The sequence below is a fragment of the Erpetoichthys calabaricus genome, chromosome 3, assembly GCF_900747795.2.
Source record: "Erpetoichthys calabaricus chromosome 3, fErpCal1.3, whole genome shotgun sequence".
NCBI classification, from domain to species: domain Eukaryota; kingdom Metazoa; phylum Chordata; class Cladistia; order Polypteriformes; family Polypteridae; genus Erpetoichthys; species Erpetoichthys calabaricus.
In genome coordinates this window covers 284,590,800-284,796,725 of record NC_041396.2, presented here as the reverse complement: position 1 = coordinate 284,796,725, position 205,926 = coordinate 284,590,800, and the positions used below count along the sequence as shown (strand labels likewise).

The 205,926-nt window shown below is 40.3% G+C and overlaps 2 protein-coding genes across 5 annotated transcripts; both read left to right on the top strand.

Annotated features, from left to right (window-relative positions):
- Positions 1–1,378: 1,378 nt before the first annotated feature.
- On the top strand, positions 1,379–133,381 carry LOC114649053 (endonuclease domain-containing 1 protein-like). Of its 4 annotated transcripts, none has more exons than XM_051924369.1 (3): positions 1,379–1,893; positions 22,855–23,326; positions 130,577–133,381. In XM_051924369.1, the coding sequence occupies exons 1-3, from the start codon at positions 1,531–1,533 to the stop codon at positions 130,696–130,698; spliced, it is 957 nt and encodes a 318-aa protein (XP_051780329.1). In that variant the 5' UTR covers positions 1,379–1,530; the 3' UTR covers positions 130,699–133,381. The 4 variants fall into 4 exon arrangements, with proteins under 4 accessions (XP_051780329.1, XP_051780330.1, XP_051780328.1 ...); XM_051924370.1 differs by lacking the exons at positions 22,855–23,326; positions 130,577–133,381 and adding exons at positions 81,787–82,089; positions 90,514–91,104 and having other exon boundaries at positions 1,379–1,590; XM_051924368.1 differs by lacking the exon at positions 22,855–23,326 and having other exon boundaries at positions 130,105–133,381.
- Positions 133,382–184,853: 51,472 nt separating this feature from the next.
- LOC114649571 (CD209 antigen-like protein E) lies at positions 184,854–199,173 on the top strand. The gene is made up of 3 exons (XM_028799063.2): positions 184,854–184,998; positions 189,248–189,354; positions 197,937–199,173. The coding sequence occupies exons 1-3, from the start codon at positions 184,879–184,881 to the stop codon at positions 198,085–198,087; spliced, it is 378 nt and encodes a 125-aa protein (XP_028654896.1). The 5' UTR covers positions 184,854–184,878; the 3' UTR covers positions 198,088–199,173.
- Positions 199,174–205,926: the final 6,753 nt, after the last annotated feature.

The following is a 205,926-nucleotide window of genomic DNA, read 5'->3' as shown; positions in this document are numbered from 1 at the left end:
CCATAAGGCAAGACAAATGTTAGGGTGCCAACCTGGCTTTCCTCATTTACTTGAGAAAACAAAAATTAAACAGTACTCAATGGCAAAAAAATATCACCATGAGGTGTTCTAACAAATACAAACACTACCTATTAAGGCTTCTTTTGGGTTCTTTCTCTGGGATTGCAGAAGCTCCATCTCCTCTGTTCTTCAATCAACAAGCGATGTCTCCTTCTGGGTATCTGGGCTTTTAAGGTCCTGGGACCTGAAGGGGCCCAGTCCGTGGCCCTCATATGGTGGTTTCTCAGCACTTTAGAGACAATAATAGATGACGCTGATAGTGGCAGTGCCCTCTCTTGGCTCGTGGTGGTATTACATACCTGGGTGGAATCAGGATTGTGACCCACTGACAAGCATATGTGACAATATATATATCTATAGTTGTAGTAGTATTGTCAAATAAATATACTGCATGGTTGTTGTGGAGAATGGACTCACTTTCACTTCAAATGAAACACTTGGTGTCTCAGGATGAGCAAGCAGGATAAGATTTAATTGCAAAAATGCACAAAGCCATCTCAGTTCAATGAAGTGAGTGCCAATCATTGAGAAAACCATTCACATTTACTACAATTCTTATCAGTATCTTTTTTGCATATTAACATTTTTCATCATTTTCGACTCCAAGAACACAAATCCTTCATTCGTAAAGTTTTACCAGTGTCACCAATATATTCTCATGCTTACTCAGAATTAATTGCTTTTCTGTCCTTTACCTACCTCCATTATTTTTAAAACCAAAACATATTTACCACCCGACCCAAAGAATGACCTTCACCTAATCACCTTTCTATGTCCACTAAATCGCTTTTCACATTCCTGATCTAGGGCTAGTAAATAATGGTGGCTTTCCATGCAATAAGAAAAATAAGAAATACAGGCATAAGTTTTTAATGGTTTAACACTTTCAAAACCTAATGCTAGCTAATACAGTATGTTCCAATTAAATTTGATAGAGATTACATTAATGCAAGTTTTAAGTTGTTTCTACATGGTATTTTAATGTGGTACTTGTTGCATTCAATTTTGTATTTAAGACAAGGTATTATCAGAAAAAAATGGAATTCTTCTGATTTGAATCTTCTAATCATTTCCTTATTAAAAGGTTCTAGAAAATGCTGCAGTTATTGCAATTTGACAGTAGTATAAAGAATACTCTGAAGTAACTCCTAAAAAGTGTATTTTATTTATGTATTATTTTTTATTAATACCAGAAAATGGAGACATAAATACACACTAAATATCATTAAATAATTGGAAATGATTTAAATGATGATTTAATTAAAAATTGATTCCTCTTTTTCATGTTTGGGTGTTTCGCCTGAGGCGTGGGTTTTTTTTTTTTTTTTTTGTACTTTTCCACTTGTTTCACAACTTCCTTTTGTAAATGAAGATCAGTTTACGTCACAGCAGAAAGTCCTCTCAGCGTATATAAAAGAAAAACATTTACTACATCCAGAACAGATCCTTCTTTTTAGCTGAAGCAGCACCATGCAGCCACTTTATCTTCTCATTGTGGCTGTTGCCTTAGTTGCCTTAGGCACAGCAGAGGTGATGAATGACTTCTCCTCTTGTATTAAATACTTTTTTGGGGAAAAACCCCCAACTGGCTTTGAGAAGACTGCCTTCCCTGTTCCAGAAGAACACCTCAATGAGAACAATGTACCCGAATGTCTAGCAGCCTATCAGCAAAGCTCACCCGCTTATATCTGCCAGAAGATACCAAAAGGCAACCAATATTATTTTGCCACTTTATATGACAGGGGCCGGAGAATTCCTCTCTACTCTGCTTACCTGGTACAAAAAGGCAAACCTTGTGGTGAACGACCAGGTTTCTTTCGTTTGGAACCTCAGGTAAGTCTGAAACTAAGCTTTTTTAGAAAACATTTCTCCAATTTTTAACTGATAGAAAATAAAAGCATCATATTGACTATTATGCAGTAGAAGAGAAACTTGATATCATAATGGCCTTCAAACTAAGACTGAATAGAAAGTGTTCTGATTGATAAATAAATTGATAGACTTACTGAATGGTTGATTGATTTCCTTTCCTTCAGCATAAATCTCTTTTAGAAAAATGTATCACTTGTTCTTAAGTAAGTGTGTCCAGTACCTCCATATCTACCAGATACTGCATATGTTCTACAGCTAGCTGACTAGTGCTTAGTGGGTATTATTCACATTGCATCTTATATCATGTCCCAACACATGTATCCGTGAAGAGTGAGTTTGGTACAAAGGAATGTATTATACATATGAGTGCGCTGAAGTGAATGTCAACGCAGAAAAATTAATTTGCATTAAGTCACATTGGCTTCTGCTGGCATTGAGCACAACTCACAACAGTCAGTAGTCAGTAGTAATTACACCATGACAATAACTTCTGGAAGAAACAATAGTGTTTTTTTCTATAACAACACCTACACTTCTTCACATCTATATTTCCAGCCCTGAGTAATTATCTGTTACCTTTGCAATACATTATTTGAGAATCAGCATGCCTTATGTGTGATAAAGGCTTGACTAGTTTAAAATACTGTAAAGGACAGCACATGGGCTAGTGTCCCGGCCAGGATTGGCCTCATTCCCTTAACCGGCCAGGAGGTCATTATAACCGAGAGATCGGAGGAGGCTCTATTTCAAAGCTGTATGCTCCCCATATCTACTAGTTGGCAGCATCCCTGGGCTTTGGTACCCATTCAGATACCCACAGGGAATGCTGGGAACATTAGTCCAGTGGGGGCAGCCCTGCTAGTGTCCATGGGTCAACCACGGGGTGCTGCAGGGAGTTACACTCTATACTTTATGGGATTTCCAATTGACCTGAAAGTGCTTCCATCGGGCTATGCCCTAGAACGGGGAGTAATCCTGGGTGCTAGATAAAAGAAGCCATTCAACCTCTTCCAGGCAAGTTGGAGTCGGGTGTGAAGGATGAATAAAGCTTGCCACATGGGTGTAGAGGAGGAGAAAAAAGAGAAAAAGAAACAAAGAGAAAGAAGAATTGTGTTGAGTTGCTTTTATGCCACTTTTGAAACCTTTGTGTAATGTATTAGTGAAGATAACTCTTTTTATTAAACTGAGACTGGGGTGCTGCAACGTCTCCTAGTAGTCACACAATCAGAGTCAGTTTTCTTTTGAGTAGTGTCAATAAAAGCAAATTAAATCCACTGTTGATTCAATGTTGTATTACAATAAAATGTGAATATTTCCAAAGGGGAATGCATGTCCCAAAACATGTTTCATTTATATATTATTTTTGTTAATACCAGAACATGGAGACCTAAATACACACTGAATAACACACTAACGCACTAAATTGAAATGTTTTACAGATGATTTAATTTTAAAAAAAAATAATTTTATTGATTTTATTGAAATCACACAACATTCCATACAAATAGATCAATTTTACAAGAATAGGATTGAAAACAAATCAACCCCCATCCCTGAGAAAGAGAGCATGGGCAGCAGAATAAAACTTAAACCTAGTAAAAATAAGTAAATAGATAAATTAATAAGTGAATATAGATAAATGGAGAAGAAAACAAAGAATAGGGAGAGAATCTGCTTTCTCAGTGCTTTAAAAGCTAATTCTAAAATGTTATTGATTAGATCCTGCCAGGTTTTGAAAAATTTCTGCACAGATCCTCTAAGTGAGAAGAATGATTTTTTCCAATATCAAATAATATCAAACATCAGTTACCCACTGACTTAAAAGTGGAGAGTTAGGATTCTTCCAGTTAAGCAAGATAAGTCTGCGTGCCAATAGTGTAGTGAAGGCAATTACAGTTTGTTTGTCCTTCTCCACTATAAGCCCATCTGGAAGAACACCAAACACAGCTGTTAATGGGTTAGGAGGGATTGTGACACCAAGGCTGTCTGAAAAGCATTTAAAAATTTTGGTCCAAAATGATGTTAATTTGGTGCAGGCCCAAAACATGTGACCCAGTGAGGCTAGAACTTGATTGCAGCGTTCACAGGTTGGATCTTGCCCTGGAAACATTCTGGACAATTTTAAGTGAGACAGATGTGCTCGATATATAATTTTGAGTTGAATAATTGTATCCTTTGTGCATATGGAGCTCGAGTGAATTGTCTGCATTACTACCTTCAACTCCTTTTCTGATATGTTGAGGGAGAGATCCTTTTCCCAATGTCCTCTTGGATCTTTGAAAGGGAGGGACTGTAAAATGGTTTTATATATTGCAGAGATGCTGTCTAAGTCCTTGAAACTGATGAATATATTTTCCAGCATAGAGAGAGGCGGGAGGTGAAGAAAATTGGGCAGGTTCGGTTTAACAAAGTTTCTAATTTGAAGATAGTGAAAGAAATGTGTTGCTGGAAAGTTAAATTTAGAATGTAATTGTTCGTAGGATGCAAAGATGTTGTCTATTTACAGATCTCTAAGTGATTTAATCCCAAATGTTTTCCAGTCATTAAAAACTGGATATGTTGTAAAAGGTGGCTCTCGTGTAGAGGTGCCACCGATAAAAGATTCTCTATCTTAAAATGCTTCCTACATTGGTTTCATATTCTGAGTGAATGAAGCACTATTGGGTTATTAGTATATTGGTGATAATTTGCATTTATTGGGGTGCAAAGCAAGGAATATAAAGAGGAACTATAAGATTTTATTTCTATAAAATCACAAATTAAAGAGAAAGAAAGTATTCTCTCACCTAACAGGTCTAAATGCTAAAATAGTATTTTTACAGGAGACCAACTTATTAAGCAAGATCAGTTCTGGCTGCAAAAAGACTGGGCTGGCCAAATGTTCCATTCCAGCTTTACAAAGAAAACTAGAGGTGTGGGAATTCTTATACATAGAACAGTCTCATTTGTAGCATCAGATGTAGTGTCTGATCCTGAAGGGAGATATGTGATTGTCATGGGCAACTTATTTAACTGTAAAGTGATTTTGATTAATATTTATGCACCCAATGTTGATGATTGGGAATTCATGCAAAATGTATTTGTATCTATTCCCAATATAAACACTGTCGCAGGTTGAGGCCCTTGTCGTCCTCTTGAACCCTCTGACTTTTATTTGAACAATACAGTGCACAAAGCACCCTCCACTCCACAATACTCATAAACTAATCAATAAACAATACAATAATCAATAATCAATCCTCCACACTCCCAGACACTTCGCCACCCTTCCTCCCAGCTCAGCTCAGTGTACTGGTTTCCCAGAGTCCTTTATATAGTCCATGACCCGGAAGTGTTTCTCCCTTCTGTCCATGTGATCATGAACACTTCCGGGTTGGATAAAAAGCTCCTTTCTTCAACCCGGAAACACGTCGTTTCCTCTTGTCATGTGATCATGACGCACCTCCGGGTTATAGGGCAAGTAAGAGTCCGGCAGCCTCCCCACAGCGACTCCTGGTGGTCCCCATTGTATCCAGCAGGGCTGTGCATATAAACTACAAAGTCAATGAGGCCCTGCTGGAATTCGGGGAACATCCACGCTGTTGGGAGAGCTCCACCTGGCGGCCTGGGGGTGAGGGCCGGAATATTTAGCCGGCCACACACCACAACACTCATAAAATTATAATGGCTGGGGACTTTAATTGTGTTTTAAATCCACTTTTAGATAGGTCTCCTGTCACAGGGGTGATGACATCTAACACTGCAGAGACAATTACACAGTTTTTAACTGACCACAACTTATCAGACCCCTGGAGATTTCTAAACCCAAACTAAAGAACATATTCCTTCTACTCTCCAGTGCATCATAGCTACTCAAGAATTATCAGATAAAGGGGATTATCAGAGAAGGACTGGAACAGAAAATTTCTCTATATGCAGATGATATGGTCTTATATATATCAGACCCAGAAAACACAGTGCCTGCAGTTTTAACAGCACTTACAGAATTTCAAAAGATATCTGGTCTCAGAATCAATCTGAATAAAAGTATACTCTTTCCAGTGAATTCACAAGCATATAATATTAGTTTGGACACCCTAACTTTTATCATAGCAGATCAGTTTAAATACCTAGGGGTAAATATCACAAGTAAACATAAAGCTCTTTATCAACAAAATTTTGCCGTCAGTATGGAAAAAGTTAAGCAAGAGTTGCATAGATGGTGAACCCTTCATCTCACTCTAGCCGGAAGAATTAACGCTGTTAAGATGAATATCCTTCCTAAACTTCTTTTCTTATTTCAAAACATTCCAATATATATCAATAAATCATTTTTTAAGCAATTAGATTCAACTATAACCTCATTTATTTGGAACTGAAAACACTCACGCATCCGAAGAGCGATCCTACAGAGACCTCAGGCAGAAGGTGGCATGGCTCTACCTAATTTTCAGTTTTATTACTGGGCAGCAAACATACAAGTCATAAAAACCTGGACACAAATAAATGAACATACACAGGCTTGGTCTAGAATAGAAGTAAAATCCTGTAGCACTTATTTATACTCCCTGCTCTGCGCTTCAATAAATGCAAGTTATCGCAAATATACTAATAACCCAATTGTGCTTTACTCACTCAGAATATGGAACCAACTTAGAAAGCATTGTAAGATAGAAAATCTTTTATCTGTGGCACCCCTGCAGGAGAGCCACCTCTTTCAACCCTCGCAAACATATCCAGTTTTTAATACCTGGAAAAGATTTGGGATTAAATTGCTCAGAGATCTTTATATAGACAATATCTTTGCATCCTTTGAACAATTACGTTCCAAATTCAACCTACCAGCTACACATTTATTTCACTATCTTCAAATTAGAAACTTTGTTAAACAGAAACTGCCCAATTTTCCTCATCTCGTACCCTCCACCATGCTGGAAAAAATACTGCTCAATTTCGAGGAATTAGACACCATTTTCACATTATATAAAATTTTATTAGAGTCCCTTCCTTTCAAAGATCCAAGAGGACATTGGGAAGAAGATCTCTTAATTAATATATCAGAAAAGGAGTGGAAGGTAGCATTGCAGGGAATTCACTCGAGGTCTATATGCGCAAAGCATAGAATTACTCAACTAAAAATTATATATCGAGCTCATCTGTCTCGCTTAAAACTGTCCAAAATGTTTCCAGGGCAAGACCCAACCTGCAAACGCTGCAATCAAGTTCCAGCCCCACTGGGTCACATGTTTTGGGCCTGCACCAAATTAACATCATTCTGGACCAAAATTTTTAAGTGCCTTTCAGACAGCCTTGTAGTCACAATCCCTCCTAACCCATTAACAGCTGTGTTCGGTGTTCTTCCAGATGGACTTGAAGTAGAGAAGGACAAGCAAACTGTGATAGCATTCACTACACTTTTGGCATGCAAACTTATTCTGTTAAATTGGAAGAATCCTAACTCTCCTCTGATAAGTCAGTGGGAAATCGATGTTTTATATTATTTGAAATTGGAAAAAATCTAATTCTCAGTTAGAGGATCTGTACAGATTTTTTTCAAAACCTGGCAGGATCTAATCAATAATATTTTAGAATAAGAAGAAATAATTATTTCTGCATTTCTTTTCCTACTCCATTTTATTTATTTATATATATGTATTTTTTCCTTTTTTTTTTTTTTTGGTTTATTTTTGCCCTATTAAAAAGCCCTAAGCAATTCTCCTTTGACCATGCTCTCCTTCTCAAGGGAGGGGTTTGATTTGTCTTCAATTCTTATTTGTATTAATTGATCTATTTGTATGGAATGATTACAATAAAATTAATAAATAAAATAAAAAAAAAAAAAAGAATTGATTATTTCTTTAGAGTAAAGCCAAGCAAAATGACACCTTTTATTGGTTAACTAAAAAGATTACAATATGTAAGCTTTTGAGGCAACTCAGGCCCCTTCTTCAGGCAAGATGTAATCTTATTATTATTTCTTTATAAATAATAATTTCATGCCTACGATTAAATCTTACAAGTACGACGCTATTGTTATTTCTGACCATGTCCCTCTGATCTTGGAGGTGAAATCATTATGCCCCACATACTCATCTCGCAGATGGCATTTTAACCCACTTCTATTAGCAGATGAGAACCGTACAGAATTTATATCAAAACAAATCAGTTTCTTTCTAGAGACAAATACATCCTCAGAGGTCTCTGCAGGAACACTCTGGGAAACTCTAAAGGCCTTCTTAAGAGGACAGATTATTTCATATCTTTCCCACAGAAATAAATTAGAAACCAAGAAGGTATCAGAACTAACCAGCGAAATTACTAGAATAGATCAAGAACATGCCAGGTGTCCAAGTGAAGCTCTTCACAGGAAAAGACAGGCTCTGCATTCAGAGCTCAGTCTCCTAACAACCAAAGAAACTGAACAACTAATTTTTAAATCAAGACATCATTACTATGAACACAGAGAGAAAGTTAATAAGCTCTTAGCTCAACAAATCCACAAGCAAGACGTTCACAATACAATCCCAGCAATCACCAACACGAACGGAGATAAAATCATTGACCATAAAAATATAATGCACACATTCAGAGACTACTATAAATCCTTATGTTCTACTGAGTTCAAAGAAGACAACACATAATCTAATGCATTTCTGGATACATTACAGATACCACAAATAGATACTTTTAATGCAGAGGAACTGGATAAACTTCTGGCGCTATCAGAACTACTAGATGCTATAAAGTCACTTCAGAGCGGGAAAGCAGCAGGCCCTGTTTGCTACCCTGTCGAATTTTATAAGAAATTCTCCACTCAGCTAGCTCCCCTTTTATTAGCAACATTTACAGAAGCTAGAGACAACCAAATTCTACCTCAAACTTTTCGCCAAGCATTAATCACCGTCTTTCCTAAACAAAACAAGGACTTATTACAATGTGCATCATTCAGACCAATTTCACTTCTGAATAATGATGTTAAGATACTCTCAAAAGTCCTAGCTGGAAGGATGTAGAAAGTGCTGCCTTTGGTAATATCACAAGATCAAATTGGATTTATTAAAGGCCGACACTTAGCTTCCAATCTCCGACGCCTGTTTAATGTAATATATTCACCTGCAAAGTCAAACACCTCGGAGATATTATTATCGTTGGACGCAGAAAAAGCATTTGATATGATTGAATGGAACTACCTTTTCACTACATTAGAGAAATTTGGGTTTGGCCCGAATATATGTGCATGGATCAAACAGCATTTGCTCAGACTATTTTAAAGTAGAACATGGTACCAGACAAGGATGTCCCTTGTCACCACTGCTATTTGCAATCGCCATTGAACCACTGGCAGTTCACTTTCGAAATGCTTATCAGATAAAGGGGATTATCAGAGAAGGACTGGAACAGAAAATTTCTCTATACGCAGATGATATGGTTTTATATATATCAGACCCAGAAAACACTGTGCCTGCAGTTTTAACAGCACTTACAGCACTTCAATAGATATCTGGTCTCAGAATCAATCTGAATAAAAGTGTGCACTTTCCAGTGAATTCTCAAGCATACAATATTAGATTGGACACCTTCCCTTTTATTATTGCAGATCAGTTTAAATACCTAGGGGTAAATATCACAAGTAAACATAAAGCTCTTTATCAACAAGATTTTGCCATCTGTATGAAAAAAATTAAGCAAGACTTGCATAGATGGTCAACCCTTCATCTTACTCTAACTGGAAGAATTAACGTTGTTAAGATGAATAGACTGTTCTATGTATAAGAATTCCCACACCTCTAGTTTTTTTTTGTAAAGCTGGAATGGAACATTTGGCCAGTCCAGTCTTTTTGCAGCCGGAACTGATCCTTGCTTAATAAGTGGGTCTCCTATAACAATACTATTTTAGCGTTTAGACCTGTTAGATGAGAGAATACTTTATTTCTTTTTAATTCGTGATTCAGGCCTTTAACATTCCAGCTCACAAAGTTAACTGTCCCATCTTGGAGACATTGATTCTAAATTTTGATGTCATTTTGTAGTCTTAACCAAAAGTGAGACAGCTTTGACCTTAATTTCTAGTTTTCCCACGAGTTATTGCCATGAAGCCTATTGTTATGTTGGTAATTATAATTGTAAGCATTAAAAGGATAGAATAGAGATAGCTTGCTCTCTTTTTCCCCCTCCCTAGTCTCTCCACTCCACCCCCACTTTGCCTCCCCATGTAAGGCTGAACCCCACTTCACAAAGTCCCAGTCCTCTGACATACCTAGAGACAGAACACGTCCAAAACATAACAAACCCCCAGCAGCGTTGTATGTGAATTAAGATAGAGATATCTATTGCCAATACAGTCTAAGTACTATAAGCATAACAAAAAAAGAAAGTCTTCAATATTCTTGAAATGTTAAGATAGTAAACCCATGGAATGGTGTTAAACAGTCTCCTTTAGAATAGTAAAAAAAAAAAAGAAAGAAGAGGGTTACTAATTTAATTTCTTCCACACATACATACATGAATGTGTATAATTGTAATTAAAATAAAAACCGATAGTGACCGAGAAAAGGATGTATGATTACGGTACCTGTGTTATTGCAAGTGGATCAGACAGCCGGTGATATCTTCTTTACGATGCCATGACAGGGTGCGACTCACGGTCTTATTTCAGGAAAGTGTCAGGATCAGCTTTCTTAACTCTTTATCTGCTTCCTCTCTACTGGTAAATATGTAATGTTTGCCTTGAATCTCCACTTTCAGTTTGGCAGGGTACAAGAGGCTGTATCTGATATCTTTTCGTAAGCGCTGTTTAATGTTATAAAAAGAGGCACGCTTAGCAGCTGTTGAGGGTGAGAAGTCAGGGAAAATACGAATTAGGTTATTTTCAAATGTAATCTCTTGTTTCTGTCTGAGAAGTGACATTACATTTAATTTAGATTCTAACTTCTCGAAGTGCACAATAAAAGTCCTAGGTTTAGAGTTGTTCGATCCCCGTATGTACTAAGCTGTAGCTATCTCAGTGTCTCATTTAAAGGCCTCTCCAATTATTTTTGAGAATAGTTCAGTTACGAATTTCACTGGGTTTGGACTTTCACGATTCTCAGGTAGACCTTCAATTCTAATATTATTCCTTCTGCATCCATCTTCCAGAGCAGCAAGTCTGTCTCCAAGTTTTTTCCATTCGGAATTCTCAGCTGTTGCTTTTCCATCAGTGGTGGATGCTAGATTTTCAGCTGTTTCAGTTCGAGTCGTGAATGTCTACTTAACATCCTCCAGCTGATTGGCAAGTATGCTCAGTTTAGATGCATTTTCCTGAATGTGCTCCTCAACTTTTTCCAGCATACATTTAAAGGCCACCTCAAAGTGATTAATATATGTGTTTCTCCGAGTCTTTAGTATCCTGCCGCAGCTCTTGCAGCTCCCGCCGCAGCTTCTCACTTGTCTTCTCGCTTATCTTCTCGCTTATCCTCTCGTTTGTCTTGAGCATACTATTTATTTCTTTCTTTATATCATTATTTATCTCTTGCTTGAGTGCAGCGATCATCACCTTCAGTTCGGACAGATTATTTCTGCTTTCGTGCACCGTAGGTGAAGCAGCAGGCTCTATTACAGCCAATGTTGGCGGCTCACGAGGAGTAGGTGAACGCGCGGACTGCAAGGCCTTTTCCAGTTTCAAGTGATCTTCTCCAATCGGCAAGCTATCGTGACCTGCATCACTTGCACATTCGCTCCCATTTTCGCTCTCAACTGGAGACAATGCAGCGGACTGTGGTCCAGAGGAATCTGGGCTTTTGCCTCTCTGTTCCAGGTCAGTCTCTGATAGGCCATACCTTGAACTTGAACTTGGACTTGCATGTCTAGGCTTGGATGTAGCTTTAGGTTTCTTTTCCGCTTCTTTCTGAGCCCCTTTCTTGCCGATCATGTTTATATATGCTTGCATATACTGTAATAGAACCCTTGGGTTGGATAAATACAGGATACCTCGGGATAATAAGAAATAATAACACCGCTGCTAACGGAGCTCCGCTTCAGACATCCATCTCCCGCAATGGACGAGACCAACTCCAGATGATTTAAATAAAAATTAAGCTCTCTTTTGAATTTTAGGCCACTTTGCCTGAGTGTGCGATTTTTGCACTTTTGGACTTGTTTCACCACTTCCTTCTGTAAATGAAGATCAGTTTACGTTACAGTTGAAAGTCCTCTCAGTGTATAGAAAAGAAACATTTACTACCTCTAGAACAGATCCTTCCTTTTAGCTGAAGAAGCACCATGCAGCTACTTTATTTTTTCTGTCTGGCTGCTACCTCAGTCGCTTCAGAGACAGCATAGGTGATGAACAATTTCTCCTCTTCTGTTAATTTCTTCTTTGGGGAAAAACCTCCAAATGGCTCTGGGAAGCCTGCCCTCCATGTTCTCTGTTTACTGTATATCCGCTGCACATGAAAAAAGGAAGGACAATAGGTTAGACCAGGGGTAGGCAACGTCGGTCCTGGTGAGCCGCAGTATGTGCAGGTTTTTGTTCCAACCCAGTTCCTTAACGAGAACTCAATTATTGCTGATGAAGCACATATTGCTTAAGTGACATTTTAATGCTTCATTTTAGTGGTCTCGCTTGTTAAGGTTCTCCAACCTTAATTGCTTATTTCAATCTTAAACTGCTGCATTCAGTGTTTTAATTGCTCCTTATTAGCAATAAGATGTAAAAGACAAAGCAGCCAGCAGTTCTCCAGCTAGCTTTTTTCCAATTACATCTGTGTGTGTTCATCATGCACTGTTTGATTTAATAAAACACTTAATAGAAAAATGTGACAGACTGAAAATGATCTGTTTTAGGCTTCATATCATTTGGATGATATCCTTGGAAAGGAAAAAAATCTACGATATAAGAGCCTTACATTGCACAGACTAACAAGCCATAAAATTAAATAAGGTCTGAGATTGGCAATGATTGGTTTCTAATTAAGCAATTGGGTTGGAATGAAAACCTGTAGCCACTGCGGCTCACCAGGACCGACGTTGCCTACCCCTGGGTTAGACCCATACAAACAACTGTTCTGGTTTGTTTTTTTTCGTCCATCCACAATCCATTGGCATGTCCGGGCACAGACAGTTGGAGGATTCTTTCCTTCTGTGTGCATAAGTGTAGGTCATTGCACCCTGGAACTTCCTTGCACCTTGGGTGCTCTCACTCAAAAGAGGTTCAGTTCCATTCAACAATCCCAACTAACTCATGTTTCTTCATGAGTGCCACTTTACTAACTAGTAATCTCTGGCAATTGTCATGTAGATAATCTTCTCTGCCATTTTCTCTCCTGGCTTCAGCTGTGGCATTAGTTTCCACCCCAGATGAAATGCTTGAGGCAGAAATCAAAGTTTAGTGATATGGTCAAAAATTCCCTGTTGAGTTGAGTTCTGATCTTTAACCTATGACATTTAAAGCATTGAGAAAACTTGATTTTAACATGGCATCTGTATGTATCTTTGTGTCTGTGTAAAACAGTAATTTATTTTCAAATCATAAAATTACACTTTTCATCTGAAAAGGATGCTCTTTTCTGTTGTGCAGAGCTCTTGGGTGACTACATTCTAACAAAGACAGAACATTTTAGAACAAATGGTTTCCGATATGAACTTGAGACCTTTGTACAACAATAAATTCCAAAAAAAATTACCAATCTTTGTATCATGTTAGTCTTGTCACTGGCTACAGGCCTATTGTTTTTGGTCCTGTTCGGTTCAGTACTTATCCCCATATTTATCAAAACCCTCTTGACCCAAATCCAAAGATAACTGAATTATAAATTGTTTAACTTTATCTTTTGCAGTTTGCTCCAATTTGTCATGGGACCAGACCTACTAATTTGCAACTTTTTATTACATGAGTAAGTGTTTCAAAATACATAATTTAATTAAATATTAGCCACTAGAGTGCGTCACAGACCTCCAAACCCCAAGTACAAATACTCAGACTTCAATCTGGGTTCAAACATGTTCTTATTTTAAGAAAATACTTTCCACAGTTTGTTTTCCTCAAAATCCATTCAATTGTAATTTCTCCTCCACTCCTACCAAAAGCACTTTGTCCACCTCCTCCACTGGCCCTCTGGGTTGTGTGGACTTCTCTCTTTTCAACCTAACCTAAGCACTTCCAGTTTGAGCACAACCACTCCAAGACAGGGGACTAACCTCCCTGTAGCTCCCCTGGAAGAACCTGCAGAACCCAATAGGGCAACCCTACAGAACCACAACACCCATGTTGCCCTTTGTGTATCCAAACTGGGACTCACCAGATGCCACTCCACCAGTGTACATGGAAATTACATGAGCATAGGAGGCAGCTTCCCAGTCCCCTTCACTCAACCTCAGCCTACCATGTAGGAAAGGGTCCACCTTCAATGAGATGCCTATCCATCTATGACATTCTCCCCTTCCAAACTGAGGCCCTGAAAGCAGAGTGAGCAGTCCCACAAGGGTGTCAGAGAGTCCAATATGCATTGGAGGTTTGCAAACATCAACTGATGTATTCAGGAAGGAAACAGAGTCATTCTTCACATACAGTATGTTTCCCTATGTTCTTCATCACAATTGTATCACCATTCTGACCACTATAATCTGTGCTGTCATCTACCCAGCTTTGGGTACAGTCATGGGTAACGAGTGCTTTTGGAACAGGGGCCCCTTTTCACTGAATTCCCTTATATCTTACTGCACAGGATTTGCTCACCTGTGCAGCCAAATCAATTTTTGGCAGGACATTGATTCCCAGCCTTTGCAAGTAGACCTTTACCTCTTCCAACAATACTTGGTGGTTGCCTCCAGTATTTGCACAGCACTCTTTAGGGTATTCAGGGCCTGTGGAAGTGTGCAAATCAGCTGGGTTAGTGTTTCCACTTCATAGTTCCATCACTTGGCTGGCCTGGACATTCTATAGGGAATGCTTAAATCCACTTGACTCTCTTCTGCATAGATCTTTAGAGGTGGCTGAGTTTTTCTGCTGTTCCCCTTGAAATCAGCTTGTATTTGTGTATACTCAGTCATTAAGCAAAGGGCATTTGAGTCTGGGTGGCCCTTTGCGTGACAGTCTGGCCTGCTGTTCTCAATTTAGTGCTAAGTTCTATACACGTATATCATCCTCTATCACTAAATTAGGAATTCTGTGAGGCAGTCACTTACCGCATCCCTTTGGAAGTTGTATTCTCCAGAATCGGATTTGGGTCAGTGTCCTAAATATGTAACTCCCAGAATACTCCATGGTCAGTCATGTGCCTCTTCTTTGCCTGTTGTAGCCCAGACTTTTGGGTACCCGTCTGGCACTTTTGATGTATTGTCGTTATCTTCCCTGGGAATATGGATGTATGAAAAATACACATGGCACTTTCACTGTTAGCAAGGTATTAACAGTGGGTAACAAACAGCTCATTAGCCCAAACAGCCCAGTTTGCAATGTCAAACGACAACACATATTTCAGGGTCTACCATTTGTGAAACAATCCCATGGGTCCATCCTTTTCTTTACTCACTAAGAATCACCCACTTGTCTCTTTAGCTGATCTTGGTTGCTCATCTCCACAGTCCTTCTTCATCAGTGGAGTCCAGGCAATTTTGCTCATGAGTGATACCCACAGGATTTCCTACAGATTTTCCAGCAGATTTATTTTCCCAATCTCACAGGTGTAACAGTCATGCAACAATTATATCAACTTAAATTTATGCCTGGGTCATAGTCATTACAATAATTTCGATGTGTAGGCCCCTGCCAAGCAGATTGCCAGGAAATCCTGCCAACAACATCAGTTTTTTACATCACAAAACCCAAAACCCCATGCACAATTAATAAGTTTTCAATCTGGGTTCAAACAGCCATTTTTATTAAAAAAAAAAAAAAACTATTACCACAAGTTTGTTTTTCTCAAATTCATGTATAAATGTATGCATACACAAAGGCACATGTAAGCATATGCATGCAAAGACATTTATAGATGAAGATAACTGACATCTTCATTACCCTATGAGACCATGTGATGGATGATGAAGAATAAGAAATGAACACACACACACAATTTGACCAGTAAATGTTGACGTAAATGGAGGCATTAAGCCACCCCTGTTCCAATAGTCTGTCTATTGATGCAGTTTAATTTGACTTAACGAGTTTAGTTTAAATTAAAATGTACTTTTCCTGTTCATTTTACTCCACACTTACTTTTGTACATAATAAAAATTATGTAAGTTAATGCACTTGATTGTATATTATTGCACAGTAAAATCAATTGTATTATATCATAAAATCTTCAGTTTGAGTGATTTACACGAAAGTACAGGATGGACCATCAAGAACACATTTTTTGGATTTGTAACATTGCATCAGTGTTGTGATCTGAAGAATGACTGAAAGCTTGTTGCCAAAACAGCATTGTAAGGTTCTCCTTACAAGTTCAGTGTTCCTCATGTATAAATATACATGGAAATCCCTGAATTATTACAGTAACTCAGATTTGAAAATCTATATATATAAAAGTCAATGGAAGCAAAGGTTTGTGATATTTGCATATTTGTAGTTGGAGATCCACAAAGGGAGAGAATGAATCACGTATCATAAAGTAGTTTTTATTCCTGAGCTTTCAGCTCCTGCCAGAAGCTATCATCAGATGATAATGATTAGACATACAAGAATTGAAGGCAATATATAGCAAAATTAGGTGGTGGTGGGGGGGGGGGGTAGGTAAGTGTGTGCGGGGGGGGGGGGGGGTAATGAGGTGGGGTTAGGAGGGTGTTGGTCATAAAGGTTTATTTATTATGAGGATGTTCTTCTTCTTAAGTTTGCATATGCTGGGTTCATGTTCAAATGTCTGTTAATGGCGTTTTCATTTGATAGGCAAGATTCGGCCAGCTCTCTGGCACTTTTAGTACTGGTCTTAAATCTTACTTGTACATTGTCCCAGTTAAATGTATGTCCGGTTGAATTTCTGTGTGTATAAATCAGTGATTGTGAGTCCTTTCTTCTGACGGCGTTTTGATGCTCCTGTATACACGTTGCGATTCTTTTTGATGTTTGTCCTATGTATACTGCTGGGCAAGAACTGCATGGAATGCTATAAACTGCGTTTCGTGTCTCTGCTGCTGATTTCTTGTTTTTGGCATTAAACAGTACAGTGTGCCAGATTATTTGTAGGTTTGTGTGCTATTCTGATGCCTGATTTGGACAGGATACGTGCTGTACCCTCTGACACTTTGTGCTGATAACGAAGTGTGTGCCAGGTGGGATGGGGGGTCAGATTGGAGTCGACTGTTTGCTGGGTTCTTTGGCGTCTCCTGTGTAGGCATTGTTTAATGAATGTCTTTGGGTAGCCGTTTGAAGTGAAAAGATGGAAAAGATAGTGTCTTTCGTTCGTTTTTGTCTCCTCCCTATTACAATGGGTGTGAATTCTTCTAAATAGGGTCTTAATACAGCTCCGTTTATGAGATGCTGGGTGATTGCTGGCGAAGTGTAATAGTTTTGTTTGAATAGCATTCCTTACGGTAGACACTTGTAATCAGGGTGGAGTCGTTACTTCTTTCAATGGAGATGTTCAGGAAATTGATATGTCGGTTTGTTTCTTTTTCCATGGTGAATTGGATTGCAGGGAATATTGTGTTGATGTGGTTGTAGAAATCGTTCAGCTGGTCGTTTTTTAATATGATGAATGTTTCGTCTACGTAGCGTAACCAAATTTTGGGTGTGAACTGAGATAGAGCCACGTTTTTGAATTGCTGCATTAGCAGTTCTACCAGAAGTCCTGATAACGGCGATGCCATTGGCATGCCTTCTGTTTGAATGTAGCATTTTCCGTTGAAAATATGTGATAATAAGTGATATTAGGTGCATTATGTCTTTAGTGGACAGCTTTGTTCTTGTCTTTATGGTGGGGTTATTATTCAGTCTCATTAGTAGTGTTTCTGTTACCAGATGGATCAGAATCATAGTATATAGTGATATGACATCAAACAAGACCATGACCTCATCCTCAGCGATTGATACGTCTTTCAGGCATTGCAATGCCAACTCGGCGCTGTTCACAGAATATTCCTAGTCATAAGTTAAATGTTTGAGCACCTGAAAAAGTCTTTTTGATAAGTTGCAAGTTGGTCCACCTATTAGGCTGACCATTGGTCTGAATTTCAGAGGTGTTTTATGTATTTTTGGGAGTCCATAAAATTCAAGGCAGTTAACATCGCTGGATTTCATTTTATAATAATTCTGTGTGTCTAGGAGGTTGTTATTCCGGAATTTAAGGCCAGTACTAAAAGTGCCAGAGAGCTGGCTGAATCTTGGCTATCAAACAAAAACGCCATTAACAGACATTTGGACATGAACCCAGCATATGCAAACTTAAGAAGAAGAACATCCTCATAATAAATAAAACTTTATAACCAACACCCTCCTAACCCCACCTCATTAACTGCAAACACACACATCTACATCCTCCCATCTAATTTTGCTATATATTGCCTTTGATTCTTTTATGTCTAATCATTATCCTCTGATGACGGCTCCTGGCAGGAACTGAAAGTTCAGGAATAAAAACTACTTTATGATACGTGATTCATTCTCTCCCTTTGTGGATCTCCAACTACAAATAAAAGTCAATTTATGTGTGTGTGTGTATGTTTGTATGAGAGGTTAGACACTAAGGAGGGAGAAAAGGACCTGTACCGATTGGCTAGACAGAGGGACCGAGCTGGGAAAGGTGTGCAGCAGGTTAGGGTGATAAAGGATAAAGATGGAAATGTACTCACAAGCGAGGAGAGTGTGTTGAGCAGATGGAAAGAGTACTTTGAGAGGCTGATGAATGAAGAGAACGAGAGAGAGAAGAGGTTGGATGATGTGGAGATAGTGAATCAGGAAGTGCAACGGATTAGCAAGGAGGAAGTAAGGACAGCTATGAAGAGGATTAAAAATGGAAAAGCCATTGGTCCGGATGACATACCTATGGAAGCATGGAGGTGTTTAGGAGAGATGGCAGTGGAGTTTTTAACCAGATTGTTTAATGGAATCTTGGAAAGTGAGAGGATGCCTGAGGAGTGGAGAAGAAGTGTACTGGTGCCGATATTTAAGAACAAGGGGGATGTGCAGGACTGCAGTAACTACAGGGGAATAAAATTGATGAGCCACAGCATGAAGTTATGGGAAAGAGTAGTGGAAACTAGGTTAAGAAGCGAGGTGATGATTAGTGAGTAGCAGTATGGTTTCATGCCAAGAAAGAGCACCACAGATGCTATGTTTGCTCTGAGGGTGTTGATGGAGAAGTTTAGAGAAGGCCAGAAGGAGTTGCATTGCTTCTTTGTGGCCCTGGAGAAAGCATATGACAGGGTGCCTCGAGAGGAGTTGTGGTACTGTATGAGGAAGTCGGGAGTGGCAGAGAAGTATGTAAGAGTTGTACAGGATATGTATGAGGGAAGTGTGACCGTGGTGAAGTCTGCGGTAGGAGCGACAGATGCATTCAAGGTGGAGGTGGGATTACATCAGGGATCGGCTCTGAGCCCTTTCTTATTTGCAATGGTGATGGACAGGTTGACAGACAAGATTAGACAGGAGTACCCGTGGACTATGATGTTTGCTGATGACATTGTGATCTATAGCGATAGTAGGGAGCAGGTTGATGAGACCCTGGAGAGGTGAAGATATGTTCCAGAGAGGAGAGGAATGAAGGTCAGTAGGAACAAGACAGAATACATGTGTGTAAATGAGAGGGAGGTCAGTGGAATGGTGAGGATGCAGGGAGTAGAGTTGGCGAAGGTGGATGAGTTTAAATAGTTGATATCAACTGTACAGAGTAATGGGGATTGTGGAAGAGAGGTGAAAAAGAGAGTGCAGGCAGGGTGGAATGGGTGGAGAAGAGTGTCAGGAGTGATTTGTGACAGACGGGTATCAGCAAGAGTGAAAGGGAAGGTCTACAGGATGGTAGTGAGACCAGCTACGTTATATGGGTTGGAGACGGTGGCATTGACCAGAAAGCAGGAGACAGAGCTGGAGGTAGTAGAGTTAAAGATGCTAAAATTTACATTGGGTGTGATGAGAATGGATAGGATTAGAAATGAGGACATTAGAGGGTCAGCTCAAGTTGGACGGTTGGGAGACAAAGTCAGAGAGGCGAGATCGTGTTGGTTTGGACATGTGCCAAGGAGAGATGCTGGGTATATTGGGAGAAGGATGCTAAGGATAGAGATGCCAGGGAAGACGAAAAGAGGAAGGCCTAAGCGAAGGTTTTTGGATGTGGTGAGAGAGGACGTGCAGGTGATGGGTGTAACAGAGCAAGATGCAGAGGACAGAAAGATATGGAAGAAGATGATCCACTGTGGCGACACCTAACGGGAGCAGCCGAAAGAAGAAGTATGTGTGTGTGTATATATGTATGATCCAGCATCACTTCCTAACGGCTGGAGCGATTTTCATGAAACTTGGTAAGCATGTTTCTCATTGGCTGACTAAAAATACTGTAAGGTGAAATCAACCCTAACCCACCCCCTTCTGGATAGGGTGGGGGTGTGATCTTGCTGTCTTGTATGCATGTTATCATCCAGTTGACACTCGGAACGACCACCAGAGGGCGAACTGGAAGTTACTGCCAACATTCTTTATGTTTGAGCACCACCATGCCCCTGTTGCTTTTGAAATTAAATAGAGTTGACCAGTTCCAAGTTTCAACTGAATAATAACATACACGCAAGACCACAAGACATGCACATTAGTGAGTCTTAAATTGTTTGTTCATTTATTTTTATTTTTAAAGTTGCGTTTTTTTTTTTAATTATATTTTTCTCAAACAATTAAAAAAAACCACTTTATTTTCCTCCCGGGCAACGCTGGGTATTTCACCTAGTTTTTAAATAATACATACTACGTTTTTTCTCAGGAGACAATACCTTGGTAAAAGGAGGCACAATATCAGATTGAAAAGACCAGTAGAATGTAGTTACACATTTTAAAAAGTCAACCCTATATTTAAAATCCTATATAACAGTGACTAATTTCAAAGTCAAGAAATCATAGTAAAAAGTTTTTTTAACTTAATGGAAAAACTTGGAAAAGAGAAAATGCACAGCATGACCAATATAACATCCTGCAACAGTGTGTGTATGAACAATTTATATTCACATATGTGTGTGCGTGTCCATACACACTACACACACACACACACTTTTTTTGCAAATAAGTGGCACATCTCCTTTATAATTACACTATTCTGCAACGCTTTATAATGTATGTTGTTTAACGTGTGTTATTTATGTTATCTGTATGTGATTTTGTTTTGTTATAAGCAGCTTCAAAACTATGAAGCTAAAATTCTCTACAGTAAGTAACGACAGATAAAAAGTGATTCTAATTTTGAACTGATGTGGCACTTTGTACACTCCCAGGTATTCATACATAGCAACACCCTAACTATCATAAACAAAGCCCAAAGTAACAGTATAAGATTGCAGGAAGTTTCTTAATTCAAAAATGAATCCAACACATAACAATAATAAATATAATTAAATGGATTAGTCAATGGGCGGCAAGGTGGTGCAGTGGGTAGCACTGCTGCCTCACAGTTAGGAGACCCGGGTTCACTTCCCAGGTCCTCCCTGCGTGGAGTTTGCATGTTCTCCCCGTGTCTGCGTGGGTTTCCTCCCACAGTCCAAAGACATGCAGGTTAGGTACATTAGCAATTCTAAATTGGTCCTAGTGGGTGTGTGTGTGCCCTGCCTGGGGTTTGTTTCTTGCCTTGCACCCTGTGTTGGCTCCAGCAGACCCCTATGACCCTGTAGTTAGGATATAGTGGGATGGAGGATGGATGGATGGATTAGTCAATTATTTCTGATCATATAACACTAGGCCAGTACAGGAAAATAGGAAATCCACTTATATAAAAAAAATAAAAAGGACAACCCAGTTCTTTCATGAGCTTCATGTGGAAAGCATCATGAATTACTACTTTATTATTTTATTTTGATTATTTTGATTAGGACCTTAGATGGATCAGTAGTTTTCACATGACAAGATCCTGTCCTTGGATATGTTCATGTCCAGGTATTATCTTCATCCTTGCAATTTTTACTATAAAGAAGAAAGTACAGCACAGTAAATAGATGGGTGGAACAATGGCTGTTACAATATTGTTTTGCTTTTACTGTGTTTCTGCCTTATTTACAAAGTACAGTGTGGACGTTTGCAGGAACGACAGGTTGCAGTATAAAGGAAAAGCTGTGACACCAACTGGGTAGTCTTGCTTAATAACTAGAGTCCAAAACAAAATTACACCTTTTGGCGATAAAATAAAAAGCCTCTTGGGCACAATAATAAAGTAACACAATCTGGCGCGTTTCTCTTCATGGAAATGACAGCTCCTTCTGGGCAGCTGGGTTTCTTATAATGTACAAACAGGAAGGGACGGGGCTAAGTGCCCCCACTCTGCGGTTTCTCGATGTTCCAGGGAGAGAAGATGAAGAGAATGTTAGTGACAGCACCTCATCTCACTCCAGTAGGTTATCACATATCTCGAGCGAGCCTGTGAGGAGATCATCTGACAAGCATGCGTGACAACAGATAATATAACATGAGATATAATCCACAAACATGTTTAATCTAATTTGGTGTTGCAGGGGCCAGTGCCTATCCAGGAAACACGACCATAAGGCCAGAGCTAACGCTGGACAGGAAGCCAGACTAACACAGGATTCTGTCATGTGCCAATTTATGATCATGTGCCAGTTAAGCTAGCATACACATCATGAAAAATTGAGATGAAATCCAGAATAGCTGGGGAAAAGCCCCCACACAGAAAGGAAATATAAAGTACACTCAGATAGCAACCAGGACATTTGATCTGTGAGGCAGAAGCACTAATTACTGTTCTACCTTACCAGCCTGAAATATGAATACAAGTGAGAAAAATTCAAACAGTTCAATGATTCTCCTTGTTTTCGTTTCAGCTTATACACCGGGAACTTTCTGCAGAGTCACAACAAATACAAGAGACTAAGAATATAATAAAAAACTACAACAACAGAACAGGTTGCAACCCCCGATTTGAAGAAAATCGAGAAACACATAAAATAAAGCAAAGTCAAGCTTTTGATGATGACTACAATGATGCAGCCAAGCAAGGTTACGACCGTGGCCACTTAAATCCCAGACAGCACCACAATCAGGAAGAGTTCTGTGACTCCACCTTCACTTTTACTAACGTTGTTGCAATGAACAAGGAGCTCAACAATAAAATATGGAACAAACATGAAATTGAAATAAAAGAAATAATGGAGAGCCACTGTGAGCAAATGTATGTGATCACAGGAGCTGTCCCCGACAATGACAAAAAAGTGAACAATCGTGTGTACGTGCCCAGCCACATCTGGAGTGCCTACTGCTGCGTTAATAACAAGGGGCTGCCTATAAAATCAGGAGGTGTCCTTGCCCATAACGACAACAATGCCCAAAGCCAAACCATGATGGTGAACGAATTGGAAGAAGAATTGGGCAAACTGTACAAAGAAGAGATAAAACTAATTGATGGCTGTCAGACTTAGACTCCTGTCCAAGTCTATGAAAAGAACAAAAGTGTTTCCCTGAACAGGACAAGCATTTTCTTCAAAACGCAACAAATGTAAAAGTGTTCACCTTAAATAGATATAAAAAGAACAATAACGGCTTAAAGCAATTAGAGCTTGCGATGGCTTACATACAAAACATGTTTGTTTCATGGACTGCTGTGAAAAGCTATTCAATGAAAATATCAATGTGATTTGTGATTTGTCTCATGTACTCCTTCAATTTGACAGAACAAATATGCCATCATGGCAGTATAAATCTTTCTTTGACCTAGAACAATCAGTCATTATATCCCCTCATTTGAAGCCTGGAACCTTCTCCTGTAGGTTCGGTCTCACTGTCACATCAAGACAACTCCACCCATCCAGCCACCAATCTGTTGTTTAAATTTCCATCTTCGATTTTTAGCTGCCAGAGCCTCTCTGGGAATCATTTGGTACAAGATTAAAATTAACCGGAATGTGCCACAAGTAATAATCGCCAATTGACTTCAGAGGAATGTGTTCTGGATGAGTGGGAAGACCAAGCAAAAGGCAGAAGGTACTCCACACTGACACTGACTTGACCAGGAATCAAACCCAGACTGCAAGACACAAAGAGGAAAAAGGAAAAGTAGGCCTTAAAATACAGAAGGTTTAGCGAGAAAGAACAAACCCTTCTGATGGTTCACTGGATGACTCTGGCAAAATATTTACTGGTCACGTTTAAAAGTAAACAACATTACAGAGCAAGCAATAACACCCACCTAAAACAAATCATCAGAGTTTGGCGATGATAGTATTAACAGCAAAAATCCCTTGTCACGTAATTACAAATCAGCGGTGGTTTACAATTTGTAAATTACAATTGTTTGTAATGGTTGCTACCATGACAATAAATTACATCTTTCAGACAACAAATTTAAATATTATTTTATTGTAGAAAATTGTCACACATACTAATTTACATTTATTGTAGCACTAGCTGTGCTACCCATATATAATGGGTTGAAATCTAAGTAATCAACGCAGACCTCAGAGTTAATGTTTGCAGTGAACAATGCACTGCATCTGTCTCTGTTTTATGACATTTGGTATGGCATTAGTAAAAGCAGTGTTATTGCTTGTGATGCGCCATCTGTTGGAATAGAAAATAAAATGGATTTTATTGCTCCAGATGTTTGTGATCCGACAACTTTTGGACATACAGACATAGAAACCATATAGACACAAAGACAGACATCCAGACATCTTAACCTTTTATTAAGGCAGATTTAAATGACAACATGTTTACCATCAGGTCACAAAGAACATGCGGGACATGTTTAGGCTTTTAGTGTACCTGCAGGACTGATACTTTGCAAAGGCCTGTACACATACTTCCTCTTCTGTCTCGAGCACATGGCTGCTCTGATTTCAGTAAACCACCAAGTGTCATTATATATTTTTGAAGCGCTAAAGCGTCAGATCTTTTTCCAGCACAGTCAGGAGGAACCTCAAAAGCTTCTGGTCATCACTGAGTAAAATGGATACTTCATGATAAACACACAGACATGAGCTGCTGGTTCTTTTGTCACATATAATCCATTGTTAACTGGCAGCTGACTAGTTAAATGGGAGACTAAAAGAAGCAGTTAAAGGGAGGGAAGTTTAAGAAGTGAGTTAACTAAAATGAAACAGGAACAATGTTTTTAAGCAATATTTGACTTTTGATTAAGATATTTGTTTGGAAAGAAACAGGCTTTTCAGGACAAACTTGAGCAACCTTTTCGTAAAGTGAAATGTCATAGCCACTAAGCGACAGTACCCCCCATGACTTTAGAAGGATATACTGTAAGTATAGATTAATTTTACTTTTCTGATAGAGAAAAAAAATATAGAGGAGAGACCTAAGAGACACTAATAATTTGGAAGATTGGAAAACAAGAGGTTTATAAGTGAGAAGAAGCCACACCAGAAAGAGAAGACAAGTAGGCCTTGCAAAGCAAATACAACAAAAGAACTGTATACTGAACTTATAAGAGCTCAAACAGATTAACAGGTAAGAATTATTTTGTACCACTTCCAGTGGAGAATACGGTCTGAGCACACAGTGAAATGTAGAGAACTTTTGATACTGTTGATCTCCCTGTCACTTTGCTACAGACTTTAGTCTTGTTGCCACAATGATTTCCAGTCACGGTCTGTATGTTTTTCCTGTGTGCCCTGTGATGGACTCTCATTCAATCCAAAGGGGAGTTAGGATATATTGTGCTACCCCATCAGCCCTATAATCAAAACATAAAATTTGTAGTATTTAGTAATTTATAAAGGATTACTTTCTTTGAATTACTACCACACTCTGCCCAATGACAGCATGCACCTCACACTGAGAGGCCTCCTTCCTGGTGTTGTGCTGAACTTCTTTTCTAAAGGAAATTTTTCACTGAAGTGACTGGCATCTTTTTCACTTAAATGGAAAAAAAGGAATTTAAAACTTGTATGACATCTTGTTTTCATTATATAGTGCTGATATTTGCACTCATCCATTCACCCATTAATAGACATGCTTAATTAAGAAATGTGTAATTTTAAGTGCTTCTAAAGAGTGATATTGCTAGCAATCAATATATATTTTTTGTTTTCAGAAGCAATAGCTTTGCATTGAATAAACTTGCATTGATGAAATCAATATTGGTGAGATCAGCATTTATTTAGTACCAATGAATCTTGAAACCGTATCAATTTATGGTAGTTGCAGTAAATATGCTGCAGGTAATAGTATATTAATATACGATCAGCTTTGGCAAGCACAGACCATTCAGCTAAGCATAACTCATTGTTTTCTAATCACCAATTGTTTCCAAAATTTCATCAAGCTGTGATTTGGCAAGAAAGGGCCATTCAGCTCAAAATAACTTATCTTTTTTATTTTACCAATTGTTTCTAAAATATCAAGTTCAAATCTGGAAGTCTCTATGTTTTGCCTTACTTATTCCATATGTGGGTGTTTCTCTGTGTGCAGAAAAATATGTCCAGGGTGAAAAGATTTACCCTCAACCAACCTTCATCTGTGCCTCTGCCCATAGGAATCAATAATCAGAAATGAGATCTCCTTAATATTTTTTGGTTTCTCCTCAACAACAATGGGATCAGAAAGGAATAAAATGGAGAACTGTTCTTTTGTGTTCTGCTTCTCTGATTTTTCTCCTGAGGAAAAACACCCTGCTATTGTCACAAGTGACTCCTCTTGAGTTCCAGCAGAGATTTCAATAAAGTCAAACAATGGGTTCTGATCTTCCAATAAGTGTCTTGGCCTGTTTTTTGTTGCTGTTTGAGAGTGTGTTGTGTGCTCAGTAATATAAGGTGAAATCTATGGACAGTTTTGTGGTAATAAAACACTTCACTATGATTACAGAACTGTAGTTATTTCTTCAGAATAATACAATCAATTGCTGTAATCTATATTGCTGTGCTCCAATTAGATCATACTCATTCTGGACGAAAATGCAGGCAGTGCAGCTTTGTGATTAAGACTTCAAAATCTTATGGTTGTGGGTTCAAATCCTGCTATTGACACTTTGTGACTGTGAGCAAGTCCCATCATCTGCCTGTGGTCCATTTGGAAAACCAAAAGAAATGTAATGGATCATATCTCAGATGTTGAAACTCACCTTGGATAAAGTTATCAGTCCAATAATAAGTAAACAATTTGAAGTCTTGAAAGAGATGAACACAGGTTTTAATGAAGAATATTTCTGTACTTGGCTCTTAGTATTTGGTGCTGCCTCCACCATTCTTCACCATGAATAGTGTAGCACAGGTGATGAACTGTGTTTGGTTTCCTCAAGACATAACATTAATTTTGGTTTCAACCAAGCAAAAAATATTGTTTCTCACAGCCTGAGAGTGCTGTGGGTGTTGCGCAGGCTTTCATGTGTCTTTTACTGAGGAGATTCTTCTATCTGACCACTTTGTCAAAATGGCCCAGATTGGTGGAGTATTGTAGTGATGGTTGTCCTTCTTGAACTTTCTTCCATCTCCCCACAGGTTCTCTGGAGCTCAGCCAGAGTAACTAACAGCTTCTCTGGTCTCTCTCTGATCATGGCCCTTGTCCCCCATTTTTTCAGTTTGGATATGCAGCTAGCTCCAAGAACGGTTATGGTTTTTCCAAACTCCTTGGGATCCTTTAATGGTACAGATATTTTTTTCTTCCTAATATCTGTGCCTCTGCACAATCCTTTTGACTTCATGGGCTTGTTTTTTTTTGGTGTGATACACATTGTCAGCTGTGGGACCTTCTATAGGCAGTTGTGTTCCTTTCTTAATCCTGTCCAATCAACAGAACTAACCACATGCGGACACTAAACAAGGTTTAGAAACTTTTCAACAATGATCAATAGAATGGGAAGCACCAGAGGCAAATTTCAAGAGTCATAGCAAAGAATCTGAATACTTGTGTAAGTGTGATATTTTACTTTTTTATCTTCTTATATAATACACTACTGCGGCTCTCCGTTTGTGTGTCCAGGATTTTAAATTATCTGTAGCTTACAAACCGTTTCACGTATTGACCTGAAATGTGGTACACATATACTATGTGACATCTACTATCCTCTTTTAGGGTGATGATTGACTTACAAGGTTATTCCTCTTTTTATTTAATTTTTTTTTTATTGTAGAATCAACTCTCAGCAGCGACCAGCAGGGCGGCCGTGCGGCGCATGCGTACAGGTGGTGTTCTCATCCCTAACACCTTCGCCGTCACTTTCCCTACTTTTTCATATCTTAAATCATTTTTGAGGCAGATTGAAGACTTAAGTACCAGCTTAAGTGAAAAAATTAAAGAAAACGTACTAAGTAATTGCAACACAATCACTGACTTAATCAGTTTTAATGCGAAAAGATGTCGACGAAAGAAGAGCAGAAGCGGGCTGCTAGGGTGGAGAAAAGAAGAGCTGCTCAGGAAGCAGCAAGTGCATCAACCTCTGAGCAAACGAATGTTAAACGTAGAGAGAAAGAGGATGAAATCTATGAATGCTCAAGTCAAGTGTATTCACTGATTGTTATTATGCAGTGTGCCGTTACTGGTTCATAATAAATCTGGAAAAATTTCTAAAATCCTGTGTTCAGTTTGTCATTCCGAGTCTCCACATGTTGCTTGATGTGAGGAAAAAAACGAATTTAAAGGCAAAGGCAAAATTGTGAGTAAGCCCACTCCCTTGGCTGAGAAGCAATCCCATTCATGAATGGTCACAGGATGCTTTACTGTTGGCATGACACAGGACTGATAGTAGTGCTCACTTTTTCTTTTATCTTTTCCGGACACCCTAAACAATCAGAAAGGGGATTCATCAAAGAAAATTACTTCAGCAATCCATACCCTGTACCTTTTGCAGAATATCAGTCTGTCCCTGATGTTTTTCTTGGCTTCTTTGCTGCCCTTCTTGACACCAGGCCACTCTCCAAAAGTCTTTGCCTCATTGTGCGTGCAGATGCACTCACACCTGCCTGCTGCCATTCCTGAGCAAGCTCTAGTAGTCATGAATATGGAATTGCACAAAAACATCCTTTGAGAGCAACGTCTCCCAACCATCCAAGAACAGTTTGGTGACCAACTATGAATAACCCAGCATGATGGAGCACCGGGCCATAAGGCAAAAGTGATAACTAAGTGGCTCGGGGAACAAAACATCAAAATTTTGGGTCCATGGCCAGGAAACTCCCCAGACCTTAATCCCATTGAGAACTTGTGGTCAATCCTCAAGAAGCAGGTGGACAAACAAAAACTCACAAATTCTGACAAACTCCAAGCATTGCAATAATGGGCTGCCATCAGTTAGGATTTGGCCCAGAAGTTGATTGACAGCATGCCAGAGTGAACTGCAGAGGTCTTGAAAAAGAAAGGCCAACACTGCAAATATTGATTATTTGCATAAACTTAATGTAATTGTCAATAAAAGCCTTTGAAACTTATGAAATGCTTGCAATTATACTTCATTGAAACATCTGACAAAAAAAATCTAAAAACACTGAAGCAGCAAACTTCAAAAAACAACACTGGTGTCATGCTCAAAACTTTTGGCCATGACTGTACATTCAATAGGGCACTGCTTGAAACTGTTTGCCTTCCAAGCTTCACTGGCTATAAGGCGGATTATGAACAGAGAATAATCTGTGGTCAGAGGGATGAGAAATATAAAATTCCATTTTAATTTAGCTTGTGGAGGTTATAATAGAACCTCCCATAAACTATGAAGTAATATATAGGCAAACATTTTAACATACTAACAAAATAATTTAACATAAACTAAATGACTAACAAATAGCTCTAACACCTACCATATTTTAGCAGCCTCCATCTGCCTCAAGTAAGCATCTCTCATAGATTGGAAGAAAAATTCTAGAGAAGGCAGTCATTATGCAGCTTAATGATCACCTCAATAAACATGCTATTCTTGATAAGTTTCAGTCGTGTTTCAGAACAAATCAGAGTACAGAAACTGCACTCGTTAAAATAGTAAATGACTCGTGGGTAAATGCAGACAGGCCGTTTATCTGTTCTCATCCTCTTAGAACTGAGTGCCGTATTCGATACCATTGATCACAATATTCTTAGAAATCACCTTAGTCATTGGGTGGGCCTCCCTGGCAGTGTCTTAAATTGGTTTGAGTCCTACCTGGCAGGTAGAAAATTCTTTGTAAGTTGTGGTAATTATACTCCAAAGACCCATGATATTCTATATGGTGTTCCAGAAGGCTCTATCCTGGGTCCGCTGCTCTTTTCAATTTACATGCTTCCGTTAGGTCAGATTAACTCGGGGCATAATGTGAGCTACCATAGCTATGCTGACGACACACAGCTGTACTTATCAATAGCGCCTGACAACCCCAACTCTCCTGATTCACTGACACAATGTCTTACTTGTGTTTCTGAATGGATGAGTAGTAATTTTCTCAAACTAAATAAAGAGAAAACAGAAATTTTAGTGATAGGCAATAATGGATATAATGAGGTTATTAGAAATAAACTTGACGCATTAGGATTTAAAGTCAAGATGGAGGTAAAGAATTTAGGGGTAACTATTGACTCTGACCTGAATTTTAAATCATATATTAATCGGATTACTAGGACAGCATTTTTCCACTTAAGAAATATAGCAAAAGTTAGACCCCTTAGAACATTGCAAGATGCTGAGAAATTAATCCACACTTTTGTTTTCAGTTGACTAGATTACTGTAACGCTCTCCTCTCAGGACTACCCAAAAAAGACATAAATCGATTGCAACTAGTGCAGAATGCAGCTGCTAGAATCTTAACTAGGAAAAGAAAATCCGAACACGTCTCTCCAGTTTTGATGTCACTACATTGTTTACCTGTGTAATTTAGAATTGACTTTAAAATCCTGTTTATAGTTTACAAAGCCTTAAATAATCTCGCTCCATCTTATATTTCGGAATGTCTGACACCTTACACTCCAAATCGTAACCTTAGATCGTCAAATGAGTGTCTACTTAAAATTCCAAGAGTTAAACTTAAAAGAAGTGGTGAGACGGCCTTCTGCTGTTATGCACCTAAAATCTGGAATAGCCTGCCAGTAGGAATTCACCAGGCTAATACAGTGGAGCACTTTAAAACACTGCTGAAAACACATTGCTTTAACATGACTTTCTCATAGCTTCATTTTAGTTTAATCCTGATATTCTGTATATTCAATTTACTATCATTATTATTCATGGTATTCATATTCAAAATCCATACTAACCCCTACTTTCTCTTCTGTTCTTTTTCCGGTTTTCTGGGGTGGCGACCTGCGCCAGCACCACCTGATCAAAGCACCGTGATGTCCCTACATTGATGGATTAAAGGCCAGAAGTCCACATGACCGTCATTATCAAGTTCTTCCATGATAACCTTGAATACAATGAGGACTGATCATTTATGTTAGGTAGAATGCCTAGAAGGGGCTGGGCGGTCTCGTGGCCTGGAACCCCTGCAGATTTTATTTTTTTCTCCAGCCATCTGGAGTTTTTTTTTGCTTTTTCTGTCCTCCCTGGCCACCGGACCTTACTTTTATTGTATGTTAATTAGTGTTCCCTTATTTTAATTATTTATTTTGTCTTTTTTGTCTTTCTTCATCATGTAAAGCACTTTGAGCTACATTATTTGTATGAAAATGTGCTCTATAAATAAATGTTGTTGTTGCTGCTGTTGTAAATCCATACCATTTCTGAAAAGCAGCTCCTTTGACTAGTTTTAGAGGTTTATGTACACTACATGGGTACCATGTGATGATACGCTGTGCTTCATCACCACCTTCACATGCACACATTTCAACTCATTAGTGGTGAGCACCCACATAATGAACATCGCAGACAGCTGCTCCTTGCGATTCGCTTTGAACTTTCCCCACAAACTGTATACATGCGTCTCTGCCTCACGCAATGTCTGCCTACAGTCATTCATTTCCCAAGTAGCTTCCCCTGGAAACATCTCAACACAAAAAGAACAGACACGTGCAAACAATGCTCTGACCCACTTCTTTACATGGTTGTAACAAAAAAAAAAAAAAAACGAGCCTCAGTTGACCCCAGGACTGAACTTTTTAATTACATGATGTGGAGCTCGGCCCGGACACAGACAGGAGGACACGTTTAAATCACCCAACACATGTTTATTCTCCATACTCATATTTACAATAGTGCAGCACAACCCCAAAGTCCCCAAAAGTCCAGGCCAACAACACAATGCCTCTCTCTTCAGGCCACCTCCTTGCCTCTCCACCAAGACCTTGTCTTCTCGACCTCCCTTCTCCAGCCCCTGAACGGAGGGAGGTGGCCCCTTTTATAATCACCCGGATGTGCTCCAGGTGCCTCCCGACAATCTTCCACTGGCACTCCCCAGTGTGGCAGAAGTGCCGGCTGCACACCTGGAAGCACTCCGGGTGTCCCCGATCCTCTTCCCCCCAGCACTTCTGGGTGTGGCGAAAGTGCTGAGGTCCAGGCTTCCGTAGACATCGGGGTGGTGACCATTGAGCTTCAAAGCTCTGTACCTGTGGTCCCCATAGCTACCAGGGTGGTTGCCCCCACGTGGTCTGGGGGAGGCGTAAGCCCTCCTCCGGTCCTCCAGGGCGCCCCAGCTGGGTCGCTCCCCCAGCCACTTTTGACAATGAGTATTGTGATTAAGTGTGGGTTCTGTAGTGATTGAAAACCTCACCTGAATTTTGCCTATTTACCACTCTCAGTCTTAATTTATATTTTAAGAGAGTCTCAGAGTAAAAAAAAAACACACACATTTTACTTTAGCAACATTAAAAGTTATAGGACTTCTAAATGTTGAGACACATTTATAACTGTAAATAGTCTTACCTCATGCTGCAATCACATTCCCTCAACCCAGGGACAGACCTCTGACCTGGTCCTGAAAAAGAAAGATTCTGCAGAGAAAAGCCCTTTTCATCACCACAAAAGACATTTGAAGTGAATGTGCAGAGACCAATAAAACATAATACACATGATAGTGATCTACTCTTTCATGTAGTTTCTAAATATTTCGAAGAGTTTTCTGCTCTCCACACAGGACAGCACATGTCTTGACAAAGGGAGACCCATGCAGCCACCTTTTTCAATACCCCAGGCCCAGTGCCACAGTATCTTTCTGCAATTGTTGATGCTTTATTTCATGGGGCTATATGTGAGGAGGTCATGCTGAGCTCTCATTGTTTATGTCCAAATTTAGCTGGCACTTTGAATGAGGTTTGATTGGCCATGGCTTGTTTCCTTGGTGATGTCACAGTGCAACAGTTACATCTTCACCTGTAGTTCGTTATAACATCATTATCAAGTGTCTGTTTATCACATCAGCTAGAATCCAGCATTGTTTGACTTTGTAGACAAACTTACTGCATACATGTGGCATTTTCCTGAGTGCTAATCTTTCTCGGTTTTTGAGTATTTTGCTTGTGATCGTTATTTGACTTCAAGTTTTGCCTTGCCTCTTGGCTTTGCCTACTTTTTAAGCTGATTTTCCTGCTATCTGACTTTTTTCTTGTATAAACTCTAATCCACTGGCTACATCTTTTTTTTTCTAATTGCCACTGCAGATAATTTCAACAGTAGCAGTACAATACGGCATGTAGCTTTCCTAGTTGTACAATGCCTACTGAAATACAGTTGTGAGTCCACTTGGTCTTTAAAGTGTATTTTGTAACTTCATTTCTCCAATTGCATATTGGCTTCCTATGTGTAAGACTTTTCAATACATGAAATTATATTTTTTTACATATCCAATTCTAGTGAGTTTACCTAAAATTGCACAGCAGACACAAGAAATGGAAATAAAAATAATAAATATCAATAAATATGCAACTCTACCAAATTAAAAAGAAATATCAACTACAAACATGCAACTTTTATCAAACAGAACAAGACAAAATCAGACAATATAAGTAATTGAAATACGGATGCTCAGTAACATGAAACATGTTATAATATGCACTGGTACGGTGTGCCAGCACCGTGACTGCGACAACTGGTCGTGGCATTGACTACATATTAAATAATTCTATAATCAATTGTGTGCTGCTGTCCAAATCTGTATATTTTTATCAGTTGTTGTGTGTTCTATGTTACATCAATGACAGCCTTGTCACTGACAAGCACTGTCTCCGCACTTCTCTTCATACTGTAATGATCTGGTCACAGGGCTACAAAGCTACTGAGGACTGTGCTCGCAGAAGATGCAGTGTGATCTGCTAATGAATCACTTCAGTGGGAGGAGTTCCTGGGAAGAAAAAGTGGAAGTGTGTGCTCATTTTGTGGGTGCTGGAGACAGAGAGGAGGAGAACACAGTAGGTAGTAATGGTGCATGTGGGGATGAGAAGGAACAGCATGGTGTGCAGGAACAGCACAGAGTGAATGATCAAGTAGAAGGGAATGAGAGAGGTGTGCTTCAGGGCCATAATACTGAAGCAGAAAACGAATACTGCGAAAGAGTCGAACAATTCCGATTGTGAGTAGAAAGCTAAGGCGTCTCCCACAGCTAGAACAGTGGGAGTTTAGCAGGGAAACAATAAATAAAAGCTCATCAGTTTCAAACTCCTGAAATGTGTACTGGTGTTGTTCCTCCCTGACTGGTTGTGGGTGTTACAATACAATTGGTTGGCCCTCCTCTCACATACTTCAATCCTGCAAGGTACGTTAATTCTTGGCTGTTACAAGGACGACAATTAGTAATTGAAACTGTGGCATATGGTCAGTGCCCTTGCCCAGCTGGGACCCCACCACGCTGGTAGGACCAGGGGAGGGAGCATATCCGGAGCATTACCTCCCCTGGAGCACTAGGTGGCAGTCCCCCTGGGTTGCAGTGGTGCCTCGGACTCCCACAAGGCTCTATGGGAGCTAGAGTTTGATACAGCCCTGCTGGGATCCGTGGGCACCACCAGTGGGTGCTGCTGCTGGGCCTTTATGGGCAGCTATTCTGCCACAACTGGAAGTGCTGCCTGAAGTGGAACAACAAGCACCTGGAGCACCAGTTGCCTTATAAAAGGAGCCAGCAGCCACTACACTGGGAGCCAGAGTCGGGTGGGAGAAGACAAAGCTTGTCTGGAGGAGTGAAGGAGGAAAAGAGAAACAGAACAAGAAAAAAGAAGAAATTGTATTGTGCTTGGTGACTGTGTTGTGCTTGTGGGAAACCGGGAAAAGTGTTTCCCACGAGGAAAAAATAAAAAACATGTGTGACTTGAACATGTGTACAATGCCTGTCTGTGTCCGGTTTGGGTGGTGGTGTGCCCCCTGGTGGTCCACAAAACACAATGCAAAAAATGAATTAGGAAGACGTCATTTGATGAAAACATTTTAAAAAGTTTGGAATTTTCTTTAAAACTCATTCCAATTTAGCATTGATTTCTTTGTAGAATTACATAACAACTATTTTTGAAGAACGCAGAACTGGTTATTAACTTGCGGTTGATATTCTTCAATTTCAGAAATTCTTTGTAATTTTAAACTGTCAAGCACAATATTATGCAGAACAGTACAGTACAATACAATAAAATACAATTTATTTTTGTATAGCCCAAAATCACACAAGAAGGGCCGCAATGGGCTTTAACAGGCTCTGCCTCTTGACAGCCCCCCAGCCTTGACTCTCTAAGAAGACAAGGAAAAACTCCCAAAAAGCCCTTTTAGGGAAAAAATGGAAGGAACCTTGGGAAAGGCAGTTCAAAGAGAGACCCCTCTCCAGGTAGGTTGGGCGTGCATTGGGTGACAAAAAGAAGGGGGTCAATACAATACAATACATAGAATAGAACAAATCCTCAATACACTATAAAAATAAAAATTTTACAAGTACAGAGCAGAATTTAACAGTAAATCATATCACATAATATCCTCAGTCCTGGAGACCTCAGCCATCAAGCTGCCTCCCCCATTTGGCCATTCCACAGCTGAAACAGCGCTGGGCCTGCCAATACAATGAAAGGACCCCTCTTTCCCACAATTCCTGCAATCCTCCACAGGCCCGGTCTTAGGTATTATGGGGCCCTAGGCGAAAGGGGGGTCCAGAGGCCCCCTGAGGGGGGCAAAGCCCCCCCTGGATGCTCTGCGAAATGCGTGAAAATTAGACCAAGGAGTCAATTCAGGGCCCCCCGGACGCCGGGGCCCTAGGCGGTCGCCTACTTCGCCTATACCTAAGGCCGGGCCTGTCCTCCATCAGGGATGACTTTACCTTAGGCAGGCAAAACAACTTGGCAGGTGGGCCGTGGCACCAAGTGCCACATTTGAGTACCAAGAAGAGAAACAGAATAGGTGAGGGTTAGTAACAAATTATATCATGTTACTTATGTTTAAGTGCTAATGACTAACAACAGAGATGCAGTCTGTACAGTTAATCAGCAGCTCTAGTCAGGATATGCTAAACTGAAGTAGTGAGTCTTCAGCCGGGATTTAAATGCTGAGACCGAAGGGGCATCTCTTATAGTAGCAGGCAGACCATTCCACAGTTTAGGGGCCCTGTAACTAAAAGCTCGACCTCCCACTGTTATTTTATTAATTCTTGGAATTATAAACAGACCGGCATCTTGAGATGTTAATGTGCACTCTGGTTTGTAAGTAATGATAAGTTCAGGCAAGTAAGCCAGACCTTGTCCATTTAATGCTTTATATGTTAAAAGGATGATTTTGAAATCTGCCTTAAACTTAACCAGGAGCCAGTGTAAGGATTTAAGAACTGGAGTTATGTGTTCGTATTTTGTTGTTTTTGTAATAATTCTTGTAGAAGCATGTTGGATTAACTGGAGGCTGTATAAAGAACAGTTTGAAGATCCAGTGAACACCACATTGCAGTAGTCAGTCCTCCTAGAAATAAATGCATGAATTAATTTCTCAGAATCCTGTTTATTTAGAAAGTGCCTTAATTTCCCAACATGTTTAAGATGGAAGAAACATGATTTGGACAACTTTGTAATGTGCACTTTAAATGACATGCTAGAGTCAAAGATACTGTAACTCCTAGATCGTGGGCTGATTCAGTAAAATCTGTCAGATTTGCTAATCTAGCTAAATCTCTGCTCTAATTCATCCCAAAGGTGTTCTATTGGGTTGAGGTCAGGGCTCTGCACAGGCCAGTCAAGTTCCTCCACACCAAACTCGCTCATCCATTTCTTTATAGATCTTGCTTTGTGCACTAGTGCGCAGTCATGTTGGAACAGGAAGGGGCCATCCCCAATCTGTTCCCACAAAATTGTCCAAAATAGCTTTGTATGATGAAGCATTAAGAGTTCCTTTCACTGAAACTAAGGGGCCAAAGCCCAACCCCTGAAAAACAACCCCATACCATAATCCCCCCTCCACCAAACTTTACACTTGGCACAATGCAGTCAGGCAAGTCCCGTTCTCCTGGCAACCACTAAACCCAGACTCATCCATAGGATTACCAGACAGAGAAGCGTGATTCATCACTCCAGAGGACATGTCTCCACTGCTCTAGAGTCCAGTGGCGGTGTGCTTGACACCACTGCATCTGACGCCTTGCATTGCACTTGGTGATGTAAGGCTTGGCTGTAGCTGCTCGGCCATGGAAACCCATTCCATGAAGCTCTCTATGCACTGTTCTTGAGCTTTTGGAGGTCGGTAGCTATTGACTCTGCAGAAAGTTGGCAACTTCTGCACACTGTGTGCCTCAGCATGCACTGTCCCTACTCTGTGACTTTATGTGGCCTACCACTTTGTCGCTGAGTTGCTGTTTTTCCCAATTGCTTTCATGAATGGACTTATTGCACAGGTGGCATTCTATAATGGTACCATGTTTGAATTCACTGAGATCCTAAGAGCGACCCATTCTTTTACATTCTTTTGTAGAAGCCATATGCATGTCTAGGTGCTCAATTTTATACACCTGTGGCCATGGAAGTGTTTGGAACACCTAAATTCAGGGATTTGGAGGGGTGTCCCAAAACTTTTGGCAATATAGTGTACAGTAATCCCTCCTCCATCGCGGGGGTTGCATTCCAGAAACCCCCCCCCCCCCCCTTACCCCCCATCGAAAGGCGAAAATCTGCGAAGTAGAAACCATATGTTTATATGGTAATTTTTATATTTTCATGCTTGGGTCACAGATTTGCACAGAAACACAGGAGGTTGTAGAGAGGCAGGAGCTTTATTCAAACACTGCAAACAAACATTTGTCTCTTTTTCAAAAGTTTAAACTGTGCTCCATGACAAGACAGAGATGACAGTTCCATCTCACAATTAAAAGAATGCAAACATATCTTCCTCTTCAAAGGAGTGCGCTTCAGGAGCAGAGCATGTCAGAGAGAGAGAGAAAAAAGCAAACAGTCAAAAATCAATAGGGCTGTTTGGCTTTTAAGTATGCGAAGCACCGCCGGACAAAGCAGCCTTTCAGCATTTTTTAGAGGAGCGTCCATATCCTCTAGCCAGTGTGCGAACATCCCCTCTGCTCACACCCCCTCCGTCAGGAGCAGATAGTGACAGACAGAGAAAAACAAACAATCAAAAATCAATACGTGCCCTTCGAGCATTTAAGTATGCGAAGTACCATGCGAGAAGCATGTCGCTTGACAAAGCAGCTGCACAGAAGAGAGCAATTTGAAGATAATCTTTCAGCATTTTTAGACGAGTGTCCATATCGTCTAGAGGTGCGAACAGCCCCCCTGTTCACACCCCCTCCGTCAGGAGCAGAGAATGTCAGAGCAAGAGAGAGAAAAACAAACTATCAAAAATCAATACCTGCTGTTTGATCTTTTAAGTACGTGAAGCACCATGCGGGAAGCATATCGCTTGACAAAACAGCCACATGTAAGCCCAGCAAGGAAGAGAACACTGTGAAGGTAATCTTTCAGCGTTTTTTGAGGAGCGGCCATATCCTCTAGGGGTGCGAACAGTCTCCGTGCTCACAATATACCCTGTATTTGAGTTTTATTTAATATGTAATAGCGCTGTGGTTGGGTAACTTCTCAGCCATCTGCCAATAGCGTCCCTTGTATGAAATCAACTGGGCAAACCAACTGAGGAAGCATGTACCAGAAATTAAAAGACCCATTGTCCGCAGAAATCCGCGAACCAGTAAAGAATCCGTGATATATATTTAAATATGCTTACATATAAAATCCGCGATAGAGTGAAGCCGCGAAAGCCGAAGTGCGATATAGCGAGGGATTACTGTATATCTTAACTTTCCTGTTTCACTAACACCTCAACAAGCCACAAAATCCAGCCTTTTACTAGGTGTAACACCGAGATGCTAGTGAAGCCTTTGCACTACTGTACACTGCCAGTAGGGCATTTAAATTGGCCACTAGCTGGCACAGCCCCTTGTATTAATCAGGTCCGAATGTCTGAGATAGTGTACTGGTAAAGGTAGGATGCCTGGCAGTGGTGGTGCACTACAACCAATATAACCTTTAACACAAGGGGGAGTCAGATTTACAGAACAGCAGTGTAGTGTTAAACACCCATACTGCACCATCTGATAACAATCTGCTTGTTAACCCTGCTGATGTCCTCTTTAACACCAGGTTTAGAAGGAGGAGAAAAATACCACCACGCTTTTGTGAGATCCAGGGTGGAGATATTAGCTTGCCCAAGTTTCTCCAACAAGTCAACTATACGCACTATCGGGTATGCATCACTAAAAGAGACTAAGGAGTCCTACAGGAAAATAACTTCAAGGAGATGGTATGAAGAACATTACAGGCTATAAGCAAAGGAACAGCCGTTTAGCAGAGGACCATGTGGGGAGAGCGAATGAGTTTAATCTCTTCTACAGCCGGTTCAAGTGCCCCGTTCCTGCTTTACCTGTCACAAAATTCACCGGCCACCACCCCCTTCCTTACAGCTACTCACCCACTGCACCTCCAAACTTGCCAGTATAGATTATGCAGCCCTCTTCCCCCCACCATCATAGCAGCACATCAGAAGGTGCTAAAAGCCCCCCCCCCCCCACGCTTCTCTGCCCCCTGTTTCTCACACCATCACTGATGACCAGGTTAGAGGACAGCTGAGGAGGCTTTGCCCCAGGAAAGCCGCTGGCCCAGATAAAGTTTGTCCAAGACATCTAAGGGCCTGGGCTGCTGAAAAGCACATTTTCAACCTGAGCCTGCAACTGGGAAGGGTCATCATGCTGTTGAAAACCTCATCTCTCATCCCAATTCCCAAGAAAGTGATATCCAATGAACTTAATGACTTCAGTGCTGTGGCCTTAACATCCCATATCACAAAGACCCTGGAGTGACTACTTCTTCATCTCCTCAAGCCACAGGTGAGTGCACTAGACCCCCAGTAGTTTGCCTATTAAGAGAAGGTGGAAGTGGATGATGCTATTCTCAACCTTCTCCACTGGACCCACTCGCATCTGTACAATGGATGTAGTGCTGTGACGATCATGTTCTTTGACTTTTCCAGTGCCTTCAACACCATCCTGCCCCTTCTACTGAGGGTATAAGCTGCCCAAAATGAGAGTGGACTCACACCTGGTGAACTACATTACAGATTACCTCACTAGTAGACCTCAGTTTGTCAGATTGGGGAACTGCATATCACAGACTGTAATCAGTAGCACAGGAGCTCCACAAGGGACAAATATGGTTCTTTCCCCTTTCCTCTTCACACTGTACACATCGGACTTTAGTTACAAGTCAGGGACATGCCATATGCAGAAGTTCTCAGATGACACTGCTATTGTGAGGTGTGCCAGGGGTGGACAGGGAGAGGAGTACAGGGCCAGGTGAATGACTTTGTGGGATGGCTTCAGTCAAACCAACTGCTGTTGAACACTTTCAAACCAAGGAGATGGTTGTGAACTACCATACGTCTAGACCTCCAATGACACCTGTATCCATTGAAAGGGTTGATGTGGAGAGGGTCCTAGGAGTTCAGCTTGATGACAGGCTGGACTGGTCAGAGAGCACAAGGGCTCTGTTCTGGAAGGGGCAAAGCCAACTTTATTTTGTGAGGAGGCTAAGCTCCTTTAAGATATGTAGGAAACTCATGCAAATGTTCTATCAGTCAGTGACTGCCAGTACTCTCTTCTATGCTGTGGTGTGCTGGGGGGTAACTTGAAGAAGAGAGATATTGATTGTATCGACAATCTGATCAGGCAGGCAGGATCTGTGGTTGGAATGAAAATAGATTCTCTGGTGACAGTGGCAGAGAGGAGGACACTACGCAAGTTGCTATCTAATATGGACGTTGAACATCACCCACTATGCGCCACCATAAGTAAGCAGAGGAGTTTGTTTAGTGGCAGGCTGCTCTCCACAGAACTGCAATACAGACAGATACAAAAGATCTTTGTTTTTTTCTCATTCATTATTACCCTATCAGCATAAGCCATGCCACTTTATTTTATTTTACTTTGACATTCAGTCACTTTAGTATGTGTCACTTTAATATTATGTGTCACCTGTCACTTTGGTGGTAGTATTATTTGCACAATTTTCAATGCACTGGCATTATTATATGTCTATCTAGTGTGTGCTTAAATGTTTGTATGTAACTTGGCATAATTAATTCTTGGCTACTGGAACCTGAATTTCCCTAGGGATGAATGAAGTATCTATCATCTATGTAACAATCAAACTTGGAATTCTTATTCAAATGTCCTAACATCTATACAGAACCGAAACGAGGTGGACGATTTTGAGACCTAAACAATTGGGGTCCATCACTTTCGCGGATTGCCCCCAGCTTGAGCATCTATTTCACCTCATCAAGTATTACCTTCCTCTTTGCTTCAGGAAGGCGATATGGGTGCACCTGTACTTTAACGCTGGGTTCAGTTACGATCTTGTGTTCAGCAATTTTCATCTCGCCAGGCATGGCTGAGAAGACATCCGAGTTCCTTCCAATCAGTTCCAGCAACGCAGCCTTCTGGGCGTGATCACCAAAAGCAACCTCAGTTTGAAGGACTGCTGCAGACGTGACCAGCATCTCATGCATTTCGTACCACTCTTTCAGAAGGTTAATATAGAAAATTTGCAAGGTCTTTGTCGACTGGGAATTCTGATCTTATAATTCACTGGATTCATGCTTTCTTCCACCACTGCCGGACCCAGCCATTTCGCCTGAAATTTATGTGGGATCAACACCAGTACCCGATCCCCTTTTTTAAATTTGTGGAGTTTACTTTTCTTGTCATAATTATGTTTTTGCACCTCCTGTTTGCGCTGCAGATATTCTACTGCAATAGAGGACAATTTCAAAATCTGTTCTAGGAGAGAAACGACAAATATCCCCCCGCAAGGTGTATTGCGAACCCCAGTCTATTACTCCCTGAAAGATGTCTAACACCCCATATGGTCAGCAGCCAAATAGCATTTTGAAGAGACTCATCCTGGTAGATGCCTGAGGGGATTCCTCAACAGCAAACAGAAGAAGAGATATCCCAGGAGGTCAGGTCGTCACGGTCATCTGTTTTAGTGTTTTATTAAATTGTTCAGTCAGGCCATTCGTCTGCGGATGATAAAACAGTGGTGCTCAACTGCTTAACTGCAAGGCTCTCACACAGCTGCTTCATGATGTTGGAGATGAAGGGTGTACCCTGGTCAATTAAAATCTTGAGAGGTATGCCATTATGTGTGAAAATTTCTGAGAGAGCCTTTGCAACCGTCTGTGAGCTCATTGTAGCCATGTAAACTCTGTTGGAGTGTTTGTCTCTGCTTCCCCTGAACCTGGCACAGCATCCTGCTCTTCCCTTGCCATTGCTTCGTCTGGGCCCATAACGGCAGTCCAATTTGTGGAAGTTGAAAGCACGAGCACCTGGGTTGTAGAGTCATCCAATTGTTCGGATCCTCAAGTGAGGATCCATCCCCCACCTCACTGGACAAATCAAGTTCAATTTTGAAGCTGGCTCCTTGACTGGCATTGTTAGCGGTGAGCTCCTCTCTGTCTACTACATTGGGAGGTGCTCTGCAAATGGCCAAGATACGTGGGAAGAGGGCATTCCTCTTCCCTATTAAAAGAGGCCAGAGTGAAGTGTCTGATATGACACTTACCCCCTTTAAATTTCGGAGAGAGTAAGGTAGTCTCATACATTTAACATTTCCATGGATACAGCGGGTGTTCACCTGGTCTGTGGTTGTGTAAGGGGTCTGCTGGAGCAAGTCACGGCGGACTACACAGAGTCCAACAGCACCGGGAATTCACGTTCTGACCAACTTAATAGAAACCTTAAAATTGTGTTTCTTTGAGATCTTGGAGGAAACTTGCAAACTGCATACCTGCCAGACCAATGTCTATGGACTGTGCAGGTGAGAGGTGGCACTCCTGACCCAGATGTCCCAGTTCATCACAGCGAAAACATTTTCACCCAGCAGTGGAGCTTCTACAAAATGGACATCCTCTATTTACAACAACTGATGGAGCCCCCACATGCCAACTTCAAAGCATCATGGCCTACTGAAGAAATTTAACAGAAAGCTTCCTTTAATCAGCTACTGTAGGTTCATTTCCATATAATGACAGTGAAGCAGCTGAAACACACCAGTCAGCATAAAGATAAATGGTATATTCCAGAAACACACCTCTGTTATTAAGCATTAATGCAATGTTCCAAAATAGTTAATAATTAAGAATCATAGGTCAATACCTGGTTAAAAGAAATAAGACTTGTTATATATAATCTGTTACCAGAAAACAAAGTTTAAAGTTAAATAAATGTCATATACAGTATGATCTCCTTTCTAATTTAAATGTGCTGATGCATATATACATTTTGGCAGGCGGCTGGGGCCAATGCCTGGCCGGGACTCCCCTGCAGCATATCTTCCAGGGGAGCAACGATGGGAAACCCAGTATCTCCCCCTGGACACTAGATGGCAGCCTCCCTGGGATGCAGCGGTGCCTCAGACTCCCCTAGGGCTTCATGGGGGTTGGAGTTTTGTGTAGTCCTGTTGGCTTCCGTAGTGCCGCCAGGGGGTGCTGCAGTTGGGACTCCTGAGCCCAGCTGGACTAATCTTCAGCCCCACCCAGGAGTGCAACCGGAAACAGGTGATGAAGCAACTGGAGCACTTCCGGGTGGGCCATAAAAGGGGCCAGAGTCGGGAGGAGGTGGACAAAGCTTCTGGAGAAGTGGTGGTGGAAGAGAGAGAGGAGTGTTTTGGTGTTTCATTTGTGTTTTGGGACTGTGTTGTAGCTGGGGGGATTACGGGGAAGACGGGCCCTCCAGCTGAAGAAAATAAATAGTTTATTTATTTTACACATGCCTCCCGTGTCCAATCTGTGTCGGGTCGGGTGCTATATAGCGCCTTTCTTACATCATATAAGTTAGGATGGCACAGTTTAGCATGCACACAGTTTCAAGCACTTTTTTTTCTCATACAATAAGCACAAAGTCTTCCACAAAACATTCATGTTTTTGATCTCATGATTGTCCTGATTGTTTTGTTATGTTATGTTATGTTATATGTTATATTTGTGCTCTATAGTATATTAGAACATTAGAACTCTCTAGACAAGAACAGGCCATTCAGCCCAACAAAGCTCGCCAGTCCTATCCACTTATTTCTTCCAAAAAAACATCAAGTTGAGTTTTGAAACTCCGCAATGTCTTACTGTCTACCACACTACTTGGTAGCTTATTCCAAGTGTCTATCATTCTTTGTGTAAAGATAAACTTCTTAATGTTTGTGCGAAATTTACTCTTAACAAGTTTCCAACTGTGTCCCCGTGTTCTTGATGAACTCATTTTAAAATAACAGTCTCGATCCACTGTACTAATTCCCTTCATAATTTTAAACACTTCAATCTTGTCACCTCTAAATCTTCTTTTGCTTAAACTGTAAAGGCTCAGCTCTTTTAATCCTTTAATCTTTCCTCATAATTCAACCCTTGTAGCCCTGGAATCAGCCTAGTCGCTCTTCTCTGGACCTTTTCTAGTGCTGCTATGTCCTTTTTGTAGCCTGGAGACCAAAACTGCACACAGTACTCCAGATGTATTATAAAGGTGTGTTATAAAGGTTGAGCAAAACCTCCTTGGACTTGTATTAAACACATTGTGCTATATAACCTAACATTCTGTTAGTCTTCTTAATGGCTTCTGAACACTGTCAGGAAGTCAATAGCTTAGAGTCCACTATGACTCCTAAAATCTTCTCCTAAGGTGTACTTCGATTTTCCGACCGCCCATTGTGTATTCAAACCTAACATTTTTACTTCCTATGTGTAATACTTTACATTTACTGACATTAAATTTCATCTGCCACAAATCTGCCCAAGCCTGTATGCTATCCAAGTCCTTCTGTAATGATATAACGGATTCCAAATTTTCTGCTAATCCACCTATCTTGGTATCATCTGCAAACTTAACCAACTTGTTACTTATATTCCTATCTAAATCATTTATATATATTAAAAATAGCAGTGGCCCTAGCACTGACCCCTGTGGAACACCACTCTTAACATTGGCTAGTTCTGATGAGGTTCCTCGCGCCATCACCCTCTGCTTCCTGTGTCAAATCGTCAATCCATTTTTTTCATAGCTGAACATATTTAACCTCCACTTCTTCATCCCACGTATATTTCTCTTTACACAGTTCCCTTAAAATAAGTTTAGCAGACAATATAACTGGTGCTAAAAATCCAAGTGGATCATAAATTGAACTGACCACTGAGAGAATATCACATCTTCTAGCAGGCTTACCTTATAGCTTTACTTAGAACTTGAAACTGTCAGTCTCTGTGCACCATTAAACACCGAAGGTTCTTTCAACTGGTAACAAATCATGGCTTAAGTCTAAGTCCTTTTGATCAATTGCCATGTCTTCTTTAGGAATCTGCTATTGCTAATCTATTTTGTAAGATGGAACCATCCCTTGAAACACAGGGCTTGAAGATCTTTGGTCAATTTTATGGCTTGTTCTACTGTAGCAACTGACTTTAAACAGTCATCAACATAGAAATTGTGAAGCACAGTGTTAACTACTTCTTCAGAAGCTGTGCCTCTGGCATCCTCTGCTGTTCTTCGTAAAGCATAAGAAGCACAACTGGGTGATGAAGTAGCACCAAAAAGATGTACTGTCATTTTGTATTCCTCTAGTCCAGGGGTAGGCAACGTCGGTCCTGGTGAGCCGCAGTATGTGCAGGTTTTTGTTCCAACCCGGTTCTTTAACGAGAACTCAATTATTGCTGATGAAGCACATATTGCTTAAGTGACATTTTGATGCTTCATTTTAGTGGTCTCGCTTGTTAAGGTTCTCCAACCTTAATTGCTTATTTCAATCTTAAACTGCTGCATTCAGTGTTTTAATTGCTCCTTATTAGCAATAAGATGTAAAAGACAAAGCAGCCAGCAGTTCTCCAGCTAGCTTTTTTCCAATTACATCTGTGTGTGTTCATCATGCACGGTTTGATTTAATAAAACACAAATGTGACAGACTGAAAATGATCTGTTTTAAGCTTCATATCATTTGGATGATATCCTTGGAAAGGAAAAAAATCTACGATATAAGAGCCTTACATTGCACAGACTAACAAGCCATAAAATTAAATAAGGTCTGAGATTGGCAATGATTGGTTTCTAATTAAGCAATTGGGTTGGAATGAAAACCTGTAGCCACTGCGGCTCACCAGGACCGACGTTGCCTACCCCTGCTCTAGTCCATTGTTTAGATTACCTTCAGGCCACCACAGGAAATGCAAAAGATCAGCGTCTTCATCTGGAACTTTCACTTGATAAAACATTGATTTAATATCTGCTATTAATGCAATTGGCTTCTCTCTGAATCTTGTAAGAACTCCAACGAGTGTATTAGTTAAGTCAGGTCCTTTCAACAACTGTTCATTTAGTGAGAAGTCTCATTAATTTTATTTTTCTTTGGATGATATACTTCATGGTAGGGAATGTACCACACTCCATCTTTTTTGAGTGACAACTGTTCAGTAGGTACTTTAATAGCATTTCCTTTGGCTAAAATGTCTTTCATGAAAATTTTGTAATCCTCGTGGAATGTTGGAGTCTTTGTAAGTTTTCTTTTGAGTCCAATAGCACGTTGTTCTGCAAAGCAGGAATTGTTTGGCACTTTAAGGGTCTCATCTTTGAAAGGCAGATTAATGCAATAGTGCCCATCCACTAGCTTGGCAGACTCTGAGACTATGCGCATGAACTTAATGTCCTCCTGTGACATTTCCTCCTTCTCCTCACAACTGCGCTCTGGAAAGTCTGTATTATATTGGTGAAGCAGCACTTGTTCTGTTTCCATTATCGATGCACGATTGATTGAGTAACTTTGCAGTCATTGTCTGTCCCCTTTATTAGGCCAATCCATCTGAGAACAGTCTTCACAACGTAAGGACCTTCATCTCTACTGTTTATGACTTACCTTGGTTCCATGGATTTAGGGGCGTTTGTACCCATTAACAACTCGACTTCTGCCTTTATCTGGGTGGGTGCACGTCTTTGAGATAAGACCTTCTCATAATACCTTCTTGCATAGGCATGTTCTCCCTTTTCGCTGGTATAGAGTTCAGTGTGTACACCTCTAGCAATTCAATATGTTTTCTTCTACCCCACAGATTTGTAACTCTGATAAAACTGAACATTTTACTAATATCTGTTTATTTACTTTGTCCCTTTCTACGGTGCTAATGTGGACTTGAGTCTTTCTTAACTGCTCTTGCAAGCTTTCTGTGCAAAATGTAGCTGTGCTGCCAGTCTATTTGAGCATATGTTTCTACACATGTTTCACTCATTTTAGACTTAACTTTAACTGGAATCACAGCCAAGACAAACTCTTTACCGGCCCCGGTAGCAGTACAAGTCTCTGATGGTTCCACAAAAATATTTGAAGAAGAAATGTTCTTCTTTTCTGACTTAGCGTGCTCCTTTTTAGGAGGTGTGGCTTTATTGTCAGTATCCACTTCCTTATTCATATGCAGAATGACTGGATGTAAATGAGAGCAGATTTGGAATTTAATTTTTTATACACAATCTTTAATAAAATGTTCTTGCTTAAGGCACTTAAAGCAAACGCCCTTAGTTCTTAAAAAGTCAATTTTACTTTTGTATGTTAGTTTCTGGATTGCACTGTATTCAACAAGATTGTTGACTTTCATTGTAAAATTGACAGGGCTTACCGCATGCATGAACTGCCGTCTCCAACTTTTTGACTGAGGTATCTGTATTCTTTTTTTTGGCAGCAACAGTAAAGCTTGTAGCAAAACTGTTTTTTCTCAAACCACTTATATACTTCCCTTGATCAGTCTTGTCCTTTTCCTTTTTGAAGGTATGACATTGGTAGACAGTGCCATACATGAAGTCCATGGCTATTGTAGCCTGTCGTCCCAGAAAGTCAACTAGGTCAGTGAGTTGTGGTCTCCTTTACTTTCAATCTTTACTTCAAGCTTTATGTTGCCAACGCCCTTGCAGTTCTTGGGGGAGCTTTGATGTCATAATGTGAATATTTGAATTGTTGTCAAACTCATTTCGGTTTTTTAAACTGGACATAACGTTCATACAGTTACAAAGAAAGACTGCATATGCTTTCAGACCCTCTCTGTCATCCAGTTTCATTTGCAGCCACTTCTTGGCTTTCTTCATGTAGGCATCAGCTATCTGTAAGTGGATTCCATAAAAGGTCTCAAGCTTCTTCCTGACCTTTCTGTAACTTGCTGCCAGCAACAGGTATGTACAGCTTTGCACAATGTCATTAGGCATACCTTTGGTAAATTGTGCTAAGAATTCTAATTTATCTCTGGGGTTGTCCACCACCTCATCAACTGCACAGTCAAATGCCCTGACAAAGTTTACATAAACCAATGGGGCATCATCAAATGCTGGAACCTTTCTATGGGGTACATAGGGCACTTGCGTCTTGTACTGCTGTTCATAATACTGTTCATAATGCGGTTGGTGAGGCTTGTATTTACTTTCATTTTTATATAAAAAGTTACAAATACCTGCATCACATGGTTCTTCATTTCTCACATCTGGTTTCTCAGGAACATTATAGGGATTTGGTTTACTTGAACTGTGACTGCTTTCTTTAGGAGATCTCAACTTTGGCATTAGATTCTGTGATTGCAGCCTCTAATGCCAGCTGATCTCTTTTTGCCTTTAGCTGTGCCTCTTCCAAAACCAGAACCTGCTCCCTTTTTTGAGTTTCTGCTTTGGCTAACAGCACAGCGTGTGCTGCATAATGAGTCCTGAGGACACTAACTGAGATAGCTGCAGAACTTGTTCAACTTTTAGTTTTTACAGAAACTTGAGAGACACTGTCGGCAGGAGTAATATCATCGACAAATCTGTAGCTCTTGACTTGGTTTGCAGAAAAGTCAGGCTGCAGCTAGGAGAGGCTATTATTTTGACGTATTTCCAAAACCTATTTCATCATCTTTCCTATAAACGTACGTAGAGTCTTCAGTTTAGGATCAAAACCTTTACGTAGCCTTTTCTGTTCATCTTTGTCGATTTGCACGAATAATAATTAATTGCTTAACCTTTGTGATAAGAAGTCACAAAAACCAGTATAAAGAGTTGGGGATTGGCCCCGTATATTGCTATGGTAAGTATAGCAAAATGGTCAAAGCTGTTGTAAATTCAGATATTCGACAAAGTACATAGGGTTGAGGGTGCTTTTATACAGAGAAAATGGCTGCTGAATGATTAAGGAGGAAGTGCCATCATTACTGGAGGACCGGAAGTGGCATCATCATCGGAAGCCGGAAGTGACATCATCAAGGGAGGACTGGAAGTGATGTCATCAATGGAAGCCGGAAGTGGCAGGGAAGATGAAATGGTGGATGGACAGCTATTTTCTGGAATGTGAAGTGGTAAATGCTTATTTGTCTTCTTTGGTTCTGGAAAGTTAGAGAAAGAGATATCAATACCATCAAACAATCCTTCATCTTTTATACCTTCACTCACCTCTGGGCTTGTTGACAGTCTCCTAAGCGCTCGTGTGTGACACCTTTTATATTCCGTTCTCAGGATGAAGAAATTGTTCTCTATGATTGTTTTTATTTTTTCACAGTTAGATTAATTTTTTCGTAAATCCTGTATATGCTTTATCAAGCTGGATATCTGACCATATTTTTCGTCTATTTCCAACTGAAGATCAATACCTGGTACTGAAGGGTTGGCCATTGCCATGCATCCAGAGATTAACCCTGTCTGCGCTGGTACAGTGAACTGCTTGCTGTCGTCATGGAAATGGTGGTCCTCTGTTGCGTCACAATCATCAGGGTATCCACTCAAGCCATTCATGCTTCCATGCGGAGTTTGATATCTCCTCGGGCTTCTGGGTAGAGATGCCATGTCGATCATGCACCAGGACAGGTTCCCTTTAAGGTATTTAAGCTCATTTATCTTAGTTTATACAGTCACACAAGGAGCGCTAGTAATTCTCTCAAATGTTCAACTCCGATCAAAGATAAAGAGCAAAAGTACCCGTCGAGTCTTTTCAGGTTGTCGTTGTTTTCTTCCGTCGTCAGAATTAAAACACATAGATTTCTTTCTTTTAATCTTAGGCAGTTTTTAAACTTTCAGTCTTAGGCAGGTTTTAAACTTTTAATCTTAGGCAGGTTTTAAACTTTTAGTGTAGCTGCGGGTGTGTATGGCAGGATCAAGTGGAGTTAGGATTAGGAGTCAGGGTTAGGTGGAGTGGTGGCTCTGAGGTTAGGGATCTGCACTGTCAATTGGAAGGTTGCTGGTTCAAATCCTGTAAATGCCAATAGGGACTCTGCGCTGTTGGGCCCTTGAGCAAGGCCCTTAACCTGCAATTGCTAAGCGCTTTGAGTAGTGAGAAAAGCGCTATATAAATGCAAAGAATTGTTATTATTATTAAGTCTGGGTAAAACACATGCCGAAAGAAATCTCTCAGTCCAAAAGTTCGTTTTAAAAGATTTAGTGAAAATTCAAAGCAAATAGTCCACACAAGTATAAGAAAAACTTTTGTTACACACGTAGAGTAAAAGGCAAAAAATTAGAAAAATGTATCTTCTCTAAACTTAGCTTTTCCTGTCAAACTTTTAGTTGTTTCTATACTTAAAGATGCTTTACTTCGTCTTCAGTACGCTTTAAATGTACGCACTGCACATTCAATAGAGCACATTGTCTTTCATGTTATTTGGAACTTAAGGCACGGTTTAAAGCCATGTGCCCTCAACATCTTACACATGGCAAGACAGGTGACTAACTGAGTATAGTGTATAGTCAGAGAGCCTAGAAATAGTTAGAATATGCCAATTCAATTCAACTTATGGGAGTTGTAAGAACCACCTATAGACTATGCACTAATATATAGGCAAATATTTATATAACTTAAATAACTAGCAAATGGCTCTTACAGAGGTTGTGCTGACAGTTACATTAATGTCATAAATTAGAAATTAGAAATCAGTGCTTACAGTCTGTTGTTCATAATGGTAGCCCACTCAATATCCACTACAATACAATACTTAGTGAGTAGAAGGGTGAACAAACACTGCTCTGCTGCAAACATCTGCAGTCTATAGAATTAATTTGTATTGTCATCACTTTCAATGGTAGTGCTTTTAACGGTCATTAAACTGCATGAATTCATCACGTATATTAACTTACAAAAAGGAATGTAGAAAGCCTGGAAAAGGTTGGGTAGCCATTTGGCTTAGGTCAATAAGTCTTTCTATTCCTGAAATGCAGGATTTGAATTCTGCCCAACCAAAGAGCTTCTACTACTATTCAAGCACTGGAGGTGGAAATGGTGCATTGCTATAAGTACTTGGGGGTCCACAAGTGACAAGCTTGACTAGTCTAGTGACGAAGAGCAATTATAAAAGAAAGGGGCAGAGCAGACATAGGAGACTGTGTTCCTTTAATGTGAGTAATGACACCCGTCACATTTTCTAAAAACTCTGTGATGGTCAGTGAAATTTTGTATGCTTGTGGTGTACTGGGCCTGTTATATCACTTCAAGAGAGGCCCATCAAATCAACAAGCTGATTAAAAAGACCGGCTCAAAAATCCTGGAGTTCCATTATGAACAATATCGCACATCGTCTCTCTGACATGCCAGCATTGAGGACTTTCACCCAGCAAATTATTCACCAGAAATGATTCAACAAAAGCTACTGGGGCTCCTTTATACTAACAGCAATGTGTCTGCATAATGCCACACTGTGACTGTGATTGCCAAGTCAGAAATGTTCTTCATTTTTGTATTTCTTGTATGTGTTTGAGGAGGTTATTTTTGCTTGTTATATTTTTCGATATTTTTTGAGCATCTCTAAAAGCTAAATCTCCTCTGCAGACAAATGAAGTACTATCTGTGACTTTGGTGCTGCAGAGGTTTATTTTCTCTAAAATTTAACTACCTGGGATTTTTGTTTTTCTCTACTTTGTTGCAAGCTGGCCATAGTTCTTGTAAAATGGTAAAATAATGCCTTTCTCATGTCGTCTATGATTGCAAGAGTCTCAGGCTTAGTTTCTGAAAGGCCAAAATGGCTGCAGATTTGTATTCCTGTCAATGTCATAATTAGTAGTAATACAACCCAAGGTGAAGTTAATTTGGTTGATTTGTGACATAAGATGTACAAAAGATTTAGGTCCTTCTAGCAGTTATCTATCCAAACATGGGCTTTCCTGCCAACTACACCAGTTTGTAGAGGAAAATGACTTGTCACATGATCACTTATAGCAAGGATCTCGAAGTGACTAGAAGTTTTAATCTCTGTCAATTTCTTAATTAGAAGCCAATTACGGCTGCTAAAGGATAGTAGCGATAAGAGTAAGGAGTACATCAGTTAAGTCGATTTTAATGCACTCTTATTTATCATGACCTCAGGAGTGGCTACATTTTGAATGTTGGTTGGATATTCAAGTAGGACTCTTAATAAACTTTGTAAATATGACAGTTTGACTACCAGTATTTATAAATATTTGGCCAGTTTTACAATAAAGTTCATGTTGACAGCCATACACCTCTCATGATTTTTCTATCTTGCCTTACTCTGGTCCACCATGTGGGTTTTATTTAATTTCTTTAATTGCTGCTTTTATTGTTATTTTGTCATTATGTTTGGTGACTTTATCATAACATCATTTTGTTTTTTGCAGATGGTACCATTTTGTATTCTTTTTCCATTGCTGTGGCATGTTGTTTATAATAACACTACTCTGTTGCTAAAATGTTAATAGAGGTGGTGCTACATGTGATAACAACAGCACACCATATAAAAGATGGTGAATTACATCTCGAGGCATCCTTCCTATGGATATGTTTACCCTTTCTTTTTCAACATTTTGTTAGTGTAAAAGAAGTTAATTAGTGGTTCCAAGAAGAATTTCTGGACATCTTTTTTATTAACTTAGATTCTTATCTTTGTTGTGACTGTGATGTTTGTTTTTTTCTTTGCTGTTTCTGATTTTTGACTTGTGCTTGTTCCTTCTCTATACTTTATCATTCAGTCTTTTCCCCCTAAAAACCTACACTGAGCACTCACCTTTGCTAACATCTCATTAGTTCCTTTCCTGAGCTCTGTAATAGTGCTTTAATACAACTCAAGGTGAAATTAAATTGGTTGGTTTATGACACTGATATAAAAAGCTGAAGGTCTTCTGGCAGAAATCCTTTCAAACAGGAGAAATCCTGACAATTACACTAAGTTGCTGAAAAAGCATTTGAATTTGTCCGATTATTTTGTCTCTCTGCTGGCCTGGGAACGCCTCGGGATTCCCCCAGAAGAGCTAGTAGAAGGGGTTCTTTTAAAGTGTATGATTTTATTTAGTTTCTTTTATTGTTGTTTTTGTTCATTTTGAATGTTTGTTGCTTATGGCTTTATGATATTTCTATTGGTATTATATGTGAGTTGTAATTATGTTCTTTTTCTTTCAATATTGTTCTGTTCCTTGTTTTTTGTACCTGGAGCACCAACAAGCAGGACCACCCTGCTGTCACCATTCCTGGGCCCTCCCTCAGGCTATTTAAATGTAATGCAAGGGCCTGAGCAGGAATCATTCTTTTAGTGTTGAATTAAATTGACCTCTGCCTTTTCACTGTGATTTGGATTTGGTTCCTTTATGATTTCCTTTTAGGCAATTCCTTTGAGCTTCTTTTGAGCTTTACTTTTTATTTAAAATTTTTGTTAATAAATCTTTATTTGATAAAGATTCTTTGTTTGATCTTCAAATACAAGCTGAAGGTTGACAGTCATCCTTCTCCTTGTGGGACTTTCGTTTTAGATTTTAAGATTTTCATAGTTGTTTTGCCAGCTCCTCATTTTTGGGCCTACTCCGGCTGAAGCCAACAGGTTGTCTAGGGACCTGGATGAAGTCAAAGTTAACTTAGCTTGGCAGACCAGGTATCTTATTTCACCTTGGAGGAAATGCCAGTTCATAGCAATAGTAAGCTGTAAGGGAATCATTTCCCTGGGACTTTAAACTACTGTATACCTGTATATTTTATGGAAACTCAAGTAAAAGTGCCGAGAAGGTGGGCATAATTTTGTTGTAATGAAAGTTAGTGAAACTGTAAGATGTAATGATAAGTACAGTTGGCTTGGCTAGAATTTGAACCTGTCATACAACAACAATGTGTCACTATGCTGCATTATATTTATTCAAACCTACTTATTCTAATGAAGGAAGCGCAGACAACTTCACCAGTGTAAAGTGTGAGGTGGAACACAATTCAATCCTGTTACTCACATGACCCACTCAAATTCTACAGTATATTATGTTTTTAAAACTTCAGAAAAGGCAATTATGCCACATAAACTAATATATAGTAGACACCCTGGGTCCAGATCTGAGAGATACAAACTCTTCAAGAAGCTTCAAACTGCAAAAGGGAGTGGAGATGCCCAAAGAAGCCAGCTGCATAACTGGCCCGTGAACAGCACATGAGTTGGGGGGTTGGGGTGGTGGTGTGATTTGCTGATTTAGCACTACGAGAAACACTTTATTTTTGTGTCTTCCTGCTGCTGAGGTCTATAGTCCAGGTAGCATGGCCACTGGAGAACCTCAGATTGACCCTGGCCTTGATCAAAACTGGAGGATGGTGTGGCAGTTGGGTTGTGGGTAGAGAGGACAAAGCAGCAAAGCAGCTGGGAGCACATGGCTCCACAGAAGACCTGGCAGCATGGTGAAGACATTGTTAAACAGTCCTTTTTAGGACCATAACAGCAGTCTGGTGTAAGGTGGCTGAATCTACTCCTCTATTTGTCTCACTCCCCAGGTCATTATACTGGTATTTGAAGTGGGATAGAACTAATAAATTACTCCAAAATGGATGATTTGTTTAGTAGTAATGTTGGTGGACCTCCACCATGCAAAGGATGGTTCACTTCACACTGGGTGGACCAGGTCTCCTTGCACCCTTTGAGTGTCCCGGTGGATGGAGTTTATGTTACCCTCGAGGGTGATGGTTCTGAGAGAAGGGAAGCATAAAAACCCTGGGTCCAAAAGTACAAAAGGGACAAGCTTTTCAGGAAGGGGGTGAAGATGCCTGGAAAAGCCAGCTATATCAGCAGCTTGTGAACAGCATGGGGTAGTGGGGTTGCATATCTAACACTGTGAGAAGAACGAGGGGGACAAATTAGATGGGAGCATGTGGTGCTACATAAGACCTAGTGTTGTGGTGGTAGTAACGCTGAAATAAAAAACAGTCCTTTTAATAGCCAAACCAGCAGTCTAGTATAAACTGGCTGAATCCATTCCTCTACATCTTGCACCCCTCGGGTTGTTAGAATACTAAATGTTAATCATCTGACATGCAGGTCCTAGATCACAGAAATCCCAAAATGAAAACTAATGACAGAAATTTTGTGTGGCTTTATTAATGAAATACATATAAGATTAATAGGCTTCATATGTTGTGTCCAAGGCTGGTTTCAGCCTGATGCTACCAAAATTGGTTACAGGGACCCCTGCCTACCCTGGAAACCCTGAACTGTATTTTAATGAGTTTGTAAACATATATAGATATTTATACAGTGTTGCAAGTCCATCACACAGCACACTCATACCCACACCCACTCAAGAGCAGCTGGAGAGAACACATACAGCCTTGAAGAGATCATTCAAACACAACACTAAGTGGACTGCATCACCATGCCTTCTAATCTTTTATAGCAGTGAACCTCACTAGATGGGCAGCCTAGAAATCACCTTAAAATACAGACCTACAGTACTAGTTGGAACAGGTGAGTTGGCAGCATTCACCTAGTAAATGCAATTCTTTATATTAGGAAAACAATCCAAACCTTATTGCTTATCCATCTCTAATGAGCCAAGAGCCACCCTTTCTTTCTTTCTTTCTTTCTTTCTTTCTTTCTTTCTTTCTTTCTTTCTTTCTTTCTTTCTTTCTTTCTTTCTTTCTTTCTTTCTTTCTTTCTTTCTTTCTTTCTTTCTTTCTTTCTTTCTTTCAGTACTTTATCAATGCTCCTGTGGCAGTAGTTATAGCTTCAAGTATTCTTGTTAAGTCTCTACAACTTTGCACATCTGGAATTGGGCAGTTTATCCCATTCTTCAGCTCTATTCAGTCAGATGGGAAATGTCTGTAAACTGGCATCTTCAGGTCGCTCCACAGAGAGTTTTGGCTTTGGCAGGGTCACTCAAGGACAGTCATAGATTTGTTCCAAAGCCTCTCCAGATTTGTCATGACTGTGTGCTTCCGGTCTTTGTCACATTAAAAAGTGAACTATCACCCCACTCTAATGTATCATGCATTCTAGTACAGAGTTTCCCTTAGTTCCCCCCAGCCTCCGTCCCTGGTTCTATGAAACACATCCACAACATGACGCAGAACCACAACTGTGAGCCAATTCATGTCATTCTATTGAAAGAGGGATATAATGATCAGTATGGTAATTAAAGTTAGATAGAGTTCTTTTAAGGTTAAATTAGTAAGAGAAGTTTGGACAGAGCACAGTTCAATTCACAAAAAGTCTCAGAACTCATCATTTAACACAACGCTTCCTGATTCATTTTACCCTTGCACCCCCTGTGACGGATGAGGCCAATTTCGCATCCCCTTGGTTTGAGAAGAAGTATGAATAAATATGAGGTTAATGCAGAAAAACAGATCATCAATTGAAGCTTTATGAATAATGGATACTTTATTCACAGCTAACAAGAGGATGGAAAGAGCAGCCTTCCACACCTCAACCACACAAAATACAAGTATGAAACGATGTTCTTTATAAAGAAATTTATAGAAGGAATAAATAGTTTGAGAATTGAGAATGCAATGATGACTAAGTTTAACTTACATTCCTACCAAAGATATTTCTGTCGACTAAATAAAACTTCCTTATATTTAAAATTTAAATAGAACTTGAACAGATACGATAGTTCATAATACCCACGCAGCACTAAGTGTGCGTAAGAGCGGAAGTAATCCGTTTTAACAAGCAGCGTATTGCACTGATACGAAATGGCCTGCCCATTTAATTAGTTAGGAATGGACAGATAAATTAAGATTTTGTACAAATAATGTTTTTCATTTTTCTTCCTCGATGGATTCTGGCACCCCCAGCAACAGTTGCTCGCACCCCTTTGGGATCGGGAAGCGCTGATCTAACACATGAACACCAAAATCAAACAAGATAGACATGTACATGGTATAACATTCAGGTCTGTTCACTGTTAGCTTAGTTACTTTACTGCTTTGAAAGTTAGAGCGCTTTTTTTATTTTATATTTTTACTTCTTTAATGACACATATATCACATTTTAAAATTTTAAAAATGTGTTTAATTTTAAGTGTTATAATATCCCAATATTTATTTATTTTGTAATAGCCCAAAATAACAGTGATAATAAAAGGTAATTACATGCAATAGCAGTAAATGCAAAATATGTTTTTTAATAACCATTTACAATGTCATTATGTACAAATCAAGCCCAGATAGATTTCTACTGGTTCACAGACAGCAGATTCTGACTTAATAATTTGAATAATTCTTTACATTTACACTATATAGCACTTTTCTCACTGCTTTTCATAGCTAGTGGGAAGCCACTTCAACCACTACTAATTTGTAGCATTTACCTGGGTGATGCATTTGCAGCCATTCTTTCACCAGTACACTCATCACATATGAGCTATTAGGTGGTGAATGACTAGGTCATGGTGGGCAATTTAGCCAAAACATTGAGATACACTCTGCTCTTTAAGAAGGATGCCCAAGGATCTTTAATGACCATCACGAGTCAGGACTTCTCTCTTTCAAAGGATGGCATTAATTCTACAGCACAGTGTTCCCATAACTGCACAGGGGCATTGGCATCTTCATTCAAACCACAGGGTAAGCACCCCCTGTTGGCCTCACCAACACCTCTTCCAGCTGCAACCCAAGCTTTTTCCTAGGTGGTCTCCCACCCATGTACTGCCCTAGCCTGACCATGCCTAGATTCAGGAGGATGAGCCGTTCTGAAGTGCATGTGGTATGCCTTAACGGATAAAAATATTGCAATGACTGATGTGTTATTGTTAGTTGTTGGTTGTGAAGGATCTGTGACTAATTGTACTTCATATTTCTCAAACATAACATCTTTTAATGAAGTGCCCAATGAAAATGTAAAATCTGTATGGATTGTGACTCTTTGTCAATAAATTACAGTGTCAGAGAAATGCAAAATCATTATGATCTACAACTAATGCAGCTGTGAGGTTTTTATTAGTATAATGTAAATGCAGAGTACCCGATTATTTATTTTACATGTAACTAAGTCTTGTTTACAGAGCTCCTTTCCCTTTCCATTCATTCACCTTTTGCCTCCCTTGCTTGCATTTTCTTTAGTTTACAGCTGCAAAGATTATTTAACTTACCCTGAACAATTTCAAGCAGAAGAATAAGTGGGTTGGTGTAGCACAGAATTGAAAGCAAACTTGTCTCAGCAAACCTGGATACCTTTATACATTTCATTTCAGAGTCTATATTTTTTTTGAAGTAAACAACTCAAAAAGGTGCATTCCAAAGAAGGGGAGCGCCCTTTTCCCTTTGAAAAACAAAAATCATCAATAAATAAAAACCTATGAGGAGAACTCAATGCTTCAGCAATAAGATGGGCTCAAGGCCAGCTTAAATTGAGAGGTCTCAGGTATCTACTCTAAAGGCAGCATACTTGCAGGATGAAGACATTGAGAAATTACACAACTTCTGGTCAGAAGGGATGTCAAACTTGACAAGAGTAGTTGCCTGAGTATGACATACTGTAGATGTGGGAACCATTTAAGCAAAATGAAACGATTAGAAAACATGGGCAAAACAATTACAAAATAACTAAAAGAAAGACAATTACTAAGAAATGATTAATGATTCCAGAAATTATTTCGGAAAACCAATACATAAAATATAGACTCAAATAAGTAATTAAGAAAAAAAGACATTAAACAAAATAAAAAACAACAAAAAAAGTCTACAATTGTCTACAATTTGAAAATATATGAGTGTACTGCAAACAAAGACTAACTTTCATGTTTAACGTTGTGATGCCCCATACCCACCACATACCTCACAGCGGTCTACCCATAGGGCATCTAGCAGTCATACAGATGATAAACCAGGATGAGTAGGAGAGACACAGACAAGATAGTACTGATGTGTATGAGGACCAACATAAACAATAGACAATGCCTATAACTCTTTTTATTTAACAAATTAAGAAACCTTTAAAAACAATTTCCTTCTGAGTTGACACACAGCTTCATACAATGCCTCCAAAATTTAAAGCAATTCCACAGATCATTTTCTGAATGGCTGTTGAGGATCTCTGTCATTTTTGCTTTCACTTCTACCAACAAAAAATGGGTTCTTTTGGCCACCGACCTGTGCCATTCAAAAACGCATGCACGAGACACTCATTCTTCACTGTAAGCCTCAGTCAATAATTGGAAAGTTTCAGTCACAGTTAAATGAGGGTAAGAAAACATCTACATTTGAACACGTGTCCATTTATACTGAGAGAGGCGATTGAGTCAAGCATTCTCTCATTGAGACAAGTTAGAACTGTTTCGATAATCATCTCTTTATTTCGCCCCTTCTGCTCTTGGTTCCTGAGCTATAGGGTTAGTCTCATTTTTTGTGTGTTGGACCTCATATAATGGCACTCCTGCATACAGAACTAAAGTCCACACAAAATGTGTATTGTGTATGGAACTACTGATCTAAGGTAAACATGTAACCAATTGCTGAATACTTATCTTAATCATCTACCAGTGTTTTTTGTCAAACTAATGGTTCACCCTTTCAACAAATAAATCACTGTACCAATCTAGGAAAAGCAGTAACATGATCCTTTACACAACATTAAAGGAAGCATACAGTGTGAATAGTAGGGCAGATGTCATGCATTCATTGTCCCTGTGATATTTTTATTTAAATTTATATACATTAATTAATTAACAAAATCAGTGACAAAGGACGGCTCTAGCAGAGTCCCTCAGCCACCATGAACATGTCTGACTTATTGACTGCAATGTGAATTGAGCTCTCATTCCAGCCCATAACAGCAGGCACAGTACCCAATATTCCTGAAGAACCCCCTACAGGATATCAAAAGAGACACAGTCGCATGTCTCTTCCAAGTACACAAATTAATGAAGACTTGTTGAGCATACTCCCATGAACCCACAAGAATTCTTGTGAAGGTAAAGAGCTGGTGTAGATGAAATCTTCATTGTTCACCCTGAATCTCTAGTTTGACCAGCAGATGGACTCTCCTTTCTAGTACCCTGGTATAGGCTTTCCCAGGGACGCTGAATAGTGTGATCCTCCTAAAGTTTAACATGTTCCAGGTGGGTGTGGGACTCACCAGGGCTGCCGTTTGCCACTGGTCCTGTTTATAATTTTTATGGGCATTTTCTAGGTGCAGCTAAGGGGTGGAGGGGGTCCAGTTTGGTGACTTCAGGATTTCATCTTTGCATTTTGCAGACAATGTGGTCCCATTGACTTCAATGGGTGGTGACCTCAGGTGTGCACTGAGGTGGTTTGTGCCTGAACGTGATGCAGTCGGGATGAGGATCAGCATTGTTCAAACCTGAAGTTATGGTTCTCCTCTAGAAAAGGCTGGACTGCCCTCTCCAGGTTGTGGAGGAAATGCTTCCTCAACTGTACAAGTGTAAGTATCTAGAGGTCTAGTGAGGGGTTCACAAGTGAGGGAAGAAAGAATTGAGAGAGATTGACAGACAGATCAGAGCAGCATCAGCAGTTTTGAGTATGTTGTAGTGGTTAGCTGTGGTATAGAGAGAGTTGAGCCGAAAGGCAAAGTTCTTGATTTACAGGATCTACTTTCCTACACTCACTTACGGTCACACGCTTTGAGTTGTGACCTAAAGGACTAGATCACAGATGTAAGTAGAAGAAATGAGCAACTTTCACAGTGTATCTGGGCTTAGCCTTTGAGATAGGGTAAGGGGAACAGACATTCGGGAAGAGCTCAAAGTAATGCCACCTCTTCTTTGCATCAAAAAGATCCAGTTGAGGTGGTTCGGGCATCTGACTAGGATGCCTCCCTGTGGAGGTGCAAAGAGGCCTCACAGCAGACCTAGGACATGCTGGAGAAATCATATCTTCTAGCTGTCCTGGAAACACCTCGTTATTCCCCTGGAGAAGTTTGAGGAGGTGGCAGAGAAAAGGGATGTCTGTGCATCTTTGCATAGACTACTTCCCCACAACTGGATAAGAGGTAGAAAATGGATGGATGGGTGGATACATTCATTTAGGTATGTTGTTATTTTACAATTATTTTTATTTCTTGTTGATTAATTTATAATAGTGATATTTTTATTTAGTAGTGTGGTTGTTTTCTATAGTGACCTCTGTGCCATGTTTTAATCTATCTGCACTGATAAACAGATATCTAATCTAAACTTCTTGTAACGTTTCCTCAGAGGTTGCCTGACTGTGATATGCTGCTAGCCGTACAGAGTCAAGGCTGTGCTGTTGAAATCCTATATTCTGTTTCATCTGCTACAAGTGTTTGAGTATCTCTCAACATTTTTTAATCACATAACCACATCTCACAAACAACTCTTTTGTGGCAGTGAAAGATGTGTTCATTACTCCTATTTTCTAGATCCCCTTATCACAGCCTAAACAGGCAAAACCTGATGATAATATTTAACTGCAGTAGCAGCAAATCCAATGAGATAAAATGTACAAAATAGGAAAACAACTATAAGTGCATCAGAAGCAAAAACGTAAAGCACATTAGCCTGAAATTGTGAATCTATCTGGTCTCAATAGAGAATAATAATAAGAAGAAGAAGAGTGAAGATTCAAGAGTTTATTCATCTCACACACACAATTATATAATGTGGAGTGAAATGAAAAGCTGGTATTCTCCAAGATTCTGCAAAATAAAAGCAAACACACAATAGAATCTATACTAATTAATAAAAGGCAAAGCCCTCACTGACTCACTGACTGACTGACTGACTGACTGACCCACTCATCACTAATTCTCCAACTTCCCGTGTAGGTGGAAGACTGAAATTTGGCAGGCTGATTCCTTACAGCTTACTTACAAAAGTTAGGCAGGTTTCATTTCGAAATTCAACGCATAATGGTCATAACTGGAACCTCTTTTTTGACAATATACTGTAATGGACGGCAGCTCGATGGCCGTGGAAGGCGGAGTTGAGTGTCACGTCATCACGCCTCCCACGTAATCACGTGAAAAGACTGTGAACGCAGTAGGGAGAAATGAAGGAAGAGCCGCAAACAGCGAAGAACAAAAAATTCATTAAACAATTGAGAAGGGAGCGAAACAATAAGAAGCGAGCGAGTGAAGCATACAAGCATGTTCATTAGGGAAACAAAGCATGGTGTAAAACGTAAGTTTAAATTAAGTTTATAGAAACGCTCCCGCTGCGGATTGCAATAACATATTCGTGAGATAAAAGTTTAATGAGAAGACACGAGGTATAAACGAACCACACGCCGTAGCGCAACATTAGGGGCTTCACTTCTGGCGCTGACGTTCGAGATTCGATTCCCGAGAGGGGATGCAATGCGTGTGTACGCATGAAGAGCACAGAATTAGGGCGAAACACGTGTCGCGTACTCTTTGCATAATTTGAAAGTAAACAATTTCAACCATTCTATGATCTGATTCACGCAACTGAAAGACGGCACATGGCGGATGTTAGCCGACTTGCTGACCGCAACGTTAGGGGCTTCAATTCTGGCGCTGACGATAGAGATTCGATTCCCGAGAGGGGATGCAGTGAGTGTGTACGCCTGATGAGCCCAGAATTAGGGAGAGACATGTGTCGCATACTCTTTGCATTATTTGAAAGTAAACTATTAAAACCATTCTATGATCTGCTTCTGGGAACAGAAAGAGGGCACATGGCGGACGTAAGGTGACTTGCTGACCAACCACAAGCGTAATCTGGCAGGTAACCACCCATACAATCAGATTGTGATTCAGAAAACGAATGCCATGAATGTAATTACCACGATCTACATACTGTCAAATAAACGAAACACACGCCGTAGCACGACAGCTGTGAAAAGGGAGGTTCACAAAAAAACAGATCCTTAACAAATTGTTATTGGTATATTTTCAATCCGTTTCAAAAGGTTTTCTTTTCTTCTTAATAAAAAATTAAAAGCAGTACTTCGCCGCAACGAACCGCAAGAATTTGGCTATATATATCTGCTTCTCGCAATTAAAAGAGGGCACGTGCCGGATGTTAGACGACTTGATGACCAAGCATAAGCGTTACCTGCCAGGTAACCACCCATACAATCAGATTGTGATTCAGACTAGGAATGCAATGAATGTAATTACCCCGATCTACATACAAGGCGAAAGTCTTGCAACATTCAAAGATGATGGTTTGGGATAAGTACACCATGGAACATAAAAGAGCTTATGAAGCCTTGAACCGAAAAAAGCAAGATCTCAGAGATCGTAAAAAAAAAAATAGGAGGTAATGTCATTTTACTCGCTGTAGAGTGTAGTCAAACATTACCAGTTATTCCACGAGGGAGACCAGCAGATGAACTCAATGCGTGTTTAAAATCCATGCTTCTCCCACGGTCGGTTATATGTCGCGTGTTCTTGGGTAGGTACAACAAAAAATGTATACATTTAAGCATGTAATGGGCAAACAAAAAATGAGGTATACCCAAAGGCACTGCAGTAGTACTCAATGTAACTTTACTTCTTAAATGTTAATGTTTTACTGTTTAATAATTTATACGCTTCTTATATGTTGTTCAAATTCTTTTATCAAAATACCAGTGACAGCGCAATGCACGATAACATGGAGTGAATACTCCATACGCATCCGCCCACAGCCGCCCTGGTGTGCGCAGATAGGAGTTGATTCTACAATAAAATAAAATAAAGATAAAAAGAGTAATACAATCATCACCCATAAAGCGGATAGTAGACGTGACGTACTATATGTGTACCAGATTTCAAGTCAATAGGTGAAATGGTTTGCGAGCTACAGGTGATTTAAAATCCTGGACAGACAAACAAATAGCCACGGTAGCAAATTATAGAAGAAGATTTTATTGTTTAATAATTTATATTTATATGAAATGTGCTTCTTATATATTACTTCATATTCTCATATGATAATGATGTTAATGTTGTTTATATTGATTTCTATGTTATTGTAAGTGCATGTATGTATATATATATATATAATATGTATATGTATATATATATATATATATATATATATATATATATATATATATATATAATATGTATATGTATATATATATATATATAATATGTATATGTATATATATATATATTGTGGAGGATTGCCGGCTTTCCAGTCCGGCCCTCACCCCCAGGCCGCTAGGAGGAGCCCTCCGGACAGCATATTGGTGCCCCGAGTTCCAGCAGGGCCTCATGGACTCTGTAGCTTTTATACACAGCCCTGCTGGATACCTTGGGGGCCGCCAGGAGTCGCTGTGAAGGGCCTCATGGACTCTTGCATGCCCTATAACCCGGGAGTGCGTCACAGTCACGTGACTGGAGGAAGCGACGTGCTCCCGGGATGAAGAAAAGGACTGTTTGCCCTGACCCGGAAGGAAAACGGACTTGTGGGTTTGGCTTGGAGCCACTTCCGGGTCAGGGGCTATAAAAGGACTCTGGGTAAGCCCAGACACCGAGCTGAGCTGGGAGGAAGGTGGGCTAAGAGTCTGGGATTGGAGGATTGTATTTAAGAGAGAGAGAGAGTTTATTGTGTATAGGAGTGTGGTGAGGAGAGTGCTTGGTGCACTACTGTATAATAAAAATAATTATTATTATACTTTGACCTGGTCTCAAGAGTGGTACCTGAGGGTGTTAGAGGTGGCTCCACGCCTCTACTGCTACACTGGCGTAGTCGGCAGGATTATCTGGCCGTCCGTTGGCAGAAACCTGCATTTAAATATAAATTTTGTGGTGGCAGAAAACCCTGAGAAGGTCCCGCTTGAAACCGCGGAGGCGCAAACACCCCCCACTACAGAGAAGGCTGTGACGCTGATGAATCTCGCCTCGTACCTGGTCGAGATGGGGAAGAAGTCGGGGAAAAAAGAAGGATAACACCGACTGGGTAAAAGACATGACCGACGACGAGTTGGCCTGGACTCGCCTGACTGGGTATGCTGGCGACAGGGAGCTAATAAAGGCTGAAGAAGCCCGAAGGGCGCAACAGCAGGAACGCTGCCAGCCAGGGGCCGCGCCGAAAACCCTAAATAAAGTGGGAACACCGCTGATGGATCTGGAGGTATGTGCTGAGAAAAAGCCCGAAGTTTCGGGCTGTTTTTCATCTTATTTTGCAGAAGCTTACCTCCAGAGAGCGGACGGCGCGTTAGATGCCTGTCGCATCCCTCCCCAAGATGGCCGCGGTACACAGAAGGCAGGCCAGGCTAGGAGTCGTCAATCTACCAGCCCATTCGAGGACAACCACGTGACCTCGCGCGATGGAGTCTGGGATAGAGAAGGTCAACAGCGGTCCTTCGGTGAGGTCAGTCTTCCCCTGACGGTTCAGAGCTCCCTGAAAGGGAAGGGGGCGGCGAGCGAAGCAGCGCCAACTTCAAGCAAAGGTAAAAAGGAGCGGGAAGTGACTGTAGTGTCTGCCGGCAAAGGTAAAAAGGCAGACCGCAGCCAGCCACAGGAGGCTATCCGTTCCTCTAAAGACTCCAAATCCCAGGAGGCCTTGCGAAGCCCAGCAGAGCACGTGCCAGGAGTGGACGTGCTCATTGGTTCCCGGTCGGCAGGTGGCCAAAATAAGGAAGTAGCCTTACTGCCGGCCAAGACAAATAACTTTATAAACTTAGGGGAGCTCGATGAGTATCTCGAGCCCCTAAATATTGTCTTCCAGGGGATCGAGGACCTGAGGAGACGGCTGGAGGAGCTGGGAGCCACGGTCAAAGCGCCGCTGAGGAGACTACATGAATACCTTCGGCGGTTAGGACGTGAAGCCCCGGCCTCAATTGATTCGGCGGTGCAGGTGAGTGAAATCTGCGCCGTATATAATAAGGGGACGCAGTGTGAACCGGCACCGCGTTTAATAAGTTGTGGTTGCCAAAGCGCTGTGTACCCGACAGTCGAATGTGGCACGATAACGGAGTGGTCGGGAAATTGTCCGTCAGAACCGGAGCAGCGGTATCAGATGCTGCTCTGGACTAATGCGGACGTTAAGAGCCCGACCCGCGTGGAAAAGGGGTTACCGTTGATTACTGAAGGGACGGGGGAAGTACCGATCGTCCCGGAGCAGTTGAATAGTGCTGTTACCCGAAAAGATACGGTACTAATGACGCTGCCTCCGAGTTTACACAGGACAACGGGCGTGCAAACAGCAAAGAGGCTCTCTCTTTTCCATAGAGAGCCTCACGCTGTGCACAAGCCCCAGAAAAAGCAGGAGATCCCCGAATTAAAAAGAGGGTCTCCTAACAACCTAAAGAAAAGGGCAAAGAGCAGCAAAGCGGCTATAATTCCCTCCTTGGAGGAGGACAGGGCGGAGCTAACCCTAACGGAGTTTCCAAGGTGTTTTAGGTCCCAAGAAGAGAGGCGACCAGGAGGACGGCGGCGGTGTTACAACTGCCGTCAACCGGGCCACCTATGGCGAAGTTGTCCCCGGAGGACAGGGGAGCGGTGGGTTAACCATTACACTGTTCCCCCAAGGTTCGCTGGGGAGTCTCGACATCGTCGCCAGGGTCCGGACGACGCGTCCTCTTGGAGGAGAACGTCCCTCGCGGGGACCAACGTTCCGCCCCAGTTGGCTTCACTGAGAGGGGGGAACTGTGGAGGATTGCCGGCTTTCCAGTCCGGCCCTCACCCCCAGGCCGCTAGGAGGAGCCCTCCGGACAGCATATTGGTGCCCCGAGTTCCAGCAGGGCCTCATGGACTCTGTAGTTTTTATACACAGCCCTGCTGGATACCTTGGGGGCCGCCAGGAGTCACTGTGAAGGGCCTCATGGACTCTTGCATGCCCTATAACCCAGGAGTGCGTCACAGTCACGTGACTGGAGGAAGCGACGTGCTCCCAGGATGAAGAAAAGGACTGTTTGCCCTGACCCAGAAGGAAAATGGACTTGTGGGTTTGGCTTGGAGCCACTTCCGGGAGAGAGAGAGAGTTTATTGTGTATAGGAGTGTGGTGAGGAGAGTGCTTGGTGCACTACTGTATAATAAAAATAATTATTATTATACTTTGACCTGGTCTCAAGAGTGGTACCTGAAGGTGTTAGAGGTGGCTCCACGCCTCTACTGCTACAATATATAATATGTGTATATATATATATATAATATGTATATATATATATATATATATATATATATATATATATATATATATATATATATATATATATATATGTGTGTGTGTGTATATATATATATATAATATGTGTGTATATATATATAATATGTGTGTATATATATATATATATAATATGTGTATATATATATATATATATATATAATATATGTGTATGTATATATATATATATATATATATATATATATATATATATATATTATATATTATATATGTGTATGTGTATATATATATATATAATATATGTGTATATGTGTATATGTATATATATATGACAGCAACACTCATAACAATGACAACACAATTACATTGACAATCATGTTACATTATTTTTGAAATGTTTCCTTTACTTTTTCATAACCTCTTTAACACACTACTTCTCCGCTGCGAAGCGCGGGTATTTTGCTAGTGTATAATAAAATTATAAAGATCAAATTAACTACATTAAAAACAATTAAATAAACTAGATAAAATTAAACTAGATTAAAAATAAGTTAAAAGTCTTAAATCTCCAACAGTAAAAAGTATAAAGTGACTCTGCAGTAAGTTATAGTGAGTGAGCCATGAGTTTTAGGTTTGAATGTTTGTTGGATTGTCAGAGTTCAGGATTCCAATTGTCTGAGGGTAAAAGCTCCTCTTGAGTCTTTCAGTTTTTGCCATTAGACTTCGTAGCCACTTGCCTGAGTTGAGCAGGCTAAGCAGTCTGTTGCTGGGTTGGGTAGAGTCCATAATTATTTTCACTGCCCTAGTCCTACAGCGCTTGGTGCAGATTTCCCGCAGAGAGGGCAGTGCTGTTCTTAAGATGCACTCTGCTGAACGCACCACTCTCTTCAGGGCTTTGTGATCTTATACTGTGTTAGGATGCTCTCCATGGCACCAATGTAAAAAGTTTTCAGTATGATTGGCGAGACCTTGAATTTTCTCATATGATAAAGGCGCTGTCTTTCCTTCATGACCTGAGTTTGTTTGTGCTGGGTTCATGTCAGGTACTTAGTGATGAGCACACCCATGTATCTGAAGCTGCTCACCCTCTCAACAGGAACTCCTTTTATGCTGCTACTTCCACCTGAAATTCACCACTAGCTCCTTGGACTTGCTGACATTCAGTGAGAGGTTATAAGCCTGGCACCATACTGCCAGGTTCTCTACCTCATTCAGACAGGCATCCTCATCATTGTTGGAAATGAGGCCTAAGACCACTGTGCCATCAGCAAACTTATCAATGGGGTTGGAGCTGTGCTTGGCCACACAATCATGTGTGTAAAGGGAGTACAGTAGAGGACTCAGTACACAGCCTTGCAAAACTCCTGTGCTGACATTGATAGTGTTTGAAAAGTATTTGCCTGCTCTCACCACCTGAGGTCTGCCCATTAGAAAATCCTGCACCCATTCACCGAGTGGGATATTAAGCCCCAGGTCTTTAAGCTTTGTGGCCCGTAAGTGGGGGACAATGGCTGTAAAGGCTAAGCTTTAGTGTATAAACAACAATCTTACATAATTCCACTTCTTGCTGTCTATGTGGGACATAGAGGTGTGCAGAATATGTGAGACGGTGTCATCCGTAGACCTGTTTGCACAGTATGCAAACTGGAGTCTCAATAATCCCCTTGAAGCACTTCATGACAAGAGACGTGAATACTATGGGACAGTAATCATTAAGGACACAAAGGGTTTATTGTTCTTTGATAAGGGTACAATTTTTTAAAACAGGTGGGAACCACAGACTGGGCTATAGAGTAATTGACAATGGATGTAAACACTCCAAAAGCTGATTGGCACATGATTTAAGAATGCGCCCGGAGATACCATATGGACCTAAAGCTTTCCTGCAGTTCACACAGATGAAAGTTAGACTCCTTCTTCCTTGTACCTCCTCTTTATCTTCTTCACAACCTTCCTCAGAAAGTTGCAGGCTGCCTTGTATTCACTATAGTCTCCAGTCTACAATCCCACAATTCTGCAATTCACCACGTCCCTGATTGGTTTGTCTACCCATAGCTTCTGATATGGGAAACACAAGATTGTTTTTGTTGGAAAAATGGACTCTGCTAGCATATAGCAACAAAGTTGATAACTGCATCAGCAAACCCGTTGACATCATTAGAGCTCGACTAGAACATGTTACAGTCCACATCGTCAAGCGTATCCTGTAGCATGGCTTCTGATTGAGAAGACCAGCATTTGATCTCTTTCGTCACAGGAACCTTATGATGCATTGTTTATACTCAGCAAGAAGGAAAATGGTGGCATTATCCGACCTGTCGAAAACCGGTTGTGAAAGTGCTTTGCAGTTGGACATGTGGCATACTGGTGAAAGTTCAGCATGACCCGTCTGAGGTTAGCTTTGTTAAAGTCCCCCGCCACAATAAACAGGGCATCCGGGTGCTTGATTAGATGTTCATTAAGCACATCAAGGAGTTTAGACAAAGCCTTATCTACGTTAGCCCGAGGGTTTATATAGAAGAGGTGAAGATAAAGCAGAAAACTCATGCGGAAAATTATAAGGGCGGCAGATGAGTGCCAGATCTTCTAGATCAGCAGTGCAGGAGTGCAAAAAACTTGAGATGTTTCTGGGATCGGGTGGCATGGTGGCGCAGTGGGTAGCGCTGCTGCCTCGCAGTTGGGAGACCTGGGGACCTGGGTTCGCTTCCCAAGTCCTCCCTGTGTGGAGTTTGCATGTTCTCCCTGTGTCTGCGTGGGTTTTCTCCGGGCACTCCAGTTTCCTCCCACAGTCCAAAGACATGCAGGTTAGGTGGATTGGCGATTCTAAATTGGCCCTAATGTGTGCTTGGTGTGTGGGTGTGTTTGTGTGTGTCCTGCGGTGGGTTGGCACCCTGCCCGGGATTGGTTCCTGCCTTGTGCCCTGGATTGGCTCCAGCAGACCCCCGTGACCCTGTGTTCGGATTCAGCGGGTTGGAAAATGGATGGATGTTTCTGGGATCGCACCATTTATTGCTTGTCATAAAACAGACACCTCCACCTTTTACTTTACTGGATTCAGCCATCCAAAAGACTGAGAAATACTCAGATGGGTTACTGCTCAGTCTGGTATTGCAGGTGAAAGCCATGTTTCAGTCAATAATGATAAAAATATCAAATAGGTATTTAGACAATATTTTTGAAAATGTTTCTGTCTGTTATGAGCTGTCCTACTTAAAATTAATTAGAATATATAAAGTTTAAATGATGAATGCTTGCTTGAATCGTCCCACGGTAAAAATAATTCAAAAAGATCAATGCCATATGACAAAAATTTGCACAGTGAAGCAAAGATCACATGATGACAAAGAAATAACAGCATCACAAATAAGGTCATGCTGCCCTCCTAAACTGTTTGTGGCATCATTTTAAGTGTGTTTCATATTGCTACTTCACAGCTGATGTTCATAGTCGACATATTTTTTTTTTATCTTAAAGACACCCTTTGCCAATGATCAGGTGTTTGTTTTTTAAAATGTCCTAGTTTTAAGAATTTAGAGAATTATCCACAGCTTTTTCACTTTATTAACATCTTATTGTGGTATCTGAACTCCTAGCTGTACTGACTGTAAAAAGAGCAGTCAGTCCAAAAAATTAAAGAGTGAGGATCAGGAGAAAGAATAAAGTCAAAGGATAAAGGAAGGGTCAAAACTTAAAGTCAAGAACAAAAGAATGTCAAAGTCAAATTGAAAAACCAAAAGTCAGTGTCAATAGGCAGAGATTTGTTTCAAAACACCAGTAATCAATAATCATGGGTAAAAACATTGATTTCCTGAATAATTGCTATTTTTCATTTAAACGATTCAATATTGATTCTTAAAGTCTTAAGGTCGATATTGTTAATCTCTACCCTGCTTAATTACATTTTTGACATTTGATCCAGTAGAAGTCACAAATTAGCCTGTTAAGGCTTTCTACGGAAAAAACCCAATAGACTACTGCCTCACATAAAATGCTGTGTCCTCCTCAACTGAAATCAGGGCCTTGACACTTAACTCAGATGTGTGGATGTGCTACAGATTCAAACAGTGCGCATGTAAAGGACAGCTGGATAAAAGCAAGACCATATGTAAGCTGTGCAACTCAGAAGTTAAGTATTGTTGTAACACAACAAATCTGAGAAATCATTTATCTTGACGTCACCCATAAACATAGTCTCAGTTGACATCCAAACGATTAGAGAATAAACAATCTAGAAGAAAGTGTCCAATTACAAACAGAGGTGCTAAGTTTATTTACCAGACTGAAGGGGATGATAGTGTTAAATGCGGAGCTAAAATTAGCAAATAGCATCTTGATGTAGGAGTTGTTGTTGTCCAGATGTGTCAAGGAAGAGTGAAGAGCCAAGGATTTGGCATCCTCCATTGACCTATTTGGACGATATGCAACTTGGTAGGGATCAAGTTTGGGAAGTACACTGGATTTGACTTAAGCCAGAACCAGTCTTTCAAAGCACTTGGTGATGATATGGGTGAGTGCAACAGGACAGCTGTCATTTGGGCTGCCTGGAGAGGATACTTTAGGCACTGGTACAATCATTGTGAACTTAAGGCATCCAGGGACAACAGCCGGAGCCAAAGACAAACTGAAGATGTTACTGAAGACCTCATACACTTGCCCAGTGTTGCTCTTAAGCACATGCCTGGGTATGCCATCAGGACCAGCAACCCTGCATGCATCCCCTTTGCTCAGTACAGATTGTACAGTGGAGGTGGTAAGTCTGAGGGGCTGGTTGTCTCAGGAAGGAGTTTTGGTTGCAAGTGTTTTATTGTCCTGATTAAAACAAGCATAAAGTTGTTGAGCTCCTCAGGAAGGGATACATTGCTTGTTGTTGAGATTGTATTTACCTTACTGTATTCTGTGATGGTCTGGATGCCTTGCCACAGACGTCTTGGGTCGACGTTTTTGAAATGATCCTCAGTTTGTTGCTTGTGTTTCTGCTTGGCTCTCCTTATGCCCTTTTTCAGGTTGGCTCTGGATGTACTGTAGCTGTCAGCATCGCCAAATCTGAAAGTGTCATCACTTGCTTTCAGCAGGAGTCTAACCTCTCCATTCATCCAAGGCTTATGGTTAGGGAAGCTCCAGTCTCTGTGCCGAAACGTCTGCTGTAAAGCAGAGACTGCCTCTTCAGGCCAGACTTTTACCGTCCTCACAGAAGGTCTCACACATCTGATAAGTGGTGTGTATTTGGGGAGTAAGAGCAGGGAGAGGTGATCCGATTGCCCAAGGTACAGAGGCGGAAAGGCCTTTTAGGCTTCAGCAATGTTTGTATACACATGATGTAAGTTTCTATCTTTTTGGGTGGGACAGGAGACGTTTTGATGATCACTTGGGGAATACAGTTCTAAAGTTGCAATGATTGAAATTGCCTGCAGTAATGAAAGCTGGATGTGCTGTTTGTTGTTTGCTAGCAGCAGCATTCAGTTCTTTCATTGCAAGATTAGCATTGGCATCCAATTGTACATACACCGCAGTGATAATAATATATGTGAATTTGAGGGGTAAGTTAAAAGGTCTACATTTAATAATCAGATATTCCAGATCGGCAGAGCAATGAAATTCTGTTACAATGGTATCTGCACAATTAGCATTGTTCACATAAATGTACAGACCTCTGCTTTTGGTCTTACCGGTGTTATCTATTGTTCTGTCGGCCCTGAAGGTGGGCGCACTCCTCCAGCTCAATAGCATTGTCTGGGATACCATCATTTAACCACGTTTTGGTGAAAATCACGATTTTGGAGTACGTAATACATTTGTGTGAGGTTATCTGGAATCATAGTTTGTCTAGTTTGTTCGCTGGAGACCAAACATTGGCGAGAAAAATGCTTGGCATAGGTAGATGGTGGGGAGTTTGCTGATGCCTGGCTAATCTTTTACTCATTTTTTTCGTAAGCACTTGCTGTTTCTCCTTCAGAGCTTCTTTGCCACTGGATTTGAATGCTCTCTTTTTCTTATTCAGGAGACATTTTAGCTCCTTAGTAATTCAGGGCTTGTTGTTTGGAAAGCATTAGGTTAAAATGTTTAGTACATCTCAACTATAAGAAGAAAAGTTCAGTTAGTGAAATATGAACATCTAGATTCTGTATTATTGCAAAACTGGAAGCTGTTATTTTTTAAGCTTATCTTCCATCTTCATATATAACGAACCTAAGATAAGCAACCTCTTTTAACTGATAAGTTACTATTTTGTGGTCAGTACACCAGACAATACATTTACAAAGTTTATCAAAAGTCATGCTCACCCCAGCATATCAATTAATCAATCAATGTATCAATACATCAATATATCAATCAATCACCTTTATTTAAATCACCATGCAGCATGGTCCCAATACACTGTACAAACAAGACAAAAAGATGGTACAAAATATACAGTAAGCAAGGGAAAATTTAAATTAAAAAAAACAGCAACATCAATGTTAAAGAAATAAATAAAAAATACAATATGAAATTAGAAACACCATTTAAAGGGATGTCAGCAAATAATAAAAATAATAATTTAAACTTTTAAAAGAATGTTTTAAGATGGTAGACGTAATTGAATTCAAAGGAAGGTTGTGATGATTTGAGTAAAAGTAAGTTTTTTCTGTCTTGATTTAAAAATGTCAACTTTTTTTTGTGTTTTAACACACAACACAGTTCTTAAGTCCTGTGCTGTCCAATTTTATGGTGTCATCTGTTCAGTCTGTCCCTAAGTCTCCAGAAAGTGCTGCTGCTGTGTAAAACATCCTGCATTGTTCCTCTTCCAAGGAAGACTAGAGACCAATGGTACTTACATCTCACATCATGAAGACCTTTGAGAGACTCATCCTGAAATATATAACACCACCTGGAACCACTGACCCTGGAAAAAGCTGGCACCACTGTGAGGATTCTGTTTTTTTGATGCTCCAGTGCCTTAACTACCATCCAGCCATCCGTGTCAAGAGGTAAAATCAGTGATATGCAGGTGGATGAGTCTATGGTGTCATGGATAATGGACTATCTGTTGGGCAGATCACAATTTGTGAGACTCAAGGACTGGATGTGAACAGCACTGGAACACCACAAGGAACAGTGCTATCTCCTTTTAACTTCACTCTGTACACCTCCAACTACAAATATAACACCAGGTCATGTCCACATTAATGACTGGCTGGACTGGTCTTGGAACACAGAGGAACTATATAAGAAAGGACAGAGCAGGCTCTTTTTCTTAAGTGACTGCATTCCTTTAATGTGGGAAGTGACATTCTTCACATCTTTTACATCTCTGTGATGGCCAGTGTGTTGTGCTGGGCTGGTACCATCAATTCAAGAGAGGCCCACTGAATCAACAAGCTAAATAAAAGGGCAGACTCAATTATGGAACACCTTCTGGACACCTAGGAGGTAGCAGCAAAGGAGATACTTAAAAGAAAACTGAGTGCCATTATGAACAATGCTGCACATCCTCTCTCTGACACACTGACACTGAGGACTTTAAGCCAGTGAATTATTAAGCAGAAGTGTGTCAATAAACGTTATGGAGGCTCCTTTATACCAAGAGCAATACATCACCTCACAGGTGGCGCAGTGGTAGTGCTGCTGTTTTGCAGTAAGGAGATTGTGGGTTCGTTTCCCAGGTCATCACTGTGTGGAGAATGCTTTGAGTAGTGAGAAAAGCACTACATAAATGTAAAGAGTTATTATTATAAATAAAACATAGCATATTTTACCAATGTAAAAGGGAAATATGCAGCAGTGTCTAGTTTTCCTAACATAACACAATAAGGGCACCTAGCGAGAATTAAACTGCTTTTATTAACTGTAAGTAGTTAGAATTCATTAATTAATGCACAACTCATCCAAGATGTGACACATTGTGTCTTGATGGCCTGGGTCAACCTGTGATTTATTTATTTTTAGGCAAACTATTGTAGCTTTGATAGTTGTGATGGTGCTGTACATGGCTTATTGGTAAGGTAACTAGCTGAACCCTCAGTTTTTCATATGGGCCGTATTATTCACTGGAACGGCAATAACATCATCAAAATTGGACGTGATAACTGGGTAACCACTTAGATGATGGGGAAGCTATAACGCCGCACATCGTTTTGCTGTGTCAGTTGTGAAACACAACCAGATACCCTTGAATGCAAGTAGAGGGGTCTCAACACATCTGGAGAGACAGAGAGAGGGGGTGGTCTGCCAGCCAATGAAGTTCCACAGCATCATGATTATATATGTTTGAGGTTGATTAGCATGCTCCATATAGGGATGTTTCAGGGCAGCACTCATGGCACATTGACGTATGTACATTTACAAGTTGATTTTGATTTATAAATACTAAATTGCATAGAAACGTGAGTATGCCAGATTTTATAAATCTGATTTTTTTGGGGGGTTTTTTGGCATACATATTTTTCTGTTTTTTTGGCATGTGCATATTTTTACACTTGAATCCATGCAAAGTTTTACAAATGAGATCCCAGGAGAGACAAACAGTGCTTGTAGTTGTGACTATACATAAATACAGAATATATATTTATAGGAGAGAAGAATAAAGGAGGGAATGTCAAGGCTGTACACATCACAGAGTTTTTTCTGGTGGTCCAGGTGTATGAGTGCAAAATAGACCCATCAAAACAGTTCAAGGTCCCACAGAGACTCGCTCTGAAATGTAGGAGTTGTGGGAGTCTATGGAAGCAGTGGTTACATAGGGGTGCTTTTCGGTAGCAAGGAGTGCCACCATACAGTAGGGGATCCAGGGTGTAGCTTTATAAAGGACTCCACCACTTGGAGTTGGGAGACGATCAGAAGTGAGGGCTTACCTGTTGAGGAGGTAGGAAGGAGTTGTTTATTTTGGTGGTCTCTTGTATATGGCCAAGACACCCACAGTCTAGTAGAAAACTAGAAAAGTATAGGAAGGCCCAGAGTGCCATAGCTTTTGTTGTCTTGCCTTTGTGCACTCCTTCTTTATTACCCTCCCATTTTATACTTAAAATTTACTTAATACATATGCTTCCTAATACCTATTTACTGTAGAATGGATTGTTGTTAGAGTGGCTCTCTGGCTAAATGATCTGGGCTGGTAACTGGAAGTTTGCCAGTTTGGATCTTGGCAGTGACAGAAGGAAAGCTGCACCATTGGGCCCTTGAGCAAAGCCCTTAAACTTCAATTACTCCTGGGGCGCAGTATACATAGCTGACACTGTGCTCTCACCTCAAAAAACTCTCTGGAGAGCAAGTTGTGGTATGCGAAAAAATGACAAATTCCTAATACAAGCAACTGTATATAGTATGGCGAGTAAAGGATTACAAACAAAACCGCAAAAGCACCCCGTACTCTTACAATGTAATGTTTTATAATATGGACCAGAAAAAGTCTCTCGCCATGGTTCAAAAGTAGAACTGAAGTAGCAAGCTTTTCAGTTAAAATACATCACCTTAGCCACTACTCCACACATTAACATCCATCCATCCATTATCAAACTCACTATATCCTAAGTACAGGGTCACGGGAGTCTGCTGTAGCCAATCCCAGTCAACACAGGGTGCAAGGCAGGAAACAAACCCCAGACAGGGCACACACACACACCAGGGACATTTTAGAATCACCAATGCACCTAACCTGCATGTCTTTGGACTGTGGGAGGAAACCCACACAGACATGGGGAGAACATGCAAACTCCACACATGGAGAACCTGGGATGCAAACCCAGATCTCCTAACTGCGAGGCAGCAGTGCTACCCACTGCGCCACCATGCCACCTCACACATTAAAATTCATGTTGAAAGCTGGGGCCTATGAGGTGTCAAAATAAAAGAAAGACTGACATCTAGAGGCAAAGGAGAATACTGTATGTCCTGAGTAACAAAATACATGTGGTGCTCAAGAAAATGGGTCAATGCCTATGCCAATATAAAAATTTACCTCAAGGAAGAAGATGAAAGTGTTCCAGTAATATGGCCATTGTGAAAACTGCCTGCTGGTTTAAATGAAAACTGCAAACTGTATCATATCAGTAATGCAAATAATGTATATGTTGTTTTCTTTAATTGTGCTTGTATTTATTACACTTTTTTTTGTCTATTGTTGTCATTCTATTACTGTCACTAGTCAGACGGAGACATTTAAGTATGACTTTTATTGGACTATGTGCACATAATGATATATTTGAAATTGAAAACACCTCACTGTATGACGGGGATGTAGAATTGAAGAACTTACTGAATATGTACTGTTAATTTTGATAAATGATACAGTTTGTAGGACATTCAGATAACAGAGTATTACAGCTTTCCACCAAAGTTGTACTTGGTGAAATCCCAGTCTGGAATTACACGCTTTGATGATAATTGCTTGCTTTGGCTCCTTAATAGAATCTTTTCTAGGTTTCAGCAAATTTCTTTGGGATTTTAAGATTGCAAAACTGTGCATGGTAAATTCTTTTCAGCAGGCAACATGTTTTGCACTTTTCATCTGCAGTTTGCGCAGCACCCAAAGCTTTCCATAGAGCTGTTTAAAAAATTGTTATTGCTTTTCTTACGGATAAATCTACAAAAGAAGATTTGAAGCTGAATGTATTTAGAGTTTGTTAACCTCATCCCAGAAGAAGTAGATCATACTTGAAAGTAAATGCAAAAAATGCATTTAGGTGTTATTTTTGACGCTAGCTTGTCATTTAAAACACACATTATAAAATTATCCAAAGCATGTTTTTTCCATCTTAAAAATGGTGAAATATTAATACATTTTCGAAATAAGCGAGATACTAAAAAATTAATTCATACATTTATTTCTAGTATAATTGACTACTGCAATGTGTTCAAATCATTTGTTATACAACTTTCAGTTCATTCAAAATAATGCTTCAAAAATTATCACAAGAACAAGAAAATACACACGACACCAGTTTTCAAGTCCTTTCACTGGCTCCCTGTTAAGTTTAGGACTGATTTCAAAATCTTCCTTTTAACTTATAAAACCTTAAATGGCCAAGGCCCTGCTTACTTACAGTACCTCAACTTATCATTATTTCCAAACTGGAGCACACATTGACGTCCTAAGATCCGGCCTGCTTATGATTCCAAGGATTAATAAAATGACAGTGGGAGTTTCAGCTTCTAGTTACAGGGCCCTGAAGCTGTGTAATGATCTGCCTACTAGAATGAGAGGTGATCCTTCAGTCACAGCTTGTATATCCAGGCTGAAAACTTACTACTTCAGTTTAGCATATCCTGACTAGAGCATCTGATTAGCTGTGCATAGAACATCTCTATCTGTTAGTCATTTCTACAGATATATAAGTATAATATTTTTTAACCATTACTAACCCTCCTCTATTCTGTTTCTCGTCTTAGAATCTGGATGTGGCACTTGATGCCATTGGTCTATTGCCAGGCTGCTCCAAGTCATCTCTTATAGAGGAGCATTGACATCATCAGATGGAAAGATTCTCTCATCTGATTGGACGGCCAGCACAGATTCCACTATAGAAGACACAGGAATGAGAAGACGGTCAGTTGGCTGAGGCCTCCAGGACTGTGACTTTATTTTTGGTTTTCTCTTTTACAATTTTAATCTCCTGTACTGTCAATCGGCTATAATTCATCAATTACTTGATGGAGAGATATTGTTGGTTTTCATTCATGTTTAATCAGTTTCTGCCCTCTTCTCTGTGTGTTTTAACAAATCCGCATTTATATTTGTACCAGTTGTGTATTTAGTAATTAGTATAATCTTGTATTTTAACTGAGAATTGTTCAGAATGTTTTGTGCATGCTCTCAGTGAGGAGCGCTGTACAAAAATAAGTGGCAGACTGTTAGTCATGTTGCTGATCAAAATAAAGTAATTAACAATTTCTTTATATTTTTGAAAGAGTTACTGTTGATAATAAAACCGTTTCTTTGTAATACATTTCTTCACATTTTTTGCAAATTTTGATAGAGTTCATGATATATCATATATGTATAGACCTATTCTGCAGCATCCTGATAATAAATGGTCCAGCAGTCAACGTGTTAAAGCTTTTTAAGGATCCTCTAGTAGCTTTTGCCAGTGTTTTACTGTTGTGACAAAATCACAACTTGCAATAATATATAGCCTCCTACAAATCAGATGAAACACAGAATTCAAACTAACCTCAAATTTTACTACGGCATATGTTTTTGATTGTGCTGTATTTTATCACCTTCCCAGTGTGTTCACCTGGTCCCCAATTTGACCATTTTTCTGTTTCATTTAGCCAACAATATTAGGTTCCTTCACAATGGACTTATACAGCCCTGTGCTTATCAGATCAGTTCAATATATGTAGATATTTGCCCTCATTTAATGTTTTAAGAAACATGTTAGGACTGTTAAAAAAGACAGCCTTCTTAACTCTCTAAACCAAAACTAATTGCCAAGGAGGCCAAATTGCACAAATGTGCCAAATTTGCACTGGGATAAAGTTGAAATAGGAAAACAACTCTATGGCCCCTTTAAGTCCATGTTTGCTGGTGTTGACTCTCTTTCTACCACAAGGAGTTCCTTGGCCGCTGGGCCCACCTCTCAAGTAGGTAAAGTACTCCCTTCTCCGACTGTCTGTCTCTTGTGATTTATGTTAATCCAGCCAGTAAGCCCTAACCTCAGTTTCCACCAAAGCCTTAAGCTCAGTGGGCCTTAATATGAGATAGCTTCAAGCTTCACCCAGTATCTTTTAGTCAAGTCTATTATCAACTGAACAGTCAGATTTGTATCTATAAAGTCTCAGGGTCAACAAGTCAGAGTGCCTTCTAGTGACCAGGGAGCCTTCTGGTCACTCTGACCTGTGAGTCTTCTGTGGGCTGGTTCTGTTAGATTCCTTCCCTCTTCCCTCCAGGACTGTAGGAATGCTACCTGACAGTTAGGGTATCTCGTGGACCTCTTGCCAGTCTTCCTGCTCTCCTCATTCACATTTGCAACGTCATTCCACTTCTGCTTCCCTGCGGCTGTTTGCTGTCCAAGGAGGTATTCCTGTCAACCTTAAAGTGGGAGAGATACACGGAACCTTGTATCATCATGGGTGACAATAATTTTATGGCTTTGGAATCTTGTGAATATGAGGGAGTGCAATTTAAAGTGGTGGAGAATATGAGAGTGCAGTATTTAATCTTGTTTTTAGAGAAACTGCAACCTCACTCTTTACCTCAGAAAATAATTTTATTGATTGGGTATAGGGATATAGTAAGTCCTAAATTTTCAAAAATAAATTTACATCTATTGGTATCAATAGGTTTACTTACCTTGGCAGTGACATTCATGTCTCTGGTGACTCTTCCTATGAAGTCAGTAAACGGATTGGGAGAGCATGGGGGGTCATGAGGTCAATGGAAAGGGGTGTATGGCGCTCCCGATATCTATGAAAAAGGACGAAGGTTCAGGTTTTTAGAGTCATGGTGCTTCCTGTCTTGCTACACGGTTGTGAGACTTGGACGTTATCCAGTGACCTGAGACGAAGACTGGACTCCTTTGGTACTGTGTCTCTCCGGAAAATCCTAGGTTACCATTGGTTTGACTTTGTGTAGAATGAGCAGTTGCTCATGGAGTCCCGATTAAGGCACATTACCTGCATTGTGAGGGAGCGTCAGTTACGGCACTATGGTCATGTGGCGCGTTTCCCCGAGGGTGATCCAGCTTGTAAGATCATCATTGTTGGGGACCCGAGTGGCTGGGCCTGCTGTCCCCTGACTCTGTGCATCTCTAGTGCAATTATTCTTTTTTAAAGCTTGCTGAGCTCAGTGCACATTTTGTGCCATAATTTCTATCATATAAACCATCACAGTAGCATACAAAAAAATCTCTATGCATACTCTATATACACCCATAAAAATAGTATTCACTCCTTAAATTCCCAAAAGCAAAATTACCATAAATATCAAACACACCAAAGGACCTTACAGATAATTTAAGTAAAAATGAAGTCTTCTTTTGTATTCCTGTATATTGGGTGCTTTGCTTCATACATTTTTTTGTACTTCTTTCACAACTTCCTTTTGTAAATGAAGATCAGTTTATGTCACAGCAGAAGATCCTCTCAGTGTATATAAAAGGACCATCTACTGCCTGCAGAACAGATTCTTCCTTTTAGCTGAAGAAGCACCATGCAGCCCGCTTATCTTCTCAGTGTGGCTATTGCCTTAGTCGCAGTAGGCAGAGCAGAGGTGATGAATGACTTCTCCTCTTGTATTAATTTCTTTTTTGGGGAAAAACCCCCAACTGGCTTTGAGGAGGCTGCCTTCCCTATTCCAGAAGAGCGCCACCCAGATGACAGTGCACCCGACTGTTTAGCTGCCTATCAGCAGAGGTCACCTGCTTATATCTGCCAGAAGATTCCAAACAGAAACCAGTCTTACTTTGCCACTTTGTACGACAGGGGCCGGAGAATTCCTCTCTTCTCTGCCTACCTGTTAGAAAAAAATCCAGCTTGTGATATGCGATTGGGTTACATCCGTGTGGAACCTCAGGTTAGTTTGAAACTGTCTTTGGAGCAAACATTACTTGATTTTGTTTAGCTAAAAATAATATAAAAATGTCATATTGCATAGTGTGCAACAAAAGAGAAACCTTCTGTCGTAATAGCCTTCAAGCCAAGACAGCAGAATGTTTTTTTGATTGATTAATTGATTGACTGATTGATTCACTGACTGGTTGGTTGATTTTCTTTTCTTCAGTATGAATCTCCTGGAGAAAAAGGGGAAAATGTATGACTAATAAAGAGCACTTGTTGTTAGTATTCTTTACAGCAAACTTGTTTATCTATTCTTTTAAGCAGCAGTTTTACTAGGTAGGTAAGTAATCATGTCCAGCACCTCCATATCAATCGGATACTGCATACATCAGTTGGGGTTGTTAGAGGGTGCTTTTGAACCAAACTCAAATGCTGCCTGTGAAAAATCGATTCATTTATGAGAGTTTTGCTGGGTTGATAAGTTAGTATGTCTGGTATATCCATATCTGTCAGATACTACATAACCTCAACGTGCTACTGACTAGTGCTGAGTATGCGTAACTCACATTGTATTTTTATTCATGCCTCAATATATGCATTCATGTAGAGCGAGCTCTGTACAAGCAAATGCATTACACATATGCTTGCATGAAATGTATAAGCTTAACATTGGTTCAGTTCCTCATCCATGATTGCACACTATGTGACTTTTCCCATTTGTCACTAGAAGACAAAACCATGTGTGTTTGTGGTAACAGGCAATATCTTTGTAAAATTAGCACAATTATAATTGTTAAATATCACAATACTTTTGAAGCAACACCATCATAATTGAAAAATAACCCAGTGAAACATGTTTCCATAACGACAGGAATAAGGTTCTGTTAAGTAACGGTTACTTTTAGGGATACTGCTTAGATTTGATTGTGGTGTGTATTAATGTACCTGCACAAAACATCAATCTCGCCTGTAAAGAGAGTCGTGGTCACATGTAATAATAATAATAATTCATTATATTTATATAGCGCTTTTCTCAGTACTCACAGCGCTATCCACACAGGGAGGAACCGAACCCACAATCTTCCACAGTCTCCTTACTGCAAAGCAGCAGCACTACCACTGTGCCACCTGTGATGATGCTGAACAAATTGTTGGAACAATAATATTTGAATATTATTTCAAGTAATATTTTCGTAAACTGTTGTAACTGGGAATAGAAGACAAAGTAAATGTTACAATTTTTAATGTCTTTTTGCTGACAATGATATTGATTTTGTGTTGGATGAACTTTGCATAATTACCTCTTTTTCTGGATTTTCAACCTTAGCCTGTTTTCAGACTTTGATATTATTTCTATTCTTCAATTCTTGATCTCTCCCGTCTAGACATCGAACACTCTTATTCTTAACAAATTCACTTCACGATATTGAGGCTCTGTGGGATTCAATATAAATGTACAGTACTTCAATCTTTTCACTCAATATTTGTCAAAATCAACTCCAAATAGTCAGAATATAGTTATATACAGGGCGGCGCAGTGGTAGCGCTGCTGCCGGGTTTACTTCCCGGGTCCTCCTTGCGTGGAGTTTGCATGTTCTCCCTGTGTCTGTGTGGGTTTCCTCCGGGCGCTCCGGTTTCCTCCCACAGTCCAAAGACATGCAGGTTAGATGGATTGGTGATTCTAAATTGGCCCTAGTGTGTGCTTGGTGTGTGGGTGTGTTTGTGTGTGTCCTGCGGTGGGTTGGCACCCTGCCCAGGATTGGTTCCTGCCTTGTGCCCTGTGTTGGCTGGGATTGGCTCCAGCAGACCCCCGTGACCCTGTGTTTGGATTCAGCGGGTTGGAATATGGATAGTTGTATACATAAGCACCATCTATGGGAGCATATGTGCAACTGCGCCTCTGCAATTCTAAAGTTAAACCCTAGAGAAAAGCTGCAATTGAAATGAGTTGGAAAATTCATACTGGTCCATACTGAGGACTCAAACTGCAGTAAAAAATAATCTAAATTCTAATTTTTTTTTTGGCTCATATTATTTTTTTTTTTGACTGTTCAAATTAATTTTGCAAGTAATTCAAATCCAATACGACTGGGTACCAATATCTTTTCTTAATCTACAAAATTAATAAAAGTTAAATTATCAGATAAAATTTAATAGAGAACCATAAATACCAGATTCATGTTGACTTCAAATTGTTTATAGTGTGGGGCATTTGCGTATCTTTAATAATTCAAATATATTGTGTACTTTTCGTAATTTTGAAGTTTTAAACGTGTTAATGTGAGATTTACTTCATATTGTAACTTTATATAGTATTGCAAACAATTTATGATATTTGACTTTTTGGGATGTAATTTAAATTAGTACGGTTACTATATTTTTTTTGGTTTGCCTGGCTTCCAGCCCCAAGTCTAATTGTAAGCCTCAGCACCTGGTTTTAATTAGATTAGATTAGATAAACTTTATTAATCTCTTGGGGAAAATTCAGATACATAAAGCAGCAGAAACATAAAAACCAAGAATACAGACACACAGGATAGATAATATAGCCAATCAATCAATTGGTAAATAAATAAATATATAAATATACAAGTTTCAATGTGAGCCTATTTGAGAGATTTTTATAGTTTGAATAAAATCAGCCTTTAGAAGTGTATTCAAAGCCTAGCGTTGTAGTCCTTTTGCCATGTTTTTTACTTTGCTGCGTCTGCGTCTCTTAAACTACACCAGTTTCAGGATTATTTATCTATTATTGTTATTGTTGGATTATTGTCTGTGTTTTAGCCTACATTATGGAGGGTAATGAACATCGAATTTGAATTTATACTGTATGTTAAAGTTTGACTTGGCAATGACTTTATATATTTAGAGTTTGTTTTATATGTTACCTCACAGGGTTATTTATGTGAAATTTACTTCATATATTCAATAATATAATAATGTTTTTTTTACTTTGCCTATACTGGCTTTAATAATTTGAGTCCTTCTGTTCTGCCCTCTCCAGAGTTCAGAAGATTACTTGTGTTCTGTTCTGTGTGTTGTATTTATCCCATTTTTTTGACACTCATTGCACACCCAACTTACTTGAATGGGGGTCTCTTTCTGACTCACCCTTGCCAAGATTTCTTCCATTTCTTTTCCCTACAAGGGGAGTTTTTTGCTTGTCTTCTTAGTGAGTCAAGGCTTTGGCAGTCAAAAAACAGGGCCTGTTAAAGCCTATTGAGGTATACCTTGTGTGATTTTGGACTATACAAGAAATACATTGTTGTTATTCTTCTTTCCTCTCAACCTGGAACGGTCTTTCCTACTCTATTTCCTCTTCTTTTGAATGCCTCCTGTCTCTTTCTGTGAGCATTTACAGCAGATCTTTATTTCTATTATTTCTTTTTCTTATTTTTTGTAACTGAGGCTGTTTCTGATTACATCATTTTTGCTCCACATATTTTATATTGATCCATTATTACATGAAATGGCAAGAAATTTTGAAAGAAAAAATAAAAACAGAAAAAAAAATATTTAATGTGGCCATGTATTTTTTCTTTCAATTTCATGCTAATCATTTTCTTGCATAAATATGTAAGTCATCGAATTGTAAAATCTCAGGAAGAGATTGGCTACCTGAAACTCAAACAGAAAAAAGACATGAGTAGTGGCACTGCTGCTTTGCAGTAAGGAGATTGTGGGTTTGCTTCCCAGGTCCTCCCTGTGTGGAGAGTGCTTTGAGTAGTGAGAAACGTGCTATATAAATGTAAAGAATTATCATTACAAAATCAATTCTGCACACATCAGACAGACTGTTATGGATATGAAAAACCATAAATATGCCATTGCAAAAGAATAGAAATCATAATTTATATTTATATTTCAACTAAAGTATAGTGTGATACTGAATCAAAATATTTATCTCAATGCAAAAGTAAAAGACAAGCGATGCATGAAGAATAAAAAAAATAAAAGTATGGATCGACATACATTTAGCCATTAATCTTCATTAAGGGGTGGCGGGGGGGGGGTGTACTGGTATTGGTGTCCTTAATTAAGAAATTGCTCAGCTGACAGTTCTGAAAGTGTTTGTTGAAAGGTGCTGTTAATTTCCTCCATTCTGTATTCCTTTATTGTGCAAGTGTTCTCCAGATCTGATATGAGATCTCCTACAGTATGTAATACTGCATATAGTGTTTGTGCTCTACTGTGAAGTTTGCATTGTAAAGAGACATTGATGTTCCTGTTCTAACTACTATTGTATATGTTCTTGCTCTTTTGGAATTAATTTGATTATTAAGAAAAGTATGACAAGTATGAATTCTTTTGTATTATCTGTTTAATTGGGACATGAGTTATAGCAAGATCAGGTTAAGACCACCATGGGCCTCCCTATACACACATATTTACATTGTATAAATGTAATGTCTTAAAATAAAACAAGCAGTTTTGGTCTCCTTCAAAGATTTAACCTAGTGGTCACGTGAGGGATAATGACATAATGAAAGTGTATCCGCATATACAGTATATATAACATGGAATTGTGCAAGGTAGAAACAAAAACTGAAAAATGCCATCATTACTTTTTTATAGGCTCCTGGGTGTGCACTCAGGTCAGCCTAATGCAAGATCCACCCAGAAGTTACAGTGAGACAATTAAGCTTCATACTGTATATGTTTTTACTTTTGTCAACATTAATTTCAGTAATAAATTTCAGGGCCTTTTCACACTGTTGAAGTGAATAATATTTACAATAATAACAGCAAAGCTAATTTTGGTCTAATGTAGCTTAATAATTGCAATTGATTTTTATCACGTTTACATGAGGACATACTTTTTCCCTGTGCTCTGTCCCTTCAAATCGAGAGGATTTGTTGTTAACTGAGAGGGGGTGAGACAATAATCAAAAAGTTACCTGAGCAATCTGAGACAAAAGAAACATAAGAAATTTCATAAACGAGCCCATTCGTTTAGCAACTAGTTAAACTGTTCCAGTATCTCATCCAAATACTTCTTAAAGTATCTGGATGATACAACCTTCTTAAAAATTGTCAAGGTTTCTGCTTCAAGTCCATGTCTCATTAGTTTGTTCCAGAGTCCCATCACTCTTTGTGTAAAGAAGTGCATCCTGGCTTCAGTTTTAAATGCACTTTCCCTTAAATTCCACTGATGTTCCTGAGTACCTGATTCACCCTCAAGATGAAAGAATGTTGCTGGATTAAAATAACATTCCTGGATTAGGTTAGCATGCTCAAAACTAAACAGGTTTAATTCTCTGTGTCTGTCAGACTATGACATATCCTTAATTCTTGGTTGTTCTCCTTTGGAAAGCTTCAAGTGCTGCTATGTCTTACTTATAGTGTGGTGACCAAAACTCCTCACACTACTCCAGATGCATTCTCAATAGTGCATTACATAAAGTATAATGTCCCTTGACGTAAATTCGATAGCTTTATGATAAAACCTAACATTTGTTTTTGTTTTCTTATTTTCTTTTGCATATTCAATTTGTTTTTGCATTTTCTGATTTGTTTTTGTGTATTCAATTTATTTTTGCACATTCTGATTTGTTTTTGCGTATTAAATTTGTTTTTGCATTTTCTGATTTGTGTTTGTGTTTCCAATTTGTTTTTGTGTTTTCCGATTTGTTTGTGCATGGTTTAATTTGTTTTTGCTCATTGCACTTCAGGGCCACTGTAAACAAATATTTTCATAATAATACTGTACATACTGTATTTTTAATACAAAGCATTGAACTCACAGGAGACATGTCACCTCATTTTCGTCAACTTCATTTTCCTAGAAAGAGTGGTGGTGGCAGAGGGACATGCCCGGACTTCTCTGTCCCCAGCTAAAAATTCCAGCTCTTCCTGGGGAATCCCAAGCCAGCTAAGAAATATACTCGTAATTCCTTCAGAGAACCATGGGTCTGCCACAGGGTCTCTTCCCAGTGGGACTTACCTTTAGCAACTCTAGAGGAAGCCACTGAAGATGGTATCATTAGGACATGCCCAAACCATCTCAACTCATTCCAATAATAGCCGTAAAAATTAATCAGTCAAAGATTTTGTAGAAGAACAGATGCTCAATGTGGGTTGAATTTATGTGGATATACAGTGCATCCGGAAAGTATTCACAGCGCATCACTTTTTCCATATTTTGTTAAGTTACAGCCTTATTCCAAAATGGATTCAATTCATTTTTTCCTCAGAATTCTACACACAACACCCCATAATGACAACGTGAAAAAAGTTTACTTGAGGTTTTTGCAAATTTATTAAAAATAAAAAAACAGAACAATCACATGTACATAAGTATTCACAGCCTTTGCTCAATACTTTGTCGATGCACCTTTGGCAGCAATTACAGCCTCAAGTCTTTTTGAATATGATGCCACAAGCTTGGCACACCTATCCTTGGCCAGTTTCGCCCATTCCTCTTTGCAGCACCTCTCAAGCTCCATCAGGTTGAATGGGAAGTGTCGGTACACAGCCATTTTAAGATCTCTCCAGAGATGTTCAATCGGATTCAAGTCTGGGCTCTGGCTGGGCCACTCAAGGACATTCACAGAGTTGTCCTGAAGCCACTCCTTTGATATCTTGGCTGTGTGCTTAGGGTCGTTGTCCTGCTGAAAGATGAACCGTCGCCACAGTCTGAGGTCAAGAGCGCTCTGGAGCAGGTTTTCATCCAGGATGTCTCTGTACATTGCTGTAGTCATCTTTCCCTTTATCCTGACTAGTCTCCCAGTCCCTGCCGCTGAAAAACATCCCCACAGCATGATGCTGCCACCACCATGCTTCACTGTAGGGATGGTATTGGCCTGGTGATGAGCGGTGCCTGGTTTCCTCCAAACGTGACGCCTGGCATTCACACCAAAGACTTCAATCTTTGTCTCATCAGACCAGAGAATTTTCTTTCTCATGGTCTGAGAGTCCTTCAGGTGCCTTTTGGCAAACGCCAGGCAGGCTGCCATGTGCCTTTTACTAAGGAGTGGCTTCCGTCTGGCCACTCTACCATACAGGCCTGATTGGTGGATTGCTGCAGAGATGGTTGTCCTTCTGGAAGGTTCTCCTCTCTCCACAGAGGACCTCTGGAGCTCTGACAGAGTGACCATCGGGTTCTTGGTCACCTCCCTGACTAAGGCCTTTCTCCCCCGATCGCTCAGTTTAGATGGCCGGCCAGCTCTAGGAAGAGTCCTGGTGGTTTCGAACTTCTTCAGCTTACGGATGATAGAGGCCACTGTGCTCATTGGGACCTTCAAAGCAGCAGAAATTTTTTTGTAACCTTCCCCAGATTTGTGCCTCGAGACAATCCTGTCTCAGAGGTCTACAGACAATTCCTTTGACTTCATGCTTGGTTTGTGCTCTGACATGAACTGTCAACTTTGGGACCTTATATAGACAGGTGTGTGCCTTTCCAAATCATGTCCAGTCAACTGAATTTACCACAGGTGGACTCCAATGAAGCTGCAGAATCATCTCAAGGATGATCAGGGGAAACAGGATGCACCTGAGCTCAATTTTGAGCTTCATGGCAAAGGCTGTGAATACTTACGTACATGTGCTTTCTCAATTTTTTTATTTTTAATAAATTCGCAAAAATCTCAAGTAAACTTTTTTCACGTTGTCATTATGGGGTGTTGTGTGTAGAATTCTGAGGAAAAAAACGAATTTAATTCATTTTGGAATAAGGCTGTAACATAACAAAATGTGGAAAAAGTGATGCGCTGTGAATACTTTCCGGATGCACTGTATCTTACGTCTCTATTCAAGGTTTGTTTGCTCTGTTAACTTTAAATCCTATGACTAGCAAAATATACTTTGCTGTTTAGCATGAAGTACATTTATTCTCTATTAAATAGTTTCATGCTATGTTATTTTTTGTCAATCCTATCCAAATCTATACCTTAGTAGGTACTTACTAAGTATATCATTCTGCAGGTGGTCATTAGTGTTATGTGGAGGTGGCAAGACTTATGTCCTGTTTTTGTTAAAGGAGTGTCTTGGAGTGAGTTTAAAGACAGGTTACTGATAAGAAAATTAATGTTCTTTGAAATCAGTAAAGCTGATAATACTGTATGTTTGCTAACTGAGAGTCACCAAAAAGTCACCAGACATGACGTAACTGTTAGTCTGACAGGCGGAGTAGTGGCTCTGAGGCTAAGGATCTCTGCTGGTTTTTGAGAGGTTGCTGGTTCAAATCCTGTGACTGCCAGAGGTGATCCTACTCTGCTGTGCTGTTGAGCAAGGCCCTTAACCTGAAAATTGCTCCAGGGGTGATGTTGGCTGAATCAACCGATTGTAACACTTTCAGCGTTGTCCTTTAGCCATATAAGTCGACTCAAATAGTGACCAGGACATTGCATTCATGAGGCAGAAGCTACCACACTAGCCTTTAATATAAATACAAGTGAGAAAATGGCAAACAATTAAATGATTCTGCTTCTTTTCATTTCAGCTTGTACACCGGGAACTTTCTGCTGAGTCACAACGAGAGGATGATGCTAAGAAAATTATAGAAGAATACAACAAAGGAAAGAATTGCAGTGGCAAAGTTAAGGAATATCAAGAAAAAAATAAACTTATGCAAAGCCAGGCCATTAAGGATGACTACAATGATGCAGGGAAGCATGATTATGACCATATTTATTTAAATCCCCAACAACACCACAGTCATACGGAATTTTGCAATGCCACTAACACTTTCACTAACATCGTTGCGATACACAAGCATCTCAGCATCAACAAATGGAAAGATTATGATGAGAAAATAAAACACATAATGCAGAGCACGTGTGAGCAGATGTATGTGATCACAGGAGCTGTCCCCAGCAATGACAAAAAACTGAAAAACCGTGTCTACGTGCCCAGTTTCATCTGGAGTGCCTCCTGCTGTGTTAGTAACACGGGACAGACAATGCATTCAGAGGGTGTCCTTCTCCCTAATGACAACAGTGACAAAATGCAAACCATGGAGGTGAACCAATTGGAAGAAAAATTGAGCACATTGTACAATCACGAGATAAAACTAATTGATGGTTGTTAGACTCCTGTCCAAGTCTATCATAAGAACCACAATAAAAGTAAAAGTGTTCACCTTAAATAGATAAAAAAAATAAACATTGCTCAAAGCAATTAGTGCTTGCTAACAATGTACACAAGACATGGCTTTTTCACAGACTTCTTTGCAAAATGATTTAATCACAATATTAATGTGCTTTGTCTCATTCAATTGCTAAGATGAATAGAAAATGTTTGCTGTCGTGCCAGTATAAATCCTTCTTTGGCCTAAAATAATCGACCAGTATGTCCCCCATAAGAAATGCTCCTGTCTCCCTGTTACATCAAGACAACTTCATCCATCTAGTCATAACTCTGTTACTTGAACCTGCGTATCCATTATTTAGCCTTTTCTGAAATCATCAGATACAAGATTAAAATCAGCTGGGATGTGCCACAAATCCATTGTCAATTGACTTAACAGGAACATCTTAGGAATATGAGAGAAAGCCCCTTCCAGAAGGCAGAACGTGGAAACTCCACACAGACACTGACTCTATCAGGATTTTAAAGCAGACTCCAGGACACACAGAGGAGCAAAGAAAACCGAGAAGGTTTAGCTTGAAAGGATAGGTCCCACTGCTGGCTCACTGGCTGACTCTGAGCAATTTAACTTACTGGTCATCTTTTACAGTAAGCAACATCACAGAACAAGCAAGAGCACCATACAAAACAAAGCAAAATATGAAGGTAGAATAGAATATAATCCTAATGTGAGAAACGTCAAGGAATGTATGGATTTACAAATCAGGCAGCAGCACTCATGTAGTGTTGAATGAATGAGGAGCCATTTTTAACATCATTAATGCTCCAGATTGCCTTGACCTCCTGTCCACATAGCAAACAAGGTTCTTTACATGTACAAATCTGTAGTAGAGCTTAATATTGATCTGAAATTGAACCCCTGGCTTAGATGTTTTTCATAATTGGAGCACAGACAGATAAAGTCACTGTTCAGGGACACACAGTCTGTAAAATGTGGACACTGATCAAGCAAGCTTGTGAAGTGGATTCCAGTCCCATAGCTATTGTTATACCACATTGCTTGACTAAAAACGAGAGACTTACAATGTCAGAGAATCACTCAATCTTTGCACGGCAAGCATGGACACTGTTAGATGATGCGGAAAAGTCAATGGCTTCATCATCTCCATCTCCCAACTACTCCATATGAATTCTTTTGCATTGTCTTGTATTGCTTTGAGGAAAACAGAGCATCCAGGAGACAAACAATGAAAGAGTAGCTTAATCCTTCATCTTTAAAAGGTATCAACCCTAAAATTCATATAAGTGAGAGTAGGCCAAGCAGAAATCTCAATAGACAAATTCATTCTTGCCATACAGAGATGGTTCTGGGTGGCTATAAACGTATATGCACCAGTGATTAAGATTTGCTTCTGGAAGCAAATAAAAGTGTTTGTGTTCATTTAGCCAGATCTGTTTTCCAATATTATTAAAAATTAATTTTAAATTATCAACTACTGAAACAACCTGGGCAATGTTTTATTTACTGGTGTTACTTAAAACAAGGGTGCCAAGGTTTGGTCCTAGTGGGGTGCAGTGGCTACAGAGTCCTACCAAATTTCTTAAATAGAAGACATTTCCTTGCTTGTTAATGGAACTTGTTGTTTAATTGTATAGCTTTCATTCTGAAATGTAAAGTCATTCCTATGTGAAGTAACTGATTTTTCCTTTCTAAGGATATCATCTAAATCAGGGGTCTCCAACAGGCCCTGCCTTTTGATAGACCCCCAGCCTTGACCAGTCCTAGAGAGCTACTGTGCCTGCAGGTTTTTAATTCTAACTCTTTTCTTAATTAGTTTTTGCTGCTAATTAACTATTTCCCTTTATTTTAATTGACTTTTCTTAAGACTGACTGCTGAATTGATTCTTTTTTCCTTAAACGGCAGCTAAACATAAATTTGATTTGAATTGAGCCAACAGATGACCAACTAAGTTGGGGTCTCAAACTCCAACCTTCATTCAGTTTCTTAACTTGAAGCCAATTCTTGTTGCTAATTAAACCTTTATTTAATTCCATGGTGCTCATTCTGCCATGGCAGACATTTCCAAAACAGTTGATTTTGTTTTTTAAGAGCGCTGTCAAAATGTTTTGTGGTTCATTTTGTATCTTAATATTGTTTGGTTGCTAATTAAGGAAAAAAGAAATAATTAAGGGGCCTGAGTCTTAAGTTGTGCATCAATTAAAATTAAGGCAAAGAGTTAATTAGCAGCAAAATCTGGTCACAAATTAAGAAAAGGGTTAGAATGAAAACCTACAGCCACAGTAGCTCTCCAGGACTGGAGTTGGAGACCCCTGATCTAAATGATTTGTGGCCCAGAGCAGATTAGTTCTGTTTTTTACCCTTGTCTTATAACACTTGTTCCTAAAACAACCTTGTAGACTGATGTTTACTCAATTATGTCAACATCTTTCATAATCTTTTGGATAAAAGCTTCTGCTAAACAAATCAATGTAAATGTAAATATTAAAACAGATACTTCATGATGAAATGAGAAGATGTTAGATATTGTGCTGCTTGTTCTTTTGTCTTTTATATCTCACTGTTGCTTGGCAGCTATTTAATAAAATGGGAAGCAATTTGAGACAGGCACTGTAGCTAAAAGAAACATTTAAGAATGAGTTCACTATAATAATGCAAAATATGTTGCTTAAGCTATAATTGCTTCAGCAGCAATAATTGACTATAATTAAGAAATTGGTGTGGAAAAAAAAACCTGCTGTCAATGTGGTCCTCCAGGACCATACTTCAGCAGCCCTGTTCTAAAATGAAAAAATCGCAGCCACTAGGGGGCAGCATGCCCACGTTACTTCAGATGTTGTGAATATAGATGAATGTTCCTGTTCTGACAGGAAAAATAAATAATAGAGAAGTCAGACCAGGAAGAGAAGACAGGAGGGTCTTCCCAAGGCAACTGCAATTCAAAAATGGTTATTAGTGATTTTGCACCACTTCCAGTGAAGATTCCAGTAGTACGGAAATTAAGTGTAGTCTGGACACACACTGAAACTAAGAGAACTTGCTGGGATCAACAGGTTTTATTAGAAAAAAACATCCAGGCCCACTATTAGGAACAATGCAAGTAATACACTGAGCCAACACAGCAAACCTAAGAGAATAAAAACAGCAGCAGTGCAAAAATTGAAAAGTGAGGTTCACTCCTGTCCTGAAAAGCAAGCAAACTAAACCATAGCTTTTGATTGTTTGTTTTATTTCAGAATTGTACTGGGGTTGACAATTGTCGTTTCCAGAGAATGAACAGTTTTGAGTTTTACTTTGAAAGCTGACAGCTAGGGTGGCATGCTGGTGCAGCGGTAGTTGAGCTGCCTTGTAATAAGGAGACCAGTGTTCATGTCCTGGGTCCTCCCAGTATGGAGTTTGCCTGTTTTCCACATGTCTGTGTGGGTTTCCTCCTGGTGCTCCGGTTTCCTCCAAAGACATGCAAGTTAGGTGGATTGGTGATACTAAAGTGGCCCAAATGTGTGTTCACATATTGATGGACCCAGTGCTCTGTCTTGGGTTTGTTCCTGCCTTGTGGCCTATGCCAACTGAAATAGGCTGCAGCCCACCCCCTGTGACTCTGGTTCAGGTGAAGTGGGTTAGGAAATGACATGACAAGATAAACGCTTATACAATACAATACAATACAATTTATTTTTGTATAGCCCAAAACCACACAAGAAGTGCCGCAATGGGCTTTAACAGGCCCTACCTCTTGACAGCCCCCAAGCCGTGACTCTCTAAGAAGACAAGGAAAAACTCCCAAAAAAACCCTTGTACAGAAAAAATGGAAAAAACCTTGGGAAAGGCAGTTCAAAGTGAAACCCCTTTCCAGGTAGGTTGGGCGTGCAGTGGATGTCAAAAAGAAGGGGGTCAACCCAACAAAATACACAGAAAACAACAAATCCTCAATACAGTATAAAAATAAAAATTTTACAAGTACGGAGCAGAATTTAACAGTAGATGATATCACATAATATGATTTTGGATTGGAGACATCAGCCATCAAGCTGCCTCTACCATTTGGCCATTCCACAGCTGAAACAGCGCTGGGCCAGCCAACCTGATGAAAGGACCCCTCTACTCCACGATTCCTGCGATCTTCCATCAGGGATGTCTTTACCTTAGGCAGGCAAAACAACTTGGCAGGTGGTCCGTGGCACCAAGTGCCACATTTGAGTACCGAGAAGAGAAACAGAATAGGTGAGGGTTAGTAACAAATTATAACTATCATGTTACTTATGTTTAAATGCTAATGACTAACAACAGAGATGCAGTCTGTACAGTTAATCAGCAGCTCTAGTCAGGATATGCTAAAATGAAGTAGTGAGTCTTCAGCCGGGATTTAAAAGCTGAGACTGATGGGGCACCTCTTATAGTAGCAGGCAGACCATTCCACAGTTTAGGGCCCTGTAACTAAAAGCTCGACCTCCCACTGTTATTTTATTAATTCTTGGAATCATAAGCAGATCGGCATCTTGAGTTTGTAATTCATGAAAAGTTCAGAAAAGTAAGCCGGACCTTGGCCATTTAATGCTTTATATATTAAAAGGAGGATTTTGAAATCTGCCCTAAACTTAACCGGGAGTCAGTGTAAGAATTTAAGAACTGGAGTTATGTGTTCGTATTTTCTTGTTCTTGTAATAATTCTTGTGGCAGCATTTTGGATTAACTGAAGGCTTATTAGTTTTATAATGTGTTGAGAAAACATGTTGAACAGTGAGAATTTAGTTACAGATAAAGAGAAGCAGAGAGAATTGATCCACGCTGTGTGTTGGGCAACTTTGTAGTCAAACATATGATAGTTACGTTACTATTTTGTTTTTTGTAATTTACAGCTTCTGCATCGAAGAGCTAATAAGGAAACAGATTTAAAGCAGAAAAATAATTTTGCTATCCAATCAAATGAAATGTAAGCGGAATGTTTTGTATAATTTAGTGCTGTATCTCGACACACATTTCAATTTTTTTGCCTTCAATGCTCCTGTGAAAATGGAGAATTCTGAATACAAGTAAGGTATCTGAGTTGTTATTAAACGTACAATAGTTAATTACAAAATGTAAATGCTTTCTTTGTGTATGTACAAAATGTAAATGCTTAACAGCCTCTATTCATATGTCTGAAATGTCACAAAGCTAATGTGAGTCATGTTGTTTACTTTATTAACCACTAAATTCACGGTTGCAGTTATTGCCATTTTTTTTTCTCTTTATTTAAACACCAAATGGACATTTGGGTGTCATTGAAATATTTTACAGTTGATATATACTTGCATAGATTTAGAGAGTAAAATAAAGTAAAGAGCAATGTGATTGCTTTTATCAAGAAATAATGGATGAAGTCCTCCAATTGCAATTTGAGAGAAGAATCTAATAATTTGTAAAGGATTACTTTCTTTTAGTAACTACCCCAATTCTGCAGAAGCCTAGTGGCAGTACTCACCTCACACTGAGAGGCCTTCTTCCTGGTCTTATGCTGAACTTCCTATTTAAAGGAATTTTTTTACTGAAGTGACTGGGATCTTTTGTCACTAAAATGGAACCTGGGAATCTAAAACTTTCGTGCTGGTTTATTTTCATTATCTGATGCTGAAATTTGTATCCATCCACCTACCCATTATGGAACATGCTTAACCAAGAAATTAAATTGTGTAATTTTCTTTTCTCATGGAAACATTTTAAGTGCTTTCATAGAATGATATTGTTAGCAATCAAAATACTGTTTTTTATCAAAAGCAATAGCTTTGCATTGAATAAACTTGTATTGATGAAACCAGCATTGATGTGATCAGAATTTATTATGTTATGAATGCAGAAACTGTATCAACTTGCAACAGTTACAGTGGATATACTATAGGTGCTAGTATATGAATATATATATATATATATGAACAGTTTTGACAAGAATAGACCACTCAGCTAAGGTTAACTCATTGTTTTCTGATCAACATTTTTTTCCAAAATGTCGTCAAGCTGAGATTTGGCAAGAAACGACCATTCAGCTCGGATTAACTCATCGTTTAGATTTTACCAATTATTTTCAAAATATCAAGATCAGATCGGAACATCTTGAAATACCACTATCTAATGCATTACTTGCTTCTATAACTCTGTGATGCCAGTGCAATTTTCTGCACTGTGATGCCATCTAGAGTGTCGGGGGACCCTGTGAGGATTACAGGGTATCTCCCCCTGTCCTTCCAACCCTACCAGCATGCGAGCATACTCAATTTTGCACTGGCATTTTCTGCCAGACTCCTGGCTAAGGCAGAGAACACGCTTCCACTCTTAATGTACATTTGCCACCTGGTCCTTCCAGCCAATTAAGGGAGGGGAGTCTATCCTGGCAGGGATGCCAGTTCCTGCATGCCATTCATTACAAACAATATATGGGCCACAGAAGAACATTTCTGGAGTCGTCTCTAAGCCACTCTTGCATTGTCTTTGCTTTGTGCTTAGGGACATTGTCGTATCAGAATGCAAACCTTCGGCTCAGGCTGAGGTCCTGAGCAGGTTTTCATTAAGGATATCTTTGTGCTGTGCTCTGTACAGTTTTCCCTCGAACCCTTTCTAGTCTTTCTTATTAAATACAATCCCACAGTATGATACTGCCACCACCACGCTTCACAATTGGAATAGTATTGTGCCTGGTTTCCTCCAGATATGATGCTAATCTTAATTTCATCAGACCATAGAATCTTGTTTCGAACAGTCTGAGAGTTCTTTAGGTGCTTTTTTGCAAACTCCACGTAGGCTATCAAGTGTCTTTTACTGATAAGATGCTTCTATCATTCCCACAGTGGGGTATTGCAGTGGTAGTTTTTGTCTTTCTGGAAGATTCTCCCATCTCCACACAGGTTCTCTGAAGCACAGCCAGGGTAACAATCTTATTCTTTGATACTTCTCTTTCCAAGGCCTTTTTTCCCACAATTACTCAGTTTGGCCAGGTGGCCAGCTCTAGGAACAGTTGTGGTTGTTCCATACTTCTTACATTTAAAAATTAGGAAGGCAACTCTTTGGAAGATTCAATGCTGCAGGAAATTTTTGTAGCCGTCACTAGGTCTATGCTTGTCTCAAAGCTCTTCATGAAATTCCTTCAGCCTCATAGCCTTGTTTTGGGTCAACAGTAGGACCTTCTAAAGACAGGTGTGTGCTTTTCCTAATCACGTGCAGACCTGAATTGGCCAAAGGAGGACTCCAAACAAGTTGTAGAAACAGTTCAGTGATGATCAATAAAATGGAATGCAACTGGGCTAAAGTGTAATAGCAAAGAATTTGAATACTTGCATCAATGTAATATATATTAGTCAGTCATTCTCCAACCCGCTATATCCTAATACAGGGTCACAGGGGTCTGCTGGAGACAATCCCAGCCAGCATAGGACGTAAGGCAGGAATAAATCCCCAGGTAGGGTGCCAGCCCACCGCAAGGCATGTAAGATATATAAATTGCTGTTTTTGCTTTGTCATTTTGCAATATTGAGTGTTAGTTTTGTGTGTTGGCACACACACACCTCAAAGTCAAAGTGTATTTTATTGTCATCTGAACCATATACAAGTATACAGACTGATGAAATTGCAAAGCTCAGGGTCCACAGTGTAATAACATGAAGTGCAAATAATAAATTAAAAATAGAATTAAATTTAAATTTAAAAATAAAACAAACAAGACAAGACATTGTGCAAAGACAAGACAAAGAAGTAGCAGCAATATTGACGTGTAGTTAGCAATAAGAACATTGATGCAATGTATGGTATTTGCAATCTAGATACAGAAATATAGTAAAGAGATATGTAATATAATAAATAAATAATAGATATAGATAATACAGAAATTATCAGTGTATGATAATAGTTGTTTAAGACATGGTTAAACAATGACAGGTCAGAATGTTTCACAGCAGAAGTATATCAAGAGTGTCAAAATAATTAAAAGATCAGTATGAGATTTTCAGTTCTTCTCTACATGCACACTCGTCTTTGCAGGAAAGTGGCTCGCATGTTTAGACGTTCTGCTTTTAGAGGTGATTGAGGCCATGTGGAAGATCCCAGGTGGCCGCATGGTGTTAAGGAGTCTGACAGCTTGGGGGTAAAAACTATCTTGTAGCCTGGAAGATCTGGCTCTGATGCTGCAGTATCTTCTCTTGGATGGCAGAAGTGTGAAAAGTCCATGTGAGGGGTGTAAGGGGTCCTGCACAATGCTGCAGGCCTTGCGGACACTGCGTTTGTAAAATATGTCCTGTAGTGAAGGGAGAGGCACCCCAATAATGTTCTCTGCTGTCTTCACTATCCTTTGCAGGCGTTTGTGGTCGGATATGTTGCAGTTGCCATACCAGACAGTGATGCAACTGGTAAGAACACTCTCAATGGTGCCTCTGTAGAACATGGTGAGGATGGAAGGGGGAAGATTTGCTCGCTTCAGCTGTGCAGTCGTGAGTCAGTAGGGTGAACAGCAGTGGACTAAGCACACAGCCCTGTGGTGCTCCAGTGCTCAGTGTGATGTTGCTGGAAGTGTTGCAGCCCATCCGAACTGACTGGGGCATCTCTGTCAAGAAGTCCAGGATCCAGTTGCAGAAGGTAGTGTTCAGGCCCAACCTGCTCAGTTTTATAACCAGCTTTTGAAGGATGATTGTGTTGAATGCGTAGCTAAAGTCTATGAGTAGCATTCTGACATATGTGTCTTTTTTATCCAGATGTGTCAGGGAGAGGTGAAGGGCAGACCCTACGGCATCCTCAGTTGACCTGTTTGAGCGGTATGCAAACTGAAGAGGGTCAAGGTAGGCAGGAAGATTAGTCTTTATGTCTGACATGACTAACCTTTCAAAGCACTTCATTATGATTGGCGTGAGTGCAACTGGTCGGTAGTCATTCAAGCATGTCACTGATGACTTCTGCGGCACTGGTATGATGGTGGTCGACTTGAAGCATGCTGGGACTGATGACTGGCTCAGAGATGTATTGAAGATGTCTGTGAGGACACCAGCCAGTTGACTGGCACATTCCTTGAGCACACAACCAGGTATGTTGTCAGGTCCTGCAACCTTGCGTGGATTGACTCTGGATAGAGTCCTCTTCACATCAGTTATGGAGAGACAGAGTACCTGGTCATTGGAGGGAGGTTTTGCTTTTCTTGCAGGCTCTTTGTTCTGTGCCTCAAACCGTGCAAAGAAGTTGTTCAGCTCATCCGGAAGGAAGGCATCACCATCGCTGCTGTGTGGGTTGGGCTTGTAGTTTGTAATTGTCTGAACGCCCTGCCACATACGACATGTGTCTCTGGTGCTACTGAATTGTTTGTTAATCCTCTGCGCGTATGCCCACTTAGCTCTCCTTATAGCGCGAGACAGGTTGGCTCTGGTCACTCTGAGGACGGCCTTGTCTCCAGATCTGAAGGCTGCATTTCTGATCTTGAGCAGCTTGTGCACTTCTCTCATCATCCAGGGCTTTTGGTTGACTCTTGTGGTGACATCCTTGGTAACAGTAACATCCTCTATACATTTGGAGATGTTGCCAGTCACAGAGTCTGTGTAATCGTCCAGTCACCATCCATAGCAGCCTCCCTGAAAATGTCCCAGTCTGTCAATTCGAAGCAGTCTTGGAGAGTTGAAACAGCACCAACCTGCCACACTCTGATGTTCTTGCTGGCTGGTTTAGTGGCTTCAGCAGGGACTTGTATGCAGGAACCATAAACACGCTGATATGGTCTGAGTAGCCGAGGTGGGGGTGGGGTAGGGCCTTGTAGGCGTCATGACCGCTAGTGTAAACATTGTCCAGACAGCTTCCCCCTCTAGTAGCAAAGTTCACATTCTGGAAGAATTTTGGGAGAACTGACTTCAAGTTGGAATGATTGAAGTCTCCAGCAATAATGAAAAATACCTTGAGGTGCGTCATTTGCAGTTTGCTGATGATCTCATAGAGTTCCGCTAGCGCCTGGTTAGCATTTGCACTAGGCGGGAGGTAGACGGCAACCACCAGCACACAACTGTATTCCCTCGGCAGGTAAAAAGGCCGACGCCTTACTGACAAAACCTCTATCAGCGGGGAGTAGTGTCATGCAACTGAGGCAGTGTTCGTATACCACTCTGTTCACCTAAACACACAGTTCCCCCCACCCCGTGGGTCTTACCAGACAAAGAAGCATCTCTGTCCGCTCAGAAGATGGTCAGTCCGTCTAGCTGGATGGCCAAGTCTGCAATGCTTTCCTGGAGCCATGTCTCAGTGAAAATAAAGATGCAGCAGTCTCTCATTTCCCACTTCTTGGCCTGCTGCAGCTTTATGTAATCCAGCTTGTTGTCCAGCAATCGGACGTTCGCGAGCAGAATGGACGGTATCACAGGTCGGGTGGGGTTAGTTTTTAGCCATGTGCTAACACCACCGTGTTTCCCTCATTTCTGCTTCTGATCGCTTCACTTGCGTTTCCACCAGCTCAGCTTCTCAGGCTGCTGAAGTAAGCAAAGGCTGTGGAGCGTCTCTGCGACCTCACTGGATATTTCGGCGCAGTTTCTTCAGAAATAGAGCAGAATTTTCCACTCATAAATGTATGTCTGCATACTACTATCACTTAAATCTACTTCTTTTCTTATACTAGTTGACAAAGACAAACAAAGATTAACACTAAACACCACGGACTCGGGAGCTCTGTAAGCCGCAGCCTGCACGGCTGGATCTGGACCACCAAACACCACCCCACACCCCACCAATGGTCTCTTCAGGTCAGGTACACAAACCACTAAGGAATATCATCCCCATAAGGCAGCAGGACCAGACAACATCCCTGGGCGGGCTCTCTGAGCATGTGCCAATGAGCTGGCTGTTGTTCTCTGCTCCATCTTCAACCTTTCCCTCAGTCAGAGCATCATTCCGTCCTACTTTAAGAATACAGTCATGGTCCTCCTTGCTAAAAAAAAGCCCACCCACCTGCCTGAATGATTACATGCCGGTCGCACTCACTCCAATCATCATGAAGTGGTTTGAGAGAGCGGTGCTGGCCCACATTCAGAGCAGCATACCGGACACTCTGGACCCCCTGCAGTATGCCTACCGGCCCAACAGATCCACCTCAGATGCCATTGCGGCCGCATTACATTATTTCCTCTCCCATCTGGAGAACAAAGACCCCTACATCAGGATGCTCTTTGGTGACTACAGCTCCGCCTTTAACACGGTTATCCCCCATAAACTCACCCATAAACTGTCTGCACTTGGTCTGCACCCCACCCTTTGTGACTGGCTCCTAGACTTTCTGAATGGCAGGCCCCAGTCTGTCAGGATTGGTGATAGGACTTCAGCCACCATTATCACAAACACAGGCACCCTACAGGGATGCGTCCTCAGCCCCATCCTCTACACCCTGTTCACCCATGACTGTGTTGCCTCCCACAAAGATAACATCATCCATAGGTTTGCAGACGACACCGCAGTGATAGGATACATCACTGGTGGGGATGAGGCGGCCTACAGGATGGAGGTGGACAGTCTGGCATCATGGTGTGAGGACAAAAACCTCACCCTCAACACAGACAAGACGAAGAGTTGATAGTGGACATGAGGAAGGAGAGGAGACCTCACCGGCCACTGTTCATCCGAGGGCTTGAAGTAGAGCTGTATTGTTGAGAGCATCTTGACCAGCTGCATCACCGTCTGGTACAACAGCACTACTGCTATGGACCACAGAAGCCTGCAGAAAGTGGTGAAGACTGCTGAGAAGATCACCAGCACCCCACAGCCCTCTCTGCAGAGCATCTACAACTGCAGAGTCCGAAGGAGAACTGCCTTGATCCTCAGGGACTCAACCCACCCCCAACACGAACTGTTCACACTGCTACCCTCAGGCAGGAGGTATAGAAGTATGAAATGCAGGACTTCCAGGCTAAAGAACTCTTTCTTTCCTAAGGTCATTAGACTCCTAAATAACTGACTGGAGTTTATAACCCTGGTTCACCTCATTCTATCTACCTGACACAAGTGTATTTGACTTGTCCATCACACACCTACCTGCACAATTACACTTTATAGTTCTATTCTGTTTTTATACTTTATGCTGCCTCTGTTACTTATTATCTACAGTATCTGCTACTTATTATTTATGTTTATCTATATACTTTAGTTTTGGCATTTGGTGTGGATAGCAGAGAAAGAATTTAGTTGTACAGGGAAACGTGTTTCCTTACTGCGCACATGACAATAAACTTTGAACTTGAACTTGAACTTGGTTGATGTGGGAAAAAATAACTTAAATGATTTGGGCACAACACAGCAACATAACAAAATGTAAAAAAGTGAAGGTGTCTGAATACTTTTCTGAATCCACTGTAAATGTTAAAAGAAGTCATCAGTAAACAGTTAAAATAATTGTAAATACAAAAAAAGAAAGAAAATCAGACTAACATAATAAAATTTTTTCCCTTTTTTGAAAGTTCAGACTGGACTAAAGAAATGAATCTCCAGAAATGTCCACTGTCCTACTATCTCCCGCTTCCTTCTGAGTACAGAAATATTTTAGCAGCCTTTCATCCAAAGCAGGCAAAATCATTTCTTCTAGATCAACAGTTTCAGAAAAGCAACCCCTTCTGATTATATCTGGGGCTTAAAGACATTATTTGGGTCTTGGGGAACCTGGGCCAGGTACGAGCCACTGTTGCTATAGGTTGTAGCCATAGTTGTAAGGCGCTAAAAGCATAAAAGAAGCATGCAGACATTAGACATCTCTGGCCAAACTTCACGATTCTGATTTGCCTAGAGATATATACTGTAACTGCTTCAATCTCAGCCTAGGTCAACATGGGTTGCTTAAACAAAGGGACATTCCAATTTTCTTTGCTTAACAATAGAGTTTACACATATAAATTGTTTAAACAATAGTATTGCTGCTAACTATCAATAAGTAGATATAACACTATGCTGATTAGAGACCGATGTCCCCAGAACACATTCATTTTCACACCAAATAAATATAAACATCTTTTAAAGAAGGAGGCAGTTCTGTTATCACAATGCTGCATGTTGGTGAGAAACCAATCAAAGCAGGTGAACTTTTTTCAAGACAGTTAAATAACTATGTGCTGTAGACAGACATCTACAATAACCAGTAACACAATTTTTCAGAGAAATTAATGAGGTGATGTTTTGAATACTGGGAGAATCAACAAGAGTCAGGAATTACTGGTGGCGTTAGTTGATTGGATAAGGTAATAAAGTTCTGCATATTAACAGTTTGAGGAATTGATGTATTATATAAGTTGATATAGTTAGAACAAGCATAAAAGCAAATTAATTGTTTTATTGAATGCTCATTTTATGAACTGATACATTTGTGCATAACTCTTTGCAAATAAAGAAATGTTCTCCATTCTCATCTGGGCTCCATGACTGCCTTCTTTGAAGATGGAGGAAGGTTTTTTTACATAGCACTTCAAACCTCTGCTAAGCTATTAAAGTTGAGGTAACCTCTGTGAGTGCTGAGATATTCTTGCTCTGTATTTGAGCTTATCTGTGCTGAGTGAATGTTAAACAGATAAATATTGCATGACATACAGTATGTGCGAATCAAGGCTAACAGTTTAGGCATTGCTGGTATTAATTTATCTACCAATATAGAAAGAACTTCAAAGGTTAAAATACCTTTCCTGGACATTTTTACACCACAAAGAGAGTTATCAAAAAGAGTTGGGTAGAAATACATAACCACATTATCTGTTTTTTGTATTACTGAAAGTAGTTTAGTTTTAGTGGCTACTGACATGGATGTATTGGCTCCCTTAGCCTGGTCACTAAGGATGCCTGTCTGCAATTGGGTTATATGGCAGATCAACCAGATCAGGCCAGCGGGAAGGCAAATCTTAAATGGTGTCACATTCGAAATCCTAACCGCCTGACCGATGCTGATGGGACTTTCTTCAGGTAATGTTACGCTACACACGGTTAAAAATGATTTGTTGTCCTTCCTTACAGGCTTGAGGAATTCCCTCAGGGAGATACACAATCAAGTCCGACAAGCCTGGCGAGAATCGAATGAAGGACAATCCATGCACCTTCTTCTGATCGATTTGTGGGTTTTGATTCGGGACACCCAAAGAAAACGCTGGCATCATCTTTGCTGGCGGGGACCATTCCAATATCTCTTACTTCTTGAACTCATATTTCACATTGTAAATTGTGGAACGAGCCTATATTGAAATGAACATCAGTCATCAGCACCACCTTCCATATTTAATTGGATTGATTTATTGCTAGTGAATTGGGAGCTTTCCCTTACGCAGTTCACGATTGTTAGTGCTGTTGTTCTTCTTCTTGCTGTTTTATTTTTATGTTGTGTCATTCCTTGTATTCGTTCCTTGGTGACTCAACCAATTACCACCCAGTTTCTGCTGTATGCTCCGCTTTCTCCCATCAACCTGGAAACTGATTATGTCACCATGATCCCACCTGCTGATGCCGACATTACCCTGACACCCTATGATAATAGTGAGGTTTGAATGCTTATTTGCTGCGCAGTATATGTGCAAAGGTTGGAATTGTGGAAGCTATAACATATAATACAAAGATACAATATATCCATCCATCCATTATCCAACCCACTATATCCTAACTACAGGGTCACGGGGGTCTACTGGAGCCAATCCCAGCCAACACAGGCAGGAAACAAACCCCGGGCAGGGCCCCAGCCCACCACAGTGCTACAATATATTTATTACTAATGTACTGATATTGATATACTGATATAAGCAATTGACTATTATAAATGTGTGTGTAAGCAAGAATATTTAAAGCAGGGTGACAACAACTGATAACAAAAGAATGTTTTGTAATTTCCTAAAAGCAACTGTTAGCAAAAGACTGTTCTATGTTTAGGAATAAAAATAAAAATGTGATGACTTAGAAAAAAGCTTGCAAAAAGAGGAAACACTGAAGCACTAAAGCAAGAGTAAAAATATTTTAGAAAAGGGCACAGAGAGGCAAAAAACTATATAAGCAGCCTGAAGATGGGGAAGTTAGAGTCTTTCTGACTTGCAAGCAGAAAGATCCATACTTGCTGCTCACCTGTTTATTAATTATTACAATAAACTAACATTGATTAATTGCACTCCTGCTTACCTCAGCGTCTTTCATCCACAAGCCACCCACATATTATTCAATGGCTGCAAAATGGCTTAAAGGTTTGTACTGATGGGTACAGATTGGAGTCCAGAACAGAACTGAGGGGATGGAGGAATGGTGGCGGCTTTAAAGGTCAGTATAGCAAGTGACATCAAAGGGTCAGGAACTGGAAGGGTCTTCATCCATAGGCTCGCACCCAAAAGTGACGTCAAAGGGGCCGGAACCAGGAATGACATTATCAGGGCCAGGTGGAATTTCCCGTAAATGGTCTTTAGAAAAACGAAAGAGTTAGCACACTCAGCTACCTTCCGGTCTGGCTCAGAATTACTCTCATTCAAGCCCTTAAGCTGCCTCCCATGCACACATGTGTAACAATCCCTTGCACACAATGCTTGCTGGGTTAGGCTCAGGTTCTTTGCAACCCTGCAAAGGATAAAGCAGATTTGAAAATGGATGGATATTTCTATAAATTGGTTGTCTCTGCTCTTGTAATAAAAAATGATCTGGCACCATGCTGTTAAATTCATTCTTTTTAAATGGTACTTGTGACAAAATGATCCATCTACAGTTCCCCCCAATAATGTCACCAAGGTGTGATGTTGTGAGTTCAGAAAACATTGAATTGAGATAAAAAGTAAAATAAGAAAAAAGGTTTGGAGAAAACTTACAATAAACTTATTGCAGGCTTACTTTTATGTAGTACTGTTCCAATTGTACACAATTTCAACTGCTTTTAATTAACACTACCAAGGAAAAAAGGGGCTACTGGGAATGAAGGCACAAATGAAGCCCTAAATATGTGTGCTTAGTATACAACATACAGCTTTGAAACAGAACTAGAAAGAAGCAAGTCAACAGATACAGCATACATCGCTTAAACTGGATGAAATTAATTCCAAATTGCATTAATACTAATAAAGCAACAACATCTGTTTCCTCAAGGTTTTTGAAGACCCTCTAAGAGCTCTTACCAGTGTTTTACTGTTCTGACCAAATCACAACTCACAATATGTATCCTCCTCTATATCTGATGAAACACAGAATTCAAACTAACCTTAAGTGAATACTTTTTGGATTGTGCTGCATTACCTTCCCAATGTGTTTACCTGGTCCCCACTTTGACTGCTGTTCTGCTGCATTAAGCCAACAATACTGGGTTTCTTCAAATCTGAGTTTATATATCCCTTTGCTTATATGGTCAGTTCAATAGTAGGAATTTTCCCTCATTTGATTGGCATTGTTATTGTTGTCTAACACTTTAAGAAACATATTAGGATTGTAAATGGAGGGGACCTCAATAATTACCTTCTAAACCTAAACTAAATAACAAGGAAGCAAAATTACACTGAAGTGGTAAATTTGGACTAAGGCAAAATAACAATAGGAAAACAACTACAGCCTGCCTAAGCCTCCATTTATGGGTGTTAATTCCTTTTCTACCATAAAGAGCTCTTTGGCCATTTCCCCAACTGTACAACATATAAAGCACTCCCTTCTCTTACCTTCTTTCTCTTCTTCTGTACTTATTCTGCCTCCTTTTAATCCAGCCACTAAGCCCTAACCCCAGCTCCCATCATGGCTTTAAACTCTGTGGGCCATAATTTGAGGTGGCTTCAAGCTTCACCCAGCCACTTTTAACCAAATCCTGTAGTACTTGCACAGTTTGATTTGTTATCTATGATGTTTCAGGGTCAACAAGTCAGAGTACCATCTGGTGGCTTCTTCAGACCACTTTAATTTATTCCCCTAATATGCTGGTTTTATTAGTTTTCTTTCATCTTAATACTGTGCGCTGCCAACTAATAGATTTAGGGGGTATCTCATGGCCTCTTTGTCAGTCCTCCTAGCCTCCTCCTTTAAAAAGGAAACATGATCCCACTTCTGCTAACCTATGGCTGAGTGATTCCTTCTATTGAATAGAAAGTATTCCTGTCAACCTTTACTGGCCTCCACAAAATTAGTATTATATCTCTAGCAACTGCTGAGTCTACCTGCCCTTATGAGTATTATGAAAACACTAGTGCCTTCCTCCCACATTGCAACTCTTTCTGTCTCTTCCATGCTGTTGCACTTGGGGAACAACTTGTAAACTCACAGGGCCCTCTGTCCCCTGACTGTTTGCTATTGTGCATTTCTAGAACACCTACTCTTTTTTTGTTAATAACTTTGCTGAATTGGCAGACCGGGGCAGTGGTCTCCCTCTTTAAGAAGGGGGACCAGAGGGTGTGTTCCAACTACAGATGGATCACACTCCTCAGCCTCCCTGGAAAAGTCTATTTGGGGGTCCTGGAGAGGCGGGATTCAGGAGGAACAGTGTGGTTTTCGTCCTAGTCGGGGAACAGTGGACCACCTCTACATCCTCTTTGGCAGAGTCCTGAAGGGTGCATGGGAGTTTGCCCAACCAGTCTACATGTGTTTTGTGGACTTGGAAAAGGGGGGTCCTCCGGGAGTATGGGGTACCTGTTCGGTCCCTGTACAACAGTGTTAGAGCTTGGTCCACATTGCCGGCAGTAAGTCAAACTCATTTCCGGTGAGAGTTGGACTCCGCCAGGGCTGCCCTTTCTCACCGATTCTGTTCATAACTTTTATGGACAGAATTTCTAGGTGCAGCCAGGGCATTGAGGGGGTCCGGTTTGGTGGGCTCAGGATTGGGTCACTGCTTTTTGCAGATGATGTTGTCCTGTTTGCTTCATCAGGCCGTGATCTTCAGCTCTCTCTTGATTGGTTCTCATCCGAGTGTGAAACGGCTGGGATGGAAATCAGCACCTCCAAATGGAAGACCATGGTTCTCTGCCTGAAAAGGGTTGGGAGCGAGATCCTGCCACAAGTAGAGGAGTTCAAGTATCTTGGGGTTTGGTTCACGAGTGAGGATAGAATGCAGTGGGAGATCGACAGGCAGATCGGTCTGCAGTGATGCAGGCTCTTCATTGGTCTGTCATGGTGAAAAAGGAGATGAGCCATAAGGCAAAGCTCTCAGTTTATCAGTCGATCTACGTTCCTACCCTCACTTATGGTCATGAGCTTTGGGTAGTGACAGAAAGAACGAGATTGCGAATACAAGCGGCTGAAATGAGTTTCCTCCGCAGGGTGTCTGGGCTTTCCCTTAACGACAGGGTGAGAAGCTCAGCTCGGGAGGAGCTCAGAGTAGAGCCACTGCTCCTCTGCATCGAGAGGAGTCAGATGAGGTGGCTCGGGCATCTGATCAGGATGCCTCCTGGACGCCTCCCTGGTGAGGTGTTCTGGGCACGTTTAACCGGGAGGAGGCCCCGGGGAAGACCCAGGACACGCTGGAGGGATTATGTCTTTTGGCTGGCCTGGCAACACCTCAGAATTCCCCTGGAAGAGCTAGTAGAAGTGGCCAGGGAGAGGGAAGTCTGGGCATCTCTGCTTTAAGTTGCTGCCCCCGCGACCCAATCTCGGATAAGCAGAAGTGGATGGTTGGATGGATGGAACTTTGCTGAGCCCAGTGCCTGTTTTGTGGCATAGTTTTTTGCACACAACCCATCACAGAAGATAACAAAAAATCTATGGATACATTACAATTCCTATAAAGAGTATTCACCCCTTGGAAGTTTCCATATTTTATTTTTATACAACATTAAATCACAGTGGTTTTAATTTGGTTTCTCCACAAAGTGGTCTAAATTATTTACAATAAAACTCAAAATATTGGTCACAAAAGTATTCACCCCCTTAAAGTCAATATTCAGTAGAGTCTGTGTGTACAACTGAGTCTGTGTGTACAGGTTTCTCTCTGTCAGCTTTGCATATCTGGACTCCCCATTCTCCAGGTTCTTCTTTACAAACTGCTCAAGCTCCGTCAGGTGTCATTATGATTTTGAGTAAATAACCTTTGTGAAGTCCAGTCGCACACTCTTAGTTGGATTGAGATGTGGACTCTGACTTGTCCACTCCAGGAAATCAACATTGTTGTTTTTAAGCCAAGCCTGAATAGCTTTGGCTTTATCCTATAGTTGTTGTCTTGTTGGGAAACAAATCTTCTCCTCAGATGCAGGTGTCATTCGAACCCAGTCACAGGGGATGAACAAACCAGTGTGTTTCTTTGCCCGGATAAATGGGGAGGGTTACGTCAGGAAGGGCATCCAGTGTAAAATTTTGCCAAATCAATATGTGGATAACAATACAAATTTCCATATTGGATCAGTCGAGCCCCGGGTTAACAACGACCGCCACCAGTACTGTTAGCCAACAGGGTGCTGGCAGAAATTGGGCTACTGTGACCGAACAAGAAGGAGGAGAAGAAGACGGGGGAGACGTGTCCAGATGCAGGAGGAGAGGAGGAAAGTAAAGAGAGTGGAACTGAGGGTAGGAACTTTGAATGTTGGCAGTATGACTGGTATGGGGAGAGAGTTAGCAGATATGATGGAGAGAAGGAAGGTTGATATATTGTGCGTGCAAGAGACTAAATGGAAGGGGAGTAAGGCCATGTGGATCGGAGGTGGATTCAAATTGTTCTATCATGGTGTGGATGGGAGGAGAAATGGGGTAGGAGTTATTCTGAAGGAACAGTATGTCAAGAGTGTTTTGGAGGTTAAAAGAATGTCATGCAGAGTAATGATTATGAAGCTGGAAACTGGAGGTGTGATGATGAATGTTGTTAGTGCATATGCACCGCAAGTTGGGTGTGCAATGGGTGAGAAAGAAGATTTTTGGAGTGAGTTGGATGAAGTGATGAACAGTGTACCCAAGGGACAGAAAGTGATGATTGGAGTGGATTTCAATGGGCATGTTGGTGAAGGGAACAGTGGAGATGAGGAGGTGATGGGTAGGTATGGTGTCAAGGAGAGGAATGAAGAAGGTCAGAGGATAGTGGATTTTGCCAAAAGGATGGACATGGCTGTGGTAAATATGTATTTTAAGAAGAGGGAGGAACATAGGGTTACGTACAAGAGTGGAGGAAGATGCACACAGGTAGATTACATCCTATGCAGAAGAGTTGATCTGAAGGAGACTAAAGACTGCAAAGTGCTGGCAGGGGAAAATGTAGTTAAGCAGCATAGGATGGTGGTCTGTAGGATGACGTTGGAGATCAAGAAGAAGAAGAGAGTGAGGGCAGAGCCAAGGATCAAATGGTAAAAATTGAAAAAGGAAGACTGCAAGGTTGAGTTTAGGGAGGAGGTGAGACAGGCACTGGGTGGCAGTGAAGAGCTACCAGACAGCTGGGAAACTACAGCAGATGTAGTAAGGGTGACAGCAAGAAGGGTGCTTGGCGTGACATCTGGAAAGAGGGAGGAGGAAAAGGAAACCTGGTGGTGGAATGAGGAAATACAGGCGAGTATACAGAGGAAGAGGATGGCAAAGAAGAAGTGGGATAGACAAAGAGATGCAGAAAGTAGACAAGAGTACAAGGAGATAAGGTGCAAGGTGAAGAGAGAGGTGGTGAAGGCTAAAGAAAAGGCGTATGATGAGTTGTATGAGAGGTTGGACACTAAGGAGGGAGAAAAGGACCTGTACCGATTGGCTAGACAGTGGGACCAAGCTGGGAAAGATGTGCAGCAGGTTAGGGTGATAAAGGATAAAGATGGAAACTTACTTACAAATGAGGAGAGTGTGTTGAGCAGATGGAAAGAGTACTTTGAGAGGCTGATGAATGAAGAGAATGAGAGAGAGAAGAGGTTGTATGATGTGGAGATACTGAATCAGGAAGTGCAATGGATTAGCAAAGAGGAAGTAAGGACAGCTATGAAGAGGATGAAAAATGGAAAGGCAGAGTTAAAGATGTTAAGATTTACACTGGGTGTGACAAGGATGGATAGGATTAGAAATTAGTACATTAGAGGGTCAGCTCAAGTTGGACGGTTGGGAGACAAAGTCAGAGAGGCTAGACTACGTTGGTTTGGACATGTACAGAGGAGAGATGCTGGGTATATTGGGAGAAGGATGCTAATGATAGAGCTGCCAGGGAAGAGGAAAAGAGGAAGGCCTAAGCGAAGGTTTATGGATGTAGTGAGAGAGGACATACAGGTGATGGGTGTAACAGAACAAGATGCAGAGGACAGAAAGATATGGAAGAGATCCGCTGTGACAACCCCTAACGGGAGCAGCCGAAAGAAGAAGAAGATGCAGGTGTCATTCAGACTCCATCAGATTTTCCTCCAAGATTTCCCTGTATTTTGTAGCATTCATTTTCCCCTCAGAAACCTTCCAGGATCTGCTGCAGAGAAGCATCTCCACAGCACAACACTGCCACCATCATGCTTCACAGTCAGCATGGTGATTTTTTAATAAAAGAGCAGTGTTCAATCATTGCATTTATATACTTGGCCAAAACACTTGATTCTGGTCTCATCAGACCATAGAACCTTATTCCAGCTGTCCTGTGTATCTTCTAGCAAACTCTAGCCAAGATGTCCTATGCATTTTTACTCTTTCTTACTCTCCTATAAATCTACAACTGGTGAAGCCCTGAAGCAAGAGTTGTCTGCAAAGTCTTTCCAATCTACATCAATGTAGCTTGTAACTCCTTCAGAGATCTCATAGGTGTTTTGGTGGCCTTCCTCATCCATTTTCTCCTTGAATGATCACTCAGGCATGCTCCAGGAGATTTACAGCTGTGCCATATTTCATATTCTTTCCATTGCATAATGATTGATTAACTGGACTTTAAGGGTAATTCAGTGACTTTGATATTATCTTGAGTCCATCCTCTGATTTGTGCTTTTCAATCCCTTTTCATGGCATTGCTTGGACCTTCTTTTGTCTTCATTGTGTAGATTAGCCCACTATACAGGCTCTCCACAAGTTGGCCCTACCACATACAAGTGCATTTATACAACAGCCAGCTGAACTACCACATGGGTGTTCTACATTGAATTAATTCTGGAACTTCTAAATCCAAATGCCTGCACCATTGATGATTTAGGTGTGAATACTTATGTCAGTCAGTCAGTCAGTCAGTCATTCTCCAACCCGCTATATCCTAACACAGGGTCATGAGGATCTGCTGGAGCGCAAGGCAGGAACAAATCCCGGGCAGGGAGCCAGCCCACCGCAGGGCACACACACACACACACCAAGCTCACACTAGGGACAATTTAGAATCGCAATGCACCTAACCTGCATATCATTGGACTGTGGGAGGAAGCCGGAGCACCCGGAGGAAACCCATGCAAACACAGGGAGAACATGCAAACTCCATGCAGGGAGGACCCGGGAAGCAAACCCAGGTCTCCTTACAGCAAGGCAGCAGCGCTACCACTGCACCACCATGCCCCCCGTGAATACTTATGCTTTCAGTAATTTTGTGTTTTATATATTTTAGCCACTATGACCACTAACTGAGCTCCAACCCCTTGACACAACTACACAGGCTATAGTCCCATACCTCATATCCAGTTTTAATCTTGGTGGTGTTATACATGACCAGTCCGGCATCAATTTAACAATAATAATAATAATAATTCTAATAATAATTCTTTAGATTTATATATACCACTTTCTTCACTACTCAGAGCACTTTACATAGTGAGTGGGAAGCCACTACAACCACCACTAATGTGTAGCATCCACCTAAATGATTCCTTTTTGCACCAGTACATTGACCACACATGAGCTATTAGGTGCTGAAGGGGTGAGAGACAGTTAGCCAGTTAGAGACAGGAGATTATTCGGGGGCCAGAATGAGTAGGCTGAGGTGGGCAATTTAGCCAGGACATCGGGATACACCCTACTCTTTACAAAGGATGCCCATAGGTCTTTTATGACCACCAAGGTTGAGGACCACAGTTTTAGGTCTGGTCCAAAGGATAGCATCGTTTTTACAGCATAGAGTCCCCATCACTGAACTGGAGCATTGGGATACATATTCAGACCACAGGGTAAGTAACCCCTGCTGGCCTCATCAAAACATCTTCCAGCAACAACCCAAGCTATTCCTGGTTGGTCTCCCATCCAAGTACTAGTTGGGCCTGAACTTGTTTAGCTTCAGGTGGATGACCTATTCTGAAGTGCTTATAGTAATGGCTGCTGGAATCCCATCCTCTAATATTACATACATTCAAAACATAGTCACTCATGAAATGTCTTTGATTGATTTGGTCACTGGTATTTGGCTCAGGAAGAAACAGATCTGGGCTCAAGTTGTCATTACAATATTCCCAGGGTTCTCCACATTCGCTCAGAAGATCGTTATCTGCCAATGGTGGACCAAGGACTTTGTTAATAGACTCACCCTCAGTGTATCATCACCATCTTGTCTGGGGATTCGGAAGTCCGGCAGATAGCATGCCATTTTCCTACTACAAGGTACTGGTAGCTACAAGACATGAGAAATACTGTAAGTCATTCTCTTGTTGATCAAACCCAGTGATGGCACATACCTCTCTGACTGGCCCATCGGTGAACATCTCCATAGGGCTGAGTTTCCTGTTGCTGTCTATGCAGCAGTCCTGTGAAGCAAGTTCACAGGTGAGTGATGTCAACAGAAAATCTGTTTCCCAATGTTGTTCACACCTTTTAGCATTTTTTTCTACCATAATAAAGGTTTGACAATCATGTTTATATATAAAGTGCAAAGATGTGTCAGAGCTTTTAGCCACAATTAATTTAATAATGTGCATGTCCCTGCCAAGCAGATGGCCAGAAAAATCCTGCCAACTATGAAAATTGTGTCCATCAGTTGATGTAACTGAGCCCCATTGATTTGACGCAACTACACAGGCAACAGTCTTGGGTTCATAAACAAAATACCTTACATAAATGTTTTCTTCTGCAACCCAGAATACATATTATAATTTTTTTTCTTACTGTTTTCTTCCACCCCTCCCAGGTGAGCTTTATCCTTCCTTCACATTTAACTCCAACTCACTGGGCGATGAGGAGGCCTTCCTTTTAAACTTGACTCAGGAGTATTTGCATTACCAAATCATTGTCTCCAGGAAGTGCTTCTGGATCAGTTGGAAGTACACTGAAAGAGGGATTCACTTCCCGATAGCTCCCCCTGATTGCACCCATGGAACTGAATTCAGCAACCCTACAGAACCATACATCCCATGTTGCCCTACAAGAATTCAAACAAGAGACTTAAAGGGGAAGGCTGTCATCCAGTTTGTGGGGAACAACACAAGCATGGAAGGCAATTTCCCAATGTCCCTCATTTCTTCTGGCCTACCAGCTGGATAAGGGATTTCCATCCATTGAATCTGGGATTGCCAGTATACCCTCTATTACCATAGCCTTTCATGCTTGCTTCCTGGCTGAGGCAGAGTATGCCATGCCTCCCTTTGTGATCATCCTTTATTAATTAATTTAGACCACTTTGCAGAGGACTGTTGTCTGACATTAAAGAGTCTTTTTTCTGCTATCAGTGTCCAATAAGTCAAGGGAATGATGAATCATAAGGCAAGGCAAATGTTAGGGTGCCAACTTGGCTTTCCTCATTTACTTGAGAAAACAAAAATTAAACAGTACTCAATGGCAAAAAAATATCACCATCAGGTGTTCTAACAAATACAAACACTATCTATTAAGGCTTCTTTTGGGTTCTTTCTTTGGGATTGCAGAACCTCCATCTCCTCTGGGTATCTGGGCTTTTAAGGTCCTGGGACCTGAAGGGGCAGAGTCCGTGGTCCTTATATGGTGGTTTCTCAGCACTTTAGAGACAACGGTAGACAACACTGATAGTGGCAGTGCCGCTATTACATACCTGGGTGGAACCTGGATGGTGTTCCTCTGACAAGCATGCGTGACAATATATATACCTATAGTTGTAGTAGTATTGTCAAATAAATATGCTGCATGGTTGTTGTGGAGAATGGACTCACTTTCACTTCAAATGAAACACTTGGTGTCTCAGGATGAGCAAGCAGGATAAAATTTAATTGCAAAAATGCACAAAACCGTCTCAGTCCAATGAAGTGAGTGCCAATCATTGAGAAAACCATTCACATTTATTACAATTCTTATCAGTATCTTTTTTGCACATGAACATTTTTCATCATTTTCGACCCCAAGAACACAAATCCTTCATTCGTAAAGTTTTACCAGTATCACCAATATATTTTCATGCTTACTCAGAAGTAAGAAGTAAATCACAGGATGTTGTTTATCCCACCTGTTACTTTCCTGAAGCTGTTACCCATAATCCTTGTCATGGAGCATCCAGTAAATTTAGTCTTGATACAAACCTTAAATTAATTGATAACCAAAAAATAAGGTGTATAATTAGACCAAGGGATAAAACGAGACCCTCCACCAGGGGCATCTGTAATAGAAATTTACTTCAAATTAAAACAAAAAATATATCAGCAGTTCAGAAAGAACCATGCAGTTTTAAATGCTGCTTATTGAACATTCGCTCTCTTGGCACTAAAGCTGTTTTGGTAAATGATATTATATTAAGTACAAAATCTGATCTGTGTCTTCTCACTGAAACCTGGCTTAGTAAATGTGACACTGTTCCCCTAGCTGAGGCGTCACCAGATGGCTACTTGTTCCTTCATAAGTCTAGAGATTTTGGTCGAGGAGGAGGCCTTGGAATAATTCATTGTAACAAAATGCAAATCACTTCTAAAAATTTAGGCAACTTTACATCCTTTGAGGCATTCATTTTAAATATTAAAACAGATTCCAACACAATTATAGTGCTAGTCTACAGACCACCAGGGCCATATTCATTGTTCATGACTGAATTTAGCAACCTTCTACCTGATTTGGCTATAAATTATGATCACGTAGTACTGATGAGGGATTTTAATGTACACATTGATGTGGAAACTGACACTTTTAGCAAATGTTTTACTTATTTGTTAAATTCAGTAGGATTTTGTCAGATTGTCAAAGGTCCAACTCATAATCATAACCACACATTAGATTTAATTATAACTTACAAAGTTGAAATTCAAAATTTAAATATCACTCCATTAAGCTGAAATCCATCCATCCATTTTCCAACCCGCTGAATCCAAACACAGGGTCACGGGGGTCTGCTGGAGCCAATCCCAGCCAACACAGGGCACAAGGCAGGAACCAATCCCGGGCAGGGTGCCAACCCACCGCAGGACACACACACAAACACACCCACACACCAAGCACACACTAGGGCCAATTTAGAATTGCCAATCCAACTAACCTGCATGTCTTTGGACTGTGGGAGGAAACCGGAGCACCCGGAGGAAACTTCCGCGGGAGAACACGCAAACTCCACGCAGGGAAGACCTGGGAAGCGAACCCAGGTCTCCTAACTGCGAGGCAGCAGCGCCACCGTGCCGCCCCAAAGTTGAAATTCAAAATTTAAATATCACTCCATTAAATGAAGCTATTTCCGATCACTACTTAATTACATTTGATTTAGTCCTGCCCTTGTCAACACACTCCCAGATTAAAACAAAGACAGTGCGACATCTAGATTGTAATTCTGCTTCAAAATTTATAGATACTTTGAGTAAGTCAAGTGTAATTGTGGAGAACAATTTAGATCAGCTAACATCACATTATAATGTGACCTTGAGAGATGCTCTGGACACAGTGGCTCCCCTTAAAACAAAAGTGATCAAAGCACATAGAAACTCTCCCTGGTTTAATGAAAACACTCGAGCTCTTAAATTAGAGTGTCGAAAACTGGAGCGCAGATGGAGAACAACAAAGCTACATGTCTTTCAAATTGCATGGACAGAGAGTGTTAATAAATATAAAAAAGCCCTCTTTAAAGCTCGCTCAGAATACTATTCTACATTAATAGATAACAATAATAAAAATCCTCGGGTACTGTTTAGAACAGTGGCTAAATTAACAAATGGAAATTCAGATTAACAGTGCAAAATACTAACAGATATTAGCAGTACAGACTTTATGAACTTCTTCAATGAGAAAATTAAAAATATAAGATCCCAGATCTCTGCATCACACTACAAACCAAATACTAGCTTAGCAGACCCTGTCTCACATTGCATTCAGCACTTTAGTAATTTTAATCCTGTAACTGAGCAGGAAGTCTTAACTTTAATTTCTAAAATGAAGCCCACTACTTGTTCCCTAGATCCAGTGCCAACAAAACTAGTAAAAAGTGCAATGAATGTTCTTGCAGCGCCTATTCTAAACATTATCAGTAGTTCATTATTGCATGGCACAGTACCTGATACACTAAAAGTGTCAGTCATTAAACCATTACTTAAAAAGTCAGACCTAGACCCACACATACTAATTAATTATAGGCCTATTTCAAATCTACCATTTCTCTCTAAAATACTAGAAAAAGTAGTCGTCAATCAGCTTCAGTCACACCTTACGCATTACAATTTATTTGAGAAATTCCAGTCTGATTTCCGCACTGGTCATAGTACAGAAACGGCACTAATGCAGGTTGTAAACAACATTCTGCTATCCTCTGATGAAGGAAACTCCACTGTAATTATGTTGTTGCACTTAAGTGCAGCATTTGACACCATCAACCATTCTATTTTACTACACAGGCTAGAAAATGATATTGGGCTTACAGGCACCGTGCTCGCTTGGTTTAGTTCTTATTTATCAAATCGATTCCAATATGTACAGAAATGTGCTGACAGTACTCCATCATTATACACAGAAGTTCAATATGGTGTCCCGCAGGGCTCAGTACTGGGACCTTTACTGTTTTCCCTTTACATGCTTCCACTGGGATCTATCATTAGGAAACATAATGTTAATTTTCACTTGTATGCAGATGACACCCAGTTATACCTTTCATTTAAATCAGATGAAGTTTCTCCGATGTTGTCTTTAATTAGTTGTGTTAGCAAATTAAAGGAGTGGATGAATGAGAACTACTTGTCTTTAAATACAGATAAAACAGAGATGTTAATTGTTGGAGGGAATGACGCTGATCGTAACAATATTTTGTCACCATTTAACTCAGTTGGAATCTCAATTAATTTTACTGATTCAGCCCGCAATCTAGGAGTTATCTTTGACTCTAGCATGTCATTTAAAGCGCATATTACAAAGTTGTCCAAAACATGTTTCTTCCATCGTAAATATGTTAGGAAATTAAGGCGCTTTCTAAATAAACAGGATTCTGAGAAATTAATTCATGCATTTATCTCTAGTAGGATTGACTACTGCAATGCGGTGTTCACTGGATGTTCAAACTGTTCTTTATGCAGCCTCCAGTTAATCCAAAATGCGGCTGCAAGAATTATTACAAGAACAAGAAAGTACAAACACATAACTCCAGTTCTTAAATCCTTACACTGGCTCCCGGTTAAGTTTAGGGCAGATTTCAAAATCCTTCTTTTAACATATAAAGCATTAAATGGCCGCGGTCCGGCTTACTTGTCTGAACTTATCATGACTTACAAACCAGAGCGCACATTAAGATCTCAAGATGCCGGTCTGCTTATGGTTCCAAGGATTAATAAAATAACAATGGGAGGTCGAACTTTTAGTTACAGGGCCCCTAAACTGTGGAATAGTCTGCCTGTTACTATAAGACATGCCCCTTCGGTCTCAGCTTTTAAATCCCGGCTGAAGACTCACTACTTCAGTTTAGCATATCCTGACTAGAGCTGCTGATTAACTGTACAGACTGCATCTCTGATGTTAGTCATTAGCACTAAAACACAAGTAACATGATAGTTAGAATTGGATACTAACCCTCACCTATTCTGTTTCTCTTCTCTGTACTCAAATGTGGCACTTAGTGCCACGGCCCACCTGCCAAGTTGTTTTGCCTGCCTAAGGTAAAGTCATCCCTGATGGAGGATCGCAGGAATCGTGGGAAAGAGGGGTCCTTTCATCAGATTGGCTGGCCCAGCGCTGTTTCAGCCGTAGAATGGCCAAATGGGGGAGGCAACTTGATGGATGAAGTCTCCAGGAGTCTAAAATTATCCAAATCTTATTATGTGATATCATCTACTGTTAAATTCAGCTCCATAAATCTAAAATATTTTTATTTTTTATTTTTTATTGAGGATTTGTTCTGTCTGTGTATTGTATTGTATTGACCCCCTTCTTTTGACACCCACTGCACGCCCAGCCTACCTGGAAAGGGGTCTCTCTTTGAACTGCCTTTCCCAAGGTTTCTTCCATTTTCCTTGTCTTCTTAGAGAGTCAAGGCTGGGGGGCTGTCAAGAGACAGGGCCTGTTAAAGCCCATTGCGGCACTTCCTGTGTGATTTTGGGCTATACAAAAATAAACTGTATTGTATTGTATTGTAATTGCTTTTCTGTCCTTTACCTACCTCCATTATTTTTAAAACCAAAACATAGTTACCACCCGACCCAAAGAATGACCTTCACCTAATCACCTTTCTATGTTCACTAAATCGCTTTTCACATTCCTGATCTAGGGCTGGTAAATAATGGTGGCTTTCCATACAATAAGAAAAATAAAAAATACAGACAGTTTTTAATGGTTTAACACTTTCAGAACCTAATGCTAGCTTATACAATATGTTCGAATTAAATTTGATAGAGATTACATTAATGCAGTTTTTAAGTTGTTTCTACATGGTGTTTTAATGTGGTAGTTTTCCTATATTTGTTGCATTTAATTTTGTATTTAAGACAAGGTATTATCAGAAAAAAAATGGAATTCAGCTGATTTGAATCTTCTAATCATTTCCTTATTAAAAGGTTCCAGGAAATGCTGCAGTTATTGCAATTTGACAGTAGTATAAATAATACTCTGAAGTAACTCCCAAAAAGTGTATTTTATTTATGTATTATTTTTTATTAATACCAGAACATGGAGACATAAATACACACTAAATATCATTAAATAATTGGAAATGATTTAAATGATGATTTAAATAAAAATTGATTCCTCTTTTGCATGTTTGGGTGTTTCGCTTGAGGCGTGGGTTTTTTTTGTTTTTTTTTTGTACTCTTCCACTTGTTTCACAGCTTCCTTTTGTAAATGAAGATCAGTTTATGTCACAGCAGAAGGTCCTCTCAGCGTATATAAAAGAAAAACATTTACTGCCTCCAGAACAGATCCTTCCTTTTAGCTGAAGCAGCACCATGCAGCCACTTTATCTTCTCATTGTGGCTGTTGCCTTAGTTGCCTCAGGCACAGCAGAGGTGATGAATGACTTCTCCTCTTGTATTAAATACTTTTTTGGGGGAAAACCCCCAAATGGCTTTGAGAAGACTGCCTTCCCTGTTCCAGAAGAGCACCTCCCAGACAGCAAGGCACCCCAATGTCTAGCAGCCTATCAACAAAGTTCACCTGCTTATATCTGCCAGAAGATATCAAAAGGCAACCAATATTATTTTGCCACTTTATATGACAGGGGCCGGAGAATTCCTCTCTACTCTGCTTACCTGGTAGATAAAGGCAAACCTTGTAGTAAGCGACCAGGTTTCTTTCGTTTGGAACCTCAGGTAAGTCTGAAACTAAGCCTTTTTAGAAAACATTACTCCAATTTTTAACTGATAGAAAATAAAAGCATCATATTGATTACTATGCAGTAGAAGAGAAACTTGATATTATAATGGCCTTCAAACTAAGACTGAATAGAAAGTGTTCTGATTGATAAATAAATTGATAGACTTACTGAATGGCTGATTGATTTCCTTTCCTTCAGCATAAATCTCTGTTAGAAAAATGTATCACTTGTTCTTAAATAAGTATGTCCAGTACCTCCATATCTACCAGATACTGCATATGTTCTACATGCTAGCTGACTAGTGCTTAGTGGGTATTATTCACATTGCATCTTATATCATGTCCCAACACATGTATCCGTGTAGAGTGAGTTTGGTACAAAGGAATGTATTATACATATGAGTGCACTGACGTGAATGTCAATGCAGAAAAATTAATTTGCATTAAGTCACATTGGCTGCTGCTGGCATTGAGCACAACTCACAACAGTCAGTAGTCAGTAGTAATAACACCATGACAATAACTTCTGGAAGAAACAATAGTGTTTTTTTCTATAACAACACCTACACTTCTTCACATGTATATTTCCTGCCCTGAGTAATTATTTGTCACCTTTGCAACACATGATTCGAGAATCAGCATGCTTTATGTGTGATAAAGGCTTGACTAGTTTAAAATACTGTAAAGGACAGCACATGGGTTAGTGTCCCGGCCAGGATTGGCCTCATTCCCTTAACCGGCCAGGAGGTCAGTATAACCGAGAGATCGGAGGAGGCTCTGTTTCAAAGCTGTATGCTCCCCTGACCTACTAGTTGGCAGCATCCCTGGGCTTTGGTACCCATTCAGATACCCACAGGGAATGCTGGGAACATTAGTCCAGTGAGGACAGCCCTGCTGGTGTCCGTGGATGTCACCAGGGGGTGCTGCATGGAGTTACACTCTGTACTTAATGGGATTTCCAATTGACCTGAAAGTGTTTTCATTGGGCTATGCCCTAACACTGGGAGTAGTCCTGGGTGCTAGATAAAAGAAGCCATTCAACCTCTTCCAGTTGAATTGGAGTTGGGCATGGAGGATGGTAGAGGAGGAGAAGAAAGAGCAAAAGAGACAAAGAGAGAGAGGAATTGTTGTTTTGCGTTTATGCCACTTTTGAAATCTTTGTGTAAGGTATTAATCAAAATAACCCTTTTTAATAAACTGGGACTTGTGCCTGGGGTTTTGGGTGTCCCCTAGTTGTCACAGTTATCAGAGTTCTTTTTCTATTGATTAGTGTCAAAAAAGGCAAATTAAATCCACTGTTGATCCAATGCTGTGTAAAAATAAAGTGTGAACATTTCCAAAGGGGGAAAATGCTGTTAATAGGCACTGTAAATTAAATAAACACAATGGAACATTCACAGACCCCCTTAATCCAATTCAAGTAATTTGGAGGCTGGAGCCTTTCAATGCATCCTCAGAACAAGAACAGTACAGATGATTTAAATAAAACATCTGTATTGTTTTAGTGAACACAGAGCCAGTCCATCACAGAGTACATGCACATACACACACACACACACACTGTACTGTATGTGGCAAAGTTTGAGTGGCTAATTAACACAATATGTATGATAGGAGAACAGAAATATTTTGAGAAAAAAAACACCCACATATACGGGAAGCCCCTGAGGTTGTGGACACAGGACAGGGCATCTGCGTTGGCATGGAGGGAGCCCTTGCAATGGATGATCACAAACCTGTAGGTGTGTGGGTCCAGGAAGCATCGGATAACCCTATTGTTAAAATCTTTATATACATGGTTCGTCACTAGGGCAAATTCCCAGCCCAGCAGGTAATAGTGGAGTTGGGTCACTGCCAATTTAATAACAAGAGTCTCCTATTCCATTGATGTCCCAGCCCACCAGTCTCTGACTTGGGTACATCAAAGAATGCTTGACGCCATCAACAATCAGATTGAAGATGGCACCCAGGCCGGTTTTACATGCATTTGTCTGAAGAATTAAAGTAATAGAGGAATCAGATGATAGAAGAACAGGCACAATAGTAAAGACCCTGTTGAAGTCTTGCAATGATTGAAAGCAGACAATTTCACCATGTCTGGGGCCCTCTTATCTGATAAATTCATAAGAAAGAGCATCTTTCTCCAGGAAGAAGAGCACAGATCAGCAGCAGTACCCTGCTAAACTCACAAATGCCATCCATCCATCCATCCATCCATTGTCTCCCGCTTATCCGAGGTCGGGTTGCGGGGGCAGCAGCTTGAGCAGAGATGCCCAGACTTCCCTCTCCCCGGCCACTTCTTCTAGCTCTTCCGGGAGAATCCCAAGGCGTTCCCAGGCCAGTCGAGAGACATAGTCCCTCCAGCGTGTCCTGGGTCTTCCCCGGGGCCTCCTCCTGGTTAGACGTGCCCGGAATACCTCACCAGGGAGGCGTCCAGGAGGCATCCTGATCAGATGCCCGAGCCACCTCATCTGACCCCTCTCGATGTGGAGGAGCAGCAGCTCTACTCTGAGCCCCTCCCGGATGACTGAGCTTCTCACCCTATCTTTAAGGGAAAGCCCAGACACCCTGCGGAGGAAACTCACTTCAGCCGCTTGTATTCGCAATCTCGTTCTTTCGGTCACTACCCATAGCTCATGACCATAGGTGAGGGTAGGAGCATAGATCGACTGGTAAATTGAGAGCTTCGCCTTGCGGCTCAGCTCCTTTTTCACCACGACAGACTGATGCAGAGCCCGCATTACTGCGGATGCCGCACCGATCCGCCTGTCGATCTCACGCTCCATTCTTCCCTCACTCGTGAACAAGACCCCTAGATACTTGAACTCCTCCACTTGGGGCAGGATCTCGCTACCAACCCTGAGAGGGCATTCCACCCTTTTCCGGCTGAGAACCATGGTCTCGGATTTGGAGGTACTGATTCTCATCCCAGCCGCTTCACACTCGGCTGCGAACCGATCCAGAGAGAGCTGAAGATCACGGCCTGATGAAGCAAACAGGACAACATCATCTGCAAAAAGCAGTGACCCAATCCTGAGGCCAAATGCCATGGGTTATAATATATTTGTAGTTGTAGTACTATTGTCAAATAAACATACTGCATGGTGGTTTAGTGTTGCAGTTTTCCTGTTGCATTTAATTTTGTGTTTAAGCTAATGTAATATCAGAATAAATGGAACTCAGCTGATATAAATCTTCTAATCATTTCCTTATTAAAAAGTTCCTGGGGATGCAGCTCTTATTACAGTATATTTGAGAGTGCAAATATAAAGATTATATTTATAAAGATTACTCTGAAGTGTCTCCCAAAAAGCATGTTTTATTTATATATTATTTTTATTAATACCAGAACATGGAGACATAAATACACACTGAATAACACACTAATCTACTAATTGGAAATATTTTACAGATAATAAAAATAAAAATTAAGTTCTCTTTTGAATTTTAGGCCACTTTGCCTGAGGTGTGATTTTTTGCACTTTTGCGCTTGTTTCACCACTTTGTTCTGTAAATGAAGATCAGTTTCTGTTACAGTAGAAGGTCCTCTCAGTGTATCGAAAAGAAACATTTACTACCACTAGAACAAATCCTTCCTTTTAGCTGAAGAAGCACTTTTCAGCTACTTTATTTTCTTTATGTGGCTATCACATCAGTCAATTCAGACAGAGCATAGGTGATGAACGACTTTTCCTCTTGTGTTAATTTCTTCTTCAGGGAAACTCCCCCCCCCCCCAACTAGCTTTGAGGAGACTGTCCTCCCTGTTCTCTGTTTACTGTATATCCGCTGCACACGAAAAGAGGAAGGACAACAGGTTAGACACACACAAACAACTATGCTGTATTTTTGTTTGTTTTGCCCATCCACAATCCATTGGCATGTCTGGGCACAAGGAGTTGGAGGATTCTTTCCACTGCATTCCTCTCATTCCTTCTGTGTTAATAAAGGGAGGTCATTGTGCCATGGAACTTCGTCACACTCAAAAGAGGTGCACTGCCACTCAACAAGCTCGACTAACTCATGTTTTTCCATGAGTGCCACTGTACTAAACTAACGAAGGGAGAGCATGAACAAAGTAATCACGGGCAATTATGATTTAGATAATCCTATCTACCATTTTTTCTCCTGGTTTCAGTTGTGGCATTAGTTTCCACCCCAGATGAAATGGATGTTTGGTGATAGGGACAAAAATTCCCTATTAAGTTAAGTTCTGATTTTTAATCTATGATGTTCAAAGCATTGAGAACACTTGATTTTAACATGGCATCTGTATGTGTCTTTGTATCTGTGTAAAATAGAAATTTATTTTCTCATCATAAAATTACACTTTTCATCTGAAAATTATGCTTTTTTTCTATTGTGCAGTGCTCCTGGGTGACTACATCCTAGCAGCAACAGAACATTTTAGAACAGATGGTTTCTGGATGGGCGGCACGGTGGCGCAGTGGGTAGCGCTGCTGCCTCGCAGTTGGGAGATCTGGGGACCCGGGTTCACTTCCCGGGTCCTCCCTGCGTGGAGTTTGCATGTTCTCCCCGTGTCTGCGTGGGTTTCCTCCGGGCGCTCCGGTTTCCTCCCACAGTCCAAAGACATGCAGGTTAGGTGGATTGGCGATTCTCAATTGGCCCTACTGTGTGCTTGGTGTGTGGGTGTGTTTGTGTGTGTCCTGCGGTGGGTTGGCACCCTGCCCGGGATTGGTTCCCTGCCTTGTGCCCTGTGTTGGCTGGGATTGGCTCCAGCAGACCCCCGTGACCCTGTGTTCGGATTCAGCGGGTTGGAAAATGGATGGATGGATGGATGGTTTCTGGATTGAACCTGAGACCTTTGTACAACAATAACTTCCAAAATAATTGACCAATCTTTGTATCATGTTAGTCTTGTCACTGGCTACAGGCCTATTGTTTTTGGTCCTGTTCGGTTCAGTACTTATCCCCACATTCGTTGAAACGCTCTTGACTTAAGTCCAAAGATAACTGCCATATAAATTGTTTAACTTTTGCAGTTTGCTCCATTTTGTCATGGGATCAGATCTACTAATTTACAATTATATTTACATGAGTAGGTTTTGTAAATACATCATTTAATTAAATATTGGCCACTAGGGTGATTCACAGACCTCCAAACCCCAGGCACAATTACTCAGACTTCAATCTGGGTTCAAACATGTTTTTATTTAAAGAAAATACTTTCCACAGTTTTGTTTTCCTCCAAATCCATACAATTATAATTTCTCCTCTACACCTTCCAAATGCACTTTGTCCACCTCCTCCACTGACCCTCTGGGTTGTGTGGACTTCTCTCTTTTCAGCCTAACCTAAGTACTTCCAATTTGGGCAAAACCACTCCAAGACAGAGGACTTACCTCCCGATAGCCCCCCTGGAAGAGCCTGCAGAACACAATAGGGCAACCTTACAGAACCACAAACACCCTTGTCGACCTTTGGGTATCCTGTTGAGCAGATCAGACACCCAGGCAAACAACACTGAATAATCAATAGCTGCAACTACTTTGCCCGCCCCTGCCCCTGCCCCTGCCCCTGCCCCTGCCCCTGCCCCTCACCTGAGTCGGTTTCGTCTCTGTTCAGCAGTGTTTGCCAAACTCGGTCGTGGTGAACCCCTGTGGCTGCAGGGTTTTGTTCCAACCAGATTCCTAATCATTAATGCCGGTGAAACTCATCCGGGATAAGTCGGTTTTTCAAACGCAGCCGTGTAGCAGATTAGTCTCTAGCAAGATGTAATAATCCAAGATGAATGCGCGCCCTCGCGCTGAGTGAAAAGCCAATATATATTGAGTCTACAAAACATGATCACCAAGCCTTTGATAGGCTGCAACAAAATGATGAAAGAACGGGCACATTTTTTTCACACAAGCTGAGTGGGTGGGTGTTAGTTAGTTAATTAGCAACTCGAAGGATTTCAAGATATAATATACAAAAGAGGTAACACTGCAAAAGCAGCCCAAACCAGAAAAGACGGCTGGCAAATTAAACGCGTGTGCATTGTACTTACTGAAAGCAGCGTTACGGATTTTGCAAATGTTCATTTTTTTCCCTCTGCTTAAAAAACATTGAAAAAGCGGCGCGGATTGGTTTGCAGCGTGTAAAACAGTTTGTTTGTTGCGGATAATTTGCTATCTACACAGGGAGGAACCGCGAAGCGAACCCACAATCTTCCACTGTCTCCTTACTGCAAAGCATCCGTACTACTACAGCGCCACAAGGCAGTTAAAGAATGCACCGGGCCACATGTTCATTTTTTCCCCTGTGCTTAAAAGACATTAAAAAACTGTTTCTCAACCGTGACTCCCGAACAACTCAGTACGCGAAAAGCGGCCAGAATCGCAAACAACAATGAAAACTCTACGTGACTTACAGGTAGTGATGGGCCGCTCGATACTCAGGTTTCGACACTGTGTCGAGCTTTCGAAGCACTGCAGATTTTAATACTTGATCGAATAATGACACCTATGATTTAAGGATTTCACATTTTCTTTCTCAAATGTGCTTACCTATATCATGGCAAAGTACAGGGATACAACTTTATTTTCTGTCTACTCCGTTTTAATTATGACAGAGCAAAGAAAACATTAAGGCTATTAAATGTGATCTCAAGAAAAGATCAGGGTTAATTATAATACTAATAACAGGAGCGATTATAATGATACAGTGCAAAAGTAAATGCTAATTGAAAGAGCCGGGAATGCACGAGGTGAGGCGTCTTATTGCCTTATTTTATTTAACCCTTGCTATCGTATAGTGCATTCTGCCTGTCGGCGTTAGTTATATTTATATTTTTTAGACATCACACATTACAAGCTGCTGACGAACCCTTCTCTTCGTTGTCAGTCTGTAGCTACGAAAAAATAAAAGCAATACGACTTTTAACAGACGTCATTGAAGTGTATCATAAGTTTCTGTAACGTTAATGAAAATGGCCAGGAGGTGTCACGAGAGAGGTGAGTGTCAAATGCTTCGAAGCTTCGATATGACTTCCGACACAATTGCTTCAAACGTGTTGATGCTTCACGAGGCTTCACCCTGCCCATCACTACTCACAGGTTACTGAACGAGAAATCAGCAGACTAGCATGACGGATGGGGCGTAATGGGCGTCCTTCCCCTCTCCTCCGGATTTTTCAAATGTTAATTTTTTCCCTCTGCTTAAAAATCATTAAAAAAGCGGCCTGATTATGGGTACGCCGCGGGTTGGCTAGTATGTAATATTGCACTTGTCCCATAGCCAATGTTGACTTAGGGCTGTATTGTAAACTTGAGAGTGTATTGTATTGTAAACATGAAGGTGCACTAGGTCAGATTGACCACTTAGCAGCATTTAGCATGGTGTACCAAAGTAACAGTAAAAGATTGCAGGAAGTGTCTTAATTCAAAAACAATAATAACTATAATAAAATGAATCAGTCAATGATTTACAATCATATAACACTAGGCCAGTATAGGAAAACAGAAAGTCCACTTATATAAAAAAATAAAAAGGACAACCCTGTTTTCTCATGAGCTTGATGTGGAAAGCAGCATGAATTACTACTTTTGGTTATTTAGATTAGGACCTTAGATGGACCAGTAGTGTTCATATGACAAGATCCTGTCCTTGGATATGTTCATGTCCAGGTACTCATGTTCATCCTTGCAATTTTTACTATAAAAAAGAAAGTATAGCACAGTAAATAGGTGTGTGGAACAATGGCTGTTAAAGCATTTTTTGCTTTTACTGTGTTTCTTGCCTTATTTACAAAGTGCAGTGAGGCTGTTTGCAGGAATTACATGTTGCAGTATAAAGGAAAAGTTGTGACACCAACCAGGTAGTCCTGCTTAATAACTAGAGTCCAAAACAAAATCACACCTTTTGGCTATAAAATACAAAGCTTCTTGTACACAATAATAAAGTAACAGGATCTTGGAAGTTGAAGTAAGGGTCGTTCATTTGTACTCCATCTGGCATGTTTCTCTTCATGGAAATATGACAGCTCATTCTGGGCAGCCGAGCTTCTTATAATGTACAAACAGGAAGGGACGGGGCTAAGTGCCCCCACTTTGCAGTTATTCAATGTTCCAGGGAGAGAAGATGAAGAGAATGTTAGTGACAGCACCTCATCTCACTCCAGTAGGTTATGTGAGGAGATCATCCGACAAGCATGCGTGACAACAGATAATATAACATGAGATATAATCCACAAACATGTTTAATCTAATTTGATGTTGCAGGGTCCAGTGCCTATCCAGGAAACACGACCATAAGGCCAGAGCTAACGCTGGACAGGAAACCAGACTAACACAGGATTCTGTCATGTGCCAATTTATGATCATGTGCCAGTTAAGCTAGCATACACATCATGAGAAATTGAGATGAAATCCAGAATAGCTGGAGAAAAACCCCACACATAAAGGAAATTCAAAGTACACTCAGATAGCAACCAGGACATTTGATCTGTGAGGCAGAAGCACTAATTACTGTTCTACCTTACCAGCCTGAAATGTGAATACAAGTGAGAAAAATTCAAACAGTTCAATGATTCTCCTTCTTTTCATTTCAGCTTATACACCGAGAACTTTCTGCAGAGTCACAACAAATACAAGAGACTAAGAATATAATAAAAAAATACAACATCAAAAAGGGTTGCAAAGGTCAATTTCCAGAATATCAAGAAAAACATAAACTAATGCAAAGTCAAGCTGTTGATGAAGACTACAATGATGCAGCCAAGCAAGGTTACGACCGTGGCCACTTAAATCCCAGGCAGCACCACAATCAGGAAGAGTTCTGCGACTCCACCTTCACTTTTACTAACGTTGTTGCAATGAACAAGGAGCTCAACAATAATATATGGAACAAACATGAAATTGAAATGAAAGAAATAATGGAGCGCCACTGTGGGCAAATGTATGTGATCACAGGAGCTGTCCCCGACAATGGCAAAAAAGTGAACAATCGTGTGTACGTGCCCAGCCACATCTGGAGTGCCTACTGCTGCGTTAATAACATGGGGCGGCCTATACAATCAGGAGGTGTCCTTGTCCGTAACAATAACAATGCCCAAAAGCAAACCATGACGGTGAACAAATTGGAAGAAGAATTGGGCAAATTGTACAATCAAGAGATAAAACTAATTGATGGCTGTCAGACTTAGACTCCTGTCCAAGTCTATGAAAAGAACAAAAGTGTTTCCCTGAACAGGACAAGCATTTTTTGTGCATTTTTTTCAAAGCACAAAAAATATAAAAGTGTTCACCTTAAATATATAAAAAAAGAATAATAACGGCTTAAAGTAATTCGTGCTTGCTAACAATGATGGCTTACATGCAAAACACGGTTGTTTCATGGAGTACTATGAAAAGCTATTCAATGAAAATATCAATGTGATTTGTCTCATGTACTCCTTCAATTTGACATAAAAAAACATGCCATCATGGCAGTATAAATCTTTCTTTAACCTAGAACAATCAGTCAGTATATCCCCTCATTAGAAGCCTGGAACCTTCTTCTCCTGTAGGTTCGGTCTCACTGTCACATCAAGACAACTCCACCCATCCAGCCACCAATCTGTTGTTTAAATTTCCATCTTCGATTTTTAGCTGCCAGAGCCTCTCTGGGAATCATTTGGTACAAGATTAAAATCAACCGGAATGTGCCAGAAGTAATAATCGTCAATTGACTTCAGAGGAATGTGTTCTGGATGAGTGGGAAGACCAGGCAAAAGGCAGAAGGTACTCCACACTGACACTGACTTGACCAGGAATCAAACCCAGACTGCAAGACACAAAGAGGAAAAAGGAAAAGTAGGCTTTAAAATATAGAAGGTTTAGCGAGAAAGAACAAACCCTTCTGATGGTTCACTGGATGACTCTGGCAAAATATTTACTGGTCACGTTTAAAAGTAAACAACATTACAGAGCAAGCAATAACACCCACCTAAAACATATCATCAGAGTTTAGGGGATGATAGTATTAACAGCAAAAATCCCTTGTCACGTAATTACAAATCAGCAGTAGTTTACAAGTTCTTTGTAATGGTTGCTACCATGGCAATAAATTACATGTTTCAGACAACAAAGTAAAATATTATTTTATTGTAGAAAATTGTCCCACAAACTAATTTACATTTATTGTAGCAATAGCTGTGCTTCCCATATATAATGGGTTGAAATCTAAGTAATCAACGCAGACCTCAGAGTTAATGTTTGCAGTGAACAATGCACTGCATCTGTCTCTGCTTTATGACATTTGGTATGGCATTAGTAAAAGCAGCATTACTGCTTATGATGTGCCATCTGTTGGAATAGAAAATGAAATGCATTTTATCGCTCCAGATGTTTGTGATCTGACGACTTTTGGACATAGAGACATAGAAACCATATAGACTCACAGACAGACACACAGATACTTAACCTTTTATTAAGGCGGATTTAAATGACAACATGTTTACCATCAGGTCACAAAGAACATGCGGGACATGTTTAGGCTTTTAGTGCACCTGCAGGACTGATACTTTGCAAAGGCCTGTACACATACTTCCTCTTCTGTCTCGAGCACATGGCTGCTCTGATTTCAGTAAACCACCAAGTGTCATTATATATTTTTGAAGCGCTAAAGCATCAGATCTTTTTTCAGAATGGTCAGGAGGAACCTCAAAAGCTTCTGATCATTACTAAGTAAAACAGATACTTCATGATAAACACACAGACATGAGCTGCTGGTTCTTTTGTCACATACAATCCATTGTTAACTGGCAGCTGACTAGTTAAATGGGAGACTAAAAGAAGCAGTTAAAGGGAGGGAAGTTTAAGAAGTGAGTTAACTAAAATGAAACAGGAACAATGTTTTTAAGCAATATTTAAATTTTGATTAAGAAATTTGTTTGAAAAGAAACAGGCTTTCCAGGACAAACTTGAACAACCCTTTCCTAAAGTGAAATGTCATAGCCACTAAGCGAAAGAAACACACACACACCCCCCCCCCCATGACTTTAGAAGGATATAAGTATAGATTAATGTTACTTTTCTAACAGAGAAAAAAATATAGAGGAGAGACCTAAGAGACACTGATACTTTGGAAGATGGGAAAACAAGAGGTTTATAAGTGAGAAGAAGCCACACCAGAAAGAGAAAACAAGCAGGCCTTTGCAAAGCAAATGCAATGAAAGAATTGTATACTCATAAGAGCTCAAGATGATTAGCAGGTATGAATTATTTTGAACCACTTCCACTAGAGATTACGGTCTGAGCACATAATGAAATTTAGAGAACTTTTGGTACTGTTGATCTCCCTGTCACTTTGCTACAGACTTTAGTCTTGTTGCCACAATGATTTCCAGTCACGGTCTGTATGTTTTTCCTGTGTGCCCTGTGATGGACTCTCATTAAATCCAAAGGGGAGTTAGAATATATTTTGCTAGCCCCTCAGCCCTATAATCAAAATATAAAATTTGTAGTATTTAGTAATTTGTAAAGGATTACTTTCTTTGAATTACAACCACACTCTGCTGAAGCCCAATGACTGCATGTACCTCACACTGAGAGGCCTCCTTCCTGGTGTTGGGCTGAATTTCCTTTCTAAAGGAATTTTTTCACTGAAGTGACTGGCATCTTTTTCATTTAAATGGAAAAAAGGAATTTAAAACTTGCATGACATCTGGTTTTTATTATATAGTGCTGATATTTGCACCCATCCATTCACCCATTAATGGACATGCTTAATTAAGAAATGTGTAATTTTAAGTGCTTCTATAGAATGATGTTGTTAGCAATCAATATATTGTTTTGTTTTCAGAAGCAATAGCTTTGCATTGAATAAACTTGCATTGATGAAATCAATATTGGTGAGATTGGGAATTTATTTAGTTCCAATGAATCTTGAAACCGTATCAATTTATGGTAGTTGCACTGAATATACTGCAGGTAATAGTGTATCCATATTAGTAACTGAGAATGGTAAACCGGATGGCATGGACGCAGGCACACGGCAAAGACCGGATGGAATGGACGCAGGTACATGGCGATGAGACCATGAGACATACTGCGCAGGCGCGTACAGCGTGCATCTCATAAACCGCAAGCAAAGTCGTATCCACCGCGAACGAAGGAGTCACGGCCCAAACACGAAAGAGCACAACTGACGTGAGTGAGAAATGAAGCAACAACGCACCCATAGCTAACGACTAACGACACATCCACACAAAAAAAGAGGATTCTGCGCTGCAGCCCAGATTCAAACGGAAGAGGCTACAGAGGCCCCACAGGTCCACAAATATAGGGCGCAGGCATCACCGCCATATTGTGAGTGGCACTACTGCGGACTGAAGGCGCAGGCGTCACCGCCATATTGTGAGTGGCACTACTGCAGAGTGAAGTTAGGAATAATGTGCTGCTTGGGATTGTACAAACCGCTGAACACTTTACACCAAATTCAAACACAATACAGCTCAACAATACAAACACGAGCCTACCTGGACACGATCAATGGACGCAGGCGCCCACAACGCGCGTCTGAAACTGCGGAAGCAAAGCAGGCACGGGTTCAAAACGAACGAGCTCGACTGATATGTAAATCACATTACAGTGATGCATCACTGACGGTACAACCACAGAAAACGCTCAGTATTAACAGTATAACAGTAAGTGCAATTATCCATATTACTAACGGTGAACAACAGATAACTAATGGAGTCACGGTCACGGCTCCAAAAACGATCCAGCTTGACTAACGGAGCTACAAACACGAGCCCGCATCGATAAAGAAAATAAACGTGGGCGCCTACTACGCGCGTCTTAAACCGCGGAAGCAAAACTGTCTCGGCTCCAGAACCAAACAGCTCGACTAACGGAGCTACAAAAACGCCCCAGCATGGACAAATACAATGAACATAGGTGCCTACAACACGCATCTGAAACTGTGGAAGCAAAGCAGGCACGGGGGGTTGGCGAGCGAAGCGAGCAGGGAGCGAAGCCCCCTAGTTAATATACAAACAGCTTTGGCAAGCACAGACCATTCAGCTAAGCGTAACTCATTTTTTTCTAATCACCACTTGTTTCCAAAATTTCATCAAGTTGAGATTTGGAAAGAAAAAGCCATTCAACTCTGAATAACTCATTTTTTTCATTTTACCAATTGATTCTAAAATATCAAGTTCAAATCTGGAGGTCTCTTTGACTTACTTATTTCATATGTGGGTGTTTCTCTGTGTGCAGATAAATATGTCCAGAGTGAAGAGATTTACCCTCAAACAGATTTCATCTCTGCCTCTGCCCATAGGAATCGTAAATCAAAATTGATATCTCCTTAATATTTATTTTGGTTTCTCCTCGACAACAATGGAATCAGAAAGAAATAAAATGGAGACATGTTCTTTTGTGTTCTGCTTCTCTGATTTTTCTCCAGACGAAAAACACCCTGGTATTGTCACAAGTGTCTCCTATTGAGTTTCAGCTGAGATCTCAATGATGTCAAACAATGGGTTCAGATCTTCCAAGAAGTGCCTTGGCATTTTTATTTGTTGCTGTTTGAGAGTGCGTTGTGTGCTCAGTCATATAAGGTGAAATCTGGGGACAGTTGTTTGTGGTGATTACAGACCTGCTTGCTTCTGAATAATATAATCAGTTGCTGTAATCTATATTGCTCTGCTGCAATTAGATCATACTCATTCTGGAAAAAAGGCAGGCAATGCAGCTTTGTGATTAAGACTTCAGAAGTATATGATTGTGGGTTCAAATCCTGCTGCTGACACTTTGTGACTGTGAGCAAGTCTCTTCATCTGCCTGTGGTCCATCTGGAAAAACAAAAGAAATGTAACCGATCGTATCTCAGATGTTGTAATTCTCCTTGGATGAAGTTATCAGTCCAATAATAAGTCAACAATATGAAGTCTTGAAAAGTCAAGCAAAATGACACCTTTTATTGGCTAACTAAAAAGATTACAATATGCAAGCTTTCGAGGCAACTCAGGCCCTTTCTTCAGGCAAGATGTTGCCTCGAAAGCTTGCATATTGTAATCTTCTTAGTTAGCCAATAAAAGGTGTCATTTTGCTTGACTTTTCACTACATTCATAATAGCTAACACGATGCAACACCCTAGTACTACAGACATATGAAGTCTTGAAAGAGATGAATGAAGGTTTTAATGAAGAATATTTCTGTACTTGGCTCCATTCAGCTTTCCCTTGACCCTAACTATTCTCCTAGTCCTTGGTGCTGCCACCACCATTCTTCACCATGAATAGTATAGCACAGGTGATGAATGGTGTTTGGTTATCTTGAGACAAAACATCAATGTTGGTTTCATCCAAACAGAAAATATTGTTTCTCAAAGTCTGAGAGTGCTTTGGGTGATTTTTGCAAACTTCAAGCAAGGTTTTGTGTGACTTTTACTGAGGAAAGTCTTCTGTCTGACCACTTTACCAACATGGCCCAGATTGGTGGAGTATTGCAGTGATGGTTGTCTTTCTCAAACTTTTTTCCATCTCCACACAGGTTCTCTGGAGCTCAGCCAGAGTGACCATCAAGTTCTCAGTCCCCTCTCTGATCATGGCCCTTGCCCCCCATTTTCTCAGTTTGGATGGGCAGCTAGTTCCAGGAAGAGTTGTGGTTTAGCCTTCCCAATATCTGTGCCTCTGCACAATCCTTTCAGCCTCATGGGCCTGTTTATTGTGCTCTGATTCACATTGTCAACTGTGGGACCTTCTAATAGGCAGGTGTGTTCCTTTCTTACTTCTGTCCAACCAACTGAATTGACCACATGTGGATACCTAACAAGGTTTACAAACATCTCAACAATGATCAATAGAATGGGATGCACCTGAGTCATAGCAAAGGATCTGAATACTTGTGTAGGTGTGATATTTGACTTTTTTATTTTTAATAAATTTGCAAAAAATTCTAAAATCCTGTGTTCACTTTGTCATTCTGTGTCTCCAAATGGTGCTTGATATGAGGATAAAATTAATTTAAATGATTTTAGGACAAGGCTGCAGCATAACAAAATGTGAAAAAAAATAAAGGGTATAAATTCTTCCTGAATCTACTTGAAATGCCAATAAATAGTGAATCAAAAATCCATCCATCCATCCATTTTCCAACCCGCTGAATCTGAACACAGGGTCACGGGGGTCTGCTGGAGCCAATCCCAGCCAACACAGGGCACAAGGCAGGAAACAATCCTGGGCAGGGTGCCAACCCACCGCAGGACACACACAAACACACCCACACACCAAGCACACACTAGGGCCAACTTAGAATCGCCAATCCACCTATCCTGCATGTCTTTGGACTTTGGGAGGAAACCGGAGCCCCCGGAGGAAACCCACGCAGACACGGGGAGAACATGCAAACTCCACGCAGGGAGGACCCGGGAATCGAACCCAGGTCCCCATATCTCCCAACTGCGAGGCAGCAGCGCTACCCACTGCGCCACCGTGCCGCCCTGAATCAAAAATTTTCTTTGAAAATCAAATTAATAATAAAAAAAAAAAAACTATTGTTTAGACTAGGATAAAAAAATAAGCAGTCCCTGATATCTTCACAGTACCAAGTGTAACTGCGTCTTTTCCAGGGTCTCGAAATTGAGCAGCTACTGAGTTAGTAAGGCAGGATCAACATGAGTCAAATGAGTACAAAAGAAATTTTTCAGTTTAGTAAAGTTTGTTTTAAAAGGGTTTAGTGAAAATTCAAAGCAAAACAGTACAGAGAAAAAGGTTATTATACAAGCAGATTGAAAGGCAAAAAAGGAAAAAAATGTGTCTTCTGCAAACTTAGCTGTTTCTTGTTAAATTTCAGATGCTTTCTATACTTAAAGGTTGTGTTAATTTCTCTTTGCTTTGCTTAATACATTCAGTATTTTCTGTACAAACGGCACAGTACATTCAATAGGACACGGTTTGAAGCTCTTTGCCCTCCATGCCTCACTGACTATAAGGCAGATCATAAACTGAGACTAATCTGTAGCCAGAGGGATAAGAAATATAAACTTTCCATTTCAATTTAGCTTGTGGAGGTAGAGAAAAGCCAAGCAAAATGACACCTTTTATTGGCTAACTAGAAAGATTACAATATGCAAGCTTTCGAGGCAACTCAGGCCCCTTCTTCAGGCAAGATGTAATACAGAAACTGAAGTTTCCTATGTTTATATACACACTCTAGGACAAGAAACAACATTGGTAAATATTTAAATGAGAGATTTTGTATGTAAAAAATTAATAGATTCATTCAGGCTAGGGTTAATTTAGCAAGAGAGAAAAGAACAATGTATTGTCAAGATCTCTGGATAAGATAACTGTCCAACAAAGTCTTTTGAAGTTTGTAATGAGTTTTTTCAAAACAATGTGGGTCTGTAGACAGGTTGTCTGTCATAGAACATCCCATAGACTATGCAGTAATATATAGGCAAGGATCTTAACATAACTAAGAAAATACTTCTTTCAATTTAACATTAACTAAATGACTAACAAATGGCTCTAACACCTACCATATTTTAGACGCCTCCATCTACATCAAGTGAGTATCTCTCATAGATTGGGAGTAAATCTGCATCATTTCAGAAAAGCAGCCCCTCTGACTAGTTCTAGAGGGAATCATGTGATGATACGCTGTGCTTCATCACCACCTTCACATGCACACATTTCAAATCATGAGTGATGGGAGCTCAGGGCCCGCATAATTAACATCACAGAGAGCTGCTCCTTGTAATTCGCTTTGCACTCTCCCTGCAAACTATCTGTATGCATCTCTGCCTCACCCAGTCACTCATTCCCCAAGTAGCCTCCCCTGGAAACATGCTGACATAAAAAGAACAGACACATGCAAACAATGCTCTGACCCACTTCTTTACATGGTTGAAACAAACAAAAAAAAAAAAACAACAATGCCACAGTGGCCCCCAGGACTGAACTTTTTAATTACAGAAGCATTGTGATTAAGTGTGGGTTCTGTAGTGCTTGAGAAGCTTACCTGAATTTTGCCTATTTACCACTCTCAGTCTTAATTTAAATTTTAAGACAGTCTCAGAGCAAATAAAAAAAAAAAAAAAACGCACATTTTACTTTAGCAAGATTAAAAGTCAGAGGACTTCTAAAAGATGAAACACAGCTGTAACTCTAAATAGTCTTACCTCATTCCCTCAACCCAGGGACACACCTCTGACCTGGGGCCTCATGTAAAAACGGTGCGTACGCACAGAAATGTTGCATATGAACGTTTCCACGCTCAAATCGCGATGTATAAATCCTAAACTTGCCGTAAAGCCATGCACATTTCCACGGTACCTCATACCCTGGTGTATGCAATTTTTCCACTCGGTTTTGCATACTGGCGGCACCCAGCGTCAAAGCAGTGCTACTGTTCCTGTGTGGTTACCCTTTCTTTCTTAGACCAACATTCCTGATGCGGCTTTATAAATACACTGAAATTAACTGCATATTGTTTATTAGTGTAATGCATCTGATTGTAATTAACCTGTAGCAATATAATGGTCCAGAGAATAGCCATAGTATTCCAAATACCATAACTGCTTTAGCGTTGTTACGCTCACTGCATCTTCTTCTTCTTTCAGCTGCTCCTGTTAAGGGTTGCCACAGCGGATTATCTTTTTCCATATTACTCTCACTGCACCACTCGGAGTATTTATATCACTGTATCTGAGTGGGGAATCACAGCAGCAGCTGATCGGAAAGAGTATTATCGGTATACAGCATCAAGCACACACTACCTCAGCCACGGCAAAACACAGCCTTTCCTGTACGGACCTCGCGTTTCAGAAACAGTTTCATCCCAAGAACTATAAACGCACTCAATCAGTCCATCAAGTGCTCCTTGTAGAACTGTTTGTACTTATAAGTACAATTACCCCACTGTAAACATGCATTACAGTTATAATATTGCACAACCTGCGGCACTTTATAAATTGCGTATGATGACGATATCATTTTTAAGATGAAATGCAGCAAAATATGTTGCTTATAGTATACAGATAAAACTTTAACTTCATTTAAATAATCTGTATTGTTAATAATTAAACATGTGAGGACACAGTGCCGCAGCGCTAGCTAGTTCACGGATAGCTCCTGCCTTGCGCTGTATTATTGCTGGTGCTGACGCAACACTGCGAAGATATTTCAATGTTCCTTAAAAGTTTTGAAGAATCACTATTCTAAGCTTACAGATGGCTTAACGTCTATTACAGAGCTGATTGTGTGGTGATTGGGTATTTGGAGAAAGAAAAGTAAGGACAGGAATTGGAGGTTAGTACATTTGAAAGAGACAGTACTTCTGTAATAAATTATTACATCGAAGATCGCGCATGGCGCAGCAAGCCTCTTGCGTGAGATATGAACAATCACTGCGCCACCGTGTTCTCATGTTTAATAACATGCTTTCATTCCTATCATCATGAAAAAGATATCACGTATACATCTCAGTATTTTAATTATTCAGAGAGCTGTAATATCACGAATGTAATGGATTCTGTGTCCTGTCGGAGAAAGAGAAAGAACGGAAGCACGTAGTGATTCACACACATAGAGCACATAGAAGATCAAACACAGAACAAAGCATTTAACGTCCTACTTTAGTTACGATGGGATTTGAGAAACTAGTAAAATAAACGATTTTAAGATGAAGTTTATGATGTTCTACTTTAATGACAAAATAAACTATGTGATTAAAGTGGAAATTTCGAGATTAAAGTTGACATTTCGTGCTTTTTTCCCACTGTGTGCCTATTTTTTTTCTCTGTTCCCTAATAAGCTTTCATATGACACTCAGACGGTCCACTACGAGTCACCTTTTCACGCCGACTTTGATATGTGACAACTTCTTTTTTATTTCGGGCACTGTGCGACTTTGTGAATTTGATCTTTTGAGTTTTTCCGACACTCTGTCACTCGATCAACTTTCTTTTGTTGTTTATACCACTGTTTAAACCAACAAATAGTACGTTTTTCCTTTGCCTCCACTTGGTATTCGCTGAAATTCTTATATTTTCCCCCGTGCTTTTCCCATTGTCTTTTCACAGAAGGCTATTTATATTGATTTGCATATTCAAAGAGGCATAATTCTGGGAGGAGTTGGGGCGGGACAGAAGGCGCGTGCGCGTGCGTTACTTTTCATGCTGATCAAGATTTATGTAGTGGAAGAACGTGAAAGTTTGCATACGCACAGATTCCTGCATCTGGATTTTTCTGTGCGTACGCACATTCCCGCTTTTGTGCTTACGCCATATTATAGTGTGAGTTCTACACACGGTGTTATACATGAGGCCCCAGGTTTCTTCTGTGGAGAAAAGCCTTTTTTATCACCACAAAAGACATTTGAAGTGAATGTGCAGAGACCAATAAAACTTACATGATACACATGATAGTGATCTACTCTTTCATGTAGTTTCTAAATATTTCGAAGAGTTTTCTGCTCCCCACACAGGACAGCACGTGACTCAGACAAAGGGAGAGCCATGCAGCCACCTTGTTCAATATCCCAGGCTGCAATAGTTGATGTTCTTTTTCATGGGGCTATATGTGAGGAGGTCATGCTGAGCTGTCTGAAAAAGGTGAATAGTTATGAGTGTTATGGTCTTTATTCTAAAATTATTTAACAAGTTAGTTTTTACTTGTTTTGATTTTAGAAGATTATTTTTTTGATTTAATAGACATTTGTGTTACTGACTTGTCTCATTGTTGACGTCCACATTTTGCTGGCACTTTGAATGAGGTTTGATTGGCCATGGCTTGTTTCCTTTGTGATGTCACAGCACAACAGTCACATCTTCCTCTGTAGCTTATTATAAAATCATTATCAAGTGTTTGTTTAACACGTCAGATAGAATCCGGCATTGTTTGACTTTGTAGACAGACTTATTGCGTACATGTGGCATTTTCCTAAGTGCTAATCTTTTTTTGGTTTTTGTATTTCATTTGTGATCATTATTTGACTTCAACTTTGGTCTTGCATCTTGGCTTCGCCTACTTATTAAGCTGATTTTCCAGGTATCCGACTTTTTGCTTGTATAAACTCTAATCCATTGGCTACATCTTCTGTTTTTTTCTAATAGTTACTGCAGACATTTTTACAGTAACAGTACAATACAGCATTTTGCTTTCCTAGTTGTACACTGCCTGCTGAAAAACAGTTGTGAGCACACTCTGCCTTTTAAAGTGTATTTTCTAACTTCAGTTTCCCATTGCATAATTATGTTGTACATATGTGCTATCTATGTGTAAGAGTTTTCAATACAATTCTAGTGAGTTTATCTACAAATACACAGCAGACACACATTACTATATATGCAAATCTACCAATTTAAAAATAAAAATCAGCTACAAACATGCAACTTTTATCAAAAAGAATAAGACAAATAAGACTGAAATACAGATGGTCAGTAACATTGAACAGGCAGAGTAAACTGATGGGCAGTGCATGTGAATTTTATACATGTTGTCATGGTCCAGCTGTGCATGAGACTCCACACAAGAGGCATAAGGATAACTTAATGGCAGGGGTTTTTTGTGACGATATGCACCGGTGTGGTGTGCTGGCACCTTGACTGCAACAACTGGTTGTGGCATAGAAAACATTTTAAATGATTCTATAGTCAATTGTGTGCTGCTGTCCAAATTTGATAGTCTTATTACTGACAAGCACTGTCTCCGTACTTCTCTTCATGCTGTAATGATCTGGCCGGAGACTTAGAGTGCCACAGGGCTAGACAGCTACTGAGGACTGCACTTGCAGAAGGTGCAGTGCGATATGCTAATGAAACACCTTAGTGGGAGGAGGTCCTGGAAAGAAAGAGTGGAAGGTGCTGGAAGGTGTGTTTATTTTGTGGGAGCTAGAGACGAAGAGGAGGAGAACACAGTGGATAGTAACAGCACGTGTGGGGATGAGAAGGAGCAGCATAGTGTGCAGGAACAGTGCCGAGTGAATGGTCAGGTAGAGGGGAATGAGAGTCAAAGAGCAGTGTGCTTCAGGGCCTTATCCAGAAAATTATCTCCCATAGTTGTGCTTTATATTTTCACGTACATATGAGATAAGGGCTATTCCGTAATTTTTTTCACTGTGTGGTTCAGAGCTTCCATATATATCAAATGTTCATAAGATATTTATCAAGATGACTTAAGACTTACATGCTTAAAAGGTTTATAAGTAAAAGACACATTTTGCTGTTAAGCTATCAAGCGCATTGTTTAACATTAGAATTACCAAAGCCTACGAAAAAATTCATAATTCTGGCCCACCTTAAATCCCATCGTATCTCTCCGTCAGTGTCTTTTGTCTTGTAAATGTGTCGATCAAGACAAGCAGCAAGCAGCCTGCTACACCACCTCCCCCCCCACCACACCCCTGCAGAAAGTGCAAGTAGTTCTCCCAGCTCAAGCATTGGTTATCTTGGAGTGAAGTGCTGGAGTTTTAGAGGGGAAATAAGAGATCGGTATTTGGAACACATGCATTTCATGTGTGTTCCGTGTCTACAACAATCTATGTAAACACATCGTTAAAACAGAAATGTTTTTCATGTTTTACTAATAAATGACAAAATGTATACATAAACTGTATAATATGTGAAGGCTGTAAATTTATAGTACTTGTAAAAGTTTTATCTTTTCTTTTTACAGTTAAAAACATAACTGTCCAAACTCAAATGGTGTCCACTTTAATTAAAGGACAAACTGAAGAGTTCTTAATTAACTAAATTAGGTTTTCTTATAGTTTGTCTAATTGCACATGATGACTTCTCCAATTCTGTTTGTCTCAGTTTATTACTTCACTTTCTGTAACATAACAGTTAATTTTCTAATCTTATCTCACTCTCTGCTAAAACAAGCCTTGAGTTACTACTCTTTGTTTTTACAACAGGAAGTTTGCTGAAAAAAGAAAAAATAAAGATGCACATTACCTCAAGTGCTGTAATACCTTGGATAAAGGAGCACTACAACAGAATTACTGTAAAGAATAGAAAAGCAGGGTCTGAAAAAATCATTTTTTGTTTTTGGCCAATTTACAAATCACCGATCAAGTCTTTTTAAGAATGTGCTGAGCATCTCTGCAGTTATTTCACCAGGCTTCTCTTGAAGTGATAACACTAGCAAGGCAAACCACAGCACAGAAAATCATACTGGTCATCACAGAATTGTAGAAAATCAGAATCAGTAGTATGCATGTATACAAGGAATTTGGGAATTTTGGGATTTTTTTTTTTTTTTTTAACTCTCCGAGTTTATTTACATGACAGACATAGGCATAATTGATAAATGCACACCTGAGATAAATACAAGACATACATGTGAACATATGCATACAAAGTGAAAGACAGTGCAGGGAATACAGAAATATATACACATGAAGTCTGTGAATGAATATTGCTAGATGATGAAGGTGTCGATACTGAGCAAGTATAGTCGATTTATCATTTGTGAGCTTGATGGCCTGTGAAAAGAAACTGTTCTTATATCTACTTGTTTTGGTGTAGTTTAGTCTATAATGTCTAGCAGATGGGATACGTTCAGAAAGGTTGTGAATGAGAGGGGTCACTGATGATTTTTACTACCCGCTTCATAACTGTGGAATAGTACAGGTCCTGTAAGGTGGGAAGACTGGTGCCAATGATGTTTTTGGCAGACATGACTATTTATTGCAGCCTATTTTTGTATTGTTTAGTTGATGATCCAAATCACTGGGATGGATTAGCTGAGAACAGACTCAATAATTGCTGTGTAGAACTGAATCAGGAACTCCTGTGATAGATTAAACTCCCTCAATTTTCACAGGAAGCATGTCCGCTGCTGTGTCTTTTTTGTTATGGAGTTTTTCTTGGTCTTCCATGTCAAATCCTTGGTGATTACAGAACCCAGAAATGGGAAAGTTTCCCTAATTGACAATTTATTGTTAAGAATGAAAAGGCACCCCTCCTGATGTTCACTGTCATCTCTCAGTTTTGAGTCTATTTAGCTCCAGATTGTTCTCTGTACACCAAAGGGCCAACTGTTCAGTCTCCGTTCTGTATGCAAATTTGTTACCATTACTGATGAATCCAATAATGGTTGTATCATCTGCACATTTCTGTAGCTTGACAGAGGGATCCATAAAGGTGTAGTCATTAGTAGAGAGGGACAGATAATTTTGGGGAGCACACATGCCTGGTGTGCACCAGTGCTGATTGTGCGGAACAGGTGAATCTCTTGAGTTTCTCCAGTCGTTTCCTATTTGTCTGGAAATTGGTAATCCACTGACAGGTGGAGGCAGAAACATAAAGCTGGGTGCATTTAGAGTGGTGGAGTTTTGGTATGATTGTGTTAAAAGATGAGCAGAGGATGTTAATAATATAATTTCCCCACAATTAAGGAGCACAGTCTCCGAGAAAATAAAAGAGTCAACTCAACTCATTCATATATGGTTCTTCTGTGTTCAGAGACCTGTCTAACCTGTCTTATAGATGTACTTGTTGGAGTACACCACCTCTCCATCACTCCTTGAATAGTGACTGGACATAGTGGCTCTTTGGTGTAGCAAAAGTCAATAACCAGTTACTTGTAATTGCTGATGTTTAGTTACAGACAATTCTCTTTTCCTGAAAAAACAAAGTAATCTACTTGATGCCTCTCCACTATATCTCATCCCCTTTATCAATACACCCCATTAGCACAGAATCATCTGAGAATTTCGGCAAGTGACATGACCTTGTGTTATATTTATAGTCGGAGGTGTACACAGTGAAGAGCAGAGGAGAAAGTACTGACCCTGGTGTTGCTCCAGTGCTGCTCACATCCGCATCAGAAACACAGTCCTTGAGTCTCACATACTGCGGTCTTCCTGACAGATAGTCCATTATCCAGGACAGCATAGGCTCATCCACCTGCATATCTCCTTAACAGAGATGGCTGGATGGCTTTGAAATTATGTCCATTATGTTGGAATGTTTTTTTTTTTTTTGTTTAATGGGTAACCAATCAGGGAATTAGATTTTGTAATAAGCATGATCCAATCAGAGAAGGGCTACATAATAAGCATGAACAAATCAGAATGTGGTTGGCGTCTGCATTTTCCAAAGTCTATGTTTTCAATCATCCATATTGTAATACCGAGCCGGTGTTTTTAGGAGCATATGGCTTTGTAGAGAGTTTTCAAAAGTTCCAGAGGTTAAAAATGAAAGGGTAAGTGGGGGTGAAAGGAGAAAACAGAGACTAATGCCTGTGCTTTTAAATTAAAATGTAGCAGTGTGGATGTAGCCTTATTCATACACACACACAAAGCCTTTGAAAAGAAGAATTTGTATAATACACCAGCTCTGTTGCCTGGTGTTGACTGGGCAAGAAAATGGAAAGATAAAAAATAATTACCAATTATATGCTACCAAAGTTTATGACCCTTTAACATGTTAATACATAACTATTGTAAATATTCATTAAAAACTTCTTTGTAAAGAATACTCTTCTTTTTTCCTTCTGTTGCAAATTACCCCAAATTAGAATAAATAACCTCAGAGATGGCATGATCCAGCTCAGGGCAGCATGCGGTCATGAGGAAAAATAGTGAGGGAAATACTTGATTAAACAAAAATGTTAAGTACAATGAACAAGAATCACACCCAGAAATATTTGTTGATAGACAGGCGTGCTAACCATTACACTGCCATCACAGCCTAGAGGGCACTCTTTCTCCATCAGTAGGCCATGCTGTAGTATTTCTTGCCAAAAACCAGACTATGATGAGAAGTACCAGTGTGTGGTTTAAAAAATAAAGCTGTACTTAAGAACAAACAGACATTTATTGTGCATTTTATAAATACAGAGTGCATAAAAAATCTTGTATGCCATCCCTAGAGTTTCTTGGTAGAATCAGCCTCATAGTAAATGTGCTCTATCGGTTGACTGAGGTTTCGTGAAAATGATGCAAGATGTTGTTCATGACGGATCATTATCTCTGTTCCTGTTTCCAGAGACTCTTGTCTACTGCTGAGAACAGATGTTGCCATTCTCATTAAGTTGTTTGAAATATTTTGTTTTCTCAACATACCACTGTGTTAAAGAGCACACTTGAACCACAGACTCAAAATATGCAGAAATGCTCCTCTACAAAAAGGGACTTCAGTCTCATCAAGAAATGTACTTGACTCTGGACATTATAGTACCTGACTTCTGTGTTTGCAGCCCAATCCAGATTGTTATCAAGATGTCTGTTCAGGTGGACTCTCAAAATGAGGCATGTGTGCTTCTGAGTGTTTTCTTGGAACTTTGATTTAACCCATTTTCTTTTTGTTCACCATTTTTTTTTAAATTTAGAAAATGTACACATGAGGTAATATTCAGATGGATTCATAAGGTGTCCAATTTATTACTTCCTCCTCTCTCCAAAAAAACATATTCTTCTTTTGTCCTTCTCCCTACTGCCTCTTTCAAAACACAATTTGTCCTCCAACAAAGCTTTCTTCCTGCGGCAAATCTCCATCCTCCCTCCTAAGTCTTTCAAAATGCCATCCGTCCTCCAGCCTTCAACCTTCCTGCCTCCATCTTCCACCATAACCTTTCTCCTCCTTCCTACGTCAGATGCAAATATGTGAAAATCGTATTCTCCCCTTTAAAACATTGTTTCGCTGAACCTTGAGCACACCATAGCTTCATTATGTCAGAAGGCGTTTTGCTTATATAACATCATTTGTAATACAGTAATCCCTCGCTATATTGCGCTTCGCCTTTCGCGGCTTCACTCTATCGTGGATTTTATATGTAAGCATATTTAAATATATATCGCGGATTTTTTGCTGGTTCGCGGATTTCTGCAGACAATGGGTCTTTTAATTTCTGGTACATGCTTCCTCAGTTGGTTTGCCCAGTTGATTTCATACAAGGGACGCTATTGGCAGATGGCTGAGAAGCTACCCAACTTACTTTTCTCTCTCTCTCTCTTGCGCTGACTTTCTCTGATCCTGACGTAGGGGGATTGAGCAGGGGGGCTGTTCGCACACCTAGACGATAGGGACGCTAGTCTAAAAATGCTGAAAGATTATCTTCACGTTGCTACCTTCTGTGCAGCTGCTTCGTGAAGCGACATGCTGCATGGTGCTTCGCATACTTAAAAGCTTGAAGGGCACGTATTGATTTTTGATTGTTTGTTTTTCTCTGTCTCTCTCTATCTCTCTCTCTCTCTCTCTCGGTATCCGTCAATAAGGGCACGCACAAAAAGGCGACTTTCAAAAGGGCGACCTCAATTGGGCGCGGCGAATAAAAGCGCACATAAATAAAAGCGATCTTCAAAAGGGCGACCTCAATTGAACGCCGAATAACTGCACGCATAAATAAAGGAGAACCCTCTCTCTCTGCTCCTGACGGAGGGGGTGTGAGCTGCCGCCTTCAACAGCTTTGTGCCGCGGTGCTTCGCATACTTAAAAGCCAAACAGCCCTATTGATTTGTTTGCTTTCCTCACTCTTTCTGACAGACTCTGCTCCTGACGCGCACTCCTTTGAAGAGGAAGATATGTTTGCATTCTTTTAATTGTGAGACGGAACTGTCATCTCTGTCTTGTCATGGAGCACAGTTTAAACTTTTGAAAAAGAGACAAATGTTTGTTTGCAGTATTTGAATAACGTTCCTGTCTCTTTACAACCTCCTGTGTTTCTGCGCAAATCTGTGACCCAAGCATGACAATATAAAAATAACCATATAAACATATGGTTTCTACTTCGCGGATTTTCAACTTTCGCGGGGGGGGTCTCGAACACAACCCCCGCGATGGAGGAGGGATTTTTACAATCTGTTTTTTTCACATTATTATTGAATTTAAAAAGTAAAACGTTTGTGACATTTAAAGTATTGTTCAGTTTCCTTCTGATGTAGTTTTAAATTGGAATAGTACATTGCGCATTTTAGGCCAGTTGCACATTTCTCTTCCATTAGGTGGAGTGGTGGCTCTGAGGCTAGGGATCTGCACTGGTAATTGGAAGGTTGCTGGTTCAAATCCTGTAAAATGCCAAAAGGCACTCTGCTCTGTTGGGCCCTTGAGCAAGGCCCTTAACCTGCAGCTGCTGCGTGCTTTGAGTAGTGAGAAAAGCGCTATATAAATCCATCCATCCATCCATTTTCCAACCCGCTGAATCTGAACACAGGGGTCTGCTGGAGCCAATCCCAGCCAACACAGGGCACAAGGCAGGAAACAATCCTGGGCAGGGTGCCAACCCACACAAACACACCCACACACCAAGCACACACTAGGGCCAATTTAGAATCGCCAATCCACCTAACCTGCATGTCTTTGGAATGTGGGAGGAAACCCACGCAGACACGGGGAGAACATGCAAACTCCACGCAGGGAGGACCCGGGAATCGAACCCAGGTCCCCAGATCTCCCAACTGCGAGGCAGCAGCGCTACCCACTGCGCCACCGTGCCGCCCACACGCTATATAAATGCAAAGAATTATTTTCATCATTTAAAAAAAAATTCCCATATATCAATAAAGAAAGTACATCCCATACAAATGCATTCCAAACACATGGTCCACAACAACAACAACAACATTTATTTATACGGCACATTTTCATACAAATTATGTAGCTCAAAGTGCTTTACATGATTAAGAGAGAAAAAAGACAAAATAAATAAGAAAATAGAATTAGGGAACACTAATTAACATAGAATAAAAGTAAGGTCCAATGGCCAGGGAGGACAGAGAACACAAAAAAAAAACTCCAGATGGCTGGAAAATCAAATCTGCAGGGGTTCCGAGGCCACCCAGACCACCCAGACCCCTCAAGGCATTTTACCTAACATCAATGGTCTCAATCAGTCCTTATTGTATTCAGGGTTCACATGGAAGAACTTGATGATGACAGTCATGTGAATCTCTGGCCTTTAATCCATCAATGTAGGAACATCACAGTGCACAGAAGAGAAAGTAGGGGTTAGAATAATGATAATTAAATGCATATACAGAGTATCAGGATTAAACTAAAATGAAGCTCTGAGAAAGCCATGTTAAATTAATGTGTTTTTAGCAGTTTTTTTTAAAGTGCTCCACTGTATTAGCCTGGTCAATTCCTATTGGCAGGCTATTCCAGATTTTAGGTACATAAGAGCAGAAGGCCACCTCACCACTTATTTTAAGTTTAGCTCTTGGAATAATAAGCAGACACTCATTTGAAGATCTAAAGTTACGATTTGGAGAAAAGGTGTAAGACATTCTGAAATATAAGATGGAGTAGATTATTTAAGGCTTTGTGAACCATAAGCAGTACTTTAAAGTCAATTCTAAATGGCACAGGTAACCAGTGTAGTGACATCAAAACTGGAGAGATGTGTTCAAATTTTCTTTTCTTAGTGAAGATTCTAGCAGCTGCATTCTGCACTCATTGCAATTGATTGATGTCTTTTTTGGATGGTCCTGAGAGGAGTGCGTTACAGTAATCTAGCTGACTGAAAACAAAAGCATGAACTAATTTCTCAGCATCTTGCAATGTTATAAGAGGTCTAACTTTGCTACATTTCTTAAGTGAAAAAATGCTGTCCTAGTGATCTCAAAATTCAGGTCAGAGTCAATAGTTACCCCTAAATTCTTTACCTCTGTCTTGACTTTTAATCCTAATGCATCAAGTTTATTTCTGATAACCTCATTACATATATTTTTGCTAATCATTAAAATTTCTGTTTTCTCCTTATTAAGTTTGAGAAAATTACTACTCTTCCATTCAGAAACACAAGTAAGACATTGTGTCAATGAGATATTGGGTCTAGCCCTACCCCCTGGAAATAAACATCTACTTGCTGCAGCCAGGTGTTATGTGGCATCCCTTTGGTCTCGTCCAGCTTCTCGGGTCCTCAGCAATGAGAATCCTGCGAGCCATGTCACCCGTGGGGAATCACGCCACATGGCCGTATACAATGTGCCTCATTCGGAACTCTGTGATTCCACTCTTCTCAGGTCACTGGATTGTGTCCATGTCTCACAACCATATGCATTATTTGCTCTGTATGAATATGTACATTGTACTTACGTTTTCATATTGTAAATTTTTATTGTTTTATCATATTCATCATTTTTAGGAAGATTATTTTGAGGAAGAGTTATACATTATCTCATTGCATTATGTACAATGACAACAAAGGAATTCAATTAATTTCAATTCAACTGTAAGCCTGCAAAATTAACATTTTTATTAGTATGAATCGCATCACATTTTGCTGAAAAGTTGGGATTGTAGGTGTCAAGCAGATTTGCCCAATCTTATTTACATTACAAGAACTCGACTGAAGTTTAAATGCTGCCAGTGCATAATTATGAAAAGTATCATTAATTCTGTTGAGCAAGATGTCACTGAAGCATACAGTATAGCCACATTCATTTCCTTTCCCTCTTATTTAATTGCCTTCTACACGAAATGAGGACCAAAAATTTCCAGAAACAGTCAGTAGCACAAGAGTAGGTTGTTGTTTTGCCTTTGCAATCCGTACTAATCCCTACTTTTCTCTGCTGTTGTTTTTCTGGTTTTTTTGTGGTGGCACTCTGCACCACCACCACCTCATCAAGGCACCATGCAGTCCCTACATTACATTGATGAATTGAAGGAAGTACCCCAAATGTCCACATGACCATCATCATCTAATTCTCTCATGTGAAGCCTGAAAACTATGAGGACTGATTTAGATCATTTATGTTAGATAAAATACGCAATGGAGGATGGGTGGTCTTGTGGCCTTGGAGCCCCTGCAGATTTTGTTTTTTTTTTCTTCAGTCCCCTGGAGCTTTTGTTGTTTTTTTCTGTCCTCCCAGCCATCTTAGTTATTTAATATTGCCTAATCTTATTTTTATTTTTTATAAACTTTTCTTTCTTTATCTTGTAAAGCTCTTTGAGCTACAACATTTGTATGAAAATGTGTTATATAAATAAATGTTGTTGCTGTTGTTGTTCTCGAAAACACCACTAGGTATCGTATGCCTACAGTCTGGTTAATCAGTCCGCAGAGTGGCATTGTGCTGAATTGCATTATTCCTGATGTTTATTCTACAATCATGCAGGTGACATCAGCAATGTTTTTTTCTCCAAGCCACCATGACAGATTTTCAAGAGACAACGATGATTGTCATTTTTTTCCCCACATGAAACTGTGAGCGGCAGTGTGGTATGGTGTGATTCAGTGTCTTTAGATCAAAGAATAATCCCCCATGAAACTTTGCTCAGTATGATTCAGTGACATTCAATTGGAGGGTAGGGGGTCCTGCAAGGAGCTGCGTGGCATGGCGCTATACAAATACATTTGATCAAACATCAATTCTCTCATGAAAGTTTACGCTGTGACCCCATGAAATCCAGTCAAAGGGTTTCTTACATGAAACTTCTAATGGGTATGCTAAGAAGTTGAAACTAGAAGAGCATTGCTCAGAAAACTGATATTAGGAGAATGTACAGCAGACAGGGTCCAGATGTGGCAAATGAACCCATGATATGTCAGCCGTGAAAGTGCATGTCGCAATACTTCCAAAATTATACTAAGCTGTACTTACAAATCAAGAATAACATCAAGTCTTTCAGAAAACTGGTCATCCTCATCATAGTCAAAAATCTGACTGAAGGTCTTCATATTCCATATCATGAGCATTCTGTAACTTTTCCATAACTTCCTTGTCTGTATGCTTACTTTTTTTTTTTTTTTTTTTTGAAGAATAGGACATTTTCCAAGTATACATTTCAAGTCTTATTGCACATTTCTGCGTGCAAGCTTGTGCCTAATACTGTGTAAAGATTGGCTGTCATATAAGGCATGGCTGTGACTTGTAGTACAAGTGACCAATCAAAGACAGCTATACGTATTTAAAAAGACTCTCAGACTCAGCTATCCAAATATCCTTTCACCATATGTGGCTCAATGTAGGTGTGTTTAAATCACATATTTTACTAATGAAAGAGAACAAACAACATGGACACTTTATGATTTATTTACAAGAAGACAGCCTTGGGTATGTAAAAACACCATTAATTACAACATACACAAATAACCCGGAGGGACAATTTGTGCTTAAGTGGCTACAGCCTTATTTTTTAAAAGAAGAAAAGTATTTGATTTTGCATGGCATTAATATTATTTAATCAATTAATAAAATAAAAGTATGTTCCAAATGAATCCCTTTTGACAACCACACACAATCTACTGGTTGCTATGAAAATTACTACAATAACTCGACCAAGAAGAAAAGAGATTGGGCGGACAACAATATCTAGGATGGAAATATTGCAGACATCATTGACATACATCAGTATAAAATAATTTCAACAAAAATATAATTGTTTCCTAAACAGCAATGTTATGTTAAGAATGCATCAGCAAGAAAATGTTAAGTTCCAAACACTGTAAAGGATTTACTTAAATTAGTGAAAAGCTGTGTCTGTAAAATCCATTTCACAAATGCACCTTTATTCACAAATAAATTAACTGGAAAGGCTGTGAGTAAAATGTGCATCATAATGCTGGAAAAGTTGATATGATGGTGCCATGGGCTGCTGGTGTGAAAGGAAGGATTTGCTGTCACTGCTACAGAAGTTAATCTCTCAAAGTTCTGGCACCTCATTTAAATAACAAGTCAAGCATTAATTTCCTCTTTTCAGACATTTCAGTATAACAAAAAATCTGAAACTATAGGTAGCTTGACTACAGAACATTATATCATCATAATATTATTATTATTCATAATTTAAGAATGTAAGAGTGTCATACAGTACATGAAGAAAATAAGAAATCCATCCATCCATCCATCCATCCATTTTCCAACCCGCTGAATCCGAACACAGGGTCACGGGGGTCTGCTGGAGCCAATCCCAGCCAACACAGGGCGCAAGGCAGGAAACAAATCCCAGGCAGGGCACCAGCCCACCACAGGACTCACACACACACACACCAAGCACACACTAGGGACAATTTTGGATCGCCAATGCACATAACCTGCATGTCTTTGGATTGTGGGAGGAAACTGGAGCACCCGGAGGAAACCCACGCAGACATGGGGAGAACATGCAAACTCCACGCAGGGAGGACCAGTAGCCCTATACAGCTGTAATCTAAATAATCTTTTTCCACCTTCATTTTAAATGACTTGTTGTTTACTTTTTCGTATATGTAGTATAGACAGAGTAGAGTAATTGTGAAAAAATTCGACCTCTAGATTTTGATGAATCTCCAAGTTTAATGCGCTCCACACTGGGAGGACCCAGGAAGCGCTACCCACTGCGCCACCATGCTACCCTAAAATGAAAAATCAGATGTTTAAAATGAAGTTGCCACTATGTCTAAAACGTGGGAGACTGCAGGTCTCATATGACTAGGAAGGCATCTAAGTCCAGGTGAAGCATCAATTTGGATATTATGCTTATAGCCCTACTGTGACGTGTTAGATTGGCATCATGTTCTTTGGCAACTTAAACCCAGAACCATCTATAACGTAAACAAGGATGAGACAAGTAAATGAGGACACACATAGTCAGCAAGAGGTAATGAAAGGTGCCTTAGTGTTTTTAATTGAAACAATAAAGTGCTCCAAACAAGTGCAGTACAATTAATCTTCTTCATTATACTGTAGAGTTCAATAAATGATATTTAAAATTATTGCCGGTCCATAAACTAAAAATAAATTCATGCATAATCTCTCTCTCTGATCCCTTCATTGTCTCCCAGCTCACCACAATGGTCTTCTCAGTTGGCAGAGACTTCAGCAGCTCTTGTCCCGATTCCTAGCTCCCATCCCGACTTCATCCTCCGATGTCTGCCGTAATGCTCTGTGCTGTCTGGCCCTCTGTCTTCCACTACACTCAGCGTCATTGAGATCCCTAGGAGGACACCATCATCATCCCCTACTCCTCCATACACACTCAGCGGTGTACAATCTTTCTTGGGAGTGCTGCTCCTCTCGCTTCCTTCTCTGGATCACAGAACACTCGCTTCTTCTACCTCACACCAACTCAGATACCCGATACGGCCTTCTCACTCATAGCCCTCTTCCTGTTCTACTTCCGTCTGGCTCTTTTTTAAGCTGCCTCTGGGAGCAGGTGCTGCAATTGCCAACTATGAGGTGTGAATGAAGCACCTGCCTGACTCTTTTGTGTCTGTACGTGAATGTGTGATCAGCCAAACACCTCAATCAGCCGTGGAGTGGCTCTTGCACACCTCGCCTGCCTGAAGCCTGTATACCTCAAATTATTTATTTAGCTTTAAAATGTGACACAAACCATTTTCATCACAACTATAAAATAAAGCAATGTGGGTAGTCTGCTTAAGAGCATGTCTGTGGTCATTCACTGTGCAAGAGAACCCTGCACTAGACCCCAGCTCTCTTTTTACTTTACAGATCATCAGTTGCCTCTACTGTCATGTTAGGAGCAACTTCATGCTCCTGGGCATTAGCCAGTTTTTCATTTCCTGTGGATCCATGTAGACACCTCATGCTTTTTGAAAAATGAGACTGATGTTGGTTAATTTTCAGTGATTTTGAATCTTGTTAATAATTTAAGATGTAAGAATAATAGTAAGCATTTTGATTATGTGTTTGCCTAGCATTTTGTACCTTATTTTCTTGATCTCCAGGTTTTGACTTTAATGTTTAATGTTTTTATGACACTGGCAAGGACCACTTGTAAGAGACACGGGCAGTAAAGGGAGCACAAGAGAAGAAGTTAGATGTGTCATAAATGAGAATGTTGAGATCGATGTAAGTTAGCCTTCTGGGAGAGCTATTGAAAAGAGTGGATACATTTAGATATCTAGGATCAGTGGTAGCCAAGACAGAAAATTAGATGCCGAGATAACCCATAGAGTGCAGTGTGGAGGGAACATTTGGAAGAAAGTATCAGGAGTGTTGTGTGATTGAGAATTAAGGTAAAGGTTAAAGGTAAGGTTTTTAAGACAGTTGTAAGGAGCTGAGTCATGGGCAGTAAAGAGAGAGCAGGAGAAAAAGTTAGATGTGGCAGAAATGAGAATGTTGAGATGGATATGTGAAGAAACAAAACGATCATAATATCAATTAATAATATAAAATAATAAAAGTAAATAAAAATAAAAATAATATCAGTTATGGAGAATCCACTGCATCTACTAAACAGTGTCATCTCCAGACAGAGCAGCAGCTTCAGCGACAGACTGCTGTCACCGTCCTGCTCCACTGACAGACTGAGGAGATCGTTCCTCCCCCAAACTATGCAACTCTTCAATTCCACCAGGGACGGGGGGTTAAATGTTAACATTATACAAAGTTATTGTCTGTTTTTACCTGCATTTTTATTACTCTTTAATTTAATATTGTTTTTTGTATCAGTATGCTGCTGCTGGAGTATGTGAATTTCCCCTTGGAATTAATAAAGTATCTATCTATCTATCTATCTATCTATCTATCTATCTATCTATCTATCTATCTATCTATCTATCTATCTATCTATCTATCTATCTATCTATCTATCTATCTATCTATCTATCTATCTATCTAATAAGAGATGAGACAGAGGTACAACAAAAGTGGGAGAGATATCTAAGAAAGTACAGGAAAGTAGGTTGACGGGGTATAGATATGTGATGATGACAGTAAATGAAGATGTGTGCAAAAGAGAGATGGGAATTGAAGTACAGGGGAAGTAGAAGCAAGGGAGGCCAAAGTGTAGGTGGTAAGATAAAGTAAAAAAAGAACTGAAGGAAAAGGGCTTGACTAGCGAGAGTGTGCAGGACCAAGCTGTTCAGAGGTTGATTAAGCACATTGACCCTACATTGAATTGGGAAAAGACAAAGAGGAAGAAGAAGAACAAGAATCTCTGTCTTTTCTTGCTGGCAGAAGAGACATCATGCCTACAGACAGGAGGTAAGATTAGGGTGAAGGTAGAAGGAAGAGACCAGAGCTAAAGGAGAGGAATGGCGACTGCTTGACTCTACTGTGGTGGATAAGGGGATGAGTCTTACCTTGAATGACCTACAATATACATAGTTTGAGAGAGTCTTCTAAGATATTTTTGTTTTCCCTTATATTTTCTAAAATCATCAATATTGTACTTTATCCATCCATCCATTTTCCAACCCACTGAATCCGAACACAGGGTCGCAGGGGTCTGCTGGAACCAATCCCAGCCAACACAGGGCACAAGGCAGGGAACCAATCCTGGGCAGGATGCCAACCCACCGCAGGACACACACAAACACACCCACACACCAAGCACACACTAGGGCCAATTTAGAATCACCAATCCACCTAACCTGCATGTCTTTGGACTGTGGGAGGAAACCGGAGCGCCCGGAGGAAACCCACGCAGACACGGGGAGAACATGCAAGCTCCACGCAGGGAGGACCCAGGAAGCGAACCCGAGTTTCCTAACTGCGAGGCAGCAGCGCTACCACTGCGCCACCGTGCCGCCCCATATTGTACTTTATGTCTTCCTTTTTGTTATTCAGGGTGTGGAGGGCATTAAGTATCATTAAGTAAGCAAACAAAATTGTAAAGCACCTTGGGATGGTGTAAGAAATTGACAACATGCATTGAAGCTTTTTTGCTTTTTTATCAGCCACCTTCAGACACATGTCTACAAAAATATTATGAGAAAAAAAGATAACAACTCAAGAAAAGGAACTAATGGGACACCGCAAGAGGTGCCTGAAATTTCACTTTAATGCAAATGAAACTAAAGTAACATTACAATTTTATAAGGAACTAGCTACGGTTACCTGTTAAAGACAGGTTATACAATAATTTTTCAAAGTATTTAATGCAATTCAATATGACTGATATATATTAAAATTATTAATTTTATGAAGTTGACAGCTGTTGTTGTAAATGATTAACATGAAGAGTTAGTAAAAAATGTAATGTAATAATGCTGTTCTCTCACCACTTTGAGGGGGCATTGTTCCAGCTCTGTGATAAACTGAACTGTTATGTGAGTGCAGCGGAGGATAGATAGGCTGGACTGGCTGGACGAAGTCATGACCTCTGGACAAAACTGAAGGTGCCGGGGGATAGACAAGCAGAAGCAGGAGGCCAGGAGCAGTTCCACCCCCCATATGTTAGGTGGCAGTTGTCCAGTGGAGGCATCCCGGCAGGGGTTCATGGGAACTTGAGTCTGGAAGTGCAGCCCTGTTGGGATCCCTGGGTGCCAGAAGGGGGTGCTCTTGGGTGAGGACTATCCTGGTTCCTAAACAACTCAGAAATACCCTCCCCCAATTCATACTGGGTAAGCAGAAGCCAATCTGGGTCCAGCATAAAAGGGACACTCAAGTGAAGGCAGAAGGAGAGGACAGAGTTTCTTTATCTACAGTATATGGTTATTGATTCTGCTTCTTTGTACTTGCTGGATTAAAACATTCATTATTTGAACCTGTATCTGTGTTGGACATTATTGAGTCTGGGGTTTGGGTTCAGTAGTTTTCCATACTGATTATACCTAAAGCAATATGGCCCATGATCTGGTGATGGATTCACATGTGTCATAATAGATGCAAATGTTAATGCACTATTAACTGATCAAATATTCCGCATGAAATTCCTGGAATTGACATGTGTTCCTGACATACCCTGTTGGACCAGATCTAGGACCTCTACAGGCAATAATACTACCTTCCCTTTTTCACACCACCTGGTGTACACACCTGCCATTATATCCTCTCCCTCAAAATATGTTGCCCTTCTATATACACATTCAATACTCATCACTCCTCAGTGATCCTGTTCCATGTTGTTGATGTAGTTGTATAATGCCAAGAGGTGGGTTTGAAGCCTACTATTTACTATCTGTCGTCACTTCTGAACGTTTGCAGCTAATTGTGCAGTTCCTTGTTGGTGATTTTTAGATTGCCTTACCATCCTTGAATGCACCACCTTAGTCATCCTTCTCTACTTGGCATCTTTGCCTGCCTCAGCCTCTCTATCCTTACATGTACCTGCAGCATTTTTCTGATGTCTCTTCTTGGTACACTCAGATGTCTCAACCACTCCTACCCAGAATTTCCTTTTTTGTTGTTGTAAACCTGCTTGTCACACTCTGTCATTTCTTGACACCTAGTTAACCTCCTGTCTTCTTTTTGACTTCCAGTGGCAGACAGGCCCCCATTAACCACTGTGAAAACAGAAGTCGGTTCCTTGTGTTGCTGTCTAGTGACCCAATGTCAGTTGATAAGTTATTCAATTCAATGTCATTGAAATTCTCTTTTTAATTGTTACAACTACTTGAGCTTTCCACCCATAAACTTTTGTTTCATCATCCCTATTACTAAACTAACCAATCAGACCGAAGGCAAACTAACCAATCATATTGCTCAGAGCGACCAGACCATTATATATACACACACAGACACAGATACGGATGGTAGTGTTTTATTATATTTCAGATGATGATTATGGATAATTCCCTTGAGAAGCATTGTTCATTATCAACAAAAACAAATACTTAGTAAACTCTTTCATATTTTAGGATTTAACAGTTTAACTACCAAGGGGTGCCACTGTGCCCCAAACCTCAGACACAGTAATTCCTAACATGATTCTGGGTTTAAATAAAAGATTTATATATAAATCAAAGCACCCTTACAATAATTACCCATGAAAAGATCAGTCACAATACAATCAAATTCTTCCTCCTTCCTTCCTCCAAGAGTGTCGCCCAAGTCCACCTGACCCTGACTCCCTGATATGAGGTGGCGGGCTCCTTTAATCTTGGACCCAGGAATGATTCTGGTGCCACAACATGTTCTCTTGGAAGCAGATCTGGATTGTATAGAAACAAGGGAGGTCCTCCTCTGACAGTGCCATCTAACAGCACCTAGGGACCCTGACAGGGCTGCACTTCAGACTCCAACTCCCATGTATCCCTGCAGGCATCCAAACTGGAACACCTCAGGATGACCACTGCCACCTGACATACGCAGGATGGAACTGCTCTTTATCACTGGCTTTTGCTTATCCCGTATGATTCGGGCCAGGCAAGAAACCATTTCCTTATGCAGCCAGCATCTGACCTTTCATTCTGGTCTCCCATCCGGGTAAGAAATTATCCTCTGTCCTGACTGGGATGCTCATTCTTACTCAGGCACTTACACAGTACACTGTGTTGGTGGAGTTTGCACATTCTCCCCATGTCTATGTAGATATTATTTTACTTCATGTACTCTGGAAAGGTTAAAGATGAAGGATTTACTGTAAATGTTGTCTTTTTTTCCTGCTTTTTCCTTAGATTAGAATAGGAAAATAAAACACCAGAAAATTACTTTAGCTTGTTTTCAGCTTGCCAGCCCACTGAGCCACAACTTTGCAATACTATAAAGCATACACTTCCTCATAAAGGCACTCAAGACTTCTACAGCTATGGATGACATCTATATGAATGATGATTTGTTCTCATCAACTACATCACCATCTCCCATGGAGCATGAGATGCTAAAACCATGCCAAAGCCCCCTAAAGGCTGAGGCAGAGGTACAAAATATCTATATGAATCTTGGAGACGTCAGGGTTTCTACTGTTTCTATCAGTCACCCCAGAACTGCTAAAGTATGCAGGACGCATCATGACAAACAGGCAGGTAGGTGGCTTTAAGTCTGTAACCCCAGTATGCTGCTATGCATCAAATGTTTTTAACTTTTACCTTCAAACACAATTCACAGTTAATTTAAACTGTTACTAGACTAAAGTAAAGAGGTTAGCACTGTCTGCCTCAGAGCACCAGAACACTATGTGGGACTTGCAGCCTGGTCGCTGTCTGTATGTTTTTTGCATGGGTGTTTCTTCAAATATTATTTTTCCCCCCCCAAGCCCCACAAACCTAAAGAATAAATTTAAGATTAAATTAATTGATTAACACTTTTTTGACCAAATGTTACAGTGAACCTCAAAGGATTTGCACTCCTTTTGCTCCTACATTCAACCAAATAATGTCAGTGTCAGAAGGGAACATTTTTTTTTTTTTTTTTGTACAATGGGTGATTTTTTTTGCTTTTAGTCAAGGAAACATGTAAATATTAAAGTTAAATGCCAGTAGATGAAGGGGCAATAGGCAATCATTGTTGGGACTGGGGTAAAAAGTTGAAAGGCAAATTTCCTGAAGAATCTTGTTACTGAGTATTGCGATGGCTGTCTCTCCGGCATGATGATCATCTTCCTCTGCTGTTGGAGAAGCTGTGTAAACTCCGCATTTCAGTGGCGTCACTCTCTGAAGTGCGCAGACCTGGGACTGCCCAGATCTCTATAGGTGGGTACACCTTTTATTGGTCTGGTCGCTCTGATGGCTGTCTTACTCAGGGAGTAGCTGTTGTTGTAGTGGATCGGCTCCTCCTGATGGTGTCTAATGTCACTCCTTTCAACAGGCATATTATGAGACTCAGATTAGGGCACTCCCTGGGTGCCTGGTCTGTTGTCTCAGTGTATGCTCCGATCATGGTGAGTGATGTCTTGGTGAGGGAGACATTTTATTTGCAACATCACTTGGTGGCTGATGGGTGCTCCTCTGGTCATGGGTGGCTTCAATGCAACCACTGGCACTGACAGGGTTGGCTATGAGGATTGTCTTGGTCCCCATGCGTCTGATGACTGTGGTGAATGTGGCTCCATTTTCCTTGACTTTGAAAAACATCAGGGGCTGCGGATCACTGGAACCTGGCTCCATCACCCTGAGCGGCATTGTTGGACTTGGTATTCCAATACTGGTGGCGCGGTGAAGGAGATCGATCACATCCTCGTGGGCAGATGCTGGAGGCTCTTACAAAACTGCAGGGTCTACAAAAGTGCCCAGTTTGTGAATTCTGGCCATAGACTTGTTGTTGCTACTCTGAAGATCCAGCTTAGGTCCAGTAGGCTACCACCTACTAGGAAAATGAGGCTGGACCTGGCAAACTCCAAGATCAGGTTGTTTCTAATGAGTCTGCACGCAGTTTGTGTGAGGAACTTGCGGATGTGGGTGCGACTGTCGATCCTAATGTGATGTTGGAAACTTTCATGACAAGCCCCTGAAAGTTGCTGAGGGTTGTGTTGGTGTTACCGGTGTTCCCAGAAGGAGGTATTTTATCTCGGAGGGCACCCTGGATATCATCGAGAGGAGTCACAGTGCACGGCTTGATGGCAACTCTGGTCTGTACTAGGAACTGAGAAGGATGGCTGTGAGGGCTCTGAGGGCAGATAAGAAGGCCTTTGTTAGAGGAATCTGTGAGAATAAAGTGATCATTTTCCTGCAGATCATCTAATGTGGTATTCTTAATTCTCTGCCTGAAATGTCCTGACACTGAACTCTATGTGGGAGAAACTGGACAAACACTCCGCCAGAGAATGAATTTACATAGGTTCCACATTAAACATGGCAACACAGATGTTCCTGTAGTGGCCCACTTCAACAGCCATGGACACTGTGAGAGGGACTTTAAAGTCACAGTGCTTATGGGCAACTTCAGAACACAGCAAGAGAGAAAAGAATGGGAAGTCAAACTCATGCTAAAATTTAATACATTACAACATGATTTGAATAAAGACAAGAGTTTTATGGCCAGATACGAGGAGTGTTTGCATCTCTCAGACTGACACAGACAACCTGTCTATAGATCCACATTGTTTTGAAAAACTCATTAGAAACTTCAAAAGACTTGTCTTAGTGTGTTTATAAACACAGGGAACTCCACTTTCTGTATTACCTCTTGCCTGAAGAAGGGGCCTGAGTTGCCTTGAAAGCTCGCATAATGTAATCTTTTTAGTTAGCTAATAAAATGTGTCATTTTGCTTGACTTTTCACTACATTCATGATGGCTAACACGGTACAACACCCTAATAATTCAGTTTCCTAAGAAACTTGATGTTAACTTGCTGTTCACTCTTGCACTCTGACATTTTCTTAGCGAAGGTAAGGAAACATCTGTATTTGAACACGCGTCCACTTGTACTAAGTGCAAAAATCAAGTTGAGTCTTTTCTCATTATGACAAACTAGAACATGTTCTATAACCATCCCTTTGTTTCTCCCCTCCCACTCTTGGTTCCCAAGCTATAGGACTAGTCTTGTTTTTTTCTGTCGGACCTCGAATGTAAATAATCAGTGGCATAATGACGGATAGTATTCAATGAAGACATTTTCTTAGTGAGAATGAATTAGGGTGTAATAATACTAAAACACTTCTTGGTGATCATATCATGAAAAGTTAGCATAAGTAAGAGGGAGACAGCATAAGTGATCATTAATAGGAAGGAGTACAAAAAATGTGAGCAGAGGCAGAGAGCTTGAAAGTTATGAAATAATAAAAGAGGAGCAGAGATAGGAAAATAAACAGGGAAGGAAGTGGGTAAAAGAAAAGTTTACTAACTTCAAAGAAATCAAAGGTGAAGAGCTTTACATGAGCTTAAGGAATCATCAGATGTTAGATAACTGCAATAGTTATTTAATATGATAGTAATTTCTTGATTTTAATAATTTAGGTAAAATAATTTCAATTTGGGGGCGGCATGGTGGTGCAGTGGGTAGCGCTGCTGCCTCGCAGTTTGGAGACCTGGGTTTGCTTCCCTGGTCCTCCCTGCGTGGAGTTTGCATGTTCTCCCCGGGTTTGCTCCGGTTTCCTCTCACAGTCCAAAGACATTCAGGCTAGGTACATTGTTGATTCTAAATTGTCCCTAGTGTGTGCTTGGTGTGTGTGTGTGTGCCCTGTGGTGGGCTGCCCGGGGTTTGTTTCCTGCATTACGCCCTGTGTTGGCTGGGATTGGCTCCATGACCCTGTGTTCGGATTCAGCGGGTTGGAAAATGGATGGATATTGGATAATTTAAATTTTGATAAAACGTGGTTGAGCAAGTAAGCAATCCAAATCCACATTTTAAAAATGAAATCAGTACAATGCAAGTCCTGTTTGATGTTGAACTTTTAAGAAGGTGGTTTGGACGAGTCACTCCACCTTGAAGGCTACATCTGTAGGAACTGCCAGCTGATCCAGCACCTCAAGCTTGGGGTCACTGAACTGGAGGAAGAGGTGACTGGCTTGCTTTGCATTAGAGAATCTGTGGATGTTATGTGTCTTTTATGAAGATGTTATGTACCCCTAAGTCAGTGTGGGAGGAGTGCTAGACGGGTCATGGTCAGACATACAATCATAGAGCTGAAAGACTGAAGTGTAGAACATTACACTGACTACTATGGACTGAGAACATTTCCAGCAACTTGCTGCATACATCAAAAGAACTGAGTCTCCTTAGGAAGTCCAGTCTGCTCTGGCTCATTCTTGTACAACACCACTGAGTTGTCTGTCAGACCAGTCCAGTTTCTTGTTTATGTGAACCCCCAGTTACCTGTGGCTCTATGCCACTTCCACATAATCCCCCTGAATGGTGACTGGTCCCAGAGACTGCACCACCAGCTCTTTTGTCTTGTTAATGTTGAGTTGTAGGTTGTTGTTCCTGCACCACAAGACAAAGCCCTCCACAACCTTCCTGTACTCTGACTTGTCTCCATTATTAATGCAGCCTATGATGGAGGAATCATCTGAAACCTTCTGTAGATAGCAAGTGCTGGTATTGTGCTGGAGGTCTGTTGTATGAAAGGTAAACAGGAAGGAAGACAGGACAGTTTCCTAAGGTGCTCCATTATTACACACCACCATTTCTGACACACAGTACCCAAGCCTTACAAATACAGTCTTTTGGTTGTGTAGTCCATGATCCAGCAGATTGTTGTGGCATCAAGATACAAAGCCTTGAGCTTTGACTCTGAAAACTCTGAGGTGGTGGGCAGTTATGAAAATGTCACCTCAAAATCATTCCCCAGAAATAGAGAGTTTGTGATACTGGGGGACTCAATCATTAGGGGGGAACTGAGAGAGAGGTTTGCTCCAGAGACAGAAAATCTCATACAGTGTTTTGTCTTCTGGATGCACAGGTGGGACACCTCCCTGGAAAGGTGGATAAACTGTTGGCCAGTACTTGAGTGGAACAAGTAGTCATTGTCCATGTTAGAACAAATGACTTACATAAGGGCAAGTTGTCAGTACGGTTCAAATTTAAAGAGTTAAGTGCTAAGCTGAAGAGCAGAAGTGACAAGGTAGTCCTCTACCTGCGCCGCAGTCCAGATAGGATTGATGAGATTAGAAGGCTTAATGTGTAGCTCAAATCTTGGTGTAGGGCAGAAGGATATCGATTTCTGGGGCATTGGGACTCCTTTTGGAAAAGATGGGACCCATTTCATCATGAGAGGTTACATTTACTGTTGAGTTGCAGGTTGTTGTCCCTGTACCACAAGATGAAGTCCTCCAAGACTTTACTGTACTCTGAATTATCCCCATTATTGAAGCAGCCTATGATGGAGGAGTTATCTGAAAATTTCTGTAGATGGCAAGCGCTGGTATTGTGCTGGAAGTCTGTTGTGTATAGGGTGAAGAGGAAGAGAGACAGGACAATACACTGAGATTCTCCAGTATTACACATCACCATTTCTGAGACACAGTCCCTCAGCCTCATAAACTCTGTCTGTTGTTCATGTAGTCCATGATACAGGAGATTGTGGGGGCATTACGATTCAAAGCCTTGAGCTTTTTCCCCAGACAGTGAGGCAGAATGGTGTTAAAGGTGCTAGAAAAATAACATTAACCTGACTGGGGTGCCGGCTTTATCCAAGTGGGAGAAAGCTCAGTGGATTATATAAATGACAGCATCCACCACACCTATATGTTCCTGATAGGTAAACTGCAGATGATCCACATGTTCTAAAACAAGGGGTCATAGATGTTTTAGGACCAGCTTCTTAAAGGTCTTCATGATGTAAGAAGTAAGAGAAACTGATCTGAAGTCCTTAGGATCACTGGAATGCCCTTTCTTTGGCACTGGAATCACACAGGATGTTTTCCACAGCTGGGGAACCTTCTGCAAATCCAGGGAAAGGGAGAGCAGTTGCTAAAGGACCCCCCAAAGCTGGTTGGTCCATGTTTTCAGCCCCCTGGGGCTGATTCCATCTGGCCCTAAAGCCTTGTTTATGCAGAGTTTTTCCAGCTCTCTTCTCACTTGATCAACAAAGACACATATGTCAGGGAGTGGAGGGGGACTGTAGACCACAGGTTTGATGTCACTGTAGGGGAAGGTCATGCAGGGCCGCAGGGCGCAGATAGCAGTTGGGATTCTGGAAACCTTCTCATGTTGCAAACAAATGAATGAAATACATGACATAGACTGTATGCATTTTATTTATTATTGTTTATCTAATCTAGTCTAACATAATGCAATCTGATTTTGCAGGCTGCTGTGGTTTGTCTGCCCGCTCTTGCTGTTGGGTGGTGATGTTTCTTACTGTGTTGCTGGTTCTGATTCTGATTGCCTTTGTAATTTTCTTTATGCACAGTAAGTACCAGAATTAACCTTTTTATGTTTTAACAAAGACGCTTTTTCTGCACTTGCTGGCTGCTGACAATGTTGATTCAATTTTTTCATTCTCCCAAAAGTTCATTGAATGAATCCCCCAATAAGTATACAAATAGCTTTTAAAGTTTTTAACTTTATCAAAATAAATAAATTAGGCTCTTAAAATGACCTATAACTCTAATTATAATTGATCCTTAAATATATCTTTAAAAGTCCTCAAGGGGGTTTAACAGTCAGGAGGCCCTTACATCAACATGGGCCCAGTAAGGTCAGAATGAGTCTGATCAATCTTCAGAGATTCTCTTAGATTGATTCTTTTATATCCCTCAATGATTATTCAAAGATTTTCTTTCTTCTATTTCCTCAATTATTGACTCTTTATTTAGGAGGTAAGGAGGCACAGCATGTATTATTGCTGCCTCGGAGTGCTTAGACTTGTGGTCTCTGTGTGATTATGTGGACTATGTGCACTCAGTTGTTTGTACCTTGTCATCAATTGGCTGTTATTTACAACTCAACCTAACTCAGTTACTGTAAGCCAAGAAATAGGAATTGTGATTACAGTGTCAACCTCAACCACAAGCAGTGAAGGACTGAAAAACAACTTTCAGAAAGGTGAGTTCCCTATTATTGTGAGACACCATCGTTGTTTGCTCAGTTGCAATAAGGGCTGAGTATTACTTCTGTGTAAGAGATTATATAAATACAGTGTTTGCTCCTAAAAGCTTCATAGTACTTTTTACAGCTTTTTTTCCTTTTGGAAAGGGTTTATTTAATGTGTTCTGAACTGTAAGGGTATCTGAAAAGGGATGTGTGTTTGTACTTTGCAGGATGCATGGGGAACGGGGTGACACAGACGGGGTGCATTGCCAGTGTCAGTAGATAGTTAGTAAAGAATCAGTGTTGCAATGACAAGGGAAGTGGATTTCACTAGTGAGAAGGAACAAAGTGAAAAAAGGATTACTAGATAAAGAAATACATTGTGCTGTAATGATGAAGCATACCGAGTGAGGGAGGTGAGTGAATGCATGAGTACATTCAAAAGCACGGGGACAGTTATTTACTGTAAGTTTAGTGCTAAGCTTGAACATGGTTTGGCATGTTACATAGTTTTTCTTTTACTTAATATTTCTTTCTTTGAGCCTTTGTGTTATTCTTTATAAGTTCTGAAATTTTCTGAATTCATTTTTAATTTTGTTTTGTAATTATATTCTGATTTAAGACTTTTAGTTTTATTTTATCATTAATTTTTTTGTTTGACGTGACACTATCTTGATATCAGTTTGTTTCTGTGTTAAAATATAGTTTTCAGTCTGATAGTATGTACAGAAACCATCAGAGTTTTTAGTTATATTATTGTCTTATAATGGGGTGAGTGGACCCCACTAGATTTCATATGAGTTGGCCTATTATCACTCATACAGAGCTTTGGTTTCAGCAGACCAACCAGGTGTCCCCTGGATTCTGGAGGCTGATGTACCACACCTATAGCCACTTACCGAGTCATGGTTATTTTTTTCCAGTTCTGCTCACTATTAGAGGCCTTAGCCTGTGTACCCTGTGGGGAAGAAAATGACAAACCACCCACACAAGTTGCCTCTGACACTCAAGATGTTCAGACAAAGTACAGAAGTTTTCATGTAAAACAGTATTTATAAAACAGAACAATGGCAGCAAAAGTTACATGAGTAATAGCAAAGTGTAGATATAAAGTCTCAATAAAAATGCAACTTTGTCTCAAAATCCAAAAGCTTCTCGTTAGTTTGATTAAAAATAATTATGAAGGCTGAAGAGAGGTGTCCAAAGGTAACATGAGAGTGAAAGAATGTGCATCTGATGGTAGCATGTCATAAACCAGAAGTCATGATAATACATCGAAATTATTTTCGATGCCCAGGTGGATAGACTGTCTCTTTCTCCCTCATCCATCATTTATGCCAAATCTCCCTGTGATGTTACTCATAGATAACTGGCTAGCTGCGTTGATGATGGAAGTTTGGTCTAAAAGCTTTATTCATATAAGTATGTGCAAAACATGTTATCTTATAACTTGAATGTGCAGTAAACAGAAAAGAGACATGCATGAAATCAATATTTGGTGTGATCACCATTTGTCAAGTCAAGTGGCTTTATTGCCATGCCATCCATGCACCAAATTGAAATAAATAGTGGTACAAAACATTGACCACAAGAAATGCAAGACAATAAAGAACTGTACTATATCATAAATAGATAAATAAAAGGTGAATAAACAGTAATAATTTGAAATCAACAGTAATAAATAAATAATAACAACAACTAATAATAAAAAAACAGCTGTAGTAACAAGTGTACTGTGTATAAATAAGCTATTAGGAGCAGATCTGAGGGAAGGAGAGCAGCACAGAGTTCATTGTCTGGACAGCTAAGGGGTAGAAGCTGTTGTAGTACCTGGTAGAACTTGTTTGGTTGCTACAGTATCTTCTGTGAGAAGGAAATGGCACAAAGAGACCAAGGGAGGGGTAGGAGTGGTCCATCACAATGCTATAGGCTTTGCAGATACAATGCTTTTAATAGATGTCTGTAATGGAGGGAAAAGAGGTCCCAGTATTTTTTTTTCTGCTGTATCCTTAGGTCCGTAGGACCTTACACTGCAGTTTCCATACCAGATGGTGATGCAGCTTGATAGTGCCCCTGTAGAATCTGGTGAGAATGGGTGAAGGTATATCACTGCAGACCTTTCCTGTCTTATTTGCTTCTGTCTCTGCAAGTCATCCCAACCTGGCTTGATAAATTTGAGATCAGGGCTCTGTGGAGGCCATGCCATGGAGTGCAGAACTCCCTGTTCCTCTTTTCACTGCACTGTTGAATGAAGGTGGGACCAACTAGATGCCTCCATGATTGTATTGCATAATGGTTATTAATCTTTCTGTATTTCTTATCAGTGAATGACCATTCATTTTTGCAGAAATGCACACACAAACTTGTCAAGAATCTCCAATGTAGTTAAATCTTACCTGGAGACATCCATATACAGTTCTTTAGTTCTTTGGTGGAGAAACTGAAATCTGTCACAGCCAAAAATCTCAAATTTTGAATCATAAGTTCAGAACACCTGCTGCCAGTTTTTGTGGTTTTATGTATGACTCATTTGGCTTTAATTCCACCTCAGGGAAATGTCTTTTTGGTTGCAGCCCTTCCTTGTAGACCACATGTGATAAGACTTCTCTGGACCATAAATAGGTGTACCAGGGTCCTAGTGGTTTCTGCCAGTTCTGAGCTGACAGGCTTACTGGATATCTTCCAATTTCAAAGGGAAGTAAGTTTGTTTGTGGTGCTCAGTTTCAGGTCCTTAGCATGGCCATTTTGTTTGTGCTTCTGCAGAACAGCTTGTATATTAAGCTGAAAACTCCTGTCTGTTGCAAAAATTCAGTCTGAAAGAGACCTTCATGGTTCAAGATGGCCACCTTGTACCTCATCAGTATGCTCATTTTTGCTGTGGCGTATGATTTGAAGGTGACACTGCCACATCTACCACAATGTCACTTTTTTAATATAGTTGTCACTTACCCAGTTTTTACACTCAACAAAGATGTTTCACTTTCAGTTCAACCTAAACATCTTGTCATTGATGATTATCATTTGTTTGTTATACAGAGCCGGTAACATGAGAGCATACGGTATGAGCTCACATCTCCCAGGGTACTGCAACTGCAGGCTGTCCTTTATTGGCTTGAATTGCTATTTCTTTTCCACTCACAAGGTAGAGTAGAGAGCTATGAGATAAACAAAGTGCATTCACGGGGTGTATCATTCCACAAAGCTTCTATAACACTTGTGTCTGTGGACCTCTCCTGGGGCCCATCTGACAAATATACTACCACCCTGGGTCAAGAGGAGCCATGGCACTAACCTTCTCCTCTTTTGTAACATCCGCAGCACAGAGACAACATCTAATGAAGGTTTTCAATCCCTTGCCTTTAAATCCTGCAGTTACTGGAAGGAGGCAGTCACGTTTGAACTAATTGCACTGTAGGACAGAGCTCATGAGGAAAACTGACTCCACCACTTGCAGATCCTCAACTAAAAAAGTGAGATGCTCACGGCAAGGCACGGCTCACTCAGGAAACACCAGACCAATGACTGGAGTTCCTACCCAAAAATGAAGCACTCTAGAAAAGACTGAAGAAGCCTGTTGTTCAATTTTTAGTCAATCTGATTTTCTGTTTTGCTTTTTTGGGACACACCATCAGGCACCTGTTTCTATTTAAGGACTGTGTAAATATTAAAAGGGCCATCCCGGTTGGTGCCCCAACACTTACTTTGTGACCAGTGTGTTCCCTCGATTGACAGTATCTATCTATCTATCTATCTATCTATCTATCTATCTATCTATCTATCTATCTATCTATCTATCTATGATGATAATAATGATGATGATGCTGATGATGATGAGGACACATTTCCCTCTTTACCAGGTGTAAATGAATTGCAGGATATGAAAAACTCATATATCAGCTTATCACAAAAGCATTCCTTCACAGAAAAGGAACTCGACCAGCTAAAGAAAAACTTCACCTATTTATCATCAAGCTACATGACCCTTCGAGTTAATTACAGCAGACTTTTAGGTAAGTACATTATTGTAACTTTTTGAAATGTAAAAATATTTAAAGAAAATAAATGCTAAATATATTACTAGCATTGGACAATCTGAAATGAAACTTATTATGCTTACTTATTATTATAAACTAGCCATGTGCACCCAACTACGTTGCGCGTATTAAAGTTGTCTGGGAAGGGCTCCCAGTTTAAACACGGCTGCCAGTCGTGAACTGGGCCCTTCGTTGTACAGCATTATGATTTTTTATAAGGGAAACAAAATTACAAAATAAAACCCTTGGACACTGATTCAATAGGAACAGTCTACTCGGAATCACTGTCCGAATAGTAATTATGTGGTGGTGGAGGAGCATTTCTGCTTCTCTCCGTTCACAGTCCATCTCGTTTTCATGACGCTGTTGTTTCCTCTCACGATCTCTTCTCAACCTTTCTCCAATCTCGCAGGTTGCTTTGTGGCAATCCAAAGAGTAAGGAAGAACCAATGCTTCTTTCTTGAACTCCAAACGCCGACTGATGGAAAATCACAGAAATGTGTCCAACTTATATACTCTGACTGCCGACTTCAAGAAGTGGGTGAACATTCAATTTGGAAGAAGTGCTGCCAATGACGGTCGATAGAAACACAAAAAACCACAGTCTCGACAACGAAGCAGGTGTCGATGCCAGATCTAAACACAAAGAGTGGTGTCGACGCCAGATCTAAACACAAAGAGTGGTATCGACAGTGTTTGTAAACAAAAGTAACAACCAAGGTGTTGTGTATTCAGCCAGTACAAACAGCACATAGTCTCCTTTAGTTCAATCCTCTTTATCACCACACTCCAACCTCATCCAACGATCCTCCCCCACACTTCCTGTCTTCCTCCATCACTACTGCCCTCTACTGTACACAGCAGGAACACCACACAAGGCAGTGAGTTCACGGACAAACAAAGATCAAGATCCAAATGAAGATTATATATAAAGATGATGCTGTATAATGCCTAACTCACGGAAATCATGACGAATTAAGTTCCCCAATTTTAGTAATTTTTATTTTTAGATTTATTGGATTATATTTTAATGATGTTCACAGAATTTTTTACAACTTTGAATCACGGATTACTGAATGAAAGCAATGTAATGAAGCTTTCATTGTTAAATAGATGTCCACCCATTTAAGGCAAGGCAGGAGTTCAGAGTAGAATCTGAGCTGGAAAATACCAAGAGTTACAGGAAAATATTTAGTAACCTGAATATGATGTTTATATACACAATGAACTGGCAAGAAAGAATGCAGCTTATTAAGGGTTTAGCATGGAAGCTTCACAATAACCACATGACGGTCAGGTATGGCTGTATCATCAAACAAGAAAGCAGCTTCTGTCACTTCTGTCCTTGGGTTCCTCTTGTTCTCGACTTAACGTAATGCCAGGTTGGAAGACATAGACATAATAAAATAAAGAAATACTGCGTAAGTGCCGCTGTTTTATATGCAGAAGTTGCTCATTTGCAAAGAGTTAGTGTTGACTACTGACATCCAATTGTCATTATTAAAATAAATCATGGAAAAATGTGAGTATAAGCTATAAGTTCTATAGGGTGGAGTGGTAGCTCTGAGGCTCTGTGCTGGTATCCAGAAGGTTTCCAGTTCGAATCCCCGTCACTGCCAAAAGAGATCCTACTCCGCTGGGCCCTTGAGCAAGACCCTTAACCTGTAATTGCTCTAGCGGCGCTGTACAATGGCTGACCCTGCGCTCTGACCCCAAGTGGTATGCGAAAACTAACAAATTCCTAATACAAGAAATTGTATAAGGCGAAATAAAGAACAACAAAAAAAAAAAGTTTCTAAAATCTTTCCACAGAAAAAGAAAAATGTTTGTCCTTCACTTATGTGCCCAACTGATTGAAATATGTTATTTTGCTTTTGAGGAATCAATTCTAAAACAGTTTTATGCCATTCATTAGTGTGACCTGAGGAACTTTTTTTTTTTTTATCTGAAAATTTATGCTAACATTTTAATAGAAAATGTATGCTAACAAACAGCTCTGTGCCAGGAGATGTATTTTCACATAGAATCAACCTTTTGATATCTTATTATTAGGCAATAGTATTGATCATTGAATTTTGCCAAAGTGTTCTTAACAGCAAATTTGCTGTGTTTGTGTTTGACTCTGTAACTCAAATTTTTTACTGATTATTTTTATGAATTAATAAATTATCTATCTATCTATGTTCTCAAAATTGTATTTTTATGAAACATATATAGCATAAATAATGAGTTATCTCTGCTTGTCGCCAAATGTGCAGGTAGATCTTTGAGTTCCACATCAGTATAAGAGAAGGAGGCTCGTGCACTATGCATACATAATTAGCCACGTGGAGATAAAAAACAAACCCTGAAGACAACTGATGGAGCCCACCCCCAAACATAGAAGACTCTATGAAATAATAATAATAACGAAAGATTTATTACTATTTACAAGACATTTCTTTCTTTTTGATTGAAGAAAAAGTGCAAAGCATCAGTACAGACAGTGTTCTGGTTCTAACTGTTTTTGCAAACTTTTGTAATCCATCCATCCATCCATCCATTTTCTAACCCGCTGAATCCGAACACAGGGTCACGGGGGTCTGCTGGAGCCAATCCCAGCCAACACAGGGCACAAGGCAGGAAACAATCCCGGGCAGGGTGCCAACCCACCGCAGGACACACACAAACACACCCACACACCAAGCACACACTAGGGCCAATTTAGAATCACCAATCCACCTAACCTGCATGTCTTTAGACTGTGGGAGGAAACCGGAGCGCCCGGAGGAAACCCACGCAGACACGGGGAGAACATGCAAACTCCACGCAGGGTGGACCCGGGAAACTTTTGTAATCCTAATATAAAAATCCTAATGCTACTGCTGCTGCTGCAGTAAGCCATGTGGCAGGAAGTAGGAAGTGGGTGCAGCAGCAGTAAGCATGGTGTGTTTATTACCTCTCTGCTTGTTCTCACAAACAATCCTTCGCCATTCTGCTTAGTTAGCCCTTGTGAAGGCATTCCCTGTAAGTTATCTCTTTTTTCTAGTTTTATATTTTTTGTTTAAGTAACTTTGGTTAAGGAATGTCAAAGTAAAAGTTAGTGATGGGCGGAGTGAAGCCTCATGAAGCATCAACACGTTTTAAGCAATTGTGTCGGAAATCGTATCGAAGCTTCGAAGCATTTGACACTCACCTCTCTAGGGACACCTCCTGGCCATTTTCATTAACGTTACACAAACTTATGATCCAGCTTCTGTAGCCGAGGATCGGACCGCCAAGGTCCCCGTCTTCGGCCACCACCCAACTCACACTGCACCCGACCTCCTTGGCCCCTCCCATAGGTGGTGAGCCCATGGGAAGGGGGACCCACGTTGCCTCTGAAGAATGGAGCGTGAGATCGACAGGCGGATCGGTGCGGCGTCCGCAGTGATGCGGGCTCTGCATCGGTTTGTCGTGGTGAAAAAGGAGCTGAGCCGTAAGACAAAGCTCTCAATTTACCAGTCGATCTATGTTCCTACCCTCACCTATGGTCATGAGCTATGGGTAGTGACCGAAAGAACGAGATCGCGAATACAAGCAGCTGAAATGAGTTTCCTCCGCAGGGTGTCTGGGCTCTCCCTTAAAGATAGGGTGAGAAGCTCAGTCATCCGGGAGGGGCTCAGAGTAGAGCCGCTGCTCCTCCGCATCGAGAGGAGTCAGATGAGGTGACTCGGGCATCTGATCAGGATGACTCCTGGACGCCTCCCTGGTGAGGTGTTCCGGGCACGTCCAACTGGGAGGAGGCCCCGGGGAAGACCCAGGACATGCTGGAGGGACTATGTCTCCCGGCTGGCCTGGGAACACCTCAGAATTCTCCCGGAAGAGCTAGAAGAAGTGGCCGGGGAGAGGTAAGTCTGGGTATCTCTGCTCAAGCTGCTGCCCCCGCGTCCCGACCTCGGATAAGCGGAAGAGGATGGATGGATGGATGGAAACTTATGATCCACTTCAATGGCGTCTGTTACAACTCTTATTGCTTTTATTTTTTCGCAGCTACAGACTGACAAAGAAGAGAAGGGTTCGTCAGCAGCTTCTAGATAGATAGATAGATAGATAGATAGATAGATAGATAGATAGATAGATAGATAGATAGATAGATAGATAGATAGATAGATAGATAGATAGATAGATAGATAGATAGATAGATACTTTATTAATCCCAGGGGGAAATTCACATACTCCAGCAGCAAAAAATATTAAATTAAAGAGTAATAAAAAAAAAATAAAAAAAATGCAGGTAAAAAACAGACAATAACTTGAATAATGTTCAACGTTTACCCCCTCTGGTGGAATTGAAGAGTCGCATAGTTTGGGGTAGGAATGATCTTCTCAGTCTGTCAGTGGAGCAGGACAGTGACAGCAGTCTGTCGCTGAAACTGCTCCTCTGTCTGGAGATGACACTGTTTAATGGATGTAGTGGATTCTCCATAATTGATAGGAGCCTGCTGAGTGCCCGTTGCTCTGCTACGGATGTCAAACCGTCCAGCTCTATGTCAACAATACAGCCTGCCTTCCTCACCAGTTTGTCCAGGCGTGAGGCATCCTTCTTCTTAATGCTGCCTCCCCAGCACACCACTACGTAGAAGAGGGCACTCGCCACAACCATCTGATAGAACATCTGCAGCATCTTACTGCAGATGTTGAAGGATGCCAGTCTTCTAAGGAAGTACGGCTCTGTCCTTTCTTGCACAGAGAATCAGTATTGGCAGTCCAGTCCAATTTATCGTCCAGCTGCACTCCCAGGTATTTATAGGTCTGCACCCTCTGCACACAGTCACCTCTGATGATCACGGGGTCCATGAGGGGCCTGGGTCTCCTAAAATCCACCACCAGTTCATTGGTTTTGCTGGTGTTCAGTTGTAGGTGGTTTAAGTCGCACCATTTAACAAAGTCCTTGATGAGGTTTCTATACTCCTCCTCCTGCCCACTCCTGATGCAGCCCACGATAGCAGTGTCGTCAGCAAACTTTTGCACGTGGCAGGACTCCGAGTTATATTGGAAGTCTGATGTATATAGGCTGAACAGGACCGGAGAAAGTACAGTCCCCTGCGGCGCTCCTGTGTTGCTGACCACAATGTCAGATCTGCAATTCCCGAGACGCACATACTGAGGTCTGTTTGTAAGATAGTCCACGATCCATGCCACCAGGTATGAATCTACTCCCATCTCTGTCATCTTGTCCCTAAGGAGCAGAGGTTGGATGGTGTTGAAGGCGCTAGAGAAGTCTAGAAACATAATTCTTACAGAGCCATTGCCTCTGTCCAAGTGGGAGAGGGATCGATGTAGCATATAGATGATGGCATCTTCCGCTCCCACCTTCTCCTGGTATGCGAACTGCAGAGGGTCGAGGGCGTGTTGGACCTGTGGCCTCAGGTGGTGAAGCAGCAGCCGCTCCATGGTCTTCATCACATGTGATGTTAGAGCGACAGGCCGGAAGTCATTCAGCTCACCAGGACGTGATACCTTTGGGACTGGGGTGATGCAAGATGTTTTCCAAAGCCTCGGGACTTTCCCCTGTTCCAGGCTCAGGTTGAAGATGCGCTGTAGAGGACCCCCCAGCTCTGATGCACAGACCTTCAGCAGTCGTGGCGATACTCCATCTGGACCTGCTGCTTTGCTGGCACGAAGTTTCCTCAGCTCTCTGCTCACTTGCGCTGCTGTAATTGTGGGTGGGGATATCTCTCCTATGTTGGTATCAGCAGAAGGATGTGTACAGAGTGCAGTACTCCGAGGTGAGAGTGGGTTAGGGTGGTCAAACCTGTTAAAGAAGATGTTCATTTGGTTTGCTCTCTTCACGTCTCTATCGATGGTGGTACCCCGCTTTGAGCTGCAGCCAGTGATGATCTTCATCCCATCCCACACTTCCTTCATGCTGTTGTTCTGCAACTTCTGCTCCAGCTTTCTCCTGTACTGCTCTTTCGCCGCCCTGAGCTGGACTCGGAGTTCCTTCTGCACGCGCTTGAGCTCATGCTGATCACCTTCTTTAAAGGCCCTTTTCTTTTGGTTCAAAAGGCCCTTGATGTCACTTGTAATCCATGGCTTGTTGTTAGCATAGCATCATATAGTTCTTACTGGAACTACAATGTCCCTACAGAAGTTGATGTAGTCAGTAGTGCAGTCAACAACCTCCTCAATGTTCTCACTATGTGATCCCTGCAGGATATCCCAGTCTGTAGTTCCAAAACATTGTCTCAGAGCATTCTCAGCCTCCGGGGTCCACTTCCTGAATGATCGTGTGGTTGTAGGTAGGACTCTCACTTTTGGTTTGTAGTGAGGCTGAAGCAGAACCAGGTTATGATCTGCTTTCCCAAGCGCAGGCAGCGGAGTGGCACTGTATGCGTCTTTAACGTTTGCATACAGTAAATCAATAGTCTTATTTCCCCGGGTGTTGCAGTCCACATACTGGGAGAATGCAGGTAATGTTTTGTCCAGCATCACATGGTTAAAGTCTCCAGCTATTAGCACAAGCGCCTCGGGGTGCTGCGTTTGTAACTTAGCAACAGCAGAATGGATGATGTCACTCGCTATCTCCACGTCCGCCCGAGGAGGAATATACACGATGACAACAATGACATGTCCAAACTCTCTGGGCAAGTAGTAGGGACGTAGACTTATGGCCAACAGTTCGATGTCCCTGCAGCAAGTGGAGATTTTGACTTTAACATGTCCAGAGTTACACCACCGTGTATTAACATAGAGAGCGAGTCCTCCTCCTTTGTGCTTCCAACAGGTACTTGCATCTCTGTCCGCTCTAACTGTGCTAAACCCGGGTAGCTCCACATTAGCATCTGGGATGGTGTTAGTTAGCCACGTTTCGCAGAAACACAACAAACTGCATTCTCTGAAGGTTCTGACATTTTTCACCAGCGCAGCCAATTCGTCGATCTTATTTGAGATTGAGTTCACATTCCCCAGAATAACAGAAGGCACCGAAGGCTTAAAACGCCACTTTCTCGCAAGCCGCTTCATTTTTAGCTTAGTGCCGGCTCTGCTGCCACAATACCGCCTTCTTACCTCGTCAGGTAAATAGGGAACCACACCGGCACTGGCATTTGTTCTCAGCGCTCGAAGTTGAGTACTTGAATAGGCGAGTCTCGGCGTGTAAAAATCCATGCCCACGTTGTAAAAGAAAGTGTGTCCAGGGAAGGAATCCACATAAAATAAAGTGGTAGGAGTGATCAATAAATAAAAATAGAAAAATAAAAGTAGAAAAATACACATACACATATAGTCCTACACGGAGCTGCTGAAAAGGCTGCCACTCTCGGCGGCGCCGGATGTTGACGTTGACTAGTGTCTGATGTCTAAAAAATATAAATATAAATAAAACTAACGCCGACAGGCAGAATGCACTATACGATAGCAAGAGTTAAACAAAATAAGACGCCTCACTCGTAGATTCCCGGCTCTTTCAATTAGTATATACTTTTGCACTGTATCATTATAATCGACCCTGTTATTAGTATTATAATTAACCCTCATCTTTTCTTGAGATCACATTTAACAGCCTTAAATGTTTTCTTTGGTCTGACTTAATTAAAACGGAGTAGACAGAAAATAAAGGTTTATCCCTGTACTTTGCCATGATATAGGTAAGCACATTTGAGAAAGAAAAGGTGAAATCCTTAAATCACAGATGTTATTATTCGATCAAGTATTAAAATATTTAATTTATTAATACTTTACAATATTTTTTGGAGCTCAAAAGTAACGAGTTCGCTACGAAGAAAAGACGCCGTCAGTGGCTCAATTAACTAAGGTGGTTGCTTTTCAAATTCTCAGCGTAGTGCTAGCCCAAGTTCGATCCGAATTAAAGACTCATCATAATTAATAATAGTTAAAAAAATAATCTCGAGTGAAATCTTTATAACCAATTTGAACTAAATAATATTGAAAGATACTGTGAAATGATCTCATAAGAGATCTGTTCGGGAATCATCCCCACTTAGAATTGCCATCAAAATGCGATGACTAATTGCATAAGGCAGCTCACGTATTTACATTAATTCATCTTCTATTCATTGCCATTTGACGTCCATGAACCCATCCATTCAATAAGGTGATAACAAACCCACTGTGGCAGATCAGGTTGAATTTGCTCTGCTGCAGCAAACATTCAAAGGTGTCAATCCGGAGCACATTAGAGAGGCTGAGAGACACGGTGCAGATCAGTCACCGCACTCCGACACACCAAGGTGAGCAGTGCATGTATCAAGTGAGCATTGCACGTATCAAGGTCGGCATTAAAGATCCTCTTGAGAGCTGAGGCAACAACAAAAAGCAGCGGGATAAACACATCTGGACCTGCTGCCAAAAAAGCATTTGCTTTTAACAGCAGCATCCCTCCCTCGTGAACACATCTTCAAGGTCCGGACAGGCGATCAGTAAAACGTTGTCTTAGTCACAGCACAGTGTAATAATAAAACATTTCCTAAAACATATAGTTGTCCAGTCTGTATCATTCCTAAGCAATCTTCCAGTTATATAGGTGCAATCCCAGTTACTAACACATTTACCATGTAGCCCCCCCCCCCCCCCCCATCCCCAACACTCAAAGTAAGAACACATCCCACCTTATTAATTGAATATTTCAAAATGTACACCGCTAAACCCGCCATCAACAACTACAATAAAAGTTGAAATCGTCACTCAAATATTTTTTTTTGTTATAGACATAAAACAAGATGCCCATTTCCATTTGATATGTCTTTACTAGTGTTCTCGCCTTGCTCTCTCTCGGTCCTCGGTGGAATTTGCTGTTAAATGAAAAAAAAAGAAAAACAGACTCTTTTGGGTCACAATTCACAATGGGTGGATGTGGGATCCGAACCCACGCAAGCCTTATTATGGAGCGGCAACGCTACCGCTGCACCACTACTGTTTTCAGCAAGGTGGATGTATATAATGTATATTTTTTATGTATGTATGTAATGAAGACAAAAACAATTATATATAGATGTATACTATATGACATACGTTCAGTGTTGCATGAAAACGTTGCATGAGGCGAAGAATGGATATTTATGAGAGTATTATAGTGAGAGATGTGACGTCACCTGTATTACTAAAGCTCTTCTTTGCAGCATTATGCATTCTACAAGTCGGCATTTGTATGATGTATAATTTATAATTTTATTTTTGCCACAAAGTATTATCGGGCACAATCATTTAACATGTATGGATCATCCACAAACATTCATTTCAATGGGAATTCTGTCGAGGTTTTGAACTCTGTTGATGCCATATGTACTTCAAACGGGAGCTCGATGAATAATGATTCGAAGCACTAAGCAGACATGCACACTGGAATCGTCAAGCTTGGTTAGAAGCACTGAGCAGACATGCGTACTTAGATTGCATCATGACGAGGCTCGAGCAGACATGCATAGTACTGAGATTTCAGAATGACGGGGCTTCGATGCCTCGAACATGTGCACTGGGTTAACAGAGGCTTCAAAGCCTCGAGCAGATTCGAAGTCTCGGACATGCACACTGGGTTAACTGAGGCTTCAAAGCCTCGGACATGCACACTGGGTTAACTGAGGCTTCAAAGCCTCGGACATGCAATCTGGGTTAACTGGGGCTTCGAAGCCTCGAGCAGATTCGAAGCCTCGGACATGCGTAGTACTGAGATTGCATCATGACGGGCTTTGAACGGGGCTCCGAAGCCTCAGACATACGTAGTACTGAGATTGCATCATGACGGGCTTCGAACATGGCTTCAAAGCCTCAGACATGTGTAGTCCTGAGCTCATGACGGAGCTCCGAAGCCTCAGACATGCATAGTACTGAGATTGGATCATGATAGGGCTTCGAAGCCTCGAGCAGACATAGTCACTGGTTACTGAATCTTTGTGAAGCCTCAGCACACTCAAAGGCATTGACCTCTATATTTTGAGAGTCTATCTGACACTTAACTCTCTAGTTATATTTTGTAATTCGTATTGACATTACACACTTCAGTTGATACAGTTAAACTACAATTCATGTAGTTGCTGAGAAGTAATTATTGTTCTTGTGGATTGCTGTGATTTCCTTTGTCTGATACATAGTGTCAAAGATATATTGTCATATATCAACTTTATATATATAAAAATATTAGGTAAATCGTGCAACCTTTTTATGGAATGCTTAACTTTGTTCAAAACTGCACGTCATATAGTATACATCTATAAATACAGTATAATTTTTTCATCTTCATTAGGAGAATACAACAATGATACTCTCGTGTCAATTAAACCAATTTAGCGTGCATATGTCAAACAACATATTTCTACATCCGCCGGAGTAAGAACAGTAGTAGTAGTTCAGTTGTGCGGAGCTCGTTAATTATCCCAAATAGGTGGCTCAATGGTATTGCAACTGTCTCTCATTAAAAACACCAGGGGTTCGCGTCGTTGATCCTCCTCTTGTGAAAGGTTTTTTTTTTTCAATTCTTCCATTTAAGAATATTTTCAGCTTGGACGGATCAAGCTGTCAAGGGAAGGTTGGGCCGCCGTAGTTAATTGAACTGACTATAGCAGACTTGTCATCTGCTTAAAATGACTTTATTGATTTGATATTTACAATTAATCATAAGGTCAAAAACCAAGGAGTATATGATTTTGCATGGACTGTGCTGTTTCTTTTTCTTTGTGACATCACGTTAGTAGAGAGTTCTTGACGTTAACAATGTATTCTGTCCTAAATGACAGCGCACATGCTTTTTGATATTTTCTAAAGGCCAATGTGTCTCAATTTGCTCATTAAAATATTTTGATAGTGTATTTTAGTGAGAATGATTATAAACATATTACCCATGTTCATTTCCCATGTAGATATGTAACATTTGGTTAGAATAAATAAAAAGTAACAACACATATAATAGTTATGTTGCATTGTTTATGATTAACAAAATTCATAGTTTATCTGAAATGTTCTACTTATACAGTCAATTTATTCCACTTCTGAAGGTGTACACTGTCAGTATTCTCCATTGCATTTGCCCCCGAGTGTAACGTGTGCCAGTGCAACTGAGGGGTGGCAGACGAGCTGACGTAATGGGTGACAAGGCACATTCTCACCCTGATGCCCATCACGTGATGGGCGCATTTGAAACAAGCCTCGAAGCAGCGCTTCGATCTCCAGTGCTTCGAAAGTCGACACAGTGTCGAAACCTGAGTATCGAGTGGCCCATCACTAGTAAATGTTATATTTCATCACATAAATTCACTGAGCTTTAGGCTGTTAAGCTCTTAGTTATAAATGCTGCTGTATTACTCTATGTTACTTATACAAGTACTTATTAGTGTTTGTTTGTATTTGTATTTACAGTTTCACACCATTTTTGTAATTAAACATTCTCAACATAACTTTGTGGTTCCGGGAATTATTGCATGAAGGTGTTTAGCTTGCTGGATAATTGAACAGGAGATTCAGTGAGGCCAGTACAGACAGTTTGGAGAGCCTTCAGCATGACTTCAAAAAAATAGAACAATCCAGCACCTTCAATCATTACACTTCACTTTGAATTTTATGCCTTTAAAAGACCTACGTATTTTTTCTGACTTTTGACTACTATTCAGCATCTCCACTTGTTTTGACGAAACATATGATTGCACGTCTCTGACTGTGTTCTTTCGTCTTTGATATCATGGAGGCATGGTGGTGCAATGGTTGGCACTGCTGCCGCACAGCTCAGGTTACCTTTTTGGCCACTATAATCAGTATAGTTGACAGATGTCTCCCTAGCCCTCAGGGCCACTTAAAAGATGATTGCACCATTATAATCAAGTAAAATGTAGTTCAGTTAGTCCTTCCCCATTGACTTGAAAGCATTTCACCGAGTTCCATGACTTCCATGCGTTCGGTGAAGCGAAAACCGTGGACTTCGCTCATCACTATTAGGCAATATACTGTTTTAGGGAGTAGGACAGTAGGGATGTGCTATCAGAATGCTGAGATGGTGGGCCATTAATGGGAACAAAAAGACTCAAATGCTGCTTGGCGCAGCCTTGGCATTTTTAGTACTGAAAAAATGAGTGGCAGTTCTAATGTTAATGAGATGGCATGGTGTGCTGGTCTATGGTGCTGCTTACAGCTCAATCCAGCCACGATCTGTGCAGAGTGTACATACTCTCCAATGGCCATTGGGTTTTTCTTCAGGTACACCAGTTTTCCTCTCGCATCTCAAAGGCATGCATTTGAGTTCTACACTGTCAGAAAATCTTGCAGAAACCATGGTTCTGATGCTGAATAGCATAAAAAAATATTCTCTGGTGCTCCCTGTGTCTAAACTGAATAAAGCAGGTTCAACAATGGATAGTGGGGGGGGGGGGGGGGGGGGGGGGGGGGGGTATGATTATCTTGGAGTTAGTGGAACTTACTGAGTTTGTTAAGGGGTTGGCTTAACCTTGTGCTCTAAGCTTAACACACACTCAGAAAGACACATGCATACACAGACCCCACCCACGTAAGCACTGATTATTTGTGATCTTGCACATCTTCTTACTCCTAAGGACTCCAAAAAGGGACTCGCTGGGTTGATTATGAACAATATATGGGTGCCCCTAGCAATGTTCCCTCTAAGGAGTAGCATATAGTGAGCAAAAAACATTGTTTATGAGCGACATTTTGTTTAAGCCAAAAATTTATGAGCACTAACTCCGACGGTCGGAGTGAGCGATCGTGCGATAAGTACGAGCGATGCCGTCGGAATGAGCGATCGTGCGGGAAGTATGAGCGACGCTCTGAATTCGTGTGAGCGATCGCTCACGCGCTCAGTTTAGAGGGAACATTGGCCCCTAGATATAACTATAACTTAAACCTAAAGACTGCCTGGCTCCCCAATAATAACCTATACACATAGAGGATGATACATTTTAACTATTGCCACTTGCCAGCCAATGATGCTTGTGTTTTGACATTACGCTAAATAGTTGAAGCAGAAACCTTGACAACATTTAAGAAATACAGAGATAAAATGGTGGGGCAGTTTAGCTATTAGCTAAGCAAACAAGCTTGATAAACTTAATGGTCTTCTCTCATTTGTGAATTTCTTATGTTCCCATTGTGTGGTCCTCTGCCTGGATGTCTCCCTCAGCCTGGTGACCCAGTGGGAAAGAAAGTGGCAATCTCCCCACACTAAGGTCCTCTATATTCTTCGTTACTTGCCTGTATGTTGTAACACACGTGCGAATAGGAGGCAGCTAAATGGCCTAAGTAATTGTAATAACACATCCGACTGGAGGACAACGGAGTGCACTGACTGTCTTTCTCAGTTCCCTACAGACCTTTCCCAGGAAATCCTGCAAGGTTCCAGCGTCTCAGAAGACATCACTTCTGGTGCCGGTCCCTTTGCTGGCATCACTTCCAGCACTGGCCCCTTTGCTGACGTCACTTTCGGTCCAGACGACATCACTTCTGATTCCGGCCCTTTTGATGACGTCACTTCCTATACATGCCTTTAAAGCCTCCATCATTGTCTCTTGTGATCAGTTCTGTTTTGGACTCTGTTCTGTGCACATCGTGCTACTCATTTCGACTTTTGCAGCTGGGAGAAACAATATACGGGTGGCTACCCCAAATCTTTATGATGTCTTGGACCCTTTATTGTCACAATGTACTTTATTACTTCAATCACTCAAGATGTACAGACAAAATATAACATTTAAAGAAGTATTTATTCGGAATAGAATTATAGCAAGTTAAGTAAACTAAATAAGTGATAGAAAATAGTTCATGATTGTAAAGTCTGGATGTAAACATATAATAAAAATGCACCCTTACTCTAAGGTCAGTAAAGATTAAGTAATGCTTTATATGAAGAAATAGAAACTGTAAAGGAAACATCACTTTCCGTGGAAGAGAGTTGTCCTTGGAAATTCATTTCAATTCAGTAATTGGGTTCATACATGCACAGCATTTTCAATATCCATATGGAAGGTCTCTTTCTTTCTCTAGCCTCAGGTGATCTGTCCTTAATATCAAAAGATGCACGTGGGATTCAGCAACTCTTGATGTTACATAAAGATAATTGGTAAACTACTTTGATGATCTTAAAATTATGTGTATGATTCTTACCTTGTCAAGAATGTTTTACATTTTGTTCTGCTGTTTATTTAGGAAAACAATTTTTCCCATCTAACATTTAAGCTGTGAAGTATCTGGTCATTCTAATCTATGACTTGAATGTAGGTAACAATGAAAGAAAATGTGCATAAACTTAAAAAAGAAAATAAGCAGAATCCATAGACTTAAAACAGTGTCACTCACAGCATTGCTGCAATCCCAAAATGATGATTGCACACTTCATAACAGGTGCTGGTTACATTAATAAAATCTTTCCTTTCCTCTAATAGACAAAAATTGCTTGTTTTGCCCACGAGGATGGATGACTCATAATTCATCATGTTATTATATCTCAACGGACAAAATGAATTGGGCTGCTAGTCGAGATGACTGCAAAGCTAAAGGAGGAAATCTGGCAATAATTGAGAATGAAGGTGAGCAGGTGAGATGGAATTCCCTATTGCTAAGCACTTACAAATATTATGAAAGAAAGAAAGAAAGAAAGAAAGAAAGAAAGAAAGAAAGAAAGAAAGAAAGAAAGAAAGAAAGAAAGAAAGAAAGAAAGAAAGAAAGATGTCTCTGTTGTCACATGTAAATAACAAAAGAAATATCCTTAGTGGTGTTTCTGCACAGAATTTTTTGTGACTACATTTTCTAAGCAATATTTTTCCATTTTTTACCTAGTGTTTTCTTCTAAAACTGAGAATGTTTGTATTTATTCATATGTGGAAATCCTGACCACAAATAAAACTTTTAATTCCACTGGTCTGCTCCAAAATCCTCACTATTTTGTAGATTTCGGTTTCCTCCCACAGTCCAAAGACATGCAGGTTAGGTGGATTGGCGATTCTAAATTGGCCCTAGTGTGTGCTTGGTGTGTGGGTGTGTTTGTGTGTGTCCTGCGGTGGGTTGGCACCCTGCCCGGGATTGGTTCCTGCCTTGTGCCCTGTGTTAGCTGAGAATGGCTCCAGCAGACCCCCGTGACCCTGTGTTCGAATTCAGCGGGTTGGAAAATGGATGGATGGATGGATGAATTCATTTCTGACGCTGGAATTTCTCAACAACAAACTATTTCCACAACATACCAGATTTTAGTGAAAAACACTGTGTTGAAAACAACAGTTGTTTTTTATTTACATAAGCTACAGGCGGAGTGATGGCTCTTTGGCTCAAGGATCTGTGCTGTTAATTAGAAAATCTGCTGGTTCAAATCCTTCCAGGGCCAGAAGGGATGCTATCTGTTGGGATCCTGAGAAAGGCCCTTAGCCATGCAATTGACACTGTACAAATCTCTGACCCCAAGTTTCTGAAGAGTTGGGAGTATAAGGAAAAATGACAAATTCCTAAAGCAGAAAATTGTATATGACAAATAAAGTGAATAAAGTGTCATTTGTTTCACAGCATAAGTATTTTTCATGTTCAGAATATTATATGAAATATATTTTGAGCTGAAAAATGGCAGTCTTTCTCTTTAGTAAGGTAGAAACAACCCAAATCAAGTATTTGATACACATTTTTTGCTTTCAATCAGTATTTTTTTTTCTTATACCTCAAAATAGCTAGGAATATACAGTATATTTAAAAGTTAGAAAGATGCCTTTTTATTGTCGAAGAAGTGAGAAAGTTGTTGTTTAGATATTTTTTTAACGAAACATAAAAGGTCAGTTTCATTTATCCATTGTCTTGACCAGGTACTAGGGAAGCAAATGGTAAACAAACACACACACTGCTCATTTAACTTATTGAGACAGCAAAAGATAGTGGTTTTACAATTTTTTGAGAGTGGTAGATAGAATATAAAAGAATAGTGGAGTAAGTATGTTACCTGACATCTGTTGGTTGTTTCACTGTGGAAAACCTTCAGAGGATTACAAGAGAAAAAAACTATCTTGCAAATATTTTGTAAGTAACATTTAAAAATTAAATGTTATCATTTTGTCTTTTAAATAGTGTTTGTTTCATTTTAAACCATCTCTCAAAAACGGGATGTAATAGAAAAATTCTATTATGAGATTTGTATTCAGCTCCCTCAGATCAGTAAAGAACAGCTAAAATTTTTGACAGGAGCAATTTTTTTAAAGAAATACAAAAAAAAAAAACAAAACAAACAAGCAAAGCCAAAACAGGATTTTAAAAGCAAATTTGTTAAAGACAACTGATATCAAACAAAAGACAAAGATAAAAATGGAGCAGAAGAACATAACCCAAGATGATTGTATGCATATATGGTATGTATGCATTTCTAAATATGCAAGGAAATCTGAGATACAAATTTGAGCAAATTATCTTTTAGAATATAAGAGTTTTGAGTAGTCCAGAATGTTCAGCTCATCCTATCTCATCTGACATGTCCTGCTCTGACAGACTCACAGAATTAAACCTGCTTAGTCTCGAGCAGAGGAGACTGCGTGTTGACCTAATCCAGGTCTTCAAAATCCTCAGTGGCACTGATAAAGTAGATCCAGCAACATTCTTTCAGCTTAAGGGTGAATCAAGACTTGAGGATATCAGTGGAAATTAAGAGGAAGTGCATTAAAAAATGAAGCCAGAGAGCACTTTTTAACAAAAAGAGTTGTGGGACTCTGGAGCAAACTACTGAGACATAGAGTTGAAGCAGAAAGCACCATGACATTTAAGTAGAATCTGAATGAGATATTGGGACAGCTTTGCTATTAGCTAAACAAACGGGCTCACTGGACTGAATGGCCTCCTCTCGTTTGTCAGATTTCTTATGTTTATGTTTCTTAAATCTTTAAAAAATATCATATTCCAATCTGAAGGTCCCTAAAGTACTACTATCTACTTCAGTACTTGGTAACCTATTACATATCTACTTCTCTTTGTTTGTGTAACAAATTGCAATAATTACCTTTAACCATCTGTGCTCTTGTCTACACCTCATACCTACCTTATAATGTTCTTTATAAGTTTAAACATTACCATTTTGTATATTGGAAAAATGTTTGATAACTTTCATTCTTTTACAATTACCATACTAGGCAGTGATTTCCCAAATCAGTACATTTTGGTTATTTTATATATATATATATATATATATATATATATATATATATATATATATATATATATAAAAGCCAAATACCACTGACTCACTCATCACGAAATCTCCCAAACCATGAGGACTTTGGACTTGAAATTTGGAATGTAGGTTACCCTTGGACTATAGGTGCTCACTAAGAAACGGTTTTAAAAATGTTGTGGTCCAAGCACAAAATTTCTTATAGTTTTTTAGACCCGTTTGTATGTCTGTCCACTTTTCACAAGAGAACTACTTAACGGATTTAGATCAGGTTTTTTTCTATAATTCCATGTCTCCCTCAACCTGGAACATTCCATTGATTTTGCGATTTTCTCATCGCGCTAAGTATCATAGTTCGCTTGTGGTATCGATTTATTAGTGTGGGGCATAGCCTTAACTCTGCTTAGTTAGCGTACAAGCGAACTACTTAACAGATTTTTTTTTTTATATAATTTGCTTTGATTTTTGATTTTGCATCTTCTCTCATTGCGCTAACTTTCATAGTTCACTTGCAGGAGCGATATATTCATGCTAATCTGAGACTGCGGGCCGAGTGGAGGTGGAACAGTGACGTCAGGAGTAGAGAGCCAGGCAGGCCCTGCTCACTGTCCTGTTTCACTACTACGCGGGCGATGGCTAGTACTGTATATAGCAATACAAAATAGGCAGCAGATAGAAAAAGGTTTGGGGATGGCCACTCAGTATACTAAAAAATTAGCAAAAAAATAAGAAAACACATCTTTACAGATGCAGAGTTCAAAACCAAACTGACCAACAAGATGTAGGCTTGTCTATAAATATGGCTGAACAGAGGAAGAGATGGAGTTAGGGAGGAACAAGAACTGATGTGGCAGGATGATGGATTCTGGGTACTGGAAATGACATCATCAGAGGGTGCTGGAAATTATGTCAACAGTGGGTGGACCTGTGGTGATGTCATTGAGAGGCAGGTTCTTCAGCTGGTCTGCAGAGGGACATTAGGAGAAAGGATCAGGCGACACTGCCAATTCCTGATCTGACTGAGAAATAACACCATAATCTCCCAAGCACATATGTGTGACAATATAAACTTTTTTAAGCACACCTTGACTTTACTGTGTGTAGTTAGTGGTATCCATGGAAGTTTGTGTATTTGTTCCCTGTTGAATGTATTCTTTACAGACTATGTCTTATTAAAACTGAGGAAAGAATTAAAAAATATATATTTTTTATAATGCAACTTTCATTCTCATAAAATCAAACTAAGTACACCCATTAAACAGTATGAGTGCCTTATAGAGACTTAGCTTAATCTTTAGTAATCATATGCACTGGTTCTTGGAGTCAGAAACCTTTTTTTAAACATGGGTATAAATACTTAAAAACATTTCTACCGTTTTTACTTGGTTAAACACGTTAGGCTTACAAAACACAGAGACTGATGTGGTTGATGATACACCTTTGGCTGCACAAGGCTGAGTTGCAGTGTAGTGAGTGAGTGTTTTGTGTGGTGATTTTTATCCCATTCAGTTTTGGTCCCTGCCTCATTTCTAAGGCTACAAAGTCAGGCTTTGACTCCGGAGAACTTGTCATGGAAAAAATCAAATTCATAAAATAGGATTGATAATTTGTAATCTCTTTCCATCATTTTGTTATTCTTTTTCATGTTTAGAGATTTTTGAATGAGCATGTCAGCAACTCATATGCTTGGATTGGTCTCTCTGATTTAAACGAAGAAGGAAAGTGGCTTTGGGTAAACAACAAGATTCTCACCAGAAGGTAACATTTTCCTTTCTCTTTTCTATTGCTGTCCTTCCTTTAATTAAATTCTCTGCTATATGTTGAAGTATAGACAGCATGGCAGTACAGTGGTTAGTACTGCTGCTGCATTTTAAACCCAGTAAATATCTATATGGAGTTTGCATGTTCTGCCTGTGACTGTAGATAGATAGATAGATAGATAGATAGATAGATAGATAGATAGATAGATAGATAGATAGATAGATAGATAGATAGATAGATAGATAGATAGATAGATAGATAGATAGATAGATAGATAGATAGATAGATAGATAGATAGATACTTTATTAATCCCAATGGGAAATTCACATTCTTCAGCAGCAGCATACTGATACAATAAATAATATTAAATTAAAGAATGATAATAATGCAGGTGAAAAACAGACAATAACTATGTATAATGTTGAATGTTAACGTTTAAACCCCCCCCCCCCGGGTGGAATTAAAGAGTCGCATAGTTTGGGGGAGAAACGATCTCCTCAATCTGTCAGTGGAGCAGGACAGTGACAGCAGTCTATCGCTGAAGCTGCTCTTCTGTCTGGAGATGATACTATTTAGTGGATGCAGTGGATTCTCCATAATTGATAGGAGCCTGCTGAGCGCCCTTCACTCTGCCACAGATGTTAAACTGTCCAGCTCCATGCCAACAATAGAGCTTGCCTTCTTCACCAGTTTGTCCAGACGTGAGGCGTCTTTCCTCTTAATGCTGCCTCCCCAGCACACCACTGCGTAGAAGAGGGCGCTTGCCACAACTGTCTGATAGAACATCTGCAGCATCTTATTGCAGATGTTGAAGGACGCCAGCCTTCTAAGGTAGTATAACCGGCTCTGTCCTTTCTTGCACAGCGCATCAGTATTGGCAGTCCAGTCTAATTTATCATCCAGCTGCACTCCCAGATATTTATAGGTCTGCACCATCTGCACACAGTCACCTCTGATGATCACTGGGTCTATGAGGGGTCTGGGCCTCCTAAAATCCACCACCAGCTCTTTGGTTTTGCTGGTGTTCAGGTGTAGGTGGTTTGAGTCGCACCATTTAACAAAGTCATTGATTAGGTCCCTATACTCCTCCTCCAGCCCATTCCTGATACAGCCCACGATAGCAGTGTCATCAGCGAACTTTTGCACATGGCAGGACTCTGAGTTGTATTGGAAGTCCGATGTATATAGGCTGAACAGGACAGGAGAAAGTACAGTCCCCTGTGGCGCTCCTGTGTTGCTGACCACAATGTCAGACGTGCAGTTCCCAAGACGCACATACTGAGGTCTGTCTTTAAGATAGTCCACGGTCCATGCCACTAGGTATGAATCTAATCCCATCTCTTTCAGCTTATCCCTAAGGAGCAGAGGTTGGATTGTGTTGAAGGTGCTAGAGAAGTCTAGAAACATAATTCTTACAGCACCACTACCTCTGTCCAAGTGAGAGAGGGATCGGTGTAGCATATAGATGATGGCATCCTCTGCTCCCACCTTCTCCTGATATGCAAACTGCAGAGGGTCAAGGGCGTGTTGAACCTGTGGCCTAAGGTGGTGAAGCAGCAGCCTCTCCATGGTCTTCATCACATGTGATGTCAGAGCAACAGGCCGAAAGTCATTCAGCTCACTCGGACGTGATATCTTTGGGACTGGGATGATACAAGATGTTTTCCAAAGCCTCGGGACTCTCCCCTGTTCCAGGCTCAGGTTGAAGATGCGCTGTAGAGGGCCCCCCAGCTCCGATGCACAGACCTTCAGCAGTCGTGGCGATACTCCATCTGGACCCGCTGCTGTATGGATTTTACCCCATGATTTTCATTCCACATCCTGCAAAACAGGCACATTAAATCAATTAATCACAATCTTTTTTGACCAAGGTGTTTTAAGTCCCCCTTTCAGCAGCATTGGTAATGCTAGTGGCAAAATTGCTTCATTTCGGGCCTCTTTTCAGGGAAGACTTATTTACCTTATCGGTCGTGTCTTTTCTCTCTTTGTATGTGCATTTTCCAAGTAAAGGATCCAGAATAAATTCTGCCTCTCACTCAAATCACAAAATCATATTGATCTGCCAGTTTTTTCTTTACTATCGTAGGCTCTATCTCTCCATTTGATCCAAATTTGAAATGGGAGCTCTGATAAAATAGCATGTCTTTTGCCACAACTGTCAAATTCACTCCTATATTCTTTGTCAAAAAGACTGCAGTATCTAAGCCAGCAAGCAAACCGACATAATCACTCAGTGCTTCTCAATCCATTATTTAATTTAAGACCACTGCCAAGCTTTTCTCATTTATGCGTTTACTATTTCCTCAATAAGGTTGAAGCAACTTCCTTGCTTGTTTGTAACACTCATCTGGTAATCAGTCTGTAATTTCGAACAAGGTCTTCTGACTGCCTCCTAGTATATTATTGAAGGAAGTGAATTCTATCTTGATCCATTTCAAATACACAGTCCACAGCATGATTGAATGCCATAATGAAAAGTACACATGTCATAGGGTCACCAGCAGATATCGACACATCTGTACATGGTACATGGGGCTTATGTTTTTTGTTTAACTAACATTTCTGCAATTATATTCTGACCTTCTGTTTGCTTCTACATGAACTTATGGAGATTGTTTCTTTCACTATAAGCACCAGTGTATGTGTTACACTCTGTCCTTGTTTTAATGGTATAAATTCCAAAGCCTTTGTGGAATTACATTAAGTTCTGTCATTTTAAGTGTGACTGAAATTAGGGTGCAGATGCCACAGCTGTAGTCTATGATGGCAAAAGCCGTTCTTTATTTTCAGATATGTGCCTTATTTGCAAAGCCAGAGGGAGTCTGGGCAATCATGATCTTGTAGTTGTAATTTGTTAAGTTGATTTGCTAACTGTTCATTAAATGGACTTGCAAATGCATATGGGATTATATGACGTTTGTTCAATGGATAAAACAAAGAGATCACTCTTATACAAAATCCATTTAAAATGTTTAATTTGCATGTAAATCATTGACTTTGGCTTTTCTTTGCACTATTTTTATTCAGTAAGGGTAATATCCTTTCATTCAGCACTTCAAATTCCTGTTGTTTATCATGAAAGTTTATTTCAAACAGCCTCTACTATTATAGATTGTCATAGAAGACACAGGTTGACTGGCACCTCGGCCGTGGTGAATGGTTCCTTACCTGGCTGGGAAGCCATGATAAATGGATGGGTTGGTTAGTGGGACCTTTCCCCGGTCAAGGCGCCATTATGTGGGAAAGACAGAGGGCGACTGCCTCCAGAGGCTTTGTGTTACCCCATTACACCAGATGGCAGTATTCTCCTGATATGGCTTCTGTTTTGTTCTCCTGCAGGGCTGCATGGAAGTTGTAGTTTTACAGGGCAGCCGTGTAAGGGTTCTCGGGTGCTGCTAGTGGGAGTTGCTGAGAGCAGGCCTGTAAGTGCTATCAGGTGACAATCATGTTGAACCAGAAGTACTCCAGGGTTTGTATTGAAAAGCAGTTGTTCTGCCTAATCCAGGAGGAGGTGAACAGGGCTTGCTCGTAGGAGAGTGGAGGTGGTAAAGGAAAGGAATTGAACAAAACAAAAAGGAATTATGACTGAATTACCAGATGAATAAAAATTTCTGTTAAAGGTATTATGTTTGAAGAAAATCTTTCCTTGAACCTGTTACTGTGTGGTTTGGTTGTGTCTGGGTGTTTGGGGTGCAAGTGCACTCCCTACAGGTCAAAGGGTATCCCTTTTACTTTTCGTCCCGCTGCTAATAAACAACAGAGCCAAACTCGTCAGCAAAATTAAACCTCAGAAGAAAAACAGCCACTAATGCACAAACGATGCAAGTATGTCGGCAAAACAAAACCTTCTAGGACAGAGATGCCCAGAGTAGTTCCTTTTAATTACCTGACATCTCTACATTTCTTTTTTTTTTTTTCTGACAATTTCTGTAGTTTCTAGGACATGTGCTTTTTACAGCATGGGCTTACACAGCTAGTAAATATATTAGTAGCTATATGAAGTACACATTCCTGTCTACTTAAGCAAATATTTGTGTGATTTTTAATATCAGCATTACCTTTCAAATTTTGGCTCTTACGGAGCCATTGGAAGCAAGCAATTAAGTTTACTACATTTGCGCAGCACCATCAGGTCTACGTGGAATAATATTTTTAATCAATGGATCCTAGCATCTTGTACAATTAATGGCCAGGCAAATTTGTTCTGTTCTGAAGGCTGGAAATGGTACAACACACTATTAGGCGTAATAAATTGTCAACTTAGTGTAATCTCTCATGCCAGAGCCTGAGGGTTATGATCTGACAAGTTCTCCAGAAGTAGGTCTTAGCTGTCCAAATGAGGCCTTTTAACCAAGTGGGTTTCACCCCAAACTCATGGTCTGAACAAGGGCAATGAAAACAGGTGAATGCAATTAAATTTAAAAACCCTGAACTGGGACAGAGGACTTTTGTAAAAACTTCTGGTCCACAGTAACAGAACAATGATCTTTGATTTATCACGAAGGCAGGAGTAAAAAAGGTCTGCTCTAAAAGCAAACACATCCAAATCCATAATCCTAAGAATAGTATCTTTAAAAGAGAGCAGGAGTCCAATAACTAAAAAATCCAATACAATCCAGATATCCACAAACAGAGCTTAACAATAACAATGCTGAAGTGGTCCATTCATCGACTGCTGGCCCTTAAGTAGTGGTGGGGGCAGTTCTCCAGCTGCAGGATCATGTGGCCCCACCCCTTGGGTTCAACATATAGTACACATGGTACATGAAAGAAACTAATAATTTAAATAAACAAAATATTCATTAAGAAAATATACGTAGACATGAAAACAAACACAGAATTAATAACAACATTTAAAAAGCAAAAAAATGTTAAATTAAATGAAAACACACTTAAGCTTGGGATGAAACCCTGAATTTATAATAACACTGAAATTTTCACTCATTCTTTGAATCTTTTATTCATTCATTGGATTATGTATTTACTTATTTGTTTATTTATTTATCTGCTTATTTTTAATTTGTTATTTCACTCATTAATTCAGCTCAGTTTTTTATTTACCATTCCTTACTGATTATACAGAGTAGGTGCCAGGAAGGAAGGACAGGCATCCTGGCTGCAAATGCTACAATTAATGGACTGGCCAAACAGGCTTACTGGGAGCAGTTAATTTCCCTACATGACAGGTGGCAGTGCTCCTCATGGCCGAATCCAATTAAGACATCCACAGGTTCACATTGAAGTTGGAATCCCGAAACGCTGCCCTGTAGGTGAAACTGAGGGAGTCCAAAAAGCACCAGTTCAAAAACACTTTGTAAAATGTATGTAATGGGGGAAAGCACCATCAAAAACATGACTAGAATCCCAAGGGGCTGAGAACAAATCTTTATAAAATAAAAAAGGTTTATTTCCACAAAAGGCTCTGCAATACACCAAGCTCCGCAGAGTGCAAGGAATTGCCTAAAAAGACAAGATGATACACAGTTCCAATACAGAATTCAAAATCATGGTTAAAAAACAGAGCAGATGTTCAAAAATCCAGAAAATCATAAGGCAAAACTAAGCACAGATACTCAGAATAAACTTTCCCCTCTCTAGCACATTCATAATAAACTACCATGAATTTTGAGAGGCCCAATTTTAAATAGGGTGGACGGCCATTCCTGGTGGTGATTGGCAGGTTGACCCGCTCCTTGGGGAGCAACCCACAACACACAAGGATTTAAAAATGAACACAAAGAAAAAAGTACATAATTAACAGAAGAAACGTTAATATAAATAAATGACATGAAATCAGATAGATAGATAGATAGATAGATAGATAGATAGATAGATAGATAGATAGATAGATAGATAGATAGATAGATAGATAGATAGATAGATAGATAGATAGATAGATAGATAGATAGATAGGAATTACAGACAAAAAAACTCAACTGTAAATCCCAGCCGGGGGGAAAATGTTGGCTGAACCATGACAGTCAGGGTCTTTGGGGACCACCAGAGGGTGCTGCCGGGGGAGGACTGCTCTGGTTTGTGCATGACCCGTAAGTGCTCTGGATGACTTGGACTGGAGATCAGAAACAGTTCCTGTGTTGAATTTAAAAGAGAGCCCATCACATCACTCATCTGAGTCAGAGTTGGGAGGCAGTGGGCAATGCTGTCTTGGAGGAAGACGATTTCTGATTTGATGTGTGTTGCTGGTGCTCTGATGAAAAAGGTGTTTTAGACAAATAAAATTTGTTAATTCAACCTTGAATCGTGTTGGTATTACTGTGTCTGATGTTTGGGGCTCAGTGGTGTCAATTTGAGTTTATTAATAACGACAATTCAACAAATAAATTTTAAAAGTTTTCAGGAGTTGCTTCATTTAAAGGCACACTGTATTAAAATTTACTGATTTGTAATTCATCATAAGCTAACCAAAGTACTTGGGTATAAATAAAGAGGGAAAGCTATCTTTTGGAAAATTAACATGGCTAAGCACGACCCACAATGAGAGGCAAAGACACACTCTTAGACAAAATCCGCAATCCAGCAAGACAATGACATTGTTATCCAAATCAGTTAAGAAGGAAATTCTGTGTCTATGGTCTTAGATGAGATCTCCCTACAAAATTTTGTGTGAGTTGAAGTCATCTTCCCAACAGCTTCAGCACATTCCTGTTACCTAAAAGGACATGTAGTCTCCGTGTCGGCAACTGTTGCCCACCCTCTTCAGTTCAACATTGCATTTATTTTAAGTTGGACTGACAGCAATGCAAATGCAAAAATTTATTTAGGTGTTTCTGCATGATTTTTTAATCATGCAATATGTTTCTCTTCCTTCAACCCAAATGCACCCTCATGTTGAATTTTTTTTTTTAATTTATTTTCTGTAACTGATTGAGTCTTTGCTGCCACATCTATTCTGAAAATCCTCCTTCAGCTTCATTCCTGTGCTCGACTCAAGCTGATGTGACCTAAAATGGCCAATCCTTGAGCCACATACTACATGATAATGGAGACAGAAGATTGTTCATTCTTCTAAAATCTAACCGTTTCTATGTGTCTAATCAAAGACCTGGTCAGTTTTAAACTAAACTGTCACATAATGAGCAACAGTGCCCTCCATAATGTTTGGGACAATGACACATTTTTCCTTGATTTATCCCTCTATGTGTTGTGACTGAAATCCTCTTAAATGAAAGCTTGCAATGTGCTAAATTGTTTGATTTGCAATTTAAAACTAAGGAGGAGGGGAGTAAATCAAGAGAAAATGAGCCTTCTTGTCCCTAACATTGTGGAGGGAACTGTATATGTCACCACGGAGGCCATAATAGGGAATCCACCTGAAGCTAAGCACATTTGAGCCCAGCCAGTACTCACAACCACGAAAAGCTTTGGTTGCTGCTAGACGAGGTGTTGGCAGGGCCAGCAGGGAGCACTTACCCTGTGGTCTGAATGTGGATCCCAATGCCCCTGTGCAGTGAAGGGGGAGACTGATGTAAAAATGGTGCCGTCCTTCGGATGAGACGTAAAACTGAGGTCCTGATTCTCTGTGGTCATTAAAGATTCCTGGGCATCCTTCATAAAGAGTAGGGTGCATTTTGATGTCCCAGCCAAACTGCCCACCATGGCTTGGTCAATCTGACCCCCCTAATCATTCCCTGTCTCTGTTTTGCTAAATATCTTTCACCAACTTCATCACCAAACAGCTACTGTTGATGAGTGTACTGGTGCAAAATGGCCGCCATTGCATCATCCAGGTAGATGCTACACATTAGTGGTGGTAGAAGTTACTCCCTACTATAAATCAATCTGAGTAATTAGAAAAGCGCTACATAAATATAATGAATTATTATTATTATTTCTATTATTATTGTTATTATTACAGCTGGCATTGACTCCATGATTTTCAAGTTAGGCCAGGAGGAAGTCTTTACACAGCTTCCTCTGGGCACTCCAGTTCCTCCAGCCAGGACAGCTGTGGAGCAGTGGACATTTCTGCATGTTACATGGTGATTTTGTACATTACTGCATTTTATTTTATGTTTTATTTTATATTTCTGTATTTTGTATCAGCTAATTAAAAAAACACAAATAAAGTAAATTTTGTAATAACAAAGCAGAACCAAAAAGGAGTGTTGGAGCACCTGTAGGCAAACTCCATATAATTGAAGTTGATAAGAAGACAATAAATGAGATTAATAATGTTAAAGAAAACATTTTTTTCATAAGAGAGTCTGGTTCTGAATGCTGTAAGTGGTGAAGCTTTCGTTGGTGTTCCAGCAGGAAGAGGCGAGTCCAGGAGGACAGACACCATAAATGCCATCAATCTTCTGGTCTGCAGTGTGTGGAAAAGACAAGATGTTATCACAGTGCCAACCCCTGTAGTGGTGGAGAAGTACCATCACCAGAGCCCTTAAACTGTCCCCTATGTGCACACAAATGACAATTTATTTATGAATTCTTGGCTTTGATCTTGTAGGCGTAATTTTGTCTTATAAACACATATTGAATCAAGATATAGTAGATAATGGTGTATCAGCATCAAAATCAGTAATTTTAACATCATCATCTTTATTTTTTAATTTAGATACTGGATGAAAGGGCAGCCCGATGACTGGAAAGAAACAAATTCTTCTGGAGAGGACTGTGTTCACATAAAACCCCTGGCACAGACCCTTAACACCTGGAATGACATATCTTGTAAAAGCAGCATGAAAAGGATTTGTGAAAAAAGTTAAAACATGTAAAGTGTTTTATTGTAGATACTTACACTCACATTTACTTTAAAATTCACTTCTCTTTAAATTAAAATATATTTAACCTGGACAAAGAGGTCTATTCTTCTTTGTGAAACTTCTTATGTTCTATGTGTAACATTACCACTGGTGCATAACATAAATGTCTGCATGTGGATTTTTAACTTGTTTGTTAGTGAACTGTAATACATAACCATTTTGCATTTTTGCAGCTTGTAAGCTTTCTTCCTGATGAGTGACTGAATATGCTTTTACATTTGTTATCCTTTTTGTTTGGATGACATGGTAGGACAGTGGTTAGTGCTGCCTTACAGCACCACAGGCCTGCTTTGGAATCTTGGTCCAGCCTCTGTATGTCAGTTTTTCTCCAAGTGCTTTATGTTTTCCTTTCATGTACTAAAGATGGACTAGAACCTCCATCAGTCTAGGGTTGGATCATGCCTTAAATCACATATAGCTGCAATAGGCACTGGATCCTGAAACTCCAAAAACGAACAAGCAGATTAGTTGCAAGACAGATCTGATGCCAGAATAGTTTCACAATTTCAGTCTTAACACCTTCTTAAGAGCTGAAGAGCAAAGTGTACAAAGCTTACATTGCACTGATGTATTTATTGTGGTCATTTGTTTTCTAATCTATTGTTTAATGACTATTAGCAAGTTAATTGTATTGTCTTTAATTTGTTAATATTGTCGGCCGGCAGAGTTGCCAGGTACTTCAGTCAAAATCCCTCTTCTAGCAAGCCAATTTCCACCTATTTTGAAAAAAAAGAAGAAAAAAAACTAAATCTCTTAAGTATTATTTCATAATTTACAAGATTAATCAAAGCTTATTCAAAAAAGGAACACTCTCCTGTTGCAGAGAAAGGTTTCGTCTCTTGTTCAAGTCAATTATGTGGCCAAAGCTTATTATATAACTATCCCTAGCCACAGTTGTAGTGAAATATTTTAAGTTATTCTGATGAAAAATCCCTTCTGTCTTTCAACATGCATTCCTGTATTTGATCAGCAAAAAATGCCATGTTTTGCAGTACATGGGAGATATTCTCAAATGATGAAGACCCTTTGTGAAGGAAAACAAGTAAAAATATCTGACTTGATAAAAATCAAGCTAATGAATGCTAATTAAAAAACTTGGTGAATGTATTCTTTAATGATATTAAAGTTAATATAAATGCGAACTCCTCTGTAAACATGTATAGACTGTGATCTGATACGAACAGTTTCATTTTCAATTGGAACAGCACCAAATTGTTTTTATGACAAATGCAATAAGTTCACAATTTCATTTACAAGTCAAATATTTAAGAAAAGGTAATAATTTAAATAATAAAGATGCTACCTAAATATGTTGGTTCTGTGCTTTATTTACTGCTGAATTTCTGCCTGTAATTTAATGTTTTGAGAGTTTTCTACTGTAGTATAGGGTGTTTTACCGTGTTGGCCATTATGAATCTAGTGAAAAGTCAAGCAAAATGACACCTTTTATTGGGTAACTAAAAAGATTACGATATGCAGACTTTCGACCCTCTGCAGTTTGCATATCAGGAGAAGGTGGGAGCGGAGGATGCCATCATCTACATGCTACACCGATCCCTCTCTCACTTGGACAGAGGCAGTGGTGCTGTAAGAATTATGTTTCTAGACTTCTCTAGCACCTTCAACACAATCCAACCTCTGCTCCTTAGCGGACAAGCTGACAGAGACGGGAGTAGATTCATACCTGGTGGCATGGATCTTGGACTATCTTAAAGACAGACCTCAGTATGTGCGTCTCGGGAACTGCACGTCTGACATTGTGATCAGCAACACAGGAGCGCCACAGGGGACTGTACTTTCTCCGGCCCTGTTCAGCCTATATACATCGGACTTCCAATACAACTCGGAGTCCTGCCATGGGCAAAAGTTCGCTGATGACACTGCTATCATGGGCTGCATCAGGAGTGGGCAGGAGGAGGAGTATAGGGACCTAATCAAGGACTTTGTTAAATGGTGCGTCTCAAACTACCTACACCTGAACACCAGCAAAACCAAGGAGCTGGTGGTGGATTTTAGGAGGCCCAGACCCATTATGGACCCCGTGATCATCAGAGGTGACTGTGTGCAGATGGTGCAAACCTATAAATACCTGGGAGTGCAGCTGGATGATAAATTGGACTGGACTGCCAATACTGATGCTCTGTGTAAGAAAGGACAGAGCCGGTTATAGTTCCTTAGAAGGCTGGCGTCCTTCAACATCTGCAATAAGATGCTGCAGATGTTCTATCAGACGGTTGTGGCGAGCGCCCTCTTCTACGCGGTGGTGTGCTGGGGAGGCAGCATTAAGAAGAAGGACGCCTCACACCTGGACAAACTGGTGAGGAAGGCAGGCTCTATTGTTGGCATGGAGCTGGACAGTTTAACATCTGTGGCAGAGCGACGGGCGCTCAGCAGGCTCCTATCAATTATGGAGAATCCACTGCATCCACTAAACAGTGTCATCTCCAGACGGAAGAGCAGCTTCAGCGACAGACTGCTGTCACTATCCTGCTCCACTGACAGACTGAGAAGATCGTTCCTCCCCCAAACTATGCGACTCTTCAATTCCAGGGGGTAAACGTTAACATTATATAAAGTTATTGTCTGTTTTTTTCCTGCATTGTTATCAATCTTTAATTTAATATTGTTTCTTTACCAGTATGTATGTGAATTTCCCCTTGGGATTAATAAAGCATCTATCTATCTATCTATCTATCTATCTATCTATCTATCTATCTATCTATCTATCTATCTATCTATCTATCTATCTATCTATCTATCTATCTATCTATCTATCTATCTATCTATCTATCTATCTATCTATAGGTTCAGGAAATTCATTTTTCAGTGTTTGGTCATTGTTTAGCATTGGCTGAAGTTCTTTTATAATTTTTTGAAGTGTTTCAAGATGTGGGTTGTAGGTGACAATAAGGGGGATGAGGTTCTTGTTGTCTTTGTTTTTATATTCCAGAAGGTTGTCTCTGGGTATGGCAGTAGCTCTTCTTATTTGAGTGTCTGTTGTTTTGGGGGTGTAACCTTGTCTGATGAAATCTCGTCTGAGCTCCTGCAGTTGTTGATCCCGGTCTGTCGGGTCTGAGCAAATACGATTGTACCGTATTGCTTGGCTGAAAATAATGGAGCGCCTTATATGCTTGGATTGGAAGCTGTCACTTCTTAGGTAGGTCCGTCTGTCTGTGGGTTTGTGAAAAACAGAAGTTGCAAGGGTGTTGTCTTTCAGTTGAATTGTGGTGTCAAGGAGGCTGACTTCTGTTTTTCAGTAATTCAGCTTCAGCTTTATGTTGGGGTGAAAAGAATTATATTCATTATGAAAATGGAGGAGGTCCTTCTCACTGGCAGTCCAGATTATGTAGATGTCATCTATTTAACGGAGATACAACATTGGTTTTAAGATGAACAATGACATAAAAATACATATTTGATCTACATGTGTTTTACGCTATATTGCAAATTTCTTCATGTAGGTTTCAGGTATAATGCAATATATTTCATTTTTTAAGTGTGGAAACAACCACAGCTCTTCAAAAGCTGCCTGACCAGCCACACATGGGCCTTGGTAAGAGAGGTGACCAAAAACTTAGAGAACCTGTGTAGAGCTGAGAGAACTTCCAGAAGGACACCCACCACTGCAAAACTCCATTAATCTGGGCTTCATGTCAGAGTGGCCAGATGATATATGAAAGCCCACTTGGAGTTTGTAAAAAGGCACCTAAAGAATTCTTAGACAGTAAGAAACAAGACTTTCTGGTCTGATTAGCAAAGATTAAACTGTTTGGCTTCAATAATAAGTGTCACATCTGGAGGAAACCAGGTACCTCTCATCACCTGTGCAATGCCATTCCAATGGTGAAGCATGTGGTGGCAGCATCAGAGCACTGGGAGACTAATCAGGGTTGAATCAAAGTTGAGCAGAGCAAAGTACAGAGATATCCTTAATGAAAACCTGCTCCAGAGCGCACCAGACCTCAGAATGGGATGAAGATTGTCATGGAAAAAAAACTTTTCTCCATCTTCAAAGAAGGTGGTCATGGAGCCCAGATGAGAATGCAGAACATTTGTTTATTTGCATAATGTTATGCACAAATGCTTCAGTCCATGGAGGGAGCAATTATTTTAACAATTCATCTTCTTTTATACTTTTCTATTACCATTACCTCATCTAATACATCACATCATCTGACTCTTATAATGCAAACTTTATTACCTTCTACAATCAACTAACACCACCAGTAATTTATGACTCTTGTCGATTGAAGAGGAGTGTATAGTAGATCTTAGCAACAGTTCATATGAAGGGTGTATGGACTTTCCCATCAGTTTATCCCTGCTTTCTGGAAGGGTGTTTGTTACTCATTTACCTCATTCTAACCTTGACATGTGACATTTGGTAGCTTCTCTAAGACAAGCCAGAGACCTCTTGTGCTCTCAGCTTTCAGTTGCGTTTAGTTAACGCTTGAGTTACACTCAATCCTTTTCATTATTTTTAATAATTCATTCTGTTATTGCTTCATATATGTATATACTTGTATTAGATTGTTAAAGATTATTATATATTAAGTAAAAATTCTACATATTCCTATCTTTGGAACTACTTAAAGTCCCATTATATTGTAGACCCAGGATGAGAAAAGGGATGCCAACTTTTAGGAATCTGTGCTCTCTTGAACTCAGGGTTGCTCCATCTTCCAAAACAATCTGATCGCCCATTCTTTCCTCCTAATGGCTCAGAGACCAAATTTCTTCCCCCTTAATTTGAAATAGAAGGGAGTAAAAGATTCCTGGCAAGCTGAATTTGGGGAAAATGAAAACAGGAATCAGTGTAAATCATTAATAATCACACAAATCAATAAAACAAAATCAATTTAAAACCAACAACTGCAAATACCAGGACATGAGTAGTGAAGTGGAAAATAAAAATCAAACATAAACATATATCAAAATCCTTTTTCTTCATCGGAATTCAAAATCCTCCATAAGAAATGCTCCAATTCAGGTACTTTATGCAACGTAGAAGGTCACCTCCTGGGGAGAGGTTACCATCACTATACACCCAGGAGTTCTTCATCTTATCTTAATGTTGTGTCAGAGGAAAGAACAAGATTGCGATTTGCCTCCATGACTTTCTGGTCAGCAATTTGTAAAGTTGTTTGGTGGATAGCAATTCTGACAATAAGAGTTCTGAAGAGAAGTAATAGGGAGCAAAACAGAAGACAAAAACACAAAAGCGCGACACCTTTTATAAAACCTGCCTTGGTCAATAATGCTCCCCATATATTTGGCTGTGTAACTTGCCCATTTGTACCACTCATTATTCTGGACTTCTGTCCATAGCACCATAATTCTGTTATCATTTTTGTTTTTTCATTTTATATCAGTATCCCTTCTATTCATTTAAATTTGGCCTGACCCTTTTACTTTTCCACTTAGGAGACCTTGTGAAAAGGTAAAAATGGGCTGTCTATGCAGTTACAATAGGCTGACTAGTTTTCAAAGAAGTCCCACTATGATTTGAAGATGACCTACTTTTTTATACTTTAATTCTTTCTGTTTCTAATTGTATGAATCATGTGTGTGATAGTGGTATTAGTTACATGTTTCCCTTTCCAAATCTGAGAATTGTGTCCCGTTACATAATTTCTAAATATCATGATAAAATATTGTTAACAACTACTTGATCGATGTTGTATATTTCATGTGTTTTAAATTAACAATTTGATTTCCTTCTTATCCAGTAAATTTTAGCAATTATATGTTCACAAAAATGTACCTAGTCCTGTGTTTCTTCTGCAATTAGACCATAAAATAGTAACATTGGTAGTGACACAGATAGCAAAAGTATTTACTTCAAAAACTTCAAAAGTTACTAGTTTATGTTGCCAAAGATGTATATAACAGTGACCAGAGATAGAGTCCTTATATAAACAACCATACTCTGATTTAAATCCAGATGTGGCTCTATACTAGGCTACCACCTTTGTTTTCTACTAAAGACAGGCGGTATATATGCTGACAGTAGTTGTCAGTTCTCCTTTCGGAAGGCAATCTCACTATTTTCATTAATGCAAATCACTGGCCTTTTTAATTGTTGTTAAAAATCATCTGCCCCACACCAGGGACCCGTGATCTTTGGTTTGTATCTGGGCTTTCTAATTCACAAACTACACAATCAGCAACTCTTTGCATAAGGCACTCCATCTCTGTTGTGCCCAATTATTACTTTGTTTGGCTATTTTCTGTATTACTTAGACCCAAGACACCATGATATTTCTTCTTCTTCTTCTTCTTCTTCTTCTTCTTCTTCTTATTATTATTATTATTATTATTATTATTATTATTATAAAGGTGGTAGAGAATGAGAACGGCACTCGTACGCATGCAGCACATGACTGTCCTGCTGGCCGCTGCCGAGAGTTGATTCTACAATAAAATAAAATAAAAATCATCTCCCCAAAAGCAGACTGTAGGCGTCACGTAGTATATGTGTACCAAATTTCAGGTCAATAGTTCAAACTGTTTGTGAGCTACAGGTGATTTAAAATCCTGGACAGACAAATGGACAGCCACAGTAGCATATTATATAAGAAGATATAATATGCACATAAATGTAACAAGAACGTCTATAATTAAAAACACCCATTTTGATGCATACACCACAATCTGTAGCATTTGTATTCTTGAAAGAAAGGTCTATTTGTATTTTTTAATTTTCAAAAGAACTTTTTTTCTGGGGTAGCACAGTGGTAGCGCTGCTGCCTCGCAGTTAGGGGACCCGGGTTTGCTTCCCAGGTCCTCCCTGCATGGAGTGTGCATGGGATTCCTCCGGTTTCCTCCCAAAGACATGCAGGTTAGGTGGATTGGCGATCCTAACTTGTCCCTAGTGTGCTTGGTGTGTGTGTGTGTGCCCTGCGGTGGGCTGGCGCCCTGCCAGGGTTTGTTTCCTGCATTGCGCCCTGTTTTGGCTCTGATTGGCTTCAGACATCCCCTGTGTCCCTTTAGTTAGGATATAGCGGGTTGGATAATGGATGGAAGGATGGACTTTTTTTCTTCAAAACTTGATCAGGGTCTGAAGGAAAGATATTTTGCTCATTTATAAATAATTTAATAAGCAAAAGTGCAGTTGTTTTTATTATGAATGATCTGTTTAATACTTTTATATTTCAGACTAAGAAGTCACATTCACACATCATTACTTAATAATAATGTGACATTTTAAGACACACTGAGCATTCCTTTAACACGTTTAATCACTTGCAACATTTTTTTCAAACATGTTACCCTATGAAACAACTGAAAGCGCATTTTTAAACCTTTCAGCAGCATTTTTACATTTCATTCTTTTCAGACATACTCTCAGTCTCTTTTCTGAACTCGCCTCACTCTTTTCTTAGTTGTGTGACTCCGCTGCACATTCAGATCTGTTTATTTTAAGTGTGTAGTTAGTCACCCCCCCCCCCCCCCATTATAATGTGTTAATAGCATCTTCAATCTCACCATACTTCCTGCTTTATCATCAGTAGAATTCTGCTCTCATCTTAGACATTCAACTGAGTATAAAAGTCTTATGCAGGAATTTTTTTATAACTGCTCATTTTTCTAACTCCCTTTATTTGGAACCAGTCTACACAATTACTAGCTTCACAAGTGCTGTTACAATTAAATTATACTTTTCTACGTTTTCCCTATATATGTAAACTGACACAATTTGGGTTCCTGAGCACAAATTTACACTTGTCTCCAAACCAATGGCTTGTCCAATACCATTGTAAGATACCAGAGCTCATATAT

Coding starts and splice junctions, on each gene's coding strand:
- LOC114649053 (XM_051924368.1), top strand. CDS start 1,531: ATGCAGCCACTTTATCTTCTCATTGTGGCTGTTGCCTTAGTTGCCTTA. Junction 1,894..130,104: donor TCTTTCGTTTGGAACCTCAG/GTAAGTCTGAAA, acceptor TTTTCATTTCAG/CTTATACACCGAGAACTTTC.
- LOC114649571 (XM_028799063.2), top strand. CDS start 184,879: ATGACTCATAATTCATCATGTTATTATATCTCAACGGACAAAATGAAT. Junction 184,999..189,247: donor TTGAGAATGAAGGTGAGCAG/GTGAGATGGAAT, acceptor TTTCATGTTTAG/AGATTTTTGAATGAGCATGT. Junction 189,355..197,936: donor AACAAGATTCTCACCAGAAG/GTAACATTTTCC, acceptor TTTTTAATTTAG/ATACTGGATGAAAGGGCAGC.